We start from the raw sequence: 282325 nt of genomic DNA on the forward strand, positions 1-282325 counted from the left end.
TTACACATTGTCTGATGTCAGACCCTGGCACAAAAATGTCAGTCATTGTCCATCCATATCAGACGTTTCAATCTCAATCTGTGAGAGGGTGAGAAGTTAAACCAAATAAATGATAAGATGACTCTGTCAACATGTCAGAGGGATGAATAGGATGAAGAATAAAATAGGTGGCATATAAAATGGAGAAAGCTGGAGGTTAGGTTTTTATGTGAACCTGTCAAAAATATGAATTTATGTCCAGTAAATTGTCACACTGACTTCATGATGAGATGCCATATAAGTGAAGCTCAATGTTTATAATTCAAACACTTCTTCCCTGTAAAACAAGGTAGTGTTTAGTGGATAATATCCAGTGGCGACCCATCATTCAGGGCAGAGCCCACATTTTTTAATTTTTTGGGGGAGGGGGCTTGCCTGTTTTGCATGTTATTTTGGCATTAATATGTGTCACATATCAATTTTGCAAACAACGTAAAAAAATATATAGATATGTCATTGAGTTAAAAAAGTTGCATACAAACATGGTCTCGTCTTGGTTTTCTCGGGTAAGGCAGCTCCAAAATGCAGGTGTTTCAGCCTAGCTCAGAACTTTCTGTGGTGGTGGGGCAAGCCAGTAGAAAATACGGAGCATTGAGCAGTGTTCTGTCATCCATGGGGACACTACTTCACCACCAAGTCCAAGGATAGAGCTCTAAAATGTCTGCCCCTTGTGTGCTGCTATAGAGTTACATTAGTAGTGCCCATCCAAGAAGGCTCAAGGTGATTGGCCACAGATAAAATTACGTCAAATCACGTTATATCTACAGTAGCTCATACTTTCTTAGCTAGCAGTCATCATCATGAATCAAGCTGACAATCTACTGGCAAATCCTTTTTAATCCTTGTCATATGAAGAGAATTAATGAAGAGAAATTATAGATCAAACGTATCGGTGCACATCGGCCATTGGACATAAACATTACACAGCAAGTTGGAAATCGCAAATTCAACAATGAGTGGTTTGGAAGGAATCAGTGGCTAACTGCAAACATTACAAAGCAATCATTGGCCTGCTATTCAGTGGAGTGGCTGTGTGGTCCCAAGTCTAAGATTAAGGGTCTCTTTTCCTAGTTTAAAATTATAAATATTCAACATTGTCCATGTTGTCAATGAAGCATGATTTGTGCCGTGCTCAAAACAACTGTTAATTCAGAACTGCAAAATATGACTTTAGTGAGTTCAAGACAACTGGCAACTCTGGAAAAACGAGCTACGACTGAGAAAATACGTTTTAACCTTTCATCCAACTCGTAATTGTAAATTTGGAACTCGGCCATCTTTCTAAAGCTATGACCTGAAGATCGCTGACGTCATCATGATTCAACCCTTTTTTTCCAGAGTTCCCAGTTGTCTTGAAAGCAACATAAATTCAGAGAATGCCAGACTTTGATGACAAAGTCTGATGACAAAATTTGCCCATGAAAGGACCGCCGTGCCTCCTTCCTGTTCAAGTCAGCACAGCACAACAAGGTGAGAGTAAAAATGTATTGTAATCTGCTGCATAAATGATGTAATATGCCAGGGAGATATGTATACTGCAGCTAAGAAAGTAATAGTAAGTGTATGTTGTGTAGTAGGCTGTTAGTTGCCCATGTGCCCCACCCTAATAATTTGGTCTATTTTCACCTCTTAATTTTGCCTACTGTTCTGACTTGGTGGTGCACATGTAGCCTATAACCTGTTTTTGAGAAATGTAATCATTGAATATTGTAAGAGATTTCATTGTCTGCTTAAATGTGTCACGCATCCTCCTGCTTTCTCTCTCTCTCTCTCTCTCTCTGGCGCTCGAGGGCGCCAGGCTGCTCATCATTACACACACCTGTCACCATCATTGGGCGCAGCTGCGCAATATTGGACTCACCTGGACTCCATTATTTTGTTGATTACCCCCCTATATCTGTCTGCTCCCTGTGTCAGCATTGATGTGGTTATTTTTCCCCTGTCCCGACGCTGTTCCTGTTCTATTTCATGTCCGTTGTTTATTAAATGTTCATTCCATGTACTTGCTTCTCGTCTCCAACGTCGATCCAACGTTGATCCTCACAGAATGCTGACACCACGAAAGGAAGCATCAGAGACCTTTTGATTTTTGTTTTGGTTGGTGACGTTGGGTCCGGGTGCCGTCGCCGATGGAAACGGGGGTGCCTCAGGTAGCTCATCGGTCTTCCACGCCTTAGCTGGCTCAAGAGGTCTTCTTGCCTCGGGTGGCTCGGCAGGCGCCCACCCCACGTCATGTTTCAGCCGGCCCGTCAGGCTCCCATGCCTCAGCGGGATCGTCAGGCTCTCACGCCTCAGCTGGATCGTCAGGCTCTCAAGCCTCAGCTGGATCGTCAGGCTCCCACGTCTCAGCTGGCTCGTCAGGTGTCTACGCCTCAGCCAGCTTGTCCAGTGCCCATGCCTCAGCAGTCCCACTCCCCCTCTCTGGCGCTCGAAGGTGCCAGGCTGCCCTTCATTACGCACACCTGTCACCATCATTACGCGTTACATGTCACTATCATTTCCCCCTTTATTTTTCCCTACGGTTCTGACTTGAACACTGTAAAAATGGCCCATGTTCTGAATTCTGTTGCTGTACATTTCAAAAGAACTGATCAAATAGTTATATTGAGTACGTCTGTCCTAGCTCGCTCATTAATGTCTTAATCGAAATTACGGATTGCCTCTTATCCGCTTGTCGTCCCCATATGCCATATTTTGTACATCTCAATTGTCAGTAGAAACCATATTTGTTTAAGCAAGTCAGCAATATCAGCTATGTCTTTTTAAAAGGCAGTAAATGAGGCTGAATGATCTGTTTCGCTGCCAGACAAGGCTCTGCTGATAGCCATTTGTAGTATAGTGCAAATAATGTATTGTTTAGTGTTGTGTAGTGTCTTTGCTGGCATGCATCCCACATTTACATTTTTTGCCCCACCAAGATTTACATGCTAAAACTAATAATATCACAGGGAGAAATTAAATATCTATGTGGATAGGGGGCCATGTCTACCAGAGATAGTAGTCTGTGTCCTATGGTGTACTTTCACTCTCTCTCTCTCTCTCATGGACACACACGTGTTTACGTTTTAGTATTCAAAGACGTTCTCTACCTGTCTGACGATCAAACCCTTTCCATCGCCAAACGTGCACTAAACTTCACACAGCAAGGGAAAACGCAGCAGTGTATTCAGGGAACAGCGGGAAATACAGACCAAGGGAAAGGGAAATGAGGGCAGATAAACAGAGGCCGGAGGGTGCTGCTGGGGAAAATTATGGAGTGAGTTCGGAGGCTCATGTTAGATTAGAACACAGCGATTTGACTGACATCTCTCTCTCTCTCTCTCTCTCTCTCTCTTTCTGCCTCTTTCTAAAACACACAGCCTTGTTGGCCTTGTTACCCATCAGTATTGCTGATGACCTCAGTTGTATTAAAATGCAGAATGAGCCAGCGATCATGAGGGCCAGCCAAACGCCCATATACCAGACGCTACACTTGTGTCCTTGAGCCAGGGTGCAAAGACACACATGTATACATGCATACACACACGCGGGTGCGCACACACACACACACACTTGTATAATTGTATCAACCACTTACCTGACCAGGTAAAACTCTGAGCCCTTGCTCTGGGCTAGGGGCATCTTTTAGAGCACAGAGTTTTTCCTGGTCATATTACACTGTCAGGAAAACTCTTGACCCTGTATATAGTGTCACATCATTAAGACCTACTAGTGTCCTGTCTGATAGCAGGCCTGACTGCGCCCACATACTAGGTTCAGTTTGCTTGTAGCAGAACTCGGCTAAGCGAAGCAAACATCTGTGCCTTGCATACTCCCTTAAAATATATTTAGTTGAAAAACGAGAAAAAAGCATCAATATTACTGTTTGTCCCTTTTGAGACACCATAGCAACAAGATAGACATGATATACACTTCCTCAAAATAGTCCCAATTAATCAAAGATAAATCATCATTTTGACGTTTTTGCAGATGAGGTCTTAGTTGCAAAAGTTGAAAAAAATCTAACTTAGATGTTTGCAAAAAATGTGCCATCTAACAAAACATTTGCATGAAAACTACGTAATGTTCCAAAATGCATACTTGCGTTCTATCTAGAGCATATTATAGCGAGTATGTACCGGAAGTTCTATAAGCATACTTGGGAGGTCTGGAAAACAAAGCGCGCATGGGTGCATACTTTTTCATTCTCTTCACCGGGGAGGCTATCCCATAACAAATTGCGACACAGAGAAAATTCCCACTTCAGAGAAAATGTTCCAGAGGATTAAGGAATAACTTTGTAAAATGTAAGTATTATGTTTATTTATTCACCAAATTCTGTTAAAATGTTCAACTCATTTCTTTCATATCAATTCAAATGTTGAGTCATTGCTCTTTACCCGGACAGTTCCTTAATCCTGAATTGGTAAACTTGCTCGCCAGCTAATGATGATTGTAGCAAATCTTTTTTTTCTATTTGTTTTCAGGGGCAGATGGCAACTGATGCCTTCATTTCACTCTATGGCATTGGCTTGGCAGGACAAAATAGTAATTCCTGACTGGTTTAGAGGTAAGTCATTTTAACAACATCTGATAAAAAATGTAGAAAAGGCAGCTAGCTGTGTTCTGTTTAATCCAGGTGTGCTAGCAAGCCAAGTTACTTGTGTATTCTTACATGATCAGTCAATAAATGCATGCATTGTCTATTTACCTAACGTTAGCTAACATCTGTCACGTCCCCTCCCCTCGTGTTTCACCATCACATATAAAGAAAACATTTTCAATAATGAAATGATCAATTAAATGTAAATCAGTGACAACTTGATCAAGCCTATGAATATGCAAAGCTGTTTACAAAACCATTGCACATTAACAAAAACATTATTTTTTGCAGTGAAGTAAATGTCTCCTCCCTTGGCGTTAGGTGTCTTCTCTGTTCTCCTCAGGTTTAAGCACATCCTACCCCATCACCAAGACAAAATGTTGGATCCTCCCACCCACAAGGTAAATCACCCTATCCCAGGAGTTTAGTCAGCAGTGTGCAACATCACTGTGTTAGAAGTAGATCCACACATTATTCTCTATCATGCAGAATTGTCAGCTCATTGTAACATATGAAGCTCATTCTAAAATACAGACGTGGGCATTTTCTGCCCCAGGGAACTGCACTGTGCATGTTTTTATTCCTTCTCAGCAAAGACCACAATTAGTTGAATGAGGCGTTAGTGAAAGACTGGAAAAAAAACCTGCAAACTCCTGTGTATAAACAACCCATGGCTGTCGTGACAAAATTTGACCTCATGTACTGAACAAGATATTGAATGTTAATCTCCTCGATGTCGCTCACTTGGGGATGCTAAAAGGTGTATTCTACAGAGCCATTTACTTTATGCTCGTATTCTTATCTTTTATTATTTCTTATTTTTGTTGCATTGTCGAGAAGGAACCTGCAAGTAAGCATTTCGTTGGACCATGTGTATCCGGTACACACAACTAATAAAACTTGAAACTTCTAAGGATTCATCCATAGATACAGGAAAGCTTACGTTAGGATGAAGTAGTCTAGGCCTTCTAATCTAATTGTATTGCATCATATCACTTATCAATTATCTATCAATGCGTAACGTGAATATAAAACCAAACTATCTTGAACATCAGTGTCATTTAATAATATGCATGGATGTAATACACTATATATCCAAAAGTATGTGGACACCCCTTCAAATTAGTGGATTCGGTTATTTCAGCCACACCCATTGCTGACTGGTGTGTAAAATCGAGCACACAGCAATCTCCAGTGAAGAGCTCACACAAGCTCACAGAACGGGACTGCCGAGTGCTGAAGCACATAGCTTTCTTGATGCTGGCTACGTGATGATGCAGGCTACGTGATAATGCAGTTTCCTGTTCATGTTAGAGGTCATGTCAAAGTATTTAGGTGCTCTGCGGTCTCCCATACTAGACGGTTTTCTCTCTCAGGAGTTCTTGGAAGATCGCCCTTGAAGAACGGGAGAACGCAAGTGCGCATTTTCAAATCAAATCAAAGTTTATTTGTCACGTGCGCCGAATACAACAGGTTTACCTTACAGTAAAATGCTTACTTACAGGCTCTAACCAATAGTGCAAAAAAGCGAGGTTCTCTAATTGAATGACAACACTTCATTGAAGAATCCCATCCATAGTTCCCAGTCCTACTAGGAGTAGTACTGTTGACCAATCACAGATGAAGGGGCGTAGACTTTGGCTACTGAACTTCGACTTGCCTCAAGAAAAAAATGTGTATGCACGAACAGCCAGAAAAAAACCTGCCGAACACCAAGACGAACGAAAGCGTAAACAAATGTCATCATAATATGTGTGGCAACCTTTTCAACTGGGAAGCATGCAAAAGGCTTTAGGAGATGTGGGCCTCCACCTGCCCAAGCAGCGGTGCATCAAAGAGCCCCAGCACCCCCACTTGTGACCCTGGCACAGTATCAACACAGGAACCCTTACATGGCTCGAGCTCTGGCAACACCTCAGTCAAGAGGACAAGCCTAGCCAGCACCACAGTCACTAGTGGGCGTGCACACACACACACACACACACACACACACACACACACACACACACACACACACACACACACACACACACACACACACACAGAGAAACACACACACACACACACAGAAACACATATGCCTATATAAACAGGGATGTACAGACAAGCACGTACATATCCACGCACACACTTACTCACTCAAACACACAAACATACGCAAGCATGCACAAAAAAAACACCCCCATGCACGTTCTAGACAGGCTCTTGATCTTTGAAACAGCTGTGACCAAAGACCTTAGCAGCTGAGCATCTGTTAGGGACGTGCTGGAATGCACACACACACACTTGACTTGACAAATAAAAGGAGCTAAATGAGTTATCCCACAAAGACAATAGCAAATCATTATTGTCATGATACTTTTAAAACAATCTACTCAAATGAATTACATTCAGGAGGAGTAGTAGTGTTTTTGAAGACAACTGATCTTTCTTTACTTTATTGACTTTTTCACAAAGAACTTAAAGATGAATCCCAGGCACCTGGTCAATAACGGAATTGAGAATTAAATTAGGATGTGCTTTAAGCTGATTTACATTCAGACACAGCTTGCATCGCCTTTGAAGGCTGAGACGCAGTGACAGGAACCTCACGGCTGACCTTATTAGAGCCTCTGAGTGAAGACCAGCTGGAGTGGATAACGAAACTGAGACTGTGCAGTTTAAAATGTCACAACGCTGCTACAGGTGTCAGATATTAACTTGATGATTATTTGTTCACAAATAATTTTCCTGCTGCATTAGGAAACTGAAATGAGTTCTCTTTCTCTCCATGAGGGTGCAGTCGAGTCATTGAGATCAGACCTGCTATCAAAATAATATTCTCTCTCGCTCGCTCATAACACTAGGCCAAGGTCCTATTACTGCAACATTCAAATGTACGAAAATGTATCTGAAATGCAGGCATACACATCAACAACCGCCGTTTTATATACACTGATCAAACATATAAATGTAAAGTGTTGGTCACATATTTCATGAGCGTGTATGGCGAGTGGTTTGCTGATGTCAGCGTTGTGAACAGAGTGCCCCATGGTGGAGTTGGGTTATGGTATGGGAAGGCATAAGCTACAGACATCGAACACAATTGCATTTTTATCGATGGCAATTTGAATGCACATACCGTGACGAGATATTGAGGCACATTGTCGTGCCATTCATCCACCGCTGTCACCTCATGTTTCAGCATGACAATTCACAGCCCCATGTCGCAAGGATCTGTACACAATTCCTGGAAGATGAAAATGTCCCAGTTCTTCCATTGCCTGAATACTCAGCAGACATGTCACCCATTGAGCATGTATGGGATGCTCTGGATCGAATTGTACGACAGCATCAGTGGTGGTCAGTGCTTTTTTAGAGCATGGCCTTATTTCTATTACAGCATATTGGATGACTCTCATTCATATTCCATTAACCCAGGACAATGTAACAGCATTAGGTTTAGGCTACTACATGTTGCTAAAGTTTTTTTTATCCTAAAAAACTCTCCAGTCCCTAATGATTACAAGCATAACCACTATGCTTGAAAATATAAAAAGTGGTACTCAGTAATGTGTTGTATTGGATTTTCCCAAAAACATAACAGTTTTTATTCAGGGAAAAAGTTAATTGCTTGCCACATTTAATTGCAGTATTATTTTAGTGTCTTGTTGCATTCAGGATGCATGTTTTGGAATAATTGTATTCTGTACAGGCTTCCTTCTTTTCACTCTGTCAATTAAGTTAGTATTTTGGAGTAACTACAATGTTGTTGATCCATCCTCAGTTTTGTCCTATCACAGGCATTAAAATGCAATGCTCAACTGAGGGATCTTACAAATAACTGTATGTGTGGCATACAGAGATGAGCTAGTCATTCAAAAAAATCATGTTAAACACTACTATTGCACACAATCCATGCAACTTATTATGTGACTTGTTAAGCACATTTTTACTCCTGAACTTATTTAGGCTTGCCATGGTAAAGGGATTGAATACTTATTGACTCAAGACATTTCAACTTTAATGTTGTATTAATTTGTAAACAATTTCGAAAATCACAATTACATTTGACATTATGGGGTATTGTGTGAAAGCCAGTGACAAAACATCTCAGTTTAACCTGGTGTCCTAGTTTCAGGCTGTAACACAACAAAATATGGAACAAGTCAAGGGGTGTGAATACTGTAATTTTCTCTTGTCACTCTCCCTTCCTCTATTGTGTTTCACCATTGGGTTTGGTGGTACTAGTTCAAATTAATGGCTAAATTATTCTACTCTTACTGTAAACAACTGGACCAATACAAAAAATATGCAAAACAGTTAACAAAATGATTGCACATTAATAAAGGTAGTTTGCTTATTCTAAAATACAGATGTGATTTCTGTACCAGGGGATTGTACTGTGTGCAAGCCTTCAATGTAGACCACAATTTGTTGAATGAGGTGTTAGTGAATGGCTGGAACAAAAACCTTAAAACAGGTCTATAAAAAAAACTATGGCTGTCATGACTAAATTTGCCCTCATGTACTGAACAAGCTTATGAAAGTTGGAGGTTAATCTCCTTGATGTGCCTCACTTCGGAGTGACTTTTTTTGTACAATGGGCTGTGTTTTAAGGACCCATGCACAGACACAAGAAAATCAATAAATGTTAACATTTATTCGAAATGACAACTGTTGATGTCTCCACATGTTTCTGGTTTTGAGGCTTGGGCATCTGGTGACCCCTGCAAGGAGAGAGAAAGGCATCAATAATATTACAATGCTGTATTAAGGCTCCCGAGTGGCGCAGTGGTCTAAGGCAATGCATCTCAGTGCAAGAGACGTCGCTGCAGTCCCTGGTTTGAATCCAGGCTTCATCACATCTGGCTGTGATTGGGAGTCCTATAGGGCGGCGCACAATTGGCCCAGTTAAAAAAGAACATGAGTGAAAAAACACAGGAATCACCCCATCAACATTTGTGGCCCTAAAGAGAGATAGAGATTAAGATAAAAGAGAGAGACCTTTGAGTGAACAGAAGAGGAGAATGAAACGTGTGTCATTGAGCCTATGAGCCGTTGTGGCTCTGACCTTGAGTTACTGTCTGGGGTTAGTCAACAAAAGGACCACGACAGACAGCGAGGATTATGCAACAGGTCGATTGGTGGAGTGGATAAGACGGACAATAAAAGAGAGCAAGAGTTAGAGAGCAAGAGAGAGAGAGAGGGATGTGTGATGGAAGGGAAGAAGTGAAGCAGCTGTTTGATCAGAGCTAATTAGGACATTGAATCATTGATGAGACCTACATTTACCTTACGAACATTAAAAGGATAGAAAATTAGGGACAGAGAGGAAGCTCTTTAAATACCACCCCTGAAGTGTGTTTATAACATACTTTTTCATCATCTTATTACCAAACCCAGCTAGCACATTTGGTTCCTTAGAAGTTGTGGGAACTAATGTTTTTGGTTTCACATTGGTTGTGGGAATGAAGCTTCCTAAGTTTCCTGACCGATAAAACAGAAATGCAAATTTCACCTGTTCTGGGAATTTTAGGTTGCAGGGAGGTTCTGAGAACATTTTACTCTCGTTCATTTAAACTTTTCCTGGTAGGTTTTATTAACGCTCTGAAGAAGTAAATTCTAGATTATTTAGTTTTTTTTATAACTTCCTTAAAACTTTCACTGAATGTTTCAATAAGACCTTTAATAAGACTGCTAGCTTATTCTGGGTAAACTTTTTTTTTTACTCCAAGCACAGATAGGACAAATGACAATTCATTTCCTTAGCCATTAATCATGCATACTCATGCATTTTTTCTTGTGACACGGCATCAGTGCAATTCAGACCTATTATTTTGTGTTCTCTATCCATGGAATTAGTCCATTGTGCCACCATGACTGAGGTAGAATGCCATGTTTTTTACACATACAAAGTTGTTCATTTTAGTTTATTGAAACAGACCTAATTTCAAAGGAAACAAGCATTCATTAAGATGAGGTGTGACCAATTAGCGAGCACGGCCAACACACATGAACAGGTAGAGGATAGAGAGAGTTTCGTTGATACTGAGAACAGAATGTGTTGGTCCCATGTTTTCTGAGCTGAAATAAAAGATCCCAGAAATGTTCCATACACACAAAAAGCTTAATTCTCTCAATTATTGTGCACAAATTTGTTTACATCCTTGTTAGTGAAAATTTCTCCTTTACCAAGATAATCTATCCACCTGACATGTGTGGCATATCAAGAAGCTGGTTAAAAAGCATGGTCATTACACAGGTACACTTTGTGCTGGGGGAAAAAAGGCCACTAAAATGTACAGTTTTGTCACACAACACACTGCCACAGATGTCTCAAGTTTTGAGGGAGTGTGCAATTGGCATGCTGACTGCAGGAATGTCCACCAGAGCTGTTGCCAGATAATTTAATGTTTATTTCTCTAGCATAAGCCACCTCCTATGTCATTTTAGAGAATTTTTCAGTAGTTCCAACCATTCTCACAACCACAGACCATGTGTATGGCGTTATGTGAGCATGCAGTTTGGGCAAATGTTGTGAACAGTGTCCCATGGTAGCGGTGGGGTTATGATGTATGGGCAGGCATAAGCTATGGACAATGAACACAATTGCATTTTATCAATGGCAATTTGAATGCATAGAGATACTGTGATGAGATCCTGAGGCCCGTTGTCGTGCCATTCATCCGCTGCCATCACCTCACGTTTCAGCATGATAATGTACAACCCCATGTTGGAAGGATCTGTACACAATTCCTGTAAGTATCATGGCTCGGAATAAGACCCAGTTGTAGACACAGGAGGAGGACAGTTCGAATCTCATATATTTATTATAAAACAGGGGGCAGGCAAACGGCAGGTCAAGGGCAGGCAGAGGTCAGTAATCCAAGGCAGAGTCAATTAGGGACCGAACAGCAGGCAGAGTCAGGGCAGGCAGAATGGTCAGACCCGGGAAGACTAGAAAACAAAACTTGAGAAACAGGAAATGCTGGAACAACCTGACAAGACAAGACGAACTGGCACAAAACGCAGGTATAAATATAGAGGAGATAATGGTGACAAATTGGAGACACCTGGTGGGGGTTGGAGACACGCACAAGACAGGTGAATCATATCAGGGTGTGACAGTCCCCCCCCCTTCCCCCCACTAGGGGCACCACCTGGCGTCCTACACGGCACATACCCGGCGGCAGAACTTAGCACTGAGGGCTGGGTCCAGGATGTTTCTAGCAGGGACCCAGCACCTCTCTTCCGGGCCATAACCCTCCCAGTCAACCAGGTACTAGAATCCTCTGCCCTGAGGTTGAACATTCAGGATTCAGGAGATGTCTCACCGTGTACGCCAGATGGCCGTCGATAAGATGGGAGAGAGGAGTGGACCTTGAAACAGAAGACAAAGGGCTATGAGACAGAGGTTTAATCCTAGACACATGAAAAGTGGGTTGTATACGGAGGGTGCGGGGAAACAGAAGACGAACAGCAGAGGGGCTAAGGATTTTAGAGATGGGGAAAGGGTTGATAAAATGGGGGGAAAGTTTATGGGACTCCACCCAGAGGGGCAGATCCCGAGTAGAAAGCCATACACTCTGTCCAAGACGTAGCGTGGACCAGGGGTCCGGTTTTGGTTCACCTGTCGCCGATATCTGGAGGTGGTCTTGAGAAGAGCGGACCGGGCTCTCTTCCAGTCACGACAACAGCAGCGGACGAACATCTGGGCAGAGGGTATGCTGACTTCTTCCTCTTGCTCAGGGAAGAGCGGGAGCTGATATGCCAAGGAACACTCAAAGGGCGAGAGACCAGTGGCTGAGCAGGGAAGGGTGTTGCAGGCGTATTCCACCCACACGAGTTGCTGGCTCCAGGTGGTGGGATTGGCAGATACGAGGCAACGAAGAGCCGTCTCCAGGTCCTGATTGGCTCGCTCCGACTGTCCATTAGACTGGGGATGAAACCCAGAGGACAGGCTGGCCAACGACCCAATTAGGGTGCAGAACGCCTTCCAGAACCGGGATGAAAACTGAGGACCGCGATCGGAGACCATGTCGACTGGAAGTCCATGGATCAGGAAGACGTGCTGCACCATGAGCTGGGCTGTCTCCTTGGCTGAGGGCAACTTAGGAAGGGGGATAAAATGGGCGGCTTTGGAAAACCTATCCACCACCGTTAGACATCTGGAGACAAGCATCAGACAGGTGAAACAGATCAGGGTGTGACAGGAGGAGTGGGACAACATTCCACATGCTACAATCAATAGCCTGATCAACTCTATGCAAATGAGATGAATCGCGCTTCATGAGGCAAATGGTGGTCACACCAGATTCGGACTGGTTTTCTGATCCACTCCCCTACTATTTTTTAAGGTATCTGTGACCAACAGATGCATATTTGTATTCCCAGTCGTGTGAAATCCATAGATTAGGGCCTGATTAATGTATTTCCTTATATGAACTCAGTAAAATCTTTGAAATTGTTACATGTTGCGTTTATATTTTTGTTCATTAAACAGTACCAGTCAAAAGTTGGAACACACCTACTCATTCATTAGTTTTTCTTAATTTTTTAATTTTCTATATTGTAGAATAATAGTGAAGACATCAAAGCTATGAAATAACACACATGGAATCATGTAGTAACCAAAAAAGGGTTAAACAAATCTAAATATGTTTTATATTTGAGATTCTTCAAAGTAGCCACCCTTTGTCTTGACGACAGCTTTGCACACTCAATTTGAGAACATGCATTTAAATAGAACCACGAAACGCTTTGATGAAGTACTGAATTTCTGACAGAAGAACGATGTTTCTTAATGTTCTCAGAACTATTGATAACATTCCCAATGTCAAACAATTTGTAGAACGTTCCTAGAAAACTACCAAAGATGTCATTAAATGTACCTATGTTTTGAACTTTTAGGAAACTTTATGCTAAAGTAATGAAATACCAAGAAAATAACATATTTGTGTCAAGTTCCTTAAGTGTGTTGAGCAATGTTACTGTCACGTTATCCCGATTATCCCGCACACCTGTCACCATCATCTCGCGCACCTGCGCCTCATGACACTCACCTCGACTCCATCACCTCCTTGATTATCTTCCCTATATCTGTCACTTCTTTCCTCAGGTGTTATTGACTCTGTTTTCATGTCGGTGCATTGTTTGTGTTTTGTTGTCATTGTTTATTTTATTTATTAAAACACTCACTCCCTGAACTTGCTTCCTGACTCTCAGCGTACTCATTACAGTTCCAAAGCCAAGCAACTCTTCTGCACCATTCCCAGAATGCTGAGAGAAGGTTGTATGCAACATAATCATAGGACAACCATACTCCTAGAAACATAAGGTTGTCAGAACGGTATGTGTTAGCTGGGCACTGTACTGTACACCAGTAATACATGAAGATTTAGGATGGAATTGAATCAAACATGCTATAGCATGTTTACACAGTGTCTTTGTTTGAGCCCTTACTAATGCCCAAAGTGGACATATCTACAGGCACCTGTGCAGGCAGTATATCTGGTAACAGGTTTTTAGTAGACCTAAAAACATTCTATACTTTTATTTGACCATAAGAAAAGGGGCTACTGTGTAGTCAATTCTGCCCAAATAGAGCGTTTAATCTATACATCCTTTTCACAATGTTTGAGCATATGGGTTTATAGTGTTTGTTGGTCATCATGCACCAGGCAGCTATTATGTCTCTTTGTGTGTTTGTTTACATTGTTGTTCCCTTTCAGTCAGCCAACTTCGGTACAACATATTATGGGGCGCAAAGGTGGAAAAAGTAGTACATTCTCATAGTTGAGTAAAAGTAAAGATACCTTAATAGAAAATGACTTAAATTAAGTAAAAGTGAACGTCATCCAGTAAAATACTAGAGTAAAAGTACTTAAGTATCAAAAGTAAGAATCATTTAAAATTCCTTATATTAAGCAAACAAGATGGCGCAATTTTATTTAGATTTTTATTTATGGATCGTCATGGTCACACTCCAGCACTCAGATTTAATTGAAAAACAAAGCGTTTGTCTTTAGTGAGTCTGCCAGATCAGAGGCAGTAGGAATGACCAGGGATGTTTTCTTAATAAGTGTGTGAATTGGACCATTTTCTGTCCTGCTAAGCATTCAAAATATAACGAGTACTTTTGGGTGTCTGGGAAAATGTATGGAGTAAAAAGTACATCATTTTATTAAAGAATGTACTTAAGTAAATTTTAAAGTAGCCACAAATATAAATAGTAAAGTACAGATACCCCCAAAAAACGACTTAAGTATTTTTACTTTAGTACTTTACACCACTGATGGGGAGTCACACTCTGAAGACTTCGGTTGAAGGATCTACAATCAAGCCTGACAGGCAAATGAAATTCTAGCCTCACTGGAATCCTAATTTCCACAGGTGATAAGTGTGAGGCTCGGATTCATTCCTTCAATTATTCCGCTCTTCAACTTGGTGTGAACAGGAACGATTCATACTACTAAAACAAATCATTGGAACACGAGAACATGTCTTACCGTGCCGCATGCGGTCAGAGGCTAGCTAGCATAGTTTAGGCTAAAGAGCCTCCTGGCTAAGGTCGGCTAGCATGCATATCTTCCGGTGAATGAAGCTTACTAGCATTCCCCCGGCACTATGGCAACCCCATTCCTATTTTAATTTCCTGGAGATTGGATGGACTAAGGAGAGTGGGCTTGCACTCTCCTCCAATGAGGAAGTAGTCCTGAGCAGCTGCGCCACTCCGCAAAAAAATTGCTGTGATGCCAGTGCTCCTACATTTTGTTACGGCAAACGGAGACCTACGTCAGCCATTGCTGGAGCCATCTGTGACCGTAAGGGGGCCGGGCTTTATGCAGGCTATACAATCTCACGGAAGCACAACGTGTGTTGAAAGCTTGTCCAAGTTTAATCCCCTCTGGTACCTTGCGTTACATGGTGTTAACAGGGTTCAAGGGGTATATTAATCTCCCCAGGGCAGGGAGTAATAAATTGGTTGATTCACTCTCTGTCCGCAAATTTCTGCCTGTAGCTCATTAGTCCCTATGAGGTGTCATGTGATACAAGTTATGGGCCCTGTAGGTGATTGGTGGTTGGTAGCGGAGTCGAGGGAACAAGCAAGGTTGGACACGACCATGCTATTATCCCACACAGTCTCTGTGGTTCATATGTATGCCGAAATGAACTGTCTTACTCCAGCTCAGCACTTTTCATTCCTGGGAATTAGATTTGATTACCAATCACCCCTGTCTGTTACCACAGAAGGCGTCAGTTTTTCAGAGCTGTCTGTCCCAGCTGGGTTACAAGGCGCTTTGTCGCCAGTAACTATAGCTGGTTGGTAGGTTAACCTCCATGATAAAGTGTTTTATGTGTGCGGTGCAGATATAAGTTTTATTGTCACATACACCAGATTGGTGCAGTAAAATGTGTTGTTTTACAGGGTCAGCCATGGTAGTGCGGTGCCCTTGGAGAAAATGAGGGTTAAGTGCCTTGTTCAAGGACACCTGTCGCCAGATGGCACTGCCAATCGTGGTATGTCACGGATTGCAGGAGACTTTTATGCAAAACTTGGGACATAAAATATTTTTTCAACCTCAAATGCCACAGTGTTCACAGGTGCCAAAAGTGTTGTCTCCCGCATGTTAGTTAGATGAAAAGCGTCCCTTCTCCAGTGGTGGAAAAAGGACCCAATTGTCGTACTTGAGTAAAAGTAAAGATACCTTAATAGAAAATGGCTCAAGTAAAAATATAAGTAGGTATAAAAAGTAAATGTAATTGCAAAAATATACTTAAGGATCTTAAGGATCAATCAGGGGTCTGGCAGCGTTTTAGGCGTTGTTTAAACTGTTGACTGTAGGAGATATTTGTGCTGCAGCGATTTGGCCATCACCACACACTTTTGTGAGGTTTTATCACTTGGATGTCACTGCTCCCAGTGTAGCCCACAGGGTGCTTATGGCTGGGACAGGGGAAATCACTAGGCAGCACGCCGTGTGCACAATACCTAGACTGACACATCTGGCAGGTTCAGGTCTGGGTGGTTTGCCATGGGCCGTTTTCATTTAGTATCCGTTGGAGTCGGCTTGGGGCGTGATTATATTTCCCCATATTATGTTGTACCAAAGTTGACTGACTGAAATGTAACGTAACATTATGACTATAACTAATATTCCCCGAAGGAGGGAAAAGAGGTCCAACATGAGGTACAGCCTGTTACTGGGTTGGGTGAAGAGCGGTATTAAATTGAAGGAATTAATCCGAGCCTCACGCTTATCATCTGTGGAAGGTGGGGCTTCCAGCGCGGCGCGGATTTCATTGGTCTTGTCAGGTGTGATTGTAGATCCTTCAACCAAAGTTGCGAGAGTGCAACACCCCAAAGTACCTTGTATCTTGTATCGCTCCTTCAGGGAACAGTAGTTAATAGGCATAGCGTTACATTTTCACATTTCACAGATGAGACATTTGAAATTAGTCTCATCTGTGAAGACAGTGATGCTTAGAAACCAACTCTGGGTCTAAGGCAACCCAGACCAAATGATGGAAGCATCAACTGAAAGATATAACCACTGGCCAAACCATTTCACAGAGGTATGATAATCTATTCCATTATTGTTGGCCTAACTACAGAATCGGTTCAAATGTGTGTGTCAGTGTATATAATATAAGCGTCTATACAATGGTGCCTAAATGTACACATTGTGTACATGTGCCTGTGTGTGTGTACGTGTCTGTCTGTGTATGTGTGTGTATAAGGGAGGCTTCCTGTCCAGTCTAGAAATCTTTCAATCCACAGCATCCAGTGACAGATAGAGGATGAGAAGCGCATTGACCTGTCACTGCAACCCCGAACACCCTTTCTCCTCATCCCCCTTTTCCTCCACCTCCACTCTCTCCAGTCTGTTCTCCCAGGATGCCAGTGACCCATGTACCTATCCGTCAGCTCACCCCCTCTCCCCCTCACCACCTTCTGTCAACCCCTCCTACCCTCTCCTCTCCCTCATTCCCTGCCATCTGTTCTCTAAATAACCTCAGCATCCCATCTTTAATACATCTTCACCATATTCCACCTGTATGGCTGATGGCGGCACAACGGTTCACAATGGCATAAGCCTCCACTCTAGAGAGCCTCCTTCACCTTCACAAGATGACCAGTGAAGACTGGCTCCAATTGGGACCCCAGCTAAAGCTGCCTGAGACGAGAGCAGAGGAGAGCTGCGTCCAATGAAAGAGAAGCAAGTCTGGAGTCCAGTAATCTAAGATGACACATCATTATAGAGTGCAGCTCTACTCGTGATGCAGAACGCCAATAACAATACACACAAATCTGTCTGCACTGAATGCACTCTAATACCTAACCTGCTAATATATCCATCTCTTCCTCTGGAGAGCTGACAGCTATGTGTGTGTGTGTGTGTGTGTACTCAAGGTAAACCTTGTTAAGTGTTTTCAAAATAAAACTTTGAACGCACTGAATCAATAATTAATTACCTAAAGGAGTCATTTGATTGGCCCAGATGTAGTTAACAATTGCACAGGAAAACAGAGGAGCTAATCCCAGTAATGATCCCATGGTTCTGGAGTCTAGACAGAGTGTGGTTCATGGAGATCATTGTGGAATTGACTGTTGGTTGACTGGTGCAACTGGTCCACGCTGGCCATTTTGTGCCAAAAAACTCTAACTCTAGCTAGACTATCAGTTATCACTGAGAAATTAAGAATCATTTAAGCCACATTTGTCAAACCAGAGAGGAAATGGAAGAGATAGGCCCAACTCAGCTAGAAATCTGTCTCCCTCCAGCAGGTGGTGTTTTTTTTGTCGTTTCCCTACCAAGCAAGGATTCTTTGTATGGAGGTCAATGAGTGTCGAATTATGTAAAAACAGGTTTTATTTGCTACGTGAGATTTATTTTATCTAATAAAAGTTTTGTAATGCTTAAGTTGTTAGAAGTTTACTGATATAAGTAGGACATGTGACATCCCGGCAACCTTGAGAAAAAAACACTTTAAATCAGAGTTCTCTCGAGATGGCTGTATATATTCATGGAATGAGGCTAGTAGCATAGCATCTCTCTCCATTAAATACAGGCGGTTGACATCAACAACCCTCATTGAATATTCAAAAAAGGATTAGAATAATGAGATGTATCCACCAATCCAAAGAAAGGATAGTCTTCAGTTAGACAACCCGCTGTGCAGCTTTGTGGACAAGGACTCCCATTGTTAGTGCGGAGAGAGACATGTATCGTGTCATAATCATTGGTCAAACTCATTCCACAGAGGGCCGAGTGTCTGCGGGTTGTTAGCGCCTCTGTCAAAGCCTCTCCTTGTTCGGGCGGTGCTCGGCGGTCGACATCACCGGTCTTCTCGCCATCATTGATCCATTTTTTATTTTCCATTGGTTTTGTCTTGTCTTCCTACACACCTTGTTTCAATCCCATTCATTACCTGTTGTGTATTTAACCCTCTGTTTCCCCTCATGTCTTTGTCAGAGATTGTTTATTGTTTTGTTTTGTTTGTATTGGGTCCTCGTACCCATTTTGTTGTGTTATTATTCATAGTTTTGGAGTTATGTTTTATTTACAATCATTAAACAACTCCATTTCATTAAGTTTGATTCTCCTGCGCCTGACTTCCCTGCCACCTATACACACGACTCTGACATTCTCCCTTGTACTTGATTGATTAATTAAGGTAACTGATTCGTAAGGAACACCCCTCACCTGATTGTCTAGGTCTTACTTGAAAGGAAAAAACTAAAACCAGTAGACAATAGGCCATCCATGGAATGAGTTTGACACCACTGGTTTAGGTGATTAAAATGAGCATCACCTGATTCAACTACTCAAGGGCTTGATGATTTGATGAATCAAGTGTGTTAGTGTAGGCATGGAAGAAGAATGGAAGAAGAAAAAAAATGGGACAGCTAAGGAGGACCCAGGACTGGAATAGAACCTCCCCTGGATTAAATCCCCAAAAGATCAAGAGGGTCAATTAACTTGATAGAAAAGGCAGGGTGACATTGTCCAGGGGTGGGGGTGGGGGTGGAGGTAAAAGCAGGGCAGGGGGAACTCATCTGGCCTCAAGTGGCCAGATAGTTCGTTCTCTCTCTCAATGACGGCTCATTTCCACCACTTTCCACTTCCTGCTCAGCTGCACAATTATCCTAATTTCAGCCGAGAGATAAAGATAGGAGGAGAGAGGGAGGAGGAAGAGATGCTCTTCCAGATTCTCTCATGTTGGTAAAGCCAAAGTATACTTGAGAACAGTCCAGCACTGCACTGGCCAGGGGAGAAGGTAAGTTGAGCCACCTCTCAAAGTCAATGGCAGTTCTCTGTCCTGATAGAGTTGAGGGAGCCAGACGTGTAGAGAGAGCGAGAGAGAGTGTGTATGTGCATTGTGTAAGTGTGCATTGTTTTATGTGCACACGTGTGTGTGTGTGTGTGTTTGTGTGTGTGTGTGAGGAGTGGGGGAGAGCAATGCAACAAAAACAACCTAATAAAGACTGGGGGCATCAATAGTTTTAGCATAAATTGGAATGGGGAATGAAATAGTGAATGACAGCTGGCGGGAATGAGGAATGGCGTATGTTAATGTGGGTTTATGAGCCTGAGACGGCCCCAGAGACTTTTAATAACGCTCAGCTACTCTGGCACAGCCATTCAGGTGGCCCATAATCTGCACTGTCATAATGAAGAAAATATGCTAATGTGAAACCCATCAAACGAAACAACTTGTTTGTGCGTGTTCATGTGTGTGAGAGAGAGAGAGAGAGAGAGGGAAAAGGGGATAGAAAAGGAGAAAGGTTATTGCTTTTCATACTGTGACTCTGCACACACTGTCACTCCAGAACTTCTCAACTATGTCATGAATATTGCAAGTATGATGTTCTCAATTTTGCACTTTTCTCTTCAATTTGTGCTTCTTAAATACCTTCATAAGCATTTAATCATATCCCTGAATATACAGTACCAGTCAGTTTTGACACACCTACTCATTCAAGGGTTTTTCTTTATTTGTACTATTTTCTACATGGTAGAATAATAGGTAAGACATCAAAACTATGAAATAACACATATGGAATCATGTAGTAACCAAAACAAATGTTATATTTTAGATTCTTCAAAGTAACCACCCTTTGCACAATCTCTCAACCAGCTTCACCTGGAATGCTTTTCCAACAGTCTTGAAGGAGTTCTCACATATGCTGAGCACTTGTTGGTTGCTTGTCCTTCACTCTGCGGTCCAACTCATCCCAAACCATCTCAATATGGTTGAGGTCGGGTGATTGTGGAGGCCATGTCATCTGATGCAGCACCCAATCACTCTCCTATGTCAAATGGCCCTTACATAGCCTGGAAGTGTGTTTTGGGTCATTGTCCTGTTGAAAAACAGATGATAGTCCCACTAAGCGCAAACCAGATGGGATAGCGTATCACTGAAGATGCTGTGGTAGCCATGCTGGTTAAGTGTGCCTTGAATTCTATATAAATCAGACAGTATCAGCAGCAAAGCATCTCCTCCTCCTTGCTTCACGGTGGGAACCACACATGCGGAGATCATCCATTCATTCACCAAATCTGCGTATCATAAAGACACGTTGGTTGGAACTAAAAATCTCAAATTTGGACTCATCAGATCGAAGGACAGATTTCCACCGGTCTAATGTCCATTGCTTGTGTTTCTTGACCCAAGCAAGTCTCTTCTTATTGGTGTCCTTTAGTAGTGGTTTCTTTGCAGCAATTAGATTATGAAGGTCTGATTCACGCAGTCTCCTCTGAACAGCTGATGTTTAGATGTGTCTGTTACTTGAACTCTGTGAAGCATTTATTTGGGCTGCAATTTCTGAGCCAGTTAACTCTAATGAACTTATCCTCTGCAGCAGAGGTGACTCTGGGTCTTCCTTTCCTGTGGCGGTCCTCAGAGCCAGTTTCATCATAGTGCTTGATGGTTTTTGCGATTGCACTTTAAGAAACTTTTAAAGTACTTAATGTTCCAGATTGACTGACCTTCATGTTTTAAAGTAATGGACTGTCATTTCTCTTTGCCTATTTGAGCTGTTCTTGCCATAATATGGACTTGGTCTTTTACCAAATAGGGCTATCTTCTGTATACCACCCCTACCTTGTCACAACACAACTGATTGTCTCAAACAAATTAAGAAGGAAAGAAATTCCACAAATTAACTTTAAGGCAGACTTGTTTACTGAAATGCTTTCCAGGTGACTACCTCATGAAGCTGGTTGAGAGAATGCCAAGAGTGTGCAAAGCTGTCATCAAGGCAAAGGGTGGCTACTTTGAAGAATGTCAAATATATTTGGATTTGTTTAACACTTTTTTTTGGTTACTACATGATTCCATGTGTGTTATTTCATAGTGTTGATGTCTTCACTATTATTCTACAACGTAGAAAATAGTAAAAATAAAGAAAAACCCTGGAATGAGTAGGTGTCCAAACTTTTGACTGGTACTGTATATCTGCCATGCATTATAGTCCTTCCGCTAATAGTTATTGAGAGGGGTAGATAGGGAATGTATAAAGAGGCAGATAATATGTATAATATCAATTTGTAATTCTAATTCGTTTCCAGTAAAACTGCTTACTGGCAAAAGAGAGAGCAGCCAAAAGTCCTGCAGGGCGCAACCAAGGTTCGGATCAATAGGCCAAATAAATGCTTACAGTGGCACTACTCTGATTTAGTCTTACAGAACAGGGAACTTTGAGTGCCCTCACTAACACGCTCCTTGGATGATAGATAAGACCTGAGGTCAAAGCCTGAATGAAGCTGAGGGGTAAAATTGGACACAGATAAGGGGACACACACACACACACAGATGCAAACACACACACAGCACATGGTTGGTCATCACCACACAGATGTACTGTATGTGCTTAAGATAAGATATACTATTGTTACCTGAGGATTGCACAATAGTGTCAAAGTTATAAGGTAAACGGCAATGGAAGCAAAACATACATGGCAGTAGATTTTTATTTCTGTGACAACAGCCCTCAGAGTACTTGGATAGGGAATATGTCAGGAGACAGTGTGATAGGGGGGGAGTGAGGGGAGAAGAGAATGAGAGAGGGAGAAAGGGTGACCTCTTAGCTTATTCCTACTACTCTAGCACTGCCAACCACAGACCCTGCAGACAAGGTCACTCGAGGACTTCAGAACGTGCCTCTGCATCCTTCTAACTGAAAGGTGTTAGATGGATGATAACTACTTCATTGAGGTAAAATGTACTTGCTATGACTGTGATGTTTTTTTCCACCTTGGATATCTTAAGGTGAATGCACAAACTGTGAGTCGCTCTGGATAAGAACGTCTGCTAAATGACAAACGTAAAATAAAAAAGTTAGGGTGCAGTACTCACACAGACAGACGGAGCCCCCTCTGCACTGATACACAGGACTGTGATTCAACATTCACTGGGGTATTGAAGTGACCTTGAAGGGATCACTCACCACAATCACCCATGAAAAGCTTCAGGTATATAATCTTATATGTGTATGCCATAAACAAAGATCAGCAGGTTAGAGTGGTAAGCAGGTTAGAGTGGCACTCAATTTAAATAATGTAATTACAATGCAAACATTGTACATGTGCACAAACAATCCTTGGCCCATGAAGGGCAAACCACATGCAACATAATTACTAACATTCATGGAAAATGGGAAAAACACAGAGTACAAATGTGCTCCAACACGCACGCACACACACACACACACACACACACACACACACACACACACACACACACACAGGGGTCTGGCATGAACCACCTGGGGTGTCTGAATCTCAATTAAGTTAGTGGATTAAATCAGAAATGTGATCAAACTCGGAGGTACCACAGCCCCCCTCTCATCTCTCAGAGGTACCACAGCTCCCCTCTCCTCTGAGGTACCACAGCCCCCCTCTCCCCTCTGAGGTGTCACAGCCCCCCTCTCCGAGGTACCACAGCCCCCCTCTGAGGTGTCACAGCCCCCCTCTGAGGTACCACAGCCCCCAGCCCCCCACTCCTCTGTCAGTAGGTACAGTACCAAAGAGGAAAGCAGTCTCCCAGGCAGAGGCTCATGGGAAGGATAACTCCCCCTCCTCTCGTGTCCCTCTCTAGAGCTACGGTTTTGATCGATGACATGTTGCTTTATGTACCACTGACTGGTAAAAGCTGTATGACTCAATGACAGATGTTCTTGATCAGATATAAGGAGGGGAACATATATTACTCTACCCCACACACACACACACACACACACACACACACACACACACACACACACACACAGATCCTGACTGACAGTAATAGACAGAGGGACTGAGTAGATTGAGAGCCAGGCTGGGTGCAGAGAAGTGTGACGAATACTAAAACACATCCAAGTCTTAAGCCTCCTATTCTGGGGCTCAACCAACCCCCCTCACCCACACAAGCACAACTTTCATGAACATGATCACACCTGTAATAACCATGTAATGGTGTGTATGCCCAAGGTGTGTATTCCCAGGGGATATATATATATATATATATATATATATATATATATATATATATATATATATATATATATATATATATACGTACATACACATACCTACAAATATATATATATATATACAGTACTAGTCAAAAGTTTGGACACACTCATTCAAGGGTATTTCTTTATTGTTTTTTTTTACTATTTTCTACATTGTAGAATAATAGTGAAGACGTCAACACTATGAAATTACACACATGGAATCATGTAGTAACCAAAAAAGTGTTAAACAAATCTAAATAGATTGTTCGAAGTAGCCACCCTTTGCCTTGATGACAGCTTTGCACACTCTTGGCATTCTCTCAACCAGCTTCACCTGGAATGCTTTTCCTACACTCTTGAAGGAGTTCCCATATGCTGGGCACTTGTTGGCTACTTGTCCTTCACTCTGCGGTCCAACTCATCCCAAATCATCTCAATCGGGCTGAGGTTGGGTGATTGTGGAGGCCAGGTCATCTGATGCAGCACTCCATCACTCTCCTTCTTGGTCGAAGAGCCCTTACACAAGCTGGAGGTGTGTTGGGTCATTTTCCTGTTGTAAAAAAAAATTATAGTGGGACTAAGTGCAAATCAGATGGGATGGCGTATGGCTGCAGAATGCTGTGGTGGCCATGCTGGTTAAGTGTGCCTTGAATTCTAAATAAATCACAGACAGTGTCACCAGCAAAGCACCCCAACACACCAACTCCTCCATGCTTCATGGTGGGAACCACACATGCAGAGATCATCCATTCACCTACTTGGCATCTCACAAACACACGGTGGTTGGAACCAAAAATCTCAAAGTTGGACTCATCAGACCAAAGGACAGATTTCCACCGTTCTAATGTCCATTGCTTGTGTTTCTTGGCCCAAGCAAGTCTCTTCTTATTATTGGTGTCCTTTAGTAGTGGTTTATTTGCAGCAATTCGACCATGAAGGCCTGGAACACAGTCTTCTCTGAATTCACGTCTGTTATTTGAACTCTGTGAAGCATTTATTTGGGCTGCAACTTCTGAGGCTGGTAACTCTAATGAACTTATCCTCTGCAGCAGAGGTAACTCTGGGTCTTCCTTTTCTGAGGCGGTCCTCATGAGAGCCAGTTTCATCATAGAGCTTGATGTTTTTTGCGACTACACTTTGTGGCAATTTACCAGATTGACTGACCTTCATGTTTTAACGTAATGACGGACTGTCATTTATCTTTGCCTATTTGAGCTATTCTTGCCATAATATGGACTTAGCCCTATTTTGTAAAAGACTATATTCTGCATAACACCCCTAACTTGTCAAAACACATATGATTGTCTCAAACGCATTAAGGAAAGAAATTCCAAAAATTAACTTTAACAAGGAACACCCGTTAATTGAAATGCATTCCAGATGACTACCTCATGAAGCTGGTTGAGAGAATGCCAAGAGTGTGCAAAGCTGTCATCAAGGCAAAGGGTGGCTACTTTGAAGAATGTCAAATATAACTTGCATTTTTATTTGTTTAACACTTTTTTGGTTACTACATTATTCCATGTGTTTTCTTCATAGTTTTGATGTCTTCACTATTATTCTACAATGTTGAAAATAGTAAAAATAAATAAAAACCCTGGAATGAGTAGGTGTCCAAACATTTGACTGGTACTACAGTACATACATACATACATAACAAAAATATAAAACGCAACAATTGTTTTTTTTACTGAGATACAGTTCATAAAAGGGAATCCATCAATTGAAATAAATGAATTAGGCCCGAATCTATGAATTTCACAAAGTAGGGATGTGGATCAGAAAACCAGTCAGTATCTGATGTGACCACCATTTGCCTCATGCTGCTATGACACATCTCCTTCGCATAGAGTTGATCAGGCTGTTAATAGTGGCCTGTGGAATGTTGTCCCACTCCTATTCAATAGCTGTGTGAAGTTGCTGGATATGAACGGGAACTGAAACACGCTGTCGTACATGTCGATCCAGAGCTTCTCAAACATGCTCAATTGTTGACATGTCTGATGAGAATGCTGGCCATGGAAGAACTGTAACATTTTCAGTTTCCAGGAATTTGTACAGATACTTGTGACATGGAGCCGTGCATTAACATGCTGAAACATGAGGTGATGGCGGCGGATGAATGGCACAACAATTGGCCACAGGATCTTGTCATGGTATCTCTGTGAATTCATATTGACATCGATAAAATGCAATTGTGTACGTTGTCTGTAGCTTATGCCTGCCCATACACCATAACCCCACCGCTACCATGGGACACTCTGTTCACAACGTTGACATCAGCAAACTGCTCTCCCACACAACGCTCTACACGTGGCCTGCAGTTGTGAGGCTGGTTGGACATACTGCGAAATTGTCTCAAAAACGTTACAGGCGGCTTATGGTAGAGAAATTAAAATTAAATTATCTGGCAACAGCTCTGGTGGACATTCCCTGCAGTCAGCATGTCAATTGCACGGTCTCTCAAAACTTGAGACATCTGTGGCATTGTGTTGGGTGACAAAACTGCACATTTTAGAGTGGCCTTTTATTGTCTCCAGCACAAGGTGCACCTTTGTAATGATCATGCTGTTTTATAAGCTTCTTGATATGCCACACCTGTCAGGTGGATGGATTTTCTTGACAATGGAGATATGCTCACTAACAGGGATGTTAACAAATTTGTGCGCAAACTTTGAGTGAAATAAGCTTTATGTGCCTATAGAGCATTTCTGGGATCATTTATTTCAGCTCATGAATCCAGCAGTTGACATGTTGCATTTATATTTTTTGTTCAGTGTATATATATATATGAAAGAGGGGGGTGGGGGGGACCAGGGGAGGATGAGTCATACCCAACAGGCAGAGCATCCTCTCATTAATAAAACATTGTACAGCTGAATTAGAACATTCACCAATATGAACACACACACGCAGGAGTCGTGTGAAGCAAGGGAGTGTAAACAGATCAAAGTATCACCCTCAACCATGTGACTTGACCAGTAAACACCCATGGCCCTACTACAGTGGCTTGCAAAAGTATTCACATCCTTGGCATTTTTCCTATTTTGTTGCCTTACAACCTGGAATTAAAATATATTTTTTGGGGGGTTGTATCATTTGATTTACACAACATACCTACCACTTTGATGTTGCAAAATATTTTATTGTGGCACATCTAGCCACTGGGATTTTTGCCATTCTTCAATGAAAAACTGCTCGAGCTCCTTCAATTTGGATGGTGTTCTCAGGGTGATGTGAGGTGTTGTGTTTGTGCCAGACATTGCGTTTTCCTTGATGACCAAACATTTCAATTTCAGTCTCATCTGACCAGAGTACCTTCTTGCATATGTTTGGGGAGTCTCCCACATGTCTTTTGGGGAACACCAAACATGTTTGCTTATTTTTTTCTGGCCACTCTTCTGTAAAGCCCAGCTCTGTGGAGTGCACGGCTTAAAGTGGTCCTGTGGACATATACTCCAATCTCTGCTGTGGCGCTTTGCAGCTCCTTCAGGGTTATCTTTGGTCTCTTTGTTGCCTCTCTGATTAATGCCTTCTTTGCCTGGTCCGTGAGTTTTGGTGGGCGGCCCTCTCTTGTCAGGTTTGTTGTGGTGCCCTATTCTTTCCATTTTTTAATAATGGATTTAATGGTGCTCCATGGGATGTTCAAAGTTTCTGATATTTTTTTTATAGCCCAACCCTGATCTGTATTTCTCCACAACTGTGTCCCTGACCTGTTTGGAGAGCTCCTTGGTCTTCATAGTGCTGCTTGCTTAGTGGTGTTACAGACTCTGGCCTTGCAGAACAGGTGTATATATACACAGATCATGTGACACTTAGATTACACACAGGTGGACTTTATTTGACTCATTATGTGACTTCTGAAGGTAATTGGTTGCACCAGATCTTATTTATGGGCTTCACCACTTTTCCGTTTCAATTTTTTTTAGAATTTTTTGAAACAAGTTATTTTTTTCATTTCACTTCAGCAATTTGGACTATTTTGTGTATGTCCATTACATGTAATCCAAATAAAAATCTATTTAAATTACAGGTTGTAATGCAACAAAATACGAAAAACGCCAAGGTGGTTGAATACTTTCGCACGGCACTGTATACACCTCTAAATTTGTTTTATATATTAAAAAACATTGTAGAAATACTATTATTCATTCTCTGGTTTATTCACATATTTCATAAAACAATGAGTAGTGTTTCTGAGCCAACATGAATGAGTGTGCTTTTTGCAATTTGAACATCAAACATGGCGAAAATACAAACAAATGAAATGTGCAATTTATATGTGCAATATAAAAATATATTTTAAAATAGCACCTTTTCTCTGTCAGGTTAAAACATGCAGAGTTTAACATGAATCATTAGGACACACAACACTATTTCCCAGGTAATACAAATATACATTTATATGTACATTACATTGGCAAAATATGATAACATGTATTGTGAGTGCCTCTTTATACATACAGAACAGCTATTTAGTGGACCGATTTGGAACTTATTACCTGTACATCCACCACAGATTCTGCATTCTGTGGTATGGTTGCATCAATGTTTGGACAACATTGTCTTCCTGTAATACGGTGCTGCTGTAATCACTAGACGTAATTCTGAGGGGGATTTAAAAGTTTGGCTGCAGAGTTAACGTAATATAAATGTACTTGAAATAAATAATAAAATCATCAACCATGAGAAAAGATCCGTCAATGGTGTATGTACTGTATACTAAAAACCTTGCCAATGTTTTATAGCTTTAAATATGAATTAAACAACCATTTGTTGCCCTTCTTTAGGGTGGAGAGGAGGTAGTCATGACACGCCCTTCATCATCGCCCCTTTTTCAAAGGAACAGCATCTGCAACAAAACACAAGAATCCGTTTTGGGGATACATGTTCTTGTGTGTACATGTGTGTATGTGCAGCATGAATGTGTGTGTATTCAGCATGATATACACTACCGTTCCAAAGTTTGGGGTCACTTAGAAATGTCATTTTTAAAGGAACACATTTTTTGTCCATTAAAACATCAAATTGATCAGAAATACAGTGTAGACATTGTTAATGTTGTAAATTACTATTGTAACTGGAAATGGCTGATTTTAATGGAATATCTACATAGGCGTACAGAGGCCCATTATCAGCAACTATCACTCCTGTGTTCCAATGGCACGTTGTGTTAGCTAATCCAAATGTATCATTTTAAAAGGCTAATTGATCATTAGAAAACCCTTTTGTAATTATGTTAGCACAACTGAAAACTGTTGCTCTGATTAAAGCAATAAAACTGACCATCTTTAGACTGGTTGAGTATCTGGAACATCAGCATTTGTGGGTTTGATTACAGGCTCAAAGTATCCAGAAACAAAGACCTTTCTTCTGAAACTCGTCAGTCTATTCTTGTTCTGAGAAATGAAGGCTATTCCATGCGAGAAATTGCCAAGAAACTGAAGATCTCGTACAACGCTGTGTACAACTCCCTTCACAGAGCAGAACAATCTGGCTCTAACCAGAATAGAAAGAGGAGTGGGAGGCCCCGGTGCACAACTGATCAAGAAGACAAGTACATTAGACTGTCTAGTTTGAGAAACAGACGCATCACAAGTCCTCAACTGGCAGCTTCATTAACTTGTACCCGCAAACCACCAGTCTCAGCATCAACAGTGAAGAGGCGACTCTGGGATGCTGACCTTCTAGGCAGAGTTCCTCTGTCTAATGTGTGTTATTTTGCCCATCTTAATCTTTTCTTTTTATTGGCCCATCTGAGATATGGCTTTTACTTTGCAACTCAGCCTAGAAGGCCAGCATCCTGGAGTCGCCTCTTCACTGTTGACGTTGAGACTGGTGTTTTGTGGGTACTATTTAATGAAACTGCAAGTTGAGGACTTGTGATGCGTCTGTTTCTCAAACTAGACACTCTAATGTACTTGTCCTCTTGCTCAGTTGTGCACCGGGGCCTCCCACTTCTCTTTATATTTTGGTAAGACCCAGTTTGCGCTGTGAAACACAGGAGTGATGGTTGCTGATAATGGGCCTCTGTACGCCTAGATATTAGATATTCCATAAATCTGCCGTTTCCAGCTACAATAGTCATTTACAACATTAACAATGTCTACACTGTATTTCTGATCAATTTGATTATATTTTACTGGACAAAAAATATGCTTTTCTTTCAAAAACAAGGACATTTCTAAGTGACCCCAAACCTTTGAACGGTAGTGTATGTCCAAGTTTTAAACCTCCTATTGTGGGTCTCAGCCAAAACCCACACACCTCCGCACATGGACACACACAGAGAACTTTAATAAACATGATTAAACCTGTAATAACCACGTAATGAGACACAAGGTGTCTCCCCAGGGGAAATCAAGATTAGACTACTGCAATACTCTGCTCTCGGGCTACCCGGATAAAGCACTAAGTACATTTCAGCTAGTGTTAAATACAGCCGCTAGAATCTTGACAAGATCCAAAAAATGATCATATTACACCAGTGCTAGCCAGTGCTATACCGGCATCCTGTTAAGGCTAAGATGGATGTCAAGGTTTTACTGCCAACCTACAAAACCTATCTCGCTGATTTGATCCTGCCATACATACCTACACATATGCTACGGTCACTAGACACAGGCCTCCTTATTGTTCCTAGAATGTCTAAGCAAACAGCTGGAGGCTTCCTCCTATAGAGCTTCATTTTTATGGAATGATCTGGTGATCCATGTGAAACACACAGACTCGGTCTCAACCTTTAAGTCCTTACTGAAGACTCATCTCTTCAGTAGGTCTTATGATTGAGTGTAGTCTGGCCCAGGGGTGTGAAGGTGAACGGCAAGGCACTGGAGTGACAAACCACCCTTGCGGTCTTTGTCTGGCCAGCTATCCTCTCTCCACTGGGATTCTCTGACGCTGACCTTATTACGGGGGCTGAGTCACCGGCTTGCTCGCACTCTCCCATGCCGTCCCTAAGAGGGGTGCATCACATCTTGCCAGGCTTTTTTCGCTATACTTGACTTGAGTGGGTTGAGTCACTGGCATGATCTTCCTGTCCGGTTTTGTGCCCCCTCGGAGCTTGGTTCTTCTCTAAGTTTATTCATTGGTTCCTGCCTTTCTTTTCCTAGCCACCATGCTTCTACATCTGCATTGCTTGCTCTTTGGGGTTTTAGGCTGGGTTTTATAAATATATTTGATTGATTGATATGTATGTATGCACAGTAAGCTACTATGTGTGCTTGCTTGTGTGTGTATGTGTGTGTGTGTGTGTGTGTACCTGTGTCCTCCGGGAGGCAGCGCTCCTCACAGGTCTCCTGATGGAGGAAGCGGTTGGCGTTGCCCTCACAGCCGCTGTAGATGAAGGGTCTACAGGCCTGCACCTGGCTGTTAAAGTACCAGCGCAGAGTAAACCTCCCACAGCTGCCCTCCTCCAGGGGCAACACACAAAGGTCCACTGGAGCTTGAATACATCACACATACACACAGTGAGGAAAATCACAGTGAGAGAGACAGAGAGCTCCAACAGTAAGCTAGATGAATGTGATGTTAGTATTAATGTTAATGAACAGTAACATAAAATTCTGTGATGAACATTAAATAAGTGACCATACAATTAACACAGTCTTTAAGGGATAGAAAATCTAAATTATGTCTGGGGATAAAAGCTGAAGATGGCTTGTAAGGTCAAATCCATTCAGGTTTTATTAAAAAAAAAAATGTTTCAGTACAATTCTTCGTATATTATCTATTGTAACTTTTGTCAATTTGCCACACAAAAACAATTCAGTGCCCAAATTCAGATATGCTTGGGTGTTTTGATTAGTTATCAACAGCAATCAAAGAAAATAAAACCATCATGCTAGAGAGGCCAGAGGCATGCAGAGATGGAGGCGGAGTTAACCCTTAACACCCCAGCAGTGGAGGAGAAAGTGGGCGGGGTTTACCTTCCCCTTTGACCTCTCTCCTGGACCTTTTTGCTTTCAGAGGGTCAACAGTGACTGTCTCACCTGTCGACATGCAATCATTCAACAAACATCAACATCTATCAACAGACACCCTGTAATAAGCAAACTAACACAAAACAAACACACTGAATCGACAACACAATAAAACGCACAAATACAGTCCTAACTTGATAAACATGCATATAATTTAACGTTTCACGTATTGTTGGAAATTAGAGATTTGCAAGACTGCTATATATATATACCCATATATCTTAAGTTAAGAACAGACCACTGTAAAACAACACATACAAAAACACTATCAACACAATAAAGACACACAGGAAGCTGTTGATGTTGATGGCAGTGTGTAAAGGGGATCCAGGGTTGGTTTGTGTGTTAGACTGGGTTCAGTGTGTGAGGATGGATTAAGGGTTAAATGGATACTTCAGGATTTTGGCAATGAAACCCTTTATCTACTTCCTCAGAGTCAGATGAACTCGTGGATGCCATTTTTAAGTTTCTAACTAGTGTTAGCGCAATTGCTTACTAGCGTAAGCACAATGACTGGAAGTCTATGGGAGCCGTTCCTGTAGACGTCCATTCATTGGGCTAATGCTGATTTGCGTTGGCTCGAAAACTACCTCTAACCTCCTACATACTGGATGCAGAGACATACAAATGGTATCCACTAGTTTATCTGACTCTGGGGAAGTGTATTGCTATCCCTTTAAGGGTGTGCGTTTGTGTGTGAGAAGTACCGTCGTTATGATTCGCAGCGGGGGTTAGGTGGATGCTCTGCTCCATAGCCATGGAATCATCGTAACTCTCCATAGAGTAGATATCTTCGTAGTCAGGGTCATTGGTGTTCACCACCACACGCAGCTCACGCCCTGCAACACAGCACAGGGCAGGGGGCGCCACAGCGGTCACAACCCTAACCCCAACCACCCCACGACCAGAGGGGAGACACCCCCCAACTCCTACATCACAACACTCGACTTTCACCAAGGGCTCAGTCCACCCGTGAATGGGCCTTAATTCAGCTGGAATACCCCACTTACAAACCCTCTAACTTTAAAAAGCAGACAAAACAGAGTTAGAGAGTGAGTAAAACTGATGGACAGACAGAGATATCCTTTATAATGTTCAGAGAATACTGATGAGAAAACGGGGCCCATTGTTTAGAACCAGACACAGCATCACTCTGGGCTGTTTGTTAAGACATACTGATGGACAGACAGACAGGTAGTGATGAAGGACAGTTGGACAGACACACTCACCATCCTTACCATCCTTGCCCTCCCGGGCCAGCTGTTGCTCTGGAACAGGACGCGCCCTGGGGCGGGACAGGGTTTCTGTCACAACAACACCTGAGAGCAGGCCAGGATGGGGGACAGGGGGCGAAGGAAGAGGGGCCAGGAACATAAAAACAACAACAGGACATCCACACTGGTCAGTAACACACATAGACGTAGCCACCAGACACCACCGAAACCCAACATATACACCCATGAGAACATACAGTAGAACCAGTGGTTGAAGTGGACTGAAATAGATACAGTGCCTTGCGAAAGTATTCGGCCCCCTTGAACTTTGCGACCTTTTGCCACATTTCAGGCTTCAAACATAAAGATATAAAACTGTATTTTTTTGTGAAGAATCAACAACAAGTGGGACACAATCATGAAGTGGAACAACATTTATTGGATATTTCAAACTTTTTTAACAAATCAAAAACTGAAAAATTGGGCGTGCAAAATTATTCAGCCCCCTTAAGTTAATACTTTGTAGCGCCACCTTTTGCTGCGATTACAGCTGTAAGTCGCTTGGGGTATGTCTCTATCAGTTTTGCACATCGAGAGACTGACATTTTTTCCCATTCCTCCTTGCAAAACAGCTCGAGCTCAGTGAGGTTGGATGGAGAGCATTTGTGAACAGCAGTTTTCAGTTCTTTCCACAGATTCTCGATTGGATTCAGGTCTGGACTTTGACTTGGCCATTCTAACACCTGGATATGTTTATTTTTGAACCATTCCATTGTAGATTTTGCTTTATGTTTTGGATCATTGTCTTGTTGGAAGACAAATCTCCGTCCCAGTCTCAGGTCTTTTGCAGACTCCATCAGGTTTTCTTCCAGAATGGTCCTGTATTTGGCTCCATCCATCTTCCCATCAATTTTAACCATCTTCCCTGTCCCTGCTGAAGAAAAGCAGGCCCAAACCATGATGCTGCCACCACCATGTTTGACAGTGGGGATGGTGTGTTCAGCTGTGTTGCTTTTACGCCAAACATAACGTTTTGCATTGTTGCCAAAAAGTTCAATTTTGTTTTCATCTGACCAGAGCACCTTCTTCCACATGTTTGGTGTGTCTCCCAGGTGGCTTGTGGCAAACTTTAAACAACACTTTTTATGGATATCTTTAAGAAATGGCTTTCTTCTTGCCACTCTTCCATAAAGGCCAGATTTGTGCAATATACGACTGATTGTTGTCCTATGGACAGAGTCTCCCACCTCAGCTGTAGATCTCTGCAGTTCATCCAGAGTGATCATGGGCCTCTTGGCTGCATCTCTGATCAGTCTTCTCCTTGTATGAGCTGAAAGTTTAGAGGGACGGCCAGGTCTTGGTAGATTTGCAGTGGTCTGATACTCCTTCCATTTCAATATTATCGCTTGCACAGTGCTCCTTGGGATGTTTAAAGCTTGGGAAATCTTTTTGTATCCAAATCCGGCTTTAAACTTCTTCACAACAGTATCTCGGACCTGCCTGGTGTGTTCATTGTTCTTCATGATGCTCTCTGCGCTTTTAACGGACCTCTGAGACTATCACAGTGCAGGTGCATTTATACGGAGACTTGATTACACACAGGTGGATTGTATTTATCATCATTAGTCATTTAGGTCAACATTGGATCATTCAGAGATCCTCACTGAACTTCTGAAGAGAGTTTGCTGCACTGAAAGTAAAGGGGCTGAATAATTTTGCACGCCCAATTTTTCAGTTTTTGATTTGTTAAAAAAGTTAGAAATATCCAATAAAGGTCGTTCCACTTCATGATTGTGTCCCACTTGTTGTTGATTCTTCACAAAAAAATACAGTTTTATATCTTTATGTTTGAAGCCTGAAATGTGGCAAAAGGTCGCAAAGTTCAAGGGGGCCGAATACTTTCGCAAGGCACTGTACCAGTACTCATTTTGGGTGCTAGTACTCATCATATTTTAGAGCCAATATTCTAAACAGGTCAGCACTGGCCCTCTTTAAGCACTGAGTAGAACAGATAACCACCTACATGGACCACACCACATAACAGAACCAAGACTACATAGTCGAGACACACGTCAGAACCAAAAACACAGTGACTACATAAATGAATAATAAATCTAAACAGTTCATGTCAAAGCTAGCTACTGCCCTCATCCCATCGGGTCCACGTGTCAGACTGATACCCACTCACCTCCACAAGCTGAAAGACAAAGAGAAAAGGGAGGAGAGGAAAAGAGAATGTTACAGGGAAAGTCAATAGCAGTGAGAAGTTTTACATGGACAGAGGGTCTGAATCAGACTCTGTGGAGCATTACGTTCAATACAGATGTGTTAGCACCATTACTTGTTTCACTTGACGATGAGGAAGTGAAGTTTAACTGAGGACACCAGCATGTTGGATTGGGACATTGGGGTTTTGGCAGGTGACTAAGACTTACCACAGTGTTGGCTCATTTCTGTGCGGACGAATGTCCGAATCTCATCCTCCTTCACAGAGAGCCAGAGGGGAAGAGGAGGAGTGTAAGAGACAGGCAGAGAGACGTGACAGCATTATAATATGTGTATGTGTGTGGTTGCATGCGTGTGTATGTGTAGGCAGGTTGGTGGTAGAGTCAGCAGATTTGGGCCCTGAGGCCCAGGTGAAGCACTGACCGTCAAGCCTGGTTCTCCTCTGTCTCCCTTGGCTCCATCTGGACCCAACTCCCCCTGCAGCAGAGACAGGTATTAGAACACACAGCTGACAAATAAACTGTTCTCAGAGTAGTTGAACAAACTAATAGCTCTATGATCCCAAGGTCAGATGTACTAAGTACATATCCACCACGAAGAATCAGAAATATAAACTGGAAAGGAACAACACCTGTGTTTTCAGTAATTAAATGTATTATGTCTGTTCAAAACCCTTTTCTACATTTTCTGTTTAAGTCTCCAAACTTTCCATACAGTGCATACGGTTTAGAAAAAGGTCCCCAGCTTCACTGCTGTGTCTGTGCTGTGGCCAGTTTGAGGGAGTTATTGGGGGACAGTTGCAGTTAGATACTTTATGAGCAGACATACTGCACAGTAGAGAGGAGACACTCACCTCCTTGCCCCGGTCTCCTGGTTTACCTGGGATACCGCGTGGACCTATCATGGCAGGACCAAGAGGCCCCCGCTCCCCCTGACAATGACAACAACCATGTTGAACCATGTTTAATTTACCCCATAACTAGATGGCATAAACAACCAAAGCAAGTGAATACCTTCTGTCCTTGGAGGCCTTCGGGGCCCTTAACTCCAGTTGGTCCCTGAGACCCTGTCAGTCCAGAGGACCCGTCTACTCCTCTGGGGCCTGGGGGGCCGGGGATACCTGAGGGGCCCTGTAGAGAGGAAGAGGGAGATGCCACAGACAGATACCCTTTACAAAAAACTCCTTCCTCTCCTTCCCTGCCTATTAAAGTTGTGTCAGGCACTGGCATCATTGAGAAGAATTAGATAAGTGATGATTTTAATCAGCATTTTATCTCGGCAGGCTTTTTATTTTAAATAAATGGTAGATTAATTGATCCTGGTCTGTCATTCGACTGCTCTTCCCTCTCCCAGCCTCCAGTTGGCTCGATGGAAGATCAGTCGACTTCTAGTGAATATCTTTTTCACTTCAACAACTTTCTACTTGTGATGTATTAGACACCTTGATTAAGATGAATGTAAAAATCAACTGGGGCTGATTTACATGTTCCTTTTCTTGCTGCAGCTTTCTGCTACCAATATGTTTTATCAGACGATTATCTTGGGTGCTATCCCCAGGGTTTGGAAGGTGGCCTATGTGCTCCCTCTCCACAAAGGTGGTGACCCCTCCAACCTAAATAATGATCGCTATCTCGAAATTGTCTTGCCTAGATTAAAAATAAATAGAACCAATAATAAACAGTCATCTTAGATCCTTCCTAGCTACAAGTGTTCACTGGTCTGGTTTCAGGCCAGGTTATAGCACCATCTCTGCTGCAACCTTGGTGTTAAATTATGTTGTAAAGGGTATGGATCGGAGGAAGCACTGTTGCTGCTCACTTTATTGAATTATTGACAGCTTTCGATAGTGTGGACCACTCTTTATTGATTCAAAGATTGTCTGAAATCGATATGGATCAGGAGTCATGTAATTGGTTCAGGACACAATGTGTTTTTTTTCTGATGGTGTTAAATCAGATTTCCTTGATATTACAAAAGGTGTCCCATAGGGATCGGTTTTAGGTCCTGTACTTTTTACTGTCTATATAAATAATGTTGGTCTATCTGCAAAAAATTGCAACAAACACCTGTATGCACTATTGCCCAGAGTTGTGGACTCGAGTCACATGACTTGAGAGAAAATAAAATACTGTGTGTGGTAAATCTTTATTACAGCTAATCCTACAATAATTGCTAGCGTTTCATCATTCCATCTCCGTACCGTTTATTGCAAACCTTAGATATTTCTGTTTCATGATTGATACGATATATTTCAATTGACGATTTCTTACCCTCTGAGTGAGCGTGTGCACATGAACGTTCGCAACTCATGTCAGAAGTTCTGTTTATTTAATTCAATGTACGGTTTCCTTTGTTCATATTTCCCGGGTTATGTCCTTGTTCTGTGTATCTGTGTCCTATGTCTCTGTCATTCTGGTTTGTGTAATAGGAGCAAAATTAGACATTTTATTTTACATTGTAGAACCAGTTCATTGGTAAAAGCCCAGTGGTTCCCAAACTTTTTATAGTCTCATACTCCTTCAAACATTCAACCTCCAGCTGCGTACCCCCTCTAGCTGTCACGTTCTGACCTTTATTTCTGTTGTTTTGTCATTATTTAGTATGGTCAGGGTGTGAGTTGGGGTGGGCAGTCTATGTTTGTTTTCCTATGATTTTGGGATTTCTATGTTTCGGCCTAGTATGGTTCTCAATCAGAGGCAGGTGTTATTAGTTGTCTCTGATTGAGAATCATACTTAGGTAGCCTGGGTTTCACTGTTTGTTTGTGAGTGATTATCTATGTTAGTTGCTTGTGTCAGCTCAGTTCTTATGATAGCTTCACGGTCGTTATTGTTTATTGTTTTTGTACAGTTTACTTCGTGTTTTTTGTCATCTATTAAATGATGCATTCACACCACTCTGCGCTTTGGTCCGCTTCTTACGACGATCGTGACAGAATCACCCACCAACCAAGGACCAAGAGGCGTGGTCAACAGAGGCAGCAGCAAAAGCAGCAGCAGCAGGTACAACAGCAGCAGCAATGGGAGAGGCAGCACTATTTGGAGAAGTGGACTAGGGAGGAGATCCTAGACGGGAAGGGACCCTGGGCAGAGCCAGGGGAATATTGCCGCCCAAAAGCCGAGCTGGAGGCAGCGAAAGCCGAGAGGCGGCATTATGAGGAGCTGACACGGCAGAGCGGCTGGAAGCCCGAGAGGCAGCCCCAAAAATGTCTTGGGGGGGGGTACAGGGAGAGTGTGGCAGAGTCAGGAGCCAGACCTGAGCCAACTTCCCCTGTTTACCGTAAGGAGCCATGGATGTTATCGGAGCTGTCGGCGAAGCTGAGGGCTGAGTCTGAGAGGGTCGAGAAGTTATTGGACAGAATGGAGGAGCGTGAACGGATGAGAGATGAGGAGACACTCGAGGAGGTGTTAATAGAATTGGGGGAGCGTAAAGAGAAAGAGCAGTTGATTTGGCGTAGTATGCAAGGCATTCGCCCTGAGGTGCGTGTCCCCAGCCCGGTACCACCAGTGCTGGCACCCCGCACCAGGCTGTCTCTCCGTCCCATCAATACAGGTGCTCCCGCCTGTCCGGCGCTACCAGAGCTTCCGCCCCTCAGTCCAGAGGCGCCAGAGCCCCTCAGTCCAGCGCTGCCAGAGCCTTCATCCTCTCCAGCGCAGCCGGAGTCTCCCGCCTGTCCGGCGCTACCAGAGCTAGCCGCCCCTCAGTCCAGAGGCGCCAGAGCCCCTCTGTCCAGCGCTGCCGGAGCCTTCCTCCTCTCCAGCGCTGCCGGAATCTCCAGTCTGCCCAGCGCCGCCTGAGCTGGCCGTCTGCCCAGCGCCGCCTGAGCTGACCGTCTGCCCAGCGCCGCCTGAGCTGACCGTCTGCCCAGCGCCGCCTGAGCTGCCCCTCAGTCCCGAGCTGCCCCTCAGTCCAGTGGGGCCATTTAGCAGGGTCGCCGTGTTTAGGAGGCCACGGAGGCGGACAATGAGGCGGAGAAAGACTGTGGTGAAGTGGGGTCCACGTCCCGCGCCAGAGCCCACCCAGACCCTCACCTATAGGTTAAGGTTTTGCGGCCGGAGTCCGCACCTTTGGAGGGGGGGGTGGGGGGGGGGGGGGTACTGTCACGATCTGACCTTTATTTCTGTTTTGTCATTATTTAGTATGGTCAGGGCGTGAGTTGGGGTGGGCAGTCTGTTTGTTTTTCTATGATTTTGGGATTTCTAAGTTTCGGCCTAGTATGGTTCTCAATCAGAGGCAGATGTCATTAGTTGTCTCTGATTGAGAATCATACTTAGGTAGCCTGGGTTTCACTGTTTGTTTGCGGGTGATTATCCATGTTAGTTGCTTGTGTCAGCTCAGTTCTTATGATAGCTTCACGGACGCAGCACTATCCAGAAATCTAGCAGTGTCTTCAGAATAAATTCAATTTTCACAGAACCGCTTGTTGCAATTTCAATGAGGCTCTCTTGTTCAGATATTGGTAAGTGGACTGGAGGCAGGGCATGAACGGGATAACGAATCCAGTTGTTTGTGTCATCCAATTTGGTAAAGTACCTGCGTAATTGCGCACCCAGCTCACTCAGGTGCTTCGCTATATCACATTTGATTTTGTCTGTAAGCTTGAGTTCATTAGCACATAAAAAAATCATACAATGATGGAAAGACCTGTGTGTTATCCTTGTTAATGCAGACAGAAAAGAGCTCCAAATTCTTAATCATAGCCTCAATTTTGTCCAGCACATTGAATATAGTTGCAGAGAGTCCCTGTAATCCTAGATTCAGACCATTCAGGCGAGAAAAAACATCGCCCAGATAAGCCAGTCGTGTGAGAAACTCGTCATCATGCAAGCGGTCAGACAAGTGAATATTATGGTCAGTAAAGAAAACTTTAAGCTCGTCTCTCAATAAAAAATGTTTTGTCAATACTTTGCCCCTTGATAACCAGCGCACTTCTGTATGTTGTAAAAGCATTACATGGTCGCTGCCCATATCATTGCATGATGCAGAAAATACACGTTCGGGTGCCTTGCTTTAACGAAGTTAACCATTTTCACTGCAGTGTCCAAAACGTCTTTCAAGCTGTCAGACATTCCCTTGGCAGCAAGAGCCTCTCAGTGGATGCTGCAGTGTACCCATGTGGCGTCGGGAGCAACTGCTTGCACACACGTTACCACTCTACTATGTCTCCCTGTCATGGCTTTTGCGCCATCAGTACAGATACGAACACATCTTGACCACAAGTCCATTTGATGTGACAAAGCTGTCCAGTACTTAACAATATCCTCTCATGTTGTCCAGGTTTCCAGTGGTTTGCAGAAGAGGATGCTTTCCTTAATTGACCCCCATAAACGTAACGGACATATACCAGGAGCTGTGCCAGAATCGCCATGTCTGTTGACTCATCCAGCTGTAACGCATATAATTCACTGGCTTGTATGCGAAGCAGTAATTGTTTCAATCTCCTGCCATGTCAATGATGCGTAGTGCAACAGTATTGTTTGATTAAGGCATTGTCTGTATAGTTGTTTTGGCCTTTTCCCACAGCATTGTCCCTGCCATATAAGCGGCAGCAGGAAGAATTAAGTCCTCCACAATAGTATGGGGCTTGCCTGTCCTAGCCCCTCGGTAGCTCACCATATAAGATGCTTCTAGCCCCTTCTTATTAATGGTATATGTTGCTTTTATACATGTCTTACTACTCAAAAGTAATCTTTATTCTCACTCAAAAATCTCCCATGGCTTATTTTTCAAATGGTTATGTTTCGTTTCTAAATGTCTGCGTAAGAGTGAAGGTTAATGTGATTAGATGTTAATTATTTGACTAGGCTACCTGTATTTGACATTTTGTTATTATTACGCTTAACACTAGATGGTTTAATTTTATTTTGGGCAGTGAAACGAGGCTACTCAGGCGAGAAAAAAAACTCACCCAAATGTATAGCCCAGTTGGAAAATATAAATGTACTTTCTGAAAATGTGAATCACATTTTTATTTGGTGTACCCCCGACAGCATTGCCGTACCCCAGTTTGGGAATACCTGTAATAGCCAATTTGGTAATTGTATGGTCCTGGGAGAGGCAAAGTGCTAATGTACAATGCACTTGGAATGTATTCAGACCCCTTGACTGTTTCCACATTTGATTACATTAAAACCTAATTGAATCTGTCTAACAAGGTGCTCAAACAAAATGGGTTAAATTGTTTTGAATACTTTTAGAATGCACTGTATCTGTTTGAGCTCCTGTTAGATTCAATTTGGTTTCTCAATGGGAGGCTCCAACTATGGGTTTCTGCATACTTGGAAATGGGCATTGCGAAATAAGTTAGTGAATCAACAGTGATGAGTGCAACATCAGTGGGATGCTCAACAGTGATGGGTGTAACATCAGCGCGTGGATCAACAGCGATTGGTGTAACATCAGTGGGTAGCTCAACAGCGATGGGTGTAACATCAGCTGGTGGATCAACAGCAATGGGTGTAACATCAGCTGGTGGATCAACAGCAATGGGTGTAACATCAGCTGGTGGATTAACAGCAATGGGTGTAACATCAGCTGGTGGATCAACAGCAATGGGTGTAACATCAGCTGGTGGATCAACAGCAATGGGCTTAACATCAGCTGGTGGATCAACAGCAATGGGCTTAACATCAGCTGGTGGATCAACAGCAATGGGCTTAACATCAGCTGGTGGATCAACAGCAATGGGTGTAACATCAGCGGGTACTTTTGGTAAATGTGAAGGTGAATATTGATGTGGATATTGATGTGTATAGTGTGTATCGATGTGTATACAGGGCTCATCTGAGCACAGCGGAGGCTGCTAAGGGGAGGACAGCTCATTATAGCTGAAAAGGAGCTAATGGAATGGCATCAAACGCATGGAACCCATGCGTTTGATGTATTTGATACCATTCCACTGATTCCACTCCAGCCATTACCACGAGCCTGTCCTCCCAAATTAAGGTGCCACCAACCTCCTGTGTGTCAGCATGACTCCCTGTCAAAATGAAGGTTAAATAAAACAAAATCAGTTTTCATCAGACCTTATATACAGTACAGCTACAGTCAGTGGTCAGCTTGCGGTTTTTCTGTGGTCACATTCATAGTATTAGTGGTGCACTTTATGAGTGGATTCAGTTGTGGTTAAAGACTCACCCTTTCACCCTTCTCTCCCTGAGTTCCTTTGGGCCCCAAGACTCCATCCAAGCCTCGGTCACCCTACAAAACACACAGGCATGTAGTTACACACCGACACACAGTACCCCTGATACATTTTGAAAGATATATATCACACATAATGAAGTACGCACACGCGCACACACACAAACCATACATAGACTAATACCTTGGGTCCGATCAATCCCTCCTTGCCTGCGGTTCCAGTGGCCCCTGGAGAACCCAATTCTCCCTGAAACACAGATACAACAACACCTGGTAACATGTCCACACTAAGCTGATACAGTTTTAATACTAAATTCCAGATATTAGTCTGAATGGTGCACTGTTCAGAGCCCTCTAAACTTGTACTTCATGGGATGATTCTTACCTGCTCACCTTTCCTTCCAGGCAACCCTGACCGCCCATGGATCCCTGAATCTCCCTGATTACAGAAAGAGAAAGAAAGGGTAAAAACATTCAACACCATCAAAAAGTCCAATAGTATTCTGTTCTGTATGTAGTCCACGTCCACTATAGCCAGGTCATTAGAAAGACACACCATGGTGCATCCACACCGTTTTCCCCCTACTGTTAATCTTATTCAATGTCCTTATTAACAGGAAAAGGGAAAGAGGTCATAGTTACAGTGGCTATGAAACACTTTCATCACAAAACTCACCATGCAACTCCCATAAAGACCCCTCAGGGATAAATAAAGTGAATTAAATTGAACTTCCTGTCATACATTTCTTCCCCTCATCCCTCTTCCTCTCTCTCTCTCTCTCTCTCCCTCCCATTGTACCTTTTCTCCTTTTGGTCCGTCCGATCCACACGCCCCCTTTGATCCTCGGTCGCCCTGGAAATGATCAGTTAGTTAGTCAGTTAGAGAGGCAGATGAGGGGCCCTGTCAGTCACAGTGGGACAAACTACTCCAAACTGCCAATTCAGACAGAGAGCTTATACTGTACATACACTGACAGTCCTTTCAGCTGCCAGTCAAACCAAGCCTAACGAAAACAACCCCTCATTTACAAGGTGACTCATCAACAACTGTCACTTACTTCAACGGTTGCCAATACCAACCAGCTAGTCAAAACCGGATTGTGTTGTGTGAAGGTCAGATTTTTTTTTTTAGGGGGTAGATCAGCTTTAATATTGAGGATAGATTGTAGCTTCCATCAAGGTAATTGTATGCATAATTTCCAATCCCCCAGATATTTTTGGGGTTAATTTGTATTTTATTTTTTAAATTAAATATATACACACACACACACGGACGCACACAACCGTTCCAAAGTTTGGGGTCATTTAGAAATGTCCTTGTTTTTGAAAAAATAAAATAAAAATTGTCCATTAAAATAACATCAGATTAAAAATGTCTACACTGTATTTCTGATCAATGTTTTAAATGACTATTGTAATGGAAACGGCTGATTTTTTAAATGGAATATCTACATAGGCGTACAGAGGCCCATTATCAGCAACCATCACTCCTGTGTTCCTACGGCACGTTGTGTTAGCTAATCCAAGTTTATCGTTTTAAAAGGCTAATTGATCATTAGAAAACCCCTTTGCAATTATATTAGCACAGCTGAAAACTGTTGTTCTGATTAAAGAAGAAATAAAACTGGAGCATCAACATTTGTGGGTTCGATTACAGGCTCAAAATGGCCAGAAACAAAGACCTTTCTTCTGAAACTCGTCAGTCTATTCTTGTTCTGAGAAATGAAGGCTATTCCATGCGAGAAATTACCAAGAAACTGAAGATCTCGTACAACGCGGTGTACTACTCCCTTCCCAGAGCAGCGCAAACTGGCTCTAACCAGAATAGAAAGAGAAGCGGGAGGCCTAGAAGGCCAGCATCCTGGAGTCGCCTCTTGGGGTCACTTAGAAATGTCTTAATTTTTGAAAGAATAGCACAAAGAAAGAAAAATCACACACAGACCGAGCTGTTTCTCAAACTGGGGCCTCCCACTAGAGCTGTGAGATGTTACCACTCTTCCACCAAGGCACCTGCAAGTTCCCAGACATTTCTGGGGGAATGGCCCTAGCCCTCACCCTCCGATCCAACAGGTCACAGATGTGCTCAATGTTATTGAGATCCGGACTCTTCGCTGGCCATGGCAGAACTCTGACATTCCTGTCTTGCAGGAAATCACGCACAGAACGAGCAGTATGTCTGGTGGCATTGTCATGCTGGAGGGTCATGTCAGGATGAGCCTGCAGGAAGGGTACCACATGAGGGAGGAGGATATCTTCCCTGTAACGCATAGCGTTGAGATTGCCTGCAATGACAACAAGCTCAGTCCGATGATGCTGTGACATACCGCCCCAGACAATGACGGACCATCCACCTCCGAATCCATCCCGCTCCAGAGTACAGGCCTCGGTGTGATGCTTATTCCTTCAACGATAAACGCAAATCCGACCATCACCCCTGGTGAGACAAAACCGCAACTCGTCAGTGAAGAGCACTTTTTGCCAGGCCCGTCTGGTCCAGCGACGGTGGGTTTGTGCCCATAGCCAACGTTGTTGCCGGTGATGTCTGGTGAGGACCTGCCTTACAACAGGCCTACAAATTCTCAGTCCAGCCCCTCTCAGCCTATTGCGGACACTCTGAGCACCAATGGAGGGATTGGTGCGTTCCTGGTGTAACTCGGATAGTTGTTGTTGCCATCCTATACCTGTCCCGCAGGTGTGATGTTCGGATGTATCGATCCTGTGCAGGTGTTGTTACACGTGGTCTGCCACTGAGAGGATGATAAGCTGTCTTTCTCGTCTCCCTGTAGCGCTTTCTTAGGTGTCTCACAGTACAGATATTGCAATTTATTGCCCTGGCCACATCTGCAGTCCTCATGCCTCCTTGCAGCATGCCCATGTTTGCGCAGATGAGCAGGGACCATGGGCATCTTTCTTTCGGTGTTTTTCAGAGTCAGTAGAACGGCCTCTTTAGTGTCCTAGGTTTTCATAACTGTGACCTACCGTCTGTAGGCTGTTAGTGTCTTAACGACAGTTCCACAGGTGGATGTTCATTAATTGTTTATGGTTCATTGAACAAGCATGGGAAACAGTGCTTAAACTCTTTACAATGAAGATCTGTGAAGTAACTTGCATTTTTACAAATTATTATTGGAGGTAATCCATTCACCTACTTTGTGTCTCACAAAAGACACGGCGGTTAGAACCAAAAATATCAAATTTGAACTCATCAGACCAATGGACAGATTTCCACCGGTCTAATGTCCATTGCTGGTGTTTCTTGGCCCAAGCAAGTCTCTTCTTATTGGTGTCCTTTAGTAGTGGTTTCTTTGCAGCAATTTGACCATGAAGGCCTGATTCACCCAGTCTCCTCTGAACAGTTGATGTTGAGATGTGTCTGTTACTTGAACTCTGTGAAGCATTTATTTGGGCTGAAATGTCTGAGGCTGGTAACTCTAATGAACTTATGCTCTGCAGCAGAAGTAACTCTGGGTCTTCCTTTCATGTGGCGGTCCTCATGAGAGCCAGTTTCATCACAGCGCTTGATGGTTTATATGACTACACTTTCAAAATGTTCCGGATTGACTGACCTTCATGTTTTAAAGAAATGATGGACTGGCATTTCTCTTTGCTTATTTGAGCTGTTCTTGCCATAATATGGGCTTAGTCTTTTACCAAATAGGCCTATCTTATGTATACCTTCCCTACCTTGCCATAACACTGATTGGCTCAAATTTATTTTGAAGGAAAGAAATTCCACAAATTCACTTTTAACAATGCACACCTGTTACTTGAAACGCATTCCTGGTGACTACATCATGAAGCTGGTTGAGATAATGCCAAGAGTGTGCAAAGCTATCATCAAGGCAAAGGGTGGCTACTTTGAAGGATCACAAATATGAAATATATTTTGATTTGTTTAACACTGTTTAGGTTACTACATGATTCAATGTGTTATTTCATAGTGTTGATGTAGTCACTATTATTCTACAATGTAGAAACTAGTAAAAAGTAAAGAAAAAGCCTTGAATGAGTAGGTGTATCCAAACGTTTGACTGGTACTGTACATACGTACACAAATACACACATCATACATATCTTTTAAAAATATTTGTTCCTTTATTATTTCCCGCAAACCCTACCAATTGGAGTAAACAAATTAACAACACGTAGGCTTCTACATACATTTTACAGAAACAATCTATTTTACAATAGTTATATTTGCTTTGTTTTTAGTGCTGGCCTTCCTATAACCTCTCCCATCTATTTCTGATGTCCATCCAGTTTGATTTCTATTCGCCATACATTTTTAACTGTGCTATTTCACAATGTTTGAACCTATATACATTTTGCAGACACTATATTTTACATTTGTTATCTTGTTGTTATTAGTCCCACCCTTCAGCTCCATTCAACCCCTGCCATCAATCTTTTTATTTTCCATATATTTTCGAATTGTGCTGTGATCGGTACATCGAAAATCTCTACCCAACTATTTTGCAATCTATGGCACAACTTTTTGGTCCTTAAATTAAACTGGTATATATTTATCACAATTTTCTTAAAAACAATGTTGGTATTTAATGCATGGCTGACAGACGAGGTCAGCATGGGCTTGAACAAAAAATGACTCCTACAGTCACAGTGACCAGCAGAACTGATTTTGACCATGTTTGGCCATGAACAGACCACAGTTCCAGTCTTAGACTTACAGTGCATTCGGAATGTATTCAGACTCCTTGACTTTTTCCACATTTTGTTACATTACAGTCTTATTCTAAAATGGATTAAATATATGTTTATCCTCATCAATATACACAATACCCCATAACAACAAAGCAAAAACAGGTTTTTAGAATGTCTGCAAATTTATGAAAAATAAAAACAGAAAAACCTTATGTAAATAAGTATTCAGACCCTTTGCTATGAGAATCGAAATTGAGCTCAGGTGCATCCTTTTTCCATTGATCATCCTTGAGATGGTTCTATAACTTGATTGGAGTCTACCTGTGGTAAATTAAATTGATTGGATATGATTTGGAAAGGCACACATCTGTCTATATAAGGTCCCACAGTTGACAGTGCATGTCAAAGCAAAAACCAAGCCATGAGGCCGAAGGAATTGTCTGTAGAGCTCAGAGACAGGATTGTGTTGAGGCACAGATCTGGGGAAGAGTACCAAAAATGTATGCAACATTGAAGGTCCCCAAGAACACAGTGGCCTCCATCATTCTTAAATGTAGGAAGTTTGTAAACACCAAGACTCTTCCTAGAGCTGGCCGCCCTGTCACGCTCGTCGTTAGAATCATTGGACCAAGTGATAAGGTTTCAACATTTTTATTTAGTGAAATGCACAAAAACAATAAAGAAAGAAGGAAATGTGAAGTCAATGAAGTGCTAACAGGCAACTAAACATAAACATAGAAATACTAGATCACCGGCCGCAAAACCTGAAACCAAATGGGGAGGGTAGGGGGGTGGTTAGTGTCGGTGGCGGATCCGGTGCGGGGCGAAGTGCCCACTCAGCTCACGGATCCGCCAGCATCGGTTGCGGCTCCGGTGCGGGGCGAAGTGCCCACTCAGCTCGCGGATCCGCCAGCATCGGTGGCGGCTCTGGTGCGGGACAAAGAACCCGCTCATCCCGAAGACTCAGCCATGGACTGAACACTGTGCCTGGACCTTGGCTCCTGCCATGGAACCGGACTGGACACCGGCACTGGCTTGGACATTGGTGCAGAGGAAGGCTCCTGCCATGGAACCGGACTGGACACCGGCACTGGCTTGGACATTGGTGCAGAGGAAGGCTCCTGCCATGGAACCGGACTGGACACCGGCACTGGCTTGGACATTGGTGCAGAGGAAGGCTCCTGCCATGGAGCGGGACTGGACACCGGCCCTGACTTGGACATTGGTGCAGAGGAAGGCTCCTGCCATGGAGCGGGACTGGACACCGGCCCTGACTTGGACATTGGTGCAGAGGAAGGCTCCTGCCATGGAGCGGGACTGGACACCGGCCCTGGCTTGGACATTGGTGCAGAGGAAGGCTCCTGCCATGGAGCGGGACTGGACACCAGCCCTGGCTTGGACATTGGTGCAGAGGAAGGCTCCTGCCATGGAGCGGGACTGGACACCAGCCCTGACTTGGACATTGGTGCAGAGGAAGGCTCCTGCCATGGAGCGGGACTGGACGCTGTGTTTGGAAGCTCCGGACCATTGACCCTCGCTGAAGGTTCCGGACCGTGGACCGTCTCAGGATGTTTCGGACTGGGGAGGCGCACTGGAGGCCTGATGTGTGGGGCCGGTACAGGTGGCTGGTGACACGTACTTCAGGGCGAGTGCTGGGAGGAGGCACAGGACTTACCGGACTGGGGAGGCACACTGAAAGCCAGAAGCGTAGAGCCGGTACAGGTTGCACCAGCCTGCTAACCGGATCCTCTGGTCGGATGTTGAGCAGAACACACTTGCACAACATCTCTCTCATCTCTTTCTCTCCCAACTTCTCCATTGCCTCCTTAACAGTCTCTGCCCCCCCAAAAAAAATAATAATATTGGTTTCTGCGGCCATGGTCTGACAATTCTTTCCTCCAGAGTTTGCCTTTCGGGCTCTGGCACTCTCTGGCACTCTCCTCGGCATGACCGGCCACCCCTTGTGCCCCCCCCAAAAAAATCTTGGGGTTGTCCTTGGGCTTTCTGTGGCTGTCCTCCATCCTTAACTTCCGTCTGCCGCCAAGGAAGGGTTTCGCATCCTCCCATGACTTCTTCCCATGTCCAAAACTCCTTCACCTGGTGAAAACGCTGCTTGGTCCTGGTTAGGTGGGATCTTCTGTCACGCTTGTCGTTAGAATCATCGGACCAAGGTGCCGCGTGATAAGGTTTCCACATATTTATTTAGTGAAACGCACAAAAACAATAAAGGAAGAAGGAAACGTGAAGTCAATGAAGTGCTAACAGGCAACTAAACAAATATAGAAAATAAACTAGAACACAACATAGAAATACTAGATCACCACCTATTCACGCCCTGACCTACTGTACCATAGAGAAACAATGGCTCTCTATGGTCAGGGCGTGACACGCCCAGCCAAACTGAGCAATCGGGAGAGAAAGGCCTTGATCAGGGAGGTGACCAAGAACCCAATGGTCATTCTGATAGAGCTCTAGAGTTCCTCTGTGAAGATGGAAGACCCTTCCAGAAGGACAATCATCTCTGCAGCACTCCAAAAGGACATTCAGGCTGTGAGAAACAAGATTCTCTGGTCTGATGAAACCAAGACTGAACTCTTTGGCCTGAATGTCAAGCTTCATGTCTGGAGGAAACCTAGCACCATCCTTACGGTGAAGCATGGTGGTGGCAGCATCATGCTGTGCGGATGTTTTTCAGCGGCAAGGAATGGGAGACTAGTCAGGATCAAGGGAAAGATGAACAGAGCAAAGTACAGAGAGATCCTTGATGAAGACCTGCTCCAGAGTGCGCAGGACCTCAGACTGGGGGCGAAGATTCACCTTCCAACAGGACAATGACTCTAAGCACACAGCCAATACAATGCAGGAGTGGCTTTGGGACAAGTCTCTGACTGTCCTTGATTGGCCCAGCCAGAGTCCGGACTTGAACTCGATCGAACATCTCTGGAGAGACCTGAAAGTAGCTGTGCAGCAACATCCAGCCGTGATTGGGAGTCCCATAGGGCACCGCACAATTGGCCCAGCGTCATCGGGGTTTGGCCGGGGTAGGCAGTCATTGTAAATAAGAATTTGTTCTTAACTGACTTGCCTAGTTAAATAAAGGTTTAAAAAAAACATTTAAAACACTCCCCATCCAACCTGACAGAGCTTGAGAGGATCTGCAGAGAAGAATGGGAGAAACGCCCAAAATACAGGTATGCCAAGCTTGTAGCGTCGTACCCAAGAAGACTCGAGGCTGTAATCGCTGCCAAAGGTTCTTTAACAAAGCACTGAGTAAAGGGTCTGAATATTTATGTAAATGTGTTACTTCAGTATTTAAGTCTTTTATAAATGTGCAAAATTTCCCCAATTTGTTTTTTGCTTTGTCATAATGAGTTATTGTGAGTAGATTTATGAGGGGATTTGAAGAAAAAAAATCTATTTTAGAATAAGGTTGTAACATAACAACATGTGGAAAAAGTCAAGGGGTCAGAATACTTTCACGAATGCAATGTAAAGGATGAGTAACTGGGTGATTTGTTGAGCATAATTGCTAGTGACAGATAAGGGGAAGTTGAAGGGGTTCTGATAGCATTGTGAGACTGAATGAGCTGGCTGATATTGTGCCGTCTGGATTAGTCATTTCTAAACCCAGATTATCATGCTGTGATTGTACTGCCGTTAGAGTGGCAAGGTCATGTGAAGGAAACACTGAACACATCTCAAAGTGTCCCTCAGACACACTTTGTCATTACTTTAGAAGAGGACAGCAATTCACACAGTATACAGTAAGAAGGTTAGGGGGTTCTGATAGCCTATTAGTCTGGCAGAATGCCACAAACACACAAATTATACTTTTAACCGTCATTAAAGGTATTTATAGACCATATGAGAATGAACGCATACTCTATCCTGGGCTATATCCAGCTGAATTTATACTAATCCTCCATTACGTAATGTCAATTTGGAGCCATTGAAGAGTTATGGCTGGCGGCATGATCTGGGAGGCTGGCACTGGAGCTTAGAGGACGTATCAAGTTTGGCACCAAACTTCTTCAAGTGGGGATGAACTCAAAGACTGTTAAAATACAATGACAGACACAAGCACAAGACACATACACAAACAGATGCATCACGCTGCACACACACACAGACGTACAAACCTTAATTCCACGCATTCCAGTTATTCCCATGTCTCCCTTCTCTCCTCTAAAGCCTGACATTCCATCTTTTCCTGGTGTACCCTGGGAGAAAAACACAATCAACCAGTCTTTTATCGATCAATAGGAGAGTGAATGGGGAGTTAGTCATAGGACCTGGAGTTTTTCCTGACCATGTGACCTGACCAGGAAGAACTTTAGATCCTAGTGATAGGCTATAATTAGGGCCCAGAGTTTTTCACATGTCAGTTCATGTGGTCAAGAAAAAGTATATATTGTTTTCATAACTGAGGGTGACATGGGAGACTCACAGATTCTCCAGGTACACCAGGCAGGCCCGCCTCTCCCTACAGACACAAAGACAAACCCATTAGAACACTGCATCTGTACAACAGTCCCCTACAGCATCCAGTCTGAGCAATACAGTGTTCCTTTTCACAGAACATATTGTTGGGTGATGATCCATTCTCACATGACGGGTGGGAGAATTGTGCAATGCAACCATTATACACACAAGGACATTCTGATAGTGATTTTGATATTGACTGACTATCGATGATATTGGTTCTGACATATATGACACAGTGATGATGAAAGCTTTGATAAAGATCAGGTGATGTCGTCACCTTCTGTCCTCCTGGACCTCTGGCCCCCTGGAACCCTGTAGAGCCCCTGTCTCCTGGCTCACCTCTCAGACCCTGTGGAGACACACAGTTATACTCCTGTTATTAATAGCCTGCTCCCAGAGCTGTTTGTGTTTTTGCCAACTCCATGAATTGTTCATTGTCAAGCCCAACCTCACCTGCTCCCCAGCTGGGCCATCACTGCCTTTCAAGCCTTTCTCCCCCTGCCCCCCTTTTGGCCCTCGGTCACCCTGATAAAGAAGAGAACAACAGTTGTAAATTACCACTACCCACACACACACAGATTAGCAGTGTCATAGTCAATACTTGGTGCTCTGAAGTATTTTTGTGATCAATTGTTTTATTAGATCAATAAATTGGTGCTGTGAGGTTGAGGGTTGAGAGGGTCACACACCGTCTCTCCTTTGTTCCCCTTCTCTCCTGTAGGTCCTCCCACCAGGAGAGTATCGCCCTGCAAGGGAACAACATCATGGTCAGATAACTAGGTTTTAAAAAATTGTTTTAGAACTTTTATATTTTCACATTTTTATTTTTGTTGTCTCCCCTTTGCTCTTTTTCTGCACTTCTCTGTAATATTATACCACGTACACACACAATATTACTACTCATTCATTACAATTCATACCTTTTCTCCTTTGTCACCTTGAGGCCCCAATTCACCCTGAAATATATTGAGAGTAGGACTCACTAGGTAGGCATGTTCATTTGATTGACTATTTTACATGAGCAGAATGCTCAGGGGACAGAGAATGTTGGAAAATAAAGCTGTGGGGAATAATAGTCACAATATTCACCTTCTCTCCACTGCCTCCTTTGCCACCCGGAGAGCCCTGGTGAACACACACAAACACACACATTTAATCAAACAGAACACACAAAGGAAGAAAAACAATTATACTCCCACATGCACATCCTCACCAGCAATCGTCACCATTATGGTGTAAATCATCCTAAACTACAACCAATAGCTCTCTATACCCACCACAACTAGCACTCTCCTCTTGTATGAGAAACGAGTGTACTGTAATAGGTGAGTTCCTGTCTGTGTGTATGTCTCACCTGAGTTTAAAGTGGAATACCATGGGCACTCTACAGTACCAGGCCCCCTTCTGGAAGTTACCAGGCAACTAATGTGAGTCTGTCAGTATGGCCTTGATGAGAGCTAAGGTGAACAGGTTTAGTGGCCCTTGCCTTGGAGAACAGCCCTACTCTCAGTAGCACTAATGCACAGGCAGCGACAGAGGACCAGGGGCTGGCTGGCAGCTTTTAAAGGAGCTATGGTTGTACAGAGGCCTATCATTAGATCAAAGTGGAGGGTAGAACACACTTTAGGGAGCAATCTACTGCACTACTGTGCTCAGAGAAACAGGATATGTATACTCTATGTATGGTGGGATAATGAGCTTGACAGTAATGGATAAATGTATAGTCGTGATGGAAACGATTTAAAGGTTTATGCATCATGTTGATGAAGATGATGAAGTCTTTTGCTTTCAGAACGTTTCCTTTCGTTTGGGCCCTTTCTATTTACTGAAGTACACTGCTCAAGCCACACAAACGTTTGAGCTCTATCTATGTTCACTTCAGCCTTCCCCCTTCTGTCATTTTCTCTCTCACTCTATTAAGTTGCATCAATATTGAGGGTTGGGGCAATCAATGAAATCTAGTAATAAACAGACAGAAACAAACACCATAGAACTCTGAGGCAATTATCAAGCACAAGACAGAGGCGGTAGAGTCAAAATTGCTAGATAGTGATGTTGAGAGTAGATAAGATGAACAGGCGTAGAGATCACAGGAGGCTGCTGAGGGGAGGATGGCTCATAATAATGTATGGAACGGAGTTAATGGAATGGTATCAAATACATGAAAACCATGTGTTTAATTTATTTGAAACCAGTCCAGCAATTCTGCTCCAACCATTACCACGAGCCATTCTCCCCAATGAAGGTGCCACCAGCCTCCTGTGGTAGAGATACATGAGAGACAGACAGTGATGAAAGAAGAGAAGACAGACGTACCACTAGTCCTCTCTCCCCGTCCAAACCTGCTCGACCCTCCTCCCCCTGCAAACATCAGGCACACAAATCTGTAAATCCCCCAACACACACAACTCTACAATACAACACTGTCAAATATAGATACAATTCAAACTCAAATGGTGATGTGGTTTTACCCGGGGTCCTGGGTCTCCTCTCTCGCCTCTCAATCCAGGTACTCCTGCTCCAATCGCTCCCTAAAGAGGAAGATTAATGAGCAATCTCATCCTATTTGATAAGATATTATACAGTATGGAAGACATGTTTATCTCTTTGTTAACTCACCTTGTCCCCTTTGCCTCCAGCAGTTCCCGGTGTACCCTGGTAAGGAAAAACAGGTATCTGTTAGTGTTCATGTTCAGTATAACACAAACACACAAAGTCTTGCTCTCTCCTTGGTCCTCTGTAGCTCAGTTGGAAGAGCATGGCTCTTGCAACACCAGGATAGTGGGTTCGATTCCCTGGGCCATCTATACATAAAAAGTATATGTATGCATGACTATAAGTCACAGCATCTGCTAAATCAAATGTCAAACATGGGGGCTTACATTTGTCCTGCTTCAAACATGTACTGTACAAGTGTGTAACCTGTACTGGTGTGAAAAGGAAATGTGTTTTTGAACCTGGAGCAATTAGGGTTAAGTGCCTTGCTAAGGGGCAGATCGACAGATGTCACCTAGCGGGCTCAGAGATTCAAACTAGCAACCGTGCGGTTACTGGCACAATGCTCTAACCGCTAGGCTACCTATAAGAAACTATCAGACCATATACCACGGGTATGACAAAACATTTATTTTTACTGCTCTAATTACGTTGGTAACCAGTTTATAATAGCAATAAGGAACCTCGGGGGTTTGTGGTATATGGCCAATATACCACAGCTAAGTGCTGTATCCAGGAACTCTGCGTTGCGTCATGCTTAAGAACAGCCCATAACCGTGATATATTGGCCATATACCACACCCCATCGGGCCTTATTGCTTAAATATATTATATATTTATTTGTCTCTCTCGCTCGCACACACTCAATTAAGTCATCATGATGCAATGTAAAGAATACTTACAACTAGGCCGGTGGGTCCAGGGGGCCCAGGACCTCCAGGGGTCCCTGCCTGACCAGCAAAGCCTTGGAGACCCTGGAGATGAGACAACATAATCATACAACACAGAGTAGGGCTAACAAGACAAGACCACACCAGTCACCCAACTACCGTGGCAATATAGGGCCTCTCACCCTGGGTCCTAGAGGTCCTGGGGGTCCTGGGGTTCCGTTCTCTCCTCTCAGGCCGGCCAGACCAGGGGTCCCTGCTATGCCACGGGCTCCTGGAGGACCTGCTGGGCCCGGGAGTCCTGTGTCTCCCTAAAACACAAACACACAGGGGTTCACATTCACTGTAGAAGAGCAGAAACTGATAAGTTTGCATATGTCCTCGACTAACCGGTGCCCCCGCACATCGACTCTGTACCGGTACCCCCTGTATATAGCCTCCACATCGACTCTGTACCGGTACCCCCTGTATACAGCCTCCACATTGACTCTGTACCGGTACCCCCTGTATATAGCCTCTACATTGACTCTGTACCAGTACCCCCTGTATATAGCCTCCACATTGACTCTGTACCGGTACCCCCTGTATATAGTCTCCACATCGACTCTGTACCGGTACCCCCTGTATATAGCCTCCACATTGACTCTGTACCGGTACCCCCTGTATATAGCCTCCACATCGACTCTGTACCGGTACCCCCTGTATATAGCCTCCACATTGACTCTGTACCGGTACCCCCTGTATACAGCCTCCACATCGACTCTGTACCGGTACCCCCTGTATATAGCCTCCACATTGACTCTGTACCGGTACCCCCTGTATATAGCCTCCACATTGACTCTGTACCGGTACCCCCTGTGTATAGCTTCCACATCGACTCTGTACCGGTACCCCCTGTATATAGCCTCCACATTGACTCTGTACCGGTACCCCCTGTATATAGCTTCCACATCGACTCTGTACCGGTACCCCCTGTATATAGCCTCCACATTGACTCTGTACCGGTACCCCCTGTATATAGCCTCCACATTGACTCTGTACCGGTACCCCCTGTATATAGCCTCCACATCGACTCTGTACCGGTACCCCCTGTATATAGCCTCCACATTGACTCTGTACCGGTACCCCCTGTATATAGCCTCCACATCGACTCTGTACCGGTACCCCCTGTATACAGCCTCCACATCGACTCTGTACCGGTACCCCCTGTATATAGCCTCCACATTGACTCTGTACCGGTACCCCCTGTATATAGCCTCCACATTGACTCTGTACCGGTACCCCCTGTGTATAGCTTCCACATCGACTCTGTACCGGTACCCCCTGTATTTGGCCTCCACATTGACTCTGTACCGGTACCCCCTGTATATAGCTTCCACATCGACTCTGTACCGGTACCCCCTGTATATAGCCTCCACATTGACTCTGTACCGGTACCCCCTGTATATAGCCTCCACATTGACTCTGTACCGGTACCCCCTGTATATAGCCTCCACATCGACTCTGGACCGGTACCCCCTGTATATAGCCTCCACATTGACTCTGTACCGGTACCCCCTGTATATAGCCTCCACATCGACTCTGTACCGGTACCCCCTGTATATAGCCTCCACATTGACTCTGTACCGGTACCCCCTGTATATAGCTTCCACATCGACTCTGTACCGGTACCCCCTGTATATAGCCTCCACATTGACTCTGTACCGGTACCCCCTGTATATAGCCTCCACATTGACTCTGTACCGGTAACCCCTGTATATAGCCTCCACATCGACTCTGTACCGGTACCCCCTGTATATAGCCTCCACATCGACTCTGTACCGGTACCCCCTGTATATAGCCTCCACATTGACTCTGTACCGGTACCCCCTGTATATAGCTTCCACATCGACTCTGTACCGGTACCCCCTGTATATAGCCTCCACATTGACTCTGTACCGGTACCCCCTGTATACAGCCTCCACATCGACTCTGTACCGGTACCCCCTGTATATAGTCTCCACATTGACTCTGTACCGGTACCCCCTGTATACAGCCTCCACATCGACTCTGTACCGGTACCCCCTGTATATAGCCTCCACATTGACTCTGTACCGGTACCCCCTGTATATAGCCTCCACATTGACTCTGTACCGGTACCCCCTGTATATAGCCTCCACATTGACTCTGTACCGGTACCCCCTGTATACAGCCTCCACATCGACTCTGTACCGGTACCCCCTGTATATAGCCTCCACATTGACTCTGTACCGGTACCCCCTGTATATAGCCTCCACATCGACTCTGTACCGGTACCCCCTGTATATAGCCTCCACATCGACTCTGTACCGGTACCCCCTGTATATAGCCTCCACATCGACTCTGTACCGGTACCCCCTGTATATAGCCTCCACATCGACTCTGTACCGGTACCCCCTGTATATAGCCTCCACATCGACTCTGTACCGGTACCCCCTGTATATAGCCTCCACATTGACTCTGTATTGGTACCCCCTGTATATAGCCTCCACATTGACTCTGTACCGGTACCCCCTGTATATAGCCTCCACATCGACTCTGTACCGGTACCCCCTGTATATAGCCTCCACATTGACTCTGTACCGGTACCCCCTGTATATAGCCTCCACATTGACTCTGTACCGGTACCCCCTGTATATAGCCTCCACATCGACTCTGTACCGGTACCCCCTGTATATAGCCTCACTACTGTTATTTTACCGCTGCTCTTTAATTATTTGTTATTCATCCATTTTTTACTTAACACTTATTTCTTCTCTTAAAACTGCATTGTTGGTAAAGGGCTTATAAGTAAGCGTTTCACTGTAAGGTGTTGTATTCAGCTCATGTGATAAATAACATTTGATTTGATGTTAATATGAACATAGCTACATATGTGATTTGTGTTTATGAGAACATTTAGTATGATAGTAACCTTTAACCCTTGAGGTCCCAGCTGACCAGGAGGCCCTGCAAGTCCGATGCCTCTCTCTCCCTGCAACACAAATCCTGTTAGTACTGTCACATGGTTAGCAGCCAGGGAAACACAGACACGAGGAATCAGCTGGTGATTTGCATTACCTTGTCTCCTTTAGGCCCTGCATGTCCTCTGCCCCCCTAAAAGAGACAAAGTGGATGGAGAAGTAAGTAAGACTGACATCTGTTAGACATTAAATATTTGATATTACAAAATGTCAAAAGGTGACTCACATCTTCTCCAGGCTCACCATTTTCTCCAGCAGGGCCCTATTTCAACAAGACACAGAAACAGACAGACACACACACAATAATTTCCCTTATCACTGTCATAATGTAGTGTCTGTGAATGTCGACTAATGTTGTTTTATGTGACATTACTCACCCTGTCCCCTTTGATGCCTGCAGGACCCTTGTCCCCCCTCTCACCCTAAAGGACAAACATTTTAGAAAAATACAACTTTAGAAACACGTGGTAACCCAGAAATCCCTAAACATTCTTGTTCATGTTTGGTAATCTGTATAGCAAATGCCTGAATAATAGCTGATGTAAATAACTGGTTCAACCAAGCAGACCTACCCGTAGCCCTGGCAGCCCTCTCTCTCCCATTGTCCCAGATAAGGTCACACCAGCAGGTCCCTGAACCAATCACAACCAACAGACAGCCCATTACATTAAACTCTGTTCCATCCTATTCCATTGCACCTAGTTCCTCACGAATCACAGCCTACTTAGAGGGAGACAGGAAAGATGAGAGACAGTGGGCCGGATTTGAACCCACGCCAACATGGCATATGTGATTGTGCTCAGCGGCCCTAACCGCTAAACCACCCCATACCATTCTGCTCTAGTCAAAGCCGTCTACAATACGTCTGTTTGTTGGCCTATGATTCAGTATGGTGATTCACTGGTTCTGAGTTGTCTATTGTGCCTTCATACACTGGTTCAACAGGGCGAGGTTGTAGTCAACACTAACCGGATGTTACCACGACCGAATAGTAACCATGAGAACCACTCACCTGTGCTCCTTTCACACCAGGGGGTCCTGCTACAGCCTGTAAAGGGGATGGATGGAGGGAGAAGTTGACGTGAAACTCAAACATCTGGATTAGGTTGTTTGAAAATTCACTGAAGATGGACAGCAATAGTAAAAAATTGAGAACTCCAACCCACTATGTTTTCAAAATATCATTTTTTATTATGCTACTGTTTTGGCCTTTTGACCTTCATTAGAGTTACCCATGAACGGGAGTGTCATTTGGTTAGTACAGTACATCTCGTCCTTTCAAAAGCTTTTCTCCTGAACCGTATTACATCCTGCTAAAGCGTCCGGCGAATAATGTGAGTGCGTGTGTGTGGGTTTGTATTACTATCCCCAAAAAGTCCCTGCAAGGATTGTAAAACAAAGAACATTCTCCTTGTGAGGACATTTCCCAAGTCCCCATAAGGATAAAGGCTATTTTAGGCTTAGGGGTTATGTTTGCGTTTATGGGTCAGGTTTAGGAGTTGGGGTTAGATTTAGGGTTAGGTAAACAGGATTTTGATTGGAAATAAATGTTTGGTTTCAACAAGGATACTAAACATATGCTGTGTGTGTGCGTGCGTGCATGCATGTGTAGCACATGGGGATGTGTGAAACTTACTCCCTCAGCCGGAAATGTTGCCACTTTCGCCGCAGAATTGCTAGCTTTTCGCATGGCACTGACTGATAAGACACTTGAGGGGGAGGTCACTTGTGCTAGCAAGGTAGAGGTCCTGGATTTGAGCCTTGGTAAGAGCAGTGTGACATCCTTTACAAGTGCACATACAGTATATGCTTGAGCATTGGTGTGTCATTGTATGCGTATGTTTACATGTGTCTGCGCCCTCCTATTCATGCCAGTAATTACCTCTTCTTTGATTTGGAGAGATGTTGTAAAAAGAGGATATGAGTCATGGCCATTTACAGTAAAGAAAAGAGGGATAAATGTGCAGCTGGAGCTTCTGAATGAATTACTTATCAGAGTCCACAATATGTACAGTCCACACAGCAGTGTTGTAGAATATTGGACCATTGGCTTTCATACTTTTAGATTTCTCAGCACAGCTCAAACAATTTCTCCAACCATCACCATATTCAAATGAATAGGGCTCCACAGTGGCGCAGCGGTCTAAGGTAGAGGTCGACCAATTAAACGCCAATGGTTGATTAATTAGGGCCGATTTCAAGATTTCATAACAAATCGGTAATCGGCCTTTTTGGATGCCGATTATGGCCGATTACGTTGCAATCTGTGAGGAAACTGCGTGGCAGGCTGACTACCTGTTACGCGAGTGCAGCGTCAAAAGGACCTTGTGGCTGCAAGGAGCAAAGGTAAGTTGCTAGCTAGCATTAAACGTATCTTGTAAAAAATAATCAATCTTCACATAATCACTAGTTAACTACACATGGTTGATGATATTACTAGGTTAATTAGCTTGTCCTGCGTTGCATATAATCAATGCGGTGCCTGCTGGTTTATCATCAAATCACAGCCTAATTAAACTTCGCCAAACGGATGATGATTTAACAAAGCGCATTCCCTGCAAAAATGTACCCAACCATAAACATCAATGCCTTTCTTAAAATCTTTTTTTTTGAACCTGCATATTTAGTTAAAATAAATCAATGTTAGCAGGCAATATTAACTAAGGAAATTGTGTCACTTCTCTTGCGCACAGTGCAAGCAGAGTCAGGGTATATACAACAGTTTGGGCCGCCTGGCTCGTTGCGAACTGTGTGACCATAATTAATTTGCCAGATTTGTACATAATTATGACATAACATTGAAGGTTGTGCAATGTAACAGCAATATTTAGACATAGGGTTGCCACCCATTTGATAAAATACGGAACGGTTCTGTATTTCACTGAAAGAATAAACATTTTGTTTTCGAAATTATAGTTTACGGATTTGACCATATTAAATGACAAAAGGCTCGTATTTCTGTGTTGATTATATTATAATTAAGTCCATGATTTGATATTTGATAGAGCAGTCTGACTGAGCGGTGGTAGGCAGCAGCAGGCTCGTAAGCATTCATTCAAACAGCACTTTACTGCGTTTGCCAGCAGCTCTTAGCAATGCTTCAAGCATTGAGCTGTTTATGACTTCAAGCCTATCAACTCCCGAGATTAGGCTGGCAATACTAAAGTGCCTATAAGAACATCCAATAGTCAAAGGTATATGGTATAGAGAGAAATAGTTGACGCGTCATAATTCCTTTAATAATATCTACAACCTAAAACTACTTAACTGGGAATATTGAAGAACTGGGAATATTGAACCACCAGCTTTCATATGTTCTCATGTTCTGAGCAAGGAACTTAAACGTTAGCTTTTTTACATGGCACATATTGCACTTTTACTTTCTTCTCCAACACTGTGTTTTTGCATTATTTAAACCAAATTGAACATGTTTCATTATTTATTTGAGACTAAATAGATGTTATTTATGTATTATATTAAGTTAAAATAATGGTTTTCATTATTCATTCAGTATTATTGTAATTGTCATCATTACAAATATATATATAAATATCGGCCGATTAATCAGTATTTGCTTTTTTTTGGTTCTCCAACAATCGGTATCGGCGTTGAAAAATCATAATAGGTCGACCTCTAGTCTAAGGCACTGCATCTCAGTGCTAGAGGCATCACTACAGACCCTGGTTTGAGTCCAGGCTGTATCACAACCGGCCGTGATTGGGATTCCCATAGGGTGGCGCACAATTGGCCCAGCGTCGTCCGGGTTAGGCCGTCATTGTAAATAAGAATTTGTTTTGAACTGACTTGCCTAATTAAATAAAGGGTCAAAAATAAAATTAAAATAGGAACTGGAGCTGCGTTGGTTGGGCATTTTGGGGGAGGTGCGCGGTCGGGCAGTGCGGTCTCACAATGGCAATTGCGGCTCTGCGGCTGTGGACTCTGAATTAGCCTGAAGGAGAACTCAATCCAAACTCACATCACCTACCTGATCCTCTCACTCACCTTTCCTGGGGGGCCACTGTCCCCCTGCTCCCCTTTCAACCCTGTGGAGCCCATTGGTCCAGCGATACCCTGAAGGCGGGAAGAGGGGAGGACGTTTGATAAAGAACAAAAGCAGCAGCCTGAAAATCATTATCAAAGACAAATCCACACTGAAGCTGATGCCATCATAAGACATGCTATAAACATGAAGAGTCAGATACCATACAGTAGATACCTGTTTGCCTGGCAACCCTGGTGTTCCCTCTTTTCCAGGTATTCCATCTCTTCCTGGGACCCCTGGCTTGCCCCCCTCGCCCTATGGAGAGACACACACTGCATGTCACCACCAGAACTGATGTGCGTAAATTGATTGGTGTCTGTTAACTATGGTGGTGATGGAGGTGTGTGTGTGTTTGCTCTACGGTATGTGAGCTGTGAATCCTATGGAGCTGCTGTACTCACCGTCTGTCCCGGCAGACCTGGAGGTCCTGACGGACCCTGGGAAGAAAGAGTATCATTACAATACATCATAAAATATTAAACACACATTACTGTGTCAATGGCCTGTTGAATTACAGTAGGCCTAAATGGCAAGTGTGAGCATACAAGGGATCCCCAGGCCAATGGGAATATACTAGAGCAGCAGTTTAGCCTGCAAAAATCTCCAGTATGAGAGTTGGTTTATAGATGACTGATCTTTTGACGTACCACAGCTCCGGGAGGCCCTGCAGGTCCCGGCAATCCCATGCTGCCTTGGGGACCAGACAGTCCCTGTGGAACAGGAGATTCAATTCAAGTAGATTATTATAAAGCTCTGTGTCTTTGACTGTGAATGGGTGAGTAGTTGCCTAAACACTGAGGCAATAAACAACAGGAATACATACAACTCATAAAACGTAGTAGAAGACAAAATATATAATATAACACATAAAACAAGTGTCACCTGAACGCCAACCCCAGGCACTCCTTGATTACCCTGTCAGAGATAAAAACACACTCTCAGAAGAGAAGGGTACAGTATACACTTAAAATGATCATATCATTCCAGTGGCGTAATACTAAGCTACAATAGCCTAAGCCATATCTACACTAATCAATGCATCAGAGCTGGCACAGAGAATAAATAGGTAGGTATTCATTATGGAAGACAGGATACAACATACTTTATTGTCCATTTACATGGAAATGACATGGAAGACGATCTCACCTTGACCCCTGGTGGACCTGGAGGCCCGTTCGTACCGATCGGACCCTACAATTACAAACCGATAGTATCAGTATACTTACAGCGCTGTGTGTGTGTGTGTGTGTGTGTGAGAGAGGAGAGTATCATACTTACAGTTGATCCTCTAATTCCAGGTTCTCCAGGGTTCCCCTGCAAACAAGAGACAAGAGCATGCTGGATTCACATGACCAAGACATAGCACACACACAGAATGACACAAGCATGATGCAAGTTACAATACACAAACAGACAGCAAATTGAACATGTACAGAGACAAAGACACATACACACATAAACAAGTGCATACACAGTACATACAACAACCCCCCAAAAATGTTTACACACACACACACACACACACACAATACACAACTCCAAACTACATAGACACAATACACAACTCCAAACTACATAGACACAATACACAACTGCATCCACATTCACAATACAAAGAAAAACACATGTTATATAATGTGCAAACAGTGCTTTGGGAGAGCTGAGAAGCAGACAACAGAGCAGGTGAAGCCACATGCACAAAAAGCCAGCAGACTTAAGCCTCTCAAATGCAAAATACATCTGTTAAATATCTGACGAGCATGTATTCTTTTTCAGTATTCACTATATACCCAATTATGTCCATTTGATCTTTGCTATGGTATGCTAGTGTTTGTCATCTATTCTCTTATTTCAGGTAAAGATGTGTGGTGTTTAATACATAAACCGTGGCGACGCGCAGAGCCCCACCTGTTTTGAGCCACACATTTTTTGTAAAAAAAAGGGGGGTTTGCCTGTTTTCAACAAATAATAATTTGATTTCTAATACACTTGAATAAATTATAATAGTTTCATAACAAAGAATGACATACCTGTAAATGCTTTCTCCTTTCTTACTTTTGAAGAAAGGGGGTTTAAATTGTCGTTTCTATTCATCATTAACACGTGTCATATATCAGTATGCAGAATAAAAAATATGACTGACTAACGGCAAATAAACTATTAACTATCAAAATAAAGTTGCACACATATATAAACTTCCAGAAATGTATTGGGTATTTATCAACGTTTTGGCATCACTGTGCCTTCTTCAGGGTGATATCAGTTTGCAAACAATGTAAAAAATATATACAAATATTACAAACATGGCTTCTTTTTTGCAGCTCCAAAATGCAGGTGTTTCAGCCTAGCTCAGTGTAACACCCTGATCTGTTTCACCTGTCTTTGTGCTTGTCTCCACCCCCCTCCAGGTGCCACCAATCTTCCCCGGTGCATTTATACATGCGTTTGTCTGTTGCCAGTTCGTCTTGTCAGGTCTTACCAGCGTGCATTCCAGTCTTCCTGTTTCTCAAGTTCTGTCTCCTAGTTTTCCCGGTTCTGACTATTCTGCATGCCCTGACCCTGAGCCTGCCTGCCGTCCTGTACCTGCCTGACTCTGACCCGATCACGACCCCCTGCCTATCCTCGACCTGCCCTTTGCCTGCCCCATGTTTACAATAAATAATCTGAGAACTGTACTATCCGCCTCCTGTGTCTCCATGGAGGTCATATCCTGAGTCGTGATAGTGTTTTCTGTGGTGGAAAATAGAGAGTGTAGGGGTTGGTAATGTTCTCTAGTTGCGCTGTTATTGACTCAGTGTTCTGTCACTCATGGGGACACTCCGTCACTGCCAAATCTAAGGGTAGAGCTCGGAAATTCAGGCCCTTGAGTGCTGCCATAGAGTTAAAAGTGCCCATCCAATAAGGCTCAAGGTCATTGGCCACAGATAAAATGACATCAAATGACTTTATATCTACAGTTGCTTTGATTAGAATTGATCATGTTAACATCATACTTTCAAAATCTTAGCTAGCAGTCATCATCATGAATCAAATTGACAATCTACTGGGATAATATTTTTTAATCCTTGTCATATGAAGATAAATAATGAAGCGAATTTATAGATAAAAAAGTATCGGTGCTCATTGGCCATTGGACATAAACATTACACAACAAGTTGGAAATCGCAAATTCAACAATGAGTGGTTTGGAAGCAATTCGTGGCTAACTGCAAGCAATGGTCTCAGTTCTAGGTGTACGGGTCTCTTTTCCAAGCTTAAAATTGTAAACATTCAACATTGGCCATGCTGTCGGTCCAGCATGATTTCTGCCGTGCTCAAAACATCTATTAACTCGGAACTGGAATATCTGACTTTAGTGAGTTCACGACAACTGGGAACTCTGGAAAAAAACTAGCTCCGACTGGGAAAATACGTTTTGAACAGTCCAACTCGGAATTGTAAGTCGGGAACTCGGGCCTCTTTGTAGAGCTACGACCTGAAGATCATTGATGTCATCATGATATGACCTAGTTTTTTTTCCCCCAAGTTCCCAGTTCTCTTGAAAGCACCATAAATCCAGGGAATGCCAGACTTTGATGACAAAATTTGATCACGAAAGACCACCGCACCACCTTCCTGTTCAAGTGAGCACAGCACAACAACGTGAGTCCAAAAATGTATTGTATGCTACTGCATAAACGATGGAATATGCCAGAGAGATATGTATACCGTAGCTAAGAAAGTAATACTAAGTATATGTTGTGTCGTAAGCTGTTAGTAGCCCATGTGCTTCACCTGAATAATTTAGTCTATTTCCCCCTCTTAATTTTGCCTACTGTTCTGACTTGGTGGTGCACATGTAGCCTATAACCTGTTTTAGAGAAATGTAATCATTGAATATTGTAAGAGCTTTCATTGTCTGCCTATATGCCCCCTTTGTTTGTCCTACGGTTCTGACTTGGTGTACAGGGAGAACACTGTAAGAACAGACCATGTTCTGAATTCTGTCGCTGTACATTTCAAAAGTGCTGAACAAATAGTTATATTGACAACGTCCGCCCTAGCTCGCTCATTAATATCTTAATAAAAATTATGGATTGCTGCTTGTCGTCCCCTTATGCCATAGTTTGTACATCTCAATTGTCACCGTTATAGTGCAATTAATGTATTGTTTAGTGTTGTGTTGTGTCGTGGCTTTGCTGGTATGCATCCCCCAAGTGTTCATTTTTTGCCCCATCAAAGATGTACATGTTGAAATCGCCACTGTACATAAAACATTCCAGACATCTTGGGTATGACAGGGGTGCTCTGGGAACAAGTGGTCCAGATTAATATGTCACAAGTCTCCTATCAAGGCCCAACTCTAGTTTCAGTCCCCTGGGAGATGGGCCCTAAAACCAATGAATGAGAATTAAAGTGGAGAAATGAATGCAGATGATGGTGAGGTGGAGGACTGTGTGACCGTGTATGTATGTTGATGGTGATCTGTTGATACTAGCGTCCCTTGACATGATGTTGCAATGCCATTTCCCAGGGCTACCCCCCCCCCTTCCAAACGCATCTGCTTCAGTGAGTTGTTCCTGTACACTTTCTTCCCGAAATATGTACCCCAGCCCCTCCTATGGGTCACAAGCATGCCAGCCAGCAGCACAGAAAAAACCTACCGGTCTGCCCAGCACTCCAGGGAACCCAGGCAGGCCCTAGAGTCAGAGAGGGAGGAGAGGAAGAAGGATGGGGAGAGGAAGAAGGGAAAGAGTAGGTAGTTTGAAGTGTTGAAAAGAGAGGGAGGTACAGAAAGGGAGTAACATAGATCAAAAGGAGACATTTTGAAAGGGGGAGGTAAAAAGAAAGAGGGAGGGGTAGTTAGAAGCCGAGCTGCAAAAGGTTACTGTCTAAAGGTTATATGTAGCCTCAGCCCAAAGAAAACAGATAAAGTAGCTCCATCAGCTCCATCGGCAGCCTAGCGCTCACAGCCTTTCATATGCAGGACCAGCCCAAAAGGAGGATGCCTGGCTGGGTTATTGTTACTCACTGAGCGGCCTTGTGGACCAGCTGGCCCTTGTGGACCCTGCTCCGAAACATTGTGGGATGAAATAAGAAGTGTTATCTTCTCTCTCCCTCTCCACACCTTCAGTTCTCTTTCTCCTTCTACCCATCTTTCTCCTCTTCCTGCACATGTTATGACTACTAGGGCCCTGAGTTCTTCCAGACCAGGGACACTCTGGGCCCTAGTTAGTCATGGCTGATTACATATCATCATTGATTGTCATACTCACCTACTGTATGGTTTGACATTTTATGATCACTGTGTCTGAAACACAACATTATCGGCTTAACTACAGTACAACCAAGCTATTGAAGAACTAAAAACTGTGTTTTCTTTTGATGTCTGGGATCTGTCTCCTGGAAGCTGTCTCTTAAAAAACAGATGAGTCTACAGTATGCACCCCCCCCCCCCCCCCCTCTCTCTCACCGGCTTCCCATCCTGTCCCGGTTTTCCAGGTTCTCCTGCTGTCCCCTGAAATGACCAGAAAACAACCTGGTTACTACTAGCTAACACTACAACAATGTCTTGACAACCTCTGCAGAACCATAATCACACAATGAAGAGGGTAATACAACCTGGCATCAGGGAGTGCCAACACTTTGGTCAGGGCAGCACACACTCACCTGAAAGCCATTGCGTCCCTGCTCTCCAGATGGACCTCGGTCGCCTTTATCTCCACGGGGACCTGCAATACCCTGTTACACACACACAACCACAGACACAGCAGGTTAAACACAGCAACACTATAAAGCCTGCCTAATGAAGTACTGTAATATATTGGGTTAGGTGTTCTCACCCCGTCTCCTTTGGATCCCTGTGGTCCTAAAGCACCAGGCTCTCCTTTCGGTCCTGTGACCCCAGGGGGCCCCCTTGCTCCGGGGAGTCCAGCCTGACCCTCTTCTGCAGAAGCACCCTAAAACACACACACGTACACCCCTCACTAAACACACTCCAAACAGTAGCCTCTGGATAAACAATGATATGTCTACTGTAATGACGACTCATTAGAAATTAGTAGTGTGTTCAGGTCAGGGACATACCTTTGGTCCAGGTGGGCCCACTAATCCAGCTAGCCCATTTTTCCCCTGATGAGAACAGTCAAGCGCATGTCAACATCCATATATACAGTACATTGAATGATGATTATCGTGGTGACGAATATACTCACATCCTCTCCTTTGTCACCTTTCTCTCCTCTATCCCCCTGAATTCAAAGTGGAATCACATGAAACATATCTCATTCACATGCTCTTCCTCTTCTTTTTTTATTTTCATATTCCTCCTCTCTTCTCCCTCTCCTTGAACCCCTCCTTCCTCCCTTCCTTCTCTTTCTCACCTTATCTCCAGGTCGTCCAGCCTCTCCCAGTTCTCCGGCTCTCCCTGGTACTCCAGGTATTCCAGGTTTTCCTGGCTCCCCAGCCTGTCCCGGGGGCCCCACTGGGCCCTTCTCTCCGATGGCCCTCCCTATGGGTCCTGTGGCCCCTACAGGCCCCTGTTCCCCCTGCTCTCCCTTCACACCTCTCTCCCCAGCCAGCCCGCGAGCACCCTGAGATGCAAACGAGTAAAGACATTAATTACACATACTCTCCTAGAAATGATAATTGTTTTCAAAATCTATGCAATCATACAGAGAATCAATTTTAGAGTAAACAGAGAGATATACATTACATCATGGGTCAAAGAAGCACACGAACAGAATGTCTGAGTTCACTCTACTACACCATTTGTGTGGAGGTCTTGATATAAGCTCTATTCAAATCAAATTTTATTTGTCACATACACATGGTTAGCAGATGTTAATGCGAGTGTAGCGAAATGCTTATTCAACACAACGGCCCCAAATTGCCCCCGCCCACTCACATCTATCCCTGCTGGTCCTCTCTGTCCGGCCTCTCCCTTGTCTCCTCTCTGGCCCTTCTCAGCTTGCTCCACCACAGGCTTGACCAGAACATTCCTCCTCTCCACAACCAACTTCAAGTCCTGCACCTACAGACAGGCAGTACAGGGACAGAGATGTCAAGGTTTTATTCAACAGGCATCAAACTGAAGAAAACGGATTGAAACAGAGGGGGCCTACCTGGACGTGTCCAATGAGAAATGATTGTTTTCATTTCCAGTTGTAACCATTTTTAAAACACTTTGCTACGGCTAATGAATACGACCCAGGCTTGGTCAAGATGAGGGGAACTCATCTACACAACACAGCTATGACTTAATGTCACAGCACATTACAAAGATTTAGTGTTCACTTACCTCAATCCCAAGGTTAGAGAGGGCCTTCTGCACATCCTGATAGGAGAGAATCACAAACAGCGTCAAGGAGGAGAGACTATAGCACACAGTCATACTTGTTGGGCTTATACCTATTACTGAACATGATTTGGCTAACACTTGTGTAACGGAAGCTAATCTGCATGCCAAAACAGCTGTAAATCGTAGCATCCTTAGCATAATGTAAAAGCTCCGGAACACACGTGGTGTGTCTGTGGCTCTTCTTGTACAGTATGTCAGTCAGACAGGCCTCTGGGTTGTGCAGGTCAGGTTGTCTTACCACTGCTGTTCCAGGCCTGCCCGGTTTCCCGTCCTCTCCAGGGTCACCCTGTCAATAACATCTCAGTATTATCGCCCACATCCTACCTAAACCTTTATCGAAGATTCACAAACCCATACACATAGATAATCAGAAAAGAGCATGTATGCTCATTAATATGCAATCATGTAATCATACACACGCACACACAAAAACTTACACTTTCACCTTTACCACCCACTGCTCCTTTCTCCCCCTGAAATACAAGAGTGAGAGGGTGAGTGTGAGGTCAGAGATCAGACTAAAGGACAGATGGATGGATGGATGGAGAGACCTGGACCATGTATATGAATAAAGATTTAGACGATGACAAACTTACTCTGGCTCCTACAGCCCCTGGGATTCCAGGCTCACCCTGAGAGACACAGATATATGGGAATCACTATCAGTGATTCAGAGTGCACGAGTAACATACTAGAGACAAGTACTGCTACACCAGGCTATGCTATGATGCACAGCTCATATTCAACATAGTAACTCACTGGGGTTCCTGTATGCCCCTGAGGGCCAGGAATAGATGGTGCTGGCGCTCCCTTCACATAGACCACCTGAGAGGGAGAAGAGAGGGGAGAGAGATTACTGTATAACCAGAGCACCATAGACAAGTGACACAAAGACATATTTGAAGAAGCAGAACCATATGGAAGTACTGTACCTGTCCTGGAGGTCCGATGGTGCCAGGAACCCCTGGGGGCCCAGATAGACCAGTTGGCCCTGTAGGCCCTGCAAGGCCCCGGTCTCCCTTCAACCCGTCACGGCCCTGGAACAAATGCACAAGCACACAAATGCATACACACACACTTCAGACCATCACGGACATTACTCCATTCCTAAGGGGCCTGAACTAGAAAGGAGGAAATCAAAGCAGGTGAGCCATGTCCCCCTATCCACCTCATCATCTTCTCTGATTTTCTAGAGATGATTAATATCAATTTGCGCGTGAAACTACAGCCGTGGCAGTTTGTGCCCCTGTGGATCCCCTCTCAGAAGTGGCTGGTGCTCAAAGGCAGGGCTTGATCATCAGACAATGTTGCATTTAAAAGGCTGACGCTTAGAGTGCTACTGATTCCACCGAGAAGGCAGGTTGTGATGGTAATATCAATATCCGAGTAAAGTACGCTAAATAGACACAAACTCTGACTGGAATTGAAGACGAGAAAAAAATAGAAGAGGGATAATGAGAGACACTAAGGAGCCGAGGAGAGTAGGATTGATGAAGACGGAGGGAAATAAGGAGAGAGAGGAAGAGAGAGACAGCAGGGGAGGAATTAAGGACATTTTTCAGACAGAGAGAGCGAGAGAACAAGAGTGGAGAGATTAAGATACAAGGTAACAAGTTACTAACGTCTCTTCCAGCAGCCCCAGCCTCTCCTTTGTCACCCTGTAAGGTAGAGAAACATCATTAATATCACACTCACATTAACTACAACTATTAACTATTTATTTCACCTTTATTTAACCAGGTAGGCTAGTTGAGAACACCTTTATTTAACCAGGTAGGCTAGTTGAGAACACCTTTATTTAACCAGGTAAGCTAGTTGAGAACACCTTTATTTAACCAGGTAGGCTAGTTGAGAACACCTTTATTTAACCAGGTAGGCTAGTTGAGAACACCTTTATTTAACCAGGTAGGCTAGTTGAGAACACCTTTTTTAAACAGGTAGGCTAGTTGAGAACAAGTTCTCATTTGCAACTGCGACCTGGCCAAGATAAAGCATAGCAGTTTGACACATACAACAACACAGAGTTACACATCGAATAAACAAAACATACAGTCACTAATACTGTAGGGAATAAAAAGAGTTGACAGAATAGTCCTGAGTGCCGTGACCAACACTGACCTTCCTGCCATCTTCCCCCGGTTCGCCATCCTCGCCCTGCAAAACACAACACAATAACAAACTTACCATACTAACAACGCTGAAATGCGCATTTATCAAAGCTCAGCATGCTGTTGTATCAAGCAGAGCCTCTCAGTCAGATAGATAATGTATTGCCGGTGCTTTGTCTGGTCATCCCATTACCTCTTCGCTTAACACTAAAAAACAGACAGGCTACATCCCAAATGGCTCCCTATTCCCTACATAGTGCACTACTTTTGACCAGAGCCCTATGGGACACAATCATAATCATTATGCAGCACAGCCACTCAGGTGGAATAAAAGCCTCACATTCCCATCTGATCAGTGCACTTTCACCAGAGGATGTGATAAACATGTCTAATGGTAATTACACACAGATAGACAGAGACACATAGGACTCACTGGTGATAAAGCTCATAATGAATAGCACTGAATAGCATCCAATTCCGTTTGTAATCAAACAAACAGAGGTATGATTGCCTGTAGTGTGTGTGTGTAGTATAAAAATGCCCTGCTATGTTAGAGGTCTGACTGATCCCTTACCATTTTCCCAGCAGTCCCTGGTTTTCCATCTTCTCCTGCTTTGCCCTAAAACACACCAATTAGGGTGATGAGACGTGATTAGCTGTTTGTGTGTGTGTGTGTGTGTGTGTGTGTGCATGTGTGTGTGTGTGCGGTTGAGAGTGTTTGCAAACTCACAGGTGTGCCTGGATTTCCTGCAGGCCCAATAGGGCCTGGGAGGCCCTGTGCACCTCTCAGTCCTGGCAGCCCCTGGTGACAGACAGACAGACAGACAGACAGACAGACAGACAGACAGACAGACAGACAGACAGAGACAGACAGACAGACAGAGACAGACAGACAGACAGACAGACAGACAGACAGACAGACAGACAGACAGACAGACAGACAGACAGACAGACAGACAGAGACAGACAGAGTGGAGGGGTGAGGGCTGAAACCACACAGCATCCTCTAGTCTTCAAACGCACTAAGTGCACAGAGATAGATAGATATCAAATCTAAATCATAGAAAATCAAATGTTATTTGTCACATGCTAAGTAAACAACAGGTGTAGACTAACAGTGGAATGCTTACTTACGGCCCTTCCCAACAATGCAGAGAGAAAGAAAATAAAATAAATAATAGAAAACACGTAATAATAAAAGTAATAATAGATACAGAATGAGTAACAATAACTTGGCTATATACAAGGGGTACCAGTACCAAGTCCATGTGCAGGGGTGAAGGTAATTGAGGCTCCAGTGATGTACTAGGCTGTCCACACTACTCTCTGTAGCACCTTGCGGTCGGATGCCAAGCAGTTGCCATACCAAACGGTGATGCAGCCAGTCAAGATGCTCTCAAGGGTGCAGCTGTAGAACTTTGAGGATCTGAGGGCCCATGCCAAATCTTTTCAGCCTCCTAAGGGGGAAAAGGCATTGTCGTGCCCTCTTCATGACTGTGTTGGTATGTTTGGACTATGATAGATCCTAAGTGATGTGGACACCGAGGAACATGAAGCTTTCGACCCGCTCCACTAAAGCATGTGAATGGGGGCATGTTTGACCCTCTTTTTCCTGTTGTCCACAATCAGCTCCTTTGTCTTGCTGACAGGTTGATGTCCTGGCACCACACTGTCAGGTCTCTGACCTCCTCCTTATAGGATGCCTCATCGTTGTCGGTGATCAGGCCACTGTTGTGTCGTCTGCAAACTTAATGATGGTGTTGGAGTCCTGTGAGGCCACGCAGTCGTGAGTGAACAGGGAGTACAGGAGGGGACTAAGCATGCACCTATGAGGGGCCCTGTGTCAGGGGTCAGCGTGGTGGATGTTGTTGCTTACCCTCACCACCTGGGGCGTCCAGTCAGGATGTCCAGGATCCAGTTGCAGAGGAAGGTGTTCAGTCCCAGGGTCCTTAGCATTATGATGAGCTTGGAGGGCACTATGGTGTTGAACGCTGAGCTGTAGTCAATGAACAGCATTCTCACGTAGGGGTTCCTTTTGTCCAAGTGGGAGATGGCAGTGTGGATAGTTATAGAGATTGTGTCATCTGTGGATCTGTTGGGGCTGTGGGTCCAGGGTGTCTGGGATGATGGTGCTGGTGTGAGGCAAGACAAGCATTTCAAAGCATGGCTACAGATGTGAGTGCTACAGGGCAATAGTCATTTAGACAGGTTACCTTGGCGTTCTTGGGCACAGGGACTATGTTGGTCTGCTTGAAACATGTAGGTATTACAGACTGGATCAGGGAGAGGTTGAAAATGCCAGTGAAGACACTGTCCAGCTGGTCAGTGCATGCTCTGAGTATGCATCCTGGTAATGAATCTGTCTGGCCCTGTGACCTGGTGAATGTTAACCTGTTTAAAGGTCTTACTCACATTGGCTACAGAAAGTGTGATCACGCAGTCGTCCGGAACAGCTGGTGCTCTCACGCATGGTTCAGTGTTGCCTTGTCCATGTTCAGTCAAGTTTGCGAGAAAAATAGGATACTACAGCTCTTCAGGTTTTGTTGATAGGATAGTCTCAAACCGAGCCCGTCCAGTTTGTTCTCCAGTGATTGTACATTCGCCAATAGAAGAGAGGGAGGGCAGAGGCAGGTTTATTTACTCGCAGCCGTAGTTTCATCAGGATGCCTGCACGTCGGCCTCTATATCGCCGTCTCTTTCTCTTCTGAGTGTCGGGGATTAGGGCCTGGCCCGGGGTGAGCAGTATGTCCTGTGTCGCCGACTCGTTGAAGTAGAAATCTTCATCCAAATCGAGGTTAGTGATCGCTGTTCTGATGTCCAGAAGCTATTTTCGGTCATAGGAAATGATGGCGGAAACATTATGTACAAAAAAAGTTAAGATCAGGGCAAAAATAGCAGAATTGGTCAGGAGCCCGTAAAACAGCCGCTATACATTCCAGCGCCATTCTCCAGACAGATAGAGAATCCTCCACTAGCCTGAAGTCCTTTCTCACTTCTTAATGGGTCCTCTCCAAGGATCAGATTCGGCAAATGGTAACATTCTCAACTTGCTCCACTCATTGACTTTAACAGACTAATGAAAGCGCCAGAGAAACACACAAACCATCAAGAGTGCAGCCCTCTGGGACTGGGGTTGTGCACCCCGAGGGATGAATGGTACTCACATCTCTTCCTGGATCCCCTAGTTTCCCTGCTTCTCCCTGTAACATCAAAGGGAAATTATTGAGAGACATCTAGACACAGTAATGCTTATGTAATGCTCAGAGAATTTTACAGCTGAAGTAATGACAGAGACAGAGGTACTGACCCTCAGGCCGGCCGGTCCTGGTGCACCTGGTTTGCCATCCAAACCGTTGCGTCCATCCAGTCCAGACGCACCTCTCTCACCCTACAGAGAGGAACACACATGATGTATACAGTATGATCAGAATAAGAGCAGCACTGGGTTTGTATTGGACCTGAATACTATTTACAAAGGATACTACTCTACTGTACTGTGTCAGACTTTCAGTGCTCCAGCATCATTAATCAGAGTTAGTTAATTGTTTGGAAATTCTGATGGTAAGGTATTCTTTAGGATGTACAGTATGTTGTGTCTTTCATTCAGTGCTTCTGTAGGCTGTGATGATGCTGTGCGCTGGCCCCACTGCGATTCATCCCACTGGGAATCTGCAGACTGGGAAACAGGATCCGGTGGAATGAAGGACAGTGTAACCTGCCAATCACCAGCCAGTTTTGAGTCCCATATCCTATCATGATGGGTCCAATTGAAAATCAGCCTGTGTGAGAAGTCACTGTAGTGTGTTGTTCAAACCTTCTCTCCTGGGCCTCCTCTCTCTCCTGTGTCACCCTGGAGAAATAGAAAGAAAGTGCAATGAGTGAAATAGAGGGAGAGAGAGAGAGAGGGAAAGAGTGATTAGACAGAAACAGGCAGACAGACTGTGACTTACTCTTGCCCCTGAAGGTCCACGTTGTCCCTCAAGACCCTACACACACAAACAACAGATAAGGTGAGACAGAGAGAAGACACAAGGTAAGAATTACACACACCACAGCACACAAACAGACAGACAGACAGACAGACAGACATCACGGGTCAGTATACTAGCCAAGCTCAAGCTTCTCAACGATACTAGATTTGGAAGCATGGTCTTACTCACACGCAACCCAGTGGCCCCTGAGGGCCCTGTCTCGCCCTTCTGACCTTTGCCCCCGTGCTCTCCCGGATCGCCAGCATCCCCCTAGACACAGGAAGTGACGTCAGACACTGGGCGGTTAGGTGGACTGGGAGAGAGAGCTGTGCTGTATATACAGTGGGGCCAAAAAGTATTTAGTCAGCCACCAATTGTGCAAGTTCTCCCACGTAAAAAGATGAGAGAGGCCTGTAATTTTCATCATCACTTCAACTATGACAGACAAAACGAGAAAAAAAAAAATCCAGAAAATCACATTTTTAATGAATTTATTTGCAAATTATGGTGGAAATTATGGTCAATACTTTATGGTGGAAGTCAATACTTTATATACTCTTTGTTGGCAATGACAGAGGTCAAACGTTTTCTGTAAGTCTTCACAAGGTTTTCACACACTGGTAATTTGGCCATGCATATCTCCTCTAGAGCAGTGATGTTTTGGGGCTGTTGCTGGGCAACACGGACTTTCAACTCCAAAAATTCACTATGGGGTTGAGATCTGGAGACTGGCCAGGACCTTGAAATGCTTCTTACGAACCACTCCTTCGTTGCCCGGGCGGCTTTCATGCTACCCAGCCACGTGCCCTTGCTTTTTTTTTGTGAATTTTACCCCTTTTTCTCCCCAATTTCGTAGTATCCAATTGTTGTAGTAGCTACTATCTTGTCTCATCGCTACAACTCCCGTACGGGCTCGGGAGAGACGAAGGTTGAAAGTCATGCGTCCTCCGATACACAACCAACCAAGCCGCTGCTTCTTTAACACAGCGCACATCCAACCCAGAAGCCAGCCGCACCAATGCGCCGGAGGAAACACCGTGCACCTGGCCACCTTGGCTAGCGTACACTGCGCCCAGCCCGCCACAGGAGTCACTGGTGCGCGATGAGACAAGGACACCCCTACCGACCAAGCCCTCCCTAACCCGGGCGACGCTAGGCCAATTGTGCGTCGCCCCACGGACCTCCCGGTCGCGGCCGGTTACGACAGAGCCTGGGCGCGAACCCAGGACTCTGAAGGCACAGCTGGCGCTGCAGTACAGCACCCTTAACCACTGCGCCACCCGGGAGGCCCTGATGGAAGGAGGTTTTCACTCAACATCTCATGATACATGGCCCAATTCATTCTTTCCTTTACACGGATCAGTCGTCCTGGTCCCTTTGCAGAGAAACAGCCCCAAAGCATGATGTTTCCACCCCCATGCTTCATAGTAGGTATGGTGTTCTTTGGATGCAACTCAGCATTCTTTGTCCTCCAAACACGACGAGTTGAGTTTTTACCAAAAAGTTATATTTTGGTTTCATTTGACCATATGACATTCTCCCAATCTCCTTCTGGATCATCCAAATGCTCTCTAGCAAACTTCAGACGGGCCTGGATATGTACTGGCTTAAGCAGGGGGACACGTCTGGCACTGCAGGATTTGAGTCCCTGGCGGCGTAGTGTGTTACTGATGGTAGGCTTTGTACTTTGGTCCCAGCTCTCTGCAGGTCATTCACTAGGTCCCCCCGTGTGGTTCTGGGATTTTTGCTCACCGTTCTTGTGATCATTTTGACACCATGGGGTGAGATCTTGCGCGGAGCCCCAGATTGAGGGAGATTATCAGTGATCCTGTATGTCTTCCATTTCCTAATAATTCCTCCCACAGTTGATTTCTTCAAACCAAGCTGCTTACCTATTGCAGATTCAGTCTTCCCAGCCTGGTGCAGGTCTACAATTTTGTTTCTGGTGTCCTTTGACAGCTCTTTGGTCTTGGCCATAGTGGAGTTTGGAGTGTGACTGTTTGAGGTTGTGGACAGGTATCTTTTATACTGATAACAAGTTCAAACAGGTGCCATTAATACAGGTAACAAGTGGAGGACAGAGGAGCCTCTTAAAGAAGAAGTTACAGGTCTGTGAGCCAAAAATCTTGCTTGTTTGTAGGTGACCAAATACTTATGTTCCACCATAATTTGCAAATAAATTCATTAAAAATCCTACAATGTGATTTTCTGGATTTCTTTTCTTCTCATTTGCACAATTGGTGGCTGACTAAATACTTTTTTGCCCCACTGTATACAAAAATGTGTTTTTACAGTGTTACATACCTTTTCTCCTCTTTCTCCTTTAAGCTTTTGCTCTATTTCGCGCTGTAGAAGTTAGAGATCGACAAACAGAGAGATAGAGCGGGTGTTAGATAACCAACTAGATACGGTATGTGGTTCCGATGGCTTATTCAGTTGGAGTTTGGTGCTCGTAACACCATTTGTTTGGTATGATTCCCACAAAGGCTATATGTGTTGACTGAGTGTCGCATTTAGCCTCTGATAAATTACCATATTATTATTTTAAAAAGAGTTAGAATCTTATCAGGACTCACCATGTTCCCTGGAGGTCCTGGGAGGCCTTGAGCTCCCTATTGTGTCAACAAACACGTGTTGTTAATCGGTGTAGATTGGAACTATTATGTCAGATGAGATAAGACAACAAACAGATTAACCTCTGACCTCAACTCCTTTCTCTCCTCTTGGTCCAATAGATCCTGGGCTGCCCTGTGGAAGACACACACCACACACACACACACAGGATCACACAGACACCAACTGACTCACTGCTACTGTATTACACACAGAAACCAGCACAAATACTGACACAGACAGTATCAGATCAATCTGGCAGAAGAGTGTCATGTGAATGACTGACAAACAGGTGTCACAAACATGCATCCCACATGTCATCCTCTCTCTCGATAACTATTACACAGGAGACACAGACAGTATATCAGATACAACTGTCAGAGGGGTGTCACGTTGTCACATAAACATGTGTCTCACGTTGCGTCCGTGCGCTCCAGAGTCTCCCAGGTCTCCCTTCTCCCCTGCTCGCCCAGGCTGACCCGACAGACCCTAAGGACGGGAGGGAAAAAAACACACAGATTATGTGCTTAGTTACTATGGCAGTCCTCAAAACATCTTAGAAAATAAAAAATAAAAAGCTGCACACCCATGCAAATGGGTTTAACCAACGTTTCGACAGCTAAGCTGTCTTCGCCAGGGTTTCATCTGTCCTCAAAACATTCACTTCAGATCACGTAAGAAAGATTTCCTGTGGTTCATCATGACCTACATTAGTGACCAATCACCATATACAGTACAGCGAGACCATTCTGAAAAGAGGGCATAAAAGGCAATATTTTTACGTTTCATAGTTGTATGTGACACATTCGTGACTACTCACCCGCACTCCTCTCTCCCCTGCCTTCCCTGGTAGACCAGACTCCCCCTGGTGGAAGGAGAGAGAACAGAGAAAATGAGAGAGACCAATTGGGGAGAGGAAGAGGGAGAAGGAGGAGGAGAGGAAAACATAGAAACAGACAAATGCGATGCCTCTGCTCTTGTCTCTAGTCTCCATCAATCCCCTGTCAGATGAAAAGAGGGTCTGAAGCGTGACTAAATCATATGACGATACACATCTCTCATTCACCAATTCAGTTAATGCATGCTTCATCTAATACAGAGAATGGGAGCCAGAGAGGGAGAAGTGGCATTCAAACATGAAAAACTTTGAATGGAACTAGATAAGAGTGAGAGAGAGATAGAGAGAGAGAGAGAGAGAGAGAGAGAGAGAGAGATGTAGAGAGATGGATGGAGAGATTGTGACTTACGGGAGTGCCTTCGTCGCCCTTGTCTCCTTTGGCTCCCTGTAAAACACAGTCATCCATAATTAAGGCCCATGACAGGGGGAGAAGACAACGCTGACCACAATGACAGTCAAAACACAAACTTAAAACAAGAACCCCACAACATCACATAGGGCAATGGTAAAAGTAGTGCTATATATACAGACTTGAAGTAGACTTAGTTGGTAGTACTAGTAGTATTGTTTTAGTATTAGTGCAAAAAGTAGTTGTAGTAAGTCATTAGTGATGTACCTCTAGTGGCATCAGGGTATGAGGGGCAGGGGTGAGAGATAGAAAGGACTGGTTAGGTCATCATAACAACACTTATACAACAAAGAGGTCAGAATAGACCAACTGTATTAGTACAGTAATTAGTTGCACTGGAATGGCAATATTACATTCATTCCCTTCAGTGGTACAGTAGAAATAACACGGTAATGGCCCAGTAGTGAAGAGAAAATCCAATAGCTATAAGATAATAGTTGCAGAGTTCTAACAGAGTAGCAGTGATAGAGTGATAACAGGACGTTAGCGCAGTGAGTGACCAGTAACAGGTCACAGCGGTTATTGTAGTGGGTGAGTGATTGTATAACATGCAGGGGTTTGGCAGAGGTGAAAAGCTCAAGGATCAGAGGGGTAGTGTCTCAGACCTCTTTCCCTGGGAGGCCATTCTTTCCTGCGGGTCCAGCTCGTCCTGTCTCCCCTCTCTCTCCTGGGTCACCTGGGTCTCCCTACAACACCAAGAGGAACGCATTGAGATCAGCTAGACTCACATGACACAAGAGCTTTACTGTTACAAGTAAAGTACTTACAATATACTTCATGAAACAACAACACTGTTGTAACATAAACACTAAATAGAAGTTAAAATAAAGGAACAAAAGCCAATCAAGGCACGTGTCTCACCTTGGTCCCCAGTCTTCCAGCTATGCCAGGGACTCCCTAGAGGGAAAAGGACATGTCAGTGTGTAGGACATGGCCTACATGCTGAGCATCTGTAATCAGCTACACAGAGAAGCTCATTGAATAAAACATATATACTTTACAATATATCCTGTACCTCTGAGGCTTTCTGCACATCTATCAAAGAGATTTGGTTTGTAGCTTAGATAAAGATTGATACATGATCACAGCTTCATCTGAACTCACCCGATCCCCCTGCTCTCCTTTAGGTCCAGCCTGGCCAGGAGTGCCAGCACCTGGGGGACCCTGGAAGAATGCAAGAAAGAGAGAAATAAGAGAATGAGAAACAGTGAGAAGCATAAAGAGAGATGAACAGCAGAAAACATCTATACCCACTTGCATAGAGAGAATCATGAAATTACCTGTACACACACACACACACCACCCAAGGGCAAGCAGTGCCCGTTTCATGCAGCGCTCTATCATGTACCCTGTGGGTACCTACTCACTTTTTCACCTTTCTGGGCTGGCTCGCCTTTCTGGCCCTTAGGCCCCTCCAGACCTGGCAGACCCGGTTCACCCTGAGGGAGGAGAGGAGGAAGAGAGAATGAGTCTATGGAGAAAGCATTGTTACTGTGTACAGTACATCAACATATCAATCATTGCAGTATGAGGAAGTCAAAGTGGGCAACTTGCCTGTTCACCTTTCTTCCCACCTAAGCCTGGCCCCTGGATGTGTAGAATGATACAGAGGATGAGATATCATTACATTAACCAATACTGACCAATCTTGATCTCTTCCTTCCAAAATGTATAGTGAATTGCTTCTATCAAAATCCATGTAATATAAATCATATCGGTCTATCTAACCATGAGGCATCAAAATAAATAATGTAGCTATGAGGTGACTCACACTCCGGCCAGGTTCTCCCTTAGCGCCCTCGCTGCCCTGGAAACAGAGAAGTTAGGATGTTTTTATCTAATGTTCATCTATGTTAAGTTGATGTCGTTGTTGTGATTACATTACACTGTTCAGTCATGTTAATTTTGTGGAGATTCACTTCGATTGATCAAAGAGTCAGTCAGACTACGTTAGCCTCACCTTCTCCCCTGGTAATCCACTGGTGCCAGGCAAACCCTGAAAGCAAATCAACACAGACTCACATGTACACACATGACTCACACATGACTCACACATGCTGATAAAATATCACAATTCTCTAAAGCTGTAGCTTGTATAATCAAATCCTATAACTAAATGACATGAATCAATAGTGTGAAGATGACCCAAATATGTCATGAAGAGAGAGACCAATAGAAGTACAGTAAGATATAGTTACTCACCCTCAGGCCTGGAGCCCCTGTAGAGCCTGGCTGTCCACTTTCCCCCTGAAACACACAGCGCCAGTGTGGTCAGGACAACACACTTCATGACACGGATCTCAGCAGGCTTTTCCAATACCTGTGACCTTCATGCTAATACTAATGGATTCGGTTCAGTATAGGAGTAGAAGTGAGTGAGTGAGGATGAATACTAGTGAACACATGAACATGTAAAACACGTGATATTCCTACAATGTAGCTGTACAATATCAAGCTTAATGGTCATGAACAAGGTCACAGTGAAAAGAGGCATAACCAAATGCATGGAACTGTACTCACCCTCTCCCCTAGCAAGCCAGCAAGCCCTCTCTCCCCCTGGAAAGACAACACAGTCAGTTACAACCCACAGCAGACACACCAGTTTAACAGCAGTAGTCAAAATGGGTTAAAGGGTCTCTATCCTTACTCACCCTGTCACCTTGTGATCCAGGCTCACCTGGCTGGCCACGGTCCCCCTGAGAAGACAGAGAGAGCAGGGTCATCCATCCACCCAAATATAAATTGTTTCATCAATTCTAGACCCAAATATGGAGATTGTATCTAATGTTTTGTATTGTCTTACCTTGACTCCAAGGCCTCCAGCAGGCCCACGGAGACCCTAAATCACAAAAATACTACATTGTTGGAATATACTGTACATGATATGTAACAGATATGTATGCATGTGAATGTGTGTCCTACCCGATCACCAGGCTCTCCTGTCTTCCCAGACGGTCCTGGCAACCCCTCTGCACTCTCTCCCTGAAACATCAAAAACACTCAGTACACACTTTCTCTCTTTCACACATTCTCTCTTTCACACACACACACACACACACACACACACACACACACACACACACACACACACACACACACACACACACACACACACACACACACACACACACACACACACACACACACACACAACCTTGTCTCCTTTGGCTCCCTGTTGTCCTGTAAGTCCTCTGGGACCTTGAGCTCCTGGGTTTCCATCAGAACCCTGAAACCAACAAAATACATCAATTATGGTAACACACATATCAAACCATAGACATGAATAGGGCTGTGGCGGTCATGGAATGTCAGCGGGTAATGCAAATACCTGCCGTTCTCACAGTAATTGACCGTTAATTAACATCAACGTTTAGCATCTCGGGGCCTCCATGCAGAGACTACAAGCTGCTGATGCGGACCTTTGGAATTTTAAAAAGTCTAATACATGGATTTAATATAGCCTACACCATCACAATAAATCCATTATTTACTTTAGGCAGGTCTTAAGAAACATGTAGCCTATTTCAGAAGAACAGATTAGTGTGAGTTGTCCTTATGTTAGGCCCTGATCTGGCTATGCCATTTGGCTGTGAGCTACACTAGTTCATTTAGCCGGACAAGATTTTATAGTAAGAGGAAGACAATTGAACATAGCTGAATAAAATAGAAAAGCCTCAATTTGTCGGGGCATGGACTGTACAAGGTGTCGAAAGCATTCCACAGGGATGCTGACCCATGTTGAAAACAGTGCTTAGTTGTGTCAAGTTGGCTGGATGTCGTTTGGGTGGTGGACCATTCTTGATACACACAGGAAACTGTTGAACGTGAAAAACCCAGCAGCATTGCAGTTCTTGACACAAACCGGAGTGCCTGGCACCTACTACCATACCCAGTTCAAAGGCACTTAAATCTTTTGTCTTGCCCATTCACTCTGAATGGCACACATACACAATCCATGTCTCAATTGTCTTAAGGCTTAAAATCCTTCTTTAACCTGTCTCCTCCCCTTCATCTACACTGATTGAAGTGGATTTAACAAGTGACATCAATAAGGGATCATAGCTTTCACCTGGATTCACCTGGTCAGTCAATCTCATGGAAAGAGCAGGTGTTCTTAATGTTTGGTACACTCAGTGTGTGTGGAATTATTTTTTATTTAGAATGGCCCACCAAAAAAACATGTCATCTGTAGCCATCTGTAGCCTGCACTCAAATAGCGAATGGAGGAAGTGCAGCACATTTCAATATGCCAGGTGGGCTACACCGATTTTAAAGTGGAATAATGTGCTTAAATTTAAGCAAGAAATATAGCAGCACGAAAAAGCTGGGATCCTCTTTGAAATAGTGGCCAGTGATGACTGGGCTTATAAGAACACGTTTCACTAGGCTCTGTAGGCTATGGGCTCTCCAACCTGGTTCCAGGGGCCCTAGGCCTATAGCAGGGTTCCCCAACTGGCGACCTGCAGGCCAAATTTGCAAAAGCTGTCATCAAGGCAAAGGGTGGCTACTTTGAAGAATCTGAAATATAAAATATATTTTGACTTGTTTAACACTTTTTTGGTTACTACATGAATCCATGTGTTATTTCATAGATTTGATGTCTTCACTATTATTCTACCATGTAGAAAATAGTAAAATAAAGGAAAATCCTGTAATGAGTAGGTGTGTCCAAACGTTTGACTGGTTCTGTATTGTGAAATGAGTTTAGAACGGGTCATTATCATGCACCTGTTGGAACAGGGCCAGGGAGAAATAAGACATGTCATCCGTATGCAATTGAATAGCAAATGGAGGACGTTTTTCCCACAGTTCATTTTCCAGCCAGCCAGGTAGGCTACTACGGTTGTGTTGCAAAGTAAAGCAATGTGCTTAATATTAGAAAAGTTGAAGAATAAATATAGTAGGCCTAGCCTATAGAAAGCTGATGAGATCCTCCTTTTTTAAAATAAAACTATTTTCTCTTGCAATTTCATTGTCTATATACATTTTGCACAACATGGGCTTCTAGGAACAATTATTTCATTCCATGCATCAACCAGCTATGAGGAGTTGGCTCTCGCTGTGCAACAGGTGAAGTGTTCGATGTGATTTTCAATTGCATTTGCATTGATGTCAGAGTGGTTAGACTAGAGGGACAAGAGAGCGCTGAGTTCCAGGCCATTAGCGACTGGCCGTCAGCAAGTTTAGTAGGCTTCTAACGACCATCAGTGGCATCAGAGCACAGTTTTGGAGAAGCCTAGTTAATATGACAACATGGAATTTGACTACGATCATGACTCATGACTGCCGGTGTTGCGGTAATACGGTCACCGTAGCAGCCCTAGACAGTATAATTATCACCTCAGAGATCTGCACGATGCAAATGCAGACACATACACAAAGACACATGTCCAGTGATTGACAAATCTTACCGGTGATCCCTTCTCCCCCTTTACAGCCAAGCCACTGCCCACTCCTGGAGGTCCCTGTAAGCAAGACAAACACACAGACAGACACAGATAGAGAGAAATAAAATAGATGTGACAATCATTATCCTCTTGTCATTCCAACAGAGATATGTGCAATGAATCTACAAGACAAGCTGGGGACAGCACTGGATGACTCACCCTCTCTCCTGTGCTGCCCTTATCTCCCTAAAAGGAGAGAGAGAGAGAGAGAAAGAGAGAGGAGAGAGAAAGAATGGAATGATTAGTGATTGAGTTTTGTTGTTCCGCAGACGCTATATCATACATCCCAGTATAGGAATACATTGGACTCCCAGACATGCACACAATCACACTGCCCGTCTACTGCACTATGACGAAACATCAAGGCCTTTAAGTCTGAAGAGTATCTTGTTGTCAAGGAAACTGATGGAAGGGTACGATCAGGTGGAAAATTACAAGATACAGAGGAGGACGACAGAGATATTAAAAGAGAGAGAAAGGTTCCTAAGGTCACTCTTATACATCTCAACAGAACCAATCATTTTTAAATGACACATGAAAAGAAACTAGAAATCTAATCATGTTTTCGTTTTCCATATTATCATATCACAGCCAGACTGTTGGGGGTTATTCTCAAGGTTAGGATACATTTTACATGAAGAAGTAAAATATGTATGAACATCCCTCACAGCACTTCCATAACCTGAAGTTTGAACCATCTACGCACTTTTGAAAAGGGACATGTTTTTGGGAGCAACTTCAATTGAACCTGAACTGATGAGGTGCCTGCGAAATGAGTAGCAACTCTCTTCCAACCCTGTGTGTCCACTCTTGACGTTCACAGTATACATACACTCACGCATGTTCCCGCTCTTCCTCCCCCTGGCGCTCGAGGTTGCCAGGCTCCCCAGGATTACGCAATCAAGCCACCATCAGTACTCACACTTGTCTTTCCTGGTCACGCGCATCTGCCCTCATTAGACTCCGCCAAATTCTATTACTTGTGTTATTGCCTTCCCTATATCTGTCTGTTCCCTAGCTCTGTTCCCTGCTTCGGGATTGATGTTTGTCATATGTCCTTGTTTACCCATGTGCTGACGCTGTTTCTGTCGTGTTCCATGTACGTTCCCTATTAAATGTTTGACTCCCTGCACCTGCTTCTCCTGTCCAGCGTCGAGCCTTACACATACAGGTTACAGGCTACTTGAATGAGTGTCTTTCTTCCCCATGTGGCCACTTGATAGCCACAGTATACATACACCTGCATTGCTTGCTGTTTGGAGTTTTAGGCTGGGTTTCTGTACAGAACTTTGTGACATTAGCTGACGTAAGAAGGGCTTTATAAATACATTTGATTGATTGCTTGACACACAGGTTACAGGCTACTTGAATTTGTGTCTTTCTCCCACATGTGGTCACTCGTGATATTCACAGTATACATACAGGTTACAAGCTACTTGAATTAGTGTCTTTCTCCCACATGTGGTCACTCGTGATATTCACAGTATACATACAGGTTACATGCTACTTGAATTAGTGTCTTTCTTCCCATGTGGTCTGTTCAAGGACCAGACCAGGGTAACTGACCTTGATGGAGAGGCCAAGGGCGCCTGGTATCCCGGGGCGACCGTCCTGTCCTGGGATCCCTGCAGGTCCCACAAAGCCTTTGGCCCCTTCAGTTCCTGGACGCCCTGTGGTACCCTAGGTAACAGAGAAATATCATTAATCATCACAAAGAATTTGACCTACAATCACACGTGCATGTGTGTGTCTGACTGTGTGGGTGTGTGTGTCTCACTGGTAATCCTGGAATCCCTGGTTCTCCTTTCCTGCCAGGCAGACCTCCTCCTGAAACAGCCGACCCTGGTTCACCCTGAAACACCAGTAGAGAACCAGCTTAGTGAACATCGAATATACAAATAACAGATGGGATGACATACTGTCACAGATTCCCCCGGTACTGCTGCTAATTCTGTGCACCAGTTCTGGAGGTCTACGTCACCAGAGTCTAGGCGTCACTGAACTGTCTCATTACGCACACCTGATTCCAATTCCCCTGATTAGTAATTGTATATATGTGCCCTCTGTTCACCATTGTCTTGTCAGTTATTGTTCCCATGTCCGTTGGTCTGTGAGTACCTGTTCTTTTGGCTTTTGTGCTGCGTGTATTGTGCACTTGTTATTATGGGTCTCGTCCCGTGTATTGTTGTGCACTTGTTATTACGGGTCTCGTCCCGTGTATTGTTGTGCACTTGTTATTACGGGTCTCGTGTAGTGTATTGCAGGTCTCGTCTCGTGTATTTATTAGAGGTTTAACCCTGCTCTTTTCTTTGGGTTACATCCCTGTGTCTTTGTATACGTGTTTGTTTTGGGCTTCATCCCCGTGCCTTTTCATGGCATGTTGTATATTTTGGGTGGAGTATTAAATCCCCCCTATTACGAATTCCTGCACCTGTCTCCAATCACTTACAACATATAGTTTACTGAGGGAAAAGAGGTGTGCTGTACTCACCCTGTCGCCCCGGTCACCCTTTGTCCCTGATGCTCCTTTAACCCCAGGATCACCCTGCCACAGAGAAAACATCAAAAATCTGACTCCATAATACAACACACATAATTGCTAGATACAGTATAAACAGATCAAACAGGTATTGTTGAGGGATACTCACAGGATCTCCTCTGATACCTGGTCTCCCCTGTGAACCCTGAAAAAGACAAAATAGCAAAACATCTATTAAACAACGTCTAGAGCAGGTTGGACCAACTCCAGCGTCATTGTGGTTAGATTGTCTGCCCGGAGATTGAAAGGTAAGGGGTTCGATCCCTGGTCGAGTCATACCAAAAATGCTGAGCGCTTGGCATCAGTGGCGACCCATCGTTCAGAGCAGGTGGGGCATAGCCTGTTTTGAGACCCACATTATTTGGCCTTTCCTGATTTGCATGTTATTTTGGCATTAACACATGTCAAAAATAAGTTTTCAAACAATGTAAAAAAATATATATATATCATTGAGATAATAAAGCTGCATACAAACATGGTCTCATTTTTGTTTTCTTGAGTAAGGCAGCTCCAAAATGCAGGTGATTCAGCCTAGCTAAGTGCTTTCTGTGGTGGTGGGGAAAGCCAACAGAAAATACGGAGCGTTGCGCCGTGATTGGCTCAATGTTCTGTCACTCATGAGGAAACTAAGTCACAGTCAAGTCTAAGGAAAGAGCTAGAAAATTCAAGCCCCTTGGGTGCTGCCATAGAATTACATTAGAAGTGCCCATCCAAGAAGGCTCAAGGTCATTGGCCACAGATAAAATTATGTCAAATCACATATCTACAGTAGCTTTGATTGGACTGATACTTTCAAAATCTTAGCTAGCAGTCATCATCATGAATCAAGTCGACAATCTACTGGCAAATCATTTTTAATCATTGTCATATGAAGATAAATAATTAAGAGAAATTATAGATAAAACGTATCGGTGCTCATTGGCCATTGGACATAAACATTACACAACAAGTTGGAAATCGCAAATTCAACAATGTTTGGTTTGGAAGGAATCAGTGGCTAACTGTAAGCATTGCAAAGCAATCATTAGCCTGTTATTCAGTGGAGTGGCTGTGTGGTCTAAGATTAACCTCTTCATTCTACCCCCTCCTTTTTCGTACATTCTGTTAAAAATCGCGCAACATTTCAGCGTCCTGCTACTCACGCCAGGAATATAGTATATGCATATGATTAGTATGTGTGGATAGAAAACACTCTGAAGTTTCTAAAACTGGTTAAATCACGGCTGTGACTATAACAGAGCATGTGTTTCATCGAAAAGCGCAAGAAAAACTGGTCACTGAAAGCTGAAAAAAGTATCCATGCTTTGATCGCTTATTAACGTTTACAAATACCTAAAGTTGGGTTACAAAAGTAGGTTGAAGTGTTTTGTCAAAGAATATAGGCAACTTATATAATTTAAAAAATTACGTTGCGTGTTGGAAGAGAGCTTTTTTCCTGAACCAGACAGGCTATACAAATGAATATTTTGGGCATACATGGACGGATTTAATCGGGAAAAATACCAATTTGTGATGTTTATGGAACATATAGGAGTGCCAACAAAGAATATCATCAAAGGTAATGAATGTTTTATATTTTATTTCTGCGTTTTTGTGTAGCGCCGGCTACGCTAATTATTTTGTTTACGTCCTCTTCAGGTATATTGGGGTGTTGCATGCTATCAGATAATAGCTTCTCATGCTTTTGCCGAAAAGCATTTTAAAAATCTGACTCGTTGGCTAGATTCACAACGAGTGTAGCTTTAATTCAATACCCTGCATGTGTATTTTAATGAACGTTTGAGTTTTAACGAGTACATTTAGCATTTAGCGTAGCGCATTTGCATTTCCAGGTGCCTACTTGAGACGTCTGCGTCTCAAGTAGGATCAAGAGGTTTTAAGGGTCTCTTATCCTAGTTTAAAATGATAAACATTCAACATTGGCCATGCTGTCAATGAAGCATGACTTGTGCCACGCTCAAAACAACGTAACTCGGAACTGCAAAATCTGAATTTAATTTTGCCTACTGTTCTGACTTGGTGGTGCACATGTAGCCTACAACCTGTTTTTGAGAAATGTAATCATCGAATATTGTAAGAGCTTTCATTGTCTGCTTATACGACCCTTTATTTGGGTGTACAGTGAAAACACTGCAAGAATGGCCCATGTTCTGAATTCTGTTGCAGTACATTTCAAAAGTGCTGAACAATTGCTGCCTTATCCCATCTGGACAAAAATAATACCTATGTAAGAATGCTGCTCAGCATTCAACACTATAGTACCCTCCAAGCTCATCATCAAGCTGGAGGCCCTGGGTCTCAACCACTCCCTGTGCAACTGGGTCCTGGACTTTCTGATGGGCCGCCCCAAGGTGGTGAAGGTAGGAAACAACATCTCCACCTCACTGACCCTCAACACTGGAGCCCCACAAGAGTGCGTGCTCAGTTCTATCCTGTACTCCCTGTTCACCTACGACTGCGTGGCCATGCATGCTTCCAACTCAATCATCAAGTTTGCAGACAACACAACAGTAGTGGGCTTGATCACCAACAACGACGAGACGGCCTACAGGGAGGAGGAGAGGGCACTAGGAGTATGGTGTCCGGAAAACAACCTCTCACTCAACGACAACAAAACAAAGGAGATGATCGTGGACTTCAGGAAACAGCAAAGGGAGCAGCCCCCTATCCACAAGGGTCAGCAGTGGAGGTCTCCAAATGTGGAGAAGCAGTGGTGAAATGGTCCACCCACACAGACAGCGTGGTGAAGAAGGTGCAACAGCGCCTCTTCAACATCAGGAGGCTGAAGAAATTTGGCTTGTCACACAAACCCTGATAAACTTTCACAGATGCACAATCGAGAGCATCCTGTCAGGCTTTATCACAGCCTGGTACGGCAACTGCACCGCCATCAACCACACGGCTCTCTAGAGGGTGGTGAAGGGGGAGAGGGAAAGTACATGACATCTACAGCACCCGATGTCACAGGAAGGCCAAAAAGATCATCAAGGACAACAACCAACCGAGCCACTGCCTGTTCACACCGCTATCATCCAGAAGGCAAGGTCAGTACAGGTGCATCAAAGCTGGGACCGAGAGACTGAAAAACAGCTTCTACCTATCTAAGGCCATCAGACTACTAAACAGCAATCACTAACTCAGAGAGGCTGCTTCCCACATTGAGATCCAATCCCTGGACACTTTAATAAATGGATCACTAGTCACTTTAAACAATGTCACTTTAAATAATGCCACTTTAATAATGTTATATCTTACATTACTCATATCACATGTATATATTGTATTGAGACCCAATCACAGGACACTTTAATAAATGGATTACTAGTCACTTTAAATAATGCCACTTTAATAATGTTATATTTTACATTACTCATATCACATGTATATACTGTATTGAGACCCAATCACTGGACACTTTAATAAATGGATCACTAGTCACTTTAAACAATGCCACTTTAATGTTATATTTTACATTACTCATATCACATGTATATACTGTATTGAGACCCAATCACTGGACACTTTAATAAATGGATCACTAGTCACTTTAAACAATGCCACTTTAAATAATGCCACTTTAATAATGTTTATATACCTTACATTAGTCATATCACATGTATATACTGTATTTTATACCATCTATTGCACCTTGCTTATGCCGACCATCGCTTATTCATATATTTATTGGTACATATTCTCATTCACCCCTTTATATTTATGTGTAGGTAGGTAGTTGTTGGGGAATTGTTAGATTATTTGTTAGATATTACTGCACTGTTGGAAATAGAAGCACATGTATTTTGCTAACCATGTGTATGTGTTTGATTGAATTTAAATTTGAATAGTTATATTGACTACGTCTGTCCTAGCTCGCTCATTAATGTCTTAATCAAATTTATGGATTGCCTCTTATCTGCTTGTCGTCCCCTTATGCCATAGTTTGTACATCTCAATTGTCAGTAGAAACCACACTTGTTTAAATAAATCAGCCATACCAGCTATGTTTTTTTAAAAGGTAGTAAATGAGGCTGAATTAACTGTTTCACTGCCAGATAGGCTCCGCTGATAGCCAGGTGTAGCAGTGGTAAGGTGTTGGGACTCTGCTGTTGGGACAGCTTTATGTAGGCCCTAACAGGTGATAGGCACTGTTTGTCACCGTTATAGTGCAATTCATGTATTGTTTAGTGTTGTTTTGTGTCTTTGTTGGCATGCATCCCACTCTTTTTTTTTTTTTTCCCCAACAAGATTTACATGCTAAAATCGCCACTGCTCAGCATTAAGGAGATGGATTGGGGCTTAGGCCCTGCGATAGACTAGTGTCCTGTCCAGGGGATGTACATTAAGCTGCCTCACCCTACATAAACAGGAGATAGGCTCCTGCTCCTATGAACCGTTGGCCATTTACTACTTATAAGAACATCAGGATAACAACATGTGTTATTGGGTTTTAGATTAACACACTGGGACTGGCCCTGACTGTGATTGTGGTCCCTGACTACTCACCGGTACTCCTCCAGGGCCCGGGGTCCCTGGTCGCCCTGGCAATCCTGGACCCCCATCCAGACCAGGAAAACCCTGAAGAGGGAACAACAGTAAATACAGCAGAACAGTACAACAGTACTAGTGTTGAGTATACGTGTTTATGTGTATGTACTTACCCTCTCCCCCTTCTCCCCTCTAACACCAACTGAGGGGGCCTCACTCCCGCCAGGCAGGCCCTGTCGCCCTTCAGGCCCCCTGGGGCCGTCCCTGCCAGGCAAACCATCACGACCCTAGAACACACACACACAATTAAATATCTCAGTGAATGATAAGTAGACGCTAATGTTTGAGCTACCAGTAACAGATCAATATTCAGTGGTGAATGACTCACAGGCTCTCCTTTGCGTCCGTCAGTACCGTCTCGTCCTATCTCTCCCTGTAGCAGAGAGTCAGTAACTTTTCAGGACAACTGATACAACTACTGACCATAGAGCTTCCAAGACAACATTACAGAGCATGGTATTAAAACAATTCAATTGTTACCTTTTCTCCTCGCTCCCCTCGATCACCCTAGAGAGAGTAAAATGAACAGATAAGAGCGAGAGCAGGGCAAAGAGGGAAAGAGGGATGAAAAAGAGAGCACACACAAATTGAAAGTTATGGTGATAGTGTAATGATGGCTACTGTATTTGGATGGATGAGGGACAGTAAAGTAACTCACCCGAGGACACTGTATGGTACACGGCTCTGCCACTGGGCCCTGATAGGAAACAACATACACACTGAGACCCAGAGCACTCCACCATATTGTTGTCACTGAGTCCCTGGCAATGATTCACTGACTGACTGGGAGAGCATACATTGACAGCAATATCATGGGATCTACAGGATCTCTCTCTCACCTCCCCAACACCTTTTCCTCTCTTAACTCACCCCTCCCTCTGGTATCCTGGCGACACCACACAGCAGGTCAGCCAGGTCGGCGTGCAGGGTGCCAAGCTGGGTGGTATCACGAGCATATAGGAGGTTCTGGGTGCTGCCATCTGTCACCGCCTGGCGCAGTTCCTCAGAGTCCGCCCGACCTATACCCACCGCCAGCACTGTGACACCTGATAGACACACACACATGGTCATGTAAATGTTGGAATTGTATTTATTTACTGTACAACCTTTTTGTTTTAAAACAGTCAGTGACAAGGGACTGTGGGGATAAAAACTATTGTAGCAGATTCTATTAGTAGAGATGTGCAGGTGCTGTATATCTGCTTGAGTGTTAGTGCTTTCTATACAGTCTGTGTGAGGCTACCTGAGGCTTTGACAGCACTGGCTGGGACAGTGATGTTGTCGGATGATTTTTTGTCTGCAATGATCACCACTACGCCAGGAACTCTTGCTCTACGACCAGCTGTCGGGCTGAGAAGGAACTGTCTAGTGAACGTCAGCGCCTGGCCTGCAGGGAAAGATACACAGTTACATATCATCGCATACACGTATGCACACACGCACACCAGGTTATCCATTAGCCGGTAATTGGCGGATTTTGGACAATAAAATAAATGAAAAGCCGATAAATAAAATGATAGCGACAGAGGAGCCTTGGCAAAGGCTACTGTTGATTGCGAAGATGGAACGAAGTTAGACCGTATGCCTATAGTGAAAAGCCTACAAGGCAGGGCTCCATTTAGTTGCATTATGCAACCCGTTGATTTGGCTGTGCGAGTAAAAAACATTATTGGTCGTATCGGTGCGGGCTGCATACTCATTCACCTCAATCAAAACATCCTATTTTTTAGGAGGCTAAAAACATGATTTGAAAGTGTCTTCCTGCATGTACCCGTTTCCTGCTGTTGTGTCGACCAAGCCACTCTATCTCTCTTCTTTCCCGGGGGAAAAAATGCTCTAGGAGAAAGAAAAGTGTTCTGATTGGATAACATTTTAAAATCCAATTGCTGGGAAAACACAGCTATCCTGTTGTCACAGACGGAGAGAGGATGTTCTCAGCTTTCTGTAGGTATACTTCAGTGGAGGCTGTTGAGGGGAGGACGACTTATAATAATGTCCGGAACGGAGTAAATGGAATGGCATCAAACACATGGAAACCGTGTGTTTGGTACCATTCCACTGATTCCGATCCAGCCATTAAAACAAGCCTGTCCTGCCCAATTAAGGTGCCACCAACCTCCTGTGGTATACATTTTATTGTTCAACCCCCATTTTGAGCTCAATAGCAACTATTTTACAAACAAGATATTTGATATGGCTTTGAGATACAAAGTGCGAAATGCACATTGGCCATTGCTAGTGCATAGTGTCATGTACTGTCATGTTGTGTCTTGTCTCTGTCCTTTCCCTTCACCCTGTCTCCCTCTGCTGGTCGTTGTTAGGTTACCTTTTCTCCCCCAATTTCCACCAGCTGTGCCTTGTCTCCTCCTAACCACCTCGTCACCCCGTTTCCCACCTGTTCCCTTTTTCCCTCTGATTAGGTCCCTATATCTCTCTCTGTTTTTGTTCCTGTCCTTGTCGGATTCTTGTTTGTTGTGTTTCATGCCTGAACCAGACTGTCGTCATGTTTGCTGTAACCTTGTCTTGTCCTGTCGGAATCTGCCGGTCCGTCTGAGCCTACCTATGTTTGGTAATTAAAGAAGCTCTGTTTAAGTTAATTCGCTTTTGGGTCCTCATTCACGCACCGTAACAGAAGAATCCGACCAAGAATGGACCCAGCGACTTCGGATCCTCTCCACTCAGCCGTCGGGATCCAGGGAGCGATGCTAGGCAGACACGAGCAGGAAGTGTCTGCTGCTCGACATGCCGTTGAGACCCTGGCCACCCAAGTCTCCAACCTCACAGAACAGGTTCACCATCTCCGCCTCGATCCACCGGCCACTTCCAGGGCTTTCGAATCTCCGGAGCCCAGAATCAATAACCCGCCGTGTTACTCTGGGGAGCCCACTGAATGCCGCTCGTTCCTCACCCAGTGTGATATTGTGTTTTCTCTCCAGCCCAACACTTACTCCAGGAACACTGCTCGTGTCGCCTACGTCATATCTCTCCTTATTGGACGGGCTCGTGAGTGGGGCACGGCAATCTGGGAGGCAAGGGCTGAGTGTACTAACCAGTATCAGGACTTTAAGGAGGAGATGATACGGGTTTTTGATCGATCTGTTTTTGGGGAGGAGGCTTCCAGGGCCCTGTCTTCCCTATGTCAAGGCAATCGATCCATAACAGACTACTCTATTGAGTTTCGCACTCTTGCTGTCTCCAGTGGCTGGAACGAGCCGGCCTTGCTCGCTCGTCTTCTGGAGGGTCTCCGCGCAGAGGTAAAGGATGAGATTCTCTCCCGGGAGGTTCCTTCCAGCGTGGATTCCTTGATTGAACTCGCTATTCGCATTGAGCGACGGGTTGATCTTCGTCACCGAGCTCGTGGAAAGGAGCTCGCTCTCTCCGTCGCCCCCCTCTCCGCATCACTACCATCTTCCTCTGCCGGCTCGGGTGCTGAGCCCATGCAGCTGGGAGGTATCCGCATCTCGACTAAGGAGAGGGAACGGAGAATCACCAACCGCCTCTGTCTCTATTGCGGTTCCGCTGGTCATTTTGTCACTTCATGTCCAGTAAAAGGCCAGAGCTCGTCAGTAAGCGGAGGGCTACTGGTGAGCGCTACTACTCCTGTCTCTCCTTCAAGATCCTGCACTACCTTGTCGGTCCATCTACGCTGGACCGGTTCGTCAGCTTCCTGCAGTGCCTTAATAGACTCTGGGGCGGAGGGCTGTTTTATGGACGAGACCTGGGCTCGGGAACATGACATTCCTCTCAGACAGTTAAAGGAGCCCACGGCCTTGTTCGCCCTGGATGGTAGTCCTCTCCCCAGGATTCAGCGTGAGACGCTACCTTTAACCCTCACTGTTTCTGGTAATCATAGTGAAACCATTTCTTTTTTAATTTTTCGTTCACCTTTTACACCTGTTGTTTTGGGCCATCCCTGGCTAGTTTGTCATAATCCTTCCATTAATTGGTCTAGTAATTCTATCCTCTCCTGGAACGTCTCTTGTCATGTGAAATGTTTAATGTCTGCTATCCCTCCTGTTTCCTCTGTCTCTTCTTCACAGGAGGAGCCTGGTGATTTGACAGGGGTGCCGGAGGAATATCACGATCTGCGCACGGTGTTCAGTCGGTCCAGGGCCACCTCTCTTCCTCCACACCGGTCGTATGATTGTAGTATTGATCTCCTTCCGGGAACCACTCCCCCCCGGGGTAGACTATACTCTCTGTCGGCTCCCGAACGTAAGGCTCTCGAAGATTATTTGTCTGTAGCTCTTGACGCCGGTACCATAGTCCCCTCCTCCTCTCCCGCCGGAGCGGGGTTTTTTTTTGTCAAGAAGAAGGACGGGTCTCTGCGTCCCTGCATAGATTATCGAGGGCTGAATGACATAACAGTGAAGAATCGTTATCCGCTTCCTCTTATGTCTTCAGCCTTCGAGATCCTGCAGGGAGCCAGGTTTTTCACTAAGTTGGACCTTCGTAACGCTTACCATCTCGTGCGCATCAGGGAGGGGGACGAGTGGAAGACGGCGTTTAACACTCCGTTAGGGCACTTTGAATACCGGGTTCTTCCTTTCGGCCTCGCTAACGCTCCAGCTGTCTTTCAGGCATTAGTCAATGATGTCCTGAGAGACATGCTGAACATCTTTGTTTTCGTTTACCTTGACGATATCCTGATTTTTTCACCGTCACTCCAGATTCATGTTCAGCACGTTCGACGTGTCCTCCAGCGCCTTTTAGAGAATTGTCTTTTTGTGAAGGCTGAGAAGTGCACTTTTCATGCCTCCTCCGTCACATTTCTCGGTTCTGTTATTTCCGCTGAAGGCATTAAGATGGATCCCGCTAAAGTCCAAGCTGTCATTGATTGGCCCGTCCCTAAGTCACGCGTCGAGCTGCAGCGCTTTCTCGGCTTCGCGAACTTCTATCGTCGTTTCATCCGTAATTTCGGTCAGGTGGCAGCTCCTCTCACAGCCCTTACTTCTGTCAAGACGTGCTTTGAGTGGTCCGTTTCCGCCCAGGGAGCTTTTGATCTCCTCAAGAATCGTTTTACATCCGCTCCTATCCTTGTTACACCTGACGTCTCTAGACAGTTCGTTGTCGAGGTTGACGCGTCAGAGGTGGGCGTGGGAGCCATTCTTTCTCAGCGCTCCCTCTCTGACGACAAGGTCCACCCATGCGCGTATTTTTCTCATCGCCTGTCGCCGTCGGAACGTAACTATGATGTGGGTAACCGCGAACTGCTCGCCATCCGGTTAGCCCTAGGCGAATGGCGACAGTGGTTGGAGGGGGCGACCGTTCCTTTTGTCGTTTGGACTGACCATAGGAACCTTGAGTACATCCGTTCTGCCAAACGACTTAATGCGCGTCAGGCGCGTTGGGCGCTGTTTTTCGCTCGTTTCGAGTTTGTGATTTCTTATCGTCCGGGCTCTAAGAACACCAAGCCTGATGCTTTGTCTCGTCTCTTCAGTTCTTCAGTAGCCTCCACTGACCCCGAGGGGATTCTCCCTGAGGGGCGTGTTGTCGGGTTGACTGTCTGGGGAATTGAGAGGCAGGTAAAACAAGCGCTCACTCACACTCCGTCGCCGCGCGCTTGTCCTAGGAACCTTCTTTTCGTTCCCGTTCCTACTCGTCTGGCCGTTCTTCAGTGGGCTCACTCTGCCAAGTTAGCCGGCCACCCTGGCGTTCGGGGTACGCTTGCTTCCATTCGCCAGCGTTTTTGGTGGCCCACCCGGGAGCATGACACGCGTCGTTTCGTGGCTGCTTGTTCGGTCTGCGCGCAGACTAAGTCCGGTAACTCTCCTCCTGCCGGCCGTCTCAGGCCGCTTCCTATTCCCTCTCGACCGTGGTCTCACATCGCCTTAGATTTTGTCACCGGACTGCCTTCGTCAGCGGGGAAGACTGTTATTCTTACGGTTGTCGATAGGTTCTCTAAGGCGGCTCATTTCATTCCCCTTGCTAAGCTTCCTTCTGCTAAAGAGACGGCACAAATCATCATCGAGAATGTTTTCAGAATTCATGGCCTTCCGTCAGACGTCGTTTCGGACAGAGGTCCGCAATTCACGTCTCAATTTTGGAGGGAGTTTTGCCGTTTGATTGGGGCTTCCGTCAGTCTCTCTTCCGGCTTTCACCCCCAGTCTAACGGTCAAGCAGAACGGGCCAATCAGACTATTGGTCGCATCTTACGCAGTCTTTCTTTTCGCAACCCTGCGTCTTGGTCAGAACAGCTCCCCTGGGCAGAATACGCCCACAACTCGCTTCCTTCGTCTGCGACCGGGCTATCTCCTTTTCAGAGTAGCCTCGGGTACCAGCCTCCGCTGTTCTCATCTCAGTTCGCCGAGTCCAGCGTCCCCTCTGCTCAGGCTTTTGTCCAACGTTGCGAGCGCACCTGGAAGAGGGTCAGGTCTGCACTTTGCCGTTATAGGACGCAGACTGTGAGTGCTGCTAATAAGCGTAGAACTAAGAGTCCTAGATATTGTCGCGGTCAGAGAGTTTGGCTCTCCACTCAGAACCTTCCCCTTAAGACGGCTTCTCGCAAGTTGACCCCGCGGTTCATTGGTCCGTTCCGTATTTCTCGGGTCATTAATCCTGTCGCAGTTCGACTTCTTCTTCCGCGATACCTTCGTCGCGTCCACCCGGTCTTCCATGTCTCCTGCATCAAGCCCGTCCTTCGCGCCCCCGCTCGTCTCCCCCCCCCCCCCATCCTTGTCGAGGGCGCACCCATCTACAGGGTCCGTAGAATTTTGGACATGCGTCCTCGGGGCCGTGGTCACCAGTACCTCGTAGATTGGGAGGGGTACGGTCCTGAGGAGAGGAGTTGGGTTCCCTCTCGGGACGTGCTGGACCGTGCGCTGATCGAGGATTTCCTCCGTTGCCGCCAGGTTTCCTCCTCGAGTGCGCCAGGAGGCGCTCGGTGAGTGGGGGGGTACTGTCATGTACTGTCATGTTGTGTCTTGTCTCTGTCCTTTCCCTTCACCCTGTCTCCCTCTGCTGGTCGTTGTTAGGTTACCTTTTCTCCCCCAATTTCCACCAGCTGTGCCTTGTCTCCTCCTAACCACCTCGTCACCCCGTTTCCCACCTGTTCCCTTTTTCCCTCTGATTAGGTCCCTATATCTCTCTCTGTTTTTGTTCCTGTCCTTGTCGGATTCTTGTTTGTTGTGTTTCATGCCTGAACCAGACTGTCGTCATGTTTGCTGTAACCTTGTCTTGTCCTGTCGGAATCTGCCGGTCCGTCTGAGCCTACCTATGTTTGGTAATTAAAGAAGCTCTGTTTAAGTTAATTCGCTTTTGGGTCCTCATTCACACACCGTAACACATAGGCCTCATTCAGCGGTATGTTACAACTGCAACATTTTGGGGGAAATTAAATGTACTGTTAGGTTAATACATGGCTACTATGAGTAGCTATTATCTATAGTTAGTGATGTGTTTTGAGTTTTCACTTACTTAAATAAATTAGCCTATGGTATTAGAGCATATAAAGATGCAGGCAAATTCAGCTCTATAATTGTCTACCCAAAATGCATGACAATCACTGGATTAGGTTGCACAATACCATCTCAGTAGTCTATTACACTTTTAAATAAAGCACTGTGAATGACTGTGCGACCAAAGCATGGGCTGGTGTCACCAACTGAAAGACTTAGTGGCACCAGTGCACCAGGGAAAATGTAAGTCTAGAGACCTGTTACAATGGGAAAGTCCTCTGTATGGACAAGTGTTAATATTGTAGTGGACAAAGATAAGAAGAATGTTGGTGCAGCCAAATGCAGGCAACTGTGCAACTTATTAAGTAGGATGCAATTTTGGAACATTAAAATGTTTTTATTTATAATACTTTTTGTTTTATCATTATTATTATTGTATATCATTATTATTATTGTAGACCTATTTATTCATCTAAACCAGTTCTTTAAACATGCAAAACATGTTTTGTTTCATTCTGTTGAGACATTTTCGTTGGCTAAATTTATTTAAATTAAGTATTTTTAATTGTGTGCTCCGTACTAGCTGTAAAATCAGTTATAAGTAATCCTGTTGTAAAATAAATATAATCAGCCTATTGCTGTCATTTGTTGGATAACTGCTGCAATATAGCCTGTGCAAAACTTTTGTGAAGGTTAAAACCAGTTTGCAAGTGTTTTGCTTGATTCTGTTGAGCCATTTTCTTTTTCTGAATGAAGTTGCAACTGTAATGTTGTGTTTGCGGCAATATAATATCCTGCTCGTGTTTTCCCTAATGGCTTGAATTACTTTTGATATTACCTTAATAAAGTGTATACATTTTTGTGAAGGTTTGCTGTGGTGTGGCTATTAGCCTATTATACTGCAGGCCTATGATAAGCACACCGCTGCTCCAACTGACTCCGACAGTTAAGAAGAACGTTTTAGGCATACCAGAGTTACTACTATAATCTAACAATATAACGCTTATCTATATAAAAAAAATAGTATTATAGAAAATGAACGAATTAGCCTCCTTCTGTACACCTATAGTATAGCCTATCTGACAAGTATAAAGAAATTCATGTCGGCATCGCATGCTGCCGACATATCTTTGGGGCTCTGCCTAGGCTTCTTCTCCTTAATATATATATTTTAAATATTACTATAATACAGTGGACACCTAAGCCTATAGGCCTATGCATACAATTCCCTGCTGCATTTAGTGCTCAAATCTGGGACAGCTTGAATCTTGAGGTGAACAGTTATTCTTTACAAGCATTTCACTAAATATGTGTGTGCGACCAATTACATTTTATTTGATTTATTGTTTTAGGAAAGACAAAAAACGAAAAAACAATAGGATATAAAGTTGTGTATACGCTACTCATCAGAACACAGGGAATAGTATTTTTGTAATTAGTAAGGCCTATAGGTTGTTTTGAAGGACACATAAATGTGGCTCATTTAGCCAATATGGGTGGACGGCCTAATGGGTTATGCACCCATGTCCGATAAATTAAAATCTTTCCAAATTGTCCTAATGCAAAACCCTGACACACACACACACACACACACACACACACACACACACACACACACACACACACACACAGGTATGTATAAAACACACACCTATAGCATTCCCTGGGCCGTCTTCAAAAGGCGTGGACAGGATCTCCTGAAGCAGCGTCTCACTGTTGCTATGGCGACTGAGCAGGAACCAGACCTTGGGCCGGGCGCTGTACACTACAATCCCCATCTGGAGGAGGCAGGAACCACAGAATATAACACCACACTACAGAATCACATCACAAAAGTACACCAGAAGCCAATATACAGATGTCTGGGCCTTCACAAAGCGTCTCAGAGTAGGAGCCCTCATCTAGGATCAGGTTCCTAACCGTCTTATTCATTATGATCTAAAAGGCTAAACTGATCGTAGACCACTCCAGTACCTGTGAATCCTGGGCTCCGATGCTGGTGAGGGAGCCGGCAGCGCTGGTCAGGAGAGAGAGCAGGGGCTCAACCAGGCTGGTCCGATCCCTGGAAGCTGGAACCAGGAACACCACGTCCAGACGACCACCTACACACACTGAAGACAGAGACACAGTGACAGAGAGAGGAATATTGAGTTGGGCTGGTTCCTCTTAGACTGGCAAAGAAACATTTGGGGAAGAAATGTCACAGTGCAGAAATGTTTAGAAAGTAGTAGTTTAAGGGATTCAGGGGCCAGTATGAGAATTGTCAGTCTTACCAGTACGTTCGTCCAGTGAGGTCTCAGGGCCAACCTCCCTCTGGAAGCTAGGCTGCAGGGTGAAGCGGTACCCCAGTCCCAGACGCAGCCCAGTCACCCTGTAGGAGCTGGATGTCCCAGGCAGAGGGATGGACTGACCCGGACCAGTATCTGTTTAGAGAACACACATACATGCAAGCAAGCAAGCACACACACACAAACCCACACGCACACACAGACAAAGATTAGAGATCAACCTTTCAATGTGTAACTTTGTCAATAAAATACTAAATTGAACCACATTATCCAGTGTCTGTCTCACCCCTTTCCTCTCTCCAGCGCAGGACGTATCCTGTAGCACCCGTTAATGGAACCCAGTCCAACAACACAGAATTCTCGGTAACCTCCATAGCACGCAGACCCCTTATAGGCTGTAAGGGAGCTGAGGGGAGGAGGAGAGAAGCAAGGGATCAGTAATGGAGAGAGATACTGTGACTACAGTGAGTGACTAGTTATAGCCTATTACTAGGGCCAAGAGTTTTTCTTGGTCAGGTCACATGGTCAGGAAACTCCTGTCCCTAACTATAGTGAATGAAAGGAGAGGAGATGGTGTTGACAGAGAAGTATACCTGTGGAGGCAGTGATAGTGACAGCTTGACTCTCTCTGTCCCTGAAGATGGCAGCCAACCTCACAGTGTAGCTCACCCCAGGCCGCAGACCATCCAGGTCAAACGAGGTTGCATCTCTACCTATCAGACGGCTCGATTCAGCCTCGCCTACATGGAACCAATAGAGAATATAATGAAACAGTAAACAAAAAAATCACAAAAATACATTTGGATGCACATTTTATGTATGCATATATATCTGTATATAAATCTGTGTGTGTATTTGTATATTTATCTTTGTGTGTATCTGTGCGTTTACCCAGGGCTGATCTCCAGTAGATGCGGTACCCTGTAACCCCGGCCATCCCTCTCCAGACCAGACGCAGCACCCCTGGGGTAGCCTCCAGCACCCTGACCCCTTCCACCCGGGCTACAGCAGCAGGTTCCCCTGCTACACACACACACAAACACACACACACACACACACACACACACACACACACACACACACACACATGAGAATACTGGGAGAGGAAATACAGTACTAAGCAGTAGCCATCAAAACACCACACACAGTATAATACTACAGGAAAGTTACAGTATTATGGGACATAACGCTAGATAGCAGGGTTGGGTTCAAATCCATTTAAAGTACACTGAAATTCAAATTCAACAATTTGGAATTGGAATTTAGATGACTTTCTGAATTGACATAGTACTACAGGAAAGTTACACCTTCCAATGTTTTCATATCCATTCTAATCAACAGAGGGACATGTTACCGCACAGTCTCTATTCTTTAAGGCTGTGATGTAGTGGTGACTCACGTGTGGTGACTCTGACAGAGACCGGGGTTCCCTGTCTGTTCTGGACCAGGGCCATGACCTGCACCTCATACTGAGCCCCTGGGTCCAGCTGCTCCAGATCCACCGCTGTCAGGTCACCACCCACCAGCTGGCTCCTCTCCTCCCCACCTACACCAAGACAGAAGGGGCAGTGGTGAGTGGTCTTGCACAAAATGGCTGCCATGTTTCATTAATATTATGTTAAAGCCCTTGGGGGTTTGTGGTATATTTCCAATATACCACGACTAAGGGCTGTCTCCAGGAACTCCATTTTGCATCATGCATAAGAACAGCCCTTAGCCGTGGTATATTGGCCATACCACACCCTCTCATGCCTTATTGCTTAAATAGACCAGAGATGGGCAACTGGAGGGCTGCAGGCGGGGCCCCCTTTTGTAGTCCCGTGGACCAATTTCGCAGGCCTATGGCCCCCATCCCCATCAAAGTTGCCCAACCCTATAACTGACCAATAAGAAAGAGAGTTCCAAACCTCTCTGCCAATAACAGCAAATGTTCAGTTTTCCCCTCCCCACAGACCACTCCCAAGTTGTCCTATCAAAATTCTTGCTTGAGAATTTGGCCATTGCTAAGAAGCTATTTCTGTTCATTTTTAACTATTTTTATTCAAAACAATCACAGTAGGGTACTTAATTGTTAGCCAGAAATGATTTGATATTGAGATAAAAACATCTGCATTGGACCTTTCAGTGTGAAAGGTGTAAATAGAGGTTCATATGTTAAAGATAAGCGATGGATACTATGCCATTGAATCATGAACTATCAGGGAATATCATTCAGATTTCAAAATGTTTCAAAGCAAAAAAAAATGATCAAATCTCTTACCATCAATTCGCTTCCATGACACACGATAGGCTGTTGCTCCCTGCACGCCCACCCATGTTACCCTGACGACCTCACCGCGGGACTCCTGGACTTGGAGTGAGGTCACTGTTCCCACAACACCCTGGTCTGATGCTGAGGACAGAGAGGTGGAAGAGTTCAGTCACCAATTTACAAGCACTGTTTATATGAGTGTAGCACTCATTTAATTCAATCAATCCTTAAAATTAACTAAGTGAGGGCAAAGAAAAGCTGTTATCATATTGTTGACAGCTAACCAGGGCTATCAAGAACAGAATGGATAGAGGTTAGTGGTCAATTTGGAAATTGAGCGATTGAGTACCTGTTCTGGTGTTCAGGGAGGCGGGGCGTCCTTCTCGAGAGCCAATCAGTGAGGAGACTGACACCCGGTAGGAGGAATCTTCCTGAAGGCTGTCAATGGTGAAGGAAGTGACATCAGCGGCCACTGTGCGGGAGGACTCCACTCCTGTAGAGAGATAGGATCAGGCAGAGAGGAGAATGCTACTGGGGATTGCTACTACTGTACTATTAGACTACAGAAACCACAAGACAATCCCTATAAAATGTGTTATTTGAGCCTTAATGTGCTTTGAGACCTAAGGTAAGGATCCATAAGAATGTAATTTATTCATCAAATGACATCCAAATAATTTATTGTAACCGCGCCTACCATCTTCACTGCGCCAGGTAATCTTGTAGTCAGTTGCCCTGGAAACAGGTGACCATGTGATGCGTATCCTCTGAGAGGTGACATCAACGATTCGCAGGCCGCTAACCGTGCTTGAGCTTGAGCCGGTGTTCCCATTGGTCCTGGCTGAGAGAGTGACCACTTCCCCGATGCGTTGACCAATCACAGCCGCCAAACCCAGGACCACAGCCTCATCTGGCTGTAACCCCTCCAACGTGTAGGTTGAGGCCTCTGGTCCCAGATCACGGGACTGCTCAGCATCTAGGAGTGAAACATACTGTTATAGACACAAACACTGGGACTGCTCAGCATCTAAATAGCGGGTGAGAAAGACAGTAACACATACATACATAAATAGGGATTGCTGCTTTAATTATGTTTATCATAACATGTAAAATAATTGTATTTCAGAGGACTAGTTTAGCACAAAATCATTCCAATTAGAAATCATCTGACACTTACTGTTGCCTTGTCTCCACGTGACCCTGTACCCTGTCGCCCCCAAAACACCTGCCCAGGCGATTCGGAGTCGCCGACCATTGATATTTGTCACACGTAGGTTGGTCACTTTCTCCAATGCTTGTTCTGCAATCATACATCAATAAGAACACTGTAGTTCAGTGGACAACCAAACATTTCCAATGTTCAATATCAAACTTTTATTTCCCATTTTAAAAACATTTTTCCGTTTCATGCCAACTAAACACGGCCCAGGTGCCCTGTCCTGTACCTCCACACTAGCCCACAGGCCCTCTTCTGTCATCTCTGCCTGGGCTTGCTTCAGCTCACCTCTCCTCAGTATCTCTATTCACCACCCATTGTCATGGATATTCAGCTGGCAGCCATTCATCACACAGCAGACCATTGTTTACCAGACTGGCAAACACACTGCAGCCCTGAGCCAAGATCTGCACCCATTCAATCTGTTCACATCCTCTCTCAAGACAAGCTGGAGCAAGCAGTAGCATACAATGTGTGTGTCACCTGCTTTGATGTAAACAGTGACCGGGTCCCCCTCGTTGTCTCCCACCACAGCGGTCACGCTGACCCCATAAGACACGCCCTCCGTCAGATCCCTAAGGTCAAGGGTCGTCTGGCTTCCAGGGACACTGCGTATTTCCTCTGTTTGCGCTATAAATACACAGTGTTAACACCTATGTGGCCTCTGATCTAAAAATAGTGCACATAAGGAGGGAAAAGGGTGTCATTTGAGACATGCCCTTACCTTCCGTATTGACCATGAGGATACGGTACTGTGTTGCCCCGGCAACCCCTGTCCATCCCAGTCGCACAGTGCTGCCCAGGGACTCTACCACTCGCAGGTTGGACACACTCCCCACCTGCTGTTCCACTATACAGGGACGAGGGACAGGAGGGGGTCAGTAAAATAGTAGTGAAACTGGTAAAATATACAAATAATTTAATGGGGGGGGTGCGCCTGCCACTATCCCTGACCTGTTGGAGAGGTGGAGACGGGGGTGGCCTCCTCTCGTCCATCATACAGGGTGAACAGGGTGATGACATACTCAGTGCTAGGCTGCAGCCCTGTCAGATCAAAACTAGTGGTGCTCCGGGAGAACGACTGACTTTGCACTCTGCCACCTGAGGAATACAGTAAGTCAGTTAGATGTTGACAGTCAGTCAGTGAGGGTACATCAATGTTTGTATGAGTGGATCAGTGTACTGTATGTAATTCATGCTGAACGGTTTGAAAGTACATTCATATTTTGTATGTGTGTGTGCTTGTGTGCACACTTGTGTGGCGCACAAGTGTGTGTGTGCATACGCATGTACAGTCCCAGTCAAAAGTTTAGACACCGACTCATTCAAGGTTTTTTTTTGTTGTTGTTTTTTTGACCTTTTTCTACATTGTAGAATAGTAGTGAAGACATCAAAACTATGAAATAATACATACAGAATCATGTAGTAACCAAAAAAGTGGTAAACAAATCAAAATATATTTTATATTTCAGATTCTTCAAGGTAGCCACCCTTTGCCTTCATGACAGCTTTGCACACTCTTGGCATTCTCTCAACCAGCTTCACCTAGAATGCTTTTCCAACAGTCTTGAAGGAGTTCCTACATATGCTGAGCACTTGTTGGCTGCTTTTCCTTCACTCTGCGGTCTAACTCATCCCAAACCATCTCAATTGGGTTGAGGTCGGGTGACTGTGGAGGCCAGGTTATCTGATGCAGCACTCCATCACTCTCCTTCTTGGTCAAATAGCCCGTACACAGCCTGGAGGTGTGTTGGGTCATTGTCCTGTTGAAAAACAAATGATAGTCCCACTAAATGCAAACTGCAGAATGCTGTGGTAGCCATGCTGGTTAAGTGTGCCTTGAATTCTAAATAAATCACTGACAGTGTCACAAGCAAAGACCCCCGCACCATCACACCTCCTCCTCCATGATTCACGGTGGAAACTACACATGCGGAGATCATCCATGCACCTACTCTGCGTCTCACAAAGACACCGCGTGATGTTGAGATGTGTCTGTTACTTGAACTCTGAAGCATTTATTTGGGCTGCAATCTGAGGTGCAGTTTGCTCTAATGAACTTATCCTCTGCAGCAGAAGTAACTCTGGGTCTTCCTTTCCTGTGGCGGTCCTCATGAGAGCCAGTTTAATCATAGCGCTTGATGGTGTTTGCGACTGCACTTAAAGAACATTTTAAAGTTCACAACACAACTGATTGGCTCAAACGCATTAAGGAAAGAAATTCTACAAATTAACTTTTAACAAGGCACACCTGTTACTTGAAATGCATGCCAGATGACTACCTCATGAAGCTGGTTGAGAGAATGCCAAGAATGTGCAAAGCTGTCATCATGCAAAGGGTGGCTACCCTAAGAATTTCAAATATAAAATATATTTGGATTTGTTTAACACTTTTTTGTTTTCCACATGATTCCATATGTGTTATTTCATAGTTTTGAAGGCTTCACTATTATTCTACAATGTAGAAAAATAGTAAAAATAAAGAAAAACCCTGGATTGAGTAGGTGTGTCCAAACTTTTGACTGGTACTGTATTGTGAGGATGAGTGTTTGTGTCTGACCTTCCCCCTGCCTCCACTCCAGGCGGTATCCCCTGGCAGACTGGATTAGGTTCCAGGTGAGGCGGATGGAGGAGGGCCCGGTGGTGGCTGCCTTCAGCACCTGCTGCTCCAGACGCTCTGCATGGGGGGAACACACAGACACAACACAACCACTGATACATCATGCTATGTCAGAACCTCTTACAAATCCTTCAGGTGATATTCAGCTCTTTTAGGGGATTTCAATTCATGATGCATTTTCATTGGACTGCCAGTATAGTTGTTTTTAACAAATCTTACACTCTCAAAAATGCTGGGTTAAAAACAACCCATTTTGGGTTCTTTGGTAACCCAGAGCTGGGTAAATATTGCACGGAAAACACGCTGGGTTATTTTGACCCAGCCAGTTGGGTTGTTTGAATACCCTAACATGTTGGGTTGTTGGGATTACCCAAACATGGGTTCATTTAATCATCAGTTGGGTATTTCTTACTTTCATGCTGGATTGACCCAACAGCTGGGTCTTTTTAATATGACATTTACTCTCACAGGTGGCTAAAAATACATTTCCTGCGTGTCATGTCACTACTAAAACTACGCCTCCAGTTTGCTGATCTGACCGCTGCGTCACATCTCAATAACCCAGCACCAATAACCCAGCACCAATAATCCAGCACCAATAACCCAGCATCAACAACCAAACATTGCTATTTTTTAAGAAAACAACCCAACTAAGTGACCCAACACATCCAACTCAGCACTTGGGTCAAACAAACAACCCAGCATTTTTTAGAGTGTAGCTAGCTACACAAACATAGTTGTGTTTCCCTTCCCATTTGAGATCTAAGATCCCAGAGAGGAACATTAGGGGGTATTCTGTCCTAATTAGCTACAGCACCCACCTCCCTTAGAGACCAATGATGACTCGGCTTTAACTCAAACACAATTCCCTGCAATATTTTTTGGGCGACCCGACCAAATTCATTTAGAAATGTGTGTTCTAGATCTGTCATATAAGAAGTGTCAGATCTGTTCTATGTGCGCTATTTCTAATGCGTCCTGTTCTTAAGTACATTTTTTGGCGTATTTTACTTTCGGTTTGCACTCCAGCTTCAAACAGCTGAAAATACTATATTTTTATTATGGAAAATATATTTTACAGCGGTTTAGAATGTACAATGATTGTCTACACTATACTTGCTTGTTTTGTCACATAAAATGAAGTTAGGCTAACTATTAGAATTTTAGCAACCAGGAAATGGCAGAGAAATTTCTGCACAGTGCACCTTTAAGTAAAGACATCCCTCTAAAATTAGTCATACACAGGGGTGATTGTACTTGTGTGTGTGTGTGTGTGTGTGTGTGTGTGTGTGTGTGTGTGTGTGTGTGTGTGTGTGTGTGTGTGTGTGTGTGTGTGTGTGTGTGTGTGTGTGTGTGTGTGTGTGTGAATGTGTGTGTGTGTGTGTGCGCGCGTGTGTGTGCTTGTTCTTCTATCCTCGTGGGGGACCTGAAATCCCCAAATTTCCCCTCGTGGGGACATTTCCCACATCCCCATGAGGAAAAAGGCTATTTTAAGCTTAGGGGTTCGGTTTAGGGTTAGGGGTTAAGGTTAGACGTTAAGGTTTAGGATTATGGTTAGGGGTGAAGGTTAGGGTTAAGGTTAGGGTTAGGATTTGGTTTAGTTTTAGAGTTAGGAAAAATAGGATTTTGAATGGATATACATTTTAAGTCCCCACGAGGATAGGAATCAAATCAAATCACATTTTATTTGTCACATGCTTCGTAAACAAAAGGTGTAGACGAACAGTGAAATGCTTACTTAAGGGCCCTTCCCAACAATGTAGAAAGAAAAAATATAAATAATAGAAAACAATAATACGAGGAATAAAGAATTTCATAAAACTAAACGGTTGTTGTTCTCTCCATAGACATATACAGTGTTCTATATCTATGGCTCTCTAAGGCTCTATTATTCTATTTCTCCTTCTCTTTCTGCCTCTCCACCCCCTATAGTCCCTTACACTAAGGTCTGTTGAATGCAGCAGAAAGTATTTTATAAATGCATTCTTTCACTGGCTAAAATGAACCACAAGTAGAAGTTACTGGGACAGAGACAGATGAAAATAGACAGAGGGACAGAAGGAGAGGGAAATGTATGTCTGCAGTGCATACATGCATTTGTGTGTAGCTCTGTACCTATTTTGAACCTGGCGGTAGCAGCAGGTCCCTCTGTGTTGTCTTCGTAGAGGGCGATGACAGTGACAATGTACTCGGTGTCTGGCTGCAGGTTCAACAGGGTGTGAGTCTCAGTGTCGCCAGCCACCTCGACAGACTTCACATCACGTCCTGGGAGAGACACAGGTACAGGGGGAGAGGAGATAGGGGTGAGGGAGAGAAGAGAGGGGCAGGAAAGAAGAGAGCAGAGAGTAGACAGAGGAAAAATGGAAGGGTGAAATGGACAACGACAGTTGTTGTGTACACATTGTGTCACCGACTGCTCACTATATAAAGTATTAACAGCATTGCTGATTCTCTCATAAATTCCATTCTGCATTTCTGCAGAACAACCCTTTTGTGTAAATACAAAAGTCAATACTGATTGGTGCATCTCTCCGCTCCTTACCTGTGAATGGTCCCCAGACCAGTCTGTAGGCCCTGGCTCCACCCACTCCCCTCCACAGCACCCGGACACTACGCTCTGACACGGTCTCTACTGACAGCTGCTGGGCCGCCTCCAGACGCACTGCAACACACACACACACACACACACACACACACACACACACACACACACACACACACACACACACACACACACACACACACACACACACACACACACACACACACACACACACACACACACACACACACACACACACACACACACACACACAAAGAATCCGCAAGGCTGTTAATCCTTTATATAATGAGCAGTCAGTTACATTATGTGTGCACAACAACTGTCCTTGTGTTGTGTGCTTAGTGCGCCCTCCTGTACTTCTTGTTCACCCATGACTACGTGGCCACGCACGACTCCAACACCATCATCAAGTTTGCCCGCAACACAACGGTGGTAGGCCTGATCACCGGCGACAATGAGCCTACAGGGAGGAAGTCAGTGACCTGTGTTGCCAGGACAACAACCTCTTCGTCAATGTCAGTAAGACCAAGGAGCTGATCGTGGACTACAGGAAACGAGGGGGCGAGGACGCCCCCATCCACATCGTCAGAGCTACAGTGGAGCGGGTCGAGAGCTTCAAGTTCCTCGTTGTCCAAACCACTAAGGATTTAAAATGGTCCACACACACAAACAGACGTGAAGAAGGCGCGACAGGGCTTCTTCCCCCTCAGGACGTTGAAAAGACTTGGTATGGCCCCTCAAATCCTCAAAAAGCTAAACAACAGCACAATTGAGAGCATTTTGACTGGCTGCATCCCTGCTTGGTATGGTTTATGCAACGCCCTCGGTCACATGGCGCTACAGAGGGCGGTGCGGACAGCCCAGTACATCACTGGGGTTGAGCTCCCTGTCATCCAGGACCTCTACATCAGGCAGTGTGAAAGGATGGTCCGTAAAATTGTTAAAGGCTCCAGCCATCAAAGCCATAAACTGTTCTCTCTGACACCAACAGGCTCCTGAACAGCTTCTATCCCCAAGCCATAAGACTTCTAAATAGCCAACAAAATGGCCGTAGGGACTATCTGCATATACACTTTTTATTTGTACTTTTGCACTGATTCTACGGACACTCTACACACACACACACACACTCACTTAACACACACCCACATTCATACTGACTCTACACACTCATATACAATCATCATATATGGAGCTGCTACTTTGTTTATCAGATAACCTGATGCCTAGTCACCTTACCCCTATACATATTGTATCTACCCCTACCACTCCAGTATCCCTGCACATTGTAAATATGGTATTGGCACCAACTCTGGAATTATTACAATTGTTTAATTCTACTGATATTGATTATACTGCATTGTTGAGAAAGAGGAAGCAAGAAAGGCATTTCAATGTACTCGTGCGTGTGACAATCACACACACACACACACACACACACACACACACACACACACACACACACACACACACACACACACACACACACACACACACACAGTATGCATCCTGAAATAGGGAAAATATGAACAACAGAGAAGAGCTTCAGACTTTTATTGATTAATGCAGGCAACAGTCAACACCAGGCGGCAGTATGATCATCTAACCATTTAAAAGTTGCCTGAGATAAACGCGCAAACCCACTGGGCACACACTTGTTGAATCAACGTTGTCCCACGTCTGAAATTATATGGAACCAACGTGGAATAGATGTTTAATTGACATCTGTGCCCAGTGGGAAGCTGGCGATGAAAACCTTTCTGATTACTGTTACCTTACCACCTATCGTTCACATAAAGTCGCAAATGCATGAGGCCAATCTGTATAGTTTAGGGTTGAATATTTTCAGTGAACTGACTTGCCTAGTTAAATAAAGGTTGAAATGGTCAATAACAAAAAATAATCCTCAGCAATCTACACACAATACCCCATAAAGAGAAAGCGAAAACAGGTTTTTGAAATTGTAACAGATTTATAAAACATTTAAAACAGAAATACCTTATTTACATAATTATTCAAACCCTTTGCTATGAGACTCGAAATTGAGCTCAGGTGCATCCTGTTTCCCTTGATCATCCTTAACATGTTTCTACAACTTGATTGGAGTCCACCTGTACTAAATTCTATTGATTGGACATAATTTGGAAAGGCACAAACCTGTCTATATAAGGTCCCACAGTTGACAGTGCATGTCAAAGCAAAAACTAAGCCATTGAAGGAATTGTCCGTAGAGGTTCGAGACAGGATTGTGTCGAGGCACAGATCTGGGGAAGGGTACACGGTGGCCCCCATCATTTTAAATGGAAGAAGTTTGGAACCACCAAGACTGGCCGCCCGACCAAACTGAGTAATCAGAGGAAAACGGCTTTGGTCAGGGAGGTGACCAAGAACCCGAAGGTCACTCTGACAGAGCTCTAAAGTTAATCTGTGGAGATGGGAGAACCTTCCAGAAGGACAACCATCTCTGCAGCACTCCACCAATCAGGCCTTTATGGTAGAGTGGCCAGACGGAAGCCACTCCTCAGTAAAACGCAGATGACAGCCCGCTTGGAGTTTGCCAAAAGGCAAATAATGACTCTCTGACCATGAGATACAAGATTCTCTAGTCTGATGAAGCCAAGATTGAACTCTTCGGCCTAAATGCCAAGCATCGCGTCTGAAGGAAATCTGGCACCATACCTACGTTGAAGCATGGTGGTGAAAGCATCATACTGTGGGAATGTTTTTCAGTGGCAGGGACTGGGAGACTAGTCAGGATCGAGGGAAAGATGAATGGAGCAAAGTACAGAGAGATCCTAGATGAAAACCTGCTCCAGAGTGCTCAGGTCCTCAGACTGGGGCGAAAGTTCACCTTCTAACAGGACAACAAACCTAAGCACACAGCATGAAATCTCCCTCATCCGTACAAAAAAAGTTCCACATGATTTCCTCTTAAAGTAATTTTTTTAGTAATTTCTGAATTATTTAATGTAACATACCTTCCCAAGTTCTCTCATGTCACCCCCCTCGTCTGCACACTCCACTGGCTTCCAGTTGAAACTCGCATCCACTACAAGACCATGGTGCTTACCTACAGAACAGCAAGAAGAACTGCCCTTCCCTACCTTCAGGCTATGCTCATACCCTACACCCCAGCCCGAACACTCCGTTCTGCCAACTCAGGTCTCTTGGCCCTCCCACCCCTACGCGAGGGCAGCTACCGCTCAGCCTAGTCAAGCTCTTCTCTGTCCTAGGACCCCAATGGTTGAAGCTCTCCTGGCTTCAGGGGGAGAGCCCCATCTTCTGAAAACATCTCAAACCCTACCTCTTCAAACAGTATATTAAATAATCCCCCCCCCCCCATAAAAAATAATAAATAAAAATTACCACCACTTGCACTTGACTCTCTGACTCTACTGATAGCTACGTTATTGAGGAAAAATGTACTTACTATAACTGTGATATGTGGTGGTTCCACCTAGCTATCTTAAGATGAATGCACTAACTGTAAGGTGTTCTGAATAAGAGCGTCTGCTAAAGGACTAAAATGTAAATGTAAAACTGTTTAACAAATCAAACATTAAACCTCGTAAACAATTAATGGTAATTCCTGGTAACCTCATAAACAATTAATTTAGACCCAGTGTTAATTTGAAATTCTATTTGCTGAAATGTGTGCCATTGCGCGGCTATTCGAGACTGCGTTTCATTTAAGTTTTACGGTACTTAATCTACTTTTTTTGGAATGAAAACTCTCTCATCATTTTATTTTAGCTCATATTTCATAGACATCTGGAAACACTAGATAGTTACTTTAATGTAGCTTTCACATTACTGGCACAAGGAACTGTGCTTGCTGTAACGGCAGGCTCAGGAGCATGGAAAGTTCAAGCACAGGAGCTTTGCAGCACACATCTCTTTTGCTTTATGCCAACTGTAGAACTTCTGAGCTTTTCCATTGAAAAGCAATGATTCACACCAATAATGTTAAGTGCACTTAAAACTGAAGATGATATAATGATGCATCATACAGTACTGACTGAGGGTAATGAGAGAGAGTGGGTGAGATGTACTTACATGTGCGTGAGGTGAGGGTGGCAGGGGAGACAGAGTTTCGGGGGAACAGGGGGTATAGGGTGAGGACGTACTCTGTGTCTGGCAGTAGCCTCTCCAGGGTGACAGAGGTGGAGTCTGCAGCCAGAGACTGCTCCAATAGCTGGGCTGCAGGCTGACCTGTCAATCAATCATAGCCAGCCAATCACACAAGGGTTACAGGAGGCAACAGACAAGTAAATAGACAGCTCACTATTCACATCTTTAAATGCACTTGCTTATACTCGTAGTACATGTGTATGATATAAGAAAGAGCAAAAACAGTCTGTGCGTGAGTGTATGTGTGTCAGTATTGGGCTGTGGCGGTCACAAAATTTTGTCAGCTGGTGATTGTCAAGCAAATAACTGTTGGTCTCATGGTAATTGATAGTTAATTAACATAAACACATTTAGCATCTCCTAATTACAGGCCTCTCTCATCTTTTTAAGTGGGAGAACTTGCACAATTGGTGGCTGACTAAATACTTTTTTGCCCCACTGAACTTTAGGCTCTCCATGTGAGACTGGTACTCCTGCCATGCCCTGACTCAGGGATGGAGCTGTCGCGCTTAGTTAATGTGTCTGTGTGTGTGTGTATTGGACTTTTTTCTCACATGTCGTGCCACGCACCACACACTATTTAACATAACACATCCCTTTTTTTGTTCTTCTTAACGTATCTCAAATTTACAGACCTATATCTATCCAGCCCTGCCTATCTAAAGTCTTTGAAAGCCAAGTTAATAAACAGATCCCTGACCATTTCGAATCCCACCATACCTTCTCTGCTGTGCAATCCGGCTTCCGAGCCGGTCACGGGTGCACCTCAGCCACGCTCAAGGTACTAAACGATATCATAACCGCCATCAATAAAAGACAGTACTGTGTCTTCATCGACCTGGCCAAGGCTTTCGACTCTGTCAATCACCGTATTCTTATCGGCAGACTCAATAGCCTTGGTTTTTCTAATGACTACCTCGCCTGGTTCCCCAACTACTTTGCAGACAGAGTTCAGTGTGTCAAATCGGAGGGCATGTTGTCTGGACCTCTGGCAGTCTCTATGGGGGTACCACAGGGTTCAATTCTCGGGCTGACTCTTTTCTCTGTATATATCAATGATGTCGCTCTTGCTGCGGGCGATTCCCTGATCCACCTCTATGCAGACAACACCATTCTGTATACTTCTGGCCCTTCCTTGGACACGGTGCTAACTAACCTCTAAACGAGATTCAATGCCATACAACACTCCTTCCGTGCCTCCAAATGCTCTTAAACGCTAGTAAAACCAAATGCATGCTTTTCAACAGTTCGCTGCCCGCACCCGCCCGCCCGACTAGCATCACCACCCTGGACGGTTCCGGCCTAGAATATGTGGACAACTATAAATACCTAGTTGTCTGGTTAGACTGTAAACTCTCCTTCCAGACTCATATTAAACATCTCCAATCCAAAATCAAATCCAGAATCGGCTTTCTATTTCGCAACAAAGCCTCATTCACTCACGCTGCCAAACTTACCCTAGTAAAACTGACTATCCTAACAATCCTCGACTTTGGCGATGTCATCTACAAAATAGCTTCCAACACTCTACTCAGCAAACTGGATGCAGTCTATCACAGTGCCAGCCGTTTTGTTATCAAATCACCTTATACCACCCACCACTGCGAACTGTATGCTCTAGTCGGCTGGCCCTCGCTACATATTCGTCGCCAGACCCACTGGCTACAGGTCATCTATAAGTCTATGCTAGGTAAAGCTCCGCCTTATCTCAGTTCACGATAACAACACCCACTCGTAGCACACGTTACAGAAGGTATATCTCACTGATCAACCCCAAAGCCAACACCTAATTTGGCCGCCTTTCCTTCCAGTTTTCTGCTGCCAGTGACTGGAACGAATTGCAAAAATCCCTGAAATTGGAGACTTTTATTTCCCTCACCAACTTTAAACATCAACTATCTGAGCAGCTAACCGATCACTGCAACTGTACATAGTCCATCTGTAAATAGCCCACCCAATCTACTTACCTCATCCCCATACTGTTTTTATTTTATTTACTTTTCTGCTCTTTTGCACACCAGTATCTCTACTTGCACATCATCATCATCTGCTCATTTATCACTCCAGTGTTAATCTGCTAAAATTGTAATTATTCGCTCCTATGGCCTACTTATTGCTTAGTCATGCCTTTTGCACACACTTATAGACTTTATTTTTTCTACTGTGTCATTGACTTGTTTATTGTGTTATTGGCTTGTTTATTGTTTACTCCATGTGTAACTCTGTGTTGTTGTCTGTGTCACACTGCTTTGCTTTATCTTGGCCAGGTTGCAGTTGCAAATGAGAACCTGTTCTCAACTAGCCTACCTGGTTAAATAAAGGTGAAATAAAAAAATTACAAAATTGCAGCCATATTATCTCCTCTTCAGATTGAGCCTCTGCATTCAATCATTAATTCACACACCTGAAGTCTCCCTTAGTCTCTACTGCCCAGTTTTTAAAGTCTCTGTAAAGCTTTCTGTAAAAGTGTATGTGGTATTTATTTGTGGTAATGACTGGGTAATAAAACTCTTCTGATAGACAGGGAGAGCCGGGGGGCGGTATAATGTGAGACAACATCTCATCTCTACCATAGTACTGCATACTACCCTGATGTCCATAAATCTTCACACAGATTTACTTTACTCAATTTGCCAACTGCAGGTTCTCTATTATCTATTATCCTTATCCCTTCTCTCCCTCTTGCTCTCTGTTACACTCTTACCAGCCAAAAAGAGATGTGTGAGGAGTTAAGTATTATATAATGACAGTTAACAAGATGGCTTGGCATGGCCCACAGAATGTTGTGTGGTATTTGTCCTTCATGCGTAAAGAATTTGAGTATGATCAGAGTAAGCAGTAGTCATATTGTGGATGTTCATGAGTTTGTGTGTGTGCGTGTGTGTGTGTGTGTGTGTGTGTGCATTTGCGTGTGCGTGTGCGTGTGTGTGTGTGTGTGTGTGTGTGTGTGTGTGTGTGTGTGTGCATGCGTTTGTGTGTGTGCGTACGTGCGTGTGTGCGTGTGTCTGACCTCGGGGTCCGTAGGTGAGTCTATAGCCCTGGATCTGTGATGTGGGGGCATCCCAGCCCAGAGAGAGGGAGAAGAAACCAGCCTGGATTAGACGAAGACCAGACACCCCTGGTAGAGACTCTGTGAAACAAGGGATGGAGAATGGAGGGAGAGAGATAAAGGGAAGATGGAGGATAAGGATGATGAGAGGCGTATCCTATGAGGATGATGGTATAGCTTCACATGGAAGAATCACACATTGGGAAGAAACAGGGGAGTATTTGAAGTGAGTGACTTAGGAAAGACATGTAGAGAGAGAGGATGATATGGCAAAGAAAGACTGTTGATATGGTTCTTCACTTCATTAGATTCATCCGCTAGATGTAGTTTACCATAGCGCACCTCGTTTTATTACAGGCGACAGGTTCAGTAAACATCACTGCATTCTTTACCAGAAAGTTTGCTGGCCCTCTGAAGTCTTGTAGGTCGATTCATTGCTCTCTTTTATCTATAAAGCTATCTTACAACCATTCCTAACATAATTAACAACCTTCTGATGTACAACTAACCATACCCGGTCTCAGGGTTGGCTAACTCTGGAAATCTCTTTCGTCTCTTCAGAGTTAGGTAAATCTGCTTTTAGCTTCTTTGCACCATGGAACAGAGTTCCATACAACTGGATGTACTGGTGCCTCTCAGGCAGTTCCACATGCTGATTGGCAGATGATGGAGGACCTCTTTGCTGAGAAATGTGATTGTTTTTCTTGAGTTTGTTTGTAATTTTGCATATTTGTATTTTGTAAATTGTGTATATCAAAATCAAATCCAATACAACCTTACCGTGAAATGCTTACTTACCAACCATGCTGAATATTTAAAAAAAAGTTTATTAAATAAGCTAAAGCAAGAAAATAAGTTACAATAAAATAACAATAACGAGGCTATATACAGGGGGTACCAGTACCAAGTCAATGTGCGGGGGTACAGGTTAGTTGAGGTATATGTACATGTAGATAGGGGTAAAGTGACTATGCGTAGATAATAAACAGTGAGTAGCAGCAGCGTTAAAAAAGGCTGGGTCAATGCAAATCATCCGGTTAGCCATTTGATTAACTGTTCAGCAGTCTTATGGCTCGGGGGTAGAAGCTGTCAAGGAGCCTTTTGGACTTGACGCTCCGGTACCGCTTGCCGTGTGGTAGCAGAGAAAACAGTCCATGACTAGGGTGACACCGCCTAGTATAGAGGTCCTGGATGGCCGGAAGCTTGGCCCCAGTGATGTACTGGATGGTACTCACTACCCTCTAGCGCCTTGCGGTTGGATGCTGAGCAGTTGCCATACCAAGTGGTGATGCAACCAGTCAGGAGGCTCTCGATGGTGCAGCTGTATAACTTTTTGATGATCTGAGGACCCATGCCAAATTGTTTCAGTCTCCTGTAGGGGAATAGGCATTGTCATGACCTCTTCACAACTGTCTTGGTGTGTTTGGACCATCATAGTTTGTTAGGGACGTGGACGCCAAGGAATTTGAAGCTCTCAACCCGCTATGTGAATGGAGGCGTGCTCGGCCCTCCTTTTCCTGTAGTCCACAATCAGCTTTTTTGTCTTGCTCACGTTGAGGGAGAGGTTGATGTCCTGGCAGCACACTGTCAGGTCTCTGACCTCCTCCCTATAGGCCCCGTGTTGAGGATCAGCGTTGCAGATGTGCTGTTGCCTACCCTTACCACCTGGGGGCATCCCATCAGAAAGTACAGGATCCAGTTGCAGAGGTAGGTGTTTAGTCCCATGGTCCTTAGCTTATTGATGAGCTTTGAGGGCAGTATGGTGTTGAACACTGAGCTGTAGTCAACGAACAGCATTCTCACATAGGTGTTACTTTTGTCCAGGTGGGAAAGGCCAGTGTGGAGTGCAATAGAGATTGTGTCCTCTGTGGATCTGTTGGGGTGGTATGCAAATTGTAGTGGGTCTAGAGTTTCCGGGATGATGGTGTTGATGTGAGCCATGACCAGGCTTTTAAAGCACTTCTTGGCTACAGACATGAGTGCTATGGTGCGGTAGTCATTTAGGCAGGTTACCTTGGCGTTCTTGGGCACAAGGACAAGGTCGGTCTGCTTGAAACATGTAGGTATTACAGACTCCTTCAAGGTGAGGTTGAAAATGTCAGTGAAGACACTTGGCAGCTGGTCAGCGCATGCTCTGAGTATGTGTCCTGGTAATCCGTTTGGCCGTGTGGCCTTGTGAATGTTCAGCGTGATCACACAGTCGTCCGGAACAGCTGGTGCTCTCATGCATGGTTCAGTGTTGCTTGCCTCGAAGCGAGCATAGAAGGCATTTAGCTCGCCTGGTAGGCTTGCGTCACTGGAGAGCTCGCGGCTGGGTTTCCCTTTTTAATCCGTAATAGTTTGGAAGCCTTGCAACATCCGACGAGCGTCAGAGCCGGAGTAGTAGGATTTTATCTTAGTCCTGTATTGACTCTTCCTGTTTGATTGTTCGTCGGAGGGCATAGCGACAGCTCTAGTCACTGGTACTTCCTGCTTGAGTTTTCCTTGAAAGCAGGAATCAGGAGGATAGCAGATTTGCAAAATGGAGAGTGAGGAAGAGCATTGTACTGTTGGATTCTGGGTTAAACTTGCTATCCTTTGATATCATAGAGACTGGTTTTTACATCAGAAGTTAATGGTTATCTGTAGGAGCCAGCTTTGGAATGTGCTGGGTGGACGGGAGGAAGTCACAGAATTGCTATAGGGGATACGGATGGACATCTGTGGATTAGGCAAATGAGGGGTTGAGGTCAGGTCAGATCCCCTTACAAGAGAAATTATGGTTTATTACCCTATTACTTCGTCTTCCTGTCGAACCATAATAGATGTAATTGGAGAGAAGGAGGAGTGCCTAAATCGGAGTGTTTATACTTTTGGTGGTGGAAACATGTTTTGTCTCATGCACCTGTATTGATCCTCTGGGAATAATTAAACTTGGTCAAGCTTTCATAGTGTCCGTTGAGATATTTACTCTGATAATTAGAGCCTAACAGTACGTGTCTCTATGTGTGGAGTAAAGGTGGTCTATAGTTTTTCTCCCCTCTGGTTGCACATGTGACATGCTGGTAGAAATGAGGTAAAACGGAACAATAATGAACCAAACAACAAACGGTGAGCCATCGTATTCATACATAAAAAACTAATAACGAAAGAAAAGTATTGCCACTTTGAATTTTGTAAAGTTACTTTGGGAGAGGTGGAAACATTATTGTTATCGATCAATTATGACAAACCTCCTGGCATTAACAACTTAGATGGAAAGCTACTGAAGATGGTAGCTGACTCTATAGCCACTACTATCTGCCATATCTTTAATCTGAGACTAGAGGAAAGTCTTTGTCCTCTCTCCTGGAGGGAAGCCAAAGTAATTCCACTACCCAAGAGTGGTAATGCGGCCTTTACTGGTTCTAACAGCATACCTATAAGCTTTCTGCCAGCTCTTAGCAAACTGTTGGGAAAAAAATGGTGTTTGACCGAATACAATGCTATTTTTCTTTAAACCAATTAACAACAGACTTGCAGCATGCTTATTGAGAAGGGCACTCAACATGTACTGCACTGACACAAATGACTGATGATTGTTTGAAAGAAATTGATAATAAGTAGATTGTGCGAACTGTACTGTTAGATTTCAATGCAGCCTTTGATATTATTGACCTTAACCTGTTGTTGAAAAAACGTATGTGTTATGGCTTTTCAACCTCTGCCATATCGTGGATTAAGAGCTATCTATCTAATAGACTTCAAAGGGTTTTCTTTAATGGAAGCCTCTCTAATGTCAAACATGTAAAGTGTGGTGTACCACAGGGCAGCTCTCTAGGCCCTCTAGTCTTTTCTATTTTTACCAATGACCTGCCACTGAAATTAAACAAAGCATGTGTGTCCATGTATGATGATGATTTAACCATATAGGCATCAGCAACCACAGCTAATGAAGTCACTGAAACCCTTAACCTTAACAGAGTTGCAGTCTATTTTGGAATGGGTGGCCAGTAATAAACTGGTCCTGAATATCTCTAAAACTAAGAGCATTGTAGTTGGTTCAAACGATTCCCTAAGTTCTAGACCTCAGATAAATCTGGTAATGAATTGTGTGGCTGTTAAACAAGTCGAGGAGGCTAAATTACTTGGCGTTACCTTAGATTGTAAACAGTCATGGTCAAAACACATAGACAGATGTTAAACAGATGGGGAGAGGTTTGTTCATAATAAAGAGATGCTCTGCTGTTTTGACACCACACTCCAAAAAGCAAGTTCTGCAGGCTCTAGTTTTTGTAATCAGAGGGCTGGTATAAATACTATGCATGCCAGTCTCTCCTGGCTAACAGCTGAGGAGAGACTGACTGCATCACATCTTATGTTTATTAGAAACATTGTGTTGAAAATCCCAAATTGTTTGCATAGTCAACTTACACAAAGCTTACACACAGCATTGTCGACACACACATACCGCACCAGACATGCCATCAGGGGTCTTTTCACAGTCCTCAAATTCTTAATATATTCAAGAAAGCGTACAGTATTATATAGAGCCATTATTGCATGGAACTCCGTTCCATCTCATATTGCTCAAATAAACAGCAAACCTGGTTTAAAAAACAGATAAAGCAACACCTCACGGCACAATGCCTCTTCCCTACTTGACATACAGTTGAAGTTGGAAGTTTACATACACCTTAGTCAAACACATTTAAACTCAGTTTTTCACAATTCCTGACATTAAATGCTAGTAAAAATTCCCTGTCTCAGTTCAGTTAGGATCACCACTTTATTTTAAGAATGTGAAATGTCAGAATAATAGTAGAGAGAATGTTTTACTTCAGATGTAATTTCTTTCATCACATTCTCAGTGGGTCAGAAGTTTACATACACTCAATTAGTATTTGGTAGCATTGACTTTAAAAAATTGTTGAACTTGGGTCAAACGTTTCGGGTGGCCTTCCACAAGCTTCCCACAATAAGTTGGTGAATTTTGGCCCATTCCTCCTGACAGAGCTGGTGTAACTGAGTCAGGTTTGTAGGCCTCCTTGCTCGCACACTCTTTTTCAGTTCTGCCCACAAATGTTCTATTGGATTGAGGTCAGGGCTTTGTGATGGCCACTCCAATACCTTGACTTTGTTGTCCTTAAGCCATTTTGCAACCTCTTTGGAAGTATGCTTGCGGTCATTGTCCATTTGGAAGACCCATTTGTGACCAAGTTTTAACTTCCTGACTGACCTCTTGAGATGTTACTTTAATATATCCACATCATTTTCTTTCCTCATGATGCCATTTATTTTGTGAAGTGCACCAGTATCTCCTGCAGCAAAGTACCCACACAACATGATGCTGCCACCCCTGTGCTTCACGGTTGGGATGTTGTTCTTCGGCTTGCAAGCCTCCCCCTTTTTCCTCCAAACATAACGATGGTCATTATGCCCAAACAGTTCTATTTTTGTTGCATCAGACCAGAGGACATTTCTCCAAAAAGTACGATCTTTGTCCCCATGTGCAGTTGCAAAGCATAGTCTGGCTTTTTTATGGCGGTTTTGGAGCAGTGGCTTCTTCCTTGCTGAGCGGCCTTCCAGCTTATGTCAATATAGGACTCGTTTTACTGTGGATATAGATGCTTTTGTACCCGTTTCCTCTAGTACTTCACATGGTCCTTTGCTGTTGTTCTGGGATTGATTTGCACTTTTCGAACACCAAAATACGTTCATCTCTAGGAGACAGAATGCGTCTGTCGGCTGCTTGGTCCCATGGTGTTTATACTTCCGTACTATTGTTTGTACAGATGAACTTGGTACCTTTAGGCATTTGGAAAATGCCCCAAGGATGAACCAGACTTGTGGAGGTCTACAATTATTTTCTAAGGTCTTGGCTGATTTATTTTGATTTTCCCATGATGTCAAGCAAAGAGACACTGAATTTGAAGGTAGGCCTTGAAATACATTCACAGTCATACCTCCAATAGGCTAATTGACATAATTTGAGTGTATGTATTGATATGTAGAATACGTGTGACTTAATAAAACATATGTAGTTCTGTCCTTGAGCTGTTCTTGTCTATTAATGTTCTGTATTATATCATGTTTCAAGGTTTGTGTGGACCCCAGGAAGAGTAGCTGCTGCTTTTGCAACAGCTAATGTTACTCTCTCCTCTCTTCCCCACTTTCATCCCCCCTCTTCCTCCATCTCTCTCTGTGTACTCACTTATTTGTGCTTTGGTTTCTAATTATCTCATCTCATCTCTCCTACCCCTCCCTCCCCTTTTCCCTCTGTCCCACCCTGTCTGTGTACTCACTGGTTCGTGCCTTGGCAGAGACAGGCTCTCCCACACTGTTGGGGTATTGGGGGATGATCGTCACCAGGTAGTCTGTCTCTGACTTCAGCTCTCTGGCCACAAAGCTCCTCTGACCTGCAGACACTGTCTCCTGCAGGGGTAGACAGGGTGGGAGAGAGGGGTAAGTACAGAAGACAGGGGTGCATAGTTCTGGTTCACAAGAGGGCTGCAGTGTCAGCTGGTTTTTGACCAGATACTGGTTTATACCTGAGAAACTAGGTGTGTGCACTCTCTAGACAAACTTTATCACTTTTTATTAAAGACATAAAAACTAGCATGATTGTGGAACTCTAGTATTGCACTTGTGCACCTCTGACAAATGTAAGCCAACATTCAAAGCTCCTGCTGTAAATAGGTATTCAATGTCAAAACATAGCAACAAGTTTTGTCAAATCCTTTGACTCAGGTGAATGTTCACAGACTAATCTACAGTGGGTCAAAAAAGTATTTAGTCAGCTACCAATTGTGCAAGTTCTCCCACTTAAAAAGTTGAGAGAGGCCTGTTTTCATCATAGGTACACTTCAACTATGACAGACAAAATTAGAAAAAAAAATCCAGAAAATCACATTGTAGGATTTTTTAGGAATTTATTTGCAAATTATGGTGGAAAATAAGTATTTGGTCACCTACAAACAAGCAAGATTTCTGGCTCTCACAGACCTGTAACTTCGTCTTTAAGAGGCTCCTCTGTCCTCCACTCGTTACCTGTATTAATGCAATTTTTTGAACTTGTTATCTGTATAAAAGACACCTGTCCACAACCTCAAACAGTCACACTGCAAACTCCACTATGGCCAAGACCAAAGAGCTGTCAAAGGACACCAGAAACAAAATTGTAGACCTGCACCAGGCTGGGAAGACTGAATCTGCAATAGGTAAGCAGCTTGGTTTGAAGAAATCAACTGTGGGAGCAATTATTAGGAAATGGAAGGCATACAAGACCACTGATAATCTCCCTCGATCTGGGGTTCCACGCAAGATCTCACCCCGTGGGGTCAAAATGATCACAAGAACGGTGAGCAAAAATCCCAGAACCACACAAGGGGACCTAGTGAATGACCTGCAGAGAGCTGGGACCAAAGTAACAAAGCCTACCATCAGTAACACACTACGCCGCCAGGGACTCAAATCCTGCAGTGCCAGACGTGTCCCCCTGCTTAAGCTAGTACATGTCCAGGCCCGTCTGAAGTTTGCTAGAGAGCATTTGGATGATCCAGAAGAAGATTGGGAGAATGTCATATGGTCAGATGAAACCAAAATATAACTTTTTGGTAAAAACTCAACTCGTCGTGTTTGGAGGACAAAGAATGCTGAGTTGCATCCAAAGAACACCATACCTACTGTGAAGCATGGGGGTGGAAACATCAGGCTTTGGGGCTGTTTGCAAATTATGGTGGAAAATAAGAAACGACTACCGCCCAGTGTTGAGGATCAGTGGGGTGGAAATGTTGTTGCCTACCCTCACCACCTGGGGGCGGCCCGTCGGGAAGTTCAGTACCCAGTTGCACAGGGCGGGGTCGAGACCCAGGGTCTCGAGCTTGATGACGAGCTTGGAGGGCACTATGGTGTTAAATGCCGAGCTGTAGTCGATGAACAGCATTCTCACATAGGTATTCCTCTTGTCCAGATGGGTTAGGGCAGTGTGCAGTGTGGTTGAGATTGCATCGTCTGTGGACCTATTTGGGCGGTAAGCAAATTGGAGTGGGTCTAGGGTGTCAGGTAGGGTGGAGGTGATATGGTCCTTGACTAGTCTCTCAAAGCACTTCATGATGACGGAAGTGAGTGCTACGGGGCGGTAGTTGTTTAGCTCAGTTACCTTAGCTTTCTTGGGAACAGGAACAATGGTGGCCCTCTTGAAGCATGTGGTAAACACATGCAATATTGATATTGACTGAATATGTCCGTAAACACACCAGCCAGCTGGTCTGCGCATGCTCTGAGGGCGCGGCTGGGGATGCCGTCTGGGCCTGTAGCCTTGCGAGGGTTGACACATTTAAATGTTTTCCTCACGTCGGCTGCAGTGAAGGAGAGTCCGCATGTTTTAGTTGCGGGCCTTGTCATTGGCACTGTATTGTCTTCAAAGCGGGCAAAAAAGTTATTTAGTCTGCCTGGGAGCAAGACACCCTGGTCCGTGACGGGGCCGGTTTTCTTTTTGTAATCCGTGATTGACTGTAGACCCTGCCACATTCCTCGTGTCTGAGCCGTTGAATTGAGATTCTACTTTGTCTCTATACTGACGCTTAGCTTGTTTGATTGCCTTGCGGAGGGAATAGTTACACTGTTTGTATTCGGTCATGTTTCCGGTCACCTTGCCCTGATTAAAAGCAGTGGTTCGGGCTTTCAGTTTCACGCGAATGCTGCCATCAATCCACGGTTTCTGGTTTGGGAATGTTTTAATCGTTGCTATGGGAACGACATCTTCAACGCACGTTCTAATGAACTCGCTCACCGAATCAGCGTATTCGTCAATGTTGTTGTCTGACGCAATACGAAACATATCCCAGTCCACGTGATGGAAGCAGTCTTGGAGTGTGGAATCAGATTGGTCGGACCAGCGTTGAACAGACCTCAGCGCTGGAGCTTCTTGTTTTAGTTTCTGTCTGTAGGCAGGGATCAACAAAATGGAGTCGTGGTCAGCTTTTCCAAAAGGAGGGCGGGGCAGGGCCTTATATGCGTTGCGGAAGTTAGAATAGCAGTGATCCAAGGTTTTTCCAGCCCTGGTTGCGCAATCGATATGCTGATAAAATTTAGGGAGTCTTGTTTTCAGATTAGCCTTGTTAAAATACCCAGCTACAATGAATGCAGCCTCCGGATAAATGGATTCCAGTTTGCAAAGAGTCAAATAATGTTATGTTCAGTAGTTCTTCTCGACTGTATGTAATGAAACCTAAGATGACCTGGGGTACCAATGTAATAAATAACACGTAAAAAAAACAAAAAACTGCATAGTTTCCTAGGAACGCGAAGCGAGGCGGCCATCTCTGTCGGCGCCGGAAGTAGTCAGCTACACCACCCGATGTCACAGGAAGGACAACAACCACCCGAGCCACTGCCTGTTCACCCCGCTATCATCCAGAAGGCGAGGTCAGTACAGGTGCATTAAAGCTGGGACCGAGAGACTGAAAAACAGCTTCTATCTCAAGGCCATCAGACTGTTAAACAGCCACCACTAACATTGAGTGGCTACTGCCAACACACTGACTCAACTCCAGCCACTTTAATAATGGGAATTGATGGGAATTGATGTAAAATATATCACTAGCCACTTTAAACAATGCTACTTAATATAATGTTTACATATCCTACAATATTTATCTCATATGTATACGTATATACTGTACTCTATATCATCTACTGCATCTTTATGTAATACATGTATCACTAGCCACTTTAAACTATGCCACTTTGTTTACATACTCATCTCATATGTATATACTGTACTCGATACCATCTACTGCATCTTGCCTATGCCGCTCTGTACCATCACTCATTCATATATCTTTATGTACATATTCTTTATCCCTTTACACTTGTGTGTATAAGGTAGTAGTTTTGGAATTGTTAGCTAGATTACTCGTTGGTTATTACTGCATTGTCGGAACTAGAAGCACAAGCATTTCGCTACACTCGCATTAACATCTGCTAACCATGTGTATGTGACAAATAAAATTTGATTTGATTAGATTTTTTCTGCAAAGGGACCAGGACGACTGATCCGTGTAAAGGAAAGAATGAATGGGGCCATGTATCGTGAGATTTTGAGTGAAAACCTCCTTCCATCAGCAAGGGCATTGAAGATGAAACGTGGCTGGGTCTTTCAGCATGACAATGATCCCAAACACACTGCCCGGGCAACGAAGGAGTGGTTCGTAAGAAGCATTTCAAGGTCCTAGAGTGGCCTAGCCAGTCTCCAGATCTCAACCCCATAGAAAATCTTTGGAGGGAGTTGAAAGTCCGTGTTGCCAAGCAACAGCCCCAAAACATCACTGCTCTAGAGGAGATCTGCATGGAGGAATGGGTCAAAATACCAGCAACAGTGTGTGAAAACCTCGTGAAGACTTACAGAAAACATTTGACCTCTGTCATTGCCAACAAAGGGTATATAACAAAGTATTGAGATAAACTTTTGTTATTGACCAAATACTTAATTTTCCACCATAATTTGCAAATAAATTCATAAAAAATCCTACAATGTGATTTTCTGGATTTTTTTTCTAATTTTGTCTGTCATAGTTGAAGTGTACCTATGATGAAAATTACAGGCCTCTCTCGTCTTTTTAAGTGGAAAAACTTGCACAATTGGTGGCTGACTAAATACTTTTTTGCCCCGCTGTATGCCATTCATTATTATGGTCATGAATCATGATTACACACAAGCGCACACACACACACACAGTCACAGAAGGGGAATTTCACTGTTTTCCAGCCAACGTTTAATCTGCACAGACACAGAAACTCAATCAAACTCTAGATCCACCCATTAAAACATGTTCCTACTCAACCTAATCCCTCTCTGTCTGTCTGCCATGTAGCAGGCTCCCAAAACTACAATGAGCTACTAGAATCTGGGTCACATTTATAGTATGAGCTGCTGCCTGCTGCCCATCCCCTGAGTCAGGAATGAGCACCACACCCCCCTACCCAACCAGCAGTGCTCACCTGACGCAGCTCCGCTGTAATTGGCTGGCCCAGGCCAGAAAGGGGTGTGTACTGCACCACATAGCCACTCACAGGCCCCCCTGCGGGAGTCCACCGGAACCTGAGCGAATCAGAGGTCTGGCTTGAGAACTGGAGGTTAGAGGGACCGGAGAAAGCCTCTGCCAGAAAAAGAGAGAAAGAGATGGAGAGTGAAGACAATGAGGGAAATAAATATAGAGAGGTGATGTTAATTGTGTAATAGACAGTGATGTATTGTACTAAGCTGAATATGTTCCAGTGTAATGTATGGCAGTGTGTCTTTACCATCGCTAGCATAGACTCCCCCTGAGCTGGAACACACACGTGGGCCCACCAGGGACAGCAGTGTGTTGAGCAGCTTAAAGTCCCCCACAAAGAATGTGTAGTCCCTCTGAGGAGGAGTGGCTATCAGAGCCAACTCAGTCTGGTCTGCACTCTTTATACCTGACAGACATAAACAATCAGTCAAATACTGTACACACACTATCAAGATATACCGCCTGAGGCTTGTGGTCGGGATTAATGAGTCAATGTGGCAAGTCAGACGGTATCGGTCTCGACCAACAGGTTCTGAGACAGCTTCTACCTCCAAGCCATAAAACTGCTGAATAGCTAACCCTAGCTGGCTACCTGCACAGACCTGCTTGCTATTCACCTGCACCTTACGAGACTACTTGCACTGACTCTCAACACACCCAACCCATACACTCACACACACACAAACACACATGCACACTTATGGTCATAATTGCTGTTACTATTTATTTAAGCTGCTCAATCAAGTCACTATTCACTTTACTACTTGTAAATAACTGTCATAATTTACATAGCACATTCCATATTTGTACAACTTTGTGACTTACTTGTTAATATTTAGATTTTGTTATCTGACTGATCTTCGACTTTGATTATTGTGATATTGATATTTGTACCTCACTGTTGAGGAGTGCTTGCAAGTAAGCATGTATTCTGTGCATGTGGGGATGCAGGTAGCCTAGTGGCTAGAGCGTTGGGCCAGTAACCGAAAGGCTGCTGGATTGAATCCCCGAGCTGACAAGATAAAAATCTGTTGTTCTGCCGCTGAACAAGGCAGTTAACCCACTGTTCCCCTGAACAAGGCAGTTAACCCACTGTTCCCCTGAACAAGGCAGTTAACCCACTGTTCCCCTGAACAAGGCAGTTAACCCACTGTTCCCCGGTAGGCCGTCATTGTAAATAACAATTTGTTCTTAACTGACTTGCCTAGTTAAATAAAGGTTCAATTTATTTTTTTACTTTCATTTGATTTGTCCTCCCAAACCTACCCACTGCAAACATCTCCACTCCCAGACTCCGCAGCTTCTGAGCTGGGTCCCTTACATTGTCTTGAGACTTTCCATCTGTGATCAGTATACAGACCTACATCAGAGAGAGAGAGGAATATGTCATGGTCTGTCACAGGACAAAATATAGTCAGTCTTTCACTCCATTTTATCCCTCTGTCAGACCTTTGAGACGTTCCGGATGGAGGTGGGGTTGAAAAAGTTGTCAGCGACAAATTTGAGGCCGGCACCTGTGCGAGTGTTGCCACCCTTGTAGTTGAGGTTCTCCACAGCGCTGACCAGCTCAGTGCCATTCAGGTAGGTTGTGAAGGTGAACTCCACCCTGAATGGGACAAAACACACAACAATAAACTACTGCATCGCCTGGGGAAAAACATTCACCATTTTTAAGGGGGTAAAAAACTATTGGTAACAGACAAGAAAGAAGAGTCAAGTGTTAATGTGAAAGTATTGTACCAACAGATCATTTTTAGAAGAAACAAACATTACAGACAAGACTCTCAGTGTCTGACCTAGAGGTGTCGCTGTACTGCACGGCCCCGAAGCGGATCCCTGATTGGCCCACAGAGCTGGTAAAGGGCTTGACGATGCCAGCCATGAAGCCCTTGACCTGCAGGAAGTTGGCCCTGCCGATACTTGATGAGCCATCTATCAGGAAGACTATGTCTGCTGCTCCAACATTATTACACCTGCCTAAAGAGAGGTGCATTAGTGAGTCTCTGTATCTTAGCTCTGAGAGTTTAAAATGTGGGCTACAGTAGGGCAGGCTACCATGATGAAGCAAGCAGAGAGTTAGTGCAGACATACGTGCAGACATACATGGCAATTTATTCGGTACACCCATTTAGTACCGGGTCAGACCCCCCTTTGCCTTCAGAACAGCCTGAATTCTTCAGGGCATGGAAACATTGCTCAATTGGTACCAAGGGACCTAACCTGTGCCAGGAAAACATTCCCCACACCATTACACCATTACATGAGGGCATGGACTCATGCTGCTTACACCAAATCCTTACACTGCCATCAGTATGGCGCAACAGGAACCGGGATTCGTCAGACAAGGCAATGTTTTTCCACTCCTCAATTGTCCAGTCTTGGTGAGCATGTGTCCACTGGAGACGCTTCTTGTTTTTAGCTGACAGAAGTGGAACCCGGTGTGGTTGTCTGCTGCAATAGCCCATCCGTGATAAGGACGAACGAGTTGTGCGTTCTGCGATGCCATTCTGCACACCACTGTTGTATTGTACCGTTATTTGCCTGTTTGTGGCTCACCTGTTAGCTTGCACGATTCTTGACATTCTCTTTCGACCTCTCATCAATGAGCTGTTTTCGGACTGCCGCTATCTGGATGTTTTTTGTTTGTCACACCATTGTCGGTAAACTCTAGACACTGTTGTGCATGAAAAGCCGAGGAGGCAAGATGTTTCTGTGATACTGGAACCGGTACGCCTGGCACCGACGATCATACCAGGCTCAAAGTCGCTTAGTTCACTTGTCTTGCCCATTCTAATGTTAAATTGAAAAGTAATGCCTTGATGCATGTCTGCCTGATTTATATAGAATGCCACGGCCACATAGCTCACTGTCTGTAGGAGCGAACAATTTTTGTGAATGGGTTGGTGTACTAAATAAACTGTATAGTGTGGCTTAGAATAGATAAAGTGTCTTCAGAAATAATTAATACCCCTTGACTTATTCACATTTTGTTGTGTTACAGCCTGAATTCAAAATGGATTAAATCAATAAAAAACATAACACCCCATAATGACAAAGTGAAACATGTTAGAAATGTTTGCAATGTTATTCACACCCCTGAGGTAATACAAGTTAGAATCACCTTTGGCAGCAATTACAGATGTGAGTCTTTCTGAGTACGTCTCTAAGAGCTTTGCACAACTGGATTGTACAATATTTGCACATTATTACTTTTAAAATTCTTCAAGCTCTGTCAAGTTGGTTGTTGATCATTGCTAGAGCCATTTTCAAGCCTTGAAGTAGATTTTCAAACCGATTTAAATCAAAACTGCAACTAGGCCACTCAGGAACATTCAATGTCGTCTTGGTAAGTAACTCCAGTGTAGATTTGGCCTTGTGTTTTTTTCTTATTTTCTTATTTATTGTCCTGCTGAAAGGTGAATTTGTCTCCCAGTGTCTGTTGCAAAGCAGACTGAACCACCTCTAGGATTATGTCTGTGCTTAGCTGTATTCCGTTTAATTTTATCCTAAAAGATTCCCTAATGTTTGTCGATGACAAGCATACCCATAACATGATGCAGCCACCACCATGCTTGAAAATATGAAGAGTGGTACTCAGTGATGTGTTGTGTTGGATTTGTATTCAGGACATGAAGTTAATTTCTTTGCCACATTTTTTGCAGTTTTACTTTAGTGCATTATTGCAAACAGGATGCATGTTTTGGAATATTTGCATTCTGTACAGGCTTCCTTCTTTTTGGCAACTGAGTTAGGAATGACACCTGCCACTTTGTAGTGACTGGGTGTATTGATACACCATCCAAAGCATAATTAATACATTCACCATGTTCAAAGGGATATTCAATGTCTGTTTTTTTTTTAGTCATCTACCTTTGTGAGACATTGGAAAACCTCCCTGGTCTTTGTGGTTGAATCTGTGTTTAGAATTCACTGCTCGACTGAGGGAACTTATAGATAATTGTATGTGTAGGTTACAGAAATTAGGTAGTCATTCAAAAATCATTCTAAACACTATTATTGCACACAGAGTGAGTCCATGCAACTTATTATGTGACTTGTTAAGCACATTTTTACTCCTGAACGTATTTGGAAAAAGTATGTGGAAAAAGTCAAAGGGTGTGAATACTTTCTGAAGGCACTGTAGTTGTTCTACTGTAGGCAGAGGGTTAATTGTTTACCTTGGGCTTCAGCCTGGTGCACCGAGGACAGCAGGACAGCCACAGGGAAAACCCAGCTCCACATCTTCACAACCTGCACACAGACACACACAACTGTTACACTATATACATATCCACATACAAATGTACACTGTAGACACACACACACACACTGAGTTGCGAAATACACACATATACACACACTGAGTGTGGTCAGACGCTGAGCTGGCCCACAGACCTTTAGTCAGTGAGGCCTCTGAGGGTCACAGAGTGTGGAGGGACACATTAGTCTACTGCCTGCCTTATTTCCCCTCACTTCACTACAAGGACCTCATCATGTCACTGATCAATGGGGCTAACTAAATAACATGCTCAGTGAAGAAAGCCCGTTTTCAACTACTCTTGTTAACATCATTGCTCTAAAGCAAGATGGCCCAATGTTCTTTATGGCCTTCTTTCCTTCTCTCCTCTCCTTCATGACCACCATGAAGGGGCTGCTTCTTTCCACCACAAGGTTGCTCAAAAAGAGGTAAGGTGCTGCACAACAGAAGAGCTACTTCGAAAAACCTAACAGATGCTGACCACTAGGGAATAACTCAAACCTGCTAACAAACATAGACATTCTTTCATAAGTACTGTAGGCTACCAAAATTCCAAACCATTAAATGACACGTGTTTACATGTATGTATAGGCAGTACAGAGTAACAGAGGAAGAGAGGGCAGAGTATATGTATTGGTCTGTGTAGTGATTCACCATCCAGCATCTGTAGGTGTTTACAGTAGCATAGTGTGTCACACTACAGATACATATGAAAAACTAGATAATTACTTATTATTTATTTTGAAATTCAGAAACGATGTTGCGAAAAAATACATTTATGACACTTTTCTGTTTTCGCGTTGACATTTAAAATAGTTGAGCTGACAGCCGTTTTGCACTGTTTCGCTATGGTTATAGTCAACAATCTAGCAAGAGGGCAATATTTTATTAATGTAGTGGCATACCCCCTAGAAAGCTATGACCTTTGGCTTTCACCTGGAATTGTTAATTTATGTCTGTGAAAAAGTACACAATAAAAGTATAATAAGACATACAAATATGATTCATACTTTATAATATGTCCATATATAGTTACAATCTGTTTTAGGAACATCTGCCCACAATATTTCAGCATCTTTACCAAATAAATAATGACATTACTGATAGTCACTAATGATCATCAATTAAATGTTTAAATCAACATTTGGAAGGGCTTTCGTGGAGTGATGGGTAACGCTGCTTCGAGGGTGGCTGTTGTCGATGTGTTCCTGGTTCGAGCCCAGGTAGGAGCGAGGAGAGGGACGGAAGCTATACTGTTACACTGGCAATACTAAATTGCCTATAAGAACATCCAATAGTTAAAGGTATATGAAATACAAAGGGTATAGAGAGAAATAGTCCTATAATTCCTATAATAACTACAACCTAAAACTTCTTACCTGGGAATATTGAAGACTCATGTTAAAAGGAACCACCAGCGTTCATATGTTCTCATGTTCTGAGCAAGGAACTTAAACGTTAGCTTCCTTACATGGCACATATTTCACTTTCACTTTCTTCTCCAACACTTTGTTTTTGCATTATTTAAACCAAATTGAATATGTTTCATTATTTATTTAAGGTTAAATTGATTAAGTTAAAATAAGTGTTAATTCAGTATTGTTATAATTGTCATTATTACAAATTTTAAAAAATTCAAAAATCTACCGATTTTTTCCCTCCAATAATCAGTATTGGTGTTGAAAAATCATAATCGGTCGACTTCTACTCTGTACGCATACGTAGATATTCCACTTTTTTTTTATCTGCCGTTTCCAGCTACAATAGTCATTTACAACATTAACAATGTCTACACTGTATTTCTGATCAATGTGGTGTTATTTTAATGGACAATTTTTCTTTTTTTTCTTTAAAAAACAAGGACCTTTCTAAGTGACCCCAAACTTTTGAATGGTAGTGTACATATGAAATGAGTAAAGCAGTATGTAAACATGATTAAAAAGTGACTAGTGTTCCATGTCTATGTACATAGGGCAGCAGCCTCTAAGATGTGGGATTGAGTAACCGGGTGGAAGCCAGCTAGTGATGGCTATTTAACAGTCTGATGGCCTTGAGGCCTGTACTGACCTCGCCTTCTGGATGATAGCGGGGTGAACAGGCCGTGGCTCGGGTGGTTGATGTCTTTTTGGCCTTCCTGTGACATCGGGTGCTGTAGATGTCCTGAAGAGCAGGCAGTGTGCCCCTGGTGATGCATTGGGCAGACCGCACCACCCCCCTGAGAGCCCTGCGGTTGTGGGCCGTGCAGTTGCCGTACAAGGCGGTGATACAGCCCGACATGATGCTCACTATTGTGCATCTGTAAAAGTTTGTGAGGGCCGTAGGGGCCAGGACAAATTTCTTCAGCCTTCTTCACCACATTGTCTGTGTGGGTGGACCATTTCAGATTGTCAGTGATGTGTACTGTGAAACGTGAAGCTTTTCACCTTCTCCACTGTGGTCCCGTCAATGTGGATAGGGGCACACTCCCTCTACTGTTTCCTGAAGTCCACGACCAGCTCCTTCGTTTTGTTGACGTTGAGGGAGAGGTTATTTACCTGGCACCACTTCACCAGGGCCCTCACCTCCTCCATGTAGGCTGTCTCGTCATTGTTGTTAATCAGGCCTACTACTGTCGTGCCGTCTGCAAACTTGATGATTGAGTTAGAGGCTTACGTGTCCACGCAGTCACGGGTGAACAGGGAGTACAGGAGGGGGCTAAGCACGCACACTTGTGGGGCCCCTGTGTTGAGTATCAGCGAAGTGGAGGTGTTGTTTCCTACCTTCACTACCTGAGAGCTGCCCGTCAGGAAGTCCAGGACCCAGTTGCACAGGGCAGGGTTCAGACCCAGGGCCCTGAGCTTAATGATGACCTTGGAGTGTACTATGGTGTTGAATGCTGAGCTATAGTCAATGAACAGCCTTCTTACATAGGTATTCCTCTTGTCCAGTTGGGATAGGGCAGTCCCTGATGTCCCTCTGGAAGGAGATCCTTGCCCTGAGCTCGTCTACTTTGTTGTCCAGAGACTGAACATTAGCGAGTACTATACTCGGAAGCGGAGGATGGTGTGCACGCTTCCTGAGTTGGACTAGAAGTCCACTCCGAATACCTCTTCCGAATCAACATGCGTGCAATGGCGCACACGGGCGAACGCACATGCATGCCCGGTCTAGTCAGCATGTTAATGAGGTTTAATTCAGCGTTGAATAGGCAAAACCTTTACATTTGTTCTACCTGAGTGTGTCTGACCATAAGTCAGAGACCACTATGATGACACACCAAATGCATTTTATGGATTATTTTTGTCTTCTTCTAATGACCCTTAATGGGAGAGTAATTCAAAAGTAACAGAAAATAATCTGATTATGTTACTGATAATGGGTAACGCATAAATTGCGTTACTGATTATAATTTTGGACTGTAACTAATAACTGTAATGGATTACATTTACAATAGAAAGTAACCTATCCAACCCTGCGCGCACACATGCATGTGCACACACACATACACACAGTATCAAGATATACAGCCTGTGGCTTGTGGTTGGGAAGAATGAGTCAATGTCTTACTCATCCTATCGTTCACTAAAAATAGACAAGCACACCTGCCCCCGGCAAGGGTGGAATTTACATATTTGAATAAGTTTAGATTAAGTTCAGTTTTCTACATAGAAAACTAGGAAAGGGGAGAAGGAATCTCTCAGTATCTAACACAAAGTCACCCTGTTTCTGTTTGTGAAAGTGTAAATGTTTGTTCTGGTATGTATATACACTGAAGAACTCGGGCTGCTCTTCTTGTATATCAACAATCGACAGCTGGACAAATTTTTAAACATACAAGATATTACAGCGCATTCAGACCACTTGACTTTTTCCACATTTTGTAACGTTACAGCCTTATTCTAAAATGTATTAATTAAATTGTTTTCATCATCAAAAAACACGTTTTTACAAATGTATTAAAAATAAAAAAAACAGAAATACCTTATTTACATAAGCATTCAGAAACTTTGCTAGGAGACTCAAAACTGAGCTCAGGTGCATCCTGTTCCCATTGATCATCATTGAGATGTCTCTACAACTTCATTGGAATCCACCTGTGGTATATTCAATTGATTGGACATGATTTGGAAAGCCACACACCTGTCTATAAGGTCCCACACTTGACAGTATGTGTCAGAGCAAAAACCAAGCCATGAGGTTGAAGGAATTGTCCGTAGAGCTCAGACACAGGTTTGTGTCGAGGCACAGAAGGCAACGCCCGGCCAAACTGAGCAATGGGGGGAGAAGGGCCTTGGTCAGGGAGCTCCAGAGTTCCTGTTAGTGAAAACATTCCAGAAGGAAAACCATCTCTGCAACAATCCACCAATCAGGCCTTTATGGTAGAGTGGTCAGACAGAAGCCACTCCTCAGTAAAAGGCACATGTCAGCCCGCTTGGAGTTTGCCAAAAGTCACCTACAGGACTCTCTGGTCAATTAAACCAAGATTGAACTTTTTGGCCTGAATGCCAAGCGTCTGGAGGAAATCTGGCACCATCCCCACGGTGAAGCATGGTGGTACAGCATCATGCTGTGGGGATGTTTTTCAGTGGAATGGACTTGGAGACTAGTCAGGATTGAGAGGAAGATGAACGGAGCAAAGTACAGAGAGATCCTTGATGAAAACTTGCTTCCGAGGGCTCAGGACCTCAGACTGGGGCGAAGGTTCACCTTCCAATAGGACAACGACACTAAGCACACAGCCAAGACAACACCGGAGTGGCTCCGGGGCAAGTCTCTGAATGTCCTTAAGTGGCCGAGCCAGAGCCCGGACTTGAACCCGATCAAACATCTCTGGAGACCTGAAAATAGCTGTGCAGCGACGCTCCCCATCCAACCTGACAGAGCATGACAGGATCTGCAGAGAAGAATGGGAGAAACTCCCCAAATACAGGTGTGTAAAGCTTGTAGCGTCATATCCAAGAAGACTCAAGGCTGTAATCGCTGCCAAAGGTTCTTGAACAAAGTACTGAGTAAAGGGTCTAAATACTTATGTAAATGTGATATCCCTTTTCATTTGTTTATTTATACCTCTTTTTGCTTTGTCATTATGGGCTATTGTGTGTATATTGATGAGGGGAAAAACTATTTAATTCACTGTGGAATAAGGCTGTAACGTAACAGAATGTTGAAAAAGTCAAGGGGTCTGAATACTTTCCGAATGCACTATAGCTTTAGAGCTAAACCCAAATTGCTACTTATCACTGTTCAGTTCATTAAAAAGTCCATAGCAGATGGAATAATACTAAAATGTGAATACATCAATTAGTCTGATTGTGTTTTTATTTTTCAGATAGGGGAGCAGTGAAAAAACAACCACTTTAGAGAATTGTCTGAGGGCAGAAACGCATAATGCGTGTTAAATGTTAGTTCCCCTTGTATGATTTAAAAATGACAGAAACAACATTCCTTTAACTTTTTGCCTAAAAAAAACAGCATCCAACATATTTAATGAATTCCAAATGCAGTGCCCATTTTCCATCTGAAACCCCAGACAGATTGAGTTCATCTATATAGGTTCCTCACCCATAAAATTTAATTGCTCACAATTGCTCAAATACAAACCAAATCCACCCTCATACTATTCATGCTATTTTTTATATTTCCTGCGGAATCTGTAAAGTTACAGTCCTTTTATGTTCAAAGTAATGGAACTGTCTGACCACGGCCTATTTACAGAAACCGTTATGATAAGACCATTATCATTAACGATGAAGATAAGACATGTCTTTTAGGTCTTAATTTACAACTGAAACACTATACGTCAATGGCAGTTAAGTAAAATCAAACACCAGCTGGAAAGTACACAGTTGTGCACAAACTGGTTGAATCAATGTTGTTTCATGTGGAATCTACGTAGAAAATACATTGGGTTTTAAATGTCGTCAACTATTTTTTGAGGGTGAAATTTCAACCACAGGATTATGTCATCCTTGTAACCAATTTTCATCTTAGATAAACCTTGTATAAAATAGTTGAATTTGTACCTTTGAAACAATGTCAGATCTTCAATGTTATATCCACTATCAGAAAAACTCTATAGGATGGGCAGCACCTCCTACTGTAGTTGATTGATCTACAGCTACTAATTTGGTCTCCCAATGTGGGTTTTAACCAAGCCCGGCTTTGCTTTGATATTTGTCACTGACTACTACCATTGTGTTACCATGAGAATGACTATTGACAGATCAGTTAATAACTAAATATACTCACTGTTGCCAGTGAAGTCATTCCAAAGGGTAGGTTTAACAATAATAATACTATTTAGGCCTATATAACTGGCAATGTCATCAACAGCTATTGTTTAAACTCAACCTAGGTTAACTAAAAGTATACAAAACATACAGTGCCTTCAGAAAGTTTTCACACACCTTGACTTATTACACATTTTGTTGTGTTATAGCCTGAATTTAAAATGGATTCAATTGAGAGCTTGTGTCACTGTACTACACACAATACCCTAAAATGTCAAAGTACAATTAATTTTTTCGAAATGTTGACAAATTAATAAAAAATGAAAAGCTTAACTTAGTGCTTTGGCAAAGTGGGTGGGGTTATATCCTGCCTGGTTGGCCCTGTCCGGGGGTATCGTCATACGGGACCACAGTGTCTCCCGACCCCTCCTGTCTCAGCCTCCAGTATTCATGCTGCAATAGTTTGTGTCGGGGGGCTAGGGTTAGTCTGTTATATCTGGAGTATTTCTCCTGTCTTATCCAGTGTCCTGTGTGAATTTAAGGATGCTCCCTCTAATTTGCTCTCTCCCTCTCTTCTCTCGGAGAACCTGAGCCCTAGGACCATGCCTCATGCCTCGCTGTTTTCAACTCTTTCTCTACCGCACCTGCTGTCCCTAACTCTGAATGATCGGCTATGAAAAGCCAACTGACAATTACTCCTGAGGTGCTGACCTGTTGCACCCTCTATAACCACTGTGATTATTATTATTTGACCCTGCTGGTCATCTATGAAAGTTTGAATATCTTGGCCATGTACTGTTATAATCTCCACCCGGCACAGCCAGAAGAGGACTGGCCACCCCTCAGAGCCTGGTTCCTTCCTAGGTTTCTTCCTAGGTTCCTGCCTTTCTAGCAAGTTTTTCCTAGCCACTGTTCTTCTACATCTGCATTGCTTGCTGTTTAGGGTTTTAGGCTGGGTTTCTGTATCAGCACTTTGTGACATCGGCTGATGTAAAAAGGGCTTCATAAATATATTTGATTGAATTTGATTGATTATGGCATGCCTAAATAAGTTCAGGAGTAAAAATGTGTTTAGGAAGTCACAAAATAAGTGGCAAGGACTCACTCTGTTTGCAATAATAGTGTTTAAAATGATTTTTTAATGACTACCTCATCTATTACCTCACACATACAATTATCTGTAAGGTCCTTCGGTCGAGCAGTGAATTTCAAACACAGATTCAACCACAAAGACCAGGGAGGCTTTCCAATGCCTCGCAAAGAAGGGCACCTATTGGTAGATGGGTAAAACGTGGGAAAAAAGTCGACATTGAACATCCCTTTCACTTTCAGCATGGTGAAATTGTTAATTACACTTTGGATGGTGTATCAATACACCCAGTCACTACAAAGATACAGGGGTTCTTAACTCAGTTACCGGAGAGGGAGGAAACTGCTCAGAGATTTCACCATGAGGCCAATGGCAACTTTTAAAACAGGTATAGAGTTTAATGGCTGGGATAAGAGAAAACTGAGGATGGATCAACAACATTGTAATTACTCCACAATACTAACCTAAATGGCAGAGTGAAAAGAAGAAAGCCTGTACACAATAGCAAACATGTTAAAACATGCATCCTGTTTAGGATAAGACACTAAAGTAAAACTGCAAAAAGTGTGGCAAAGAATATTTGAGCTGTTCTTGACATTATATGGACTTGGGTCTTTTACCAAATAAGGCTATCTACTGTATACCACCCCTACCTTGTTACAACACAACTGATTGGCTCAAACACATTAAGAAGGAAAGAAATTCCACAAATTAACTTTGAACAAGGCACACCTGTTAATTGAAACGCATTCCAGGTGACTACCTCATGAAGCTGGTTGAGAGAATGCCAGGAGTGTGCAAAGCTCTCATCAAGTCAAAGGGTGGCTACTTTGAAGAATGTCAAATATAAAATATATTTTGATTTGTTTTTGGCTACTGCATGATTACATATATGTTAGTTCATAGTTTTGATGTCTTCACTATTATTCTACAATGTAGAAAATAGTACAAATAAAGAAAAACCCTGGAATGAGTAAGTGTGTCCAAACTTTTGACTGGTACTGTATAATCCATATTTCCACATTCAAATGTTGCAGTGTGGTAAATATCCTATAAAGTGCCTTTAAGTGGTCTGTCTCGTGCTTTCTCTCCCCTCTCAGTTGATATTCCAGCTTCTCTCCTTCTTTGGCTCGCCACCCTTTCTCTCTCTCTCTGTCTGCCTCTCATTCTCTCATGGTTTCATCTTCTGTGACAGCACCTGTCCTTTTGTGACAGTATCTGTCCTTCTAATGTACTTCACATTATTATCATTACTTACAAGCAAAATGAGTCAAACCTCTAATTTGGGACATGCAGTGCATTTGGAAAGTATTCAGTATTTTTCCACATTTTGTTACGTTACAGCCTTATTCTAAAATTAAATAATTTTTTTCACCTCATCAATCTACACACAATTCCCCATAATGACAAAGCGAAAACAGGTTTAGAAATCTTAGCAAATATAGCGAAAAAAAATGAAATATCACATTTACATTAGTATTCAGACCCTTTACTCAGTACTTTGCTGAAGCACTTTGGCAGCGATTACATTCTTGAGTCTTCTTGGGTATGACGTTACAAGCTTGGCACACCCTGTATTTGGGGAGTTTCTCCAATTCTTCTCCACAAATCTTCTCAAGCTCTATCAGGTTGGATAGGTAACATCGCTGCACAGCTATTTTCAGGTCTCTCCAGAGGTGTTCGATCGAGTACAAACCGAGCTCGGACTGGGCCACAAGGACATTCAAAGACTTGTCCCGAAGCCACTCTTGTGTTCTCTTGGCTGTGTGCTTAGGGTCGATGTCCTGTTGGAAGGTAAACCTTCGCCCCAATCTGAGGTCCTGAGCCCTCTGGAGCAGGTTTAGCAAGGATCTCTCGGTACTTTGCGCAGTTCATCTTTCCCTCGATCCTAAGTAGTCTCCCAGTCCATGCTGCTGAAAAACATCCCCACAGTATGATGCAGCCACCACCATTCTTCACTGTAGGGATGGTGCCTAGTTTCCTCCAGACGTGACACTTGGCATTCAGGCCAAAGAGTTCAATCTTAGCTTCATCAGACCAGAGAATCTTGTTTCTCATGGTGTGAGCGTCCTTTATGCCCCTTTTGGCTAACTCCAAGTGGGCTGTCATGTGCCTTTTACTGAGGAGTGGCTTCTGTCTAGCCACTGTACGATACAAGCCTGATTGGTGGAGTGCTGCAGAGATGGTTTTCCTTCTGGAAGGTTCTCCCATCTCCAAAGATTAACTCTGGAGCTCTGTCGGAGTGACCATCGCGTGCTTCGTCACCTCCCTGACCAAGGCCCTTCTCCCCCGATTGCTCAGTTTTGCAGGGCGGCCAGCTCTAGGAAGAATATTGGTGGTTACAAACTTGTTCCATTTAAGAATGATGGAGGCCACTGTGGTTTGGGGACCTTCAATGCTGTAGACATTTTTTGGTACTCTTCCCCAGATCTGTGCCTTGACACAATCCTGTCTCGGCGCTCTAAGAACAATTCCTTCGACCTCATGGCTTGGTTTTTGCTCTGCCATGCACTGTCAAGTGTGGGATCTTATATAGACAGGTGTGTGCCATTCCAAATCATGTCCAATCAATTGAATTTCAAGATTGATCAATGGAAAAAGGATGCACCTGAGCTCAATTTTCTAGTCTTTTCTAGTCTCATAGCAAAGGGTCTGGATACTTATGTAAACATTTGCAAAAATGACAAACCTGTTTTCACTTTGTCATTATGGGGTATTGTGTGTAGATTGATGAGGATGTTTTATTTATTTAATCAATTTCAGAATAAGGCTGTAACGTAACAAAACGTGGAAAAAGTAAAGTGGTCTGAATACATTCCAAATACATTCCGATTGCACTGTATGCTGTTTAATAGACAAATTAAACAACTTCTAGACAAATTAAACAACTTCTTTGCTTGCTTTGAGAACAATATAGTGCCACTGACACGGCCCACTACCAAAACCTGCGGGCTCTCCTTCACCGCGGCCAACATGAGTAAAACGTTTAAACATGTTAACCCTCGCAAGGCTGCAAGCCCAGACGGCATCCCTAGCCGTGTCCTCAGAGCATGCGCAGACCATTTGTCTGGAGTGTTTATGGACATATTCAATCAATCCCTATCCCAGTCTGCTGTTCCCACATGCTTCAAGAGGGACACCATTGTTCCTGTACCTAAGAAAGTGAAGGTAAATGGGCTAAACGACTATCGCCCCGTAGCACTCACTTCCGTCATCATGAAGTGCTTTGAGAGACTAGTCAAGGATCATATCACCTCCACCCTACCTGACACCCTAGACCAACTCCAATTTGCTTACCACCCCAATATGTCCACAGACGATGCAATCGCAATCCCACTGCCCTAACCCATTAGGACAAGAGGCATACCTATGTAAGAATGCTGTTCATCGATTACAGCTCAGCATTTTAACACCATAGTACCCTCCAAACTAGTCATTAAGCTTGAGACCCTCGGTCTCGACCCCGCCCTGTGCAACTGGGTCCTGGACATTCTGACGGGCCGCCCCCAGGTGGTGAGGGTAGGAAACAACATCTCCTCCCCGCTGATCCTCAACACAGGGGCCCTACAAGGGTGCGTTCCCAGCGTTCCCAGCGTTCCCAGGGATGAGAGAGGCCAAGGCAGGGGTGAGAGAGTCCGAGGCAGGGGGTGAGAGAGCCCGAGGCAGGGGGTGAGAGAGTCCGAGGCAGGGGGTGAGAGAGCCCGAGGCAGGGGGTGAGAGAGCCCGAGGCAGGGGGTGAGAGAGACAGAGGCTGGGTGAGAGAGAATGAGAGCAACAGAGAGAGACAGAGGCAGGGGGGTATTAGAGTAGTGCTGGGACTATACCAATATCATGATACTCATTAGTGGAGTGGCAAGGAAATAAAACAAAAAATAAGATTTAACTTCTTAAGAAAACAGCCCTAATGTTGGAAACAAACATCATTATGTTGTCATCCAGAGTCACATTAATTTATTTTCCAAGCTATAGCGCACAATATTTTACATAAAGCAGGTTTTTAAAGGACAAAAGTTCGGTCTGTTTCGTATTTTCATTTATGCCCTTCGAAAAAAATATTGTGACACCGTTATCGTCCCGGTCCTAGAATAAAGTGAGTGTGTCTGAGTAAAAGATGGAAAGAAATGAACGAGAAAGGGAAAGAGATCGTGGAGAAAAGAAGAGAGTGAGACAAAGTAAGGAGGCAGTGAACACACACTGTACTTTCTCATAAGAGAGCAGCTGAGGCATGGAGGTAGTACAGACAGTGAGAGATGCCATTCTCCTGGGGGGGTCGCAAGCCGTCTCATAGTGACAGAGAGGACTGTTGTGTAACTGCAAGGTTCCCTTGGCGTGACATAAGCACAGGGACAGAGGAGGACAGAGGGGGGGGGAGGGGGGTGTCATAGTCAATTATACAACTATTTCTCTCACTGGGGAGTTTTTGTGTAGGCCTAAGTGTACAGTAGGTGACACAGCATTTGCCCCTATCTGTGACGGGAGCAATGTTATAAAGAGCAGCTCTACTGTCGGCCTATCTGTCTGAGTTCAAGAACTTGACAGGACGACCCAGTCAATGATCTTTAACCTCTAACCCCCAGGGCAAGTGTTGCACCTATCACCTTGGTCTGGAAGGCACTAGCCTCAAGCTTGATCATGTCCACATTCTCTTATTAGCCAAGCAAAACAAAGAGACTCCATTTTGATCAATTGTCTTAGAGAAGTTCATAACCCTGCTTGCACAAGCTCCCAACATGGCCCTGGGGAGGAAGATGTAGCAAATTAACAGTGTCAGTGACTTTATGAACCTCAAGCTTGAAGACTTTGTACTTGTAAGACATTTTTAAGTTTCTGCATTTCTTTAAACTCTTTTAAGTTTCCCTGTCTCTAGTGCATCTTTACCTGTCTCACTGCAAGAACATCTGCTCTAATGAGTCACTTTCCCCACATAGACACAGAGAAAGGACCGAGACAAACATACAAAGAGACTCTTTCCTCTACAGATTATGGCCTTTGTCTTGTTCATATTCCATGAGACATTAACAACCACTTAAGATCCAGCCTTTCGATATCAAACCCTAAACCCACATAAAAACATGAGTCACATCAGTTCCATACCACTGTCTAGACATCCCCAACCTCCATACAGACCTTTTAATAACCTCTGCTTTACCTAATTTGTCTTCTGAAGCTCCCTGAAGACAATAGAGATTCAGCTCCCTGACAAAACCAAGATGGACTCACACATGAAAGACAGTAACCAACAGCAGCCTTCCCTTCCACAGATGGAACACTTGGTAACAGTCCAGATCTCAACACAATGCAGCCCAGAAGAGCACCATGCCAGAAGCAGCAAATAAACCATGAATGAGGAGGAGAACAAAAAAAGAAGGATAGAGGAAAGAGGGGTGAAGGTGAAGGCTGAGAGGATGAGAGCGAGAGGAAAGCGACTATTGAGAGAAGGTAAGGAGGAAAACCAGACACTTCAGAGAAGGAGGAGAACTGGGTGTCAATCACTGTGGCGATGGGGGAGGTAGAAAAAACTGCAAAAAGCAAAACCCACAGTAAATTCAAAACAGCTCATAGAGGGATGGAATGAGGGAAAGAGAGAGCGAGAGAAAGAAAGAAAGCCTATGGGAGAGAGGAATATATAGAAAGTGAGATGGAGAGAGAGTGGGAGAAAAAATTGAAAGATGAGGGAACAAACAGAGGGAGAGGAAGGGCTTTGCACTGCCAATTAAAGTTCTCATTGGATCTGGCAGACATATAACTACAGGATGTAGTGCTAGTCTCTTTGATGTGCTGGTATTGGAAAGTTCATTCAGCAGCTTAACAAATAATAGCCCAGCACAACAAAGAGACTAGCACGGTATAAATGGTATGAGTCAGAAAGCACCACCCTGCCCTTAGCAAGAGTTTTATTATGTCAGAGGAAGCTTCAGCCACCCACATCCCAGCCATCCCACACCTGCCTAGCTGGCTGGGCTGAGTCACACTGGCCCACCTGAGAACAAAACTACTAACTAACATATAGCCCTAGGTCTGGCTGGAGTTCCTGCTACTATTACTTAGACAGGGTGGGATTGAGCCTGCTGCCTAGCTCCATTACCCCCAGCCCGATATATATTGGCTACAATTGATTTACCTTTGTAAATAAACGTCTTGAAATAAACGCCATTGACACCAGTTCCCAATATGAAGGCCATCAATCAGTGTGAAATCTCTTATTTTGAAGACTTTTACAGAGTGTGAAATATGTAATGTTGCCAAGCAGACAAGGTCATTGCTTACGTAATCACCTGAGGCAAAACACTGCAACTATACTATACAATAATTGTCACAGAATACCATACCAATGTGGAGAGAACGAAGGCTGAAAATTGACTACAGACATCCTGTTCTTTTAAATTAACAGGCATGAATGCCTGTTTAGAAGATACACTTCATCCTGCATATTACTTCTTTGGATTATGAAGTCTAATGAACCAGGTGAATTCTGCCATCTGATGATGGATACTGAGGTAATGAGATGTGCTACAATTTGAGTTGGTCTGAGACTGTGAGGCAAGTCTATAGAAGTAGCCTAGTCTGAATCAGAACAGGCATTGGACCTTAGTTCGCAATATCAAAAACCTGATTTAAAAACAATTATGGCATAATTTGACAAGTAAGATGCTGATCAGTTGTCTGGTCTCATTCAAGTGCTTTGTCTCAGGGAGAATATTTTTTGGTTGATTGATAAACACAGAAAGCTATGCCTATGTCTAAGCACCTCTATAGAGGCTAGAGCAAACATGAATAAAACAAAGAAGCATACTCCATATAAAACGATGTAGATAGTATACCATGCACTTTCACTAAGTGAGTAGCCTAAACAGGGGCGGACTGGCTGGCTCAGTGGGCCTGTCTATCATGTTTATTTTGGCCAAAATGATCATTATTTGGCTAAATCAATAAATTGAACCTTTATTTAACTAGGCAAGTCAGTTAAAAACAAATTCTTATTTACAATGACGGCCTACCCCGGCCAAACCCTCCCCTAACCCAGACGACGCTGGGAAAATTGTGCGCCGCCCTATTGGACTCCCGATCACAGTCGGTCTGTAGTGATGCCTCTAGCACTGCAATGCAGCACTTTACACTGCTGCGCCACTTGGAAGACTAATAATGGGGCCATGAGGAAAGAAATGGTCCGGTGTGGGATCCTTGAGAAAAACAATTGGGCCAGTGTGGTCCCAGTCCGCCCCTGAGCCTAAGAAACATGCTTAATGGCCCCCTGCCATGACGGTTTCGGGGTTTCCACTAGTTACCACAGGCAGAAAGTAAAAATGGTCTATATTGTAAAAATGTATGAAAGCAAACGTTTGCTTTTTGGTCTTAATTTAAGGTTAGGGGTAGGCATAAGATTAGCAGTGTGGTTAAGGTTAGGGTTAATATCAGATTTTATGAAGAGACATTTTTTAAATAGGGTTTATGACGTTGTGGCTGTGGTCACGACAGGCCCCCAGTGTCCGGTCTGGAGCGTGAAGACACAAGCTTTGCTGGGCGGTTACTGAGTAGCAACCGATGATTGTTGATGGCGCCAGTGGGCAGGGCTGCCATCTTATCGGCTCTCAACCAATCATGCTATTTTTTTTACTTGTTTTGTACAATGTTTCTGCTACCATTTCTTTTGATTATGACCGAAAAGAGCTTCTGGACATCAGAACTGAGATTATTCACCTCAAATGGGACAAACTGCAAGCACATATATCATACCAACGGGACATTAAAAACTGTAACATCTTATGTTTCACCGAGTCGTGACTGAACACTCGATTGGCAAAACAAAACAGCAGCCTCTGGTAAGACACGGGACGAGGGCCTATGCTTTTATGTAAACAACAGCTAATGCACGATATCTAAGGAAGTCTCAAGGTTTTGCTTGCCTGAGGTATCTCATGTATCTCATGATAAGCTGTAGACCACACCATTTACCTAGAGAGTATTATCTATATTTTTCGTAACTGTCTACATTCCACCACAAAGCGAGGTTGGCACTAAAACCACACTAAATGAGCTGTATTCTGCCATAAGCAAACATGAAAACGTTCATCCAGAGGCAGCGCTCCTAGTGGCCGGTGACTTTAATGCAGGGAAACTTAAATCAGTTTTACCAAATTTCTGTCAGCGTGTTAGATGTGCGGCCAGAGGGAAAGAAATTCTGGACCACCTTTGCTCCACACACAGAAACACGTACAGAGCTCTCCCTCACCCCCAATTAGGCATATCTGACCATGACTCTATCCTCCTGGTTCCTGCTTACAGGCAAAGATTAGAGCAGGAAGCACCAGTGACTCGGTCTATAAAAAAGTGGTCAGATGAAGCAGATGCTAAACTACAGGACTGTTTTGCTAGCACAGACAGGAATATGTTCCGGGATTCTTCCGATGGAATTGATGAGTACACCACATCAGTCACTGGCTTTATCAGATGGTGCATTGAGGACGTCGTCCCCACTCTGACTGTACGTACATACCCCAACAAGAAGCCATGGATTACAGGCAACATCCACACTGAGCTAAAGGGTAGAGCTGCCACTTTCAAGGAGCGGGATTCGAACACGGAAGCTTATAAGAAATCCCGCTACTCTCTCCGATGAACCATCTAACAGGCAAAGTGTCAATACAGGACTAAGATCGAATCGCACTACACCGGCTCTGACACTCGTCCGATATGGCAAACTATTGCAGACTACAAAGGGAAACACAGTCGAGAGCTGCCCAGCGACACGAGCCTACCAGACGAGAGAAATAACTTCTATGCTCGCTTCGAGGCAGGTAACACTGAAACATGCATGAGAGCATCAGTTGTTCCAGATGACAGTGTGATCACGCTCTCCGCAGCCGATGTGAGTAAGATCTTTAAACAGGTCAACATTCACAAGGCCGCAGGGCCAGACGGATTACCAGGACGTGTACTCCGAGCATGTGCTGCCCAACTGGCAAGTGTCTTCCCTGACATTTTCAACCTCTCCCTGTCTGAGTCTATAATACTAACATGTTTCAAGCAGACCACCATAGACCCTGTACCCAAGAACACTAAGGTAACCTGCTTAAATGACTACCGACCCGTAGCACTCACGTCTGTAGCCATGAAATACTTTGAAAGGCTGGTCATGGCTCACATCAACACCATTATCCCAGGAACCCTAGACCCACTCCAATTTGCATACCGCACCAACAGATTCACAGATTATGCAATCTCTATTGCACTCCACACTGCCCTTTCCCACCTGGAAAAAAGGAACACCTATGTGAGAATGCTCTTCATTGACTACAGGCTCAGCGTTCAACCCTCAAAGCTCATCACTAAGCTAAGGACCATGGGACTAAACACCTCCCTCTGCAACTGGATCCTGGACTTCCTGACGGGCCGCACCCAGGTGGTAAGGGTAGATAACAACACATACGCTATGCTGATCCTCAACACGGGGGCCCCACAGGGGTGTGTGCTCAGTCCCCTCCTGTACTCCCTGTTCACTCATGACTCCAACATCATCATTAAATTTGCTGATGACACAACAGTGGTAGGCCTGATCACCGACAACAATGAGCCTATAGGGAGGAGGTCAGAGACCTGACAGTGTGGTGCAAGGACAACAACCTTTCCCTCAGTGTGATCGAGACTAAGGAGATGATTGTGGACTACAGTGGAGCAGGTTGAGAGCTTCAAGCTTCCTGCCATCCAGGACCTCTATACCAGGCGGTGTCAGAGATGGGCCTTAAACATTGTCAAAGACTCCAGCCACCCTAGTCATAGACTGTTCTCTCTGTTACCGCACGGCAAGCGGTACCGGTGCGCCACATTTAGGCCCAAGAGGCTTCTAAACAGCTTATTTTTTTGTGCCATTCAGCCCACTGAGGTATTATAAGTATAATAGTATAATTCTGACACAAATTTACATTCAAAGAACAAGTGAGACAGATTCCCACCTTCTTTTTCACAGAAAACACAGATATCATCAATAGCCACACATTTGGATATCATAGAATTACATGGATATATCTTATGTAAAATTTTAACTTTGTTTGGTATACAATATTTGTAAGGCCTTAACCATGCATTTTTCCTGACAATGTCAGGAATAAGTGTGTTCCAGAAAAACGTTCCTCTCGGTGCAAGTTGGTTTTGTGAATGAAGAATTTGTCTTCTATATTTATTACGACAAGATTTCTCAAGTAAGCCCACGCCATCCAATCTGAGTTCTGGATAAACTTTGTGATCATTACCAAAGCTAAGATGAGTTTTCATTAGTGTAGTTGGACCACTGGGAACGGCTTTGATCACAGAAATAAACTCTCTGAAAGGTATTGGAAACTATTTAAATGTTATAAATTGCTCATATGTGAGAATATTACCCTTGTTGTTGAAAACATCAAGAACAAAGTCAATATTCCTCTCATGCCAGCTTGGGTAGAACAATGACTTATTCCTTACAGTTATGTCTTAATTATTCCACAAAAGAGCTTTATGTGGAGACAAATTGTGCAGGAAACATATTTTCTAGGCCATTAAAGCTTGTTGGTGAAACCTAGCCAATTTAGCAGGTAATCTTTCAGGAATATAATTACATTTCAGTCAAATTTGAAGACCTCCCGACTTATTACACTTACACATTATTTGGAATGAATCAGTAATGATCAAACATCTTATCTTGAAAGTGTTATTTATATCAACAAAATCCAACACTTCTAGACTGCCTTCAGCTCTTTTGTTAGAAAGTACTGACTTTTTTAGTTTGTGAGACTTATTTTTCCAGATGAAGTCAAGAAAGGTCTTATTGATCTCTTTACAAGTAGCAGGATTTACACATAACGATAATGAAGCGTACACAAAACAAGACAGTCCCTCTGCCTTGGACAGAAGTACTCTCCCAAGTATAGAAAGATCTCTTTGTAGCCAATTATTGAATATATTTTTGGGTTTCTTAATTTTAGGAGAGAAATTCAAATGTTGTCTGACTAGGTGGTTTTTTGACAGATGTATTCCTAAATATTTAACACAGTACTTCACATGAATATTTTCTATTTATTTATCATCAGAGTCAAATAAACATAAGATTTCACATTTAGAAACATTCCGTTTTAATCCTGATGCAATAGAAAATGCAGTTATAGCATTAAGGGCATGGGCGACCTGGTCTTTGTCTCTTAAGAAAAGAGTAATATCATTAGCCAGTTGGGACATTTTGATTTCTTTGTTAAAAATGGTTAAGCCATACAAATTTGCATTTTTCAGAATATCTAAAGATAGAAGTTCCACAACCAAAATGAATAAAAATTGCAAAATTGGGCATCCCTGTCGTACACTTCTGTTGATACTGAATATTTTGGAAGTATTAAGGTTTAGTAACACAGTACTATTTATATCTTTGTAAAACATCCAAATTACTTTGATAAAATTTTCACCAAATCCCAAAAGTTTAAGAGACCTAAAGAGAAATTAATGTTCAATTGTGTCAAAGGCTTTACAGTAGTCCAAAAATAATACAACCGCATCTGAGTCAATTGCATCTGAATAAGCTTATGTGACAGCCCTTCATAAATCCTGTTTGAGTCTCATTTATAATGGTATCTATCCCTTTCTTTAATATTTTGGTGTAAACCAGAGCAATCAATTTGTAATCAATATTAAATAAAGTAATTGTCAATGAGACAAGGGTCTTTATTGAGCTTCGGAATCAATTAAATAAGGCCCTGTTTCATAGTAGAGACCATTTCCCCACTTTTAATGCAATCTTGAAACATATTAAAAATCAGGTCTTCTATTAACTCCCAAAACTGTCTAAAGAATAAAACTGAGAGGCCATCAGGGCCAGGATATTTCTCTTTTTTCATTGAATTCAGAACCTCTCTAATTTATTCAATTGACACAGGTGAATCGCAAAATGAGTGGAAATCATCCTAAATTACAGGGACATCAAATCAAATCAAATTTTTATTTGTCACATACACATGGTTAGCAGATGTTAATGCGAGTGTAGCGAAATGCTTGTGCTTCTAGTTCCGACAATGCAGTAATAACCAACAAGTAATCTAACTAACAATTCCAAAACTACTGTCTTGTACACAGTGTAAGGAGATAAAGAATATGTACATAAGGATATATGAATGAGTGATGGTACAGAGCAGCATAGGCAAGATACAGTAGATGGTATCGAGTACAGTATATACATATGAGATGAGTATGTAAACAAAGTGGCATAGTTAAAGTGGCTAGTGATACATGTATTACATAAGGATACAGTCGATGATATAGAGTACAGTATATACGTATGCATTTGAGATGAATAATGTAGGGTAAGTAACATTATATAAGGTAGCATTGTTTAAAGTGGCTAGTGATATATTTACATCATTTCCCATCAATTCCCATTATTAAAGTGGCTGGAGTTGAGTCAGTGTCAGTGTGTTGGCAGCAGCCACTCAATGTTAGTGGTGGCTGCTTAACAGTCTGATGGCCTTGAGATAGAAGCTGTTTTTCAGTCTCTCGGTCCCAGCTTTGATGCACCTGTACTGACCTCGCCTTCTGGATGATAGCGGGGTGAACAGGCAGTAGCTCGGGTGGTTAATGTCCTTGATGATCTTTATGGCCTTTCTGTAACATCGGGTGGTGTAGGTGTCCTGGAGGGCAGGTAGTTTGCCCCCGGTGATGCGTTGTGCAGACCTCACTACCCTCTGGAGAGCCTTACGGTTGAGGGCGGAGCAGTTGCCGTACCAGGCGGTGATACAGCCCGCCAGGATGCTCTCGATTGTGCATCTGTAGAAGTTTGTGAGTGCTTTTGGTGACAAGCCGAATTTCTTCAGCCTCCTGAGGTTGAAGAGGCGCTGCTGCGCCTTCTTCACAATGCTGTCTGTGTGAGTGGACCAATTCAGTTTGTCTGTGATGTGTATGCCGAGGAACTTAAAACTTGCTACCCTCTCCACTACTGTTCCATCGATGTGGATAGGGGGGTGTTCCCTCTCGTGGGTGAACAGGGAGTACAGGAGAGGGCTCAGAACGCACCCTTGTGGGGCCCCAGTGTTGAGGATCAGCGGGGAGGAGATGTTGTTGCCTACCCTCACCACCTGGGGGCGGCCCGTCAGGAAGTCCAGTACCCAGTTGCACAGGGCGGGGTCGAGACCCAGGGTCTCGAGCTTGATGACGAGCTTGGAGGGTACTATGGTGTTGAATGCCGAGCTGTAGTCAATGAACAGCATTCTCACATAGGTATGCCTCTTGTCCAGATGGGTTAGGGCAGTGTGCAGTGTGGTTGAGATTGCATCGTCTGTGGACCTATTTGGGCGGTAAGCAAATTGGAGTGGGTCTATGGTGTCAGGTAGGGTGGAGGTGATATGGTCCTTGACTAGTCTCTCAAAGCACTTCATGATGACGGAAGTGAGTGCTACGGGGCGGTAGTCGTTTAGCTCAGTTACCTTAGCTTTCTTGGGAACAGGAACAATGGTGGCCCTCTTGAAGCATGTGGGAACAGCAGACTGGTATAGGGATTGATTGTATATGTCTGTAAACACACCGGCCAGCTGGTCTGCGCATGCTCTGAGGGCGCGGCTGGGGATGCCGTCTGGGCCTGCAGCCTTGCGAGGGTTAACACGTTTAAATGTCTTACTCACCTCGGCTGCAGTGAAGGAGAGACGGCATGTTTTCGTTGCAGGCTGTGTCAGTGGCACTGTATTGTCCTCAAAGCGGGCAAAAAAGTTATTTATTCTGCCTGGGAGCAAGACATCCTGGTCCGTGACTGGGCTGGATTTCTTCCTGTAGTCCGTGATTGACTGTAGACCCTGCCACATGCCTCTTGTGTCTGAGCCGTTGAATTGAGATTCTACTTTGTCTCTGTACTGACGCTTAGCTTGTTTGATAGCCTTGCGGAGGGAATAGCTGCACTGTTTGTATTCGGTCATGTTACCAGACACCTTGCCCTGATTAAAAGCAGTGGTTCGCGCTTTCAGTTTCACGCGAATGCTGCCATCAATCCACGGTTTCTGGTTAGGGAATGTTTTAATCGTTGCTATGGGAACGACATCTTCAACGCACGTTCTAATGAACTCGCACACCGAATCAGCGTATTCGTCAATATTGTTAATGAACGCAATACGAAACATGTCCCAGTCCACGTGATGGAAGCAGTCTTGGAGTGTGGAGTCAGCTTGGTCGGACCAGCGTTGGACAGACCTCAGCGTGGGAGCCTCTTGTTTTAGTTTCTGTCTGTAGGCAGGGATCAACAAAATGGAGTCGTGGTCAGCTTTTCCGAAAGGGGGGCGGGGCAGGGCCTTATATGCGTTGCGGAAGTTAGAGTAACAATGATCCAAGGTCTTTCCACCCCTGGTTGCGCAATCGATATGCTGATAAAATTTTGGGAGTCTTGTTTTCAGATTAGCCTTGTTAAAATCCCCAGCTACAATGAATGCAGCCTCCGGATAAATGGTTTCCAGTTTGCAAAGAGTTAAATAAAGTTTGTTCAGAGCCATCGATGTGTCTGCTTGGGGGGGGATATATACGGCTGTGATTATAATCGAAGAGAATTCTCTTGGTAGATAATGCGGTCTACATTTGATTGTGAGGAATTCTAAATCAGGTGAACAGAAGGATTTGAGTTCCTGTATGTTTCTTTCATCACACCATGTCACGTTAGCCATAAGGCATACGCCCCCGCCCCTCTTCTTACCAGAAAGATGTTTGTTTCTGTCTGCGCGATGCGTGGAGAAACCTGTTGGCTACACCGCCTCGGATAGCGTCTCTCCAGTGAGCCACGTTTCCGTGAAGCAAAGAACGTTACAGTCTCTGATGTCCCTCTGGAATGCTACCCTTGCTCGGATTTCATCAACCTTGTTGTCAAGAGACTGGACATTGGCGAGAAGAATGCTAGGGAGTGGTGCACGATGTGCCCGTCTCCGGAGTCTGACCAGAAGACCGCCTCGTTTCCCTCTTTTTCGGAGTCGTTTTTTTGGGTCGCTGCATGGGATCCACTCCGTTGTCCTGTTTGTAAGGCAGAACACAGGATCCGCGTCGCGAAACATGTAAGAATGTAAGAAATAACACGTAAAAAAACAAAAAACTGCATAGTTTCCTAGGAACGCGAAGTGAGGCGGCCATCTCTGTCGGCGCCGGAAGTGCGCCGACAGGACATAATTCCGAATGTGGCAAATGTAGCGTTCACAACCATCTTCCTGAAATTGAGAGCTGGTTTTCATAAAAGGAATTGACAAATGATGATATTGATATCTTTGCATAAAACTTTTGAGTCAGTTATAGATTTTCTTTAATAGCTTCTCGGGAGAAGGCTGAATGTCATGCGTCCTCGATACACAACCCAACCAGCCGTACTGCTTCTTAACACAGCGCGCATCCAACCCGGAAGCCAGCCGCACCAATGTGTCGGAGGCTACACTGTGCACCTGGCAACCTTGCGCCCGGCCCGCCACAGGAGTCGCTGGTGCGCGATGAGACAAGGAGATCCCTACCGACCAATCCCTCCCTAACCCGGACGACGCTAGGCCAATTGTGCGTCGCCCCACGGACCTCCCGGTCGCGGCCGGTTACGACAGAGCCTGGGCGGGAACCCAGGGACTCTGATGGCACAGCTGGCGCTGCAGTACAGTGCCCTTAACCACTGCGCCACCCGGGAGGCCCCCATAGTTTCTCTTTTCAAGTGCAAAAAAGTAACTAGTGTTTCTTTCCCCCTCTTCAATTAATTTGCCCTTAACCACTGCGCCACCCGGGAGGCCCCCATAGTTTCTCTTTTCAAGTGCAAAAAAGTAACTAGTGTTTCTTTCCCCCTCTTCAATTCATTTTGCTGTTGACCTTACAAATGCATCCTTGCCAGATCTGTGTAAAGCTGTTCCAATTCTAGTTGTAAAGACTTGAATACAGACTCCTCTTCTTCAGACAGATTATCTTTCTTTAGAAAACTGTCAAGCTTGCTCATCATCTCTTTTTCTCTAAGGTTCTTTAATCGCATCAGCTCTTTGGCGCGTTTAATGGCTACCACTCTGACTTTATATTTGAAAAATTCCCATCTACTTCCATGACCCAAGTCTTTTCTTGCAAAAATATCATTAGCTAATGATTTGATGTTTTCAATGAGAGTAGAATCTTTAAGAAGTGTGTTGTTTCATTTCCAATATCCTCGAGAACCTTTTGATTTTTTAGTAGCTTGTACATTCAGGGAAATCAAGTGTTGATCAGAAAAGGGAGCCAACTGATGATCTACATCTATAACAAATTGTAACAAAAAAGGGGAAATTAGGAATAAATCTATTCTAGATTTACGTGACAAAGTTTTGTTGGTCCAGGTATAACCCTTTGCATCTGGATTGAAATAACGCCAGGCATCTTCAACACAGAGATCCTTGCATAATGTAGTGATAATATTGCTATTTTGAGGGCTTTGACTCGTTCTAGGAGGAAAACGATCAGCAGATGCATCAGGTGTTTCATTAAAATCCCCTGAAATAATGACAAAAGCCTCTGAGTATTTGCGCTAGCACTCCGTGCACACAGGGAGCAGTGCGAGCAGTGACGTCGACAGCACGTCTTCCAAAAACATATATTGGATGACTGTAAAATGTTAATATCTGGAGTGCTGGAAAACAAAATCGGCCTCGGCGACAATTATTTGAACAATTTAATGGATGTTTTGTGAATAAAGGTGATGACTAAAGTGTCTTTTTAGCCATTTTTAAATCTGACTTATCTATGTGGCCATTTATGGAAATTGTCTTTCTGGGCCGGGCATCCGTTAAACTGCAGTACCGAAACAAAACTGTAGGAGCAGTCAGAAACGTGTTTCTAGATCGGAACCTTGGCCCCTTGATTCAGCCACATTCAGCAATATGGCTCGCTTGATGTGCAATCGAGACAGAGTTCCGATTGAGAAACAGACCAAGCAGACCTGGCCATGGTTTGGGGTTAGAGAAGTGAAACATTCTAAAAAAAATCTAAAAGGCACGACCTAGATAGTAGTTGAATATGTTATTACTCCAACCTTGTGAAAGTGACAAACTGACAAGTTATAATTTTAGTCAAAATCAACTTTATAATGAAGGCTTGACTTTGATTTGACGGCCTAAACATGCGCAGTTCGGTGCGAAAAGACTATTAGAGGTGTTTCTGCGCATGACCTTAGTTAGCCAACATCGCCTACAAGCATGGGATTTCTATAATCAGTTTCTGCCTATCTTCATACTGTACGGTCATTGATTGGAAGTTTTCTATAGGAATATGTGGATGACATCAACGCTATCACTATCTACTAGTTTTAATATCTATGGGTAACTAGTGACGACAACATTTTAGCGGCTATTAAGGATGCGCTGATGGTCATGTGTGACCAGCTTTAATGTGGTCCTAGGCCGCTAGCTGTCTGGACTCCACACTGACAACCCATTTAGCCCAGTTACGATTAAATTAAATCGTCAGCAATCACACTTTATAATCAAATTGATTAATACAAACTATTTGAGCAATTTTTAAATCAATAATGGATGGTCAAGACTTTCCACAACTTTGCGCCTGAGAGGCACCTTTTGGCAACTACACTAACATTTCGGCAATTCCTCCTTAATTGGACCAATAAATCATCGTTTCCTTTATCAGTGACATGGAGCAAATCCCCCGTGAAGCTGGACGCGTAGACCTAACCGCCTGCACTCTGCAGAGCATCCCAGCTCACAACGGACGGCAACGACCTCACCTGACAACGGTTCAAGTCCTAACTCACCTTTCCACTTGTAGCATATTAATCCACCCGTGGCTCCCTGTTCTGTCTCCAAACTACTGAGAGTTATTCAATTAATAAGCAAACTGTATATTTACTCTGTCACTCCAGTCCCTTGTCGGATAGCCGCCTCTGCTGCATAACGTTTATGAAGAGTATCGTGGCGCATCCCAGGTCCCGCGAAGCGATGATCAAAGTCGTGTTTTATTTAACTGTAACACAGGCAGACTCGTTGGCTCAGGTTGGGCAGAAGCTGCAGTACTGTAAGTCCAGACTTGTTTGGTTGCCTGAAGGAGAGTTCCCTCGTTTTCCTTTTATTTTTTTCAGTCTCATTTTCTCTCTCTCCCTCCCAGTCCCGACCTGGGATTGCAAGCTCTACCCGCCCATGTCAGCAGCAGCCAATGGCGCGAAGACCTCGTGCGTTCATGAAATATTTGCAGCTATACCTTTATCAGGTAAGAACCCGAAGTATAAGCCTCTTATTATAGCTCAACGGTATAGGCTAACCCAGACTCAGAGATTGTTTTCCTATTGATATTTATGTCTTAGAGTCAGAGTTTTGCACTAGGCATATGGGATGACACTATGCTGAAGGAAGTGAAGATACATTTAAACCAGAAAAGAAGAGATAAGGCCCAGCATAGCTTGTTTGGAAGGGAAGAAAAAAGTTCATATAGATTGGAGGATGGGAGGAAGAATATGATAAAACATGAGATCACTACCTGCCTGTCTTATCTGTCAGACACACAGCTAATTGTTTTGATTTGGATTGTTTTTATGACCATGCAGTAAGGATGTGGAAGGTGTACTCTTACAAGTGCTAAGTATGTTTGAGATGGGTTGACATGGGTCAGAGTAGTGCTTGACAGACATGTGCATATTTATGCACATCAGTCAGGGGAGGGGTGTTTGTGAGCATGCATGTGTGTGGGTGCATGTGTGCCAGCAAGAAGGGGGAAACTGTGCTGTGCAGATGTACATGTCTGACTTTCTTGAAGCAGTCAAACGAATTAAAACCATAACCATACCAGTCATAAAAACACATTCCAGTTCAGGACTGGACTCTGCATGTTCTACTAAGGCTGCTGCTTTAGGTTGTGGTTGGAGGCAGGAGCATAGGCACAGGTGGGTGGTGCGGGTGGGTGGCCCCACCGCACCCACTGGGGAGCCAGGTCCACCAATCAGATTTGTAATGCTCTTTACTTGTCAGTGTTCCAAACTAGACATTATTTGTCTTTTTATATCATTTGTCTTTTTATATAAATATGCAAACACCATCAGATAGAATGCATAGCGAGCAGTGCACTGGGTTAGTCAGATTTGATTAAATATAACAGAACAGATTAAATAGAATGACATTTTCTCTCATGGGATGGGTTGCCAAAAATAACTGAAAGCCACACCTGCATTAAGCCACGAATATGATTGAATTGAGGCATATGTCACTGTGCTTCTATGGGTATATGCACCATGCCACTGCCTACTTCCTTTGTTCATTTAGCAAACAAGACAGCTCATAATCCAGTGCCTTTATCACAGACAACTAGGGCTGGGCGATATGTACTAAAAATCATATCTAGATTTTTTTCTAATTTATGGGCAATTCACGATCTATAAGTTTTCTCTAAATAAGCTTTGTTGCACAATTAAAGTTCAATTCACTGCATTTAAAACAGTCAGGAATACATATAATTAATTCAGGGCTTGTGAAATTATATCCTGGCAAAATATAAGCTTTCCACAACCATAAAACGCATTCATATTTTAGTTATTTTATCAAAATAGTTTAACCTGTTTTTTTGTTGTTGCAATAATCATTGATCTGGCTTTCAATTCTGTCTATAAAATTCCCTTTTTGTAAAAAAAAAAAGATCAGAACCATGCACATCCACTAATAATGACCAACTTCTGGTAGTGGGCATTGTAGAAAATGAACACTCTCTCAAGCACAAGCCTACATGCTAATGAGTAGCCAGCTAATCTTTATACACTGAGTATACCAAACATTAGGAACACATTCTGAATATTGAGTTGCATTTTTCTTTGTATTATCTTTTACCATATCTATTGTGTTATATTCTCCTACATTCCTTCCACATTTCCACAAACTTCAAAGTGTTTCCTTTCAAATGGTACCAAGAATATGAATATCCTTGCTTTAGGGCCTGAATTACAGGCAGTTAGAGTTGGTTATGGCATTTTACGCGAAAATTTGAAAATATGCCGCAAATCCTTAAGAGGTTTAAATCTTTTGTCTTGCCTATTCACCCTCTGAATGGCACACATACACAATCCATGTCTCAATAGTCTCAAGGCTTAAAAATCCTTCTTTAGCCTGTCTCCTCCCCTTCATCTGTTCTACACTGATTGAAGTGTATTTAACAAGTGACATCAATAAGGGATCATAGCATGCACCTGGATTCAATGTCATGGAAAAAGCAGGTGTTCTTAATGTTTTGTATACTCAGTGTATATTTGAGCTTTAATTAACTTTAAAAATGCTAACTTTTCTCTCAGCCTCATGACAAACTGTGTAGAAAAGTATGAGATGAGCTATGAAACTGCACGTTTCTCTCTGCTCCATGGCAAAATGTGTAGAATACAGTGGTGGTCGGTGCCATTTAAGATGAGTGAGGATTATTAAAAATGTTTATGAGCATAGCCTTATTTCTATTACAGCATATTGGATGACTGTCATTCATATTCAGTTCATCCAACTCAATGTAACATCAATAGGTTTAGGCTACTACATGATAGTCACATTTTCCCTGTACCCATCATGAGGTTGCTATGAAAGTTTATAACGTTGGCGCACAGGTCGAGATAATTTTGAGTAATCAAGGTGACAGACAGTGACACATTCAATACACATTCTTGCCTGCATCTAGCTTATCTAGGATGTAATCATTAGTTCAACAGTTGCAAATTAGAGTTTCTATTGGTAAAATGCAGGTATAATTATCCCTGTTTGTTCAGTTTGCTTCCGTTTTAGAAACGTTTTACAACAGAATCAGCGGAATGAATCATACGCAAACACAGTTCACTTTCATAGCAGCCACATAAAAACAGCATGATCACATGCCCATTGTATATATAATTCTTTCTCGCAAATATCTACGCGATCTCCTTCTCTCACTCTTGTGGACAACACGTCAGCTGTCTGTGACCAAGCGAATAAACCTTTTCAAGCTTTAGCTTCAAATCATGGCTGCTAACCGCCACACACAGCATACATCTTTGTCACATAGTCAGCATAGCTACTAGAACTAACGCGTTAGTAAACCCGCTACAATCATGCGGTAAAGTGTGCCGTCAGAAAGCAGTTTAGCAGATACACCGGCTTTCCCTGATGGCAATAAATTAACAAAACCAAAAGCTTAACTTGGAAGAGTTCCAGTATTGGATAGCCATAGCTAGCTAGCTAACGTAACATCCCTCTCTGCACTGCTTCTTGACACAATGCTCGCTTAACCCGGTAGCCAGTCGCACCAATGTGTCAGAGGAAACACCGTACACCTGGCAACCGTGTCAGCGTGCATTGCGCCCAGCCCGCCACAGGAGTTGCTAGAGCGCAATGGGACAAGTATAACCCGGCCGGACAAACCATCCCCTAACCCAGACGACCCTGGGCCAATTGTGCGTCGCCTCATTGGTCTCCAGGTCGCGGCCGGCTGCAACACAGCTTGGGATCAAACCAGGATCTGTAGTGACGCAGCTAGCACGATGCAGTGCCTTAGACCGCTGTGCCACTCATTAGGCTCATAACATCCCTCTCTGTTTGAGCCGGTAAGCTATACTAGCTAGCTGCATTCGCTACCTAAATGAACGTAAACAAATCTCTCTCTCTGTCTCTCTCTCTTGCTTATCTTTAATTTGTTCAAAATGGTTCAACTATTGTTTTTCTCTCTCTATGTCAACTACTCACCACTTTGTATGCACTGCAGTGCAAGCTGTAGCTAATGCTTTCAGTACTAGATACATTCTATGATCCTTTGATTGGGTGGACAACATGTCAATTCATGCCACAAGAGCAACGATAGGTTGAAGGACGTCCTCCCAAAGTTGTCATAATTATTGTGTAAGTCTATGGAAGGGGGTGGGAGCCATGAGCCTCCTAGGTTTTCTGTTGAAGTATATCTACCCAGATGAGGACAGATGCTAGCTGTCCTCCAGCTACACCATTGTGCTACCCTACAGAGTGCTGCTGAGGCTACTGTAGATCTTCATTGCAAAACAGTGTGTTTTAATCAATAATTTGGTGACGTGAATATATTTAGTATAGTTTTATCTAACAAGGATGTCTTTTTTAATGTTTGACTATTTAAATGTATAAGAAATTCGCTGAGGAGGATGGTCCTCCCCTTCCTCCTCTGAGGAGCCTCCACTGGTAGAATTGCAGGAAATTAGCTATAAAACAGCAACATTTTCCCTTAGCCTCATGGAAAAATGTGTAGAATAGCATGAGATTATCTATAAAACTGCACAGTGTTCTCTTTGCCCCTTGGCAAAATGTGTAAAATTGCAGGAAGTTAGTCTGGTTGGAGGAGACAGAAACAAGGGGACTGACTGGGTATGCTGTGGTTGTTATGCCCCTCTGCCTTCCTAAATGCTACTACTCCCTATACCAGTCATACAGTCACTTTCTCATGACCCAAGTCAGGCTTTTAATTGCATAGTTACTCCCTCCAGTGACTTACAATCAATAAAAGAGATGAATCCATAGTAAAAAGCTAGGATTACAAAGAATGACCAGCACACACACACACTACACTGTATTATTATTACACGTGTGATAAACAAAGAGGAACCATTTCAACCATGCTGCATTTACACAACCAGGACAAGATGGGATGCATAAACATTCTATTCTTTTACTTTGACCAGACAATTATTAAGTAATTACCCAAGAGCCAGGCTGTCTCCCACTGCCTGATTAGCATAACTGTTGTTGTTATTGTCTGCATGTTCCTCTTCCTCTTTCTTCTTAAATGCCACAGGAAAAGGGCCAGACTGGGGGGGGGGGGGGGGATTGAAGAGAGAACCGAGTGTAAAAAATGTTATGGAAGATGGGGAAAATGTGTCATAGACCTGTGTATAATACATGGCCTGGCTTAGTGGTTTAGCATTCCTGACCATTTAGTCAATTAAATGTTCTTATCCGATGGTCAACTTGATGTGCCAGTACATTGTGTACTACTAGGACAAGAATAGAGCAATGCAAGGGGACATATTTTTACCAACATCCTCTCACCTTGGATGTATGAAGACAGGAGGATAGATCAGGCAGGACAAGAAAGAGAATGTTAGAAGGAATGAAAGAGAGGCAACAGAATACAGAAACTGTGTGTATAAAGGCCACATCACGCTGCTTGCTTAATGAGTACCATTTCCTCCCGATTTGGCCAATATCTGACGCAAACTCGGGATCTCTGCCGTGCTAGCACACAAGACCGCCCTCCTGAAGCGTCTTACCAGTCTGTGCCATGCCAAAAGCTAGTTATTTGTGTGTGTGTGTGTGTGTGTGTGTGTGTGTGTGTGTGTGTGTGTGTGTGTGTGTGTGTGTGTGTGTGTGTGTGTGTGTGTGTGTATGTGTGCGTGTGTATGTGTGCATTTTGATTCGTTTTACAACCTGCGGCCAACTTTTTTATTTTATTTTTTATTTCACCTTTATTTAACCAGGTAGGCTAGTTGAGAACAAGTTCTCATTTGCAACTGCGACCTGGCCAAGATAAAGCGTAGCAATTAGACACATACAACAACACAGAGTTACACATGGAATAAACAAAACATACAGTCAATAATACAGTAGAACAAAAGAAAACAAAAGGTCTATCTATATACAGTGAGTGCAAATTAGGTAAGTTAAGGAAATAAATAGGCCATGGTGGCGAAGTAATTACAATATAGCAATTAAACACTGGAATGGTAGATCGGCAGAAGATGAATGTGCAGGTTGAGATACTGGGGTGCATAGGAGCAAAATAAATAAATACATAAATACCAGTATGGGGATGAGGTAGGTAGATAGATGGGCTGTTTACAGATGGGCTATGTACAGGTGCAGTGATCTGTGAGCTGCTCTGACAGCTGGTGCTTAAAGCTAGTGAGGGAGATGTGAGTCTCCAGCTTCAGAGATTTTTGCAATTTGTTCCAGTCATGGGCAGCAGAGAACTGGAAGGAAAGATGACCAAAGGAGGAATTGGCTTTGGGGGTGACCAGTGAGATATACCTGCTGGAGTGCATGCTACGAGTGGGTGCTGCTATGGTGACCAGTGAGCTGAGATAAGGTGGGGCTTTATCTAGCAGAGACTTGTAGATAACCTGTAGCCAGTGGGTTTGGCGACGTGTATGAAGCGAGGGCCAACCAACGAGATCATACAGGTCGCAATGGTGGGTAGTGTATGGGGCTTTGGTGACAAAACGGATGGCACTGTGATAGACTGCATCCAGTTTGTTGAGTAGAGTGTTGGAGGCTATTTTATAGATGACATCACCGAAGTCATGGATCGGTAGGATGGTCAGTTTTACGAGGGTATGTTTGGCAGCGTGAGTGAAGGATGCTTTGTTGCGATATAGGAAGCCGATCCTAGATTTAATTTTGGATTGGAGATGCTTAATGTGAGTCTGGAAGGAGAGTTTACAGTCTAACCAGACACTCAGGTATTTGTAGTCCACGTATTCTAAGTCAGTGCCGTCCAGAGTAGTGATGCTGGACGGGCGAGCAGGTGCGGGCAGTGAACGATTGAATAGCATGCATTTAGTTTTACTTGCGTTTAAGAGCAGTTGGAGGCCACGGAAGGAGAGTTGTATGGCATTGAAGCTCGTCTGGAGGTTAGTTAACACAGTGTCCAAGGAGGGGCCAGAAGTATACAGAATGGTGTCGTCTGCGTAGAGGTGGATCAGAGAATCACCAGCAGCAAGAGCAACATCACTGATGTATACAGAAAAGAGAGTCGGCCCGAGAATTGAATCTTGTGGCACACACATAGAGACTGTCAGAGATCCGGACAACAGGCCCTCCGATTTGACACACTGAACTCTATCAGAGAAGTAGTTGGTAAACCAGGCGAGGCAATCATTTGAGAAACCAAGGCTGTCGAGAATGTTGTGATTGACAGAGTCGAAAGCCTTGGCCAGGTCGATGAATACGGCTGCACAGTAATGTCTCTTATCGATGGCGGTTATGATGTTGTGTAGAACCTTGATCGTGGCTGAGGTTCAACCATGACCAACTCTGAAACCAGATTGCATAGCGGAGAAGGTATGGTGGGATTCAAAATGGTCAGTGATCTGTTTGTTAACTTGGCTTTCGAAGACCTTAGAAAGACAGGGTAGGATAGATATAGGTCTGTAGCAGTTTGGGTCTAGAGTGTCACCCCCTTTGAAGAGGGGGATGACCGCGGCAGCTTTCCAATCTTTGGGAATCTCAGACGATACGAAAGAGAGGTTGAACAGGCTAGTAATAGGGGTTGCAACAATTTCGGCAGATAATTTTAGAAAGACTCCTTACTCCATGGTGGATAGGGGAAGAGAGGGCGTGTGGTGCTCCCAGTTGCATTGCAGATGTTCTGAGCAAGGTGTGTCTTGCTGTAAATCATCCTTCACCAAAGCTATAATCTGGAGGCATGATGTCATCCTCCTCTGTTATTACTTATGGATCCAGGAGGTTTAAGGGCCTGATACCTGTTCCCCATCCGGAGGGCATTGGGGATGGAGTAGGGCAGGGCTGGAAGAGGGTACTTAGGACAGGGCTGGGAGAGGGTGCTTAGAGAGAATATAATATATAGAATACAAATGTATTCTGAATGGAAATGTGCCTTTAGCATTAACATACAAAAAATGATCACATAGAGGAGGATGCCGACTCCCAGGTAATATGGATCTGAAGCACTTCCCAGAACAGAGTACAATGGGAAACAGTCAATGGCCTTTACTCCTTGATCAAAGGCCCAAGAAAGGAAGAAAGGATGTGATGTAATGTGGAGTTTGAAGAAGAGTTTGATGTTCCCAGAAAAAGTATTCTAGTGGTTTTGTCACATATAGTCTACATGCCTACCTGCAATTAATTATTTTCATTCTCTGTACTGTAGAGGCAGTATTGGAATCAGGTACCTACAAAAACCATAAACAGCTAGTATTGGTACATTTTACTGCTTAATAAAATAGCAACCTTTCTCTCTCTCCATGTCACAAACAAGTAGAATAAGGACATTCTGGATGATCCCTCTGTGCTATTCCAGATGGAGAGAGGAATGCAGAGATGATGTCTCTTTAATTTGTGCTGTCTTCAATTCAAGTTTTCATAACAATCGGTAATCTGTATTTTTGGACACCGATTTGCCAATTTAATTTTTTTTATTTAATTTTTTTTAACACCTTTATTTAACTAGGCAAGTCAGTTAAGAACACATTCTTATTTTCAATGACGGCCTAGGAACGGTGGGTTAACTGCCTTGTTCAGGGGTAGAACGACAGATTTTTACCTTACTAGTCCATCGCTCTAACCACCTGCCTTACATTGCACTCCACGAGAAGCCTGCGTGGCAGGCTGACTACCTGTTACGCAAGGGCAGCAAGAAGCCAAGGTAAGTTGATAGCTAGCATTAAACGTATCTTATAAAAAAAAACAATCAATCTTAACATAATCACTAGTTAACTACACATGGTTAATGATATTACTAGTTTATCTAGTGTGTCCTGCGTTGCATATAATCGATGCAGTGCCTGTTAATTTCTCATTGAATCACAGCCTACTTCGACAAACGGGTGATGATTTAACAAGCTCATTTGTGAAAAAAGCACGGTCATTGCACCAATGTACCTAACCATAAACATCAATGCCTTTCTTTAAAATCAGTACACAAGTATATATTTTTAAACCTGCATATTTAGTTAATATTGCCTGTAACATTAATTTCTTATAACTATGGAAATTGTGTAATTTCTCTTGCGTTCCGTGCAAACAGTCAGGGTATATGCAGCAGTTTGGGCCGACTGGCTCATTGCGAACTGTGTGAAGTCCGATTAATCGGTATCAGTTTTTTTTGGTCCTCCAATAATCGGCGTTGAAAAACCATGATCGGTCGACCTCTAGTTCAAATACCCATACTAACATACTGTATACTACATACTTAATGAGTATATACTACATAGTTCAATTTAGTATACTGTAAACGAACGGTATCATTTCAGTGGAGTGTACTAGCGCTTCGCCTGTCTAACAGAAGTTGATGCTGTTGCTATGCAACCTCTTGCTAGCTTGTTAGCATAACAAATGACCAGCTAGACATTTAAAGATTTCGGGTGTGTTCGTAAATTCAATCTGGATTGCCAGAGTGCACTCTGGGCATTTGTAAATCCAGAGCGTTGCCAGATTGAGTTTACTAACGGACAATCTGACAACGCTCTCTGGCACTCTAGATTGAGATATGAATAATATTACCTTAGTAATATTATCTCTTAGGGCTCAGGTCCTAAGGCAGAAAAGAGAGAAAGAGAGAGAGAGAGAGTTAGAGGAAGCGTACTTCAATTCTCAGGACACTGGATAAGACAGGAAAAATACTCCAGATATAACAGACTGATCCTAGACACCCGACACAAACTATTGCAGCATAAATACTGGAGGTTGAGACAGGAAGGGTCTGGAGACACTGTTGCCCTGTCTGAAGATACCCCTGGACAGGGCCAACCAGGCAGGATATAACCCCACCCACTTTGCCAAAGCACAGCCCCAACACCACAAGAGAGATATCTTCAAACTACCAACTTACTACCCTGAGACAAGGCTGAGTATAGCCCACGGATATCTCCCCCACGGCACGAACCCAAGAGGGTGAAAACTCGAACAAGTCCAATACCACGTCAGTGACTCAACCCACTCAAGTGATGCACCCCTCCTAGGGACGGCATGGAAGAGCACCAGTAAGCCAGTGACTCAGCCCCTGTAATAGGGTTAGAGGCAGAGAATCCCAGTGGAGAGAGGGGAACCGGCCAGGCAGAGACAGCAAGGGCAGTGTGTCGCTCCAGTGCCTTTCCATTCACCTTCACACACCTTGGCCAGACTACACTCAATCATATGACCCACTGAAGAGATGAGTCTTCAATAAAGACAAAGGTCGAGACCGAGTCTGCGTCTCTCACATGGGTAGGCAGACCATTCCATAAAAATGGAGCTCTATAGGAGAAAGCCCAGCTGTTTGCTTAGAAATTCTAGGGACAATAAGGAGCCCTGCGTCTTGTGACCGTAGCGTACGTGTAGGTATGTACGGCAAGACCAAATCGGAAAGATAGGTAGGAGCAAGCCCATGTAATGCTTTGTAGGTTAGTAGTAAAACCTTGAAATCAGTCCTTGTCTTAACAGGAAGCCAGTGTAGAGGCTAGCACTGGTGTATGATACATTTTTACATTTACATTTTTTAGCAGTCTTGTTTAGCACTAACTAAATTGTATTTCGTGCTTTATCTGGGTAGCCGGAAAGTAGAGCATTGCAGTAGTATAACCTAGAAGTGACAAAAGCATGGATACATTTTTCTGCATAATTTTTGGCCAGAAAATGTCTGATTTTTGCAATGTTACGTAGATGAAAAAAGCTATCCTTGAAACAGTCTTGATATGTTCGTCAAAAGAGAGATCGGGGTCCAGAGTAATGCCGAGGTCCTTCACAGTTTTATTTGAGACGACTGTACAACCATCAAGATTTATTGTCAGATTCAACAGAAGATCTCTTTGTACCTTGGGACCTAGAACAAGCATCTCTGTTTTGTACAAGTTTAAAAGTAGAACATTTGCAGCCATTCACTTCCTTATGTCTGGAACACTGGCTTCCAACGAGGGCAATTTTGGGGCTTCACCATGTTTCATTGAAATGTACAGCTGTGTATCATTGCCAGCGGGAAGGTTGCTCAACTTTGTCCTTGGCTAAACCAACTAGGCTCGTAATTTAACTATTTTATTTGTATTTACAGGTGGCATACAAATTTGTTATTAATAAGGCACACGAAAGTTCACATGTTCCAGAAGCCATTTCTCCCAAAAAATGCATTTTGTAAAAAAATATGTTTATGTTCAAATGGCGCTCCTGTGAAGTAGTGATGCGCGACATATGCCCAGTTTCCTGAAACCAGTCACATATTTAGATGGCCTTCTTTCATTGATCCCAATATTCTGAACCAATTCTCTTTATGTATTCGTGTGAGTCTGTTGACAAAATTCAAATGAAAGGTACACTGTATTTAAAGGGATGGCTGAAGATAACTGTACTGCCAATCCTGTTGAATGAAAACTCCATGAGAAAATCTATTAGCCATCAAATGGGAGTGTTTTCAGCGCAAGCAAGGGAACCACGCTTGCAAAGCCTGTTGCACACCTGCATAAGGTAAATCCATTCTAAGCCCACAATGTCGGGGGGATCTAAGGGTTGCCCGGTAGAATTGAAAATTCCAAAAACAATGAATTTAGCTGTATTGATTTTGTTATTATGTTTGAGCAAAGGAACACAGCATTAGCCATGGCAAAATGCATAGAATTGCAGGAAATTAGCTTTAAAACTGCAACATTTTCTCTCAGCTCCATTGCAAAATGTGTAGAATTGCAAGAAATGTGCTTTAAAACCAGCCGTGCAGATGGGGCCGACTGCTGCTCTTGCCACGCCCCCTGCCATATCCCTGCTACACCCACCACGTAAGCCCTTTTTTGATCCAGAAAAACCCTGATAGGGGAGTAGGTAGAGGGGGAGAGAGATCCAATATCTAATGGTAGAAAAAAAAAACTTTGTGCCACACTAAAAATGTTTCCACCCACAGTTGTTATGCGAGTAAAGTAATGCCATATATTTAAAAAATCATGACAGTTGTGATGAAATAGGAAGTTTCGGTAAAATTGTATAAATGCAGACAGATACTTTTTTGGGTTCGACATGGTGGGATCTTTTTGTGTCGGTAAAATTAGTAATGCAAGAAATGGCGGTGGGAACGCCTTTATGTGCAATTATTGATTTAATAACCACCATATCGAAGTAAACTTGAAGTCATATCATTGAAGTCGATGATATGGTGTGTGGTCCTCCCACTACGACTTCGCAAACCATGAAGTTTATTAGGCTACTGATTAAGTAAGTTCCAATGAACTTCACAGGGTGGGAAAAGTGTGCAGTGGTGAGCTCGATGCTCCTTTCCAATACATATCGACGGTCTTATTCTGGTGAAATGATCATTTATGCTTGACTGCCATTTGACAAATACAAATATTGTCAAACGGGTGGTGCAACTCAATATTAGGAAGGTGATCCTAATGTTTGGTAAACTCAGTGTATATATAAAACACAGGAGAATCAAGTTTTTTGACTGCACTGGGCCCTTAAAACTGCTAAATGTTCTCTATTCCCCATGGCAAAATACAGTGCCTTGCGAAAGTATTCGGCCCCCTTGAACTTTGCGACCTTTTGCCACATTTCAGGCATCAAACATAAAGATATAAAACTGTATTTTTTTGTGAAGAATCAACAACAAGTGGGACACAATCATGAAGTGGAACGACATTTATTGGATATTTCAAACTTTTTTAACAAATCAAAAACTGAAAAATGGGGTGTGCAAAATTATTCAGCCCCTTTACTTTCAGTGCAGCAAACTGAAAGTAAAGGGGCTGAATAATTTTGCACACCCCATTTTTCAGTTTTTGATTTGTTAAAAAAGTTTGAAATATCCAATAAATGTCTCCAGAAGTTCAGTGAGGATCTCTGAATGATCCAATGTTGACCTAAATGACTAATGATGATAAATACAATCCACCTGTGTGTAATCAAGTGTCCGTATAAATGCACCTGCACTGTGATAGTCTCAGAGGTCCGTTAAAAGCGCAGAGAGCATCATGAAGAACAAGGAACACACCAGGCAGGTCCGAGATACTGTTGTGAAGAAGTTTAAAGCCGGATTTGGATACAAAAATATTTCCCAAGCTTTAAACATCCCAAGGAGCACTGTGCAAGCGATAATATTGAAATGGAAGGAGTATCAGACCACTGCAAATCTACCAAGACCTGGCCGTCCCTCTAAACTTTCAGCTCATACAAGGAGAAGACTGATCAGAGATGCAGCCAAGAGGCCCATGATCACTCTGGATGAACTGCAGAGATCTACAGCTGAGGTGGGAGACTCTGTCCATAGGACAACAATCAGTTGTATATTGCACAAATCTGGCCTTTATGGAAGAGTGGCAAGAAGAAAGACATTTCTTAAAGATATCCATAAAAAGTGTTGGTTAAAGTTTGCCACAAGCCACCTGGGAGACACACCAAACATGTGGAAGAAGGTGCTCTGGTCAGATGAAACCAAAATTGAACTTTTTGGCAACAATGCAAAACGTTATGTTTGGCGTAAAAGCAACACAGCTGAACACACCATCCCCACTGTAAAACATGGTGGTGGCAGCATCATGGTTTGGGCCTGCTTTTCTTCAGCAGGGACAGGGAAGATGGTTAAAATTGATGGGAAGATGGATGGAGTCAAATACAGGACCATTCTGGAAGAAAACCTGATGGAGTCTGCAAAAGACCTGAGACTGGGACAGAGATTTTGTCTTCCAACAAGACAATGATCCAAAACATAAAGCAAAATCTACAATGGAATGGTTCAAAAATAAACATATCCAGGTGTTAGAATGGCCAAGTCAAAGTCCAGACCTGAATCCAATCGAGAATCTGTGGAAAGAACTGAAAACTGCTGTTCACAAATACTCTCCATCCAACCTCACTGAGCTCGAGCTGTTTTGCAAGGAGGAATGGGAAAAAATGTCAGTCTCTCGATGTGCAAAACTGATAGAGACATACCCCAAGCGACTTACAGCTGTAATCGCAGCAAAAGGTGGTGCTACAAAGTATTAACTTAAGGGGGCTGAATAATTTTGCACGCCCAATTTTTCAGTTTTTGATTTGTTAAAAAAGTTTGAAATAACCAATAAATGTCGTTCCATTTCATGATTGTGTCCCACTTGTTGTTGATTCTTCACAAAAAAATACAGTTTTATATCTTTATGTTAGAAGCGTGAAATGTGGCAAAAGGTTGCAAAGTTCAAGGGGGCCGAATACTTTCGCAAGGCACTGTATGTAGACTTGCACGAAATTAACTCTCCACTGTCAGGAGGACGGCAACTAAATGTTTTTGCCACGAGGTGGGGCCCCCAACAAAAATTGGCTTTAGGTCCCCAAAAGGCTAGAGCCGGCCCTGGCCTACCCCCACTATATCTGTGAGCTGTTGGCTAGGATGCATCTGCCAAGACCAAAGTATGCACATTTGCTCTTTAACACAACAGTTTTTTTGAAAAAACTATCGGTAGAGTTGAACATGTGATGGAAACACATTGATTGAAAAAGTATATTTTTGCACCAATTTTTATCCACAACAAGTCAGTTTGTTGGAAACACACCACTGGTGGGAAATGTGTGTATTTTCTTCATGCAGATTGTAGAATAGTTGCATGAAAATCTGTTGCCAATTGGATGGAAACCTATTGGCAGCTTCCTGCCACACCCGTAGGGACAACCAGTAGAACAACTAACCAGAGCAATAACATTGCTACCTGTGTCTTTATCATTATTTTATTATTGTCCTCATTCATTATTACTGTATTGTCCTGTCAATCGATGTCATTGAGTATTGTTTTTCTTATTAATATCTGCGTCATCATTCATTGTTTGCGTTTCTATACGTTTGCTTTGTCAATATATCGGATTGGGAAGATCTCAATTGCATACTCCTAGCGTCCTCTCTCCTGTCTCCTCAACTTCTTCTCAAAACTGGAGAAGGTCACAGGAGAGGGACCTTTGGCTTTCTCATCCAACGGGTTTTGAGAAGGAGATCAGGAGAGGAGAGAGGAAGCGAATTGAGATCTTGCCCCTGTGTTTAACACTTCCCATGCCAATAAATGTCATTTAAATTTGAGAGATAGCGAGAGAGATGGGGAAAAGAGAAGATGGGAAGGAAAGGGAGTGTGTGGGCACAGTCACATGATGCAATGGATCCCTGTACCCACATGTCTCTCTGGTTTTAAAAGAGAAAATCTGTGGGTTTGATCCATGTTCTTTACATACAGCATTGCTGACATAGTGGACATCACAGGCAGAATTTATAGGAATTCCTGAAGAGAGCTGTATCAACATGGGAGAGTATACGTGGAAAACCATACTGACAAAACCTACTGTACTGTATCAACCAGTATTAGCTCTTAGGTTTCTCTAAGGCACTTTCTTCTCTCTGCGGTGTTCCTCCTTCCCATTGCATCAATGAGAGTGTAGGCAGGGCATACGGCCTAGGATCTGTCAAAGGAGGGGCACAAGGTGAAAATGTTGATGTGGTGTTCAGGTGCTAGCATGGATTGTATAAATGAAGCAATTACCTAAGCTTTTATGTTTCTGCCTGTGATCTCTACTCTTTACCTCACATATTGTAGGCCTACATATAAGATGCATATGGTAGGCTACAACCATACAGATGCTAGGCCTACAACAACATGTGTCATTGAGCTGATCATGCCTTATAATTCTAACAAAGGAAAACAATTCTCTGATTAAAAGTCTGGATTGAAAAGATGTTGGTTCTCCGCCTTATTGTGATTATTGTAACTGTTAATCACCTGTGAAAATATGCCATTTAGCAGATGCTTTTATCCAAAGCGACTTAGTCAGTTTGGGATGGCACACGCAGAGTCATTTGTGGCGCCAAAATGCTGTTTGCAGCTCTACACTAGGGTAATTACTCTTCCAGTTTCAATCATGCTTTTGTTTGATAAAAGTACAAAGTGATCATGTTTAAGAATTAGCCTAATGCTAAAGTTCAGCTAAAGAAATGTAAATGCATAGACTTACTTTGTCTTCATAATTGCAGACAGGTTAGACGTGTTTCCTGGTCAAAGATTGTGAGAGACAAAAAGAGGTGAGTTCGAGGCTCCACATTTAAACCATATTGTGGTTCATGCCAAAACTGTTGGATTCTCCAGGGTAGGATAGGCTAATTGGGAAATATTTAGATGTGTAACTTCAGGCATGGTTTAGCACCTTTATTGAAGTGTGTGCACTGCATACGGCAGAATTTGAAGACTGGAGACTCGACTTATAAAATAAGTTAAGAGTTGATTTGGAGCCTCAAGACTCTGGACTTGACTTTGACTTGAGACTGTCCATCTTTTGTCTCATTTTGTGGCACAGAGTCTGTGGATTACTCTCCAGACAGCCAGAGACAAACATTGCCCTTGCAAAGAAAAAACATGCAACAGATTGGCTATTGATACACACACTCTGCCCTCTGATTGGACCAGCAAACTGTCAATCAACAGAGGTCGAGTGAGCTAGCGAACAGATTGCTGATATTCTGTACAGCTTTAGGATTGTGGTCAGGGCAAACTGTAAGGATAATTGCCATAATAAATAAATATGCTGCTCCAAAAATTGGTTGGTGATTATTAACTGTTTACTTTGCAAGCTCACCAGCAATGGGGCACCATGCAACAATTACTAGCATAGGCTTACTGGTCTTTTGGTATGTAAAAATTGCATGAACTTCATAATTAACTTATAAAGTTTGCATTTGGAATTTGTGAAAATAAATTGTGGTGGAAACGCACCATAGAAGTGTCTCTCTTCTTGAGGGAACCCTGTTTGTCTTCCAGAGATTTGAGACTGGGATGGAGGTTCACCTTCCAGCAGAACAATTTTAATTACAGGTTGTAAGGCAACAAAATAGGAAAATGGGGGGTGAATACTTTCACAAGCCACTGTACATATTTTGAAGCATACATTGATGGCAGCTTCAACGGAAAGTATACAAAGAAATGACGCAACCTTGTAAAAATTCAGCAAATTTTCTTGAAATCAATGGCTGAAGCGAGAGAAAATACACTGACTTCAGATTTAAATGTTGCCTATTCATATCTCATATGTTGTCTGACTACAATATTTAATCTTGATGCGTTAATAAATACATGCCGTGTTCATTTTGGCATGGTTACTTGCCTACAATACCCACTGTCGGTCATAAGCCCATAGTACGTAAATAGAGCTAACTGGCTAGCTTCTACTCTTAGCTAGCCAGATGGTCACAGAATTTACATCTACCTTGGATAACATTAGTTTTAGGTCATTTTTGCCTGTTACACTATCTGGTTAACTACATTAAGATTCAAATATAGCTAGCTGATAGTTATGAAGTAAATGTTCTGCTTTGTGTATATCTTGTTTCATCACAATTGTTGCCATTGTCCTGGCTGGAAGAAGGTTCAGTGAATGGGGAGATGCAGCGTGAGGTAATACAAATTAAATGTTTTATGCGCTCTCCACACTCTTGTCCTCACAAGAATGTACTCGAGATAGCGTCCTCGGAGAATGCACTTGGAGCATAAGAGTGTGGAGCACGGCAGTATGCATATTGAGAAACACCCAGTGAGTATCCATTACCAGCTGATCTGGAAACAGTGACTGATTCCGTTACCAACTGATTTAGAAACAAAGTATCCAGTACCAGCTGATGTTAAATTAGTTGGATTTGGTCATGTCTGCAGATACTGACCCAGACAATGGGTACAATTTTTTGCTTGACTTTAGCTTGACTTGTGCTTTTCATTTTCCCAGTAATATTGTAGCTGTGGTGGACAGCATGATTCTTAGCCCAGCTACACTTTCTTCAAAGCTACTCATGCTCTGTGGTTTCCAACTCCCACTCTTAACTACACAATCTCAGCTCAAATATGTCTTTAGATTAAAATCCCTATTATAGACCTGTCCAGATCCAACTGAGATATGAAGTGTTTAGTTGTCTAACAGGAAAGCACGGACACACTGATACATGCTGTGGATAAGTATTACTGTCTTTCCAATCCAGTCAGTTTCCTTGTTGCATATCCCCGGATCTGCATATTGACTCTGATACATAACTTTGTCCAAACCAAATGGATCAGATACCATTGCCGTCTTATAAATGCCGTCCCTATAATTGTACAGTATCTAGGCATGTTGAGTGAGTCTAAAACTGGCATTTGCTGAAATTGAGATAGCTGAATTTATATTATAGAGAGCATTCAAATTCTTGACCTTGAAGTACTTTACAAATAATGCCTGAATACATTATGTCATGTACCAGTATTTAACATGAGTATCTGCATAAATGTTTGGGCAAAGTGTGTGTGTTTGATCCACTTAAGGGTTTCAAAATCCATTTAAAATGTTCTGAGAGAATGATGCCAGCTATAATAACGGTGTTTAAACCACTAGACAGGCAGACGTGCACTGGATAAGGAGAACGGATTAAACAAGAAACAAAGGTTCATTCTGATTTTTTATACATGCATGTTCAAGGCATATGTTACGAATCCCTTTTGGCCCGACAGTCTAGGGGGGATGGTAATGAGACGCGTAACATAACTCATGCAAATTATAATTGTGACAAAGTAAAAGTGTAAACGTAATAACCAGGACAACTGAAATCTACCATCAAACTCAAGGTTTATTTGATAAACACACGGTAATGGGGGGAGCAGGAAAAGGGGCTGAGCTGGACCCAAGGAAAGAAACAATATATATGCAAAAACACCCCTAAGCTAGACTAGCCTACTTTAACAACAGCTAACTAACTAACCAAAAATACAGTGGGTGGTCCGCCCAGTTCTAACTAGTGTATTTAACAAAGTTCACCTACGGGTAGTGTATGCCCATGGGCGACTTGTCTTGGTTTCCCCCTTTTCCCACCAGCAACAAACACCATAACCAAAACAATACTCACAGGGGATGACAAAGTGCTATGGAGGTGCTCAAACAAAAAAAGAGAGGTTAATACACAAAAAGAGTGAAACACAGACCTACAGACATGGCATTTACAGAGAGATTGAGCTCTAGAGCAAACAAATGATGGGGTTTTTAAACCATGGGGAAGGAACTGTGATAGGGTAGGAAACAGGAGGAGGTGTGTCTTCTGATTGAGGATTGATTGTTGACTGATTGGGGAGTGATGATTTTCACCTGTGAGGGGAGAAGGAGAGAAAAGAAACACAGGATACACACAGGATACTTGTATCCGTAACACTCCCACCCTTAAAGAGCAAACCTAGGGATTGCGACCACAGTATTACAACAATAAAGTCAACCTTACAAAACATACAAAAATCATTACACACGAGACAAAGCATCTGCCAACACATTATCTGAACCCTTTTTGTGGCGGATCTCCAAATTATAATTTTGTACAATCAGCGCCCAACGCATAAGGCGCTGGTTCTGGTTGTACATCCGGTGGAGAAAAACTAAGGGGTTATGGTCAGTATACACAATCACTGGTAGGGCACTGGAACCAATGTGTACTTCAAAGTATTGCAGAGCCAACAACAAAGCAAGAGCTTCTTGTTCTATTGTCGCATAATTTGTTTGACATTTATTAAATTTACTGAAAAATAACAAACGGGATGATCTACTCCACTCTTGTCCTGCTGCAGTAGAACAGCACCAGCACCTCTGGCACTAGCATCTACCTCAAACTTGAACGGTTGTTCAAAATCCGGAGCAGCAAGTACAGGGGTACTACATAAGTGCTTTCGCTGATTCAAAAGCTAGCTCTCTTACAATTAGGGGACCACACAAATGGTCTTGCCGGACTGAGCAAATCAGTCAATGGAGCAACTACCGCAGAGAAATTTTTACAGAAGCTACGGTAGTAGCCAACCATCCCTAAAAAGCGGCGTAGCTCTCGTCTGGTGGTAGGTGCAGGGAATGCAGTTATAGCCAAGACCTTGGCATCAACAGGGCGCACCTGTCCATGGCCAACCTCTTTACCGAGATAGGTAACAGTAGCCTTCCCAAATTCACACTTTGCCAAGTTCAGGGTTAGAGAAGCAGCTGCCAACCGTTCACATACTACCCTTAGCGAGTCAACATGATCTGACCACTCAGACGAATAAATCATCAAGGTATGCACTACAATTAGGAATGCCAGCTAATACGGAGTTAACCAGTCATTGGAAAGTGGCTGGTGCATTTCGCATCCCAAAAGCCATGACTGAGTACTGTAGGAAGTTGTCTGGGGTCACAAAGGCAGAAATCTCTGAAGCACGTGAAGTTAACGGAACCTGCCAGTAACCTTTTAAGAGGTCCAACTTGGTTACATACTTAGCAGCACCAATAGTGTCGATACAGTCGTCCAGTCTGGGTAACGGGAACGAATCTGGCATTGTGACAGAATTTACCTTTCGATAATCCGTACATAACCTGGACGTACCATCAGGTTTAGGAACCAGAATGCAAGGAGAACTCCAAGGGCTGGAACTTGGCTTAGCCAGGTCATTCTCCAACAAATATTTCACCTCATCCCTCATTCTCTTCCTCTTGGAAGCGTTGATACGATATGGGTGTTGCTTGATAGGTGTAGCATTTCCAACATTAATGTCATGTTCCAACACATTTGTGCGAGTAGGAACGTCATTAAAGAGACATGGAAAACTGTAGTAGCCTCAATATCATTAGCCTGTCTATCCGTTAAATGAACCAGACCTGACTGGATAGACAGCAGCATTTCTGAGTTGGGCAACCTAACACTGCTGTTGAGTATTGCGCAACTCCAATCCATCTACATCATCAATATGACAGTCCACTATCATCACAGTAGTAGCAGAGGAGACAGTTCAAAAACAGAGGAAGGTACTGCTATCTAACTGTGATGGGTCGGGTGTGGTAAGCTTTCAACATGTTAATGTGACACACACACACGAGATTGGCGTTGTCTATCAGGAGTTTGAAGCACATAGTCAGTTTCACTTATTTTCTTTTCAATCAAATAAGGACCAGAGAAACGAGCTGACAGTGAAGATCCTGGAACAGGTAATAATACCAGTACTTGGTCACCTGGGTGTAGTGGACGAGAAACAGCCTCTTTATCATAGTGTCTTTTCATGCTCCTCTGTGAGGAAGACAGAGCTTCCTTTGCAAGAGCACAAGCTTGGTGTAGGCGCTCACGAAAGTGACTAACATAGTCCAACACATTCTCATCTCTGGTACACAACTCTTGGGACAAGAACTGTTCTTTAAGGACTTTCATTGGTCCTCTCACTGTGTGACCAAACACCAGTTCAGCCGGGCTGAAACCTAGGGACTCCTGCACAGTTTCACGAGCAGCAAACAAAACTAGAGGAACTCCCTCATCCCAATCTTTCTCAGATTCCAAACAATATTTACGTAGTATAGACTTCAGTGTCTGATGCCATCTTTCAAGCGCACCCTGAGACTCTGGGTGATAGGCGCTTGACACACAGTGCGTAATTGATAAGGATTTCAACACCTGCTTGAAGAGCTTGGATAGGAAATTGGTACCTTGATCGCTTTGTACCACCTTAGGTAACCCGAATGTCGAAGAATTTTATTAAGGCTTTACTCACTACCGGGGCTGTAATCCTTCGCAGAGGAATAGCCTCAGGGTATCTTGTAGCCATACACATTATCGTTAACAAAAACTGGTTACCCGATTTTGTCTTCGGTAACGGTCCGACACAATCAACCACCACATGCTCGAATGGTTCACCTATGACAGGTATGGGACAAAGAGGAGCGGGAGGAATAACCTGATTTGGTTTTCCTGTTATCTGACATGTGTGGCATGTCCGACAAAACTGAGCCACATCTTGTTTTAAACCCGGCCAAAAGAAATGTCGAAGGATCCGATCATAAGTCTTTGTAATTCCTAAATGACCAGACCACTGGTGATCATGAGCAAGGGATAACACATTGTCGAAAGGCTGTAGGAATCACTATTTGGTAAACAGCATTCCAATCTCCACCCGTGTCAACATGGGATTTCCATTTACGCATGAGGAGATTACCATCAATGAAGTAAGCCACATTCTTCTTCACCTCTTCTAACGAGACAACACTAGAAAAACATTTAGCAAGTTTGTTGTCAACCTTTTGGTTAGCAATCAGCTGCTCACGAGTGACTGGTAACTGTATTGCATCAGCAATAAGTTCAACGTTCTTTGATTCTTTCCTGGGCTGTTTGTCAGAGGTGATCAGCTTCTCAGAGGTATCACACAATCCATCCTCTTGATCATCCTCTTTGAACAGAACAGTGTTCGACAAATCTATCACGTCACCCTCTTGTAGTGCCTGAGCACGAGTGACAGCACAAGCGGGGAACACATGTGGATAACTCTGTGCCAACTCATTCGAGAGAGAGTGGTCACTTTTATCCAATACGGGTACTACCTTTCCTCCGGCAATATCGTTACCCATTATAAAGGTCACACCTTTCACTGGCAACATAGGACGTACCCCCACTGAATATTCCACTGCTTAACTCAGTGTACTTTCACAAAGTGCAATGGCACGGGGACAAAACCCATGTCAATACCCTGCACTAACACACTGGAACCACAGTATGTATCGTCAGATAAGGGCAACACAGACAATAAACGACTGCGCCGCACCAGTATCTCTAAGGATTTTAACCGGACGCTGAGACGCTTTGTCATTCGTTAGGGACACAAACCCCTCGGAATTGAATGGTTCATAACTGCGGTCGGGGACTGAGACTTTCAAACTACAGTTACCCTGAGGCACCTGTTTTGTTGCAGACCTCACAACCGTACGAATTAGAGCAACACCTGTTGGCGGCTTGGCACGAAGAGGCATCCCTTGTTTGCGTTTAAGCATGAAGCAATCATTAATCATATGTCCCACTTTATGACAATAGAAACAGGAACGCTCAGTCTTCTGGCGTGCTTGATATACTACTGCTGGTCGACTAGGGCTAAAGGTAGGAAACTCAGTGGCGCTACTCTCAGTATGAGCCCAAAACACACTCTTGTGCGTCAACACAAACTCGTCTGCCAACACAGACGCTTCTGCCAGGGAGGATACTTTCTGTTCGTTTAGGTAAACTACAATGCGTTCAGGTAAGCAATTTTCAAACTCTCCCAACAAGATTAACTCCCGGAGAGAGTTGAAATCAGTTACATTACTAGCAGCATGCCATTTATCAAACAGATTTCCCTTGTCTCTAGCAAATTCCACATAAGTCTTACTAGAAGACTTTCTATGAGACCTAAATCTCTGTCGATATGCCTCAGGCACAAGCTCATAGGCACGAAGAACAGTAGCTTTGACCACTTCATAATTCAAAATGTCCTCCAGAGGTAGCGCTGACAAAACCTCTTGGGCTTTACCAGTTAATTTACACTGAAGTAATAGACACCATACCTCTTCAGGCCACTTCAATGCTACGGCTATACGCTCAAATACACAAAAATAGGAGTCAACCTCTGACTCTGAACAAAGGTACTAAGGCAATCTGCCTACTAATGTCAAACGTGTTTGAGGACACAGCTGGTGAGGACGACTCACTAACAGGCACAGTAGGAATGAAGGCTAGCCTCGCTGTCTGCCTCCAGTTCCATCTGGCGCATTTTAAACGTCATCTGCCTCTGTTCTCGTTCTTTTTCTGCCTCAATCTCCATCTCCATCTTCCACCTCTAGTTGTAACTGTGCTAAACGGACATCCCTCCTGGCATCACCGTTTGACAGTGGGGAGAGTGGATCAAAATGGGACAATGTGGCTGGTGTTTTAGCCTCGCCCTCATTATCAGACACGAATGGGCTTACAGGAGCAGCAACATCCCCTACAGGGGTAGTATACTCAGGCAGCGGTAACACAAGCACTTGCTCTTCCAACAATACATTTAACACCAGCTTTTTAACCTCCGACTTAACTACATTCTGTGGAATCGATACTGAATAATGGTCAGCCAAGGTCATTAAATCAACTCTAAGACATTTGTCAAAAACCTCCCACGAAGGGTTATCCAAAAAGGACTTCAAATCAAAAATAGCCATCTTACACTACTTCACAAGAGCCAACGAAAATAGCAAACACTAATGCTACTTCAGCTATGACGCTCAACACTGAACTATACCACTACAATCTACATGAGCGGCATGGGTGTCAGTAAAGACAGATCCCGGATGAGCCCCCACTTATGTTATGAATCACTTTTGGCCCGACAGTCTGGGGGGGGGGTGGTAATGAGACGCGTAACATAACTCATGCAAATTATAATTGTGACAAAGTAAAAGTGTGAACATAATAACCAGGACAACTGAAATCTACCATCAAACTCAAGGTTTATTTGATAAACACACGGTAATGGGGGGAGCAGGAAAAGGGGCTGAGCTGGACCCAAGGAAAGAAACAATAAATATGCAAAAACACCCCTAAGCTAGACTAGCCTACTTTAACAACAGCTAACTAACCAAAAATACAGTGGGTGGTCCACCCAGTTCTAACTAGTGTATTTAACAAAGTTCACCTACGGGTAGTGTATGCCCATGGGCAACTTGTCTTGGTTTCCCCTTTTCCCACCAGCAACAAACAAACACCATAACAATACTCACAGGGGATGACAAAGTGCTATGGAGGTGCTCAAACAAAAGAGAGGTTAATACACAAAAAGAGAGTGAAACACAGAGATCTACAGACATGGCATTTACAGAGAGATTGAGCTCTAGAGCAAACAAATGATGGGGTTTTTAAACCATGGGGAAGGAACTGTGATAGGGTAGGAAACAGGAGGAGGTGTGTCTTCTGATTGAGGATTGATTGTTGACTGATTGGGGAGTGATGATTTTCACCTGTGAGGGGAGAAGAAGAGAAAAGAAACACACACACACAGGATACACACACAGGATACTTGTATCCGTAACAGCATAGTTACATTTGGTGATCCAGATATCATACGTTGTAAGATGTCTATATCCCTAAAATGCAACAATGGAGCAAGAGACAGACATACACATGTAGGGAGTAGCTTTTAACACTAAACAACGGTTCTGATCTAGCTGTCGATCACTGAGCTAACCTACCTGACAATCAACTTTCACTAGTAATCAGTAGAACCTCTCAATATGCTGAGTTAGGGAAGACGGTGGCGGCAAAGGGGGTTGTGGACATACACCAACTCCTGGGCAAAGCACGGCGACATCCCAAATGAGTGTTGGTAATTGTTGGTGTGCGTGTGCGTCTGTGTGTGTAATGTTCGGTATGTATCAGTGGGTAGCCACGTCTCTATCTATTTGCATTAGAATTATTTATACATTCTTCTTTTTTTCGATATGTGTGTATTGTTAGATATTACTGCACTGTTGGAGCTAGGATCACAAGCATTTCGCTACAACAGCAATAACATCTGCTAAATGTGTGTATGCAACCAATAACATTTGATTTTGATTTGATACTTTATTGTAAACACTGCTTACAAAGCCTCTGTGTACTGTACCTTATGTGCATGCAGTGAATGCATGTACACTGTACAACATGTACGACGACAGCGTGTTCCAGCATGTTCCAGTTCCCACTAATATCCAGCAACTTTGCACAGCCATTGAAGAGGAGTGGGAAAACATTCCACAATCAACAGCCTGATCAACTCTATGCGAAGCAAATGTGTTGCGCTGCATGAGGCAAATGGTGGTCCCACCAGATACTGACTGATTTCTGATCCACGCCCATACCTTTTTTTTATAGTATCTGTGTCCAACAGATGCATATCTGTATTCCCAGTCATGTGAAATCCATAGATTAGGGCCTACTGAATTTATTTCAATTGGCTGATTTCCTTTATATGAACTGTAACTCAGTATAATCTTTGAAATTGTTCTGTGTTGCATTTATATTTTTGTTCAGTGTAAATACATGCAGGTGTACGTGTGTGTGCGCAGATGTTTAATCCAAACAGCCTTCTATAGACTCCTTGCATTAGAGTTGCAAAAAAGGCAACAAAAAAAACCCAGACAGATCCACACTCATCAGTCTTAGACATATACACTGTGTTTATTTACATATAATTCAACTGTCCATCAACTCTGAATAAGGGTGAGTATGTTGGTGAGCTCCTGTGGACATGTTTGACTCTGTGGTAATTTGTATGCTGAGCTAAACATCAGAAGCCATTGATAGGGTGTGAAATCAGTCTTTGAGGGTACATTGAGAAAATCTAAGGGTAGGACCAGCACATACAGTTGAATCAGAAGTTTACACCTTAGCCAAATACATTTAAACTCAGTTCTTCACAATTCCTGACATTTAATCCTTGTAAAACATTCCCTGTCTTGGGTCAGTTATTTTAAGAATGTGAAATGTCAGAATAATAGTAGAGAGAATACAGATTGTATTTCATTCATCACATTCCCAGTGGGTCAGAAGTTTACATACACTCAATTAGTATTTGGTAGCATTACCTTTACATTGTTTAACTTGGGTCAAATGTTTTGGGTAGCTTTCCACAAGCTTCCCACAATAAGTTGGGTGGATTTTGGCCCATTCCTCCTGACAGAGCTGGTGTAACTGAGTCTGGTTTGTAGGCCTCCTTGCTCGCACACGTTTTTTCAGTTCTGCCCACACATTTTCAATAGGATTGAGGTCAGGGCTTTGTGATGGCCACTCCAATACCATGACTTTGTTGTACTTAAGCAATTTTGCCACAACTTTTGAAGTATGCTTGGGGTCGTTGTCCATTTGGAAGACCCATTTGCGACCAAGCTTTAACTTCCTGACTGATGTCTTGAGATGTTGCTTCAATATATCAACATAATTTTCCAACCTCATGATGCCATCTATTTTGTGAAGTGCACCACTCTCTCCTGCAGCAAAGCACTACCACAACATGATGCTGCCACCCCTGTGCATCACAGTTGGGATGGTGTTCTTCGGCCTGCAAGCCTCCCCCTTTTCCTCCAGACATAACGATGGTCATTATGGCCAAACAGTTACATTTTTGTTTCATCAGACCAGAGGACATTTCTCCAAAAGTACAATCTTTGTCCCCATGTGCAGTTGCAAACCGTAGTCTGGCTTTTTTATGGCGGGTTTGGAGCAGTGACCTTTCAGGTTATGTCGCCATAGGACTCGTTTTACTGTGGATATAGATACATTTGTACCCGTTTCCTCCAGTACTTCACAAGGTCCTTTGCTGTTGTTCTGGGCTTGATTTTCGCACCAAAGTACGTTCATCTCTAGGAGACAGAACGCGTCTCCTTCCTGAAAGGTATGACGACTGCGTGGTCACATGGTGTTTATAGTTGCGTACTATTGTTTGTACAGATGAACGTGGTACCTTCAGGCGTTTGGAAATTGCTCCCAATGATGAACCAGACGTGTGGAGGTCTACAATTTTTTGGCTGATTTCTTTTGATTTTCCCATGAGGTCAAGCAAAGAGTAGGAGATGTCCTAACCGACTTTCCAAAACTATAGTTTGTTAACAAGAAATTTGCGGAGTGGTAGAAAAACACATTTTAAATGCTCCAACCTAACTGTATGTAAACTTCCGACTTCAACTGTATGTTCACTTTTCAGGAGGAAAGAGCAAAGTATGTATGTGTCCGTGTAAGGGTTGTTCTCTGGTAATGTATGAGAATCACTTTAGGAGCATATTGAGGAGCTTGGCACGCTCTTCATCTACCATCCATCTCCTCCCTGTCTGCTTCCATGGTGACCCAGCATAGCCAAGACCCAGCAACACCCAGGCAGTGACGTCCTTCTCTGTGGGAGAGGAGTATTGGTGCTTAATCACAACTGGACATCTCTGCTGAAATACCCCGCTCTTGCCAGGCCACTCAAACTACCTGGCTGCTGGAGTAAACAAAGTGCTCGTCTTGCCAACCACACTTAAAAGGGGTTGTAAGAAGATAACTCTGAGTCCCTCTTGTGGTTATGAGATGGCAATACAACTTAACTGGACTCTCAACTATTTTTTATTTATTTAACTAGGCAAGTCAATTAAGAACAAATTCTTATTTTCAATGACAGCCTAGGAACAGTGGGTTAACTGCCTTTTTCAGGGGCAGAACAACAGATTACTACCTTGTCAGCTCGGCGATTCAGTCTTGCAACCTTCCGGTTACTAGTCCAACACTTTATCCACTAGGCTACCTGAGTTGGGGCAACTCATGTCAATACATGCTTGGCTTTGATGATGTAAAACAGAGACTATAGAAGAAAATATTTGGACACTGTTCCCATTCTTCTAAAAGTATTAGCTTGTCCCTTGATATGGCATTGTTGTGTTGAGAATTAAATGTTCTGATTTGAGCCAGCAGAGAGCATAGAATCTGTGTGTGCTTATCCTATGTCACACTGAGGAGGCAATTGTGTGATGATGCTTACACAGCCTATATCTATTGACGTTGCACAATCATTACTTGCAAGTGGTAAATATTGTGCATAATGTGGGTTTAAAAAATCTCTCATGTTTAACAAAAAATCGCACTCATAGAATAGTTTACCAATGACAGGGTGATTCTGGAGTAGTTTATGCTCTGAGGCCTGTGGACATACCCCGGTCTTTCAGATACATATCCCTCCCCTCACTCGAGCCCCACTCAGTTTATCTTCAGTAAACCTTTAGTAATTCATTTCTATGTGTTTTGTCTTTCATTGAACTCATAGTACATTTTAGAGAAGGTTCACTTACATATTCACAAACACAAGTATATATCTATCTATCATCAGGTATAGAACAATAGAATAACCACTAATGCAGTGGTGTGTATATAGTTCAACTACTTGTAATCAATCACTGATTGACTGTCAACTCAGAAGTGAGAAAACTGAGTCAAAGATTGAAGGCAACTGTGACCTGAAACATGTAACAATGTGAACAGTCAAACAATACAACATTGTCAGTTTGCTAAAATATCCTTAAAATGTGCAGTTGTCTCCACATTTCCTGGTGAATTATGTGGTTTCATTTAAGGACCAAAAAATTGACACCTGTGCCATACAGATTGCAAAATATTTGGGAAGAGATTTTCAATGTGCCAATTCCATGGCATGTGGTTTATGAAGTGATAAACAAAACACCGGATTCAAAAAGCTTTTCAATTTTAAATTATTCAAAATAATTATTGCAACCAGTAGACTGTTATGTATATGGGGAATACAACCATCCCAGCTCTGTAGATTTTGCTGTGAAGAGACAGAATCATTAGATCACTTGTTTTGGTACTGCCCATAAGTAGCTTGTTTTTGGTCGCAGGTTCAGGAATGGCTGAAAGATTGCAACATTTTCTTGGAGCTTAATAGCACTACTAGCTGACTTGAAAAGCCATGGTCTATCGATCAATAATATAATAATACTCTTAGTAAAAATGTTAATCTTTAATTTACAATCTGTAGAAATTTAGAATAGTTTAGAATACTTCAGAACTTTTGTGAAGTATTACAGCACAGTTGAAAAATATATGGCAATTAGAAATCAAAACGGAATGGTTTTCAGAGATACTGTAGATGGGAGGGGTTTCAGGTAGACTAAAAACGAGAAGGAAAAAAAGAGAAGGAGAAGGAAAAAAAGATAAATGCTTTCTAGTATTCTGTGTCTGTAAAATGTACATAGTTTGTATAAGCAGGAACTAGAAGACTGAATATTGTGGTCCATTGGTTTACTCCAAGTAGGGGAGGTAGAGTTAGTTAGGGGAAAATAATTTTTTAAAAATGCAGACAATTACATTGATAGAGTGGTTCTATCTGCAATATTAAAGCTGATCTACCTCCCCAATCCCCCAAATAACAGTTAAGAGGGTTTCTGTCTGATGTCAAGTCCATTATAGGCTGTGCTATGAACACAGCAGGTAAGCCTCATTTAGTGGTCTGTGAGGCCCCTCTACTGTACATGCGGGATCACAAACAGACAAAGGAAAATGTGTTTCTGATGAGGTGGTGAGTCATCTCTAAGATTTCCTATAGAAGCCCTGGTTAATACATTCAGAAGGCTTAACAGTGATTATTCTATCCCCTGGTCCTTTTTGTATCGCCTAATCTTCCACTTCAGCCTTTTCTAGTCATCTTTATCAAGGAAGTATGCACAATAAAACCTCATTGCAGATTAGCTGCCTTTGTTGTAACGGTTGTCGTTGGTGGAAGAAGGTGAAGTGGACCAAAGTGCAGCGTGGTACATATCCATAATACTTTTAACCAAAAAGGAATACACGAACAAAAACACCAAAACGATAACTGAACCGTTCTGACAGGTGCAACAAACACTAACCAGAAAATAATCACCCACAACTCAAAATGGGAAAACAGGCTACCTAAGTATGGCTCTCAATCAGTGACAACGATAGACAGCTGCCTCTGATTGAGAACCATACTAGGCCAAACACATAGAAAAAGAAAACCTAGACCTACAACATAGAATACCCACCCACATCACACCCTGACCAAACTAAAAATAGAAACACACAAAGCAACCTACGGTCAGGGCGTGACATTTGTGCCCTATTTTTTACAACCTTGTCTTTACCTGTGTCTGCCACACCATATTTGAGCTGCCACTTGGGGTGTGATAGAAAACATCAAGAGGTTGGGAGATCCTATATCTCATATTTGTTTTTCTTCTCTATTTTGCACAGGGCAGGGCCAAATACAGAATTTGATCAGGGACAGAGACAACAAGATATGAACAACAGAAACTTGGCCCCACATCACAACAATATATGTGACCCTTACAGCCTAAAAACACCTCATATCATCATTATAGCGTTCCACCTGTATTCCTTCTCACCCTACAGCCCTCTCAGAGACATTCCCTGATACCATCTTTCCCTAAAATGTGGGGCCCTGGTTTGATCTCTTGCCCCTGATTGTTTTTATTGTCCCTCTGACATGCAGACACGCCATCCTATTGGGTAAAAGTACAACAAGGGCCCATCCCCTCACTCCGCTAGTACCAGAGTCCTCACAGCAGATTTCCAAGTACAAGGGCAGGGAGACCCATGATGCAACTGGACCATTACTAAAGATTCGAGTCCCTCTAAAGATGCCAGTCCCACGTCCCTCTATACCATAAATTACAAACGTTCTGCTCTCCCACAGTGCCTTCAGAAAGTATTCACACCCCTTGACTTTTCCACATTTTGTTGTGTTACAAAGTGGGATTAAAATTGATTTACTTGTAATTGTTTGTCCAAGGTCTACACAAAATACTATGTCAAAGTGGAAAACAAATTATAAAATATTTTTTAGATGTATGGAATATAAAACACTAATATAGAGTATCTTGATTAGAGAAGTATTCAATGCATGTTAGAATCCCCTTTGGCAACGATTACAGCTGTGAGTCTTTCTGGGTAATTCTCTAAGAGCTTTGCACACCTGGATTGTACAATATTCACCAATTTGTTGGTTGTTGATCACTGCTAGACAGCCATAGATTTTCAAGCCAATTTTTAAGTCAAAACTGTAACTTGACCACTCAGGAACATTCAATGTAATCTTATTAAGCAACTCCAGTCTATATTTGGCCTTATGTTTTAGGTAATTGTCCTGCTGAAAGGTGAATTTGCCTCCCAGTGTCTGTTGGAAAGCAGACTGAACCTGTGCTTAGCTCTATTCCGTTTCTTTTTATCCTAAAAAAACTTCCTAGTCCTTGCCGATGACAAGCATACCCATAACATGATGCAGCCACCACCATGCTTGGAAATATGAAGAATGGTACTCAGTGATGTGTTGTGTTGGATTCACCCCAAACATAACATTTTGATTTCAGGGGGAAAAAATCTATTTCTTTACCACATTTTTTGCATTATTCATTTAGTGCCTTATTGCAAATAGGATGCATGTTTTGGAAAAAAATGATTCTGTACAGGCTTCCTTCTTTTCACTCTGTCATTCATGTTTGTAACTACAATGTTGTTGATCCATCCTCAGTTATCTCCTATCACAGCCATTAAACTCTGTAACTGTTTTAAAATCACCATCCTTCCTCTCTGGCAACTGAGTTAAGGAGGTATCATTGTAGTGACTGGGTGTATCACAACTTGCAGACTTGTTTACGTGCTGCTGTGCATTTTGTTGCTAACCTTACTTTGCTACCTGACAACTTTACATTTTTAAATGTTTAATTACGTTTATATTTGTAGTTTTTCCCTCACTCAACTTTTTTTTCAACCTTTTCACTCTGGACGCTTTATCTGGACGTGGTGCGAAGCTAAGTAGTAGCATTAACATGATGCCTTCTAATTGCAGTCGCTGTACTCATAATATACAGGAGAACAATCGCCTTACGGCGAGGATAGCTGTGCTGCAAGCCCAGTTTCAGACGCAATCGTTAGGCAAGGGTAATTTAAGTGTAGGAAAGGATGAAACAGCACGGTCCCCGCAACCGGACAACTTTCTCATGGCTTCTGGAGGGAAATGCTGTAAGAATGCTCAAACGGTGTGGCTCATTCAGCAGACAGAAACTTTAAACCGGTTCTCCCCATTAAGCAGCGAGTCAGAGTCAGAGGCTGAGCCTTCTCTGGTCTCTACTCCTCCCGTTACGGGGTATGAGACGCCGAAGCCTCCCACCATTAGCTCTGACAAATTGAAAACCCTAGTCATTGACGACTCCATTACCTGCAGTATTAGACTTACAACAAATCATCCAGCGATCATACACTGTTTACCAGGGGGCAGGGCTACCGACGTTAAGGCTAACCTGAAGATGGTGCTGGCTAAAGCTAAAACTGGAGATAGTAGAGAGTATAGGGATATTGTTATCCACGTCGGCACCAACAATGTTAGGATGAAACAGTCAGAGGTCACCAAGCGCAACATAGCTTCAGCATGTAAATCAGCTAGAAAGATGTGTCGGCATCGAGTAATTGTCTCTGTCCCCCTCCCAGTTAGGGGGAGTGATGAGCTCTACAGCAGTCTCACAACTCAATCGCTGGTTGAAAACTGTTTTCTGCCCCTCCCAAAAGATAGAATTTGTAGATAATTTGCCCTCTTTCTGGGACTCACCCACAAACAGGACCAAGCCTGGCCTGTTTAGGAGTGACGGACTCCATCCTAGCTGGAGGGGTGCTCTAATCTTATCTACGAACATAGACACGGCTCTAACTCCCCTAGCTCCACAATGAAATAGGGTGCAGGCCAGGCAGCAGGCTGTTAGCCAGCCTGCCAGTTTAGTGGAGTCTGCCACTAGCACAGTCAGTGTAGTCAGCTCAGCTATCCCCATTGAGACCTTGTCTGTGCCTCGACCTAGGTTGGGCAAAACTAAACATGGCAGTGTTTGCCTTAGCAATCTCAATAGAATAAAGACTTCCTCCATTCCTGCCAATATTGAAAGAGATCGTGATGCCTCACATCTCAAAATAGGGCTACTTAATGTTAGATCCCTCACTTCCAAGGCAGTTATAGTCAATGAACTAATCACTGATCATAATCTTGATGTGATTGACCTGACTGAAACATGGCTTAAGCCTGATGAATTTACTGTTAAATGAGGCCTCACCTCATGATTACACTAGTGACCATATCCCCCCGCGCATGCCGCAAAGGCGGAGGTTTGCTAACATTTACGATAGCAAATTTCAATTTACAAAAAAACAAATAAACGTTTTTGTCTTTTGAGCTTCTAGTCATGAAATCTATACAGCCTACTCAATCACTTTTATCTCCTTTTACCTCCTGGGCCACATACAGCGTTCCTCACTGAGTTCCTTGAATTCCTATCGGACCTTGTAGTCATAGCAGATAATATTCACATTTTTGGTGACTTTAATATTCACATGGAAAAGTCCACAGACCCACTCCAAAAGGCTTTCGGAGCCATCATCGAGTCAGTGGGTTTTGTCCAAACATGTCTCTGGACCTACTCACTGCCACAGTCATACTCTGGACCTAGTTTTGTACCATGGAATAAATGTTGTGGATCTTAATGTTTTTCCTCATAATCCTGGACTATCGGACCACCATTTTATTACGTTTGCAATCGCAACAAATGATCTGCTCAGACCCCAACCAAGGAGCATCAAAAGTCATGCTATAAATTCTCAGACAACCCAAAGATTCCTTGATGCCCTTCCAGACTCCCTCTGCCTACCCAAGGACGTCAGAGGACAAAAATCTTTAACCACCTAACTGAGGAACTCAATTTAACCTTGCGCAATACCCTAGATGCAGTTGCACCCCTAAAAAGTAAAAACATTTGTCATAAGAAACTAGCTCCCTGGTAAACAGAAAATACCCGAGCTCGGAAGCAAGCTTCCAGAAAATTGGAACGGAAATGGCGCCACACCAAACAGGAAGTCTTCCGACTAGCTTGGAAAGACAGTACCGTGCAGTATCGAAGAGCTCTCACTGCTGCTCGATCATCCTATTTTTCCAATTTAATTGAGCAAAATAAGAACAATCCTAAATGTCTTTTTGATACTGTCGCAATGCTAACTAAAAATCATCATTCCCCAAGAGAGGATGGCTTTCACTTCAGCAGTAATAAATTCATGAACTTATTTGAGGAAAAGATCATGATCATTAGAAAGCGAATTACGGACTCCTCTTTAAATTTGCATATTCCTCCAAAGCTCAGTTGTCCTGAGTCTGCACAACTCTGCCAGGACCTAGGATCAAGGGAGACACTCAAGTGTTTTAGTACTATGTCTCTTGACACAATGATGAAAATAATCATGGCCTCTAAACCTTCAAGCTGCATACTGGACCCTATTCCAATAAACTACTGAAAGAGCTGCTTCCTGTGCTTGGCCCTCCTATGTTGAACATAATAAACGTCTCTCTATCCACCGGATGTGTACCAAACTCACAAAAATTTGCAGTAATAAAGCCTCTCATTTGAAAAAGACAAACCTTGACCCAGAAATGATTTTAAAAACTATCCGTCTATAGAATCTCACATTCCTCTTAAAAATGTTAGAAAAAACTGTTGCCTGCTAAACTCACTGCCTTCCTGAAGACAAACAATGTATACGAAATGCTTAAATCTTTTTTTAGACCCCATCATAGCACTGAGACTGCACTTGTGAAGGTGGTAAATGACCTTTTAATGGTGTCAGACCGAGGCTCTGCATCTGTCCTCGTGCTCCTAGACCTTAGTGCTGCTTTTGATACCATCGATCACCACATTCTTTTGGAGAGATTGGAAACCCAAATTGATCTACACGGACAAGTTCTGGCCTGGTTTGGTTTAGATCTTATCTGTCGGAAAGATATCAGTTTGTCTCTGTTTGTCCTCTGACAAATCAACTGTACATTTTGGTGTTCCTCAAGGTTCCGCGTTAGGACCACTATTGTTTTCACTATATATTTTACCTCTTGGGGGATGTCGTTCGAAAACACAATGTTAACTTTCACTGCTATACGGATGACACACAGCTGTACATTTCGATGAAACATTTTGAAGCCCCAAAATTGCCCTTGCTGGAAGCCTGTGTGTCAGACATAAGGAAGTGGATGGCTGCAAATGTTCTACTTTTCAACTCGGACAAAACAAAGCTGCTTGTTCTAGGTCCCAAGAAACAAAGAGATCTTCTGTTGAATCTGACAATTAATCTTGATGGTTGTACAGTCGTCTCAAATAAAACTGTGAAGGACCTTGGCGTTACTCTGGACCCTGATCTCTCTTTTGATGAACATATCAATACTTTTTTCCATCTACGTAACATTGCAAAAATCAGAAATGTTCTGCCCAAAAATGATGCAGAAAAATGTATCCATGCTTTTGTCACTTCTAGGTTAGACTACTGCAATGCTCTACTTTCCGGCTACCCGGATAAAGCACAAAATACATTTCAGTTAGTGCTAAATACGGCTGCTAGAATCCTGACTAGAACCAAAACATTTGATCATATTACTCCAGTGCTAGCCTCCCTACACTGGCTTCCTGTTAATGCAAGGGCTGATTCCAATGTTTTACTGCTAACCTACAAAGCATTACATGGGCTTGCTCCTACCTATCTTTCCGATTTGGTCCTGCCGTACATACCTACACGTACGCTACGGTCACAAGATGCAGGCCTTCTAATTGTCCCTAGAATTTCTAAGCAAACAGCTTTAGGCAGGGCTTTCTCCTATAGAGCTCCATTTGTTTGGAAGGGGTCTGCCTACCCATGTGAGAGACTCAGACTCGTTCTCAACCTTTAAGTCTGTATTGAAGAATAATACAGTGCCTTGCGAAAGTATTCGGCCCCCTTGAACTTTGCGACCTTTTGCCACATTTCAGGCTTCAAACATAAAGATATAAAACTGTATTTTTTTGTGAAGAATCAACAACAAGTGGGACACAATCATGAAGTGGAACAACATTTATTGGATATTTCAAACTTTTTGAACAAATCAAAAACTGAAAAATTGGGCGTGCAAAATTATTCAGCCCCCTTAAGTTAATACTTTGTAGCGTCACCTTTTGCTGCGATTACAGCTGTAAGTCGCTTGGGGTATGTCTCTATCAGTTTTGCACATCGAGAGACTGACATTTTTTGCCATTCCTCCTTGCAAAACAGCTCAAGCTCAGTGAGGTTGGATGGAGAGCATTTGTGAACAGCAGTTTTCAGTTCTTTCCACAGATTCTCGATTGGATTCAGGTCTGGACTTTGACTTGGCCATTCTAACACCTGGATATGTTTATTTTTGAACCATTCCATTGTAGATTTTACTTTATGTTTTGGATCATTGTCTTGTTGGAAGACAAATCTCCGTCCCAGTCTCAGGTCTTTTGCAGACAATCAGGTTTTCTTCCAGAATGGTCCTGTATTTGGCTCCATCCATCTTCCCATCAATTTTAACCATCTTCCCTGTCCCTGCTGAAGAAAAGCAGGCCCAAACCATGATGCTGCCACCACCATGTTTGACAGTGGGGATGGTGTGTTCAGCTGTGTTGCTTTTACGCCAAACATAACGTTTTGCATTGTTGCCAAAAAGTTCAATTTTGGTTTCATCTGACCAGAGCATCTTCTTCCACATGTTTGGTGTGTCTCCCAGGTGGCTTGTGGCAAACTTTGAACGGCACTTTTTATGGATATCTTTAAGAAATGGCTTTCTTCTTGCCACTCTTCCATAAAGGCCAGATTTGTGCAATATACGACTGATTGTTGTCCTATGGACAGAGTCTCCCACCTCAGCTGTAGATCTCTGCAGTTCATCCAGAGTGATCATGGGCCTCTTGGCTGCATCTCTGATCAGTCTTCTCCTTGTATGAGCTGAAAGTTTAGAGGGACGGCCAGGTCTTGGTAGATTTGCAGTGGTCTGATACTCCTTCCATTTCAATATTATCGCTTGCACAGTGCTCCTTGGGATGTTTAAAGCTTGGGAAATCTTTTTGTATCCAAATCCGGCTTTAAACTTCTTCACAACAGTATCTCGGACCTGCCTGGTGTGTTCCTTGTTCTTCATGATGCTCTCTGCGCTTTTAACGGACCTCTGAGACTATCACAGTGCAGGTGCATTTATACGGACACTTGATTACACACAGGTGGATTGTATTTATCATCATTAGTCATTTAGGTCAACATTGGATCATTCAGAGATCCTCACTGAACTTCTGGAGAGAGTTTGCTGCACTGAAAGTAAAGGGGCTGAATAATTTTGCACGGCCAATTTTTCAGTTTTTGATTTGTTAAAAACGTTTGAAATATCCAATAAATGTCGTTCCACTTCATGATTGTGTCCCACTTGTTGTTGATTCTTCACAAAAAAATACAGTTTTATATCTTTATGTTTGAAGCCTGAAATGTGGCAAAAGGTCGCAAAGTTCAAGGGGGCCGAATACTTTCACAAGGCACTGTATCTTCAGTAGGTCCTATGATTGAGTGTAGTCTGGCCCAGGAGTGTGAAGGTGAACGCAAAGGCACTGGAGCAACGGACCACTCTTGCTGTCTCTGCCTGGCCGGTTCACCTCTCTCCACTGGGATTCTCTGCCTCTAACCCTATTACAGGGGCTGAGTCACTGGCTTACTGGTGCTCTTCCATGCTGTCCCTAGGAGGGGTGCGTCACTTGAGTGTGTTGAGTCACTGGCATGGTCTTCCTGTCTGGGTTGGAACCCCCCCTTGGGTTGTGCCGTGGCGGAGATCTTTGTGGGCTATACTAGGCCTTGTCTCAGGATGGTTAGTTGGTGGTTGAAGATATCCCTCTAGTGGTGTGGGGGCTGTGCTTTGTCAAAGTGGGTGGGGTTATATCCTGCCTGTTTGGCCCTGTCCGGAGGTATCATCGGATGGGGCCACAATGTCTCCTGACCCCTCCTGACTCATCCTCCAGTATTTATGCTGCAGTAGTTTATGTATCTTGGGGCTAGGATCAGTCTGCTATATCTGGAGTATTTCTCCTGTCTTATCCAGTGTCCTGTGTGAATTGAAGTACGCTCTCTCTAATTCTCTCTTTCTCTCTCTCGGAGTACCTGAGCCCTAGGACCATGCCCCAGGACTACCTGGCATGATGACTCATTGCTGTCCCCAGTCCACCTGGCCATGCTGCTGCTCCAGTTTCAACTGTTCTGCCTGCGGCTATGGAACCCTGACCTGTTTTCAACTCTCTAGACACAGCCGGAGCGGTAGAAATACTCTCAATGATCGGCTACGAAAAGCCAACTGACATTTACTCCTGAGGTGCTGACCTGTTGCACCCTTGACAACTACTGTGATTATTGTTATTTGACCATGCTGGTCATTCATGAACATTTGAACATCTTGGCCATGTTCTGTTATAATCTCCACCCGACACAGCCAGAAGAGAACTGGCCGCCCCTCATAGCCTGGTTCCTCTCTAGGTTTCTTCCTAGGTTTTGGCCTTTCTATGGAGTTTTTCCTAGCCACCATGCTTCTACACCTGCATTGCTTGCTGTTTGGGGTTTTAGGCTGTGTTTCTGTACAGCACTTTGAGATATCAGCTGATGTAAGAAGGGCTATGTAAATACATTTGATTTGATACTGATACATCATTCAAAGTGTACTTAATAACTGCACCATGCTCAAAGGGACATTCATTTTTTTAACCTATCTACCAATAGTTGCCCTTCTTTGGGAATCATTGGAAAACCTCCCTGGTCATTGGGGTTGAATCTTTGCTTTAAATTCACTGCTTGACTGAGCGACCTTACAAATAATTGTATGTGTTGGGTACAAAGATGTGGTAGTCATTTAAAAATCATGTTTATCACTATTGTTGCACACAAAGTGAGTACTTACAACTTATTATGTGACTTATTAAGCACATTTTTGCTCCTGAACTTATTTAGACTTACCATAACAAAGGGGTTGAATACTTATTGACATTTCAATTTTTCATTTTTTATTATTTGTAAACATTTCAAAAACATCATTCCGCTTTGACATTATGGAGTATAATACTAGTAGGCCAGTGACACAAAATCTCAATTGAATCCGTTTTAAATTCAGGCTGTAACACAACAAAATTAGGAAAAAGTCAAGGTGTGTGAATACTTTCTGAAGGCTCTGTATATCCACCCCTTGTGGGGATTGTGTTCCAACAAAATGCCCTTTTATTTTTCAATGAGCCCGACTAAAGTGACTTTCTGCCTGAAATGTGCAGTATAGCCTCCAGGTGGCAGTATAAACTTACTTTGTCACTTTCAGACAAGCATCTTTCCATACTATCCTGAAAGTGTAGATAAAATAACAGAAACATTTCTTGATTGAAAACTATACCAACTTTGCCAGTAGCAAAGAAAGATTGTGGTACAATGTAAGTGTAGCTGATGGTGTAGATCAGGGATGGGCAACTTTGATGGGGTGGGGGCCACAAAAATGTTTAACTCATCATGGGGGGCCGCAGTAGCTTATGGGTCTGCGTACCTCTATGAAGGGTTCAACCAATAACCATTTTATAATCTAAAAGTTCTTTCTAGAACCGTCTATGAAGGGTTCTACTCAGAACCCTTTTATCTTTGGAGGGTTCTTCTCCTATAAAACTGCCTTATTAGCCTTAAAAAATGTAATTATTTTTGACAATACATTGCGTGTATCATAAGGCCTTTCTCTGAGGGCCTAGTTATACCATAGCACATTGGTGTTAGGAATCTCCTGGTTTACATGCCACATCAGGCATGCAAGTCGAATTGTGCTTGGCTTGCAAAGTGATGTGTAATTCCTATTGGAATCCAGCCAGAGTTAGGATATCCAACAAGTAGAATTGTTAATCACCCACAACCTGCATTCAGAATGACTGCAGGGTAGGGAAGATTGAATACTGAGACTACCTCAATCATCTAAACTGGAACAAACATCTCAGTAACCTGTGTAATAAATCCAAATACTAAGAGATTGGATTAGTTTAGATGTTATTTATCTTTGTGTAGCATACAATTAATCAACCAATCAATGTACATGCATAAACACAGATATTACAGTAAAACAAACAATTCTGAAAATCGTCCTGCAATAGAGCATGCTGGGAAATATTATAAATGGTTTTATATAGAACCTTTCTTGCCTTCCAACGAATCCTTCTTGTCTACCAAATAATCATCAAATAACCATTTCTTTAAAAAAAAACGGTTCTTAGGATGTTAAAGGTTCTAGGTAGAACACTTTGCCTTACAAAGAACCCTTTTCTTCCAAAAATGGTTCTCCTGATCAAAATGGTTCTTGGTAGAATCCTATCCCTCCGCAAGGAGTGTAGATGTATTTTTTTGATATAAATCTTTCCTCCTCTAGTCATACCTTATCTGAGAGGTCAGTAGCAAGGAGGTGGTCAGTTGTCCACATCCTGTATCTAACTTTAGTTTTAACCAGGGATTGGTTTTGGAGTTTTTTCAGCAGGATGTATAAATATTTTTGGGCTAAATGCCTAATAAATCTGAGAAAACAAATGTAAACAAGAAGAGTCTATAAAACGGTGAGCCTCACATTACAGTATTTTACTGATACTCAGTTCAGAGCAGACTCGATGTCTATCTGTTGTTTGAAAGGTCAAAGTTGTAGCTTGTGAGGGTTGGGGTTATGATGTGTTGTAAAAGTTCACAGTAAAGTACTTAAAATTACTTACTGAGTCATACGGTAAGAAGTTTTTGTCCTCCAGCGCAGCTCTGGCCGGGCTAAAGTCCTCTACACTCTACCTACTAACCCCTCTTATCTGCCTTCATACTGAAAGGTCAATGTGTTTTTCTCTCATTGTCTAACCTCAGCCCTGTTTGACATTGGCCTTGTTTGTCATCCAGGATGATCCTGGGCTTATCAAAATGACCACAGTGCTCAATTCAATCAAACCTGCATCATAGTGTAGACAAAGTACCCTTTTTCCTGTAGTCAAATTAAATCACAGAATAGTTTTTTGTTCCTGTGGAAAATACCATGTAGACTCCCCTCACAGGTAAATGTGTCCAGTTTTCATAATAAGACGTGTGGACAGTTCACACACTCACACACTACCTGCTTACCAGTGGTGGGAAAAGTACCCAATTGCCATACTTGAGTAAAAGTAAAGATACCTTAGAAAACCTTAGAAAAATGAAAGTCACCCAGTAAAATACTGCTTGAGTAAAAGTCTAAAAGTATTTTGTTTTAAATGTACTTAAGTATCAAAAGTAAAAGTATAAATCAGGGCTCCCGAGTGGCACAGTGGTCTAAGACACTGCTTCTTAATGCAAGAGGCGTCACTGTAGTACCTGGTTTGAATCCAGGCTACATCACATCTGGCCGTGATTGGTAGTCCCATAGGGTGGTGCATGTTTGGCCAGGGTAGGCCGTCATTGTAAATAAGAATTTGTTCTTAACTGACTTTCCTAGTTAAATTATAAAACATAAAATTCCTTCTATTAAGCAAAGCATACTGCACAATATTTGTGTTTTTTATTTATTTACAGATAACCAGGGGCACGCTACAACATGCAGACATAATTTACAAACAAAGCATTTGTGTTTAGTGAGTCTGCCAGATCAGAGGAAGTAGGGATGACCAGTGATGTTCTCTTGATACTGTAAGCTTGTGAATTGGACCATTTTTCTGTCCTGCTAAGCATTCAAAATGTAACGAGTACTTTTGGGTGTCAGGGAAAATGTATAGAGTAAAATGTACATTATTTTCTTTAGGAATGTAGTGAAGTAAAAGTTGTCAAATAAATAAATAGTAAAGTGAAGTACAGATAACCCCCAAAAACGACTTAAGTAGTACTTTTAAATATTTTTACTTATGTACTTTTCACCACTACTGCTTACCTGCTCAGGCATCTGAGTGATGGATTGGGATGTGGAGAGAGGGAGAGGGGTCGTATTACCTGTGTGTCAGGGACAGCGAAGCAACTCTCTGGTTGTGTGGTAGTAGTTGTTACTGCTTCAGTCCTTTGTTACTGCTCATGGCTGGAGTGTGACCTCATACTTCCAGCTCCTTACAACAACAATAGAGATCAGTCTGTTTGTCACGAACCCACTGAATGTAATATGGTCCATAGTTTTGCAAATGTCATACATTACTTTTGCTTAGAGTATAAATCCTCCAAAGTATTTGAACATTTTGGGAGACCTTTCCATATGACTGTGGAGTCCTATCCAACATATATTTGGGAAGGAGGGAATCTAGGAGATCAAATTTCATAGCCCTCACCTCTGGGTTTCCAGTGTATAACAGGCTTACCCTACCTCACTGTGTGTTTTATTCACATACTAATCCACTGGCAGGTGATGACATAGTACTGGTGCTCTTTCTGTGGAAATATCCCTTCTCTCCTCCTCCTCTGTCTGCCTTGTCTGTCTGCCTGTCTGTGTCTGACTTACTGACATCCTTGGCTCTTATCTCTGGCTGCCCTCCTCTGGTGTGTGGTTGCAATACAATACAGTATTTGCATATATTTGTGTGGGAAAATTAGCCAAAATAATAAAAATGAAATAATAACACAATAAAATAACAATAACGAGACTATATACAAGGAGTACTGGTACTGTATCAATGTGCAGGGGTACGAGACAGTTGAGGTCATTTAGGTAATACAGTGGGGCAAAAAAGTATTTAGTCAGCCACCAATTGTGCAAGTTCTCCCACTTAAGAATATGAGAGAAGCCTGTAATTTTCATCATAGGTACACTTCAACTATGACAGACAAAATTAGAAAACAAAATCCAAAAAATCACATTGTAGGATTTTTAATTAATTAATTAGCAAATTATGGTGGAAAATAAGCATTTGGTCAATAACAAAAGTTTCTCTCAATACTTTGTTATATACCCTTTGTTGGCAATGACAGAGGTCAAACGTTTTCTGTAAGTTTTCACAAGGTTTTCACACACTGTTGCTGGTATTTTGTCCCATTCCTCCATGCAGATCTCCTCTAGAGCAGTGATGTTTTGGGGCTGTTGCTGGGCAACACGGACTTTCAACTCCCCCCAAAGATTTTCTATGGGGTTGAGATCTGGAGACTGGCTAGGCTACTCCAGGACCTTGAAATGCTTCTTATGAAGCCACTCCTTCGTTGCCCGGGCGGTGTGTTTGGGATCATTGTCATGCTGAAAGACCCAGCCACGTTTCATCTTCAATGCCCTTGCTAATGGAAGGAGGTTTTCACTCAAAATCTCACGATACATGGCCCCATTCATTCTTTCCTTTACACGGATCAGTCGTCCTGGTCCCTTTGCAGAAAAACAGCCCCAAAGCATGATGTTTCCACCCCCGTGCTTCACAGTAGGTATGGTGTTCTTTGGATGCAACTCAGCATTCTTTGTCCTCCAAACACGACAAGTTGAGTTTTTACCCCAAAAGTTATATTTTGGTTTCATCTGACCATATGACATTCTCCCAATCTTCTTCTGGATCATCCAAATGCTCTCTAGCAAACTTCAGACGAGCGTGGACATGTACTGGCTTAAGCAGGGGGACACGTCTGGCACTGCAGGATTTGAGTCCCTGGCAGCGTAGTGTGTTACTGATGGTAGGCTTTGTTACTTTGGTCCCAGCTCTCTGCAGGTCATTCACTAAGTCCCCCCGTGTGGTTCTGGGATTTTTGCTCACCGTTTTTATGGTCATTTTGACCCCACGGGGTGAGATCTTGCGTGGAGCCCCAGATCGAGAGAGATTATCAGTGGTCTTGTATGTCTTCCATTTCCTAATAATTGCTCCCACAGTTGATTTCTTCAAACCAAGCTGCTTACCTATTGTAGATTCAGTCTTCCTAGCCTGTTGCAGCTCTACAATTTTGTTTCTGGTGTCCTTTGACAGCTCTTTGGTCTTGGCCATAGTGGAGTTTGGAGTGTGACTGTTTGAGGTTGTGGACAGGTGTCTTTTATACTGATAACAAGTTCAAACAGGTGCCATTAATACAGGTAACGAGTGGAGGACAGAGGAGCCTCTTAAAGAAGAAGTTACAGGTCTGTGAGAGCCAGAAATCTTGCTTGTTTGTAGGTGACCAAATACTTATTTTCCACCATAATTTGCAAATAAATTCATTAAAAGTCCTACAACGTGTTTTTCTCAATTTGTCTGTCATAGTGTACCTATGATGAAAATTACAGGCCTCTCTCATCTTTTTAAGTGGGAGAACTTGCACAATTGGTCGCTGACTAAATACTTTTTTGCCCCACTGTATGTACATGCAGGTAGGGGTAAATGTGACTAGGCAATCAGGATAGATAATCAACAGAGTAGCAGCAGTGTATGTGAAGAGTGTGAAAGTGAGTGTGTATGTGTGTGTCACCTGCATAGCCTCACTTCCCACCCACTTGTTTTCACGTATTTTGTCTTCTGAGACTCCTACTCCTTCTGTTTGCTTGTATTTTCACCAGAACCCCAGGCCTGACCCTGATATACACAGTGAAACACTCCCACCCACAAACCCAAAACACAGTCCAACACTCCCACCCACACACCCAAAACACACAATCAAAAGCTCCCACCCACCCATCCAAAAATCACAGTCAAACATACTGTTTGTCAGACGGCATGTTGGCACTGGCTGCACAGGAGTCTCAAACACAATCTTAGAACAACTGAACCAGTCACTGTTTTAAGCAATGCTCATCTTTTCACCTCACATCCCACCAAAACAAATTATTTGTATCTGGATGCAAAGAAATTGTCCCATCACTAAAATAATATTTTGTACACTGAATGTACAAAACATTAAGGACACCTGCTTTTTCCATGACAGACTGACCAGGTGAATCCAGGTGAAAGCTATGATCCCTTATGGATGTTACTTAAATCCACTTTAATCCCTGTATATGAAGGGGAGGACACAGGTAAAATAAAGATTTTTAAGCGATTGAGACATGGATTGTGTATGTATGGAGGGTGAATGGGCAAGACAAAATATTTAAGTGCCTTTGAACGGGGTATGGTAGTAGGTGCCAGGCGCACTGGTTTGTGTCAAGAACTGCAACGCAGCTGGAGTTTTCATGCCCATCAGTTTCCCGTGTGTATCAGGAATGGTCCACCTCCGAAAGGACATCCAGCCAACTTGACACAACTGTGGGTAGCATTGGAGGCAACCTGGGCCAGCATCCCTGTGGAACGCTTTCGACACCATGCCCCAACAAATTGAGGCTGTTCTGAGGGCAAAAAGGGGGGTTGCAACTTAATATTAGGAAGGTGTTTCTACACTCAGTGTATAATAGCAGCATATATATTTTGCTCAGTGTCTTTATGTAATGTCTGGCTGAGCACCTGGTGGTGAGCACTGCAGCCAGATGTTTGAAGGTTGTGTAAATATTGGATCTCTGCCCAGTGTTAGCAGTGGGGTCAGGGGAGTGAGTGCTAGTGGGGAGAAATCAAGAGAGAAATATCATAACTTCCCTCTCACTGACTCTGCACTCCTGGCTCTCCAGTGCTGTAAACCTTTAAACCTGTTGTGTGTGTGTGTGTGTGTGTGTGTGTGTGTGTGTGTGTGTGTGTGTGTGTGTGTGTGTGTGTGTGTGTGTGTGTGTGTGTGTGTGTGTGTGTGTGTGTGTGTGTGTGTGTATGGTGGTGGGCCCCAGTGCTGGGGGCCAACTGTGTGTCTGAGCCCTGGGCCTGGCACCCATCACACACAGGAAACAGGCACTGGGCCCTAGAGATGAGCTGCACATTAAAACACACAGGAAACACACATAGGAAACTGAGGCTGAACCGACTGCCCGCTCGCCTCACTCCCCCATCCTCCACTTCTCTCCTCCTCCAGACAGCCAGGGCCAAGCTGACACAGCTGACAGCCCATCTAACCTCTCTGCAGAGCCGCACGCTCTCTCAGGCAAGATCCCACCCATCCTCCCACAGACACCCAGACACTCGGGAGGCTGGGAGCCAACTCTGGCTGTGGCAGATTGTATGAACTGATTTATAACAACGCATAACTCTGCAATGCTTTAGGCTAGAAACTATTCTAGTAAAAAAATACATTAATGAACAAAACAATCGGTAAAATGCCAGAGGAAGATGCAATGCCAATGCACATGGGATATCTTTGGTTTGTCTCTGTGATATTCAGAAGCTAAGCTGCGACCTTCTAAAGTCGAGGAGTCCAAAAAATTGTCTTTGCTTGGGAAGTAATCTTAATCTCTGTCGCTATCAATTGTTCTATTCACTTTCTGTAAAAGAGAATATGTATTATTCAATTGAGGGTTTATATAAATTATAATAATAAACCATATTTGGTAGCTGAATAACATTTGTGGAAATCGGGTCTAGACTTTATTTTCCTTATCCATTATTATTTAGTTTATTTATTTATTTATTATTCTTATTAGATAGCCTGCCTAAAATATGTCATCAGTCTTGTCAAACTATGTAGAATAGCAGGATATGAGTTTCAACCCCCCAGAAATGTCCTAGGTCCTTCAAATTAAACAAAATCAAGCTTTTGGTGGTGTATTTAATTTAGGCTCTCTCAATAAAATAAAAAAACATTTCAACAGTAAACATGTCGTCCCCCACTAACAGTGGTGTAAAGTACCTTTAAGTACTACTCCATACATTTTCCCTGACACCCAAAAGTACTCATTACATTTTGAATGCTTAGAGGGACAGGAAAATTGTCAAATTCTCACACTTATAAAGAGAACAGAAACTGACTTTTAGAACTGTTAAAGCTCCATGGATTGATGAGGAATTGAATAACTGTATGGTTGAAAGAGATGGGGCAAATGGAGTGGCTAATAACTCTGGCTGCACATCTGACTGGCTGACTTACTGCAAATTGAGAAATTATGTGACTAAACTTAACAAAAAGAAGATAAAACTGTATTATGAAGCCAAGATCAATGGTCCATGATCAATGGAGAAAAAAAACTTTGGCGTACTTTTAATTGAAATTATGAGCAGAAAGACTAATTCAACTCTCTTTGATCGAATCAGATGGCTTATTCATCACAAAACCATTTGATGTTGCCAATTATTTTAATGATTACTTAATTGACAAAGTGTGCTAACTTAAGCAGGAAATGCCAACAACGAACACTGAGCCATCGTATTCATGCATAAAACAAATAATGAAAGAAAAGCATTGTAAGTTTGGATTTTGTAACGTTATTGGACAGGTGGAAAAATTGTTATCCTGCCACTGACAATTTAGATGGAAGGCTACTGAGGATGGAAGCTGACTCTATGGCCACTTCTATCTGTAATATCTTTAATCTGACTCTAGAGGAAGGTGTTTGTCCTCAGGCCTAGAGGGAAGTCAAAGTCCTTCCTCAACCCAAGAGCGGTAAAGCAGCCTTTATTGGTTCTAACAGCAGACCAAACAGTTTGCTGACAGCTCTTAGCAAACTGTTTGAAATAAATACTATGCTATTTCTCTGTACACTTTCAGCATACTTATAGAGGACACTCAACATGTACTGCATTGACACAAATTACTGATGATTAGTTGAAAGAAATTGATAAGAAGATTGTGGGAGCTGTACTGTTAGATTTCTGTGCAGCCTTTGATATTATTGACCATAACCTGTTGTTGAGAACTAATGTTTTATGGCTTTTCAATCTCTGCCATATTGTGGATTCAGAGCTATATATCTAATAGAACTGATGGTTTTCTTTAATGGAAGCTTCTCTAATGTCAAACAGATAGGGTGTGGTGTACCACAGGGCAGTTCTCTAGGCCCTCTTTTAAAAATATTTTTACCAATGACATGCCACTGGCATTAAACAGAGCCTCTGTGTCCATGTATGCTGATGATTCAACCATATACATGTCAGCAACCACAGCTAATGAAGTCACTGAAACCCGTAATAAGAAGTTGCAGTCAGTTTTGGAATGGGTGGCCAGTAATAAACTGTTCCTGAACATCTTTAAAACTAAGAGCATTAAATATGGTACAAATCATTCCCTAAGCGCTAGACCTCAAATTAATCTTGTAATGAATGTTGTGGCTGTTGAACAAGTTGAAGAAACTAAATTACTTGGTGTTACCTTAGATTGTTACCTGTCATGGTCAAAACGTAGATTCAATTGTTGTAAAGATGGAGAAAAGTCTGTAATGAAGAGATGTTCTGCTTTTTTGACACCAAACTCCACAAAGCAAGTCCTGCAGGCTCTATTTTTGTCTTATCTGTATTATTGTCTATCCATGTGGTCAAGTGCTGCGAAGAAAGACCTTGTTAAGCTGCAGCTGGTGCAGAGCAAAGCAGCACATCTTGCTCTTCTGTCACGGCCGTCGTCGGAATGAGACCAAGGTGCAGCTTGATGAGCGTACATTTTCCTTTTTATTAGAATGTCGCCAACAAAACAATAAACAATACAAAAACGACTGTGACGCTAAACAGGGCTATGATGCCTCTAGCAAAGTTACTACCCACACTGAAAGGAGGGAAAAAGGGCGACCTAAGTATGATTCCCAATCAGAGACAATGATAGACAGCGGTCCCTGATGGAGAACCATACCCGGCCAAAACATACACTGCTCAAAAAAATAAAGGGAACACTACAATAACACATCCTAGATCTTTTTTCTTTACATAGTTGAATGTACTGACAACAAAATCACACAGGAATTATCAATGAAAATCAAATTTATCAACCCATGGAGGTCTGGATTTGGAGTGACACTCAAAATTAAAGTGTAAAACCACACTACAGGCTGATCCAACTTTGATGTAATGTCCTTAAAACAAGTCAAAATGAGGCTCAGTAGTGTGTGTGGCCTCCACGTGCCTGTATGACCTCCCTACAATGCCTGGGCATGCTCCTGATGAGGTGGCGGATGGTCTCCTGAGGGATCTCCTCCCACACCTGGACTAAAGCATCTGCCAACTCCTGGAGAGTCTGTGGTGCAACGTGGCGTTGGTGGATGGAGCGAGACATGATGTCCCAGATGTGCTCAATTGGATTCAGGTCTGGAGAACGGGCGAGCCAGTCCATAGCATCAATGCCTTCCTCTTGCAGGAACTGCTGACACACTCCAGCCACATGAGGTCTAGAATTATCTTGCATTAAGAGGAACCCAGGGCCAACCGCACCAGCATATGGTCTCACAAGGGGTCTGAGGATCTCATCTCGGTACCTAATGGCAGTCAGGTTACCTCTGGCGAGCACATGGAGGGCTGTACGGCCCCCCAAAGAAATGCCACCCCACACCATGACTGACCCACCGCCAAACCGGTCATGCTGGAGGTTGCAGGCAGCAGAACGTTCTCCACGGCATCTCCAGACTCTGTCATGTCTGTCACGTGCTCACGTGAACCTGCTTTCATCTGTGAAGAGCACAGGGCGCCAGTGGCGAATTTGCCAATCTTGGTGTTCTCTGGCAAATGCCAAACGTCCTGCACGGTGTTGGGCTGTAAGCACAACCCCCACCTGTGGACGTCGGGCCCTCATACCACCCTCATGGAGTCTGTTTCTGACCGTTTGAGCAGACACATGCACATTTGTGGCCTGCTGGAGGTCATTTTGCAGGGCTCTGGCAGTGCTCCTCCTGCTCCTACTTGCACAAAGGCGGAGGTAGCGGTCCTGCTGCTGGGTTGTTGCCCTCCTACGGCCTCCTCCACATCTCCTGATGTACTGGCCTGTCTCCTGGTAGCGCCTCCATGCTCTGGACACCAATCTGTGTTGCTTCCTAAGTGGACAGTTTGATTTCACAGAAGTGTGATTGACTTGGAGTTACATTGTGTTGTTTAAGTGTTCCCTTTATTTTTTTGAGCAGTGTAGATACACAAATCATAGAAATAAAGGACATAGAATGCCCACCCAAATCAAACCCTGACCTAACCAAAATAGAGACATAAAAAGGCTCTCTCAGGTCAGGGCGTGACATCTTCATTGTAATCAGAGGGCTGATATGAATACCATGCATGCCAGTCTCTCTTGGCTAAGAGTTGAGGAGAGACTGACTTCATCTCTTCTTCTTTTTATAAGAATCATTGTGTTGAAAATTTGAAATTGTTTGCATAGTCAACTTATGCACAGCTCTGACAGACACACTTACCCCACCAGACATGCCACCAGGGGTCCTTTTCATAGTCCCCAAAACCAGAACAAATTCAAGAAAGCGTACAGTATTTTATAGAGCCATTATTGCATGGAACTCCCTTCCATCTCATGTTGCTCAAATTAACTGCAAACCTGGTTTAAAAAAACAGATAAAGCAACGCCTCACAGCACAACACCTCTCCCCAATTTGACCTAGATATTTAGTATGTATATATTGATATGTACGTAGGTTATGTGTTCTGTTTTGAAATTTCTGCAGTTCTGTTCTTGTCTATGAATGTCCTGTATTATTTCATGTTCTGTGTGGATCCCAGGAAGAGTAGCTGCGGCTTTCGCAACAACTAATGGGGATCCTAATAAAATACCAAATACATCCCTGGTCACCCTTACTGCCTCTGATCTGGCGGTCTCACCAAAACCCAAATGCTTTGTTTACAAATTATGTCTGAATGTTGGAGTGTGCCCCTGGCTATCCGTATATATTTTTTTAAATAGATACAATCTATTTGGTTTGTTTAATATCAGGAATGAAAATGATTTATACTTTTGCTTTTAGTTTTTGATACTTAAGCGTATTTTAGCAAATACATTTACATGCTTACTTAAATATATTTGAAACCAAGTGCTTTTAGAGTTTTCCTCAAAGGGTATTTTACTGGGTGACTTTCACTTTTACTCAACTATTTCCCCCACTGCGCCTATTAGTGTAATTTTGTAAATGCCGGATCTCTATAGCAAGCCACATCATTCATTCAGCCAGTGTCATCATAGCGCTTGATGTTTTTTGCGACTGCGCTTGAAGAAACTTTCAAAGTTAAAAGGTACATTTATAACAATACTTTCCATTGCTGCCAGGCAATGACAGGATTGCCTGGGTGAGGCTGAGACGGGTCCGGAGGAGGCAAAGAGATGGTGGGGATGATGGGGGCAGGATCAGACATCCTCGTCACCAATGTTGTGTTGGAAGAACGACATTTTGTTCCTTATAAACAGCTCCGGTTTATCCGCTGTCACTCTAAAATGCTCACGTTCCCCATCTAGCATAACAACAATGTTTAGCCAAAATACGGTAGCCCTTCAGGATAGCAATCCGGTGAGTAAAAGGAGACAATATAACGAACATAACTAAAGGACTTTTTTCAAATGTGGAAAGTGGGCACTTGGGAAAAAATATTGAGAATCCCTGCTTAGTATTCCCAGACTTGAGCAGGAAACTCTCCACAGCACCAACCATGCTTGCACCATGTATACTTTAGTTACAGAAAACTGTGCCACATAAAAATATGGTATACACTCAATAGTACACACTCTTTAAGACATGTACCCTATATGAGGCCCACCCATTAGTCTCTCGCTCTCTCTCTCTTGCTCTCTCTCATGCAGCTCATCCCAGAGCCCTGATTAAGCTCCCAGAGACGAGATAATGAAGGCTTTGCCTGTTTGTTGGATTAATCACTGTCATTATGCAGCAGTGCTGTTTTTTAGCTGACTCTGACACTAGGGGATATCACTTTTACCCTTGTGCTGAAAATGACCTTTTAGTCCCATGTATTCACTCTCCATGAAACAGAATCCATGTTGTGAGAACTTTGACTATATTATTAATAGTGGGTTCATATAATTGTGCTGTAGCACTCTGGGCCTACAATGAGCATTGCTCCAGTGAACACATACCTGTGAGGATTGAACTACTGTTATCTTAAATGCTTCCTCTTCTTGATTATAGCATTGCGCTCAAACTCCAATGAAAAAGTTGCCAGGACAGGAAGCAGTAAAGCACTGTGACAGTGAGAATGCACAGAGCTCTGTTTAGTGTCCGTGTTTTAGATATTCGAGTACAATCATCTGACATATTCTACATTTACACAAGTTGATGTAGAGTGCATGCCGAGAAATGGAATGAAAGACTGGATGAAGCCAGACCAAAGTTAGAGGACACCATGACAAGCATCGTGATGGAGGGGAACACTTTGGCACCATGTTCATTATGTCATCATCATCTCTGTCCTCTTCATGGGACAAGATGCCCCCATGCAGCATCTGGTTCCCACATGTTACCTGGCCCAGGGCTCATCCATCAGTCTAGAGGGCTTCTGGGCTCCAGCTCCTAGTCAGCACCATCACACACACACACACACGGGTGCACACTCAGCAGAGAGATTGAGGGGTTTACCTCAGTTTAGTAGAATCAGTACATCACTAACATCGTTTATTATTTAAGTCTTGAGAAGGGAGGATGTGAGAGATGAGAGACTGGGGATTTAAGGGACAAGTATGAAAGTTGAAAGATCCGTGGAGCTTTCATGAACCATATGAGAGAAGGCGTGAGTGCACATTGATCACGCTGGTGAAAAACTGAGTGCTGTGATAAAAGATGGAAGAAAAAATAAAGAGTGAACACGTGTCTGGGATAGAGAGTGTGATAGATGGGGGAGATAGAGAGGGTTACGGGTATATCAGAGGCTGATAAAGATATGAGACTCTTTGATGCCTTAAAGATCCAAACTGAAAGACTGATTGGACTTCTGGTCACATGGGATGTCAGTGAGTTCTGTGACACGTAGAGCTGTGATCCAATTGAAATGTGACCCCTAGTGTTTCAGCCCCACTCTGGCCTCTATTAACCCCCTGGGGGAGACTGACCCGTCTCTGTGACCCCTGACATGACCCCGCACTAGGGGGCTAGGGATGCTGGCTAACACTCACCTGGTTCTCATTACAGATCAATCATAAAGCAGACAGAGTCAGAGGCTCCCACGCTTATTTATACACAGAGGGGAGGAAGGGTTGGTTTTAACTGTGTGTGCTGTTAGTTAGTTTGTCCACAGTAGCTAACTTGTACTAAGTGTCACATAGGTTAAAATAAATACATTTGATGACTTCATCATAGTCATAATTATCTATAAGTAAACTAAGGCCAGAATGTAACATTCAGCTCTTTGAGCCCTCTATCCTGCAACCAGGCCATGCATATAGATGGGCTGTGTGTCGTTTCCCATTACTCTGACCTGGTGTGAGTCAGGTAGATGTCAGGTTAGTCCAATCTGGGCCTGTATTTAGTTACTTACCCTGGCTTTCTTTGTGTGTACCTGACATGTGCTCAGAGAGTAGGCTCCAGATGGAGAGGTGACATATGAATGTAAATGGGTATGGGTATACACTCTGATGTATGCTTGAGTCATAGACACTGTGTACTCCTGTATTTGATCTGTCCATCTGCACTGCGGAAGACCATCTGTGAGGTAAAGTCTGAAGGAATATCAGGTGACTCTGATACAAGAGCACATTTTGTCCTCTCAGAGTTGTTATTCCAAAGTAGGCATACGACTGCAACATGTAAAGTGTTGGTCCCATGTTTCATGAGCTGTTATACAATATCCCAGAAATGTTCCATAAGCACAATCTCTGAAATTGGGTGCACAAATTTGCATACATCCCTGTTAGTGAGCATTTCTCCTTTGCCAATATAATCTATCCACCTGACAGGTGTGGCATCAAGAAGCTGATTAAACAGCATGATCATTATACAGGTGCACCTTGTGCTGGGGACAATAAAAGGCCTCTGTAAAATGTGCAGTTTTGTCACACAACACAATGCCACAGATGTCTCAAGTCTTAAGAGTGTGCAATTGGCATGCTGACTGCAGGAATGTCCACCAGAGCTGTTGCCAGAGAATTGAATGTTAATTTTTCTTTCGCCTCCAACATAATTTTAGAGAATTTGGCAGTATGTACAATCGGCCTCAAACGCAAACCACGTGAAACCACGCCAGCCCAGGATCTCTACATCCAGCTTCTTTACCAGCGAGATGGTCTGAGACGAGCCACCCAGACAGCTGATGAAACTGTGGGTTTGCACAACAGAAGAATGTCTGCACAAAAGCTCATCTGCGTGCTCATCGTCCTCAACTTCAGTGGGCAAATACTCATCTTCGATGGCCACTGGCACGCTGGAGAAGTGTATTTTTCACGGATTAATCCCGGTTTCAGCTGTACCAGGCACATAGCAGTATGTATGGCGTCGTGTGGGCGAACGGTTTGCTGATGTGCTCCGTGGGGTTATGGTAGGGGCAGGCATAAGCTACGGACAACTAACACAATTGCATTTTATCGATGGAAATTTGAATGCACAAGATCTTGAGGCCCATTGTTGTGCCATTCATCCGCCATCACCTCATGTTTCAGCATGTAAATGCACAGCCCCATATCGCAAGAATCTGTACACAATTACTGAAATCTGAAAATGTGCGAGTTCTTCCAGACATGTCACCCATTGAGCAAGTTTGCGATGCTCTGCATTAGGGCAGTGGCAATCATGAAATTACTTCAGCCGGTGATTGTCAAGCGAATTGTCACGCCTTCTCCCGCTCCCCCTCCCTGGCGCTCAAAGGCGCCAGGCTCCCCAGCATTACGCACTCCTCCCACCATCATTACGCACACCTACCTTCCCCTGTCACGCACTTCAACAATTATTGCACTCACATGGACTCAATCACCTGTGTGATTACTTCCCCTATACAGGAAGTTCACATACACCTCAGCCAAATACATTTAAACTCAGTTTTCCACAATTCCTGACATTTAATCCTAGTAAAAATATCCCTGTTATAGGTTAGTTAGGATCACCACTTTATTTAAAGAATGTGAATGATTTATTTGGTAGCATTGCCTTTAAATTGTTTAACTTGGGTCAAACGTTTCGGGTAACCTCCAACAAGTTTCCCACAATAAGTTAGTTGAATTTTGTAGAGTCAAGTTTGTAGGCCTCCTTGTTCGAACACGCTTTTTCAGTTCTGCCCACAGATTTTCTATGGGAATGAGGTCAGGGCTTTGTGATGGCCACTCCAATACCATGACTTTGTTGTCCTTAAGCCATTTTGCCACAACTTTTGAAGTATGCTTGGGGTCATTGTCCATTTTGGAAGAACCATTTGCGACCAAGCTTTAACTTTCTGACTGATGTCTTGAGATGTTGCTCCAATATATCAACATAATTGTTTTTCCTCATGATGCCATCTATTTTGTGAAGTACACCAGCCCATGCAGAACAAGGGGAACAACTACTAGAAGGCTCAGAGCGAGTGAAGTTAAGTTTGAAACGCTATTAGTGAGCGCTAACTAGCTAGCCATTTCACTTCGGTTACACCAGCCTCATCTCGGGAGTTGATAGGCTTGAAGTCATAAACAGCGCAATGCTTGATGCACAACGAAGAGCTGCTGGCAAAATGCACGAAAGTGCTGTTTGAATGAATGTTTACACGCCTGCTTCTGCCTACCACCACTCAGTCAGATACTTGTATGTTTGTATGCTCAGTCAGATTATATGCAACGCAGGACACGCTAGATAATTTATAGTAATATCATTAACCATGTGTAGTTAACTAGTGATTATGATTGATTGTTTTTTATAAGATAAGTTTAACACTAGCTAGCAACTTACCTTGGCTTACTGCATTCGCGTAACAGGCAGTCTTCTTGTGGAGTGCAACGAGAGAGAGGCAGGTGGTTATTGCGTTGGACTAGTTAACTGTAAGGTTGCAAGAATGGATCCCCCGAGCTGACAAGGTGAAAATCTGTCGTTCTGTCCCTGAACAAAGCAGTTAATCTACCATTTCTAGGCCGTCATTGAAAATAAGAATGTGTTCTTAACTGAATTGCCTAGTTAAATAAAGGTATAAAAATATATATATATTTAAATCGGCAAATCGGCGTCCAAAAATACCGATTTCCGGTTGTTATGAAAACTTGAAATCGGCCCTAATTAATCAGCCATTCCGATTAATTGGTTGACGTCTAGTACGAACACAGGATTCGATTCGGGAATGTCGTATTCCTGGTCGTAATGCTGGTGCTGGTGAGTTGCTGCCGCTCTGATATTGTAATAACATAGCAAAGATTTCTGGCCTAATAATGTAAGAAATAATACATAAAAAAACGAAATACTGCAAAGTTGCCTAGGGGCTAGAAGCACGGCTTCCCTCTCTATCGGCACCATTTTCATAGGCTATCGGCGCCATTTTCATAGCTTGGAGAAGCCTAATTACCATGACTAAACGGTCATGTGGAATTTGACTGCCATCATGACTCGCGACCTCCGGTTTGGCTGTAATATGGTCACCGTACAGCCCTATTCTTAATTGGCATGTATGACAGCATGTTTCAGTCCCACCAATATCCAGCAATTTTGCACAGACATTGAAAAGGAGTGGGACAACATTCCACAGGCCACAATCAACAGCCTGTTCAACTCTATGTGAAGGAGATGTGTCGCGCTGCCCGAGGGAAATGGTGGTCACATCAGATACTGACTGGGTTTCTGATCCACACCGCTACCATTTTTTACGGTATTTGTGTCCAAGAGATGTATATGTATTCCCAATCATGTGGAATCCATAGATTAGGGCCTAATGTATTTATTTAAATTGACTGATTTCCATATATGAAGTGTAACAAGCCCCCCCAAAAAACAAAACTAAAATGATTGTACTGTTTACAGTACATATCCTACCGCATATTACGCATGGCAGAAAACAACATGGATTTAAGATGTCTTTGTTATATAATTATAGACTATCCCCCAAAGGAAATACATTCTAGTAATCACCTTTGAGTGTGGCCTATATTATTATGCATACTAGATGGACTGTTATCATATTCTACACTCCAAGTGTTCTATACATGAGTATGGGAGAGAAAGTATAGGCATATGAGATGCTGTTGGTTCATTGATTGTGCAAGGCAGCTTACAGAGTTAGCCTACAATTATAGTGAATTTGTATTTGATTTTGAATAGTATAGTAATAGGGCACTTCTTATATTTTCAGAATTAATAGGCTGACACTTTACCTTTAACTACAGAATATCTCACCACCGTGTGTTTCAATCTCCTCCTCTCTCTCCTTCATTCCTTTCTGGAGTGTGCATAGAGAGGTTGTCAACATTTGAATGAAATACAGTATGTTTTGTTGTGAAAACATTGATGTTCCCGAACAGATTTCACTTTGTTTCCCAAAGCACTGGGTAGCTGCAGGAACAGGATTGCAGAGCCCATGGCATACAGAGCTTGGGCAGAATATCACCTGCCATGAAGCGAGATGCTGCATGCTCTTCAAAACTGCAGGAAAGCGGCCTCCATTCACTTTTCGAGTGCATACATATGACATGTCCATTTTCCCCTGCCCCTATTCCTGCCCATTTGATAATGGGCCGTTCTAAATCAAAACTAATTTGACATATAAGTAAAGACAAGATTACATTTAGAATAGTCTGATGGGTGAAAATATGATCCGTTGATGAGAGAACAGCATATAATAGAGAAATTGCGCAAAAGTCGTAAAAAATATCTGGCATTTGCCAGAATTGCCAGATGGCCAATCTGCCCCTGGTGATGAGGGAGGAGTGCCCTTCTCAAATGGAACAAGGCTGCATGGTGCATACATCTATTTTCCATGAAGGCAGATGAAGCATTTTTATCAAAAGCAATAACTTTTGCATGTGAAAACACTGACTCCTACTTATTACTCCAGGTGCTTAAAAACATCACTTTTGTTTTGGGCCAACTTCCTACTTATTACTCCAGGTGCTTAATAACATCACTTTTGTTTTGGGCCAACTTCTCCTTGGGCTTTGAGTAGGGCACCTGGCTCACGCCTGGGAGGCATTCCAAATCCAAAACAAATGCAATCAACTTTAATCCGATGCAAAATGCCTATCCGGGTGCCCGGGCCAGGTTAATCGAATCCCCTCATTCAGGGAATGAGTATTAATTAGAAACCTGATCCACACTCCCCACACCTGAGGAGCATTGGGCAGCTCAAAGGCAGTTCCCAAACAATGTTCTGGAGATTCAAGCCAGCAAAGACTCTACGCAGACGACACCATTCTGTATACATCTGGCCCTTCTTTGGACACTGTGTTAACTAACCTCCAAACGAGATTCAATGCCATACAACTCTCCTTCCGTGCCTCCAACTGCTCTTAAACGCAAGTAAAACTAAATGCATGCTATTCAATTGATTGCTGCCCGCACCCGCCCGCTCGACTAGCATCACTATTCTGGACGGTTCTGACTTAGAACATGTGGACAGCTACAAATACCTAGGTGTCTGGTTAGACTGTAAACTCTCCTTCTAGACTCACATTAAGCATCTCCAATCCAATTAAATCTAGAATCGGCTTCCTATTTCACAACAAAGCCTCATTCACTCAAGCTGCCAAACATACCCTCGTAAAACGGACTATCCTACCGATCCTTGACTTCAGCGATGTCATTTACAAAATAGCCTCCAAAACTCTACTCAGCAAATTGGATGTAGTCTATCACAGTGCCATCTGTTTTGTCACCAAAGCCCCATATACTACCCACCACTGCGACCTGTATGCTCTCGTTAGCTGGCCCTTGCTACATATTCGCCGCCAAACCCACTGGCTCCAGGTCATGTATAAGTCTTTGCTAGGTAAAGCCCCGCCTTATCTCAGCTCACTGGTCACCATAGCAACAACCACTCCAGCACGCGCTCCAGCAGGTATATTTCACTGGTCATCCCCAAAGCCAATGGCCGCCTTTTCTTCCAGTTCTCTGCTGCCAATGACTGGAACGAATTGCAAAAATCACTGAAGCTGGAGACTTATATTGCCCACTCTAACTTTAAGCATCAGCTGTCAGAGCAGCTTACCGATCACTGTACCTGTACACAGCCCATCTGTAAATAGCACACCCAACTACCTCATCCCCATATTGTTATTTATTTTTTTGCTCTTTTGCACCCCAGTATCTTTACTTGCACATCATCATCTGCACATCTATCACTCCAGTGTTAATGCCAAATTGTAATTATTTCACCACTATAGCATATTTATTGCCTTACTTCCTTAATCTTACTACATTTGCACACACTGTACATATATTTTTATTTTGTGTTATTGACTGTACGTTTGTTTATCCCATGTGTAACTCAGTGTTGTTGTTTTTGTCGCACTGCTTTGCTTTATCTTGGCCAGGTCGCATTTGTAAACGAGAACCTGTTCTCAACTAGCCTACCTGGTTAAGTAAAGGTGAAATAAAAAATATAAATAAATATAAAAAGGGAGTATGATGACATTACTGGTGAAGCTTTCTCCACCATCTCCAGATGTGGCCTACTATGACAAGACTGCAGATGCCACAACTACCGCATAGGAACAACATGATGCCAACTCCTAGGCGACGAACACTCCATGCGAAATGACTGGACTCTAGCGTATATGGGGTGTGAGTGTGCCAGGGCCTGTGTGTGCTTGTGTTTTTGTTCTGTATCATTTTATTATTGTAAAAAATCTATTTAAAAAATCAATTGAAAGAGAAAGATATTAAAGAACTGTAAAGTGACTGACTGCCTTCTGCCTGTGTTTGTGGTTTCGGGATTCAAAAATATCTTTGTTGACAAATACACGCTTTATATGATTACATGAGAGGAAATGTATAGTTACATTAACCTCAATGTGGCAATGGATGTTACTAATTTTAAGGTTGAATGTTACATTAGTTTGTAAGATGGCCTTAACTGTACAAAAGTGATATTGAATTGTGTTTTGGTTGTCAACGCAAGCAACCAAGTATCAACATTTGAAGGAGCTGTAACTTCTGCTTGCATAGTTCCATCCGTGCCACTGACTTAATCTGTCTTTAATTGAAGTTTAAATACAACGTAATAATTGATCAATTGGATTCACGTCTCCAACTCAACCAAAATCTAAGTTAAAGAATAGTCTCTAATCAAACTTTAAATAAAGTTTGATTTGATTTAGTAATCTATTCTTTAACTTAGATTTTAGTTTGAGATGGAGACGTGAATCAAACATATCAATTATACATTTTTTAGAATAACTGTAAATGAAAGCCAGATTAAGTCAGTCAAACGGCAGTGCAGCATCGATCATCATGTCACCAGAATAATTTATTGGAAAGGAGCATCAAGATCACCTTCCACTTTCACCACCAGGTGAAGTTCATCATAATTTATTTAATTTGTAGCCTAATAAACTGCATGGTTTCCCAAGTTGTGGTGGGAGGACCACACATCATATCATGCATGACTCCAAGTTTACGTCTTCAATGGTTATTATTACTGAACAAAAATAGAAATGCAACATGCACCAATTTCAAAGATTTTACTGAGTTACAGTTCATAGAAGGAAATCAGTCAATTGGGGAGCCAGGCCCAGCCAATCGGAATTAGGGCTTTATTACAGACAGAAAAAACTGCACATTTTAGTGTCCTTTCATTGTCCCCAGCACAAGGTGCACCTGTGGAAAGATCATGCTGTTTAATTAGCTTCTTGATATGCCACACCTGTCAGGTGGATGGATTATAGAGACCCAAAGTGGAAGTGTCATAATACCCATTAAACCTAGCTGTCAAACAGGGAAATGGTTTCAATTGTTTTTTTCCACCATTCATTTTTCCCATAGAGGATTTTAGAAACACTTCAAATAAAAGGGCTGTGTTTCGTGTAGGCTTACCCTGGTGTGACGTTTTGATTACCATGTAAATCTGTCTCGGACAAGGGGATATTTCTGAAAATATTTGCCTCTATTTTCTCTCAGATTCGAAAATGCTAATTAGCATCAAAGTAGACATCACACAAAACTACAAATCAAGGATGCATCGATGGTGCCGCTGTAAAACCTTTTGAGGATCTGAGAACTCATGCCAAAACTTTTCAGTCTCCTGAGAGGGAATAGGTTTTGTCGTTCCCTCTTCACGATTGTCTTGGTGTGCTTGGACCATGTTTGTTTGTTGGTGATGTGGACGCCAAGGCATGCTCGGTCGTCCTTTTCCTCTAGTCCACAATCATCTCCATTGTCTTGATCACGTTGAGGGAGAAGTTGTTGTCCTTGCACTACACGGTCAGGTCTCGGACCTCCTCCCTATAGACTGTCTCATCATTGTCGGTGATCAGGCCTACCACTGTCATCAGCAAACTTAATGATGGTGTTGGAGTCGTGTCTGGCCGTTCAGTCATGAATGAGAGATTCTTACATTTGCTTCGATTCGGCAGCCTCGTCTAGATCATCATGGCATTTGTAGTTCTTTATGATCGCCACATTAGCAGCTAATTTAATTTTTTGGGGCGTAAATACAGGCTAATATATTGATGCTTTGCCAACAGGTATTGTGTCAACTTAGAACTTGCACAAGACAGTTCACAGAATTGTCCATTTAAAGAAATGTAGCCAATTTATTCATTACTACATTTGGTTATGTAGTGAGGTCTGCACAACGCATCACCGGGGGCAAACTACCTGCCCTCCAGGACACCTACACCACCCGATGTCACAGGAAGGCCATAAAGATCATCAAGGACAACAACCACCCGAGCCATTGCCTGTTCACCCCGCTATCATCCAGAACGCGAGGTCAGTACAGGTGCATCAAAGCAGGGACCGAGAGACTGAAAAACAGCTTCTATCTCAAGGCCATCAGACTGTTAAACAGCCACCACTAACATTGAGTGGCTGCTGCCAACATACTGACCCAACTCCAGCTCACTTTAATAATGGAAATTGATGTAAAAAATGTATCACTAGCCACTTCAAACAATGCCACTTAATTTAATATTTACATACCCTAAATTACTCATCTCATATGTATATATATATACTGTACTCTATATCATCTACTGCATCTTTATGTAATACATGTATCACTAGCCACTTTAAACTATGCCACTTTGTTTACATACCCTACATTACTCATCTCATATGTATATACTGTACTCGATACCATCTACTGCATCTTGCCTATGCCGTTCTGTACCATCACTCATTCATATACCTTTAGGTACATATTCTTTATCCCTTTACACTTGTGTGTATAAGGTAGTAGTTGTGGAATTGTTTGGTTAGATTACTCGTTGGTTATTACTGCATTGTCGGAACTAGAAGTACAAGCATTTCGCTACACTCGCATTAACATCTGCTAACCATGTGTATGTGACAAATAAAATTGGATTTGATTTGATTTAGTTAACATTAGATAGCTGATCCAGAGATTCTTACCTTTGCTTCGATTCGGCATCCTCCTCTAGATCATCACGGCATTTGTAGTTCTCCTGCCACATTAGCAGTTAATTAACGTTTAATTTTTGGGGGCGTAAATACAGGCAAATATATTGCTAAAAGTCACCTTGTCCTAGAGAGATTTACACAGTTATCAAAACGCCACGCCGGGGTATGCCTACACGAAACACAGTCCTAATTTGAAGTGTTTCTAAAACAAATGTGTCCACCTAATGTTTTAGAAATGAACTTTTTGTGCATATGAAACATTTCTGGGATTTTTTATTTCAGCTCATGAAACATGGGACCAACATTTTTCATGTTGCGTTTGTATTTCTGTGCAGTAATATATCAATATTTGCGCATAAAGGCCTTCCATCATCATTCCTCACACAATTCATCTTACTGACACAAGAAGATTCCACCATGTTCAAAGAACAAATGATCTCTCGACGCTTATACAATTTTACCGAAACTTTTTGTTTCCATCATGTTTCTGTCATTTGTATTTATGTGGTATAACTTTACTCGCATAAAAACTGTGGATGGAAACCTGGTTAGAGATCATATATGAGTAAAGTATGGTCACATTTCACTGTTAAACCTACCCTTTGGAAAGACTTCGATAGCAACAGTGAATCTATTTATTTAAATAGATCTCTCAACAATTACTCTCACGACAGGACATTGTTAATAGTCAGTGACAAATATCATAGCTAAGCAGGGCTTGGTTAAAACCCTGAATGAGAGACCAAATGTAGCTTATTCCATGTCACAATGTGTTGACAAATTACATTGAAACAATGTTGATTCAACCAGTTTGTACCCTGTGGGATGTGCATGTACAGTACGTTTGAACACAGGATTTTTACAGTACATCTCCTGCTGTGTCAGGAGCTGTCAGGAATGTGATGGATGGATGGATGGATGGATGGATGGATGGATGGATGGATGGATGGATGGATGGATGGATGGATGGATGGATGGATGGATGGATGGATGGATGGATGGATGGATGGATGGATAGATAGATAGATAGATAGATAGATAGATAGATAGATAGATAGATAGATAGATAGATAGATAGATAGATGGATAGATACTGTGGTGTTTTTCTCCATCACTCTGAGAGGTTCATAGACACTGTGTCAATGCCTTAGAGGAATGAGCAACACAAACACAACCACCGGCCAGTCTGCATGGAGACTGTGGACACAGCACATTGACGCTAAGTGTTTGAGTGGTCGTGCTGGTCCAGGCCTTTGTTAGCCCATGGGGGCTTGACCCCAGGTTCAACCGCTCATGAGAGTGCTAGAAGTCATAAAGTTAAACGTGAGAGAAAAGGATCATTAACGGACCAGGGCTATTGGTAATGAAAGACAGCAGGCGTTAGTTGTGTTGATGTGTGTCACCCAACACACTCTCTGTAAATGAGAATAGCCCTTCCTTCCCCGCTGCATTGTCTTATGTTATGAACAGGATGGGCCCTATAGAGCCACAGACAGCCAGCTGTCATATAATAGGGCTCTGGGTCACAGTGTCACTGTGTGTCCACTGTCCAGGTGTGCTCTCATTATGTGTGGCATGGTGAGTTTCCCTTTGAATGGCTTTACATTGGTTTTACAAGCCTAATTCATTAATTCAATACGTTTTGATTGTGATTTGTTGGCATTCTATCATTCAATACAGGAGTAGCCTATTCTAAGAAAACATTCCGATTGTTTCCACATTTACAAATAATTAGTTAGTTGAGAATGGCTATAGTGTGGTCTGCATGTGCAGACGTGTGGCATACCACTGAAAACATCTCCATGATAGGGCTCTTCATTCATGACTCGAGCTATAGCTTCTATGTTGACTCTGCAGCCAGCATGATGAAGACATTCACTCTAACTGTGAAAACATTGAGGTCACTATTGTGTGTTCATCTCTAAAGCTAAAATGCAGGTTGACATAGCATGTTTGATAGTCCTGTTTTGTTTTTCTCCCTGAAGATAAGTTAGTGCTCTATGACTCATTGTAAACATACAGTGCATTTGGAAAGTATTCAGATCCCTTGACTTTTTCCACATTTTGTTACATTACAGCCTTATTTTAAAATTGATTCAATTGTTTTTTTCCCTCATCACACAAAATACCCCACAATGACAAAACAAAAACAGTTTTTTATACATTTTTGCCAATAAAAAATAGAAAGTATTCAGGCCCTTTACTCAGTACTTTGTTAAACCACCTTTGGCAGTGATTACAGCCTTGAGTCTTCTGGAGTATGTCGCTACAAGCTTGGCACACCTGTATTTGGGGAGTTTGTCACATTTTTCTCTGCAGATCCTCTCAAGCTGTCAGATTGGATCGGGAGCGTCACTGCACATCTATTTTCAGGTATCTCCAGAGATGTTTGATCGGGTTCAAGTCCGGGCTCTGGCTGGGCCACTCAAGGACATTCAGAGATTTGTCCCGAAGCCACTCCTGTGTTGTCTTGGCTGTGTCCTTAGGGTTGTTGTCCTGTTGGAAGGTGAACCTTCACCAACAGTCAGAGGTCCTGAGCTTTCTGGAGCAGGTTTTCATCAAGGATCTCTCTGTACTTTACTTTGTTCATCTTTCCCTAGTCTCCCAGTGCCTGCCGCTGAAAAACATACCCACAGCATGATGCTGCCACCACAATGCTTTAGGGATGGTGACAGGTTTCCTCCAGCTAGGCATTCAGGCCAAAGAGTTCAATCTTGGTTTCATCAGACCAGAGAGTCTTGTTTCGCATGGTCTGAGTCCTTTAGGTGCCTTTTTTCAAACTCAAAGTGGGCTGTCATGTGCCTTTTACTGAGGAGTGGCTTCCATCTGACCACTCTACCATAAAGGCCTAATTGGTAGAGTGCTGCAGAGATGGTTGTCCTTCTGTAAGGTTCTCCCATCTCCACAAATTAACTCTGGAGCTCTGTCAGAGTGACCATTGGGTTCTTGGTTACCTCCCTGACCAAGGCCCTTCTCCCTCGATTGCTCAGTTTGGCCGTTCGGCCAGCTCTTCGAGAGTCTTGGTGGCTCCAAACTTCTTAATTTAAGAATGATGGAAGCCACTGTGTTCTTGGGGACCTTCAATGCCGCAGACTTGTTTTGGTACCCTTCCCTAGATCTGTGTCTCAACACAATCCTGTCTCGGAGCTCTACGGACAATTCTGCTTAGACATGCTTAGACATGCACTGTCATCTGTGGGACCTTGTACATTCAAGTTGTAGAAACATCTCATAGCAAAGGGTCTGAATACTTATGTAGATAAGGCATTTCTGTTTTTATTTTTTAATACATTTGAAAAAATGTTGCTTTGTCCTCATGGGGTATTGTGTGTAGATTGATGAGGACAAATATAATTTAATCAATTTTAGAATAAGACTGTCACAAAATAAAGTCACAAAATTTGGAAAAAGTTCACCGGATGTGCTACCTGTCCCAGACCTGCTGTTTTCAACTCTCTAGAGACAGCAGGAGTGGAAGAGATACTCTGAATGATCGGCTATGAAAAGCCAACTGACATTTACTCCTGTGGTGCTGACCTGTTGCACCCTCAAAAACCACTGTGATTATTATTATTTGACCATGCTGGTCATTTATGAACATTTGAACATCTTGGCCATGTACTGTTATAATCTCCACCCGGCACAGCCAGAAGAGGACTGGCCACCCCTCATAGCCTGGTTCCTCTCTAGGTTTCTTCCTAGGTTTTGGCCTTCCTAGGGAGTTTTTCCTAGCCACCGTGCTTCTACACCTGCATTGCTTGCTGTTTGGGGTTTTAGGCTGGGGTTCTGTACAGCACTTTGAGATATCAGCTGATGTACTTAGGATGACCCTACCCTAAAATCTAACCCTAACCTTAACCTCTACTCTAACTTTAACCTTAACCATAACCTTAACCACAACTCTTACCTAACCCTAACATTTAACTTAACAATTTTAAATGTCAACTCCATTGGGGTAGGGAAGTACCAAGGATCTAGATAGCACGGACCCTCAGCCCAGAGCCGTGAAGTCTGTTTAGGTATGTGGTGGGTAAGAGGGACACATCCCATTGGGGATATTGTGTTACGCAAGTTATTTTTAAATCAGGAATATGTTTCTGGATGCTCTTCTGCAGGGGCCTGAATGGATAGAGGAGGGGGATTTGAGTAGACTTGGAGGTGAAGTTTCCTCAAATGACATTTGAATCCTCTTTTGTGCTCAAATACAGAAATACAATGCCTTTGTTCCTTCCTCAAAGTGGATGTGCTTTGGGGCAATATTACACAGTACAAATATAGGTCTAATGTAATTCTCTAAATATCTCAATTAATAATGCAGACTTGTGAATATGGATATAGTGGTAGTAGCTTAGACATTTCACTGTATCTATTTTAGGCCTAGATGGCCCTAGTGTTTCCTGTGGTCATACCTGGAGAGGGGATGCTCACACACATCAGTCTCTAACATTCCCAGGCCCAACCTATCTGAATCTGAACCCTCCTTTGTGGCCGAGTGGAATGTCCCGTGGTGCGGCGGGCTCCGGGGCCGAGGGGAGCACAGGGGAGCAGTAGCGCCAAGGTCGCCCCTCACAGGCCCGCTTTGTTGACTCCCCACAGCAAGGAGGGCCATTTCCTGCCCTCACAGGAAAAACTCCTATTGGAAACAGATTTTCACTGACAGTTGACTGTGATCCCAGGCTCAGCTGAAACCACTCTCAGCATCTCCTGCTTTGAAACTCATCTGCCTCATCTGATGGGAGGAAGTGGGGGTTCTTTCCTTCATTATTTCACTTATTTATGACTGTTTTTTCTCTCTCCCTCTCGTCACAGATCTACAGCCATTGCTTCCCTGTGTTCTGATTACGTTTCACTGGTAAACGCATGTTGGGTTTTCAAATGTTAACATGCAGGGGCAGGGACGGGTGGATGGAGCCAGGGAGGAGACACCCAAACCTCAGCAGTGTGGCGGAGGTCCAGATGGACCAGCCGTAGCCCCAACATAAATAGTGTAGATGACACACCATCACAAAGCACTTTTAAACCTTCAGCCCCTTCAGCCAGAGAGAGCTAATATCTGAGCCCTGGAGTGCAAATAGGGCAAATAGGGCCCAGATATTGACAGTTATCTATTGGGTATATTCAACTGTCAGGAGAAACCTGACTGACCCTGGTGTCAACCCAAACACAGCCTTCCTGCAGTGCCCACCACACACACACACACAGAGTCTGGCTGACTCTGGCTGACTGGCACCACACGTGCTGACAGATCAGTCTAATAAATAGTGAATGTGATGGACCATGCTGCTGCTGTGGCGTCTGGTGGATGCTGAACGGATCATTTTATAAGGCATTGGGCATCACATAGGGAACAGGGAAAGGCCAGTTGCATAAGAATTGTCAATGGAGCACTCACTCATGTGTCAGAGGGGTGCAGTACTTCCCTGAAATGTTGTATAAGTGTTCCCTCCAAATTGTATTTACCTATGAGAAGCCAACTGACATTTACTCTTGAGGTGCTGACTTGCTGCACCCTCGACAACGACTGTGATTATTATTATTTGACCATGCTGATCATTTATGAACATTTGAACATCTTGGCCATGTACTGTTATAATCTCCACCCGGCACAGCCAGAAGAGGACTGGCCACCCCTCATAGCCTGGTTCCTCTCTAGGTTTCTTCCTAGGTTTTGGCCTATCTAGGGAGTTTTTCCTAGCCACCGTGCTTCTACACCTGCATTGCTTGCTGTTTGGGGTTTTAGGCTGTGTTTCTGTACAGCACTTTGAGATATCAGCTGATGTAAGAAGGGCTATATAAATACATTTGATTTGATTTGATTTGCTACCACACCAAAGCTACTCTCTGTTTATCATATATGCGTAGTCACTTTAACTATACATTCATGTACATTCATGTACATAACTATACATTCATGTGCATTCATACTATACTATCAATTAGCCCGACTAACCGGTGCCCCCGCACGCACATTGGCTACCCGGACTATCTGCATTGTGTCCCACCACCCACCACCCGCCAACCCCTCTTTTACTCTACTGCTACTCAGTTTATCATATATGCGTAGTCACTTTAACCATACCTACATGTACATACTACCGCAATTAGCCCGACTTACCGGTGCCTGCATATAGCCTCACTACTGTTATTTTTCACTGTCTTTTTACAATTGTTTTTCATTTCTTTACTTATCTATTGTTCACCTAATACCTATTTTTTAAACTTAAATTGCACTGTTGGTTAGGTCCTGTCATTAAGCCTTTCACTGTATACACCTGTTCAGCTCATGTGACAAATCAACTTTGATTTGATTTGAAAGACTTGTTCATTTTAATACACCCCAGCAGAAGGGTAATTTCAGCCTGGCAGCTCATTTTCCAACCACACCCCAGCAGAAGGGTAATTTCAGCCTGGCAGCTCATTTTCCAACTACACCCCAGCAGAAGGGTCATTTCAGCCTGGCAGCTCATTTTCCAACTACACCCCAGCAGAAGGGTCATTTCAGCCTGGCAGCTCATTTTCCAACTACACCCCAGCAGAAGGGTCATTTCAGCCAGACCCAGGACAAGGCCAGGTATATTACCCAGTAGCCACTGGGCCATTCCTTTCGGGGGCCATTGTCAGGATTACCATGGTGATAACCCTAAGGGTCAAGGGAAGTGTGGCAGGAGGAGGACACCCCATACCGAGGCAGGAACAGGCTCCCAGAGGACCAGACTCTTCGTATGTTTACCTCACCTCAATTCTTCCACTAATAAATTAACAAAGCAAACAGAACATAGTGCATCTGCTTGATCCTAAGGGAGGAGGAAATAATTCCAAGCCACACAGAACTCTGATGCATGGTGGAAAGCACATGGACACATTGCACGTGGACACAAAACATACACTGTAGAGTCAGGGGTCAATTTAAAATATATATTTAATGTCTTGAGATACCTCCTTTGTGTTTTACAGTTATTGCTTGAATAGGATGATTGAGGATTCATTGAGGATGCTCAATATGTACACGCTAAGCAGCTGGCAGCTCATTGAGATTCTCCAAAAAGCATGAGCAAAGCACACCAGCATGAGAGCTCATAAATATAAACACAACCCTCTGATGTATGTGCTATTGTGCAACATTTAGTTTACTTTTAGTATGAGAAGCATGGAGCAAAACCCACATTTTTTCCATTGAAAAAGGATACTTATTGGTGGGCAGCCGGTGTGAGTAACTTGTCCCAGCGAATCTGTGTTTGTGGTGCGGTTAATGCAGGATGATTTCCTCTTCCCTAGGTGTTGTATTTCTCCCTGACTAATCCTCCTCTCATTTATAACCTTTTCTCTCCTTTGAGTTGATTCTTCTGCACCGCTGTGCATTACTTCTCCCTCTTCAAAGCCTTTGTCCTGTCTGCCGGTGGCTCAGGCCTCAACCTACCTGGGTAGGTCTTCTTAATGACCCATGGGTCTCCTAGCAACCAGGCAGGTGAGCTGGGTGTTCGGAAACAGAGGCAGATGTGGGTGTATTATAATCCATAGTCTCAAACCAAGAGGCTGCAGTAGGGCAAACTAACTCTCTTAAAACATCCCACAAGTTGGGTCCTAGTTTTTCAGCACCATGTAACTTAACATAAGTGTAATCATAGATCAACTTCACCATGATTCTCTCCACACTCCAATTGCTACAGTACAGTACACCTCTATTATTCCAAGTGTGTGTGTGTGCACGTGTGTGCAGTCGTGTGTGTGTGTGTGCCCGTGTGCCTGTGTGTATGTCCCTGTATGCAACCGGTGCGTGTGTGTGGTCTCCAATCTCTAGGACATAAGGGACCTCAGGAGAGAGCTACAGTATGTCTTCAGGGAGGGTGCGGTGACTTTTCCCAGCTCTCTTTCTCTCTGGCTGTGAGAGATAGAAATGGTGTTCACAGGCCTCTTAATAACATGCATCCTGGGATCTCTAAACTGGAGTTAGCGGGAGAGGGTTCACCCTCCCATCATATTCTCTCCACAGGGTTGGTTGCTGCCATGCCAGAATGACACACTGCAATTTGGCTGGGGCTGCAAGAGTGTATGCTGCAGCGCGCTGCTGGGAAAGAATGTGCGCTCTGTATCATTTTATCCCTCTAGATCTTGCCTATATTTGAACCTGAAGACATCTACTGAGGCGAAACAGATGCTTTGTTCAGAGTTCAAAGAGGAGGCTGTTATTAGCTGGGCCCAGTGATAAAGCACTGGATAGGGAATATGGACTGTACATCTCAGTTCTCTCACCACCACAGCCCAGTCTCAACTGACCTCCATCTGGTAGTGCTGCCAAGAGCTGTGGTCTGTGTGTGAGTTAGAGACATGAGCACTTATCTGATGCTACAAGGGACAAATGTCACATTTAAGAGCTGAACAGCAAGTCCTTGAGATTTATGAGTGGAAATCCTCAATGCAAGTTTTGCTTTGTACAAATTTGTGTGGTATGTGTTGTGTGAATCTCTAAATGAGTAGGCACATTATAGAATATTACATTATACAGTTGGAAAGAAAAGAATGACAATACGGTACTGCAATGGCAACAACTTACTGTAACAGTCATCAATTTGTATGCTCTCCAGTTGCAGGGTGGCGTAGTGTGTGAAACTCTGTGTAGTGACACCATGGGCATTACAATAATCACACTTCACATCCTCTTACTCACCACACAACCACAATACTAAGTTTGAATGTCTTACCTAGGTGGTTTCAGAGGTACTGCTTATTGTCCTGAGATAGTATGATGCAGTTATATAACTGAATGGAAAGACAGAATAAAACTGTCACACAATTTGTCCAGCTGTATTTATTTCTCTTTCTTTCCCATCTCTCATTTTCCATCTATAGTCATGTGTACAGAGGGAGGGGGGGTTCGCTGGGCCTGGGTCCAGGGAGAGTGTGTTAACTGTGAGCCCCAGTCCTCTCCACAAACGTGACCTTCCTCACGAAGCGTTCCAACCTTGTGCTATTGAAAAAGGCCTCCTTCAACCATGCGAAGAGCGACACTGCAGGCTGAGAAATGAGATTCACTCTCTGCTACGCTAGCAGAAACAAACTGTAGATGTATTAACACACACACACACTGAATCAGCCAGCTGAAAATGGTTAGTAGTGTATTATAATAATAATATTAATATTTCATAATATATAATAACAGTAATATTATCACATTCCCGTTGGATCACATGCATAGAGAGCATTGATGCAATTCATGCATTTCAATGATATGTTGTTGTTATTCTTGCTGTACTTTCTGGGGCCTATTTTGGGGCTTTCATTCAAAGAGGGTTTAATCAATCAATCACATTCATTTATAAAGCCTTTTTTACATCAGCAGAAGTCACAAAGTGCTGTACAAAAAAAAAGCTTAAAACTCCACACAGCAAGCAATGCAGAAAAACTCCCTAGAAAGGCAGGAACCTAGAGTAGGAAGACATCTAGAGAGGAACCAGAATCTGAGGGGTGGCCAGTTCTGGCTGTGCCGGGTGGCGATTATAAGAGTACATTCCCATTAAGGCGTGTGTATTTTTTCTCTACATGCAGTCAGTAGGGTATCAGTTTGTTCCTAGCCTAGCGTTGACAGAGGGGACTCACAAGCCCCTGGCTTGCATCACAGGGCACCCATCTCCCTCCTTATGTCCCAAACAACTTATCCCCCCTCCTCCCCTCCCCATCCTCCCCCCTCCATTAGCCCCTCATCTCTCTGGTATATGCTCACTGCAGGTAGCCAACAGTGGGCTACAGGAGGCTCCAGACCCCCTCGCCAACATAAACATAGTAGTGGAGCTCACACAGAGACAGGTTGGGTCAGAGTTAACACTGGACTGATATGGCTGCTCTGCTGTAGTACTGTTGTACTCGGTGAAAAGCAGTGGCAGTCTTCAGCTTTTGCCTCTTTTGTGTTTATTGACACTCCATCTCCATGACAGTGGAGACAGCATGTACAGCATGCTATTGATTTATTCAATACAAACATGAATGCTGTATGTCTTGCTGTATGTGTTACTAATGGGTTATGTCAGGGTGTATGTCAGGGGGTCCACTCTGGGTGTTGTTCAGGAGACATGCAGTAGTGGTAGGTGAGAGAGGTGAGGAGGGGTAGACCAGTTCTCTGACTTGCCCCTCTAGCTAGCTTGCAATCTGTTGCCAATTATCCTGATTGGACGGCTGCTGGCCTACAGACAGCCTGCAGTGTGAGCGTGATTAGCTCTCTCCCAATGCCGCAGATACACCATCAGGTGTGAGGACCACATGGAGCAACGGTAATGAGAGATGGGTAGGAGCCATTTGGTGAGGTCCAGCTGTGTTCCACTCAGGCACTTTGGTCAAATAAGATTCCGGTGTTCACCACAGTTAAATCAATTTGGCTACACAATTAAAAGGGATGTTCCACTCAAAATACAACCTTACTTTAAAGCTAATTTTGTAAGGCAAAAGGCTCATTGTGCATTAATTGATGGGAAAGAGAGGGGAAAGAACAGCAGGTCTGGTGGTGTAACATAAGAAGAGACCGGGTACTGAATGGAATAAGTCCTTAGAAAACAGTTTGAATAGCTTCCAGAATATTCAATTTTCACCATGGCCAAGTGCTATGTCTTTAATGATGAACTATTTCACCATTGTTTTTAACGCATATTTGGAACACTTCCAGAAGGTTAGTCCATAGATTCTTACTGAATTTCATAGATGTTTTGATTGCTGTAGCTATATTTGTATTGGTTTGGTTAAGATTAAGATCATTTTATTGTACACAAGGTCCAACTGAAATCTGACTTCCTCTTTATTCCAACCCCTCCGAAAGACACATACATGTTGGAGAGGTTGGAGCAGCGGGCTGCCACACTGGGCAGTTGTTGTGGGGGGTTAAATACCTTGCTCAAGGGCACAGCGGCAGGCAATGGCAGCTAGGATTTGATACCAACAACCCTCCAGTTGCTAGCTCACTTCAACAGATTTCTCCCATCCGACCCGGGATTCGAACTAGCAACCCTCCAGTTTCTGGCTCGCCACTCTAACCGCTAGCCTACCTGCTGCCAATTTGGCAATATTTTACGCACATTATTAACTGATGTCAAGATGCATGATGATGTGAAGATGATGTTAAGATGTCATAATATGTATGGTGTGGTGTGGTTACAAGAAGCAGCATATGTAACCAAACATGATATTTGATGTAGAATAGAATATACTGTAGCTTCCTCTCGGTTTCCACCTCCCATGCTATTGTTTGGACAGGCCACTGTAAACATCTCCATCTCTGGGGAGGACTAGTAGTAAATTGAGTTTGTTTATATTCACTCATGACACTAAGGCTGCTCAAGACAAGAGCAGTATCCTTATATAGACTTGGAGCATCAGTCTGTCTGACTGCAGTAAACATCCTCCTCAACCTCAGACTGTCCCATTCAGCCCCATACCTTCTCACTGATATCAGCCTGCTCTCCTCAGCCCCATACCTTCTCACTGATATCAGCCTACTCTCCTCAGCCCCATACCTTCTCATTGATATAAACCTACTCTCCTCAGCCCCATACCTTCTGTCTGATATCAGCCTGCTCTCCTCAGCCCCATACCTTCTCACTGATATCAGCCTGCTCTCCTCAGCCCTATACCTTCTCATTGATATCAGCCTGCTCTCCTCAGCCCCATACCTTCTCACTGATATCAGCCTGCTCTCCTCAGCCCCATACATTCTCACTGATATCAGCCTGCTCTCCTCAGCCCCATACATTCTCATTGATATCAGCCTGCTCTCCTCAGCCCCATACCTTCTAATTGATATCAGCCTGCTCTCCTCAGCCCTATACCTTCTCATTGATATCAGCCTGTTATCCTCAGCCACATAACTTCTCATTGATGTCAGTATGCTCTCCTCAGCCCCATACATTCTCACTGATATCAGCCTGCTCTCCTCAGCCCTATACCTTCTCATTGATATCAATCAGCCTGTTATCCTCAGCCACATAACTTCTCATTGATATCAGTATGCTCTCCTCTCCAGACAATCCCAGAGGCTTACTCTCTCTCTCACACCAGAACTTAACCCATGCTGGCCTTGCTTGGTCCTTTGTGTCATAATGGGTCCCATTGTTTTTAAGAGTGTGATTGAGTCTCTCTACAGTGGTCACTTCTAGCCAAACGTCCAGTTAGGAGCAAACGCTAATAAGCTACTGTCCCTTTGACCAGCAACAGAGGCTGACCCATTGTTTTAAAACTGCAGGCCACATTGATGCTCAGTCTGTCACAAGTGACCCTATTGACAACTTCAACTACTGGGACATCTGCTCTGTGCTAATTTACAGAGTTCTCATCTACAGGACAGACTGCCAGGCTAATTTTCTCTCCAGTGTTAACTGGCAGACCCAGAGGAAGAAGGAAGAGTGTCTCCCTTCACATTGTTCTCCTAACAGACACAATCTGAAGGGGTATTCTCTACATTTAATTTGCCACTGCACACCATTGTTCTGTCTCTATCACTGGTATTGAATTGTGAATTAGTGCATGATTTGTTGCAATGAAAATATACTCTCTGATTCAATACAATTGTCATAAAAAATGCACACTGTAATGCTAATCTATCTCTGTTGATCGTAGCTCCTGTGTGGGAAAACATAGGTGATGATGTCAGCTGTTCTGTGAGTGACCCAGGTTTGTGAGAGTGGGCTCTGCTCTGTGTTGAGCTCCTGAGCCTGAGGGTGGGACACAGTCGTTTCCGGGGTGGTGAGGACCTTCAGAGTGTACATGGAAAAAGAGAGGGAGCAGATCACTGGGATTGAATGGATTCTTTCATACCTGGTATAAATGTCCAGTTGAGCAGAGTGTTAAGGGTGTGTTGATGGTTTGTGGGTGCGGCCAGTACTCTGTGCCACATGTGGGCGGATCGGCTCCCGCCCCTCAGAGAGCAGACAGAGGGGCACACATCACCTCAGGGGTCAAGAGGAGTCACACTTCCTGTGGTCCGGGTCGACCGGTCGTCAGACCCTTGCTGTCAGACTCCTTTACTGGCTCCCTGATTGTTCTGATTTATCATCAGGCCCATTGATGTGGAGCCTGTTGAACACCAAAGAGTTTCACCCCAAACCAGATGTAGCACCAAACGACCTCTCTGCAGGTCATCACTGAGACTGATAAAACACAAGGAGGAGTGATGGCTCATATACCTTCACTTAGTCTATATGTACTAGGAACTATTTAATCTATAATGAGGTAAACCTCTAACTGTCCAGGCTGGGGTCAAATATAGCATTGGTCGTCACTCACCCCCAGTTTCAATGCATCATCTGAACTGTCAGAGCGAAACTGCATGGCTCATTTCTGGAGTTATTTTGGTGGGTAAATACCGGCCTGTAGCGTAGTTTAATGTTTGTGGTAGGGAGGAGTAGTCTGTCCCCAGAGAGAGAGACCAGCAGGGTGACGTGGCCCTGATCAGGGACTGGAGAAGGAGAAGTGGCCACCATGGTCCTGTGTTTATATGCCTCTGCTGATGGTACATGAAAGCCTACCGCCTCACTAAGGACCAGAGAAAGGATCACCGCCCTGCAACCCTGCTGCGCTCCATAGAGAGGCAGGTAGTGGAGGGGGCCAGGGACTAATGTGATCACATCAACCCCATTAGGAGGGTCCCACGTGTGGCAGGGCCGAGTGGTAGAGGGAGTGCACACAAAGGGGTGCACTGTCCCCCCCACCCTCCCCCACCATCGGCTGGGTGGAGGAACTGCCTCTTGCTAATGTGAAAATGAACATAGAGGCTAATCAGAGACAGCAGACCCGTGCACTTAACCACTGAAGTACAGATGATGATGCATATTTAAAGTATGAGGCCAGTGACTGTGGTTTCCTTTGGTGTAATGCAATAAGAGAGGGAGTGAGGCACATCTGCAGCCAGGGGAGAGAAGAGAGGCCTGGAGCTAAAGCTGTGGTGGGAGACCAGAGGAAAATTCTCTCTCCTTGTACATCACTGGGATTGTGTTCACATACTAACTATGTTCAGGGACATAGTGTTCCACAAATACAAGGCACATTAGCACACAGTTTTTCTACAAAAACTGTCTTTGGATTTGTGGGACTTCAGAGTAGACCTACTACTTTATTTCCAATAGGCTTCCTTGATTAAATAAGAAAGATGAGTATAATTTATCTTTCGCGGTTATTCTGGCTAAACATGATAATTTCCTCAAGGAAAAGGCACTGTTGTCGAGGAATCAGTTATAGGTAAATGCAGCAATCAACACCTACATTACAGCAATTACAGCAACTCTCTATAGAGAGAGTAAGTAAACACTGACATAAAAACCCGATCAACAGAACCAACCAGCTATTAACCAGCAACCAGCTACCAAACAACTATCATAGCAGCAATGTCATTTTTGGGCTTTTATAGGTTTTATTGCTGCCTTCCACTCACAAAACATGTAAATCGATAATCTACAAGTCAATACTGCTGGTAATATAAAAAGTCTGGGAAAGACACAGCCTGGTCTCATAGACTAGATGTAACATAGTAAACGTAAATCCAGGACATTAGTATGATATGTTCCATTTGGTGTGGTTACATAAGACAGAAGGTTACTTAAGGCAAAAAACGGAAGGTAGGTGGTTGGTCGATGGATGGATGGATGGATGGATGGATGGATGGATGGATAGGCATTAAATGTGAACGTCTAGCATGGATGGATGGTTGGGTGTATAACACAAATTGTTATACGTCCATCAAATTGGAATTTGTAACAAATAATACGTATGGCAAATTCTTAACAAATTGTATGAATTGCAATTTATTACATATCATACAAATTGTAATTCGTAACATATCATACACAATGGATGATGGACATCCACAAATTAATGCATACCATATGAAATGTAACATATTAAACGGAGGCAGACAGATTTACATGTACTATGTTACGTCTACCCAGTGTCTCGGTTGCAGCATCATACGCTAAGAGAATTAATGACTTCTGTAGACTCGACTGTTTACTGAGGTGAATTTATCAAACCCGAGTCTAAACCAATCCATCTTGACAAGTCACAGAGAAGATTGCCAAATTGCTGCAATAACACAGCATTGGACCGAAAACCAACGCATGTTATTTTTAAGTGTAATTTAAAAGAGGATGAAAAGCATAGCTTTTCTGGAATAGCTTCTCTGGTTGTTAGGCTCAGGTTTAACACTCAGCAGCAATGTGAAAGTGAGGATCTTAACTGCAATCAGGCGTGTGTGTGTGTGTTTGATCTGCACTGAGCAACACGCATTAGTCACAATGACACGTTCCCTGAAAACAAGCCAAGAAACCAGCCTGACTTCCACTGCGTAAACACTAGTATTATCAGGGTTTATTAAGCCCGGTTGGCCTGATGTATGTATGTGTGTGTATATATAAGCATATAAGGGTCATTCTACAGAAGTGATGCAAATTGGGGGTTGGAAAAAAATAGAATTTGTATTCTATTTTTCTCAAACTTTTAGCACACGTCTTCAAACATATGTCGGGTAGATAGATATACTATATATATGTCGGGTAGATATACTATATATATGTCGGGTAGATAGATATACTATATATATGTCAGGTAGATAGATATACTATATATATGTCGGGTAGATATACTATATATATGTCGGGTAGATATACTATATATACTACTCACACACTTTGTTTGTATTGCATATTTAAAATATTTACCTGAATTCCTTACCACTCCACGAAATGTGGCACTACCCAAACATAGAGGTAGAACAATGAAGGTAGAACAATGATTTAGACATTGTTCATCATTTTGATTAACCTTCTATTACAGATGACTTTTAGAAAATGTATTTGCATACCATATAAAACACATTTTAAAACTTAATTTTAACCAGATTTTCAAAAACTAACATTTAATTTAGAAAAATATGATCTCTATTCTTCTCTGTAAAATGTTCAATGTTGGTTGTATGAATCTGAAAATAAACTTGTTGATTGATTGAATTACTTATAAATCTAATTAATGACAGTGTTAGATGTTTAAATTATCACTTTACCTATCTTTATTTTGGTGTTTTCGGTGTCAGGTGTCAATCATAGAGATAAGTGGAGGACCAATATTTATACCAGGACATTGGTCCCAAGATCCAGACCCAGACCCAGTGAGTTGAGATCAAGACAAGTTGAAGACCGAATTTATGTGGTCCAAGACCACTAGATCGATAATCTGTAGGCCCTTTCTTCAATTGAAAGAAGCTCAAGTAAACTTGAGTACAGTACGATACATTATATTACAGTATTGCGCATTATAGACATCTACAGTATGTTTTGGCCAAAAACATGTTTGGGCTCTTGGAGGGTTGGAGCCCCTCTGCTGGCTATGCATCTCAATACTCTACACTTTTCCCTGACGTGTGCAATTGACCCTTACCCACATGGTGGTCCTCTGTAACTTAGTTGGTAGAGCATGGCACATGCCACTTTAAAATGGAGATGCCCCCTATTAGGTGTTCTGTAGGGACACTTCTTAAAAATACATGAAGATTTACCAACTTGCTCACTTATTTTCTCCAAAAGGTTTGCAGACTACTCACCATGTGCCATGCTGGAGAGGGGTGCAATCTCATCACCTGGTGATGTTTGTCGGGTGTGACATCAAAAATTGGGACAGCATTTTTTGGGGAAAAGGTTTTAAAAATGTATCAAATATGCTAATTAGATCAGTATCTTTCAACATAATAATATGCAACTTAAGATGTTCTATTAAAATAATAGTGTTAAAACTTTCACGTTTGGAGAACGTGGATGAACGTCTAATTCTGCTGTGAGACCGTGAGAGCTTGTTGAGTTTGCTACAGCAGGAAAATAATCCTGCAGCAACAGGATGTTAATTACAGTTGCAGCCAGAGGTTTACACACACTTAGGTTGGAGACATAAAACTTGTTTTTCAACCACTCCGCAAATTTCTTGTTAACAAGCTATAGTTTTGGCAAGTTCGTTAGGACATCTACTTTGTGCATGACACAAGTAATTTTTCCAACAATTGTTTACAGACAGATTCTTTCACTTCTAATTCACTGTATCACAATTCCAGTGGGTCAGAAGTGTACATACACTAAGTTGACTGTGCCTTTAAACAACTTGGAAAATTACAGAAAATTATGTATTGGCTTTAGAAGCTTCTGATAGGCTAATTGACATCATTTGAGTCAATTGGAGGTGTACCTGTGGATGTATTTTAAGGCCTACCTTTAAACTCAGTGCCTCTTCGCTTGACATCATGGGAAAATCAAAAGAAATCAGCCAAGACCTCATGGGATCATTCTGCCGTCATACCGCTCAGGAAGGAGACGCGTTCTGTCTCCTAGAGATGAACATACTTTGGTGCGAAAAGTGCAAATCAATCCCAGAACATAAGCAAAGGACCTTGTGAAAATGCTGGAGGAAACAGGTACAAAAGTATCTATATCCACAGTAAAAATGAGTCCTATATCGACATAACCTGAAAGGCCGCTCAGCAAGGAAGAAGACACTGCTCCAAAACCGCCATAAAAAAAGCCAGACTACTGTTTGCAACTGCACATGGGGACATAGAGCATACTTTTTGGAGAAATGTCCTCTGGTCTGATGAAACAAAAATAGAACTGTTTGGCCATGATGACCATCGTTATGTTTGGACGAAAAAGGGGAGGCTTGCAAGCCGAAGAACAACATCCCAACAGTGAAGAACGAGGGGAGGGGGGGGGGGGCAGCATCATGTTGTGGGGTTGCTTTGCTGCAGGTGGGACTGGTACACTAAACAAAATAGTTGGCATCATGAGGAAGGACAATTATGTGGATATATTGAAGCAACATCTCAAGACATCAGTCAGGAAGTTAAAGCTTGGTTGCAAATGGGTCTTCCAAATGGACAATGACCCCAGCATACTTCCAAAGTTGTGGCAAAATGGCTTAAGGACAACAAAGTCAATGTGTTGGAGTGGCCATCACATCACCCTGACCTCAATCCCACAGAAAATCTGTGTGCAGAACTGAAGAAGCGTGTGCAAGCAAGGAGGCCTACAAACCTGACTCAGTTACACCAGCTCTGTCAGGAGGAATGGGCCAAAATTTACCCAACTTATTGTGGGAAGCTTGTGTAAGGCTACCCGGACCGTTTGACCCAAGTTAAACAATTTAAAAGCAATGCTACCAAATACTAATTGAGTGTATGTAGAATTCTGACCCACTGGTAATGTGATGAAATAACTAAAAGCTGAAAAAAATAATTCTCTGTGCTATTATTCTGTCATTTCATATTCTTAAAATAAAGTGGTGATCCTAACTGACCTAAGACAGGGAATGTTTACAAGGATTAAATGTCAGGAATTGTGAAAAACTTTAAATGTATTTGGGTTTTAACTTTGCTAAGGTGTATGTAAACCTCAGACTTCAACTGTATTATGGGGTTATAATTAATGGACATTTTTTTGTAGGTGTTTTTGTACATGTTTTGTTAAGACAAATCAAGTCTGACATTTTAAAGTGGCAATTACAAACTTTAGAAGCCTTATTAAACCGCAAATACTCTGTTTGCATTTCTCTGCCGTGCAGGAAAATTCTCAGCAACAAAAGAGTGATCAAAATAAGGGCCTTTTTTCATAGACAAAAGTTTAAGGAGAGGAACCGCGACGACATTTCAATTGACATAACATATACGGAAACATTTCAATTTACATTAACAATGGAATGTTATGTGCCGAGAGAGGGTTTGGGCTTTGCAACTGACATTTACCATGAATATCCCAGTAAATCCACTAGCCAGCAGCCTAACCACATTACATGTTTGACTAATGGAACCAAACCACATCACACTTTGGAATAATGCATTAATTCCCAAGCAAATGCAGACAATTAAAAAACATATATTAAAAAAAATTAAGGGATTTAATTTCTCATCCGTACACTCATTACAATTTCGCTTCAAGATAAAAGTTCCTGCTAGCTAGCTAAAGTTAACAGCATGTCTTCATTAAGTAACATAGTCTATTAAAATTGAATGATTACCCCTCTCATTTGAATATATAAGTAGGCCACAGTAGGCCTACCTTACAACTAAGACTTCGTTTTTATCATTATCATGCAAATCATTACATGTGGTAAAAGCAAATTGCCACTGAAAACGTGTGTAAGTTAATTCACTTGGAAGTTGCAACGATCTATTTTGTATGGAAGCCGTTTTTTATGTCAATAGCTACAACAACAAAACAATTAGATAATACATCATTTATATAGGTTATGCTTCAACATAGCAGCAGGGCAACCGGCAAACGTATGGTGAACTGGCATTTACCCCATGAGTTTAGATTTTGGTTTAATAAAAGATCTAACACAAAAGCGTTGAAAAGATGGACAAAATACTTTTGTTTAGACTGATTTCTCCTGCACAAGTAATCTTTGCTTCAGTCTGATCAACTGTAGGCTATTCGGACAAAACAGAGATGATAGTTCTAGATTGCAAGAAACCCATCTCGTCCAAATAGTTGACTCAAGGGCCTCCTGAGTCGAGCAGCGGTCTAAGGCACTGCATCACAGTGCTAGAGGTATCCCCACAGACCCGGGTTCGATCCCGGGTTGTATCACAACCGGCTGTGATCGGGAGTCCCATAGGGCAGCGCACAATTGGCCCAGCGTTGTTAGGGGAGGGTTTGGCCAGTTGAACCGTGTGTCTTCTGACACATTGGTATCGCTGACTTCCGGGTTAAGCAGGCAGGTGTTGTTTCCGGGGGATGTTTCCGCATGATTCAATATTTGCTTCCTGACCCTGTTGGGGAGTTGCAGTGATGAGACAAGATCAGAATTGAGGAGAAAAAGTGTGTAAAATACAAGTTTGTCAAAAAGCACCTGGATGATTATCAAGAATCTTTGAAGAATGTTCTATGGACCGATGAGTCAAAATTATAACATTTAGGATGAGATGGGTCCCATCATGTCTGGCGAAGCCCAAACACTACATTCCACAGTAAGAACCTCATACCAACGGTCAAGCATGGCTGTGGTATTGTGATGCTTTGCTGCCTCATCACCTGGATGACTTGCCTTAATAGAAGGAACCATGAATTCTGTTCTTTATCAGATAATTATACAGGGGAATGTTAGGCCATCCTTCTGTGAGCTGAAGCTGAAGTGCAGCTGGGTCATGCAGCAAGACAATGAACCAAAACACACAATCAAGTCTACAAGGAAATGGTTAAAAAGCAACAAATGTGAAGTTTTGGAATGGCCTGGTCAAATTTGAGACCTAATCCCAATTGAGATGTTGCGGTAGGACTTGAAACGAGCAGTTCATATCACTTAGTTAAAGCAGTTCTGCATGGAAGAGTGGAACAAAATCCATCCACAGTGATGTGAGAGACTGATCAACCAAACACTTTCTGTAGTTGTTGGAGTCATTGCATCTAAAGGTGACATAACCAGTTATTGAGAGTAAGGTGACAATTACTTTTTCACAAAGGGGCATTGGGTGTTGCATAACTTTGTTCATGAAATAAGCATGTAATTGTTGTGTTTTTGTTCACTCAGGTTCCCTTGATCTAATATTAGGTTTTGTTTGAAGATCTGATAACATTCCGTATAAAAAAATATGCAAAAGTAGAGGAAAGTAGGAAGGGGGCAAATACTTTTTTCACAGCACTGTATTTATAGCTTAAAATAAGAAAATGTATTTGTTTTCTGAGAAAATGTGAATGTGGTGAAATTAGATTTTTATTCAAACTTCTGGTGGCTAGGCTACCTACGCATTTTAAATCCAAAACTATTGACTGGAATTAATCGATCAACACAATAGTGATGACAGAATGTGTGAGTTACTTTTTGAAATATAATTATTATGAACAAGTACAAGGTTGCTGCAGTTTGACAGGGTTTAAATATTTTCATCCTCCTTTGAGCCAGGAGATTTTCCAGGAGTTTATTTTTAACCATTAAACCTGATTAGAAAAAAATCTGGTCCCATCATAGCCCATATAAAACAGTGTTTTACCTGGTTAGGTTAGCCTATCAGATCAAAATAATATATATAAAGAAATAACTGGGTACTTGTGGTGCCACCTCTGAAATCACCACACAATGTTACAAATGAAAAAAACATATCCTATTTGTGTGATCTAATTTCTCAACATTTTGAGATAGTGCACTTTAACTTTATGTCCTGAATACAAAGTGTTATGTTTGGGGCAAGTCAATCACAACACATCACTGAGTACCACTCTTGATATTTTCAAGCATGGTGGTGGCTGCATCATGTTATGGGTATGCTTATGTGAATCATTGGCAAGGACTAGGGAGTTTTTTTGGATCAAAATAAACAGAATAGAGCTAAGCATAGGCAAAATCCTGGAGGAAAACCTGGTTCAGTCTGCTCAGAGACAAATTTACCTTTCAGCTGGACAATAACCTAAAACACAAGGCCAAATAAACACTGGAGTTGCTTACCAAGAAGACATTTGATTTTCCTTAGTGGCCTATTTACAGTTTTGACTTGAATCGGCTTGAAAATCTCTGGCAAGACTTGAAAATGACTGTTGAGCTATGATCTACAGTCAACTTGACAGAGCTTGAAGAATTTTTTTAAGAATAATGTGCAAATACTGTACAACCCAGGTGGGCAAAGCTCTTAGAAAAGTACCCAGAAAGACTCACAGCTGTCACCGCTGCCAAAGGTGATTATAACATGTATTGACTCAGGGCTGTGAATACTCAGGACTGTGTAAATGAGATATTTCAGTATTTCATTTTTTTTATAAATTTGCAAACATTTCTTATTTTTAGGCTCATTCAGGGTTCAGCGCATTCAGGGTGGCATGGCCGTAAGTGTATTTTTTTATTAGGTCCCTCGGCTCATGTCTGCAACTCCTCAATGGGAGAGGCGAAGGTCGAGTCATGCGTCCTCCGAAACATGACCCGGCTGGCCGCCTACTTCTTATCACACTGCTCATTTAACCCGGATGTCAGCCGCACCAATGTGTCGGAGGAAACAGTTCGACTGACGACAGGAGTCAGCTTGCAGGCGCCCAGCCCTGTCACAAGGAGTCATTAGAGCATGATGAGCCAAGGAAAGCCCCACTGGCCAACCCTCCCGGACGGCGCTGGGCCAATTGTGCTCCATCCTATTGGGCTCATAGTCACGGCCGGTAGTGGTGCCTCAGTACTGCAGTGCAGTGCTTTGACTGCAATGCACCCAGGACCCCTTGAAATTTGCTAACATTTCTAAAAACAGGTTTTCACTTTATAATTATGGGGTATTGTGTGAAGATGGGTGAGAATTCCATTTTGAATTCAGGCTGTAACACAACAACATGTGGAATAAGTCAAGGGGTATGAATACTTTCTGAAGGCATTATATCACTTTTTGGTGGCGGAAATGAGCTTCCATAGTTTTAAGTAGCTACTGTAATTGCAGCCGGCAGCTACTGCAACAATTTCAGGAAAGAAATCTATCAAATAAGTCTCAAATATAAGGAAAAATAATATACATTTCAGCTTGTTCAAAAACTTTGCTCTGCTATTCCCATTTATACTGTAGTGTTGAGCTCAACGAGACAATTCTGTTTCCACCAACTGTCGGAAGTGTGTCATGCGCTTCCTCTGGAGGTAGGGGTCGAGATGTAACAAGTTCACAAGTTTACATTATAGTAAAAAGTCTAACCGAGGAAATGACCTCAAAACCTCTAGAGAATCTGTTGTAGAGTGAAGACCTGCTAGAATCCTACATCTGTACTGCATGGGACCACAAAGTGAGCTAACAGTACTGACTGAACTCACTAAAGAAGCAGTGCATCCATCTGTCGGAAGATTGTTGAATTTTGAAGCAACATCTTGTTTCTGAGAACCAGGAGTTGTTTTTGCTGTACTGTTTAAATTGCAGCTCAGGCCCTAGTCAGAATCTCAGCTGGGCTAGGGCAGTCTCTCCCGCACAGCCACAAACTCTCATTCCAATCTAATATAAATACAAATGCAGTTGGAAATTGACTAAATGAAAGGCAGATTCCATGCTGGATGTGTTTTCAGTTGAAAGAGGACCTCTACTTTCACTTCTGTCACGAGTACAGTGGGGAGAGATGGTGGCTGTATAGTGGCTGGATGGTGACCATCAACAGGAGGTCAGTGCCCTGTGGTCAGGGTGATTAGTCAGTCAGTGGTCAGTCTGTGTGGTCAGATGTGAAGACTTGTCAAGTCCTGCCCTGCAGCATCACTGGTGCTGTGCCCTGAGGGACATGGTGTCGTAGGTCAAAGATGTCCAGCACGGTCATCAAAGACAAAACAGCCATTCACTACCTCCATTATTCTCACCCTCTTTCGATGTGTGTGTGTGTGTATGTGTGTGCGTGTGTGTGTGTGTGTGTGTGTGTGCACGTGTATCTGTATGCATGTGCGTGCATGCGTGAGCAGTAACAATCATGCATGCCTTACCAGTTTTTACAACCAACGTTGAAAAGCTACATTGATGAGGTGACAGTAATGGTTATGATACTGTTTCACAGTTTCCCACGCTGCATCACGTTTGTCACTTGTCTCCGTCATGCTAAACAGCCGAACTGGTTCTGCCAGTCGGCCGTCTGAGGAGAGTTCCCATGTAGAGTGCCATGCCTCTCTGCCGTGCCTTGTGGCGTAGAGAGCTAGCTGTGCCTTGTGGTGCTGCCTGCAGTGACTGCTCTCACCGAGCAGTCTGGCCTTTTCCTTGACTCAGTCTTACTCACCTAGTTAGCCTCTGTTCACACAACCAAGTGACCCACTGACAGTTCATACACATACATTGTGTCCCTTACAGCTGAGAATCAAGATATCCCCTCAGTAGGGTGGTTTTCCTTGGGCCATGGATGGTTTCTGGGACAACTAGGCATAGGAAGGTTTGTCAGCCTGGTGTGATTATATCTGAAAACAGGCTTGTGGCTATTGTGTGCCATGTGTGCTGTGTACTGTATTGTACTGTGCTGTGTGGCGTGTGAGGGGTTGGTTGAGGCTGGCTGGGCCTGGCAGGGCAGGGTTGACCTCTACATCAGACTAGGCCACAGCAGTCATTAACTCTAATCTATTTTCAGATCATGTCATCAGATGAGCTCAATCAGAAAGCATCATTAGATCTCAAAAGGACAACAATAACCACCCCATGACTGGCTAATAATCATGAACTGGCATGGGTCTCTTTATACAAAGATGTGATCTCCATTAGGTGTTTCCCCTGTTTCACTTTAGCTTCAACCGTTGACTTCACATTGCCGATAAACAGTAACTGGCATCTTAAACCGAGAATAAACATCGGACCTGAAATTCAGGTCAAGAGTTTGACACTGCCATAAGGTGGAATGTGTCCTGATAACTCATGTGTACTGCTCAGATAAACACCAAGAAAATCTAAGCATAGGCCTACTATAACATAATCAACCAAAGTAATGAATTGTGGTTCTTTTACTTGTTATCTTGAAACTACTCAATAGGGCCTTTTAGTGTAGTAACTTATTATCCTAACTTTAAAAGTAGTATAGGTTAGTTACTTGTATTTAGCACTGTCGTTTTGGGGTCTGGGAGAGTGTGTTTGAACTGTGTGTGTGAGTTTAATATTTTACTTTGCAGCAATTCGACCATGAAGGTCTGATTCACGTAGTCTCCTCTGAACAGTTGATGTTGAGATGTGTCTGTTACTTGAACTCTGTGAAGCATTTATTTGGGCTGCAATGTCTGAGGCTAGTAACTCTAATGAACATATCCTCTGCAGCAGAGGTAACTCTGGGTCTTCCATTCCTGTGGAGGTGCTCATGAGAGCCAGTTTCATCATAGTGCTTGATGGTTTTTGCGACTGCACTTGAAGAAACTTTCTTGAAATGTTCCAGTTTGACTGACCTTCATGTTTTAAAGTAATGATGGACTGTCATTTCTCTTTGCTTATTTGAGCTGTTCTCGCCATAATACGAACTTGGTATTTTACCAAATAGGGCTATCTTCTGTAAACCACCCCTACCTTGTCACAACACAACTGATTAGCTCAAACGCAATCGAAAGGAAAGAAATTCCACAAATTAACTTTTAACAAGGCACACCTGTTAATTGAAATGCATTCCAGGTGACTACCTCATGAAGCTGGTTGAGAGAATGCCAAGAGTGTGCAAAGCTGTCATCAAGGCAAAGGGTGGCTACTTTGAAGAATGTCAAATATAAAATATACTTTGATTTGTTTAACACTTCTTTGTTTCCATGTGTGTTATTTCATAGTATTGATGTCTTCACTATTATTCTACAATGTAGAAAATAGTCCAAATAAAGAATAACCCTTGTAGGTGTGTCTAAACTTTTGATTGGTACTGTATATAATAATATTACTTTTGTTGCTGTTGTTGTTGTTTTGCTGTAATACTACTAGCCACCTAGCAATTTTATGAAGTTGGCTTTAGCTAGCCCAGATAGGTTCCCAATCTTCCAACCTCATAACTAGCTACCAAGAAGAATTTCATGGTATCAATCAAGTTAGAGTAGCTAACTTGTCTAACTATCTTAGGCATACCTGCTGGCAAGGTTCAGTAAAATAACTAAATGTACTGAAGAAGACTCATATTTCTTTGAAATTCCTGACTTGATTTGCCCTAAAAAAAACATCAACTCGTACAGAAATGCCCATAAATTATAATACACATAAGAATTCACATTTCCTGTTGCTGCAGGATTTTTTCTGTACACTCTGTAGCCATACAGCCTGCTACGCACTATGAACACACCGGCCAGGCCATCAGCAAACCACTCTCTGATTAGGGGCCTTCACACTGTTGCCCTGTGGGGCTGGGCAACAGTGTGACAACCTACATTTTTCTGATAGAGGATGGTTATTTAACGCATTTCGACTTCTCATTAACCCATTGCCAGTAATTACACTGGAAGGGTAGAATTATACAGCACTAGAATGATGAGCATGATCAGTGATCACGAAGTTAGCCTGATATGATTTCATTTTAAAAGCTGGAATCTCCGTAATATGATTTGTTATTGTTTTGTTGATGAAACGGAGAGGAACATCCAGTATTGTGGAAATAAGTAATTGCAGGACATATTCTGCTGTTCTATCTCACGTGCAATGACGTCTGAAGGGGGAAAAAAGTGTTTGTTTGAAGTAACTTCTTTGTTGTAATATCCCAAGCGGACATGGCAGTTTCATTAAGTATGGATTCCAACATTAACTGGTCCATCATGTGATAATTTGACCATTGAAATAAAGAGAAGGGTGCAATTGAGGCCTGCAATTTGGGGCGTGCCTGCATGTGGTCTTTCCTGCATCTGCAGGAACCCCTCTTTGAACCTACAGTGCATTCAGAAAGTATTCAGACCCCTTCACTTTTTCCACCTTTTGTTACATTACAGCATTATTTTAAAATGGATTAAATACATACAAATCCTCATCAATGTACATACAATAACTCATAATGACGAAGCAAAAACTGTTTTTTATAAACTTGTGCAAATGTATAAAAACATATATAATAACGATGCATAATTTACATAAGTATTCAAACCCTTTGCTATGAGACAAGAAAAACCAAGCCATGAGGTCGAAGGAATTGTCCGTAGAGCTCAGAGAATGGATTGTGTCGAGGCACAGATCTGGGGAAGTGTACCAAAACATTTCTGCAACATTGAAGGTCCCCAAGAACACAGTGGCCTGCATCATTCTTAAATTGAAGAAGTTTGGAACCACCAAGACTCTTTCTAGAGCTGACCACCCGGCCAAACTGAGCAATTGGGGGAGAATGGCCTTGTCTGGGAGGTGACCAAGAAACCGAGTTCCTTTGTGGAGATGGGAGAAACTTCCAGAAGGACAATCATCTCTGCAGCACCCCACCAATCAGGCCTCTATGGTAGAGTGGCCAGATGGAAGCCACTCCTCAGTAAAAGGCACATGAGAGCCTGCTTGGAGTTTCCCAAAAGGCACGTAAAGGACTCTCAGATCATGAGAAACAAGATTCTTAGGTCTGATGAAACCAATATTGAACACTTTGGACTGAATGCCAAGTGTCACGTCTGGAGGAAACCTGGCACCATCCCTACGGTGAAGCATGGTGGTGGCAGCATCATGCTATGTGGATGTTTTTCAGCGGCAGGGACTAGGCGACTAGTCTGGATCGAGGGAAAGATGAACGAAGCAAAGTACATAGAGATCCTTAATGAAAACCTGCTCCAGCTCTCAGGACCTCAGACTGGGGTGAAGGTTCACCTTCCAACAGGACAACGACCCTAAGCATACAACCAAAACAACGCACGAGTAGCTTCGGGACTAGTCTCTTAATGTCCTTTAGTGGCCCAGCCAGAGCCCAGACTTGAACCCGATCAAACTTCTCTGGAGAGACCTGAAAATAGCCACTCCCCATTCAACCTGACAGAGCTTGAGAGGATCTGCAGAGAAGAATGGGATAAACTCCCCAAATACAAGTGTGTCAAGCTTGTAGCGAGGCTATATTTGCTGCCAAAGGTACTTCAACAAAGTTCTGAGTAAACGGTCTGAATAGTTATGTAAATGTCATATTTCCATTTTTTATTTGTTAATACATTTGCAAAAATGTCTAAAAGCCTGTTTTTGCTTTGTAATTATGGGGTATTGTGTGTAGATCTAGGGGGGAAAAACGAATTAATCCATTTTAGAATAAGGCTTTAATGTAACACAATGTGGAAAAAGTGAAGGGGTCTGAATAGTTTCTGAATACATTGGTCCATTTTTAAGCGAGGACTCTGGTACACAGATGGGAGGTGGGGGCGTTCCAGTACAGTAGGTGGCGGTAATGTACCATAACAATAAGCACCATAACCACCGATAAACCTTACTTAAGAAGAAGAAGAGGTGGGGCCGACAACAGTAGCTAGCTAGCTAGGACACAGGTAGACAGTGTCCTTTGCCCCTGAAAAACTCTAATAGTTTTATTTACCTTTTGGCCATCATTTTAATTGCATAGACAATCAGGGGAATCTAAAACATCAAGTGACTCACAAGCATGAAGATGTTATCCTCGAGGGGGGCATTCATATGCAGGAACCAACGGGATGCTTGGGGGGTACAATTCCTGCAAATTCAGGGGCACAAAGGCTGTGTGAAACCAAATGTTTCTTCACTGCAAAAGGCAGCGTGACAGCCTTGTAATTAGTTCTGTAAACCCTCTGTGTCATGTCATCGTTTGGAAAGAGGAAAAAAATAATCTCCTATTTTTTTGTTGCATAACAAGGATGAATCTAATGATATCTTTAGTCCTAGCTGCTGGCTCTGCTGACTGATTTAAAGACAGTAACTGTCAGTAGGTCAGGCCTAGGAGTCTGATTTGTGTGTCTGACCCCACATACCCGCCTTCACCACCATATTCTCACTACATCAACATCTGCTTGTGTTCCCACCATTTATATGTACAGCTACTCAGCTCTGCTCTAGATCAAGACAGGAGGTCACTTAACAGATTCTGCCCTCACACAACAAACTATGCTCCAACACACAGACCAAGGGTAAAACAGCAGCCAGTCGCACAAGTCTAATGGAACATTAGGAAAATATAGAGTGATGAATATTCTCTGATCTGCAAGTCTGAGAAGCAACCATGCATTTGCCAGGAACAAAGATAATAATAATTTGACAATTTAGGTTATATTGTAACCAATAGTTTCAACTGTTTGATAGGATGATGAAATGTTGTAGGAAGTCAGGATGACACAGGGAACAGAGCAGGAGGAAGTGGGTCAGTGAGAGCACATTGACCACATTGAGACAAACACTGCCTGTCCTCTCTATGGCTGTCTCCTCAACACAGTGCCTGTCCACTGCTTGTCCACTCAACACAACGTGTCTGGGTCTGGAAAATGGCCCCTTTGTTGTAGACTGAAGACTGTGGGAGGGCCTTCTCTATGGAGCCGTGGAGGGGACAATTTGTGACACAGCCATGCTGGGTTCCACTGTGGTCCGCGACAGGAAGACAACTTATCAAGGTCACTGTTCTGACCTCAGCTTCCTGCCTGCCAGAATGACCCATTGTGCAGCTCGTAGACTGACTTCATCACTGCAGTTTGCCCACACTGCTGTACCAGCCTGGTCCAAGTCAGTGGGTTCAACATTTGTATTTAATCCTCACGTCTAACTAACGCTGTCAGGCAGGCCATACATAAGAACAACAGTTAGAGCAGTTGATTCAACTTTAAACACTACTGATCTCGGACCAGGATACCATTTCTCTCTTTCACACATCCCTGTGGTGTTTCTCCATCATACAGCTTTTCCTCCTCAGCTCAAACAACCCACACTCCCCCTCTCTTCTCCTCACAGAGCTGGCTTTGTGTTCATCCTCGGAGCCTCTCCTTATCTCCCCAGACCTTGGGTTCATCTGACCACGAGCCAGAAGTTGCTCCACCCCTCCTCACTCCCCCAGTCCAAGACATTTCCTGTGTCTCAAAACATTTGTAGAGCTGCGGTTATTGCTCTCCCTCTCACCCATGTATATTCTAATATAGTCGCCACAGTGGTTAAAGGTGATGTATGTCACGCTTACATGCCACGCTTGCTCTCTGATGTTGTGTTAAATGGGAAATAGAATTTCAATGGATGTATAGTTGCATATGGTTGTCAGTAAGGCTTTATATGTTGTAGGGATGGGCATTTTACATTTTTTTATTGTCCGAGTACTCGGATATATATTTTTTTGAGCACTCGAATGAAAAAATATGTACATTTTTAGAACACAAGGCCCACACTGGAACAAAAATGTATGCATTTATCTACTTGTCAACAGATCGCAACAATGCGTAGTTTATCATAAATTTGACAGATAACAAATCCTAATTGCTAAATGCCCCATATCAGCCTGGTCTCATAGACCTCATTGTGCTATTATGTGTTTTTTTTCTCATTATTTGTAACTTATTTTGTACATAATGTTTCTGCCACCGTCTCTTATGACCAAAAAGAGATTCTGGATATCAGTACAGCGATTACTCACCTCGTACTGGACAAAGATTTTTTCTTTAACAAGTCGGACGCAAAGTATTTACTTCAGACACCTGACAAGGCCCACATCCCCGTCATTCGCATGAAGAAGAGACGGAGATATTGGGGACATAGGTCAGGGGGCCTTGTAAGAATCCGACGGCAAGTGAGTAATCCCCTTCTACCATTAGTCCTATTATTCAGATAACAAAATCATTGGATAACAAAATGGATGAGTTCCAATCAAGACTATCCTGGCAACGGGACATTAAAAACTGTAATATCTCATGTTTCACCGAGTCATGGCTGAACTACGACATGGATAACATACAGCTGGCTGAGTTTTCAGTCCATCGGCAAGATAGAACAGCTGCCTCTAGTAAGACAAGGGGTGGCAGTCTGTGTCTATTTGTAAATAACAGCTGGTGCACAAAATCTAATATTAAGGAAGTCTTAAGGTATCTCATGACAAGCTGTGGACCACACTATTTACCAAGAGAGTTTTCATCTATATTTTCCGTAGCTGTCTATTTACCACCACAAACCGATGCTGGCACTAAGACGCACTCAACGAGCTGTATAAGGCCATAAGCAAACAAGAAAATGCTCATCCAGAGGCGACACTCCTAAAGGCCAGGGACTTTAATGCAGGGAAACTTAAATCCGTTTTTCCTCATTTCTACCAGCATGTTAAATGTGTAACCAGAGGAAATACAACTCTTGACCACCAATACTCCTCACACAGAGCTCTCCCTCACCCTCCATTTGGAAAATCTGACCATAACTCTATCCTCCTGATTCCTGCAAAAACTAAAGCAGGAAGTACAAGTGACACACTCAATAAGGAAGTGGTCAGATGACGCTGATGCTAAGCTACAGGACTGTTTTGCTAGCACAGACTGGAATACTTTCCGGGATTCTTCCAATGGCATTGAGGAATACACTACATCAGTCACTGGCTTCATCAATAAGTGCATCGATGACGTCGTCCCCACAGTGACCGTATGTATGTACATACCCCAACAAGATGCCATGGATTACAGGCAACATCCGCACTGAGCTAACCCGGACACTTATAGAAATTCCGCTATGCCCTCCGTCAAACAGGCAAAGCGTCAATACAGGACTAAGATTGAATCGTACTACACTGGTTCCGATGCTCATCGGATGTGGCAGGGCTTGCAAACTATTACGGACTACAAAGGGAAGCACAGCCACGAGCTGCCCAGTGACATGAGCCTACCACACAAGCTAAATAACTTCTATGCTCGCTTCGAGGCAAGCCACACTGAAGCATACATGAGAGCATCAGCTGTTGCGGACAACTGTGTGATCACGCTGTCCGTATCCGATGTGAGTAAGATCTTTAACAGGTCACCATTCACAAGGCCGCAGAGCCAGACGGATTACCATGATGTGTACTCCGAGCATACGCTGACCAACTGGCAAGTGTCTTCACTGACATTTTCAACCTGTCCCTGACCAAGTCTGTAATACCAACATGTCAAATCAAATCATATTATATTGGTCACATACACATGGCTAGCAGATGTTAACGCGAGTGTAGCAAAACGCTTGTGCTTCTAATTCCGACCGTGCAGTAATATCTAGCAAGTAATCTAACAATTTCACAACAACTACCTTATACACACTAGTGTAAAGGAATGAATAAGAATAGGTACATATAAATATATGGATGAGCGATGGCCGAACGGCATAGACAAGATGCAGTCGATGGTATAGAGTACAGTATATACAGTGGGGCAAAAAAGTATTTAGTCAGCCACCAATTGTGCACGTTCTCCCACTTAAAAAGATGAGAGAGGCCTGTAATTTTCGTCATAGGTACACTTCAACTATGACAGACAAAATGAGGGGAAAGAATTCTGAAAATCACATTGTAGGATTTTTAATGAATTTATTTGCAAATTATGGTGGAAAATAAGTATTTGGTCACCTACAAACAAGCAAGATTTCTGGCTCTCACAAACCTGTAACTTCTTCTTTAAGAGGCTCATCTGTCCTCCACTCGTTACCTGTATTAATGGCACCTGTTTGAACTTGTTATCAGTATAAAAGACACCTGTCCACAACCTCAAACAGTCACACTCCAAACTCCACTATGGCCAAGACCAAAGAGCTGTCAAAGGACACCAGAAACAAAATTGTAGAGCTGCACCAGGCTGGGAAGACTGAATCTGCAATAGGTAAGCAGCTTGGTTTGAAGAAATAAACTGTGGGAGCAATTATTAGGAAATGGAAGACATACAAGACCACTGATAATCTCCCTCGATCTGGGGCTCTACGCAAGATCTCACCCCGTGGGGTCAAAATGATCACAAGAACGGTGAGCAAAAATCCCAGAACCACACGGGGGGACCTAGGGAATGACCTGCAGAAAGCTGGGACCAAAGTAACAAAGCCTACCATCAGTAACACACTACGCCGCCAGGGACTCAAATCATGCAGTGCCAGACGTGTCCCCTTGCTTAAGCCAGTACATATCCAGGCCCGTCTGAAGTTTGCTAGAGAGCATTTGGATGATCCAGAAGAAGATTGGGAGAATGTCATATGGTCAGATGAAAGCAAAATATAACTTTTTGGTAAAAACTCAACTCTGCGTGTTTGGAGGACAAAGAATGCTGAGTTGCATCCAAAAAACACCATACCTACTGTGAAGCATGGGGGTGGAAACATCATGCTTTGGGGCTGTTTTTCTGCAAAGGGACCAGGACGACTGATCCGTGTAAAGGAAAGAATGAATGTGGCCATGTATCGTGAGATTTTGAGTGAAAACCTCCTTCCATTAGTGGCTGGGTCTTTCAGCATGACAATGATCCCAAACACACCGCCTGGGCAATGAAGGAGTGGCTTCGTAAGAAGCATTTCAAGGTCCTGGAGTGGCCTAGCCAGTCTCCAGATCTCAACCCCATAGAAAATCTTTGGAGGGAGTTGAAAGTCTGTGTTGCCCAGCAACAGCCCCAAAACATCACTGCTCTAGAAGAGATCTGAGGAATGGGACAAAATACCAGCAACAGTGTGTGAAAACCTTGTGAAGACTTACAGAAAACATTTGACCTCTGTCATTGCCAACAAAGGGTATATAACAAAGTATTGAGATAAACTTGTGTTATTTACCAAATACTTATTTTCCACCATAATTTGAAAATAAATTCATTAAAAATCCTACAATGTGATTTTCTGGATTTTTTTTCCCCTCATTTTGTCTGTCACAGTTGAAGTGTTTCTATGATGAAAATTACAGGCCTCTCATCTTTTTAAGTGGGAGAACTTGCACAATTGGTGGCTGACTAAATACTTTTTTGTCCCACTGTACATATGAAATGAGTAATGTAGGGTATGTAAACATTATATAAAGTGGCATTGTTTAAAGTGACCAGTGATATATTTATTACATCCAATTTTTTATTATTAAAGTGGCTAGAGATTTGAGTCAGTATGTTGGCAGCAGCCACTCAATGTTAGTGATGGCTGTTTAACAGTCTGATGGCCTTGAGATAGAATCTGTTTTTCAGTCTCTAGGTCCCAGCTTTGATGTACCTGTACTGACCTTGCCTTCTGGATGATAGCAGGGTGAACAGGCAGTGGCTCAGGTGGTTGTTATCCTTGATTATATTTTTGGCCTTCCTGTGATATCCGGTGATGTAGGTGTCCTGGAGGGCAGGTAGTTTGTCCCCGGTGATGCGTTGTGCAGACCTCACTACCCTCTGGAGAGCCTTACGGTTGTGGGCGGAGCAGTTGCCGTACCAGGCGGTGATACAGCCCGACCGGATGCTCTCGATTGTGCATCTGTAAAGGTTTGTGTGTGTTTTTGGTGACAAGCCAAATATCTTCAGCCTCCTGAGGTTTAAGAGGCGCTGCTGCGCTTTCTTCACCACACTTTGTGTGGGTGGACCCTTTCAGTTTGTCCTTGATGTGTACGCCGAGGAACTTAAAACTTTCCAACTTCAAGCAGACCATCATAGTCCCTGTGCCCGAGTACAACAAGGTACTGTAACCTGTCTAAGTGACTACCGACCCATAGCACTCACGTCTGTAGCCATGAAGTGCTTTGAAAGGCTGGTCATGGCTCACATCAATACCATTATCCCAGAAACCCTAGACCCACTCCATTTTGCATACCGCCCCAACAGATCCACAGATGATGCCATCTCTATTCACCCCACACTGCCCTTTCCCACCTGGACAAAAGGAAGACCTACGTGAGAATGCTAATCATCACTAAGCTAAGGAGCCTGAGACTAAACACCTCTCTCTGGACTTCCTGACGGGCCGCCCCAGGTGGTAAGAGTAGGTTACAACACATCTGCCAAGCTGATCCTCAACACAGTGGCCCCTCAGGGGTGCGTGCTCAGTCCCCTCCTGTACTCCTTGTTCACCCATGACTGCATGGCCAAGCACGACTCCAAAACCACCATTAAGTTTGCAGACGATACAACAGCGGTCATCGACAACGATGAGACAGCCTATAGGGAGTAACGGTACAGAGAGGTCAGAGACCTGGCAGTGTGGTGCCAGGATAACAACCTTTCCCTCAATGAGATCAAGACAAAGGAGATGATTCTGGACTACAGAAAAAGGAGGACTGAGCATGCCCCCATTCTCATCAACAGGGCTGTAGTGGAGAAGGTTGAAAGCTTCAAGTTCCTTGTTGTCCACATCACCAACAAACTATCATCAGTCATGAAGAGGGTACAACAACGCCTATTCCCCCTCAGGAATTTGCCGTGGGTCCTCAGATCCTCAAAAGGTTCTACAGCTGCACCATCGAGAGCATCCTGACTGTTTGCATCACCGCCTGGTATGGCAACTGCTCGGCCTCCGACTGCAAGGCACTACAGAGGGTAGTGCGTACGGCTCAGTACATCACTGGGGCCAAGCTTCCTGCCATCCAGGACCTCTATACCAGGCGGTGTCAGAGGAAGGCCCAAAATATTGCCAAAGACTCCAGCCACCCTAGTCATAGACTGTTCTCTCTTCTACCTTGCGACAAGCGGTACCGGAGTGCCAAGTCTAGGTACAAAAGGCTTCTTAACAGCTTCAACCCCCAAGCCATAAGACTCCTGAACAGCTAATCAAATGACCACCCGGACTATTTGCATTGTCCCCACCCCACCCCCATTGTTACTCTGCTGCTACTCTCGGTTTATTGTCCATGCATAGTCACTTTACCTCTACCTACACGTACATATTACCTCAATTACCTCGACTAACCGGTGCTCCTGCACATTGACTCTGTACTGGTAATCCCTGTATATAGCCTCGCTACTGTTATTTTATTGTTGCTATTTAAAAAAATTAAAAAATGTGATTTATTTTCCGTTTATTTCTTTTTTTCCCCAGTTAATTTAAGTTAATACTTTAACACTTTTTTTCTTAAAACTACACCTGTTGTATTCGGCGCATGTGACCAATTAAATTTGATTTGATTTAACCTAGCTCCTAACCCTAACCTCACGCTAGCTAACCTTAGCCACCTAAGAAAACATTAGCAACCTAGCCACCTAACTAACTTTAGCTACAACAAATTGGAAGTCGTAATATATAATACGTTTTGCAAATTCGTACCATATTGTACATAATACAATTTGTAACATACACTGAGTGTAAAAAACATTAGGAACACCTTCCTAATATTGACTTGCACCCCCCTTTGCCCTCAAAACCCCCTCAATTCATCAGGGCATGGATTCTACAAGGTGTCGAAAGCGTGTCGAAAGCATTCCACAGAGATGCTGGCCCATGTTGACGCTAATGCTTCCCACGGTTGTGCCAAGTTGACAGGATGTCCTTTGGGTGGTGAACCATTCTTGATTCACACAGGAAACTGTTGAAAGTAGAAAACCCAGGAGCGTTGCAGTTCTTGATACACGCAAACTGGTGCGCTAGGCACCTACTACCATACCCCGTTCAAAGGCACGTACATTTTTTGTCTTGCCCATTCACCCGATAACTGGCACGCATACACAATCCATGTCTCAATTGTCTCATGGCTTAAAATCCATCTTTAACCTGTCTCCCCCCTTCATCTACACTGATTTGAAGTGGATATAACTAGTGACATCATTAAGGGATCATAGCTTTCACCTGGATTCACATGGTCAGTCATTGAATGTTTTGTACACTCAGTGTATTGTACGAATTGCAATTCGTAACATACATACAAACTGGATGATGGACATCCACAAATTAATACACACCATACAAACCTTAACATATCAAACTAATTGAAATATCCCGGATTTACATGAACTATGTTACAATTTTCAAAATGGATGAACTATTCCACAATGAACACTGCATGGTGATGAATTACGGCCATGGCATCTGTTTGGTGACAAACTAATGGTTTTGCATATTTTCAGTGTGGAACCTGTATGTTTAGGGGGGTTATAGCGTAGGCTAACCAATTCTAAACGGTACTAGCAGTTTGCAAAGTACCTTAAGCGGAAAATAGATTGGACACAATTATTTAAAAAATTGCAGCTCATTGTTGGATCACATATTTTCTTACTTCAATCAACCAGTGCACATAGAATTTGTAATAAAACTGTCGTCATTTAGGCAAGGAATGTTGCTTGTGTATCCCATCAGTTAAATATGTTTTTATAGGCATTTATTTCTGGAGCTTGTGTGCTCACTTAGCACACATGATTGAATGAAACAAAGAAGGGAAAGGGAATTTAGGAAGAAAAATGGTGTGATACTCGGCTTGCTTTCTTTTTTGTTGTGCCCTGCAAATGCACATGTACAAATGGAACACTAGAGTCAAAGCAAATGAACGTTGTCTTCAAGACAATTTAACTTGCCCGTTGGGGCAGCCACAAATCACATTCCACCAAATAGTTTTACAGTATTATTATTATTTTTTAAATCTCTGGTTAAAAGATCATGCTTTGATGTCCGTTCGAGTACCTGATTACTCTTGCCCATATGTTGTGATTGGAGAGGGAATGTTTATAGTGGTATGGTGGCTGCAATAATACAAAATATTCTGGAGCTCAGTTCTACAGGTCCTGCTGGGTATAAAGACAAGAACTAGGGAGAAGAGGCTGATTTATTGATTTTACCCCTCAGAGTCTGTGTGTTTTGGAGAGAGAAAGCATGTGAGGATTCTGGTGACTCTGTTTGTGTGACTGGGAGAATGTGGACATTTGTGTTTGGCAGTGAGAGTGTGTCTCTCCAAACAGTATGTCTTACAGTTTGGTCCTTTCCTGTTTGAGCACACACACAGAGCGACACACAGACAGCAGCTTCTTCTTATAGCAGGGGCATGGAGGAATGCATAGAACTTCTCTCCATATGTGTTTCACAGCTTTCCATGCTTGGGTTGAGGTCTCTTTGTGACTCTCATTATGTTACTGCAGTTGATCATTGTATAAAATGCACTGAATTCCTACATGTCAAACTGTGATTTCTTACTGTATTCAACGGTCATTTGGCATTGATACTGCATGGGCCAATTGCCGTCAATAAGCTTCCCTTTACAAACAAACAAAAACAGACTACACAACGATGTGATATGTTCTGCTTGTGCCATTGTTTCCAACAATTGTCTATTATTGCATGACAGTCTTACTTGGACATCTCTTTTATTAGACAAAGGGGGAACTGGGCTCTGTTTTATGCGAGTTTAGAAACAAGAGATCGAGCGGGAAACAGAAAGGGCATTAATTGTCTCCAGAGAAGTTAATGTTTTTTCCGTTCTCCTTTATTGTGGTGTTTTTTTCTCTTTTTTCGGTGCTTGGAGACGTCACGGTTGTGGCTGGCAGCGGCTGTGCTTTAGTCTCTGTTCGTGACTGCTGGGGTTTTTGGAGAAGAGCGGCCCACATCTAAAATCAAACTCAAATCAAATTGTATTGGTCACATACGCCGAATACAACAGGTGTACACTTTACAGTGAAATGCTTACTTCTGAGCCGATTCCCAACAATGCAGAGTTAAAAATAAGACAAATATTTGCTAAAGAGAAAACAAAATAGTAACACAATAAAATAACAATACCGAGGCAATACAAGGAGTACCAGTACCGAGTCAATGTGCAGGGTAACGAGGTTGTTGAGGTAATACAGAATGTACATGTAGGTAGGGGTAAAAGTGACTAGGCAATCATGGTATATAATAAACAGAGTAGCAGCAGCATATGTGAAGAGTGTGAAAGTGAGCGTGTGTTGATCCTGAGAAAATCTGACCATTCTCAAACTGCTAATTAAGCATCTACTGTAAATCAGAGGAGGCTGTTGGGATGAGCTATAGGAGGACGGGCTCATTGTAATGGCTGGAATGGAATAAACAAACAGATCAAACTTATGGAAACCACATGTTTTACTCCGTTCCATTAATTCCATTCCAGCCATTACAATGAGCCTGTCCTCCTATAGCTCCTCCCACCAGTCTCCACTGCTGTACATGCAAACAGAGTATAATGTCCATCATGCAAAGTGTTCCTACATGAATCTACTCACTACAACACAAAAAACACCACACTGCATGAAAACACACAACCTTCACCTGATTTATAGACTCCTACATCAACTGTGATTCGACCTTTAGCACGGCTGTACATGCAGAGGTCGTATTTATACTGAGCCATGTCTTATTTGCCTGTGAAAGAACCTGTTTGGCCCAGCAGAGGAAGAGGGGTTTGACCCCAGGGGTCATGTTTGGCCTTCATTGCGTTACGGCCATGAGAACCCAGGCAGGCTGGCCGGGCTCCGTGCAAGCCAAGGCCTCGTGGGATGCTCCCTCTCTCTGTGTGTGTCAGCCCCTCTTATGTTTCCCATGAACCTCATGGTTAAGGTTTAAGACACATCATGACATGTAGAGGAGTACAGCTGTGTGTTGTCACTAGATCATAAAAGTAGAACATATTAAAAAGTCTGCTCTTTTACAAATGGATTAGGGCTATTTCATTATTCAACATTTAATTCTCATGAATAAGATAACGTTTTTTCTTATTTGATTGCAAGAAAAATAACCATTAACATGATTTAAGACTATATAATAAAACTAAAGGCACAATTTTAGGCTGAAAATTAGATATACCATACTCCTCTAGTCCTCCTGACAATGCTGTGAAGGCTGTGTCTGTGAATATGTGGAGTGATTACTGTGTGCTGAGTGAGGACTCATTGCTGACTGCACCTTCTGATTGATTTTATTTACCCAGTCCTCTCATAGAGAGAGATGGGCATTAATCATGTTCAGCTTTTGTCATCCTTTCTCAGACTCCAGCCCTGACTGACTCCACCCCCCCCCCCCCCCCTCCCTCCCCTGCCCCCTCCACTTCCTGCCTACCACGCTCTCTCTGTGGAAGATTAGCTAGTGAAGGAGTTGTGTGTGTGTGTGTGTGTGTGTGTGTGTGTGTGTGTGTGTGTTTTTGCGTGCGCGCTTGTGTGTGTGTTTTTGCGTGAGCGCTTGCATGTGTGTGTAGGTGTGTGTGTCACTGTGTGTGTGCACTTCTTCTCACATGGCACCAAGACAGAAGGGAGCGAGAGAGGGAGAAAGAGTTGATTTTACCTTCTATCAGAGACAGAAGTGGTCTAGCCCAGTGGCAGATATATCCTTAATCCTCAGTCTGTCTGAGTCTGGGTCTGATAGTGGGAAGCTCAGCACTGGGCAGGGCTCCAACACATTTTTTTATCCTTATATTGCTTTAGAGTCTGCAAGCCCACTGTGGTCATCATTATTTTCTAGCATTCAAAAGCTAACTCTTCAACTACGTTGTCCTCAGTTACTTTTTCTCTAATATAACAGACATCCTGTGAGATCATTACTGTACATATGGTGTTGTTGTTGTCCACATGTTTGGCCACAGGATGTTTTTTTACCCTCCTGAGTTTACTGAACGATAATGATTCTCACTGAGGAACACTGCTGCTACACTTGGCTGATTCATTTCCATTCCAGAGAGGGGCGTTTATGAACGGTTGATTAAGAGGTAGATAATGAATTTAATAGAAGCATAGACAGTAGGATCAGACTTTCTATAGATAAGTATTCTGGAGAAAGAGCACGACAAACAGCCAGGCTCATGTTATTATTTAATTGTAAATGCAACCTTCATTTAACTAGGCAAGTCAGTCAAGAACTAATTCTTATTTACAATTTACCGGGGAACTGCCTTGTTCAGGGGCAGAACGACAGAATTTTACCTTGTCAGCTCGGGGATTCAATCCAGCAACCTTTTGGCCAGTCAGACTTCTAGGTGACATATTTTAATAATGTGCATAAAATCAATAATCTTCGGTGTAATCAGCGTCTGCAGCTTCCAATGTACGGTGAAATGTAAATACACCATGACTGAACTGTTTTATTACTTATTTCCTCTCTCATTTGGAAATTGAGAAAGAAACGACGGTCCCTGTCTTCACAAGATATCAACTGCTGTTTTGAAACCCTTCCTGGGGTGTGATATTAACCATGGCAGAGCATTTAGAGCGTTGGGCCAGTAACCAAAAGGTTGCTAGTTTGAAGCCCCGAGCCAACAAGGTGAAAAATGTGTTGATGGGATCTTGAGCAAGGCACTTAACCCTCATTGCGCCGAGGTCACCACTGATAATAGGACACCCTCGCCATAACTCTCAGGGGGAGTTGGGATATGCAAAAAAAGAAAAGAAATACAATACACACTTGTACATGTGTTAAATATAAACACCCTCTTAATTATTATATTGGTTTTCTATGAAAACCACACATAACGAGTAGAATCTAAATGTTGTGTTTTTAATTGAGTTTCGAACTACGCAAAATCCTGAGCACACTACACAGACTGCACAGAGGTATGAGACAAAGGTATGCTAAATGCTAACTAACTATGGCCTTCACACCTTTATCCCAGCCTAAAAGTGGTAACAATCATTACCATGGCTGAGCAGCTCTAGGGCTGATTGGAGGGGCTGCTACAAAGTTCTTTGTCACCATCCACCCCAACTCCTCTCTTCTCATTTCTAGTCTCTCTGTGAAGAGCATGACCAGTGCTTGAATATCCAGTGCTTGAATTGAGCTGGTACAAACTGTTTTGTACTGCCTGACTTCCGGCTCCTCTTATAGAATACTGACTCTACCCGCACCTAACTATATAAAGAGTACCAGCACCCACAACGAGTATCAGTACCTATTTCAGTCCACTTTAAGCACTGCACATCTCCATTCCCTTTGTAGTAGTTAGCCCCCTGCCCAGTAGTTACCCCCCTGCTGCTCACACCTCTCATCTGAGCCCCCATCCCCTCTGCGACATTTGTCCACTTGATGTCACAAAGACAATTCGTCCACCCCCTGCTCAGATAGCCCCTATTGAAGCCATTCAAATACAGAGCCCGTTTAGGATCCGGTCTGTGTCTATACTGTTCCCAGAGTGTTGGTGCATTTCAGGTTTGGGGGTTACTGATTATACCTGGCTTTCACCCTTTTCTCCTTACAAACTGATCTACTGCAGTTTAGAAAAGCTCTGGGTGAAATAGGTCTACCCCGACACTGTAAAGCCACAAGAATGAGGAACATGCCAAACTTTAACAGAGGTCTGTCTATTTGTCTGATTCAGGCTTGCTGCCTCAGATCATCTGTCCGAGTTGATCGCTCGCTGCCCTCATCCTCTCACCTGAATGGCGTCGAATGATCTCTAAACCATCACACCTCCGGCATCCACACACATGTCTGTCTGCCCGCCTGGCTGTCTCACTGACAGTCCTCAGAACCCCAGTAATGATAAAGCAGTGTAGAGAAGCTAGAGTTGACCACTCATAAGTCTTCTTAGGATTACTATGATATTACTATTGTAATCACAGATCTGTAGGGTCTTATTAGGGCAGCAGGTAGCCTAGTAGTTAAGAGCGTTGGGCCAGTAACCGAAAAGCAGCAAGGCACTTAACCACAGGAGGTTGGGGGCACCTTATTTGGGGAGAACGGCTCGTGGTAATGGCTGGAGCGGAATAGGTGGAATGGTTTCAAATACATCCAAAAATTGGTTTCCATGTGTTTGATGCCATCCCATTTGCGCAGTTCCAGCCGTAAATATGAGCCGTCCTCCCCTCAGCAACTTCCACTGCACTTACCCTAATTGCTCCTGTAAATTACTCTGGATTAGAGTGTCTGCTAAATTACTCAAATGTAAATGTTATTAAAGATATTCAAGGATAATTTAATGGTGTATTGTTGAAATGATTGCATTTGAACTACATTGGATACTACTATTCATTGGACCAGAGTTCATACAGTAGAGTAGACGTCTTTGGTTGTTACCCAACCCCGGTGTGAGGGAGACACGACACGACAGCTTCATCTCAGTTTCGTAGTTGTCATCCACTCCTGTGTGAGCCCCCTGTGCAGCATGGCACTATATGGACTGGGATAAGAGGACCAGGCTCATTAGTGGCACCTTTAATGACTTCTACAATCAGCACATAACACTTTTTTATTCTGAATTAGCAAAAAACACAACAACTCAAGCATCTACCTACTCAAACTATGATCTATAGACCAAGTCAAGTGGAGGAACAAAGAAAAACCTTTTTTTAACCTGTATGTTGGCGTAAAGTAGGCTCAGTAAAATGTGCTTGCTCCACAACTCTACAGCTTCATCTCTCTATATCTCTTATCCCTCTATAAATGATTCCCAGAGTTGGAGACAGATTGATGCACTTAGTAGCTGGGGTACCCAATATTTCTAAAAAGGAAGCTATACGCACTCAGAATACTTCCATACAAACTTCTAAGTTCAAACCCTCGTTTCTTCAAATACTAGACAAACCACTCTCATCCAGCCTGTTCTTTGTTGAGCATGTTTCTATAAAAATATTTTCTCAGCTATCATAAGTTTTTCCGTACTTTTTTTCAATGTAGAAACTTAAGACATTGGAGGATAAGGGTTCACCTCATCACAGCTGCCTCAGGTAGAATGGGCCTGGCTGGCTTTCTTGTAGGAAACCTAGATAAACAGGCAAAGATAAACGACACCCTGAGAGAGTCATCTCTCTTCTCTAATCCCCCGAGTCCTCCTTATCACATGTGATTGGTGGAGCTGTTTGCTCCTATGGAACTCTGGGAGAATCTATGCTGGAAACTCTTTTCGTCTTTACTTCTTAATGCTGTCAGTGTACTTTTATCATTAAACTGGACATAATAATTATAGAGGAAACCCTAAATTAGTGTATATCTTATTTTGGTGTAGATTTCCTCTATCTGTATCCTGTCTGAGTGAGTTCGCATTTTCTACTGAATGAGTGGAAACAAATGGTACCCTCCATTAGCCAATGACTGTGGATGAGTGGTCACTACCTGTGAGTCCAGCAGCCAAGTGACTATTAGAGCTGGATAAAGGAGGTGGTGGGCTGTTAGTTTGCTAGTGAGAGCCCTGCTTAGTAAAGCGAGGGATGAGGAGAAGAGTAAACTTATGCTCAATCTGAACACAGCTGCTCTGCTCAACTTCTCCTCGCATAGCTCTGTTTGGACACATGAGACATTTGCTCATAAGACAGATGCAGCTGGGGCTGAGGCTGGCAGATAGTTGTGTTAATACTCCCCACGGTCTGTAAATAACTTGGTTGTCCTCTTTACGCTCTCTGGGATATATTCAGATATATTCAGTCCCTGTGGGTAGGGTAATATAGTGGAGTGGAGCAGTGAGACACAGGAGGTTGGTGGCACCTTAATTGGGGAGAACTGGCTTCTGGTAATGGCTGGAGCAGAATGAGTAGAATGGTATTAAATACATCAAACTCCGTTATCATCCTTCCTCCCCTCAGCAGCCTCCACTTATGTGAGGACATTGTGTTTAAACTGAGTCAAATATATGCCCTGAGGGAATACATGAAAAATATATACATGCAGTGAAATGTGTGGTTTTACAAGGTTAGCCGTAGCAGTACAGCACCCCAGGAGAAAATCAAGGTTAAGTGTCTTGCTCAAGGGCACATCAACAGATTATTCACCTTGTAGGCTCAGGTATTCGAATCAGCAACATATTGGTTACTGGCCCAACACTCTAACCGCTAGGCTACCTGCCACCCTACAAATGAGGGCAAATTAGATGAGAAAATATAATTTATTCCAACTTTTGTAAAGAAATCTTTGTGGTCTTTCATTTTATCATTCAATTATTTGATAACTGGAATGATAAAAACGGTTTACCAGTATTCTGGTGACTAAATGGTCCAAATGGTTTCTCAAGCTGGCATGATTTCTACCACTCTTGATGCTATTTGCCTTGAGTTCTAGATGTTTCTAATTAATAACATAGGGATGTTCAATTTGATTTCAATCCCTTTTTGACCGCACCCCTTTTGATTTGAACAAAACTTTCTATACATATTTTTTCCATGGTAGAAGTGGTCAGAAAGTAACATTTTGGACCTGAATGCCAAAACATTTAGGAGATAGAGGTGCTCCAAGTTTTGCATACCCCACCCTACCATGAGACGTCCATGTCTTCATCACTGGAAAAGATAAACGGTTGAGGATGATATCATTTAAAAGCTTAAAAACAGGTTTGGCAAACTATTTATAATTTCTAAAATGTTATATTTTTTTAACTGTCACTTTTTAACCATTAACGGCAATTATCTAAAATCACGTAAACACAGATTTTGTTTGTGTGCCTTTGACCATATTTCACATAATCGGAGGTGTTTGTGTTGTGCCCGCCATCGGTTGAGACAACATGCTCTTGAAAACAGGGTGGGTGTAATGTTTTGGCTGATAAATGTACTGAAATGGGAATACATTTTTAATTTCCTCTTTCAAATGGTAGCACAAAGATGGTTGACATAACTTTTATTAAAAAACATTTATTTCAAGAAATGACAAAATAGTTTGACAACCCTGTTTGTAAGCTTTTCAACTATATCCAACTCAACCATTTATATTTTCCAGTGATGAAAACAAGGATGTGTCACAGTAGTGTGGGGTATGCAAAATGGGGTAACTTTCAGCACCTCTATCTCCTGAATGTTTTGGCACCAAAAAGTAACTTTCTGACCTCTTCTACTATGGGCAAATGTGTATGGAAAGTGTCATTCAAATCAAAAGGGGTTCGGTCCAAAAGTGAAATCTTTGACATCAAATGGAACAACCCAGTAATTAAACCCTGCTTTGCGTTCAAAGTGGAATTATTATTTTACCCCATAATGTCAAAGTGGAATTATATTTTTTTGTTGTTGAAATTTTAACTAATTAATTCAAAACAAAAAACTGAAATGTCTTGAGTCAATAAGTATTTAACCCATGTTTTAGGGCAAGTCTAAATAAGTTCAGGAGTGAAAAATATTCTTAACAAGTTATGTAACCGATGTGAAATGGCTAGCTAGTTAGCGTGGTGCGCGCTAATAGTGTTTCAATCGGTGACGTCACTCGCTCTGAGACCTTGAAGTAGTTGGTCCCCTTGCTCTGCAAGGGCCGCGGCTTTTGTAGAGCGATGGGTAACGATGCTTTGAGGGTGAATGTAGTCTGCGTGCAGAGGGTCCCTGGGACGAGGAGCGGGATGGAAGATATACTGTTACAGTTACATAATAAGTTGCATTGACTCCGTGTGCAATAACAGTGTTTAAAATTAATTTTTAATGACTACCTCATTTCTGTACCCCACACATACACATCTGTAAAGTCCCCCAGTCGAGCAGTGAATTCAAACACAGTTCAACCACAAAGACCATGGGGGGTTTCCAATGCCTCGCAAAGAAGGGCACCTATTGGTAGATGGGTAAAAAAATAAGAAAAAAAATACATTGAATATTTTGAGCCTAGTGAAGTTATTAATTACACTTGGGATGGTGTATTACACCCAGTCACTACAAAGATACAGGTGTCCTTCCTAACTCCGTTGCGGGAGAGGATTCACCTTCCAGCCGGATAACCTTATACACAAGGCCAAGTCTACACTGGAGTTACTTACCAAGAAGACAGTGAATGTTCCTGAGTGGCCGAGTTAAAGTTTTTACTTAAATATGCTTGAAAAATCTATGGCAAGACCTGAAAATGGTTGTCTAGCGATGATCAACAACCAATTTGACAGAGCTTAAGATAAATATTTGGGCAAATGTTGCACAATCCAGGTGACCTAGAGACTTACCCAGAAAAACTCACAGCTGTAATCACTGCCAAAGGTGCTTTAACAAATTATTGACTCAGGGTTGTGAATACTTATGTAAATTAGATGTTTCTGCACAAAAATGTAAATACATGTTTTCACTTTGTCTTTATGGGGTATTGTCTGTAGATGGCTAAATAACAACAGCAATTTCATCCACTGTAAGTCAAAGGGATATTAATACTTTCTGAAGGCAATGTATTTTCTATGAAAAAAAATCGATGGAAAAGTTCATGGAAACATAGCTAATGACACAACAAATATTTCCAATTTCAAATAATACAATGTTTTATTTTTGGCAGCTTATAGTCAGAACATAGTGATAACATTTTTCAAAAATTGTGAAACATTGTCTATTGTTCAGAATAGGAGTCTGTTAGTGGCTGACCTGGAGTCAGATGTAGCCAATGATGTCATTACAGATAATAGGCTGTCTGCTGCCAGTCTGCATGAGGGCAGTGAATTGATAGAAGTCTGTGTCTAGATCATGAAGGCCAGAGTGGGACTGGTGGAAGAAGGGGGACTGACGCAGGGCAGGGGCCTGCACCCCTAGGGGGCAGGAGAGTCGTTTGGGGGCCATAGCTGTCCGACTCACACGAGAAGAAGGATCTGAGGACCTCATCCTCACCCTCTCCTCTACACTCTTTGACATGCCAGCTATTTTCCGCCTCATGTTGACCAAGAAGCCTCGAGCCAGTCTGCACCCAGAGCTGGGCTTCAGTTCTGCTGGTTCTGGGAAGTCCGGTAGGTCCATCCAGTTCTGTATGAGGTCAGCAAAGCTGTTGTCCCCCAGTACCAGAGGTTGTCTGTTCCGTCCCCGCGTCAGCAGCGATGTGGTCCAGTCCTCAGGGTCATTGGCCTCGAATGAGGTCCAACTCTCCAGGGATGCGTCTGATGTGGATTTGGGTCGGACCCGGCCACTGGGGGCCAGGTTGGTGCGGAGGCAGGCAGAGGAGGACACCCGTACATTCCTGGTCCTCCTGAGCACCACGCCCTCGTCCTGCCAGGAGGCCTCAGAGTAGCCAGAGTCAAACTCCAGACTTTTCTCACTACTGGGGGAGGTCAGACCCAGGCCAAGGCCCAGACCCAGCCGGCTGCCTGCATCCTCCTCCTCCTCCAGAGGACTGGCCAGACAGCAGGCTGAGTCATAGGTGCTGGCTGTACTAGCGTCAGAGATGCGCAGACGGGTACGGCGCTCCAGCTGAAGTGCCCTCTGATGGCAGGCTCGTGCCACTGCAGAGCGGTGGGCAGGGGTGATTGCAGGGGCAGCAGCAGGGCAGGTCCTTCTAAAGTACTTCAGGTCCTGCAGGGACCTCATCATGTAGTGCATCTGGTCCCGCAGGCAGCCTCCAGAGTCACGCAGACACAGCTGGGAGGGACAGAGAGTACACAGAGTCAGACACAGGCTGGTACACACACACTATGACACATTACTATGTTCACTTAAAGAAAACAAAGTCAGTGGTTGAGTGCTATTCTTTTGTTGTTGCAAATATTTTATATTAAGCCGGTGAATACAAACTGATATAATGCATGTTGTAAATAATGTCCAGCCTGCAGCAGATGTTTGATACACTGAACATTCTTTATGAAGTCTGGTGAACTCTTTCTAATAAGCACACTGCATTTGTTGGTGACTATAATAGAGACCGGCTCTGTCGGACAGGCTCAGATTGCTGATTGGGTGACTGCTGCTACGTTTCAACTGTATGAAAGAGCTACACCTCTTCTCTAATGTCGAACTTTCACAGCAACACACAGCCACAATAAAACATGCCCGACCTGTCCTGCTGTATCACACCACACTTGAGCAGTTTTCATATAGATCCACCCACACCAAATGTAATATCAAAGTTACCTCCCACCACACCTACTGTACGTTCATTTACTTCACCACACCTGTGCCTAAATGTGTGTAACACAACCATCACCCGCCCACACCATAATGTATTTGAGGTTTTATTTTAACAATATTAAACAACAAGTCTCCCTTCTTCCTAACACTGCAATATAAAGGCTGAAGTCTTGTGGAAATTATGGCTACTTTTCTGTAGGGGGATTGAGGTTTCTCTGATGTAGTTCAAGGCACAGGATGTAGGTATAATGGTGTGTGTCTCCTTAAGAGTGCTGTGTGCCTGCATATGAAAGTCAGCTGTGACATACTAAAGACCATATGCTCTAATTTCCTCTCCCTCTGATTCACAGGGACCCACTCTGATTGGTCCAAACCAACCAGTGAGCAGCGTCGGCTTACACTCAAAATCAAACAGGGTTGACCGAGCATAAAAGTGTGTGAACCACACAACATTACCTCTGAAGGAAAAAGGTGGGCTACAAAACATACACAACAAAACACACACACTGATACTTAAAAAAGTGGGATCGAAGAGTAAATCATGTGACCCTGAAAGAGATTGTAACTGGTAGTTAAAATAATAAAACATTGAGAGGATCCATTAACTCTTTTTCATGTCGGTGATAATACCATATGACAGTACCAAATGGCATTACAATTGTCATGACGGCATGTGACCTTCACCTTCAAGCCCTTTATGGGGGGGGGGGGGGGGGGGGCTGATCTGACAATGAGGTGAGAAATGTTTAGCAGACCAGAGGAGGAGAGACATGAAGCCCTCTGAGACACAGGTTAATGTGCCAAGACCTTCAGCCTCTGTTTGCTCTCATGACAACACTATTAGATGCAACAGGAACTGGAGTCCGCAGCCACAACACAGGTTGTGTGGTACTCTCATAAAGACACACCACTGCCTATAAAAGTCTGACTTTGATGAAACATTATAATTTAGCTATAGTATAATAAACTTCCTGCAGGGATGCAAAAACATGTGTCCAAAATGGACAAAGTGATTAAACACCATATCTACTTTCAAGAGTAAAGTTAAATATAACTAGGAAGGAAATGATGATGCAGCCCTTTCCATACAGAGAACATTTAAATTATCTCTAGCAAATTCAACAACCATATGCCTCCTAAATTTAGAACACATTTACAAACTGCTATTTCTTTGTTTACCCGACACATGGCATAGCCTGCAGCGGATAGCACCACTCAGCAGAGGCATTTGGGTATGGGCATCTATAGTCATTATGCGGGACAACGTCGTGTGTGGACAGAGCGTTGCCCTGCAGATGTTGTCCCCGTATGCTGGTATATAACGCCATTATTTCAGGGACTGACAGTTAATTTAGTGTTTATAAATTCCTTGCGCCTATTTAATTTAAAATGTGGCAGGCCTGTAGTTTATCTAATTCATTGTCGTTTTACGCACAGAATAATGTCAATTTGATAAGACTGTGCATAAAACAATTACAATGCCATTGTCCACTACTGTACTGTATTGCATGATAATCTATGCTTAGGTTACAGAAGGGAAAAATACTTACCATTTTATTTATTTCAGCATCACCGTGACAATTAACTCCTAAAATAGAAAAAAGAGGAGATTAATTTCTGTACGTTTTAGTCTAGAAGTATAGTAAAAGCAAACTCCTTCAGAATTGTATAATTAGTCTGTTGATACTCACATTTGATATGGCACGTTGAATCCAGTTTGACATTAATCACTGAAGGGTTGATGTCTTCCCATAAAGTAAATTTTGCGCACAGCTGTTGGTATGAATCCTCGTGACTGAAGGCGCACGGTGAAGTTGTAGTGATTTTATCTGTTTCGTTTTCTCCAGCGTGCGCTCTCCAGCCAGTTATAGAGCGTCGCATCTCTGAAGCAGTGAAGCAGCCAATCAGAGTTTGAAATCTGATCAAGTGAATAGCTAGCTAGTCGCCACCTCTTTGCTACACACATCTGTATCATAATCTTCTAAACATTCACACATCATGCGCTTGTCATCGGTGGCCTAAATTTCATTTAAAATGGACTATGTGTCACTGTTCTACACACACTACCCCATAATGTCAAAGTGGAACTATGTTTACGACATTTAAAAAAAATACTTTGTCATAAAAATGGAGCCTATGCATTTACTAAAACAATGTTTTTATTAATGACAGATGTGTATAAATATTTGTGTCATGTTTTGGTACTAAACATGCCCGTTTTTTTATTTTACCCCTACTATAAATACAGATTGAGAAATTATTCGGGCGTCTCTGAGGTCACGAGTTCAATTTGTCACGACGATTATTCTCTGGAAGACCCCTGTGGAACCAGCAATCCCAAATGAGAAACTGTTAAATCTTTAAAGTATGTGAGGCTGCATTGTGCTTTCGCCGATTATTTTAACTTGAATGTATGCAAAGCTTTTACGGTTTTCCAGCAAATGGAACACAATTCGCTGGTAAAAATTAAATCAGCCCTAAAAGAAATGTAAAATCTGGCCCATATGTTGTGGAGGATCCAACGGAATGTAATCTATAGTCTAAGTACATTAAACATATAGCTAAGTGCTTTAAGTATATTGCGCACAAACATGACTGAAATGATTGAAATTACAGATTAATTAAATGTTAAATGCCACAGGGATAGAAATGTATAGGGCCACATTTGTCGCCATCTAGTGAGATATATGCTGAAAGCCACTGAGCAGGTGATAATCACCTACAGTCAATGGGTCGTCACCCATTTGCACCATTTTGTCATGTAATTGTTATTCATGTCAGTGTGAAGGTGCCTGATGTACAACTGTTCACTGTTAATTGGACGAATCCAAATTTGATGGTCTACTATTCATGTGCAGATGTTTTCCTCTCATCGACCATGATGTGACCAGGTCTGTGTAGGTGCATCATATTCCTGTGACATGTCTCAACCTGCTTCTACAACTTATCCTTTTTCTGGAAGTGAGTAGTTCAACACATTTAGTCCACACATATTTTTCCATATGGTGCAAAATCCAATGTATAACCTAGTTCTCCAGATGCCTTCCGTCCTCTAATGATTATTCTAATGTACTAAAACCAGCCCCAGCTACCTCAATGACATCTTGTAATGTCCATGGGGCTGATTTTATAATGATGTGCCATGTTTTAATTAAGTCATTCACAAGATGCTTTTAGGGTCTTTTGGATGTGTTTTTATGAAAAGGGCCACTGCTTTCTATAAAAGGGTCCATCATCATCATTTAATGTCTCTGAAAAAAATGTCCATTAACAACTGCACACTTCAATTATAAACGTTTTTATGTGTGTAATAGCAGCTGTAAATGCCACTGCATCTACATTTTGGATCAATTATGTCTGTTTTCTTTAAATGCTTTAGGCCTAAGTAATTACACTGTTCCACTTCTTTTGAATGGGTTTGTGGCCATTACTGCATTATGACCGACCGAAATGTGAATTCATTTTAGGAACATCCAGGCCTTTCTTTCTAATGGATTATATATACAGTATACATGAATTAATATGCAGTTCTCATGTTCCCAATCTCTCCCCTCTTAATGTGATTGTTAGATAATAGAACATGTGATCAGTTCATCTTGATTTTAGGATCATAAATGTGGCAAGACCAGGCAGAGTTGATGTGGTCATGTACTGTATATCTGAGGTGGAGTATAGTGCATTCGGAAAGTATTCAGACCCATTGACTTTTTTTCACATTTTGTTACATTACAGCGTTATTCTAAAATAGATTAAATATATTTTTTTCATCAACCTACACACAATAAACACCCCATAATAACAAAGCAAACTGGTTTTTAGACATTTTTGCAAATGTATTAAAAATAAAAAACAGAAATAACTTATTTACATTTGTATTCAGACCCTTTGCTATGAGACTCAAAATTGAGCTCAGGTGCATCCTGTTTCTATTGATCATCCATGAGATGTTTCTACAATTTGATTGGAGTCCACCTGAGGTAAATTCAATGGATTGGACATGATTTGGAAAGGCACACTCCTGTCTATATCAGTGCCGATTTTAGCATGTAAATCTTGGTGGGGCAAACACATTTTTTGGGGGGGAGAGGGGGGTGAGGTGCACGCCAGCAAAACCACTACACTACACAGCACAACACTAAACAATACATTAATTGCACTATAACGGTGACCACAAACTGTTAGGGCCTACATAAAACTGTCCCAACAGCAGTCCCAACACCTTACCACTGCTACACCTGGCTATCAGCGGAGCCTTGTCTGGCAGCTAAACAGTTAATTCAGCCTCATTTAAATCAAATCAAATGAAATAAAATTGTATTGGTCACATACACATGGTTAGCAGATGTTATTGCGAGTGTAGCGAAATGCTTGTGCTTCTAGTTCTGACAGTATCTAACAAGTGATATCTAACAATTCATCAACAACTACCTAATATACACAAATCTCAGCAAGGAATGGAATAAGAATATATAATATAATATACTGCCTTTAAAAAAAACACAGCTCATATGGCTGACTTGCTTCAACAAATGTGGTTTCTACTGACAATTGAGATGTACAAACCATGGCACAAGGGGACGACAAGCGGATAAGAGGCAATCCGTAATTTCAATTAAGACATTCACGAGGGAACTAGGACAGATGTAGTCAATATAGCTATTTGTTCAACACTTTTAAAATGTACAGCGACAGAATTCAGAACATGGGCAGTTCTTGCAGTGTTCTCCCTGTACACCATGTCCAAACCGTAGGATAAATCAAGGGGGAATATAAGCAGACAATGAAAGCTCTGACAATATTCAATGATTATATCTATATTTAGGTTATAGGCTACATGTGCACCACCAAGTCAGAACAGTAGGCAAATTGAATAGGGATTCCGATGAGGCACATGGGTTACTAACATCTTACTACACAAAATACACTTAGTATTACTTTCTTAGCTACAGTATACATATCTCCCTGGCATATTACATAATTTATGCAGCAGCATACAAGACATTTTTGGACTCACCTTGTTGTGCTGTGCTCACTTGAACAGGAAGGTGGTGCGGCAGTCCTTGAGGGCACATTTTGTCATCAAACGTTGTCATCAAAGTCTGTCATTCTCTGGATTTATGGTGCTTTCAAGACAACTGGGAACTCTGAAAAACACTAGGTCGAATCATGATGACGTCAGTGATCTTCAGGTCGTAGCTCTAGAAAGAGGCTAGATTTCCCAACTTACAATTCCGAGTTGGATGACGGTTCTAAACATATTTCCCAGTCAGATCTAGTTTTTTCCTGAGTTACCAGTTGTCTTGAACTCACTGAAGTCAGATTTCAGTTATTTTGAGCACGGTAGAAATTATGCTGGATTGACAGCAAAAAATATGCACACTGAAAATAATTGTATAGATTTGCCTGCAACATTTTATACCTGAATCCCATGGCACTTCGAAATAACTATTTTAGTCTTCACATTTATCCAGAGATATTAGAGAGTAATCAGATATTTAGCATTTTGCATCTAACAACGATCACACTCACAACCACCACCCCCACCACACAGGGGCGGATTTGGAACAGAAATCGGCCCTGGCATTTCTCCAACACTGGCAATTTTTTTCCCATGATGCCCACACACCAGCCCATTTTTTCTCGAGGCCCTGACATCGGCCCATTTTTTCCGTGTCCCCCCATTAACCAAATTAGCAAATCCTTCTCCCAAGTTAGACAGGCTCCCTGGGCCAAAAAGGGTCCAGTCCATCTGACATTTGCCAGAAATGTCAGATAGCCAGTCCACCCCTGCAACCGCACCACAAGCCATAACACTCAGCCCAGGTGAACAAGAAGAGTATGTTACTCTTTTTCCTCCTCACGTTCTAAAATCACACAGATAATATGCCAGTATAATATATCAGTAACCCTGCCCTCTGTATTTCTGTTCTGTGCAATAACCTCATGCTGTATTGTCGACACAAGCTCTGAATGTTCTGTTTAGTATTTAGAGCAGTGGTCACTTTGCTGTGGCTCCCTCTAGGGTTCATAGACCTCCCTGCCTCTGTGTCTGTGTCAGAAAAGTACCCCCTCCAGGAGTGTGGTGGTGCAGTTTCTGGTGCAGAGCTCCAGTTTTCTCCCTACAGTCAACATCCTCTCTTTTCACCCCAGAGTTAGCAGTGTTTGAGACGCCCATCGTCAACCCTATTAACGTCTCTGGTATCTTCAATGTCCAGGTCGGAACAGACAATTTAGTCAAATATCAGTTTTCATGTCTCTTCAACCCTAACTTTAACCCTAGCCTCTAATCCACACCCCTGCTTAACCCTAACCCCTGTTTTCCACGTGAACAAATGAGACATTAGTGAAGAGAAATATTTTTGACTAATATTGTATACGTATAGATAGTGTTGAACGGTTCTCTAGACTATGAGAAGGCCAGCAGGGTGAGTGTTTGTCTGGGCCTGGTCACTGCATCAGGCTATGTAGAGCAGACCTTCCATATCAGTGTGTTGGATGAGAACACGTCGAAGTGTGAACCTCTTTTCCAGCTGCCTGGTAACACACCCTCACCTCAATCACTACACATACATTATACACAGTGTTTACATGGCTATCACATGTTTATCACAATGTTATTACAAGGGTATAAGGTTCATGTATTGTTAAGAGGGACATTGTAATTTATTGATGGTCTGATAAGTGTTTGTGTACAGTTGAGGTTCATGTCCCAGAGAACCTGTTCCTGTGACTCTCTACACTGTCCTGGCCTCCGGCCCAGTCCGCAATGACACACTCTCTGTAATATACACACAACTGTATTACTGTACCAATACATAGTCCTATTTGAATGAATGCATTCAGTTGTGTAACTGACTAGGTATCCGCTTTCCCTTCCCTTTAGTACAGGTTTAGACAGTGAGTGTTGATACCTTTTCCGGTTTGTGTGTTTGTGCTGCAGTTTTCTATCAGTCCTAACCTACTCCAAAGAACCGTTCCACATCACTGGAGATGGCAACATCATCTCTATCAAACCCTTTAACTACCGCAGAGGGACAAGGGTGAGGGAGTGACATGGTTTATCTTTACGTACAATGGCAGGTTTTAAAAGTTTGTTTTATCAAAATGATTTCCTCCTCGTGTGATGTTGTTGAACAGAAGTTGATGCTGTCTATGATTGTGAGAGACAGACAAGGGGCTAACTACACTGGAACAGTCAGGATCAAGATCAAGACCTTGCCTTCTGAATGCTTATCTATGATTTTTTTAACCTTTATTTAACTAGGCAAGTCAGTTAAGAACAAATTATTATTTACAATGCCAGCCTACCCCGGTCAAACCCAGATGACGCTGGGACAATTGTGCGCCTCCCTATGGTACTCACAATCATGGCCGGTTGTGATACAGCCTGGGATAAAACCAGGATGTCTGTAGTGACGCCTCAAGCACTGAGATGCAGTGCCTTAGACCTCTGCTCCACTCGGGAGCCCTATCACTCCCGTTTATATGTACATTTACATCATTTAGCAGAAGCTCTTAAAGGAGCAATTAGGGTTAAGTGCCTTTCACCTTGTCGGCTCAGGAATTTGAACGCTCTAACCGCTAGGCTACCCGCCGCCCAGTCTTAAGAGGTTTCATTTCTAGGGTTTATGATACAATTTTGAGTTCATCAGATGTAGAAGTTGTAGAAAGTGTGTTTAACCAAAATCTCTTCTGTCTAGTTGTAACGGTTGTCTTGGGTGGAAGAAGGAGAGGACCAAAGCGCAGCGTGGTTAGTGTTCATCTTACTTAATAATAATCAAAACTGAACACTGAATAACAAAAAACAACAAAGTAACAACCGAAACAGTTCTGTCTGGTGCAGACACACAAAGACTGAAAATAACCACCCACAAAACACAATGGAAAACAGGCTACCTAAATAAATAATATAAATAGCCAACCCACCCAACTCACGCCCTGACCATACTAAACAAAGACAAAACAAAGGAACTAAGGTCAGAACGTGACAGTACCCCAGCCCCCCCCCCCCCCCCCCCAAAGGTGCGGACTCCGGCCGCAAAACCTGAACCTATAGGGGAGGGTCTGGGTGGGTGTCTGTCTGGCGCGGGACGTGGACCCCACTCCACCATAGTCTTTCTCCGCCTCCTTAACCGTCTCCGTGGCCTCTTAAGATCGGCGACCCTCGCCGCCGACCTCGGACTGGGGACCCTAGCCACGGGTCCCGAATGGACGGGAGACTCCGGCAGCTCCGGAGTGTAGGGCGATTCCGGCATCGCCGGCGTGACAGGCGGCTCCGGCAGCTCCTGGCTGACTGGCGGCTCCGGCAGCTCCTGGCTAACTGGCGGCTCCGGACAGACGGGCGGCTCTGGCGGCTCAGGACAGACGGGCGGCTCTGGCGGCTCTGGCGGCTCAGGACAGACGGGCGGCTCTGTCGGCTCAGGACAGACGGGAGACTCTGGCGGCTCAGGACAGACGGGAGACTCTGGCGGCTCAGGACAGACGGGAGACTCTGGCGGCTCAGGACAGACGGGAGACTCTGGCGGCTCAGGACAGACGGGAGACTCTGGCGGCTCAGGACAGACGGGAGACTCTGGCGGCTCAGGACAGACGGGAGACTCTGGCGGCTCAGGACAGACGGGAGACTCTGGCGGCTCAGGACAGACGGGAGACTCTGGCGGCTCAGGACAGACGGGAGACTCTGGCGGCTCAGGACAGACGGGAGACTCTGGCGGCTCAGGACAGACGGGAGACTCTGGCGGCTCAGGACAGACGGGAGACTCTGGCGGCGCTGGACAGGCGGGAGACCCTGTAGGCAGAAGACGAAGAGACAGCCTGGTGTGGGCGGCTGTCACTGGAGGGCTGGTACGTGGAGGTGGCACCGGATAGACCGGACCGTGAAGGCGCACAGGAGGTCTCGAGCATAGAGCCTGCCCAACCCTACCTGGTTGAATGCTCCCCGTAGCCAGGCCAGCGCGGCGAGGTGGAATAGCACGCACTGGGCTGTGCTGGCGAACCGGGGACCCATGCGTAGGGCTGGTGCCATGTACACCGGCCCGAGGAGACGCACTGGAGACCAGATGCGCTGAGCCCGCTTCATGGCACCTGGCTTGATGCCCACTCTAGCCCGGCCAATACGAGGAGCTGGGATGTACCGCACCGGGCTATGCACACTCACCTGCCCGGCCCCTCTCTCTCTCCGTTAAGCACGGGAAGTTGGCGCAGGTCTCCTACCTGCCTTCGCCACACTCCCCGTGTTCCAACCCCCCCAAGAAATGTTTGGGGCTGCCTCTCGGGCTTCCTTGATTGTTGTGCCAACTCCATTCGTAGGTATCCCTCCTCACACTGCTCCAGAGAATCCCAGGCGGGCTCCGGCACTCTCCCTGGGTTGACCGACCACCTGTCTATCTCCTCCCAAGTTGTGACATAGTCCAGATCTCACTCCCATGTCCAGGAGTCCTGTGATCGCTGCTCCTGCTGCTGCTGCCTGTTACCACGCTGCTTGGTCCTTTTTTGGTAGGTGGTTCTGTAACGGTTGTCTTCGGGTGGAAGAAGGAGAGGACCAAAGCGCAGCGTGGTTAGTGTTCATCTTATTTAATAATAATCAGAACTGAACACTGAATAACAAAAACAACAAAGAAACAACCCGAAACAGTTCTGTCTGGTGCAGACACACAAAGACTGAAAATAACCACCCACAAAACACAATGGAAAACAGGCTACCTAAATATGGTTCTCAATCAGGGACAACGATAGACAGCTGCCTCTGATTGAGAACCATATCAGGCCAAACACAGAAATAGAAAATATAGAAAAACTAACATAGAAAACACACCCAACTCACGCCCTGACCATACTAAACAAAGACAAAACAAAGGAACTAAGGTCAGAACGTGACACTAGTTTCCCAGAATCTTTGAAAACCAAGGACCCGAGGATATTATAGCCACTGTCAGCACTAACCTCACCAACCCTGATGTACTCTATAGTTTTGTGAAAGATCTAACTTTCAAGATTAGAATTGTCTAATTTTTATCTCTCCGATATTGTGTCATGAAAATCAATGTTTTATTATATCCTCGATGCTTTGAAAAACAGAAAGAGCTGAATCCTAAATTACGTTCTCCATGTTTAACTGACATTTTCACTTAAATCTGTCTCTCTTCCTGTCTCTTGTCCTATCAGAGGATGGTACCATATTTAAGCTTGCTATTATACTGTATGGATACATGTCTGTAAGGATGTATACTGTTATACTGTACTAGATAAATGTACAAGGGTGCATTAGCTCTTTGCCCATTCATCAACTCCACTTGTGGTTGATACGGTCCACACCCTGGTCATCGTCCTCAGCCTGAACCCCCACTACATACACCTGTTGCTGCTCAAAGTCCAGCTCTCCACCCAGATACAGGTCCCCTGGAGAGAGCGAATAGGTCACTCTACAGGTTGGTACATGCAACATATGGATGGATGTTAACTGTTGGACTGTTTCTATGGAACCTAAGAATCTTAGGTGATGGTCCATGTGTGCTCAGCTGTAGCCTCACCTCCCTCAGGGTCCATAGTGAACATGGCCTCTCCTGAAGTGATGGAGTAGCGGATTATGTCAAAGGGCCAGTCTGTTTCTGGCCACCACCATCCCCACTGCCATACCAGGCCTGGTGCCCTCTGAGACACTGGAACACAGTCAGAAACCCTGGGTCAAACTTATTGAGTGGGGTCACAGTCACCAGCACCTGGGCTGGATACAGATGAAAGGACTGGGTTACATCACTGCCATCATATGACCTTGATGTAACCTTCCACACAGATGATGGAGTACTGTGTGTAAGACACACCCAGGGAACATGCGAGAGGAGGGGTGCCTGTGTCTGTAGCCAAGATGGTGGCCTCATACTGGAAGTTATTGGCGTAGTCTAGAGTGTTGTTCACCTGGCAGGAAGATTCACTTGATTTATCAAGACACAACATATTTTAAAAGCACAACAATACACACTAATAGTCATAGGAGATCAGACTGTATGAAGTAGACCATACAGACTCTGGGTGGTCATTCATCTGTGGTGAAGGAGATCAGACTGTATGAAGTAGACCATACAGGCTCTGGGTGGTCATTCATCTGTGGTGAAGGAGATCAGACTGTATGAAGTAGACCATACAGACTCTGGGTGGTCATTCATCTGTGGTGAAGGAGATCAGACTGTATGAAGTAGACCATACAGGCTCTGGGTGGTCATTCATCTGTGGTGAAGGAGATCAGACTGTATGAAGTAGACCATACAGACTCTGGGTGGTCATTCATCTGTGGTGAAGGAGGTCAGACTGTATGAAGTAGACCATACAGGCTCTGGGTGGTCATTCATCTGTGGTGAAGGAGATCAGACTGTATGAAGTAGACCATACAGACTCTGGGTGGTCATTCATCTGTGGGGAAGGAGGTCAGACTGTATGAAGTAGACCATACAGGCTCTGGGTGGTCATTCATCTGTGGTGAAGGAGATCAGACTGTATGAAGTAGACCATACAGGCTTTGGGTGGTCATTCATCTGTGGTGAAGGAGGTCAGACTGTATGAAGTAGACCATACAGGCTCTGGGTGGTCATTCATCTGTAGTGAAGGAGGTCAGACTGTACGATGCTTGTCTTGTCCTAATGACCACCATTACTCTAACATTATAGACCCGTGTCCTCTCTACGCTGCCTCCCCCTGAGTCAGGCTTTTAGGCCCTGCAATCCACACATGACTTCATCCAAGTTTCTTCAGACCATGTAACCTAATCAGGAAAAAACTATGGACCCAAGTTGTAGTGGTTAAAGTCATGATCACATAATGTGGAAAACTCCTGGACATAGACATGACCTAATGTAATCTATCAACAATATACATAAGAAACATAAGGGTTATTTGGCTAAAAGCAAGCAATAGCTAAATACATTGAATAAGGTTCACATTCCTTTCAAACTTTTACCCAGATTATAGTAGAGTTGCAAAGAAGAATTATTCGTTTCTTTAAAAACAAAAAACAGTCAGGTGGATAGACATCTCAAGAGGTGTGCTTAAATATGCAGAAAAAAAGAGAAAAAAATTAAGCACAATGGTCATGTCTCTAGATTGCAGGAAATCTGTTTCATGTGTTTGAAAAATGGAAAATTTCTCCCCGTCCAGACCACCCTCCAGCCACTCACATACTTTGTGCCCACACATATTTTTGGGTTGCATGATGCCCCTGTGTACGGAGTTCACTGTTTACACCAACATTCCCCAGCACACTCTCAGGCTAAATCAGTTTAAGATTTTTTGTTAATCTTAGTATATTATTTGTTTGCATGTTCTGCATATCTGAGCATGTATGATCGCATTCATCACAGATGCTGCAGTGGACCGTTTTCTGATGACTGGGATGAGTCTGTTCTCCAGGAATGTGTTCTCCTATGTGGTGGATGGGTTCTATGACCACTCCATGTTTGAGATCACACTCTCTGTGTCAGATGGCAGCATCACACGGAGGCTGTGGCCTACATCTATGTAGTCCCCTGGACCAACAGTGTTCCTACTGCTACAGTAAGATCAGCCCTGTGGAGACATGGTACACACTACTGTAACACAGAGCTGTATGTGAAGGAAAACCTTTTAAAATAGGAGACCCATAAGAGACTATCATCTCTCTGCTGTCCCTCCTCAATGTAGAGTTCACAAGATCTGCTCTCCCATGGAAGCATCAAGGTTTTCGGCAGGGGTTTGGGTATTGTAACAGTCCATAATAAGTATATTATGTTAATACCTATGGTTAGGGACCAAAAGTTGTGCCTGAATGTCCATCAAAGGAGACAGACGTAAGTGCCATTAGAGAACCAAGTTGTGAATTATAAGACATACTTGTTAAAAAGCAACGTTTACCACTAACTCACACCTTACTGTGTATTATGTTATCTGAGCATGGAAGATATGAACAAACTGAGCACAGAAGGGAGTCAAAATGGAGCCATAGAGAATGACCAGGTAAGTTTGGGTCAATGGTTTCCAATTGCATCCAACCAAAGATTATCTATTATATTGACAAGATAGCCAAGTGACCGCTCTAACAATGGAAATGTCCTCAATGATTGAAGGCAAGTGAGATCAGGTGAGACCATTCTAGCCAATAAGAGGGCAGATACGCGTGTGAACAACAGGCACAACTAAGTAGTTTTTCTCAAAGTTGCCAGAATGCCACATGCATCCACTTATATCAGTACATTTGTAACAGACTAAACATTACAAAACTTCTATTCGATCAAATAAGCCTCAATTGATTCGACATTCTCACATAGACCGCCATACAAAAAAGGGTTTCTCACACGGAGAGATTTTGGGCAGAGTAAATCCTCTCACTTCGCCTCTTCCTCTCTGATCCTACTAAGGATGTGGAACAGCATGGGCTTACTTTTGAAAGTGTTTCTCCTAGGCCTCACTAGATGGCACCCTCGGTCTGTCTAAAGTCAGCATACAAGACAAGCTGATGGTTCATTGCTTTGGAAAACTCTATAATGGGTTACAGTACAGTCTCAGCATAAGGCACAGGCTTGATAGAGATTTAACCTGTCAATTCTGTTCTCTTAGAGATTTGATGGGAAGGCACAAGATCCAGGAAAAAGCTGTGCTTTAATATTCATATTAAACAAATAATCTTCTAGAATTAATGAAAATATATTAATTAATCCAATGTTTTCAGGCCTAAATGTGAAGTAAATCTAAAACATGTTTTTGGTTAGTTTCAGGCTGCTGTTAACTGTTCAACTCTACCACAGGATAACAGCGTTGGCTGTAGGGGAGATGTCCACCATCAACAACCTGCAGTCATCTATCTGCTGTTTACACCATCTGGTCCTGCCTGAAGAGGATTCATATGTTTGCAGTCAGGCATTTTAGCGTAATTTTGATTTCAATTACAGGTCAATGTGAAGTTTGTAATATTTGAAAAGATAATACTGTATTGAATACATAATCATGCTGACATCCTGTGTTGGAGGCTACTCCTAAAGGACTATTCCTTGCGTAATTGGTCAGTTGCTCGATTAAGTTCTGGGCCATACATGTTAAGAGAAGGGATCAAGAATTGCTAGAACGAGGTGCGGAACAATGAGCTCCACCCTCTCGCTTTATAAATTACGGGCCAAATTCCCCCCCCCCCCCCCCCTCCCGAAATATGCTAACACCTGCAAAATCATGATTTGTCCAAATAACCAGTGACGGAAAACCCAAACACCGGAACTATTGCTGCTCATTATCCTATGCATCACGTTCAGTCCCGACAGATTCTCCGTTATGTTTCTGTAGACCTCTCCACAAGAGATTACTGTGTGTACTCATGTAGCTCTGCT

At 43.2% G+C, this 282325-nt stretch overlaps 3 protein-coding genes across 3 annotated transcripts; all 3 read right to left on the reverse strand.

Moving 5' to 3' along the window:
* Positions 1 to 28249: 28249 nt before the first annotated feature.
* Positions 28250 to 33577, reverse strand: LOC149982600 (uncharacterized). Its single transcript, XM_090241362.1, has 5 exons — positions 33319 to 33577; positions 32797 to 32928; positions 32036 to 32098; positions 31369 to 31551; positions 28250 to 28959 (listed from the first exon to the last, which is right to left on the reverse strand). Exons 1-5 carry the CDS (start codon positions 33548 to 33550, stop codon positions 28931 to 28933), a joined length of 639 nt encoding a protein of 212 aa, XP_090097488.1. The 5' UTR covers positions 33551 to 33577; the 3' UTR covers positions 28250 to 28930.
* A 1643-nt stretch (positions 33578 to 35220) lies between these two features.
* Positions 35221 to 158303, reverse strand: LOC110528989 (uncharacterized). Its single transcript, XM_036983697.2, has 116 exons — positions 158012 to 158303; positions 132804 to 132876; positions 130422 to 130602; positions 130075 to 130231; positions 129892 to 129985; positions 128873 to 129031; positions 128570 to 128727; positions 123871 to 124000; positions 117569 to 117688; positions 114484 to 114639; positions 110407 to 110526; positions 109980 to 110129; positions 107805 to 107921; positions 106199 to 106345; positions 105969 to 106094; positions 105728 to 105874; positions 105206 to 105328; positions 104726 to 105004; positions 104378 to 104521; positions 104038 to 104169; positions 103177 to 103323; positions 102669 to 102800; positions 102371 to 102517; positions 102064 to 102183; positions 101763 to 101912; positions 101464 to 101600; positions 101141 to 101267; positions 93336 to 93479; positions 92963 to 93138; positions 92751 to 92789; positions 92573 to 92599; positions 92421 to 92465; positions 92206 to 92319; positions 92051 to 92122; positions 87657 to 87692; positions 87500 to 87553; positions 86786 to 86860; positions 86575 to 86688; positions 85168 to 85194; positions 84973 to 85026; positions 82716 to 82787; positions 82484 to 82543; positions 82365 to 82400; positions 82213 to 82257; positions 82082 to 82117; positions 81764 to 81808; positions 81522 to 81557; positions 81333 to 81368; positions 81116 to 81148; positions 80929 to 81000; positions 80666 to 80725; positions 80423 to 80458; positions 80167 to 80247; positions 79502 to 79537; positions 79075 to 79119; positions 78672 to 78743; positions 78345 to 78389; positions 78218 to 78253; positions 77946 to 77987; positions 75831 to 75911; positions 75621 to 75656; positions 75485 to 75520; positions 74978 to 75058; positions 74835 to 74870; positions 72401 to 72472; positions 72245 to 72289; positions 71681 to 71716; positions 71185 to 71220; positions 70495 to 70599; positions 70322 to 70387; positions 70159 to 70194; positions 70000 to 70035; positions 69801 to 69848; positions 69503 to 69538; positions 69110 to 69235; positions 68586 to 68795; positions 68418 to 68453; positions 68290 to 68334; positions 68046 to 68162; positions 67873 to 67944; positions 67676 to 67720; positions 66867 to 66902; positions 63502 to 63537; positions 63370 to 63414; positions 63106 to 63138; positions 62871 to 62933; positions 62625 to 62660; positions 62398 to 62478; positions 62184 to 62252; positions 59194 to 59229; positions 58754 to 58813; positions 58559 to 58603; positions 58408 to 58443; positions 58279 to 58314; positions 58133 to 58192; positions 55386 to 55511; positions 55216 to 55287; positions 54437 to 54472; positions 54289 to 54348; positions 54134 to 54178; positions 52907 to 52942; positions 52738 to 52773; positions 52507 to 52563; positions 52271 to 52342; positions 52095 to 52166; positions 51780 to 51815; positions 51472 to 51552; positions 43470 to 43523; positions 43056 to 43109; positions 42855 to 42917; positions 42665 to 42727; positions 36543 to 36659; positions 36383 to 36460; positions 35953 to 36006; positions 35739 to 35787; positions 35221 to 35500 (listed from the first exon to the last, which is right to left on the reverse strand). The coding sequence occupies exons 2-116, from the start codon at positions 132865 to 132867 to the stop codon at positions 35472 to 35474; spliced, it is 8964 nt and encodes a 2987-aa protein (XP_036839592.2). The 5' UTR covers positions 132868 to 132876; positions 158012 to 158303; the 3' UTR covers positions 35221 to 35471.
* A 108088-nt stretch (positions 158304 to 266391) lies between these two features.
* On the reverse strand, positions 266392 to 269911 carry LOC110528153 (PAK4-inhibitor inka1-like). Its single transcript, XM_021609979.3, has 3 exons — positions 269675 to 269911; positions 269534 to 269571; positions 266392 to 267497 (listed from the first exon to the last, which is right to left on the reverse strand). Exons 2-3 carry the CDS (start codon positions 269534 to 269536, stop codon positions 266523 to 266525), a joined length of 978 nt encoding a protein of 325 aa, XP_021465654.3. The 5' UTR covers positions 269537 to 269571; positions 269675 to 269911; the 3' UTR covers positions 266392 to 266522.
* Between the last annotated feature and the right edge of the window lie 12414 nt (positions 269912 to 282325).

This window comes from Oncorhynchus mykiss, chromosome 7 (genome assembly GCF_057628025.1).
Source record: "Oncorhynchus mykiss isolate SJ-2025 chromosome 7, ASM5762802v1, whole genome shotgun sequence".
NCBI classification, from domain to species: Eukaryota; Metazoa; Chordata; class Actinopteri; order Salmoniformes; family Salmonidae; genus Oncorhynchus; species Oncorhynchus mykiss.

Excerpts from the sequence above, each read along its gene's own strand:
- LOC149982600 (XM_090241362.1), bottom strand. The coding sequence starts at position 33,550 with ATGGGTGTATATGTTGGGTTTCGGTGGTGTCTGGTGGCTACGTCTATG. Across the intron at positions 32,929-33,318 it reads GGGCAAGGATGGTAAGGATG|GGCGTGAGCTGCGTGTGGTG; the intron begins GTGAGTGTGTCT and ends GCTGTGTTGCAG. Across the intron at positions 32,099-32,796 it reads CGCTGCGAATCATAACGACG|GTGAGACAGTCACTGTTGAC; the intron begins GTACTTCTCACA and ends GCATGTCGACAG.
- LOC110528989 (XM_036983697.2), bottom strand. The coding sequence starts at position 132,867 with ATGTGGAGCTGGGTTTTCCCTGTGGCTGTCCTGCTGTCCTCGGTGCAC. Across the intron at positions 74,871-74,977 it reads CAGGACCGGCCGGCCTGAGG|GGAGAAGCAGGGAAACTAGG; the intron begins GTCAGTACCTCT and ends TTGATGTTACAG. Across the intron at positions 54,179-54,288 it reads GAGGAGACCCAGGACCCCGG|GGGGAGGAGGGTCGAGCAGG; the intron begins GTAAAACCACAT and ends TGATGTTTGCAG.